This window comes from Chiloscyllium punctatum, chromosome 9 (assembly GCF_047496795.1).
Source record: "Chiloscyllium punctatum isolate Juve2018m chromosome 9, sChiPun1.3, whole genome shotgun sequence".
NCBI lineage: Eukaryota > Metazoa > Chordata > Chondrichthyes > Orectolobiformes > Hemiscylliidae > Chiloscyllium > Chiloscyllium punctatum.
Genome location: NC_092747.1, coordinates 24200393 through 24432783, shown reverse-complemented (window position 1 = coordinate 24432783; position 232391 = coordinate 24200393). Strand labels below are relative to the sequence as shown.

Genomic DNA, 232391 nt, shown 5'->3' with positions numbered 1-232391 from the left:
TACTCTTACCAAAGTGAATCACCTCACACTTCGCTACATTGAACTCCATTTGCCACCTTTCTGCCCAGCTCTGCAGCTTCTCTATATCCCGCTGTAACCTGCCACATCCTTCCTCACTGTCTACAACTCCTCCGACTTTCGTATCGTCCGCAAACTTGCTCACCCAACCTTCTAACCCTTCCTCCAGGTCATTTATAAAAATGACAAACAGCAATGGTCCCAAAACAGATCCTTGCGGAACACCGCTAGTGACGGCACTCCAAGATGAACCTTTGCCATCAACTACTACCCTCTGTCTTCTTCCAGCCAGCCAATTCCTAATCCAAACCTCCAACTCACCCTCAATGCCATATCTCTGTATTTTCTGCAGTAGCCTACCATGGGGGACCTTATCAAACGCCTTACTAAAATCCATATACACCACATCTACCGCTTTCCCCTCATCTACCTCCTTAGTCACCTTCTCAAAGAATTCAATAAGGTTTGTGAGGCACGACCTGCCCTTCACAAAACCATGCTGACTATCCTTGATCACATTATTCCGATCCAGATGTGCATAAATCCTATCCCTTACAATTCTCTCTAAGACTTTGCCCACAACAGAAGTGAGACTCACTGGCCTATAGTTACTAGGATTATCCCTACTCCCCTTCTTAAACAAGGGAACCACGTTTGCTAGCCTCCAGTCCTCTGGCACTACTCCTGTAGACAAAGAGGACACAAAAATCAAGGCCAATGGCTCTGCAATCTCCTCCCTTGCTTCCCAGAGAATCCTAGGATAAATGCCATCAGGCCCAGGGGACTTATCTATTTTCACCCTTGCCAGAATTTCCAACACCTCTTCTCCACTTGTCGCATTTTCCAATGATAAAGCCAATTGTAGAGTCAGTTTGAAATTCAGTCGGGCTTCACCTAGCAGGCGGTTTTGCATGGTTAGATCATTAATTCCACACACCAAACGGTGTCTCCAGCATCTCAATAAGGGTTAAACCAAAGTCACATGCCTCTGCCAGCCGTCTCAACCTAATCAAAAATCCCAATTCAAATTCCTCTGGTTCTTGAATTGCTGAATAAAATTGCTGGTGGCATCTCAAAATTAGAGGAAGCTTGGGGTCATAATATTCCTCAACTAAATCTGACAACTCTTGAAAAGTTTTAGTATCTGATGCCTCAGGGAAAATCAGGCTCTTAATAACCAAAAGAGTTGCGGGTACACAAGCTGTCAGGAAAATTCCTCATTGTTTTTCATCTGCTCCAATGTCAGTTACCTGGAAAAAAACAACACATTATTTCCAGATACTGGGCCTAGAAATCAATGGCAGAATCAAATGAGTCAAGCTTCCTAAATAACAGCACGATGCCAGAAACACTTACCCTAACTCAAAGATGACTGTTGTGAATGGGGCTTGCTTTTTTCCAATTACCAGTGAGATAACACCACAGAGGTCGGTGTTCTGTCACCAAGTCACCCTTTATTTACACAGGGAGAGTCTTTCACACTGATCCAGCTCCTTCAGAGCCAGATCAACAGCTCCAGTCAGGGAATTCATATTCTATGACATCCACCTGGCTGACCTTGTTACAATCACTATGTGTCTAACTTCTTGAGTTGTACAGGAACTGCATTCACCGAGGTAAGTCGAGAGTATTTCATCACACTTCTGACTTGTGCCTTGTAGATGGTGGACAGGCACTGGAGACACAAGAGGTGAATTACCACAGAATTCCTCTGACTGGCCTCTGACAGAATTTATGTGGCTGGTCCAATTCAGTTTCAGGTCAATGATGGCCCCCAAGGTGTTGATAGCCAGGGATTCAGCAATGCTAATTGCATTGATAATCAACGGATGATGATTACTGTCATAGAGTCAAAGCAGCATGGAACTGAGCTCTTTAGTCCATCCCATCCATGAGAACCAGGTTTCCTAAACTGAACTAGTCCCATTTGCCTGCATTTGTCCCATATCCCTCTAAATCTTTCCTATTGGTGTGGTGTGGGGGCAGCATGGTGGCTCAGTGGTTAGCACTGCTGCCTTACAGCACCAGGGACCCAGGTTCAATTCCCGCCTTGGGCAACTGTCTGTGTGGAGATTGCACATTCTCGGTGTGTTTGTGTGGGTTTCCTGTGAGTGCTCCAGTTTCCACAAAAGATGTGCAGGTTAAGTTGCCCATGCTAAATTGCCCATAATGTTCAGGGATGTGTAGGTTAGATGCATTAGTCAGGGGTAAATGTAGGGTAGAGAAATGGGTCTGGGTGGGTTACTCTTTGAAGGGTCGGTGTGAACTTGTTCGGCAAAATGGCCTGTTTCCATACTGTAGGGAATCTAATCTATCCATGTACCAGTATGAATGTCTTTTAAATGTACCTGCCTCTGTCACTTCCTCTGGTGGCTTGTTCCATATGTGCACTTTGTGTGAAAAGGTTGCCCCTTAGGTCCCTTTTAAACCTTTCCCCTCTCACCTTAAATCTATTCGTTGTAGTTTTGGACTCCACTACCTTGGGGAAAAGACCTTGGCTATTCCCTTTATGTCCCTAATGATTTTATAAACCTGTACAAGGTCATCCCTCTGCCTCCTATGCTCCAAGAGCAAAAGTCTCAGCCTATCCAGCCTCTCCTTATAACTCAAACCTTTCAGTCTCGGAAACACTCTTGTAAATCCTTTTTTGCACTCTTTCCAGTTTAACACCATCTTTGCTATAGCAGGACAACCAGAATTATATGCAGTACTCCAAATATGGCCTTACCAATGTCTTGTACAGCTGTAACATGACTTTGTAACTCCTGTATTCAAAGCTGTGACAAATGAAAGCAAGTGTGCGAAATGCCTTCTTCATCACCCTGTCTACCAGTAATACCACTTTCAAGGCAATGTGTACCTGCACTTCATCTCTCTATTCGATAACACTCCCCAAGGCATTACCATTAACTGCCCTGGTTTGTGTTACCAAAATTCAACACCTTTCATATATTAAAATTAAACTCCCATTGGCCATTTCTCAGGCCACTGGCCCAGTTGTTCAAACTCATACTCTCAGGTAACCTTCTTTACTGTCCACTATACCACCAATGTCCCCGGCACTGTGAGGCAGCAGTGCTAACCACAAGCTAACATGCGAATACGGAGTGACGTAAAAGGCAGTTTAAAAGTCATGTACTATTTTGAGATGATTTATAAAAACTTGGAGTAGTTTGGCAGAAGAAAAAGTATGCCATAAGCTAAGTCATAAAATGGGAAAATGGATGTTTGCAAATCTCCTGAATAAGATGGCATAATTAAACAACAATTAGTGTATGTTCACTAATACCACATTTTTGCTTCTCATCTTCTGGCGCGACTAATATACGTGAAAATGTTTTTAATTTGTGTCATTGTATTATGTCAGTTGATAGTTATCAACTTTAATACAATTTTCAGTAAGAATTTCCATAGCAGGTTAAAACTGGCTATTGAAGATGACCACCGCAGCAATTAACTGAAAGGAAGCTTCTGCTTAATACATTAATGTGATATGAAACCACAAAATGCTACAACAAATTTTAAACTTAAAGCCAAAGGTAATATTTTGTACTTTTTTATTTCTGACACTTTTAATTTATATTTCATGATGTCTTTTGTACTGAACACTACTAGCTAAGGTTGTAGAGCTGTAAAATTCAGCAATCCAAATCTAATTGAATATAGCAGAACGTTGCTAGTTGACCATAACCATTTATGAGGTGAAACTGAACAAAAAAATTGAAAGAACTGTGAATGCTGGAAATCAAGAACAAAAACAGAAATTACTGGAAAAGCTCAGCGGGTCTGGTAGCATCTGTGGAGAGAAATCAGTTAACATTTCTGGTCCAGTGAACCTTTCTGAGACTCACTGGTTCTGAATCCAATTCTGAAGAATGGTCACTGGACCCAAAACATTAGCTGATTTCTCTGCTCAGATTCTGCCAGACCTACTGAGTTTTTTCAGCAATTTCTGTGTTTGTTGTTATTTATGAAGCCAGTTGGCTTTGATTCTTGCATTTTTTGGGCATCCGATAATTTTAGCACTGGGTTCAATTCCCGCCTCAGGCGACTGACTGTGTGGAGTTTGCACATTCTCCCCGTGTCTGCGTGGGTTTCCTCCGGGTGCTCCGGTTTCCTCCCACAGTCCAAAGATGTGCAGGTCAGGTGAATTGGCCATGCTAAATTGCCCGTAGTGTTAGGTAAGGGGTAGATGTAGGGGTATGGGTGGGTTGCGCTTCGGCAGGGCGGTGTGGACTTGTTGGGCCGAAGGGCCTGTTTCCACACTGTAAGTAATCTAATCTAATCTAATCTAAAAAAAATTGTTCAACGAGGAGTTATTTTAGTTGCACTGAAATGGCCTGGATGGTTGGTTTGCAATTTACAGTGATGTCTACCATAGGTTCAGTTCCTGCACTGGCTAACGTTACTCTCCTTCTCAACCTCTTCCCTCACCTGAGCTGTGGTGACCTTCACATTTAACCACCACAAGTTACCTCTCTCTAATGAGAGAGCAGCCCTATGGTCTGGTCAATGACAACTTTCCCTTTTCTTTCTTGTGAATTGTACCAAAGGGTGCAAGACAACAAATTTTGACTGTCTTTTTCAGCAAGATTAAGGTAATAGATAGATTACTTACAATGTGGAAACAGGCCCTTCGGCCCAACAAGTCCACACCGACCCGCCGAAGCGCAACCCACCCAGACCCATTCCTCTATATTTACCCCTTCACCTAACACTACAGACAATTTAGCATGGCCAATTCACCTAACCTGCACATATTTGGATTGTGGGAGGAAACTGGAGCACCCGGAGGAAACCCATGCTGACATGGGGAGAATGTGCAAACTCCACACAGAGAGTCGCCTGAGGTGGGAAATGAACCCGGGTCTCTGGCGCTGTGAGGCAGCAGTGTCACCGTGCCGCCCACTAATGTAGTTTGTAAATCAAAATAGTGGTAACCTTAAATGCGCTGCTTTACAATGATTAAATAGTTAGAAACGTTGTTGGTGCTATTGGTAGGTGAATGCTTAAGATATCTGGAAAACATTCTTTTATCTTAACCTGATATTTGATCAATTTATGTATTAAAATGGCACCGTAAACTGATTTGAATGATTTAATGAAATATTCTAATGAGAGAGTACTGCTAGTGTCTGGTAATGGTGAGCTAATATTCGTGCACTCATATAGTCTCTTTGTCCTGTTGGCACAGCCAGAGATGACCATTACTCTCTCATTTCCGCCCATGCAATGAAGAACACAAATTCAACTGGGACAATGTAACCATCCTAGCACAGGTGAAACAGAATTCCTGAAGCCTGGCACTCCAACCAGAACTCAATCAGTAAACATATTGTACTGGACCTGATATACAAACCACTCTGATACTGAACCAGAAGTACCAGTAAACAAAGACACATAAATACCAGGCAGGACAGACCCACAATGCTTCACCAGAAATGCACTGACGATGTCACCTAGCAAGGTGACGAAATGTCTGCAGAAAAACACATTAGCTTAGCAAATGAATCTACAACCTCATGTAATTAACTGCCAGAGGAAGTGGTGGATGCAGGTGCAGTTACACATTTAAAAGACACCTGAACAGGTACATGAATAGGAAAGGTCTAGAGGGATATGGGACAATCACAGGCAAGTGAGACTAGTTTAGTTTGGGAAACTTGGTCAGCATGGATGTGTTGGACCAAAGGGTCTGTTTCTGTGCCGAATGACTCTCTGAGTCTATATCTCCAGAATATTGACTGTGCAGAATTCAGCAATGCTAATGTCACTAAAAGTCATGAATAGATAGTGGGTAGATCCTTTCTTGTTGGCGATGATTATTGCTTGGCACTTGCATATTATGTACATTATTTAGCAACTGAGATTACAGTAATCTTCGTGTAATCGTTTTTAAACTGACACATCTGCAGTCATGTTTCTTTTAAATTGAAAATTTGCATTATTATTTTTCAATCCAAAGACAGAATACCTGAATCTATAACATTTGAGAAAACTATGCCTAACGTATTTGCCCTGTTCACCACTATTTTTTATAAAACCCTCCCTCGCCTTAGTTCCCTTGTACGACTGGTATTTGGTCCATCTCTTACATTTTTGAAATGGAAACAAAATATTCAAATAAAAATAGAAAATGCTGGGAATACTCAGCAGGTCAGGCTATTTTGCTGGAAAGAAGATTGAATGTCGAAATTTCAATTTGATAACTTTTCATCAGCAAAGTTAGAAATGTAATAGGCTTCCAGAAGGTCAAATGGGGGAGGATGCTGAAAGATCAGAAGAGAAGGTCTGTGAAAGATCAGCAGAAAATGACAAAAATATTTGGTGGGGCAAAGCCAAAGAATATCGAACAAGTTACAGAAGCGAAAAAATGTGTCAGAAGCAGCTATGAATAGCAGAAAAACGAACAGTAGCCAACCAAAAGCCAGAAACAGAGCAAAACAAGATCACTGAAATATACAAGGGAATAGAAACAGAAATGGGAGAAAGGTTACAGCCTGAAATTGCAATTCAATCTTGTGTCCATAGGGCTGTAAAGTGCCTGCTCGAAAGATGTAGTGCTTTCTCTAAAGCATGTGTTGAGCTTCATTAACAGTTCAGGAGGCCAGGTATGAAGAGAGGGAGAATTGGACAATTAACACAGCAAGCCACCTTCGTGTAATCAGGCCAGGAAGTTAGAAACTGTTAAAAAGTGGTGAAGGGCAACAGAAGGGCCATGTGATGTAAATGTGGAGATGCTGAATGAGGGAGGACCAAAAATAAGTCAACACAAGTAGAAATCTGGTTAGTGAGATACAAATACATCAGTGAGATAGGAATAACGGATCTCGCAAGATTGTGGATTTTGTGAAAGAGGGGGAAGAAGAGGACTGTTTATGGTTGGGACTATGATGTTAGAAATCGAGGAGAGAGGGTTTCAGAGGAGAGTAGACCAGCGACAATCCTGAAAATAATGCTTTGATGTTCATTGTGGGATTGTGATCCAACAGGAGGTAGGAAGAAGTATCGGAGAGTTGGCATTCCTACTTCTGCAGGATAGGGATCAGTTACCAAATGACTTTCATCAAGTTTGATAACATTAAGGTTGGAGTTTAGGGTTAAAGAGCCAATTCAAAGAGAGACACATTTGAATGAATACTGGGGAGCACAGAAATAAAGGTTAGATTAGATTTTATTGACACGTTACCTGAGTACAGTGAAAATTGTATAAAATGGTGGGTGTAAGACCTGCTGTTCTTAATACAAAGATCATGGGAAGGCAAGGACACTGAGGGGAGCTGTCCAGGTGGAGAGAGAATACACAAGATAAGTAAAAGGATCTGCTGTGTAAAGAAAGGCCTTCCTGCTAAAGATATGTTGGTGGAAGATGAAGGTGATAGATGACAAGCTCACCTCATGGTGGCAATGAAATGAATTGAGACCCAAAGAGAAAATACTGGAAAATCTCAGCAGGTCTGGCAGCATCTGTAAGGAGAGAAAAGAGCTGATGTTTCGAGTCTATCTAAATTGAGGTCTGGGAAGGGGATAAAGCTGAGTCTTTTGTTTCAGATAGAGAGTTGGGTGGGAATAGACATGTGTTGGGGGTCAGGTGCATGGAAATTTATGAAACAAAATTAAAGGGGGACAGGGCTCATCAGAGGTTATTAAAGTTTCCAGAACAAATAATAGGACAGAGAGTATAAAAGGGGTTAAGAATCCAACTTAAAATTGTAGAATCCCTACATTGCAGATAGAGGCCATGTGGCCCATCGAATCTGCACTGATCCTCTGAAGAACATCCCACCCACATAGACTGCACCCCATCCCATCCTTGTCAACCTGCATCTCCCATGGCTAATTCACCTATTCTACACATCTCTGGATATTACAGGGGAATTTAGTGTGGCCAATCAACCTAACTGCACATCTTCACCCTAACCATATCGCAATCAATGCAGAACTGAGAGTGTTGTACTGAAATGCATGCAGTACATGAAACAAGGTAAATGATCATGTCGCACAGATTGAATTTGGCAGGTACAATGTTTTGGGTATTACAGAGACGTGGCTGCAATGGGATCAGGGCTAAATATCCAAGGATACATGTTCTATCAAAAAGACAAAAAAACTGCAGATGCTGGAATCCAAAATAGGCAAGAGGCTGGAAGAACACATCCTGAAACGTCGACTTCTCCACCTCCTGATGCTGCCTGACTTGCTGTGTTCTTCCAGCCTCCTGCCTGTCTATCAAAAAGATAGGCAGATGGATAGAGGGGACAGGGGTTGCATTGTTTGAAAGAAATGAAATTAAATCGATAGCAAGAAGATGTAGAGTCAGGAGGCATGGAATCTGTGAGGGCAGAGTTGAGGAATGCAAAGGTAAAAATACCCTGTTGGTAGTTAAGTACAGGACTCCTAGCAGTCACCAGGATTTGGGGAAGAGAATAAGTCAGGAGATAGAAAGGCTTGTAAGGAAGGTACTATTATAATAATGGTGGGGAACTTCAATATGCAAGTGGACTGGGAAAATCAGGTGATCTCAAGAAAAGGAATTTGTGGAAAACTTACAAGATGGTTTTTTTGGAGCAGCCTATGGTAGAGCCCACAAAGGAACAAGCAATTCTGGATTTGGTAGTGGGTAATACGACAGAGTTGAGTGGGGAGCTTAAGGTGAAGGAACCCCTTAGGCCAGTGACCATAATATGATAGAATTCACCTTGCAGTTTGAGAGAGAGAGAAGCTAGAGTCAATGTAACAGTATTACAATTGAGTAAAGGAAACTACAAAGACATGAGGAAGTACCTGGCCAGAGTTAATTGGAAGGGGAACCTAGGAGGGAAGACGGTGGAGCAATGGCAGGAATTTCTGGGAGTAATTTGGAAGACACAGCAGAAGTACATCCCAGGGAAGAAGAAGAATATTAAGGGGAGGACAACTCAACTATGGTTAATGAGAGACATCACAGGCAGCATCCAAACAAAATAAAAAGCATACAATGTGGTGAAAATTAATGGGAAGCCAGAGGATTGGGAAGCCTTAAAAAAGCAGCAGAGGATAACTTAATAAGCAATATGGGGGGAGAAGATGAAAATCTAACTACTAGTATAAAAAAAAGTTGCAATTGTCTTTGTTTTAGATTTATAAAAGATAAGAGAGAGGACCTCGTGAAAATGAGGCTGGAGAATTAGTAAAGGGGAGCAAACAAATGGCAGAGGAAATGAACATAGAACATAGAACATAGAACATAGAACAATACAGCACAGAACAGGCCCTTCGGCCCACGATGTTGTGCCGAACTTCTATCCTAGATTAAGCACCCATCCATGTACCTATCCAAATGCCGCTTAAAGGTCGCCAATGAATCTGACTCTACCACTCCCTCGGGCAGCGCATTCCATGCCCCCACCACTCTCTGGGTAAAGAACCCACCCCTGACATCTCCCCTATACCTTCCACCCTTCACCTTAAATTTATGTCCCCTTGTAACACTCTGTTGTACCCGGGGAAAAAGTTTCTGACTGTCTACTCTATCTATTCCTCTGATCATCTTATAAACCTCGATCAAGTCACCCCTCATCCTTCGCCGTTCCAACGAGAAAAGGCCGAGAACTCTCAACCTATCCTCGTACGACCTACTCTCCATTCCAGGCAACATCCTGGTAAATCTTCTCTGCACCCTCTCCAAAGCTTCCACATCTTTCCTAAAGTGAGGCGACCAGAACTGCACACAGTACTCCAAATGTGGCCTAACCAAAGTCCTGTACAGCTGCAACATCACCTCACGACTCTTGAATTCAATCCCTCTGCTAATGAACGATAATACTCCATAGGCCTTCTTACAAACTCTATCCACCTGAGTGGCAACCTTCAAAGATCTATGTACATAGACCCCAAGATCCCTCTGTTCCTCCACCTGACCAAGAACCCTACCATTAACCCTGTATTCCGCATTCTTATTTGTTCTTCCAAAATGGACAACCTCACACTTGGCAGGGTTGAACTCCATCTGCCACTCCTCAGCCCAGCTCTGCATCCTATCTAAGTCCCTCTGCAGCCGACAACAGCCCTCCTCACTGTCCACAACTCCATCTATCTTTGTATCATCTGCAAATTTACTGACCCACCCTTCGACTCCCTCCTCTAAGTCATTAATAAAAATTACAAACAGCAGAGGACCCAGAACTGATCCCTGCGGAACTCCACTTGTAACTGGACTCCATGCTGAATATTTACCATCTACCACCACTCTCTGACTTCTACCGGTTAGCCAGTTTTCTATCCAATTGGCCAAATTTCCCTCTATCCCATGCCTCCTGACTTTCCGCATAAGCCGACCATGGGGAACCTTATCAAATGCCTTACTAAAATCCATGTACACTACATCCACTGCTCTACCCTCATCCACATGCTTGGTCACCTCCTCGAAGAATTCAATAAGACTTGTAAGGCAAGACCTACCCTTCACAAATCCGTGCTGGCTGTCCCTAATCAAGCAGTGTCTTTCCAGATACTCGTAAATCCTATCCCTCAGTACCCTTTCCATTACTTTGCCTGCTACAGAAGTAAGACTAACTGGCCTGTAATTCCCGGGGTTATCCCTATTCCCTTTTTTGAACAGGGGCACAACATTCGCTACTCTCCAGTCCCCTGGTACACCCCAGTTGCCAGTGAAGACGAGAAGATCATTGCCAATGGTACTGCAATTTCCTCTCTTGCTTCCCACATAATCCTAGGATATATCCCGTCAGGCCCGGGGGACTTGTCTATCCTCAAGTTGTTCAAAATGTCCAACACATCTTCCTTCCTAACAGGTATCTCTTCTAGCTTATCAGTCCGTTTCACACTCTCCTCTTCAACAATACGGTCCCTCTCGTTCGTAAATACTGAAGAGAAGTACTTGTTCAAGACCTCTCCTATCTCTTCCGACTCAATACACAGTCTCCCACCACTGTCCTTGATCGGACCTACCCTCGTTCTCGTCATTCTCAGGTTTCTCACATATGCATAGAATGCCTTGGGGTTATCCTTGATCCTATCCGCCAGGGATTTTTCATGCCCTCTCTTAGCTCTCCTAATCCCTTTCTTCAGGTCCCTTCTGGCTATCCTGTATCCCTCCACTGCTCTGTCTGAACCTTGTTTCCTCAACCTTATGTAAGCCTCCTTCTTCCTCTTTACTAGACATTCAACCTCCCTCGTCAACCAAGGCTCCCTCACACGACCATTTCTTCCCTGCCTGATCGGTACATACATATCAAGGACACGTCGTATCTGCTCCTTGAAAAAGTCCCACATTTCCACCACATCCTTCCCTAACAGCCTATGCTCCCAACGTATGCTCCTCAAATCCTGTCTTACAGCATCGTAATTTCCCTTCCCCCACTTGTAAAATCTACCTTGTTGTGCGCACCTATCTCTCTCCATAACCAAGGTGAAAGTCACAGAATTGTGGTCGCCATCACCAAAATGTTCACCCACCAACAAGCCCACCACTTGTCCCGGTTCGTTACCGAGTACCAAATCCAATATGGCCTCCCCTCTGGTTGGACAATCTACATACTGCGTTAGAAAAGCTTCCTGGACACACTGCACAAACACCGCCCCATCCAATCTACTTGATCTAAAGAGCTTCCAATCAATATTTGGGAAGTTGAAGTCGCCCATGACTACGACCCTGTGGCTTCTGCACCTTTCCAAAATCTGTTTCCCAATCTGTTTCTCCACATCTCTGCTGCTATTGGGGGGCCTATAATAAACACCCAATAAGGTGACTGCACCTTTCCTATTTCTGACTTCAGCCCATACTACCTCCAGAGGCAGATCCCCCTCAAACTTCCTTTCTGCAGCCGTTATACCATTTCTAATTAGCAATGCCACCCCCCCTCCTTTTTTACCACCCTCCCTAATCTTACTGAAACATCTGTAACCAGGAACCTCCAACAGCCATTCCTGTCCCTCATCTATCCACGTTTCCGTGATGGCCACAACATCGTAGTCCCAGGTACCGATCCACGCCTTAAGTTCACCCACCTTATTTCTGATACTCCTTGCATTGAAGTATATGCACTTGAGCCCATCTCTGTGTCCGCAAGTAGTCCCTGTCAGTGCTACCTTCTCCACAGCCTCCCTACAGTCTTGGACATCCTGACACACAGCTAGCTTACTTGCTGGACTACAAGTCCGGATCCCATCCCCCTGCCAAATTAGTTTAAACCCCCCCGAAGAGTGCTAGCAAACCTACCCCCCAGGATATTGGTGCCCTTCTGGTTCAGGTGCAACCCGTCCTGTTTATACAGGTCCCACCTTCCCCAGAATGCAGTCCAATTGTCCAAATATCTGAAGCCCTCCCTCCTACACCATCCTTGCAGCCACGTGTTCAACTGCACTCTCTCCCTATTCTTTGCCTCTCTGTCACGTGGCACCGGCAACAACCCAGAGATGACGACTCTGTCTGTCCTAGCTTTTAGCTTCCAGCCTAACTCCTTGAGCTCTTGAATGACCTCCCCACCCCTCTTCCTACCTATGTCGTTGGTGCCAATGTGTACCACGACTTCTGGCTGCACACCCTCCCCCTTAAGGATTCTGAAGACACGGTCCGAGACGTCTCGGACCCTAGCACCCGGGAGGCAACAAACCAGCCGAGAGTCTCGCCCATGTCCACAGAACCGCCTGTCCGTCCCTCTAACTAGAGAGTCCCCTATAACTAGCGCTCTCCTCTTCTCCCCCTTTCCCTTCTGAATCTCAGAGCCACAGACCCCTTTACTGCAGCTTACACCTGCAAGGCTGTCCCCCACAACAGTTTCCAAAGCTGCATACTTATTTTTTAGGGGAACGACCACAGGGGAACCCTGCACTGCCTGCTTCTTCCCCTTCCCACCTCTAACTGTTACCCAGCTACCTCTGTTCTCCGGCGTAACTATGTCCCTGTAGCTTCTATCGATCACCCTCTCAGCCTCTCGAATAATCCTCAGCTCATCCAGCTCCAGTTCCAGTTCCCTAACTCGTTCGGTGAGGATCAGGATCTGACTGCATTTCCTGCACACGAAGTCGGCAGGAGTATCGGTGGTCACCCCTACCTCAAACATCCTGCAGGAGGAACATTCCACCGCCTGCGCTGCCATGACTGTACACTGTCTCCAAAAACAAGAACACTGAGTCAATAACCTGTGGACTTTAAAGTTAGGTTAGAGGAGGCCCTACGGAAGTAGGACCTGGGGTCTAGAACACACCCACTCAAATACTAATCACTTACCTTCCCGCCCAGCTATGCGCTCCAACCTCACTTCCGCTGCCCGCTACAGGTAAGTAATTTTGAAACAAACTGTCTTACCTTAGCTGTAGTCTCCCAGGTTCGTTTTTCCTCGGCCGCTGCTCCCACTCAAATGAGTAGTTACTTTGCATCAGACTTCATAGTGAAAGACACCAGTTGCATACCAGAACTTCAAGAGAATCAGGGCAGAGATTAGTGTAAGGCTACCACTAAGGAGAAGGTGTTGGAGAAGCTGAAAGGTCAGAAGGTAAATAAATCACCCAGACTGGATGGACTAAACCCCAGAGTTCTGAAGAAGATAGCTGAAGAGATTGTGCAGTCATTGATGGTGATCTTTCAGGGAATATTGGAATCAGAGAGGGTCCCAAAGAGCTGGAAAATGTACTGCTGAGGCTATATAAGGCTCTGGCCAGCATTTGGATTATTGTGAGCAATTTTGAGTACTTTATCTAAGGAAAAATGTGCTAGCATTGGAAGTGGTCTGAAGGAGGTTTAGAAGTATCATCCCAGGGATGAAGGTTTTGCGATGCCATGAGCAGTTGAACCACTCTGATTCTGTACTTGTTGGAGTTTAGAAGGATGAGGGGGTGATCTGATAAAAATGTACAGAATACTGAGATGGTTGAATGAAGTGGACACAGAGAAGATGTATCTTCTGCTAGGGAGAGACAATTCTAAGGGCACAGGCTCAGAATTAAGGGACAACCCTTTAGAACTGAGGTGAGCTAGACGGTGGTGACTCTGTGGAACTCATTACTGCAGAGGGCTATGGAGTCTAAGTCATTTAAGACAGAGATAGATGGGTTCTTGATTAGTAAGGTGATCAAGGTTACGTGGAAAAGGCGGGAGAACGAGGTTTGAGAAACATACCAGCCATCATCATACAGTAGAGCAGACTTGATGGGCCGAATGGCCTCATTTTGCTCCTGTATCCTGTGGCCTTATAACTCTGTTTCTTTCTCCACAGACACTGCCAGATCTGCTGAGTTTCTCCATCACTTCCTGTTTTATTTAAAATCTCCCACATCTGTCGTACTAAACCTTATTAGAGATTAGCGATACTGAGGCAGGAGTAGTTAGTTTTTGTGGTGGAGATGATATGGAGTTATATAGTTGGCTGTGGAGTCAGTGGGGATATGAACAACCAGCTACAATTTTTTCTACTCGCTGTGGGCAGATGGGGTGGGCGGGGTGATGCATTCAGTGACTAGGGTACACAATTGGGTGGTGAGCTCTGCTAGAATTGACCATATCAAAGGCTACTACTATCAAGTCTCATGCATCATGGTCACAGTCAAAAAGAATGACCCTCATAATTTTGTTCAGGACAATGTGCGGGTTAAAATCGGATTGCAGAGATTAAAGATGGATAGGAATAGATCAAGGAGGCAACAATAAGTTCAGAAATATTTGAAGTAAAGTTTCAAGGTTGCTGAAAATCTGAAATGTTGGAAATAATCAGCTGGTTGAAATCAGCAACATTTCTTGAGAGAGAGAAGCAGAGTTAACAATTCAGGTGGATGCACTTTGATCAGAACCCGTTCAAAACCCATAGAGAGAAAATAGCTGTTGGCAATCATTGATGGTTTGGGGGAACAGAGGGACTGAGTATGTTTTATTTTTTGAAGATTGTTTTGAAATGGTTCATTGTTTTGGGCCTGAGGACATTTCCAACATCAACTTGGTTTGTGAGGGATTAGAAAGGGAAATTGGATGGTTCTGATGAAGATACACCAAACTTGAAACATTATCACTGTTTTCTGCCCACAGATGCTGCCAGACCTGCTGAGTTTTGCCAGCAGTTTTAGATCTCCAGCATCCGCAGTTCTTTGCTTTATTCAATTGGATAGTTGGATCAAGAGAGAAGTGAACAGATCTCTTGAGCATGATGAGTTCAGGGAGGTCTGAGAGAAGAGAAACTAAAGAAAAAAGTAATCAGCAACTATCTGAAATTTTAATTAATTCAGTTACATAATTTGAAGGCAAAGTTCTTTTTTCATTGTTTAAATGTATTCTCCCACTCTTTAGACTGTAGCCACTATCTTGATTAATTCAATGGGAGGAGAATGGGTTCACACTATGACTAATAACATCCAGTTCCAGGAGGATTTGTCAGCTAATTACATTCTTCTCTTACTTCCTTGTTGAAAAGTACCTGGTCTTAATTAAGTATCTCCCATTGGTACCATAGGCATGATGGAATCTCCCCATGTGGAGCAATCACAGAATTATCATTGCATGACAGAGCAAATGGAGTATCTGCCATAGGTTTACCTAACTCTCAGGTGTTCCAGTAGGATCATTCTTAATATTTTCTCTAGATTATGCAGTGAAATGCTCTTCAGAAGTTTAATGTTGGCTCGATGGGCCGAATGGCTTGTTTCCATGCTGTAGGGATTCCAGGATAATGTGCATATGTCCTCTACAAATAAAAGCTGCTGTTGTGTGACCTGATATTTCACAACAGAATATTGTATTTCTATATTTAGAAGTTAAGATACTTAATTAAAATGAGTTATCAATGCTATTAAAATATTTTGTGTGTTAAATACTTGTACAATAATACTAAGTTCCATCTTACAGTCAACATTTAATTCACAATCTGATAAACACTAAAATGCAGGCAGATGGAATGGTCATGTTTGGGACACTAGGTCAGCAATAGACAAGTTGGAACTAAGGGTCTGTTTCTGTGCTGTCTGACTCTATGATCCACAAAAGGAATTCACACAGTAGTTCAAACTCTAAGCTAGCATCCAGGTTCAATGGGTAATAGGACTGTTGGCATTTATTTCAAGAGAATGGAGTATTAAAATGGGGAGGCCTTGCTCAAACTGTAAAGGCACTGTTTAGAGAACACAGACAATACTGTGAATAGTTTTGGGACCCTTATGTAAGGATAGATATGTTAGCATTAGAAGCAGTGCACAGAAGGTTCAATAGCTTGATCATGGATATACAGGGGTTTCAATAGACAATAGACAATAGGTGCAGGAGTAGGCCATTCTGCCCTTCGAGCCTGCACCACCATTCATTATGATCATGGCTGATCATCCTCAATCAGTCTCCTGTTCCTGCCTTATCTCCATAACCCATGATTCCATTATCCTTGAGAGCTCTATCCAACTCTTTCTTAAACGAATCCAGAGACTGGGCCTCCACTGCCTTCTGGGTCAGAGCATTCCACACACCCACCACTCTCTGGGTGAAGACGTTCCTCCTCATCTCTGTCCTAAATGGCCTACCCCTTATTCTTAAGCTGTGTCCTCTGGTTTGGGACTCACCCAACAGCAGAAACATGTTTCCTGCGTCCAGAGTTTCCTTATGAGAAGAGGTAGAGTAGGTTGGGCAGGTTCTCATTGGAATTCGGAAGAACAAGAAAACATACAAGATTCTTTGATGGCTTGACAGGGCAGATGGTTGTTTTCCCTTGTGGGAGAGTCTAGGAGCTGAGGGCATAATCTCAGAATAAGAGGTCACCCATTTAAAACTGAGATGAGGATTTTTTTTCTTTCAGAAAGCAATGAATCTGTAGAATTCTTTACAGCAGAGAACTATTGAGGTTGGGTTGTTAAATATATTCAACCTAAAATATTTAATCACTAAGGGAATTAAGGGTTATGAGGATAAAGCAAGAAGGTGAAGTTGAGGATTATTAATTAAGAATTGAAGTGTGTGGTGCTGGAAAAGCACAGCAGGTCTGACAGCATCTGAGCAGCAGGAGAATCCTTCTTGATGAAGGGCTTATGTCCAAAACATCGACTCTCCTGCTGCTCAGATGCTTCCTGAACAGCTGTGCTTTTCCAGCACCACACTCTTTGACTCTAGTCTGCAGGATCTGCAGTTCTCATTTTCTCAAATAAGCCATGATGTCATCAAATGTAAAAGCAGATCTGCTGGGCCAAATGGCCTCCTTTTGGTCCCACGCCTATGATCTTACTTTGAGTATTTGATTGTGGATTATTTATGGAAATATTTTACATTCCTTCAGTATTGCAGGGTCAAAATCCTGGAATTCTCCCCCCCTCAGGCATTGTGGGAATTGCTCCAACACAAGGACTGCAGCGGTTCGTGAGGGCAGCTCACCACCACGTTCTCAGTGGTAACTAGGGATGGGCAATAATGGTTGGCATAGTCAGCGATGCCCACCTCCCACAAGTGAACCTAAAAAAAAGCTGTATTATTGCTCTAGAGGAACTATCTGGGATAGCAGAAAGTCAGAAAAAATAATATGATCTTTTCAATGCCAGGAGAGTCCAAATGTTTTGCAAAAGTGGCTGCGAAAATGCAGGCCAATGTGTGGAGACTTAAAATATCCATGATACTGAATGCCCCATGCACATCTCTCCGGCTGAGAGCTCTAATCCACCAAATGGCAAACAATTGTTTGAAATCACTGAGTCCATGATATTTGAGGCGACAATGGTAATGGCAATGTCAGTGGACAAGCAACTGGAACTCAGGCTCGGTACCTGGGACCAAAATTCCATTGTAGCAGATGGTGAAGTTTAAAGTCAATTATGTTAAAGAAGCCATCTACTGGCATTGTTGTAAAAATCAATCTGCTTCATTACTGCATTACTTAAAGGAAATCTGTCCTCCAAATGACTCCAGACCCAATACAATATGGTTGACGCTTAAATGCCCCCCGGGCAATAAATGCCCACATCTCACGAATGAATAAGAAAAACTCACTTCCTAAACAAAATAAGTCTTTTGTTTAAGACTCCTGGGATAGCTGATTTAATTTTAGAACTTTTGACTATCTTTGATAGATAAACATCCGCATGATCTAAAACGGGGGGGGGGGGGAGGGGACCTATCTATAACACCTCAGTGCTCACTCATCCTTGTCTTCGGTACCTCCCAGCTCGCTCACCAGCTGCACACACCAGGGTAGGTCAATCTTCCCAATGGCATGAATTTCTACTGTCCCTGCCCCATAACCAGACTCCGCCCCGACTCAGGACAAATCCCTTACTGTTCACAGGTTCGTCTCTCTGCCTCACACAGCCAGGGACCAAAAGCCGCGATTGTGGAACGCTCCCAGTCAACAAGTTCCTGGGCTACTTCTACCGTGCAGGTGAGTCAAACAGGAGGAACTTGGCAGCAGTTCATAACAAGAGAACTTTCCTCTCCCAATTTAACAACGTCTTCCGTTCACTGGCTCCAAAGCTGTCCCTTGCTGTTGATTCAAGGTTGGTGAATAACTCTAAAACATGCACCATACAGTATGAATTGCTCTGTACAACACTACTTTGTTTGAGGAAACCTATAGAAATAATAGACTCGACCTTCCTCGAACTCTTGTTCTGTTTGTTGAGACGATTCTATTCTCTGTTACATTTGGCAGGGGCGCTGGGTTTGTTGGTAATTTCGCTTTGTTTTACCTTCTGTTTGAGCTGTTGAATTTGAGTTTGTTGGTACAAGTGAGAGCGAATTATTCTTTTTGCGGTGGTATGTGGTGGCTGGCTGGGTTGTAATTTAGGGGGTGTTGCTACTGTACATGTTGGTCTCAATTTTCAGACTTACAGGTATGGACAAAACAATCCTCACTTACTTAGCGACGACTTCGTATGTACTTCAATCCGAGTGAAGGAAAACTTGAGTGAAGTGCGGTTTTGTTCCAAATCAGAATTGATGATCTGAAGTAATCGGCAGATTGAAAAGTAGAGATGTAAAAGACAAATTGACCTTCAGTCAGTTTTTTCTCTCAAAGGTAGAAGAAAATACTCAGGATGCTGGAAATAGAATCATAGAATTTTACAATCCAGAAGGATCAGAAACAAATTGAGAGGATGCTGGAGAAACTCAGGCAGCATCTCCAGAGAGAGAAAAACAGAGTTAACGTCCAGAATGACTTCTTCAAAACTGAACTGCATTTTGTCACGTTCAGGGTTTAATGGTGAAAGTGAAGTTTTTGTTTCAATTTTTAGCGAAATTCATCTTTATTTGTAAAGGTGCTTTCAATTCCCTGAACACTTTTATTACAAAAGTGACTGTGCATTACATTGATTTTAAGTTACATTCATAGAATCAATACAGCAGGGAATCAGGCCGTTTGGCAAAGGTGAGGACTGCAGATGCTGGAAACCAGACTCTAGATTAGAGTGGTGCTGGAAAAGCACAGCAGGTCAGGCAGCATCCGAGGAGCAGGAAAATCAACATTTCGGGCAAAAGCCTTTCATCAGGACCAATCAGACCATTCGGCCTGTTGTCTGTGCTAACCCTTTGATGGAGTAATTCATCAAGTGCCACACACCCACCTCTTCTACAGCCCCTTCTAAGCTTTCCTTTCAGTTAGTGATCTCTTACCTTTTTGAATTGAATTGAGGCAGGATCCACCACATTCCCAGGCAATACATTTCAGATTCTTTTCCCTTCTTTGAAACAAATTTTCATTGCACCTCCATTATCTCTTTTGCCAATTACTTTAACTCCGAGCCCTCTGCTTCTTAATTTTTCCACCAAGGGGAATAGTTCCTCCTTGCCCATTCCGTCCAGAGGTCACATGATTATAAATGCTTCTATCAAACCTCATTTTAGCCTGTTCTTCTCCAGCGAAAATAGTACCATCTCCTTAAATCTTTCCACACAACTGAAATTTCTCATCCCTGGAACAATTCTCCTGAATCTTTTCACGATGTCTTCACATCCTTCCAAAAGTGTGATGCACAGAATCTGGCATAATATTGCAGTTGAAGCTGAACTAGTATTTTATACAAGTTTAACTTTTTTTTGCTTTTGAATTAAGACCATAAGACATAGGAGTGGAAGTAAGGCCATTCGGCCCATCGAGTCCACTCCGCCATTCAATCATGGCTGATGGGCATTTCAACTCCGCTTACCCGCATTCTCCCCGTAGCCCTTAATTCCTCGAGACAACAAGAATCTATCAATCTCTGCCTTGAAGACATTTAGCGTCCCGGCCTCCACTGCACTCTGCGGCAATGAATTCCACAGGCCCACCACTCTCTGGCTGAAGAAATGTCTCCACATTTCTGTACTGAATTTACCCCCTCTAATTCTAAGGCTGTGTCCATGGGTCCTAGTCTCCTCACCTAACGGAAACAATTTCCTAGCGTCCAAGCCATGTATTATCTTGTATGTCTCTATTAAGTCTCCCCTTAATCTTCTAAACGCCAATGAATACAATCCCAGGATCCTCAGCCGTTCCTCATATGTTAGACCTACCATTCCAGGGATCATCCGTGTGAATCTCCGCTGGACACGTTCCAGTGCCAGTATGTTCTTCCTGAGGTGTGGGGACTAAAACTGGACACAGTACTCCAAATGGGGCCTAACCAGAGCTTTATAAAGTCTCAGTAGCACAACGGTGCTTTTATATTCCAACCCTCTTGAGATAAGTGACAACATTGCATTCGCTTTCTTAATCACGGACTCAACCTGCATGTTGACCTTTAGAGAATCCTCGACTAGCACTCCCAGATCCCTTTGTACTTTGGCTTTACGAAATATCTCACCGCTTAGAAAGTAGTCTGTGCTTTTATTCTTTTTGCCAAAGTGCAAGATCTCGCATTTGTTCACGTTGAATTCCATCAGCCATTTCCTGGACCACTCTCCCAAACTGTCTAGATCCTTCTGCAGCCTCCCCACTTCCTCAGTACTACCTGCCTGTCCACCTAACTTCGTATCATCTGCAAACTTCGCTAGAATGCCCCCAGTCCCTTCTTCCAGATCATTAATATATAATGTGAACAGCTGTGGCCCCAACACCGAACCCTGCAGGACACCGCTCGTCACCGGCTGCCATTCTGAAAAATAACCTTTTATCCCAACTCTCTGCCTTCTGTCAGACAGCCAATCCTCAATCCATCCCAGTAGCTCACCTCGAACACCATGGGCCCTCACCTTGCTCAGCAGCCTCTCGTGTGGCACCTTATCAAAGGCCTTTTGGAAGTCTAGATAGACTACATCCACTGGTCTAACCTACTTGTCACCTCTTCAAAGAATACCAACAGGTTTGTCAGGCATGACCTCCCCTCACTAAATCCATGTTGACTTGTTCTAATCAGACTCTGCTCTTCTAAGAATTTAGAAACCTCGTCCTTAATGATGGATTCTAGAATTTTACCAACAACTGAGGTTAGGCTAATTGGCCTATAATTTTCCATCTTTTGTCTTGATCCTTTCTTGAACAATGGGGTTACAACAGCGATCTTCCAATCATCTGGCACTTTCCCTGACTCCAGTGACTCTTGAAAGATCTCAACCAATGCCTCCGCTATTTCCTCAGCCACCTCTCTCAGAACTCTAGGATGTATCCCATCGGGGCCAGGAGATTTATCAGTTTTAAGACTATGCACTAATTTATAAAACCCAGGATGCAAGGTTGTGCTTTTATTAGTCATTCCCTCAATCTGCCCTGCCACTTCCAATGATTTACACACAGTTGGATCAAGATCCCTCTGCCCTTTTTAGAATTCAACCCTTTATTGTGTAATGTCTCTCTGTGTTCTTCACTCAAAATGAAACACTTCACACTTCGCTACATTAGATTTCACCTGCCACTGGTCCACCAGCCTGATTGTGTACTTTGAAAATTCTACATTAACTCTGCATGATTCATAATACTTTTAGGTATCGCACTATCTTCAGTTTTTCCCTGAGTACCAAGGTCTAAGTCATTGTTATATATCAGGAAGAGCAGGAGTCCCAAGTCTGATCCTTGGAGATCGGGAGTAGCTGAGCCAGCTACAGATTAAAACTTCCTCAAATTTAGACTAACTAAAGTTGCCTCAGTCACCACTATTAGTGTGATTTCTTTTCCTGTCCATTTTACACATTCATTTGTCCATCCAATGTTCTGTGTTGGAGATCCAATAACTTTCTTTAATTGTCAAACTCAAGGAAAAAGATATTATTTTTCCAGCCCATGGCATCATAACTGAATTGGTAAAATTGAAAAGTACACAACAACATATACTGTTACCAGAAATTTCTATCTTGCAAACCAAATACTTTGGGAGGCAAAGCACTGTGAGTTTGGGATGATGTGGAGGTGCCGATGTCGGATTGGGTTGAACAAGGTCAAAAATCACCCGTTACAGTCCAACAGGTTTAGTTGAAAACACAAGCTTTCAGAGCCTCACTCCTCCTTCAAGTGCAAGTGAGGGAGGAAACATTTGACTCAGAATTTATAAGTAAAAGATCAAATGCTCATACATTGATGTGAATGTATTGAACATATCAAAGACTGCTGTTAAATCTTTCATCGGTTAGAATGGAGATGCAAGTTTCTATTGATTAATGTGCAAATCCCAGAATTTCTTTCAAGTCACTACCCCAAGATATTGGTACAAAAGAGGTGACCTGTCAGGTCAGACAATGCATTTTAGGTGTGAGGCCTTGTTTAACCAGTCTGACTCCAGGTTAAGACACAGACAGATTCTGAGGCCATTCGGCCTATCGAGTCCCTGCCATTCAATCATGGCTGATATGTTTCTCTACCTCATTGTCCTGTCCTTTCCCCTTAACCCTTGATTCCCTTACCAATCAAGAGCCAATCTATCTCTGCCTTAAATACGTTCAATGACTTGGTGTCCAGAGCTTTTTGCAGCAATGAATTCCACAGATTCACCACACTCTGGCTGAATAAATTTCTCCTCATCTTGGTTTTAAAGAATTGTCCCTTTCACTCTGAGGCTGTGCCTCCAGATTCTAGTCTCTCCTAGTGGAAACATCTTTTCGACATTCCACTCTATCCAGGTCCCTCAGTATCTTGCATGTTTCAGTAAGAACCCCCTCATTCTTTTAAACTCCATCAGGGACAGACCCAGAGTCCTCAACCATTCCTCACATGAAAAGCCCTTCATCCTGGGATCATTCTTGTAAACCTCCTCTGGGCCCCCTCAAAAACCAGAACACCCTTCCATCATACGGGGGCATGCATCTATCAATACAGGACCCAAAATTGCTTATAATATTCCAAATGCAGAGTCACCCGTGACTTGCACAGCAGGATACCTCTGCAAATGTATTCCAGCCTTCTTAAAATGAATGTGAACATTGCATTTCCTTCTTAACTACCAACTGAAACTGCATGTTAACCTGAAGACAATCCTGATCTAGGACTCCCAAGGCCCTTTGGGCTTCAGGTTTCCAAAGCCTTTCCCGATTTATAAAATTGTCTATGCCTCTATTCTTCCTACCAAAGTTCATGACCTCACAATTTCCCACATTGTATTCCACCTACCCTCTTTGCTCATTTGCCTAGCCTGCCCAAGTCCTTTTGCAATCTCCCTGCTTCCCCAACATTATCTGTCTGTCCATTTATCTTTGTGTCATCTCCAAACGTCACAACAATGGCCTTAGTTCCTTCATCCAGATTGTTAATGTATTACATGAATGCTTGTGTCACCCTTGTGGAACTTTACCAGTCACTGGCTGCCATTCTGTAAAACACCCCTTTATCCCCACTTTCTGCCTTCTGCCAGTCAGTCTATCCTCTATCCATGCCAGTATCTTGCCTGTAAGACCATGGGTTCTTAGTTTGTTTAACAGTCTCCTCTGGGGCACCTTGTGAAAAGCCTTCTGGATATCCACATGGGTCACATCCACTTGTTCTCCTTTATGTAACATGCTCTTTACCTCCTTAAAAAATTCTAATAGATTTATCGGCATGAATTCCCCTTGGTGGTGCTATAGTGACTCAGCCCTATTTTATGATGCAGATCCAAGTACTCCACAATCTCATCCTCAATAATGGACTCAAATCTTACCAATGACCGAGGCCAGGACAACTGGTTTATTAAATAAGAGGGTTACAATAGTCATTTTCCAAACCTCTGAGACTCTCCCTGATTCCAATGATTTGTCAAAGACCACCACCAATGTCTCCACGATCTCCTCAGCTATCTCCTTCAGAACCTTAGGATGTACTCCATCTGGTCTGTGTAATTTATCCACCCCCAGAACTTTCAGCTTCCTCACACCTTTTCCTTGCAATGGCCACTACTCTCATCTCTGCCACCTGACTCTCATGATGTTCTGGCATGCTAGTAGCATCTTTCACAGTGAAAACTGATGTAAAGTACCTATTCAGTTTGTTTGCTTTGTTTCCCTTTACTACTTCTCCAGCATCACTTACCAGTGGTCCAATGTCTCCTGTATATCAAAAAATCCTGCAATCTCCTTTTATATTACTATCTAGCTTAACATAATATTTCAAATTCTTCCTATTATTGCTTTTTTAGTTGTCCTCTGCTGGTTTGTAAATGTTTCTCAATCCTCTTGTTTTCCGTCAATCTTCACCACATTATATGCTGTTTATTTTGCTTTTATGCTGTCCCTGACTTCCCTTGTCAACCATAATTGACTCATCCTCCCCATAATATATTTCTTCTTCCTTGCAGGTTTTTTTGCTGTGCCTCTTGAATCTCTGCCAGAAAATTCTGCCATTGCTGCTCCATTGCTTTCCCTGCTCTGCTTCCTTTCCTATCAACTCTGGCCAGCTCCTCCCTCATGTCTCTGTAGTTACCTTTAGTCAATTGTAATATCATTACATTGACTCTAGCTTCTCCCTCTCAAACTGCAGGGTGAATTCTATCATATGATGGTCACTGGCCCCTAGGGGTTCCTTCACCTTAAAGTTCCCTATTCAAATCTGCCTCATTACACATCACCACATACAGAATTGCTTGTTCCCTTGTGGACTCTGTCACAAGCTGCTCCAAAGAAAACCATCTCATAGACATTCCAGGAATTCCTTTACTTGAGATCCGCTACCAACCTGGTCTTCCCAGTTCACTTGCAAATTGAAGTTGCCTATGATTATTGTTCCTTTCTCACACACCTTTTCTATCTCCTGATTTATTTTCTGCCCCACATGCTCACTACTGTTTGGAGTTGTGTACATAACTCCCATTAGGGTCTTTTTTCATTTGCAGTTCCTCAACTTTATCCACACAGATTCAATGCCACCCAACTGTATATCATCTTGTTTTCAATTTAGTTTCATTTCTTACTAACAAGGCAACCTTGCCCTCTCTGCCGATCTGCCTGTGTTTTTGATTGGATACATATCCTTGGATATTTAGTTCCCTGCCCTGATCCCTTTGCAGCCACGTCTCTGATATCCACAACATAATATCTGCTAATTTCAAACTGTACTGCAAGCTCATTTACCTTTTTTAATATACTGCATTCACTTCACATTCACAACACCCTCAGTTCTGAGTTGACTGCTCCACTTCTCCTAGTTATGCCCTTATCTGCTATGCCTTACATTAGATTCCTCAGCCTTTCCATATTCTCTGTCCTATTACTTGTTCTGGAAACTTTAATAAACTCTCCTGAACCATCACGTCTTCCCAGCCCCAATTCCCCTTTAACGAGTTGGATGTCCTTGCGACCAGCCTATGTAGTCTCTCTGCTGGATCCTGCTGTGAGATCGGTTCATGTGGAGCCCTTTCTCATAGAAATCGTTCATTTATCATCATTCTGTGAGATGATGTTGCTATATTTATAACACACTCACTATGATTTTGTTGGTCTAAATGTGTGGGCACTATGAAACATTGTAAATAGCTTTATCTTAATAGAAAGTATAATGTTTCCACAACAGGAACTGTGGGCAAAACAGTTACCATTATTGGATATATTGTGACTCGCACCAAATATTCAAAATGTCCAAGTGGTTCTGAGTAATCTGAATATGTGTTCAAGGATACAAGGTGTACAGACATTTTGTCACTGTCCTTATACGAAGTTAGAATACATATGTTTGTCTAATCATGTGTTAAAGTTATAGCTGTCACTTGGAAATTTGTTTTAGGCAATGATGTTATATTTTTTCACAAGGCATGGAATATTCAAACATTGCTGTTCCACTTAACTACAAAAGAGATTCCTTTGAGAATAAACAAACTTAATTCATGAATATTAAAGAGACTATGTGTTTATTAGTGAATTGTGTTAAATTTTAGACTAGCTTGTTGGCAAACTATGTTGGGAAGTATGAAGAAGTGTTTTGAGATGTGTAGAAATCTGAGTTCTTTATTTTCAGCTGAACATAATAAGCAGAAATGGAACTCAATGTTTTCATGGGATAAGAAACGCTGAAAATGTGTTGCTGGAAAAGCGCAGCAGGTCAGGCAGCATCCAAGGAGCAGGAGAATCGACGTTTCGGGCATATGCCCTTCTTCAGGAATGAGGAATGGGATAAGAAATGTCAGTTATGTGGATATCTTGAAGAAGTTGGGATTACTCTCCTTGGAGAGAAGATGGCTGAGAGGTGAACTGAAAGGGATTTCAACATTTTGAGTGGACTGAGTTAAAAATCAAACAACAACAGGTTATAGTCCAACAGGTTTAATTGGAAGCACTATCTTTCAGAGCGCTACTCCTTCATCACAACCACCTGATGAAGGAGCGGAGCTCCGAAAGCTAGTGCTTCCAATTAAACCTGTTGGACAATAACCTGGTGTTGTGTGATTTTTAACTTTGTACACCCCAGTCCAACACTAGCAACTCCAAATCTTGAGTGGAATGAATTGAGTAGATAGTGAGAAACCATTCCCAATGGTCAGAGGAACAAGAACAAGAGGGCATACATTTAATAATTTGCAAAAAAAACAAGGGTGTTATGAGAAAAAGGATTTGCACTCAGGGAGTAGTTAAGCATGGAATGCACTGCCTGGATGTTTGGTAGATGAAGGTTCAATTCAGGCAGTCAAGAGAGCATTGAACAATTATTTGGATAAAAATACTGTGCAGTAATATGGGGATAAAACAAGAGATCGGCATCTGATAATGATGCTCATTTGATGAACCATTGCCTGTGACAGTTAGTTATAGAGTCATACAACACACAAACAGACCTTTTGGTCCAACCGATCCATGCTGGCCATGTTCCAAAACAAAACTAGTCCCACCTGCCTGAGCTTAGCCCATATTCCTCCAAACCTTCCGTATTCATGAACGTATCCAAATGTCTTTTAAGCATTATAACGGTAACTGCATCCACCAATTCCTCTGGAAGTTCTTTCCACACACGAACCACTCTCTGTGTGACAAGAGCAAAGTAATGTGAATGCTACAAATAAAACCAAAGTTTTGGAAATACTGAGCAGGTCCTGATAATATTATTGTTTAGAAAAACAGAGTTAAAATTTCAGCTTAGTAACCCAACTTTTAAGAAATGCGTCATTCAATCAGTCAGCCTTTAGCATTGGGGCCTCAGCGTATGTAAACCAGGGTGATTATCTCCTGTGCTAGTCAACTGTAAAGATGCTGTTTGAAATAATTTAGGTTGGACATGACCCTTGTGCGTACCCAAGACTGAACTGCATCTAATTTGCAGAACAAAAGTAGACCCTAAAGTGAGAATCTCATTTAAAGCTGCCACAAGCATGTTATGGTGAGTTGTTATCATCATCAACTGTCCCTCAATTTGAAGAAACTGACTTCTGCTGTGGGTCTTCATATTGATGATTGATTTTTGAATCACAGATTCAAAACTGCTAGACACCTGCATGAGATGTTTTTTTAATGAGGTGGGAACCTTGCGGAGGCCCTGACTCTGGCCTTGGTGGTAAAGATTATATTGGCAATCAAAAAACATCCTCCTGAGTTTCACTTCTATCCTACCCTACCCCATTATCTTCAGGAGGTTCATAATATATATTGTTTTTCTCATTATCATTTACACTTGCCATTTTTGGTTTGATCATTTTTTCATCTCTCTTTTGGGCTTAAATCTTTAACCATGTTTCTCGACTGGATGGTATCTCTTGCCAGTTTCTTACAGGCTTCAGTCAGGGACCTGGGCATCACTTGCAGGGTAAACTCTAAACAGGGGTACCATTTCCATTCATATCAACCCCCATTTGGATTTGACAGGATGTTCTCCTAGTTCAGCTATTGATCCAAGCTTGGGACTGGCACCAATACACACTAACTTACTGCAGTGAACTGGAAAATCCTGCCTATGTTGTCTGTTAACTCTACGATGAATGCCTAGGGATGGTTTACACATGAGAAGTGTTAGTTCGTGGATGCAAGTTGTTGTTTTTCTTATTGTTGTTAAGAGAAACTAGGGAGGTGACCTGTGATCATTAACTATCATTATAATTGAGTTACTTGGTTATCAGGAATTGGAAAAATTCATCAAGGATAATTAGATGGGTATGAACCACCCCCACAGGAAACAGACATGAGTCTTCCAGATGGCATCTTGTGTAAGTTTACTTATCTGTTCAATATGAATCCAGTGGACAGTGGTCAGCATGGATCCAGAAAGGGGAAAGTTCTTTCTGAAATTTCCTTCTTCCTGTGAAGATGTTACTTCCGAAATGCTCAATTGAATGTCCTACAAATTCAGGATTTCTACATTCCCAAAAGGCTATTAGTTTATCTTAAAGTTTCCTGGATGATTGGGTGAATGTGCAGAAATCAATCAAATCTCACAAGCGGAGTTAGATTAACTGGACCAGGTGTTTATTGCCATGCATCAGTAGGAAGCAAGACTGTTTTAATGTTTCAAAAAGAACCTGGCTTCAGGAACTCGCTATAGTCAAGTTCACTGATAGGGGAAAGGCAGAAGCTCCAGAATAAATAAAAAATGGGCCAAGCAATACAAATAAACTGTATTTTAGACAAATATAAGATAATGTACATTGGAAGGAAATGCATGTGGTGCAGCAGTCCTCTGAGAGTTTTAAAATAACTAAATGTGGCATAAATATAGGAGCCCTTGGTTCAACATGAAGCATGTGCAATCAAAGCAAGTGGTAATGTTTAAAAGAGAAATACTGAACCACATAACGTATAAATCAGTGGAGTCATGATCAGATTGTGCGAGCTACACCAAGCTATTGTGTACAACTTTGGTTGCTAACACACACCATGGTGCATTCAAAGCTGGAAGGGAGTTCTGAAAAGTGTCATGAGATTGCTCCCTTGAGCAAAGAGTAAGAGTTACCAGCTGATCATTGAAAAACATATACAGAGACAGCTGAATACATTCAACTTTCATCAGGCAGTGGCAGCTAAGAAAACCAAATGGTTAAAGCTGGGCCCTGGTAAAGGATACTCCCTTTATGATGCCTATGTTTACATTGGCATCTTGCATACCTTGGTCAATTTAATAATGTGTAAATTCATGCAGGGAATGATTGAGCAACGTGTGTGGTAGCCAGGTTTGAGCAATCTTTTGAACAAATAACTGGGACTGTCCCATCAGTACAAACAAGATTAAAAATAACCCCAAACACACAACTCATTCTGTTCTGTCAGGCATCCTTGGCTGAAGGCCATAATTGAGCAGCTTGAATTAAAAGGAAGTACATAACTGCCGGGTGCAGAGTGCTTCTGACAAATAGAAATTGTCCTTTTAACCAAAGTACAGCTCAAACACCAATGATACAAGAAACATGCATATTTATCATGTCATGGATACCTGACCAATTGATGTCATGCTGTGAGCTATAATCCTAAATTAAAGAATTTGTTACGTAGCAGACAGATTACATCCTTACTCAATTTCTAAGGAGCCTTAAATACCAGCAGAGCAATAGGGTAAAAGGAAGTGTAAATGGGAAAGAAATGCCATGTTTCTATTTTGCTATCAGTGCCAAAAGGTCTTGACACATTATTTTAATTTGGGAACTTAGGATGTAAAGTGGAGGAGAAATGGATTTTAGTTTGCAGTTCTGTGAAAGGTCTGAGTTTCTTTAAAACAAGCTAGAAAATCAACTGAACAATGAGCTAAAAACAGCATTTTCAAGAAATCATCTGACTTTAACTAAATGACTACCAAGCCCCCAGAAAAGGTAATTGCTGACTGGGGTTTTATAATCCAGCAAGAAAGAAATAGAGAAGGGACAAAAACAAGTTTATTTGGAGACAATTCATCCATAACAGTCTTCCCCCAAACGCTTGGGGTGGCCACAGGCCGAAGTCCGGAGTTGTTTAGAAGAAACCTCCAGGAGTAGAAGATGATAGAGATATCAGAAAACATATTACAAAGCTGTTAACATTGTGGATGTAAGGTGCACATGTTTAGTCGTAATAACTTGTTTTAAGCTCCTGATGGAAAAACACTGATTGAAGAAAATACCATTGGGTGAATGCAGTTATTTGCTGAAAAGGAAATTGATTACAACCGTGCTTGTTGAGTAAAAAACTGTAGCATGTAGGCAGGGGTGACTCTTTACTGAGGTTTGAGTGTCTGTAAGTTTATTGCTGGGATAAAAGGGCAGCCATGGTGTAGTGGTATTGTTGCTGGACTATTAATCAGGAGATTGAGGTAATGATCTAGGAACCTGGGCTGGAATCCTACCAGTGGATTAAAAGTTTCATAATGGCCATGAAATTCATCGTTATAAATCTAGTTCACTAATGTCCTTTAGGGAAGAAAAACTGTCCCCAGCAATGTGGTTGACTTGTAACTGCTCTCATTTGTTTTAACTGCTAAAAAACATTAGGAAGGAATTTGGATAGATCACTTGGCAAAAATGACAATAGCAGAAACAGCCTTGCCAACCTAGGGGCTAGTGTCAGAATTGAGAGAGTTGTCTCACAGACTAGTCGTACTCACAGAACCATAGCTTGTTGAAAATGTGCCAGACCAAACTATCCCTAAGTATTTCCAGTCCCACTGGTAGCAGGGATGGTGGCAAAGTGGTATACACTTGAGAGGGAGTTACCTTCATTATTAAGTCCAGGCTCCATCTTGTCCCAGGCAGCAAGTTGAATACAGGAAAGGTACTTTCCTGCTGGTTACCACTTACCGTGCTCTCATAGCTGATGAAACAGTACTCCTCCAATTGAACACTGCTTCATGGAAGGACTGAGAATGGTAAGGATACAGAACGTGCTCTGGGTGGGGAATTTCAATGTCCACCACCAAGTGCTTTACAGCAGCACTCCTGATTGAACTAGTCAAGTCCTAAAGGACATAGCTGCTAAACTTGGTCAGCCACAGGTGGTGAGGGAACCAGCAGAAAAGGGAAAAATATGCTTGAGCTCATCATCACCACTCTGCTGGCTATAGATGCTTCTGTCCATGGCAGTATTGGGAAGAGTGACCACCACACAGCCCTTGTGGAAACAAAGTCCTGCCTTCACATTGAGAATACCTTCCATTGTGTTGTGTGGCACTATCACCATGCTAAATGAGACTGGCTTGGAACAGATCAACCAACTCAAACTGGACAATCAAGAGGCACTTTAGGCCACAGCAGAATTATATTCAACCAAACTTTCCAACTCATGGCCTGGCATATCCCTACTCAACCATGGTTATCAAATTGGGGATCAGCCTTGGTTCAGTGGAGAGTACAAGAGGGCATGCCAGAAGCAGCACAACGCATACCTAAAAATAGGTGTTAACCTGGTGAAGCACAAAAGCAGGACTACTGTCATGGCAAACAGCATAAGTAGCAAGTGATTGAGAGAGCTAAGTGATTCCGTAATTTAAGTTTTTCTACCTCTTCTGCACTTGTCTGTTTCTCTGACACACTGAAGTGTTTGAATAACCCCCTTACAATTTCAGCTTTAATTTTGTCCTTGGTTAAACCCAATTCTAACTTATTTACTAATTCTAAAAGTATAGGTTTTTTCTTTCCTTCTAAACTTTCTTGGCAAATTTGAGGATCATCTTCAAACCTCAGACCTCTTCAACAATTTTAAGAGCCATTTCTCTCAGTTTTAGTTTAATCAAGCAGAAGGCACCGAAATTAAATAAAATGTCTCACCTGTGTTTTATTTAAAGATCTCGGACACTAACCTGCAAGTGTTTAAATCTGCTGGGATTTTCCATACACCCAAATCTATTCATATCTGTCTAAACCAGTTCAACCTACAAATCCAAGACCCAAACTGTTCAAATTGTGGACAAAAGCCTCCAAACCGTTCAAATCCTGACGACGAGCTCCCAAAATGTTATGACATGGGGTAAACCCTCCTGCTTAATTTTAGCTAGCAACACAGAAAAGTGTATCCCGTGCAGTAATCTGTGAAAATTTGAGAGGCCAAGAGCTATTTTAAGTACAAATTAGCAACTTTATTTTTTAAAGTATAACAGAGAATAATTAACTAACAACTATTTACAACTCCTTCCTCTGCCCTATTTTTTACTTTCTCTTCTATAATACTAGTCTGATAAAATCCCCCAATTAAGATTCACTGAAAAATTCAAATTTCAAAATCAGCCAGCTTTCATACTTTCCTCCGTAGATTAGCTCTCCAGGTCGGTGTTGATGTTTATCTCCTTCTCTCGACCGGTACCTCTCAGACTATTCTGATGAGCAGCCTACATCTGTTGGTCTTATGGCAGTCCTCTCCCAACAGTTCAATTTTTCCCGGTCTTATAGCCCCAAAACATCGGATTGTGTCGAATTCATCGGGCTAGTGAGGTATTTGCTGTGCTGTCAGATGAGGTGTCAAGAGATTATGAAGAGGTTAAACAGACTATTTGAAGTGCTTATGAATTGGTACCAGTAGCATATGGACAGCGGTTCAGAAACACAAAGAAGGAGCCAGGTCAGACTTAGTTAAAAATCACACAACAGTAGGTTATAGTCCAACAGGTTTAATTGGAAGCACACTAGCTTTCAGAGTAACGCTCCTTCATCAGGTGATTGTGGAGGGCTCGATCGTAACACAGAATTTATAGCAAAAAATTTGCGGTGTGATGTAACTAAAATTATACATTGAAGAATTGATTGTCTGTTAAACCTTTCATCTGTTAGAATACAGTGATAGTTTCACTTCTTTCATGTGTGAATCACAAAACCCTTTTTTTTAAAGTTGCATTCTCGGGTTAGCTGTTAACAATGGTGACATTTTACTGACATTGTACACCAGGTACATTGATGACATTTTCTTCCTCTGGACCCATGGCGAGGAGTCACTGATAAAACTACACAGTGACATCAACAAGTTTCATCCCATCATCAAACTCACCATGGACTACTCTCGACTATCTGTCTCATTCTTGGACACGTGCGTCTCTATCAAGGATGGACACCTCAGCACCACACTCTACCGCAAACCCACAGACAACCTCACAATACTACACTTCTCCAGCTTCCACCCAAAACATATTAAAACAGCTATTCCCTATGGACAAGCCCTACACATACACTGGATCTGCTCAGATGAGGAGGAACATGACGGACACCTGGAAGTACTCAGGGAAGCCCTCACAAGAACGGGGTACGATGCTCAACTCATTGACCGCCAGTTCCGACGTGCCACAGCAAGGAACCGTAATGACCTCCTCAGGAGACAGACACGTGCTGCAACTGACAGGGTACCCTTCGTTGTTCAGTACTTCCCAGGGGCTGAAAAATTACACCATGTTCTTTGTGACCTGCTACACATTATCAATGAGGATGAGCACCTCACCAAGACCTTCCCCACATCTCCATTACTTGCCTTTAAACAACCGCCAAACCTCAAACAGATCATTGTTCGTAGCAAACTGCCCGGCTCTCAGGACAACTCCATACAATCCTGTCACGGTGGACGCTGCAAGATGTGTCAGATTGTGGACATAGATACCACTATTACGCATGGGAACACCTCCCACCTTGTACATGGCAGGTACTCATGTGACTCAGCCAACGTTGTCTATCTTATACGTTGCAGACAAGGATGCCCTGAGGCATGGTACATTGGGGAAACCGAGCAAAGGCTACGACAACGGATGAATGGGCACCACACAACAATCAACAGACAGGAGGGTTCTCTCCCAGTTGGGGAACACTTCAGTGGTCCAGGACATTCGACCTCGGACCTTCTGGTGACCATCCTCCAAGGTGGACTTTGGGACAGGCAGCAGAGGAAAGTGGCCGAGCAGAGGCTGATAGCTAAGTTCGGTACCCACAGGGAGGGCCTCAACTGGGACCTTGGGTTCATGTCACATTACAGGTGATCACCATTGCACTACACACACACATACAGATATTCCTACACACACACACTCTCACATACACACAGACACCCACACAGACCCTTATAGACACACACACTCCCACACATGCACCCCCTCACAGACTTAAGACACTCTGCACTCACTACACAGACACACACACACACTTTCTCACACTCACAACCCCCACCCCAGACAGACACACACACAGACAGACAAAGACCCACATGCACACATATATTTTGTGTGGTGAATTTTTTTGTACTTGCAGAGTTACATTGCACTTTGCTCAAAAACTGCATACATTCATGTAAAACTCTGAGCTCAAAAACTGCATGAATTTATGTAAAACTCTGTTATCTCACATTTTAGATTAGAATCAATCTAAACATCAGGTCATAGACAGAGAACACAGGGGGCTAACACCTTCAACATATTGTCTAGCTATCACCATTGTTAACAGCTAACCCGAGAATGCAACTTCAAAAAAAGGGTTTTGTGATTTACACATGAAAGAAGTGAAGCTATCACTGTATTCTAACAGATGAAAGGTTTAACAGACAATCAATTCTTCAATGTATAATTTTAGTTACATCACACTGCAAATTTTTGCTATAAATTCTGTGTTACGATCGAGCCTTCCACAATCACCTGATGAAGGAGCGGTGCTCCGAAAGCTAGTGTGTTTCTAATTAAACCTGTTGGACTATAACCTGGTGTTGTGTGATTTTTAACTTTGTACACCCCAGTCCAACACCGGCATCTCCGAATCAGGTCAGACTTAAGTTGAGTTCGAAAGAATTAAACATAGTGATGTTGATAGATGGATGGATGCTTTGAAAATAGATAGGAACTTGAGGCTCTACAAGAGATTATTCTGCTGGAGGAGATTAAAAAACTCATTTCCTGAGATGGTAAGAATTCACGTGGAGGAACAGAAAGTTCAGGAAGTGAGAAGGACAGCAGAATTAACAGATGAGTCTGTGTTGGTGCATAAGACACGCTTCTGGCCAGGATTTTGTCCTGTGAATGTTAGACATTGGGAGAAGGGGAGATCCGACATGACAAAACCAAGAGTAGAGAACGTTCATAAGAATTTACCACAGGATAAAAAAGAAGCCCAAGATACTGGAAAGGAGGTGAAAAGCCTCATTGTGGTAAAGTGGGACACATAAAGTCACAGTGCTGGCTGTTAAAGAAAGGCACTGTGGGAAAAGATGTAATGGAGGGATATGGGCCGGGTGCTGGCAGGTGGGACTAGAGTGGGTTGGGATATCTGGTCGGCGTGGACGGGTTGGACCGAAGGGTCTGTTTCCATGCTGTACATCTCTATGACTCTATGACTCTATGTAGTGAAAGAAGCTAAGCCAGTGGCATTAGTGAAGGTAGTAAAGGAGACACCCACGAAGAGCAGAGGAGGTACAAGAGAGTGCACAGCCTAGGCGGGGGCTGGGTAGGGCGTTAGTACCTGATCTCAACAAAGAATTTGCCTCTGTGGGTAAAGTTTACTCAGAAAGAACAGGGAGAGAAGAGCAAGAAGTTATAATTTTGAGAGATCCAGGATCTAACCAGTCGCTGATAGTAAGGGATGCGTGAATATGCGCTCTTTCTGATCTGTTACCCAAGAGTGTGGTAATTTTCTGATCTGTTATCTGAGAGTGTGGTAATTTATGGGGTAGGTGAACAGAAATTTAGCATTCCCCAATGTAAGATCAGGTTGGAGTGCCAACTCAAGACTGAGGAAGTTACAGTGGGAGTGATTGACAGAGTGTCAGTTCCAGGAATTCAGTTTGTTCTTGGGAATAATTTGGCATGATCCAAGGTCAGAGTAACACTCCTTGTTGTGAAGATGCCCAAGGAAGACCAAGAAACTGAGGAGTTAAAACAGAAATATCTTGGTATTTTCCCAGACTGTGTGGTAACCAGATCCCACTATCATATCACAGCACGAAGCAAAAAAGTAAAGAGAAAGATGAAGGAGTTGAGGTTCAGTTAGTGGACACCATGTTTGATCTAATGGTGCAGGAGAAACCTGAACAGGCAGAGGGTCAGACAGAAGCGTTTAGTCCTGAAAGGCTAAGAGATTTGAAACAGCTAGACAAGATGATAAAACTCGAAATATTTGGATGCGTACTCCAAAAAGGAGGCAGAGAATATTCCAGACGGTTACTATCTGAAACATATAATCCTAAGGTGGATATGGAGACCACGCTAGTGCAGAGGAGAAATGGGCCAAAGTGCACCAGGTTGTGTTGCCGGTAGCATACAGACAGGCGGTGTTATTGGTAGCACATGAACTACCTGTAGGAAGTCAACTAGGGGTATGAAAGACTCAGGCTAAGGGACAAAAACATTTTTATTGGCCTCTAATGCACAAGGATATGATTAGCTTTTGCTGAACGTGTCATACATGCCAAATGATAGGTAAGCCACAGGCGGTAATAAAACCACCACCTTTGTTGCCAATTCTCACATTTGAAGAACCTTTCACACGGGTTATAATTGATTGTGTAGCTTCCCTCCCGAGAACTAAAAGAGGGAACCAGTACTTGTTAACCATAATGGATGTGTCTCCCAGATTTCCGGAGGCAATTCCATTATGGAGTATCAAGGCGAAAAGGGTAGTAGACGAATTAGTAGCTTTCTTCACATGGTACGGGCTATCCAGAGAAATTAAGGCGGACCAAGGGTCAAATTTTACTGCTAGGCTTTTTAAGGAGGTTATGGATAACTTAAGTATATAGCACTTTAAATCCAGTGCATATCATCCTGAATCCCAAGGAGCTTTGGAAAGGTGGCATCAGATCATGTTGAGAGCATATTGTCAGGATTACCTGAATGACTGGGATAAAGGTATCCCATTTGTATTGTTTGCCATTAGAGATGCCCCAAATGAATCTACTCAGATCACTCCCTTCGAGTTAATATTCAGGCATGAAGTGAGAGGTCCTTTGAAATTAATTAAAGAAAAATTGATAGGACCAAAGTTCGAGATCTCACACTTAGATTATGTATCGGAGGTGAAGGAGAGATTAATTTGACTAGGTAAGTTAGTTAAATGGCACCTAAAGAGAGCACTGTATAGAATGAAGCAGGTGGTAGATAAAAGCTCTGAGACTCAGATGTTTTCCCAAGGGGATGATGTGTTAGTACTGTTCCCAGTAATAGGAGATCCCTTAGGAAAGCCAGGTTTAGTGGTCCCTATCAAATTGAGAAAAAGTTGAGTCAGATGAACTATCCAGGAAAGATGCCAGATTTTAAAAAAGGTATTGAATATGTCATGTGGACATGTTGAAACCGTATTATATGAAACTGAGACAGAAAGAACTGGAGAAACAGGTGATGGTCACTGCCTTGCAGAGTGAGGAATCAAATCCAGATGATATGGATGTTGATGTGCCCCAAAATAGATTAAAAAATGAAGCTGTCCTTGAGGAGTGGGATACGTTAGTATCTGTCTCAGGAGCATAGAACACAGTAGATTTGTTACTGCAGTATAAGGACATATGTAAGAATCAGAAGGGGAGGACTAATGCTATTGTACATGAAGTAGATGTAGGGAATACTGCTCTGATTAAACAACACCCCTATCGGCTTAATCCTTTCAAAGCCAGATAGGTCCAGATGGAGGTGGAGACCATGCTTGATGAGGACATCATCAAACCAAGCCACAGCGAATGGGGTTCACCAATCGTCTTAGTTCCCAAACTGGATGGGACTCAACAATTCTGTGTGGATTATCGGAAAGTCAACACTGTTACAAAATCAGACTCATATCCAATTCCTAGATTAGAGGACTGTGTCAAGAAATTTCACAAGCCAGTTACATCACTAAGTTGGAGTGAGGAGTACTCATAAATTCTCGATCCACTCTATCTGCCTTGCCAATTTTTCAAATGAAATAAAAAAGGCTTCAACATCTTTCTCATCAAAATGTAGCAGAATTTTGACATATTTGTATACATCACTATCTTCTCTTTTAATCTCCATCCTGTTGACTTGGCTGACTAAGTTGCAACTTCTCAAGTTCAAATTCTCTCTTGTTTTGCTCAGCTAAGAACCTTCTCTCTCTCTCTCTCTCCTTTTCTTCTCTCTCTCTTTGTTTCTCCCTTTCCTCTCTCTCTCTCTCTCTTTGCTCAGTTAAGAACCTTGTCTCTCTTTTTCCTCTCTCTCTCTTTTTCTCTCTCCTTCTCTCTTTGCTCTCTCTCTCTTTGTTTATCTTCTAACTCCATTTTCCTCAATTGTAATTTAAGTTTTTCTGCCTCTACTGCACTTGTCTGTTTCTCTGACACACCTAAGTGTTGAAATAACTCCCTTACAATTTCAGCTTTACTTTTGTCCTTGGTTAAACCCAAATCTAATTTATTTACTGATTCTAAAAGTATGGCCTTTTTCTTTCCTTCTAAACTTTCTTGGCAAATTTCAGAATCATCTTCAAATTCCAGAACCTCTTTAGCAATTTTAAGAGCCATTTCTCTCAGTTTTAATTTAATCAACCACAAGGCTCCAAAATTAAATAAATTGTCTCACCTGCATTTTATTTAAAGATCTTGGACACTAACCTGCAAGTGTTTAAATCTGCTGGGACTTTTCATACCCCCAAATCTATTCAGATCTGTCTAAACCAGTTCAGATCACAAATCTAACACCCAAACTGTTCAAATCACAGCCAAAAGCCCTAAAACCGTTCAAATCCTGATGAATAGCCCCCAAACTGTTACATCAAGGGGTAAACCCTCCTGCTTAATTTAAACCAGCAACACAGAAAAGATTTATCCCGTGCAGGAATCTGTGAAAATCCGAGAGGCCGCAAACTATATAAAGTAAAAATTAACAACATTTTTTGTTAAAGTATAGCAGAGAATAATTAACTAACAACTATTTACAACTCCTTCTCTGACCTATCTTTTACTTTCCCTTCTATAATACTGGTCTGATAAAATCCCCAGATTAAGATTCACTGAAAAATTCAAATTTCAAAACCAGCGAGTGGTCAAATCTTCATTCTATATTCTCCCCTGTAGGTTCACTCTCCAGGTCGGTGTTGATGTTTTTCATTCTGTGCAAACTCCTTCTCTAGACAGGTACCTCTCAGACTGTTCTGATGAGCAGCCTACATCTATTGGTCTTTTGGCAGTTCTCTCCCAACTGTTCAATTTTTCCCGGTCTTATAGCCCCAAAACATTGGATTGTGTCATTGGCTTTTAATATTGTCAATATACTAAATTCAAACTTGATTGGAGTTTGGTTTTTTTTTGAGGGTATAATTTAAACTGATTTACCTAATTCAAATGTGTTTATTTTTCTCGAGGCAACCAGCTACCCTAGCTGCTGGACTACATGTTACATTGTATCTTGTTCAGAACACTTAGTGGTGTCAGGTAGTTCTGCTAGCTTTTAATCTTCTTAAAGATACAGGACATCCACATTTTCATAACACAGTAGTATAGCATTTTTGGTGACACCTTCCATCAGATTATTGATGATCAAATGTAGCCTGATGGGGCAGTAATGAGGCAGATTGGATTTGTCCTGCTTTTTGTTTATAGGATATACCTAGGCAGTTTCCACATTGTTGAGTAGACGCCCAGTTCAGCTTCTGACTTCATTGTAGCCTTGGATCAAACATGGGGTTGAAAAATGTGGTGCTGGAAAAACACAGCAGGCCAGGCAGCATCCGATGAGCAGGAGAATTGACGTTTCGGGCATAAGCCCTTCTTCAGGAAGGCTAATGGCTGAAACGTCGATTCTCCTGCTCCTCGGATGCTGCCTGGCCTGCTGTGTTTTTCCAGCACCACATTTTTCAACTCTGGGTACTCCAGCATCTGCTTAGATCAAACATGGACTAAGAGCTGAGTTGCAGAGATGAGTCAGAATGATAGCCCTTTACATCGTGCAGCATCATGGAGTCCTAACAAAACTAGAGTCAATAGCTATCAAGGAGAAAGTTCTCTCTACTGCTTGGAATCATACCTAGCACATGGGAAGATGGTTGTGGTTTTTGGAGATCAGTGATCTCAGTGCCAGGACATCGCTGCAGGAGTTCCTCAGGTTAGTGACATTAGTCCAACCATCTTCAGCTCCTTCATCAAAGAGCTTCCCTCCATCATAAGGTCCGAAGTGAGAATGTTTGCCAATGATTGCACAACATTCAGCATCATTTACAACTCCTCCAATACTGAAGCAGTCCATACCCATATGTTGCAAGACCTGGACAATAATCAGATTTTGGGCTGACAAGTGGTAAGTAACATTCATTTCACACAAGTGCCAGGCAATAAAAATCTTCAAAAGACGAAAATCTCACTATTGCCCCTTGATATTTAAATCCATTACTTTTTCCATTATCAATATCCTGGGGATTGCCATTGATGTGAAAATGACAGGGTTAGCCATATAAATACTGGGGCTACAAGAACAAGCCAGAGGCTGGGAATGAAGCAGTGAGTAACTCAGATTGTCAATCCAACACTAACAAGGCACGAGTCAGGAGTGTGATGGAATACTCTCCACTTGCCTGGATGAGTGCAGCTTCAACAATGTTCAAGAACCTTGACACCATCCAGGTCAAGGCAGCCCACTTATTTTGCACTACATCCACAAACGTTCATTCGTTCCACCACAGATGCTCACTTACAGCAATGTGTACCATCTACAAGATACACTGCAGAAATTCAATAACGTTTTTTAGATACCAACTTCTTAACCAATAAACATGTAGATGGACAAGGGCAGCAGATACATAGGAACAGCACCACCTACGCATTTCCCCTTTGTGCCACATATCATCCTGACTTAGAACTATATTGTTGTTCCTTCAGTGTTGTTGGGTCAAAATCCTGGAACACCTTCTCTTACAATGTTCAGGCTTTACCAAATGGAAAACAACGTTTCAGGAAAGCAGCTCACCACCTTCTCAAGGGCAACCAGGAATGCACAGTAAATGCCAGCAATACCCGCATTACACAAATGGATAAAGAAGACTTTATTTATGATACTTATGATTGCTTCATCCCAATAGATTTTGTTAGTGTAATACAGTTTTTGATTGCTGTTATGTAAAAAAAATTGTTCTTTTGTTAGAAGTACATTTGCAGCCACTTGTGAATTTGTTCGGTGACTGATTTGCAGTAAACAAAAAGCAAATTAAGATTTATAAACCAGGTTCTAATCTGGAATTCGACTTGTCCATTATTACCTTAGTTGGGATCCTAACCTATGGAACTGACTGAGATAAAAACAGCATCTTTTAGGTTAAACTGGTGCAGAAAGAACAGGCGACTACAACTCTGGTAACATGACAGGCTGTTTCTCATTATGTTAATCAAACCTAGATTTTCTTAACCATTCATTCACATGATTGTTGTATTGCTGGCAACATTAGCCTGTGTTGCTATCACTATTTGGCCTGGAGAAATTGATTAAAAAGGCTTGCTCGGCCATTTCAAGGACCACCTAAGAGTGAACTCCATTGTGGGTGATTTGGAATCACATGTAGACCATACCAGATAAAGATGGCTGATTTCCTTCCCTAAAGGGCATGTGTCAACTAGGCTGGTCTTTACAAAAAACCCATGGTTAAATAGCGAAAATATCTGATATTAGGTTTTTTTCACTCTCAGATCACTTCAATCTATGTGTTTAATAACATAATCTCTTTGCAGCAGGCTCCTTTAAGCCAGAAATTGCCATAATTCTATTGACAGGAGGATATGCTGTCTATGTCAAGGAGTCTAGAAATGCCATTACAAGAGTTTTAAAAAAATCTACAATTGAAATTAAGATGCTAGGTAAATCACTTCTTCAAAATAGGAGTACCTGAAGATAATTTACTGTATTAACTTTATTTCAAAGGGAATGAAATATAAAAATATGATATTTTGCTAAACCTATGCAAATCAATATTCAGACCACAGTTGGAATACTGTGAGTAGTTTTGGGCCCCTTAGCTGAGATATACTGACATTGGAGGCAGTCCAGAGAAGGGTCACTAGACTGATTCTAAGTAAAGGGGGAACTCTCTTATGAGTAGGGTTTGAGTAGGTTGGGCCTATACTCATTGAAATGTAAAATAATGGGAGGATATCGTATTACAACATACAAGATTCTTAAGGAATTTGACAGGGTAGATGTCAAAAGGTTGTCTCCCCTTGTGGGAAAGTCCAGGGCCTGAGGGCATAATCTCGGAATAAGAGTCCCACATTTAATACAGAGATGACGAGGTATTTCCTTTCTCAGAGGGTTGTGAATCTGTGGCATTCTTTAACACAGACAGTTGTTGAGGCTGGCTCATTATGTATACTTCAGGCTGAGATAGACAGATTTTTAATTAGTAAGGGGAATCAAGAGATATGGAGGAAAGGGCAGGAATATGAATTTGAGGATTATCAGATCGGCTGTGATGAATGGCAGAGCAGACTTGATGGACTGAATGGTCTCTTTTGTTCTTATAAAAACTAGAATTCTAGTTTTCAAAACTCACTGCATCAGTGCATGTATTTGAACTTTGGTCCATTTTGCTCAGCAGTTCAGTGTGTCTGCTCTACCTTCTGAATATGCAGAATGTAGCTGTGTACACTGAGTCATCTAGGTAGTCCACCGGAATAAAATGAAGAGAGATGAATAAAGCACACACCATAAGAAGGAGTGATATTGGCAAAAACATGAAAGGAGGTCACTTGAAACAATCTATTGAAGAATGCTTGATAGAGTGTGATTCTCAGATATTGGTGAGCTGACCTAGCATGGAACGCCAAGGTTCTTGGCACTTAACTCAATTTTTAGAGATATTTATTATCATGGTAAATGTCTGACTTATCCATTTTGAAACTTCTCTCAGGAATCTATATTGCAGATAACGCACAATTCTTATAGTACAGGCCCCTCTAGTATTGTTAGTCCTTCATGTTGCCAACTGACTGTTGTTGCTAGGACTTACCTTTTGATTCACAATAAAGGCAGATCATTAGTGGAGGCATTTCAGATAAATATAACCATTAAGTTCTAGGAGTAAGCAACTGAATGGCTTGGAAGGTGTTCCACATGGAATTGTGGATTGACACTGCACAGATGGAGTCATTTGGCCGATCGTAGCTGTGGCTCCTTGAGAGATATTCAATTGATTCCACTCCCCTTCTCTTTGCTCTTTCCTCATAGCTCTGCAAGTTTCACCCCCTTCAAGGCCCTTTGAAAGTTATTCCTGAATTTTTTCGGCCGGTGTATCCCAGATCAAATAGCATGGCAGCCACTAATGGCATAAACACTGAGCCAATGCCAACAGTACCTGGTTGGATGGAAAGGAATGCAGGTTGTCCATTGATTATGCAGGGGTTCTGTTCTTGTGTATGTACATAAGTTTATTAGTATGCCAGTCAGAAGATGATACAGTAAAATATAGAAGAGTTATTCACAAGCAAATGTTTGGATCTTTGAAATGAATATTAATATTCATAAGTATGAGTGTTCGTAAGTCGGATGTTTGTAAAATGAGGCCATCTCTCCCTGCATTGGTATCTGCATTGGTATTAGATTCCGTCTACCTCCATTTCATTTTCTCGACACTGCACTGCCTTCTTTGCCTCCTCCTTCACAGATCCAGTTCAGCAACAGGGGACAAAGAAGAGGAAAGTGATGATAAAGGCACTGCAGAAGACTGATACTGGTCGACTGCTACTATGACAGTGTGATAAAGGCTCTGCTCTTTCTGCCTACTTTGCTCTGACCTTCTTTCATCGTTGTTACTCTTCCTCTGTACAACTTACTGCTTCAATATGTCCATTATCTCAGAGCAGAGAAAAGATTAACTCTTCAGTGGAATTGAGAAAACTAGAATCGTACACCATGGTAATGTTACCTAGTTTTAATGGCTTTGTTATTTTTAAAATAAGCCAAAACAATTATTAATACTTTCAAGTTATCAACAGTTGATTTGTCATGGAATGTACTGACAGAGTGAAAAGATTTTTTCTGTTTTCTTTTCTGACAATTGTTAATGTCTTTTTGTGTACATAAATATACACGCACACAAGGGAAGTGTCCTTGTGAAAAATGTACAAATCAATTAATATGGCATGTTAGGCAGGAGGAAGAGGACCTTAGTCAATAATCATGAATCGTTAATGAGCATTTTCTGTGTGATAAAGGCAATGACATTTGAGAAAATCAACTGCAATGATTTTATAACTCTCATTATTGTAGTTTTCTGTTCATGCTTCTGATTTGATATTGTCTTCATAAAAGTTAGCTTTCAACATTGTCTACACCATGAACAATGGCTTTCACTGTTGTTAGAGTGTAGTATTTATCTACTGCAAGTACACAGTATTCCTCAGGTACTGTGCAACTACATTTCTTTTTTCATGTACTTCTAATACACAAGCATAGAACGGCTGAAAGGATACAGTAACATATACATTTAGAATTTATTACGATTAGGCTTTTTCCAATCCCGTTGGAATTACTTTTTGACATTAGCTTAGTGTTTTGTTTATCTGGGGAATAGCATGTTACTAGATTGTAAGATTAAAAGACACAGTGGAAGTCTTTGTTCTTTGACACACAGTGCTAATTACAAATCAGTAAAAGTAATGCTTTCTGCACAGAAATCAACTGTTCAAATATTTGTTTGATGATGCAGCTACCGCAAATGGCTTACTTCACCTAAAATATACTGCTCATCTTTAGCCAAATGATACATATTCAAATTTATAGATAAGTGATGTACCATTTGATAGAATCATAGAAACATTCCTAGGTGTTTGGACCATCAAACCTGCAACTGTGTTTCTATCTATTCCTTCATTTGCTCCCACCATAGTCTCTCATTCTTATTTATAAAACCAATTAAGTTCCTTTTAAAATAATTCATGGATTTTGCTTCAAAAATAATTTTTAGTGGTGAATGTCACAATTCAGCTTCTTTTTAATCTTCCCTTGGGCATTTTAAGTTAAATCTGCAGTGTCTAATAGTATCCTTTGTTAACTTATAATACTTTCTCTCGCACTTCAATCTGTGAATGTATTTTCTTTCAGAGGCAATATTGCCCAAATCGTCTTTCCAATATAACATTGGAAATCCAATTGCAATGGTAGCATCGTTTACACAAAGAAGTCGAAGCTTTGGATGCAATTCTTCCCCCACCTGCCACCCAAAGGTGTAGGGAGACAAATAATGGGACAAGTTGGCCTTGGAGAGATATGTAATCCCTTTTGCCACCTCAGCAATTGGGTGATGGGCAATAATGTCCACAGACAACCTTCTATAACCCCCCAACAGTTTAACATCCTTAAGTGGACAATTTACAGCAAAGTAAGGGTCTTGACTCACCATCTCCATAATACCTGATATTCTGACAGACAAGAAAGGTGGAAGGTTTTCAAACAGGGAAACCAGGTGTCCTTGAGGATCTGAAACCTGAATACAGGCTGAGGTAGCGAGTTGTTGTCAGGAACAACCACTTAACACATATTCTTACTAACTTAGGTGGAAATAAAATGGTTTCTTAATGCAAATAACATAACAAAATGGCTTCTTAGGCTGCAAATTGACAATTCCGCTTAAAGCTGTATAAAATGGCTTTTAACCCTGCTAAAGCTGCATAATGGCCCTGACCACAATCTGTCTCAACAAAGATTAGCAGACAATGCTTCCTTTACAGCACAGAAATAATTAGATTAGATAAGACAGTCCTGGCCATCCTAGTTGACCTTCAAGTGCTGGTGCAAAAACTCGGTTCATGAGATAAGAATGGCTTAAGTTTTGGAAAACAAAGTTTGTTCACAGGAAATATCATTGGGTTGAGTTGCTGTCAATAAAACCATTCCGTTAATTAATTGGTGATTATGTACGATTATGGCCTGTACCTCTCTTTAAGAAAAGTCTAAAAATGTCATTGTTTTAAGCCATGGGCACAATTCCTCTGAGGAGCACAGATGTGTTTAACCTCTGTGTTTCTGGATGATCTGTGCCCAGCCGTATTAAATAAAATGTGAAATCTTAAAGAACCAGAACGATTGTGAGTGTTTATTGACCAATCATGGAACAGAGAGACTTCAGTCTGTCTGCTGGCATGGAGATTCCTGTATTTGCCCCAATGTGGAGCCAGTTTGGGTCAGAGATGGGGGATGGGGAAGGGATAGCACCTGAAAGCACCCCCTCTCACTGTGATAACACAACCCCTACCCCCTCCAAACACAGACACTATGCCAGGAGCCACCCCTTCCCCATCCTCCATCTCTGACCCAAACTGGCTCCATGTTGGGGCAAATACAGGTATCTCAATGCCAGCATACAGGTTGAAGATCTGGACACCCAGGTGTCTCTCTCTGTTCAGTGTTAGTTTGGAGGGGTAAGCAATGTTCATATTTTATATTACAAATTGAAAGAAACTGTTATGTATCTTTGCTGATGTTGTGTGAATTAAAGAACACTGCTCAGTGGATCTTTTATTTGAGGTAAGGTATGAAGAAAATAACAATTAAAACTCAGAATCACAGAATTGTGACAATGCAGAAGCTGGCCATTCAGCCCATTCTTATACTGGCTCACCAAGTATCTTGACTTTATGCTAATCTCCCATAACCCCTGTTTTTATTTAAGTAATGATTGAATGCCTGTTATATGCCTCAATTGAATCATCCTCCATTACACTTCCAGGCCCATACCCACCATGTGCAAAAGTTATTTTCTCGCCTTGCATTTGCTTCTTTTGCTAAGCCCTTGCAAAACCATTTAAGACTGTACCCTCTGGTTCTTCATCCTTTTACGCAAGCAAACTGTTTCTCCCTATCAACTCTGTTCATGATTTTGAAAACTTGTTTCAAATCTCCCTGATTGGCCATACTGGGAGCACGGTAGTACAATTAAATGAATATTGTGCTCTGTGGAGCAGTGGGACGTCCCAATGCAGTCCTCCATTCTTGGTCATTACAACGGGACCAAACTGAGCACTTCTACTTATGGTGAGCAAACATGGTAGTATGGAGTTTAGATTGGAAGAGTTCAAACTATTTTTCTCTGACCTGCACTCAGCACTAGCGAGAACCAAATTCAACCTAATAAATTTATTGTAAAATCTGAACAAAAGCTTGCATTTTCTATATTGCTGTAGTACTAATGGTAGAACCATCAGGCCATGATTTTACCACTATCAGTTAGAATTCCAATTTGTTAGCTGAATGTAAACTCAATATTGAAGGAAAGGTCACTTTGCCTATGAGCGATAGTTTGGCCATCTGTTAAGTACTTCTCCCAATTTCTGATTCCACTGATTTCCAAGTGAACAGTGATAAACAAGTGAATAAGCTAATATTGCACATTTTACACATTGTAAAACTTTTCTCTGTACTCCTGTACTTCTGTACTTCAGTACACGTGACAAAAAAAAGTCTAATTCTAATAGTTGAAAGCCCTATCTACAAACAGTCATACAATTTGCTAGGACACCGATCCCATTATTGACCAAATGAGGCCCATTCCAACATAACAGCTTCTCTTTGCCCATACAGTTGCTAGTGCCCATGAATCAGAATCCATTTCTCCCAAACCAATCTTTACATCATGCATTTACCTTCCTAATTTCATTTACCCTACACCAATTTGCATGTGGTTCAGGTAATAATCCTGAGACTATTCCCTTTGTGGATCTGTGTTTTAATTTAGTCCCTTCAATATCTCTGAGGATATTCAGTCACCTATCCACCAACTTGAAGGGATTTCTCTGCCAATGTCACTCCTTTGAGATTTACCTCCCTGTTTATTCCCAAACCTGCTTCCCCTGATTTGGAAAAATCGCTCCATTGTCCCCAGCCTTTAGTATTATCAAGTCCTTCTTAATGAAGTTTCATGCTTTCAAATGAAAGCCAGGGTTTCAAGAGGAATGTGGAAATCGTACTCATAAATCACCAAACAAACTGTGTGCTGAAGTCCTGGAGGCTCTGCTGAGCATAATGGCAAGCCATCAGAAGTGTAAGTTCATGGCCTCCCGTTTAACCCTTTATGAATTTGATAACTGGCCAGTGTGCCCTGTCGAATTAAGAAGCCACAGCTGGAGAGCTGTGCGAATGCTCCAGGTCAGTCACTGGCTACAAAGGTTCATGGAGGATGCGTCAGGTGGGCTGCCCACATTGCTGCAGAGGGAGGCTGCGACATGGAGAGTGTGGAACTCTTTATAGGGCAGTAAAGGCCAGGTCAGGGTTTAGCCTGCCTCTTCCTGTCAGGAATTAGAATGAGCTGTACTTCACATTGTAAACTCTGCAATAATCAAAATGTTGTCCCCTCTTAATTTAGAAAACCGTGCTCATGTGACACTGCCTGTCGCTTAGCCTTTAACCACAGCAAGCGAGAGGTTCAGATCAATTTGTACGTTAGACTTCTGCGTATGTGAATAAAATTAGACATATTTTAGATGGAAGTCATTAAACACTATATCAATGCACTAAATTGAAATAGACAGGGGATACATTTTACACAGGACTAAATGGAAAAGAGAATCAAACCTGTTGTAAAAGAGTGTAGTGATTCGCCATGTCTGATTTCTAATAATGCAAAAGACCAACTCCAAGCTCTGCCTTTGCCTTAAAAATACCAATGTAAAACTCCACCTTAGTTCAGACAAGTGGAGCACGCTGGTTAATTCGGGTTCTATGTATTTTCGTTGCTGACTGAAAATCATTGTGCAGCTGTTCTGAGAGGAGCTTATCTTTCCAACTCTGAAAAATAGGCAGTAAAACTAAAGATTAAGGTTGCTTGGTTACACTTCATCATCATGAGCCAGTTCTATGCAAGGTTCATTCTGAGCTACAAGGCTTTATAGATATTATAAGATGTGACTGGATTCAGTAATTTAGGATCTTACTTGGTCCATAGTTGCACACATTCTGTTGCATTGATCTTCAAGTGTGAAAGAATGGGTGTCAGGAAGAAATTAGCTTCATGTTAAATCATTATACTATCATCTGAATTATTTTTTGTGCAATCATACCTTCAGCTTAAGCACAAATATCATTACAGAAAACAAAACTTCCTTTAGATTTGCAAACCCCTCCTCCATATTTCAGATTCCACACTCCATGTTTGTACCAAAGCTTGTGTATTTGTATACACTGAATCAATGTTTAATTTTATTGAAATTATCTGGCACAATATTAAGTGTGAGACCCACATTAAGCAAAACCAAACACAAAAAGTAATCATTCACCAGTTTGTTACAAATGGGACTTCACCAGCATTTGTGATATGTTGTATTGTTCCCAGATAGTTGACTCGAATCAGTGCCTGGGCCTCATTGTCTTGACATTGTGGTTCTGCCTGTGTCTACTACAGCAGTTTTATTTGGCAGGGCCTGGGTAGATCATCTGAGATCCGTAAGCACTGTCCTTCCATTCTGCCCTCCTCCTCACATCATACAAACAATATCCATGGATATCGGAATTCTGAAATAAAATGCTGAGAATGTTCAGCAGCTCAAGCAGTGAGAAAAACAGAGTTAACATTTCATGTTGTCAGACTTTTTAAAAAAGGACTCAAGTACAATAAAACAGAAAATGCTGGAAATACTTAGCACGGATGCTGTCCAAACCACTGAGTCTTTCTAACATTTTTCTGCTGTCACCTCTGAATGAATCTTCTCCTCATGTAAGTGGCAAAGATCATTGGCATGTAATAAATTCACTGGGGAAGCTGTTGGGTGAGAACCTGACATTGCCTTAAAATGATTTGGAGATGCCGCTGTTGGACTGGAGTGTACAAAGTTAAAAGTCACACAACACCAGGTTATAGTCCCACAGGTTTATAGTCCCACAGGAGTCACCACCTGACGGAGGAGCGTCACTCCGAAAGCTAGTGTGCTTCCAATTAAACCTGTTGGACTATAACCTGGTGTTGTGTGATTTTTAACTTTGCCTTAAAATGATTGTGTTGCCAAATGACAACCAAATCAAAGACCAAGTGGTACGTCTCTCTGTTTGACGAATGCCTTATGCAGTTAATGTACTTTCATGGACTGGAACCAAAGTGATTGTGGGTCAGTCACTGACATGATGAATTTGGGAGATTGTGGAGCAGTGGAAATGTGCAGTCTTCCCTTGAAGTTGCTGTTGACCCTCATGAATCTTACAGCCAACACATGTTTTAAACTTCGCAATTTACAAATAGCGACTGCAATACATCAATCACATTGCAATGAATTTGTGTTGAGGAAACACGTGTTATAGCAGAACAATCTCTATTTAAATCCAGTTGTTGGTGATATTGAACGAGATGTAGACATGATGCATTGATAGCACAGACATGCCACATATGAGATGGTAAAGATTTATCATTGAGTCATAGAGATGTACAGCATGGAAACAGACCCTTTGATCCAACACACCGATGCCGACCAGATATCCTAAATTAATCTAGTCCCATTTGCCAAACTTGGCCCATATCTCTCGAAATCTTTTCCACTCATGTACCCATCCAGGTCCTTTTAAATATTGTAATTGTATCAGCCTCCACCACTTCCTCTGGCAGCTCCTTCCATACACACACCACCCTCTGTGTGAAAAAGCTGCCCCTGAGGTCCCTTTGTGACTGGGTTCATTCCCTATTTCAGCATCAATCACAAAAGACTCACTAAGGTTAATTACATTTACAGACATGTTAGACTCATTATCATTCCTAATGCCGTTGGCAAGTCAAGTAATTGGGAAACATTGAGAGTGATTGTGAAATATGCAATGTGCCAATCCTCATTTTACCAGCCCATTATCCTGGATTATCCTGGAGGTTGCCACTTTGCCACCAGGAGGCTCATATCCCTCGTTACATTTTTATTTCCAGAAATGTAATCGTTACCTGATTTTGAAAAATATTGAGATTCACAAAACTGGTTCAATTCAAAATATTAGAGTAGCGTTTTGCCAAGAGCATGCACAAATATTTCAACATCACTCCATGTGTTTTATAATAGATATCGTAAATTAGCACCCACGCAAGCTTCAGGCAATGTGTGGGCATGTTGGAAATTCAGACACAGATGCGCAGTTATAAACAGATAATTGTCTAGGGAACACTAAGCTGAATCTCTACTATGCACTCCCATCACACAAATCCGAGTTTCAGGAATGCTAATCTGTAAAATCGACCCGTGAATAATGTAGTAGCATTGTCTCTGTCGCTTTCTATAGTGTTAACCCAGTTATGCTAGATCACTAGGCATAGTAATTAATTATGGCAGTGTTATAAATTAACAGAAAATGGGGGAGATACTAAATGAATATCTTGCATCAGTATTTACTGTGGAAAAGGATATGGAAGATATAGACTGGAGGGAAATATATGGTGACATCTTGCAAAATGTCCAGATTACGGAGGAGGAAGTGCTGGATGTCTTGAAACGGGTAAAGGTGGATAAATCCCCAGGGCCTGATCAGGTGTACCCGAGAACTCTGTGGGAAGCCAGAGGAGTGATTGCTGGGCCTCTTGCTCAGATATTTGTATCATCGATAGTCACAGGTGAGGTGCCAGAAGACTGGAGGTTGGCAAACGTGGTGCCACTGTTTAAGAAGGGCAGTTAAGACAAGCCAGGGAACTATAGACCGGTGAGCCTGACCTCAGTGGTGGGCAAGTTGTTGGAGGGAATCCTGAGGGACAGAATGTGCATGTATTTGGAAAAGCAAGGACTGATTCGGGATAGTCAACATGGCTTTGTGCATGGGAAATCATATCTCACAAACTTGATTGAGTTTTTTGAAGAAGTAACAAAGAAGATTGATGAGGGCACAACAGTAGATGTGATCTCTATGGACTTCAGTAAGGCATTTGACAAGGTTCTCCATGTGAGACGAATTTGCAAGGTTAGATCTCATGGAATACAGGGAGAACTAGCCATTTCGATACAGAACTGGCTCAAAGGTAGAAGACAGAGGGTGGTGGTGGAGGGTTGTTTTTCAGACTGGAGGCCTGTGACCAGTGGAGTGCCACAAGGATTGGTGCTGGGCCCTCTACTTTTTGTCATTTACATAAATGATTTGGATGCGAGCATAAGAGGTACAGTTAGTAAGTTTGCAGATTACACCAAAATTGGAGGTGTAGTGGACAGCGAAGAGAGTTACCTCAGATTACAACAGGATCTGGACCAGATGGGCTAATGGGCTGAGAAGTGGCAGATGGAATTTAATTCAGATAAATGCGAGGTGCTGCATTTTGGGAAAGCAAATCTTAGCAGGACTTATACACTTAATGGTAAGGTCCTACAGAGTGTTGCTGAACAAAGAGACCTTGGAGCACAAGTTCATAGCTCTTTGAAAGTGGAGTCGCAGGTAGGTAGGATAGTGAAGAAGGCGTTTGGTATGCTTTCTTTTATGTGTCAGAGTATTGAGTACAGGAGTTGGGAGGCCATGTTGTGGCTGTACAGGACATTGGTTAGGCCACTGTTGGAATATTGCGTGCAATTCTGGTCTCCTTCCTATCGGAAAAATGTTGTGAAACTTGAAAGGGTTCAGAAAAGATTTACAAGGATGTTGCCAGGGTTGGAGGATTTGAGCTATAGGGAGAGGCTGAACACGCTGGGGCTGTTTTCCCTGGAGCGTCGGAGGCTGAGAGGTGACCTTATAGAGGTTTACAAAATTATGAGGGGCATGGATAGGATAAATAGACAAAGTCTTTTTCCCTGGGGTCGGGGAGTCCAGAATTAGAGGGCATAGGTATAGGGTGAGAGGGGAAAGATATAAAAGAGACCTAAGGGGCAATGTTTTCACGCAGAGGGTGGTGGGTTGTACATGTATGGCATGAGCTGCCAGAGGAAGTGGTGGAGGCTGGTACAATGCAACATTTAAGAGGCATTTGGATGGGTATATGAATAGGAAGGGTTTGGAGGGATATGGGCCGGGTGCTGGCAGGTGGGACTAGATTGGGTTGGGATAGCTGGTTGGCAGGGATGGGTTTGACCAAAGGGTCTGTCTCCATGCTGTACATTTCCATGACTCTCTGACTCTAAAAGTAACTTTGAGGTTTCTCAGAAGTTAAACTTCATATCGTGCAAGAGGCTGCTGGATGATTGGATCTAAATATGATCTGGATTGAAGGTTAATATAAGGGCTAACTCAATCCAATTCCTGATTTATATAATTTTCACTCTTCAAAGCTGGGCTTGGTCCATGGTAAATTCTCAATCTTAGCCGGACAGACTGCAGATGGGATATATGTCTGGGGAAAGAAATGAGAGAAGGTGGAACTGTTCTGTTTAGAGATTCAGCAATGGTGTTCAAAATAGTGTCGAGTTTTGATTAAGTGCACAGGGAGGAACTATTTCCATTCTCTGTAAGTAGTCCCTTGGATTTGAGCATGATTTGCTTTTATTCCAGTATAATGGTGACCGGTCCAATGTGCAATCTGCTGGCTCTGCCTCTCGTGAGGCAGGTGCTTGGTTGAAGAATTGAATAGATGAATTGTTTAAAGATTTGTTTGCATTCTCCAACCCCTTCACCTCACATTTAAATGTCTCCAATGAAGACTCTTGGTGTGTTTGGTAGCTTCCCAAATGAACCTTCCCCATGTTGGTCAGGGATTAGCCAGAATATTCCATTAATCAGTTGGTGTATTTAATTTCTGGGATGCTTTGAGAACATCCATAAAGAATTTCCTCTTTTGTCCTGAGAGTCTTTTGTTACAGCCAAGTGCCGAGCAGAGTGGCTGTTTCAGGAGTGAAAATAGAAATTGCTGGTTTGGCACGTCTAGCAGTATCTGTGGAGAGAAAACAGAGTTAATGTTTTAGGCCCAGTGACCCATCTTCAGACCTGATAGCAGCTGCAAACAGCTGGTAATTATGCTGATGGCAGGAGGAAGGGGCGTATGGGAGGGGAAGGAGTGAGCAGATAGGTGGCGACAGAGCCCAGAGAGAGTGAGAGGGGAAACAAGCTGAGATTAGATTAGATTCCCTACAGTATGGAAACAGGCCCTTTGGCCCAACAAGTCCACACTGATCCTCCGAAGAGTAATCCATCCAGACCCATCCCCCTACTCTGTATTTACCCCTGACTAAAGCACCTAACACTATGGGCAATTTAGCATGGCCAATTCACCTAACCTTCACATCTTTGGACTGTGGGAGGAAACCGGAGCTCCAGAGGAAACCAACACAGACACGGGGAGAACGTGCAAACTCGACACTGCTCGTGAGTCCCTGGTGCTATGAGGTAGCAGTGCTAACCACTGAGCCACCATGGCAAAGATTTCCAGCATTCACAGTTCTTTATCTTTTTTTGTTCTTTTATTTTAAGACAAACAAGAGAATTGTTGATAGTAAGCCAGAGAAGAAGAAAAACAAATAGGCGATAATGGGGACTGTGGAGCTGGTGTTACACGTGGAAAGAGGACAATGCAAGTCCTGCCATAACATGGTTGCTTTCACCACAGCCAACCATTTTGAACTACTCATAGATCCCATTATCACCTGTCTAGCTTCTCTTCTTCCTTGGTTTGCTATCAACAATCTTTTGGTCTGCCTCACTGTTTTCACTCTTCACCTTTCCACTCACTCTTATCCCCCCCACACTTGCTGCCATCAGCAGAAATACCAATTTTTCCATAAACAAAACAAAACCGAAGAACTTTGGATACTGGAAATGAGAAACAAAAACAGAAATTGCTGGAGAAACTCAGCCGGTCTGGCAGAATTTGTGGAGAGAAAGCAGAGTTTAATGTTACAGATCCAGTGACCCTTCCTCAGTATTGATTGTACCCAGGACAACCCATTATCAGCCACTAATAGTCCCCATTAGCAGCCACTGATTCTACCAGGCTGATCTTTAGCGACTCTTTTGTCTGCCCAACCATTGTTATCTCAGGGCTCCATCTCCACTTATCATTTATTGCCCCAACCCCCAAATCTTCAGCATATAACCTAACCTTTTCCCAGCAACAATCAGTTCTGAACAGGGGTCCCTGGACCTGAAATGTTACCTCTGCTTTCTCTCCGCAGATGCTGCCAGATCTTCGAAGTTTCTCCAGTGATTTGTTTCCATTCCCCTTTTCCCAGCTGCTATCAGTTCTGAAGAAAGGTCACTGAACGTGAAACATTAACTCTGTTTTCTCTCCACAGATTCAGTTTCTGCTGAGTTTCTCCAGCAATTTCTGTTTCTGTTACAGATTTCCAGTGTGCGCAGTTCTTTGTTTAATTTCAGTTGTTTCACGAGACTGGTATGAGGTTTACGAATGAAATGTCCGACTCTGCACAGCTAGTTCTGAGTGATTAGTGCCTCAATATTGATAAATCTAATTGGCTTTGTTGTGAATATATTCAGTGTCTGAGCACCCATAGACTAAGTATTCCAAGGACTCTCAATCCTGTTGAGCGAAGATATCTATTGTCATCTTATTCCTAAACTGAGTGTGTGACTGCAGGTTCTAAAATGTCCCAGCATCAACCAGTCAAGCCACTTCAGAAAATAAAAGCAAAATATTTCTGAAGCTAGAAATCTGAAATAGACACACAAATGCAGGAGAAACTCAGCTAGTCTGACAGCAGTTGTGGAGGGAAAAACAGAGTTCGCACATTGAGTCCGATTTGACTCTTCTTCAGGCCCCTCAAGAATTTTATGCATTTCAATAAGATCATCTTTCTTCTATTCAAACTCCTGAGAAAAGAGAGGTACTTCGATTCAAGAGGATAGCTCACCATCATCTTCTCAAGGGCAGTGTCAGGGAGGCAGCACACCCACATTCCATGAAAGAATAAAAAAAGTTTCTTCCAAAATGCTTTCAGATAGTCAGTCCTTTGAGTCTGGATTGCAGTGCTTCAACAAAAAACCGAAAGATCTGCAGATGCTGTAAATAAGAGACAAAAGTAGAAATTGTTGGAAAAGCTCAGCAGGTCTGGCAGCATTTGTGGAGAGAAATCAGAGTTAACACTTCGGGTCGAGTGACCCTTCCTCCCACTTCCTCCCCAGTCTTCAACACGTATACCAACCTTTTCCAGCTACAATCAGTTCTGAGAAAGGGTCACTCCACCCGAAACATTAACTCTGATTTCTCACCACAGATGCTGCCAGACTTGCTGAGCTTTTCCAGCAATTTCTATGCATTACTTCAAGGTGTCTAAGGGAGTATTAGATAATTATTTCAATGGACATCATGTGCAGCGGTATGGGAAAGCCAGGAGATTGGTATTGAGTGTTAATGCTCATTCAAAGGGCCAGTGTGCACACTATGGACTGAATGGACTCGAGACTGAAACAATTCTGTGATTCTAGTCAAAGGTCCAGGCTACTTGTCCAATGAATCAGACTAGTGAACCATTATCACATTGCCGGAAAGGGAAATGTACCCTTCCCCTGGAAAGGGAACAAAATTGTCTACAGTCCTCTGGGTAGTATTTTATCAAGATCCTATATAATTCAATATAACTTCAATAAAAACTCCTTATTACAAAGGGATTGTAGTATAAGAGTAAAGGCTTACATGTCATTTGCTTTCCTAATTGCTTCCTGCAGCTGCATATTAACATGAAAAGGAAAGATTTGAAAGGCAGTGTGGAAAGTGCAGGGAGTAATTGGATAGAACTATCAAAGAGCGAAATGATCTCCTTCTGTACTAGAATCTTTCTGAAATATTACAGCAATAGAATAAAGAGATGAGGTTCTTGATGAAGTTGGTAAATACAGGAATGTGAGTGCAGTTATATGCAGCTTCACATTGTAAATTTCCTGCAGATTTTCATTTTTAATCACATTCATAGAAATATCCTGAAGCATGTCTGTGATTTAACTGACAATCCCAAGATTTCATCTCTGTCCATATAGTAGCCAGAGGGGTTCTTATCTGAATGTTGGTACATTGTAAGTTGAAGGATCTTTACCTCAAACATACCTTTGTTATTACTGACTTGGGATGATTTGATGCTGACACTAAACTCAGAAAAGTACCAGAAATTCTGATAATCAACAGTAATGAACACAAAGACCCCTCCCCCCTGTATGTTTTAAGAAAACTCCTGAAATCCCGTCTCAGGTTTAGCTGAATTTGATTGAATATAAATCAGGCAAATGTAACCTAAGATCATTTTTAAAAAATGAGCCATTGGGTCAGATATTAAATCTATTGATTAGTGGGTTAAACAAAGATTCTTGCAAAATACCTTATTACCGATCTCAGTTCTGGACGGAATGGGTGATGTACATATGTTGTAGTCCTTCAGAATGAGGATGACACTTACTGATGACATCTACCTGTATGTGGAGTCCTTTTACATGGGGAGGCTGCAGTGAGCACATGGCCCTGGCTTACCATGGTTGCTCTCCCACTCTTAACGCCTGTCATCGTTTTATTGGAAAGGCTTACAGATTGATAATCAATCTACTTGCTCACATTATGACATAGAACCATAGAAACTAGGAGCAGGAGTAGACCATTGAGCCCTTTGAGCCTGCTCTAAAAATATTCAATATGGTCATGGCTGATGTTCTATCTCAATATCATAATCCTGCTATCTCTCCATACATTCTCTTCCATGATCAGTGTTCACTATAGAAAATGAAAATGTTGGCGAGGAAGATACAGAAATACTTGCATCTAGACTAGAAGAGATTAAGGTTCACAAGGAAGAGGTATTAGAAATACTGCACAGTGTGAAAATAGACAAGTCTCCTGGGCCAGATGGGATCTATCCCAGGATCCTCTGGGAAGCAAGGGAAGAGATTGCCAAGCCTATGGCATTGATCCTCAAATCATCATTGTCTACAGGAATAGTGCCTGAGGACTGGAGGATAGCAAATGTGGTTCCCTTGTTCAAAAAGGGTAGTAGAGACAACCCTGGTAATTACAGAGTCTCACTTTAGTTGTTGGTAAAGTGTTGAAAAAGGTTATAAGGGATAGGATTTATAACCATCTAGAAAAGAATAATCTGATCAGGGACAGTCAGCATGGTTTTGTGAAGGGTATGTCATGCCTAACGAATCTTACTGAGTTTTTTGACAAAGTGACCAAACAGGTAGATGAGAGTAAACCAGTTGATGTGGTGTATATGGATTTCAGCAAGGCATTCGATAAGGTTCCCCACAGTAGGCTATTATACAAAATGCAGAGGAATGGGATTGTGGGAGACATAGCAGTTTGGATCAGTAATTGGCTTGCTGAAAGAAGACAGAGGGTTGTAGTTGATGGAACATGTTCATCCTGGTGTCCAGTTACTAGCCGTCGGTGTTGGGTCCAATGCTGTTCATCATTTTTATAAATGACCTGGATGAGGGCTTAGAAGGGTGGGTTAGTAAATTTGTGGATGACACTAAGGTCGGTGGAGTTGTGGATAGTGATGAAGGATATAGTAGGTTGCAGAGAGACATAGATAGGATGCAGAGCTGGGCTGAGAGGCGGCAAATGGAGTTTAGTCTGGACAAGTGTGAGGTGATACACTTTGGACAGAGTAATCGGAATGCAAAGTACTGGGCTAGTGGTAAGATTCTTGGGAGTGCAGATGAGCAGAGAGTTCTCGATATTCATGAACACAGATCCCTGAAAGTTGCCACCAGATTGACAGGGTTGTTAAGAAGGCACACAGTGTTTTGGCCTTTATTAATAGAGGGATTGAGTTCTGGAACCAGGAGGTTATGCTGCAGCTGTACAAAGCTCTGGTATGGCCACACTTGGAGTATTGTTTACAGTTCTGGTCACCGCATTGTAAGAAGGATGTGGAAGCTTTGGAAAGAGTTCAGAGGAGATTTACTAGGATTTGGCCTGGTATGGAAGGAATGTCTTAGGAGGAAAGGCTGAGGGCCTTGAGGCTGTTCTCGTTAGAGAGAAGCAGATTAGGAGGTGACTTAATAGAGACATACAAGATAATCAGAGGGTTAGATAGGGTGGACAGGGAGAGCCTTTTTTCCAAGTATGGGGATGGCAAACACGAGGGGACACAACTTTAAAGTGAGGGGAGATAGGTACAAGACAGATGTCAGAGGTAGTTTCTTTACTCAGAGAGTAGTAAGGGTATGGAATGCTTTGCCTGCAACTGTAGTAGATTTGCCAAGTTTAAGTACATTTAAGTCGTCATTGGACAGGCATATGGACGTACATGGAATAGTGTAGGTGGGATGGGCTTCAGATTAGAATGACAGGGCGGTGCAACATTGAGGGCTGAAGGGCCTGTACTGCACTGTAATGTTCATATGATCATAAGGTGGGATAGTCTAATAGTCTGAAGGGATTGGGGTTGCTGTCATTACTGTTCTGCTGGAGATGTGAGATACAATGTGAACCAAAGTAGGAGCTTCAACTTATGTTCAATTCCACGCTGGTTGATCTGCATCAGACATTTTGCTCTTCACAGTGGAAAGCATAGAAACAGCAGCAGTAGACCAGTCAGCCCCTTGAGTCCATCTGTCATTAAATTAGATTGTGGCTGATCTGTATCTGAATTCTTATTTAACTTCTTTCATATCTCTCGATACCTTTCTCTATCAAATATTCAGTTTGACTCAGATTTTGCATCTTTTAATGGAATGAATTCCAGATTTGCATTCTTGGCAGGGGGTGGGGGGGTTAATTCTATCTGCCCTATTGAATGAATCTATCAGCTGCCTGATCTCAATTAGACTGCCCATCAATTCACCAACACTTTCTGCAGGGCAATTAGGGACGAGCAACAAATCCTGGTCTCTTTCATTGCAGTCACAAATACAAATATCCTTTAAAATCAAGGGAATTCAAACAATGTTTATGAAAGCCAGACTCACAATTTAACCCTTTATGTCCTAGTGCTTTTCCACAGGCAGCTGGAGAACGATATGATTCAGATTTTCTGGTCACTGGTAATGCAGGAGCAGCCATCAGTGACTGTGAAAACAATTATCGTCTTCTCTTTCCCCAACCTTTCAGCCAGGTCTCGCTGTCCCAGCCACCGCTACAATCCCTTTGTTGCAGTCATCCACAGAACTGTAGAAAAGAGGAGCAGAAGTGGGGTCACACCCTCTCTCCGCAACACTGCCTACCATATTCCATAAGACCATAATCTATAGGAGCATAATTAGGCCATTTGCTCTATTGAGTCTGTCTATATTGGTCAGTTGGGTATTATCCAGGGTTTCTTTCCTTTAACTGCTGTTCTCTTGATTTAGTATTGGGGGTGGCTATACCTGTGGCTAAGGTGAGTGGGGGCGGGTGGGGGCTGGGTATCCATTGCAAACTTTCAGAATATAAATGCCAGATTTTCTTCATTTGTATATTGCCTGGGGTTAGGGCATGGCCTCAGCTAGAGGGAGTTAAGATGGTAGTAAGGATTGGGAGGGGTGCCCCCTATGGACAAGGAGGAAGATCTCGAGCAAATTGCGGGTTATTTGGGTGTCTGTTTCAGTTAAATGTAGTGTTTATTTTAGTTGTAGTTGTTTTTATAGGAATAGTTTTTAAATCTCATAGAGTTAATATCTTTGTAACTCATCATGCCTCAGATAAGTTCCCTCCTCCTGGGGAATCATGGGCTGCCCTGGATGACCATGGCTAGTGATTTATTCAGGTGGTGCACCTGGAATATAAAATGGAGCCATTCTCCTATTAAAAGAAAGAAAGTCTTGTCAAGCCTCAGGAAGGGTGGATATTGCCCTGCTACAGGAGATGCATCTAACTGATAAGGAACATTTGAAACTACAGCAGGGAGGGTTATCACTGGGTATTTTTCTCATCTTTCAGCTCTAAGAGTAGAGTGGCTAGACTGATAAGAAGGAACCGCCCTTTCTAGATAACGGAGCAGATTAAGGATGAACATGGACGGTTTATCATTCTAAAGCCCTAATATACGGAGAAGAATACGGTGTTTGAATGTATATTGTCCCCCGGCATACCCTCTTAAATTTTTACTTGATGCAATGGCTAAATTAATTGAATCTTGGGGTATGCCGTATGATTATAGGAGGGGACTTTAATCGTCTCATAGATTCAGAGATTGACAGGGTGCCAAAGGGCCTGGAAGGTATGCCCACGCGGTCTAAGCAGTTGGTGGACATGTGCGATGCGTTGGGACTAGTGGATGTCTGGAGGCACCTCCACTCTAATGGAAGAAACTTCATGTTCTATTCCAACCCACAGAAGTGCCAGACGCGAATTGACATGTTTTTATGCCAATTGATGGTTTGGACAGAACATTGATGTACAAAATTGGGAATATAACTGTTTCGGATCATGCGCCAGTGTATTTAGTTGTTAAAATCAAGGAATGGATGCAAGTCACTGGCGCATGGATCCATTTTTGTTAGGAGATAGTAAATTTATTGAATATATTACAAGAGAGGTCAGGGCATTTGGGGTATCAACTCAGGTACAGCTAGTAATCCAGCAATGCTTTGGGAGGCCGCTAAGGCCTATTTACGAGGTCTGATCATTTCATATTCGACAACTAGAAGGAGGCAGAGGGAGGAGCAGCAACGGATGTTGGAGGCCTGGCTGAAGATAGCTGAGGAAGCATATTATAATAGGCCGTCATTGGTTAAGCTGCAGTAGGTTATGGCTCTCCGGGCTGCACTCGACTTGATGCAAACACAAGTGGCCAAAAAAAGAGATCTCCTTTGCCAAAAAAAGATTGTTTGAATTCAAAGATAAGCCTGGTAAATGTCTGGCTTATTTAACAAGGAGGAAAAAAGATTCCCAATCTATTACCTTTGTTAGGGAGAAGGCTGATACGATTACCTGTGATTTGACAAAGATCAATGTTAGGTTTAGGGAATACTTTGAAGAACTATATCGATCGGAGAGGGCGGGGGGGGGGGGGGGGGGGGGTTGAACACAGTATAATGGGAATGCAGTCCTTTTTTGAGAATTGGGACCTACCCAATATAAACACGGAACAGGCTTCCCTGTTGAATGCGCCTTTAACGGTACAGGAAGTGCAGGAAGCAATAAGGCATCTCCAGGGTGGCAAAGCATCAGGGCCAGATGGATTCCCAACTGAATTCTAAAAGGAATTCATAAACATGTTAATGGAGCCACTTCTGGGGATGTACAAATATTCTTATGCATAGGATTGTCTGCCACCTACTCTTAGGGAAGCTGATATCTCCCTCATTTTAAAGAAAGGGAAGGATCCCGAAGAATGTAATTCATATTACATTAGCAGAGGGATTGAATTCAAGAGTCGTGAGGTGATGTTTCAGCTGTACAGGACTTTGGTTAGGCCACATTTGGAGTACTGTGTGCAGTTCTGGTCGCCTCACTTTAGGAAAGATGTGGAAGCTTTGGAGAGGGTGCAGAGAAGATTTACCAGGATGTTGCCTGGAATGGAGAGTAGGTCGTACGAGGATAGGTTGAGAGTTCTCGGCCTTTTCTCGTTGGAACGGCGAAGGATGAGGGGTGACTTGATCGAGGTTTATAAGATGATCAGAGGAATAGATAGAGTAGACAGTCAGAAACTTTTTCCCCGGGTACAACAGAGTGTTACAAGGGGACATAAATTTAAGGTGAAAGGTGGAAGGTATAGGGGAGATGTCAGGGGTGGGTTCTTTACCCAGAGAGTGGTGGGGGCATGGAATGCGCTGCCCGAGGGAGTGGTAGAGTCAGATTCATTGGCGACCTTTAAGCGGCATTTGGATAGGTACATGGATGGGTGCTTAATCTAGGATAGAAGTTCGGCACAACATCGTGGGCCGAAGGGCCTGTTCTGTGCTGTATTGTTCTATGTTCTATGTTCTATATAGACCAATTTCGCTGTTGAATTTAGATTTCAAAATTTTATCCAAGATACTGGCTCTGAGGTTGGAGAAGGTCCTGCTGTATACTATAAAAGAACATCGGACAGGTTTTGTTAAGGGCCGTAGCTCCTCCAACAATATCAGGAGAGTATTGAACACAGTACAGATATGCCAGCAAAGAATGATTCTGGGTTTGGTGGTCTCCCTAGATTAGCTGCAATTTAATGAGTTTAATTAGAGGATGCCTGTGGTACAAAATAAAGGACCCCAGCCAATCATTTAACCTCCAAAACACTTGTCTAGATAACAACAATGGGAGCATTTGATTGGGCATTTGATCGGATAGAATGGCTGTATCTATTTGAGGTCCTAGAAAGCTTGGTTCGGTGGGATCCTTTGCCAGATGGGTGGCAGTACTGTATAATCATCCTAAGGTGGCAGTCATTACAAATGGTATTAAGTCAAATAACTTTAATATTGGAAGAGGTAGTTGACAGGGTGTCCTTTATCACCGCCATTATTTACCTTGGTAATTAAACCGTTAGCCGAAACTTTCAGGAGGGAGTAGGGGAGCATAAGATCACCCTATATGCTGACAACGTCATTTTGTTTTCGGCCAATCTGGAGAAGTCTGTCCCTCGAATGATCTAAACAATTAATTCATTTGGTGGTTTCTTGGGTTACAGGATCAATTTTACAAAATCGGAAGCCATGCCGGTGGGGGGATTAGTGGAGGTGCCTGATCTGACAGATGGAATGCTGTTCCCGTTTAGATGGTCGCCAAAAGGATTTTTATATTTGGGAATTTTTATTACCCCTTCCTTCCACCAGCTGTATAAAGCTAACTATATACAACTACTAGAGAGGATAAAACAGGATTTGCAGTGGTGGGAGGGGTTATCATTATCATGGTTGGGCCGAATAGCCCTGATTAAGATGAATGTTCTTCCTTGACTGCTGTACCCCATGAGAATGCTCCCATTGTTGTTAACTAGACAAGTGTTACGGAGGATCAATATTTGGCTAGGGTCCTTTATTTGGTGTCACAGGCATCCTCTAATTAAATTTACTAAATTGCAGCTTTTGCAGGCTGAGGGAGGGGTGGATCTTCTGGATTTGAAGAAAATACCAAATAAGTGCTCTGTTAACATATGTTGGTGACTGGGTACGGGGGAATTCGGAGTCTATTTGGCTTGATATTGAAGTCTCGTAGTCAAGCTATCCTTTAATTAATTTATTATTCATGGACAAGATGAAATCCGTGACCCAGCAGTACAAAAGTCCAATTATTTTAAATACGGTAAAAGCCTGGAGAATATTGAGGCAAGATGAGGGCAATTGGTCTCAGACTTTGCCATTTACCCTGTGGTGGGAGCCCAAGGATTTCAACCTGGGACAATGGACTCCGGCTCTAAAGCATGGGAGAATAAGGGAATCTTCGGTCTGGGAGACTTATTTGATGGGGAGGTCCTGATGTGGTTTAATCAGTTAAGTCAGAAATATGGATTGTCTAATAGGGACCTTTTCTGATATTTCCAGATAAGGGACTATATACACAGGAAGACCACATTCCTGGTTCAGCGTTACAAATCAGACGTGGAGAAAGAGTACTCCAGAGTACGGATGCTCTTTCACTCAGTACTTCATATCACTTACAGAAAGGTCGCGCCCTGGGGGACATGGAAGGACTCTGTAGGACGTGGAATCGAGAGTTAGGAGAGGATATTTCATCGGAGGTATGGGAAGACATCTGGGAGAATGTAAGGAAAATCCCAGTGTGTAACAGAATGCAGGCCATGCAACTGAAGATCTTACACAGGGCTTATTTGGTTCCAGAGAGGTTAGCTAAGTTCAAGAGAGGAGTATTGTCAGGGTGTTCCAAATGTCAAATTAGTATAGGCACTCTCACACATAGTTACTGGTCCTGTTGTAAGATCCAGAGATACTGGAATGCTGTAGTAAGGGAGCTAAAGGTTATTCTGGGGATTGAAATTAATGTGGATCTGGTATTTCTTCTTTTGGGTTGCTAAATTTGCCCCGTCTGAGGGAACACCGGGAAGAGATTGTGCAATATTCTTACCCACTGCGTGAGGAAGAACATTCTGGTGAACTGGCTGTCAGAAAAACCATCAGGACTTATGGGGTGGTGGAGGCTAGTGATGGAGCATCTCCCCCAAGACTACCTCACAAATATGGTGCACCACAAAACAGAACAGTTTTCCAAGACGTGGCAGTCCCTTTTAAATTATATTGACGCTGACTTATCAGTAATATTAATTAGAGCCGTTGTATAGCCGTGGGAATCAGTATGGGTGCCTGTGGGGCCCAGGAAGGGGGAGGCTGGGGGATAAAGAATATGGGTACTGTAGATGGTGCTCCCAGGGATGGGAACCTCAGTGGAGATTTGACGAGTGAGATAGAATTAAGTAGTGAGATATTATTAATTTAAGTTAATTGAATTTAATTTAAGTTATTATTTATTTAATATGTTTGTAGTTTAGTTTAAGTTAAGTAGATACATTTGTTCTGGTAGAATAATAGGTCGTTTATTAACAACGGTACTGTTATGGCCTTTTGTGTACTGTGTTTTGTCTCTATTTTGATGGTGTTACTCTTTTTCTTTGTGTATAAATGTTTTGTAAAAGATTTTAAAAGGTTTTCAATAAAAATATTTATAATTAAAAAAAATAAATAAAAAGCCATGGCTCCATTGGTAGCACTCTTGTCTTTGGGTAACAAGAGTCTGGAGTCAAATTCCACTCCACGTTTTGTGTGTGAAAAGCAAAGTGAAAATTTCTGGTGCTGTGCTGAAGGAGTGCTGCACTATTAGTGGCATTATCTTTCAGATGAGGGATTAAACCCAAAGCCACATCTGCTCTTTCAGGTGAACATATTGGATCCCACAGTACTACTTAAAGAAGATCAAGAATGTTATCCTTGGTGTCCTGGCCAATGATTTTCCATCAATCAATTGGTCAGCACATTGAATATAGGAGTTGGGATGTCATGTTTGGCTGTGCAGGACATTGGTCAGGCCACTTTTGGAATACTGTGTGCAATTCTGGTCTCCCTGTTGTAGGAAAGATGTTATGAAACTTGAAAGGGTTTAGAAAAGATTTACAAGGATGTTGCCAGGGTTGGAGGGTTTGAGCTATAGAGAGAGGCTGAATAGACTGGGGCTATTTTCTCTGTAGTGTCAGGATGAGGGGTGACCTTATAGAGGTTTTTAAAATCATGAGGGGAATGGATAGGGTGAATAGCCAAGGCCTTTTTCTGTATGGGGGTGGTGGGATGGGGGGGAGGGGGGGTGGTGGTGGGGAGTCAAAAGCTAGAGGATATAAGTTTAGGGTGAGGGGCAACTTTTTCACGCAGAAGGTGTGTGTATGGAATCAGCTGCCAGGGGAGATATGGAGACTGGTACAATGACAACATTTAATAGGCAATCGATAGGTATATGGATATGAAGGGTTTAGAGGGATATGGGTCAAGTGCTGGCAAATGGGGCTAGATTAATTTAGAATATCTGGTTGGCATGGATGAGTTGGACCAAAGGGTCTGTTTCCGTGCTGTACATCTCTATGACTCTAATTAGAGATGGGCAATAAATGCTGGCCCAGCCGACAAAGCTCACACCTCTTGAATAATTAAAAACAAAACTTTAAAAGTAGTATTATTCACTTTTTGTTCTAGACACGTCTCTATGACTCTAATCAGCATCACAAAAACAGATGACTTCATCATCATCACATTATTGTTTGTATGTGTTTCCTTTGCATCAAATGGCTGTTTTAGTTCCTACATTACAACACTTGCAAAATTTCAAAAGTATTTCATGAGCTTTGGTTGTCTTCTGGTTTTGAAAAGTTCTATATCAGTGCAGAGGTTTTCATTTAGCTTAGGACCTCTTGGACTAATCTCATTTATTCACTTTCTTTTTACAACAAATTGTAAAATTAACCAGAAAAAGCAAGTTCCTAATGATAAACTCAGAGGATTCCAACATCGCAAAGGCACCTATCTTATGGATTACAGGGGTGTGTAGTAAAGCCTGTTCTTTGGTTGAGTAGTTGTGGCAACAAGAAATCCTATAATATAGCTGGATAGTACATGAAGCAATTTTTAGCTGAACTGCTGAGGAGATAAGACTATCACAAAAGGTTCATCCAGTCAATTTATTTCAAGGTAAGCCTTGCCATTGTGTGAACCCAAGTTTGACTCAGATGAATGAGTAGTTTCTTGGGCTCAAACTCCATAATGCAGGCAGAGATAACAGTTGACTTTCTGAGGATCCAAAGTAAATGACTTATGAGAACTGGCAGCTACAAAAATCAATTTTGAAATCCTCGGTGTTTCTGAAAGGTTGTGTTGTTACAATGTAATGATAATGTTTTATAATGTAGTTAAATAAAACAAGACTTCTTCATTGGATATTCCACACATAGTTGAAGTCACTTGGTAACCTGTGTGGAGTAGATTGTAAAGACAATGTGCCACTTCATTGTTTACGTGTGTTGGGATTTAAAAACATGAATCAACACTAGTGCTCTGATTCATCCCTTACTGTAGTGCAGCTAGTAAAGGTTGCTGTGCTATATACATCACCTGGTAGCAATGGCCTCTTGACACATGTGTAAAACTGGGTTTTTACTCTGTCACGAACACAAAGCATCATAGGCTGACCCCGGTTAATAAACAACAATAGAGCTTAATTTCAGCTGTGCAGTGTGGAGCAGTGATGTGTGAAATGTAGCTTCCTCTAATCTTCCAGCTAAATTCTAAACATGATCAGGAGCATCACTGCAGAATTCTATCTCAAGGTGCTTACTAGTCTCTCCTCTGTTTTGAGGAGCCATTAACTGGAACAGCATTCAGGCTAATAAAAAGCTGCATGGATGGAGGTAAACTCTTGTGTTGTTCATTAACTGGGCTAAGCCAATGACACTTTCATGTTAAGGCAAACATTTTTCTGTCCAATGGCGTGCCTTGAGGTATTGTTGCCAGCTGATTTGTAACACAGCAGGTTCACTACGTTTAAACAATTTAAAACATCTTTATACAATTCTTGTCTGTGTTAATTAATAGTCATTAAGTCAAATCATTGAGCCAGATACAAGAAACATCAATTTTAGGATGTCACTGAAAGAACAAAGAGATATGTTAATTAAGGGGAAGTTTACTTATTGCAGATAATTGCCAGATCATGAAAGAAAATGCAGAAATGGTTGGGAATGCTCAGCCCGTTAAGCAGCATCTGTGGAGAGAGAAACAAAATTATTGCGTTAGTTCAATGGCCTTTCATCAGATTTGTAGCATCGGCAGTATCTTGCTTTTGTCTTTATGCATTTGGATGTTTTGCCTCCAGGAAACCTGAATTAACATTTTCTGCTGAGAAAGATATAGGACCACTGGAGATGTGTGTGCATGGGTGTGTATATGCGTGTGTATGTCTGTATATCTGTGCATGCATGTGTACATATGAGAGAGAGAGAGAGAGAGAATGGGATTAACTTCAGAATGATGCAGTAAGGGGCAGAAGGACAGTAGGGACAAATGCCACTGAAACATGGAAGATTCTGAGCAGGCTTGATAGATTAAAAACTGAAAAGTTGTTCCCTCTCTTGGGAATCTAGATTTAGGGGACGCAGGTTAAAAGCAAGGGCTTTCTCATTAAAGAATGAAATAAGGAGGAATTTCTTCTCTGAAAGTCATCAAGCTCTGGAATTCTCTTGCCCAGACAGCAATGAAACTGGGTCATTGAATATATTCGAGGCTGAATTTGAAAGATTTTGATCATTGAGGGAATCAAGGTTGGGGACAGAAGCAGTTAAGGACACAATGAGATCAGCCATGATATTATGAAGTGGTGGAGCAGGCTTAATGGGCTGAATGGCCTTCTCCTGATGTGATTTCTCATGATCTCTTTCTATGCTAGAAATGTCAATAATTCTGGAAAATCATTAGGCATTTGCACCTTATTCCTATCCATGTAGTTTCAAAACAATATCACAAATGTATGATTTTTGCCTTCCTGTGTTTTCAGGCAATCCTCACAGGTTATGGAATGAGAGCCCAGGATTCAGAATTTGGGTAGAAATGAAGTCCCCTTTGTCCAATAATTCATCACCTGAAACTAGATTTCTTTTTTAACAGCAATTCTTGCTCTGAAACAGCCTGATTCCACCATCAATATCTATACAAATGAATGCTAAATTGGCAAATGTGCAAAGTCTCAGTGTTTACTACGTGGCAACTGTGTATGTAGCCCGCCCTTTGACATCAAACATTTAAAATACCTGAAGATGTCAGAAACTAATTTCCTGACAGAGAGGATGATTACACGGCAGAAGTTCTGCTGCAAAGTATGTCTGAGGCTGAGCCAGAAATTCAGCAGAATTCACTGCTGAAAATGGCTGAGGCCAAAATATCCTAATTTCAAGAAGGATGCAGATATTGCTCTTGTAGCTAAAGGGTTCAAGGGAGAAGAGGGGGAGAGTGGGACTAGGATATTGAGTTGTAGAGTCATAGAGATGTGCAACACACATATATAGATCCTTTGGTCCAAGCCGTCCATGCCAACCAGATATCCTAAATTAAACTAGTCCCATTTGCCAGCACTTGGTCCATATCCCTCTAAAGCCTTCCTAATAATTTGCCCATCAAGATGCATTTTAAATGTTATAAATGTACCAGCCTCCACCATTGCCTCTGGTAGCTCATTCCATACACACACCATCTGCGTGAAAAGGTTGCCCCTTATAGGTCCCTTTTAAATCTTTCCCCTCTCACCTTAAGCCTATGCCCTCTAGATTTGGACTCCCCTACCTTGGGGAAAAGACCTTGGCTATTCACCCTATCCATGTCCCTCAGGACCTCTATATGGTCACCTTCAGCCTTTGACGCTCCAGGGAAAATAGCTCCAGTCTATTGAGCTTGACGATTAGCCATGATCACATTGATTGGTGGAGCAGGCTTGAAGGGTCAAATGGCTTCTATTTTCTATGTTCCTTTTGAAGGGGAACTGTTGGTAACAGAAGAATATGGGAGGATATACAGAGTGAATGTCTGAGAGAATTTTAACCTACGTGACTTTGACATTAGGGATGAAGATAAGCATAGATTCACTGAGTATAAAATTTAATGCTTCCCCTTCAGGTAGCTGAGGAAGGTCAAGGATACCCTCTGCACCTGGAGGACAATTTGATATCTGTGAGTATCCGCTTGATGATTCCACCATCACCAGTATTCAAGCAGGCAGTGTGAGGGCACCCTAACATGTGGGTAATGGTTGCAGGTATGCTGCATGACAGGTAAGCCTGTGGCATATCAGCACACAACCCCTCTTATGAAAATAGCCCATGACCAAGGGAAACACACACTACTGGACAGGGTTGCCCAATCCCATACATCACCAACAAACATCCACCACCATCCCCCCACCAACCGCCACTGAGCACAATGAGCCCACCTCTCCTGACAGGAAAGTGATGACATAGTGGTATTGTCGCTGGACTGGTTAATCCAGAAAACCAGGTAATGTTCTGGAGAGCTGGGTTCGAATCATGCCATGGCAGATGGTGGAATTTAAATTCAATAAATATCTGGACTTAACAGTTTAATTATGACCATGAATCCAGTGTTGATTGTCAGGAAAAGCTCATCTGGTTCACAAATGTCCTTTAGGAAAGGAAACATCCATCCTTACCTGGTCTGGCCTACATGTGACTCCAGACCCACAGCAATGTGGTTGAGTCTTAACAATTGGGGATTGACCTGGCTAGCAATGCCCTCATCCCATGACTGAATTCAACAAAAAACTTAGCGATTGACTAGCCAGCAGATCCTGGTGCTGGGAAATTCCCACTGAGCCACCGAGGACCAAGCGAGGTAAGTGCATGATTGACTGGCTCAGGGATAGGCTGTTCCAGTTTTGTCACCACCTCTCCAGCCAGGAGGCAGCCAGAATTGAGATCCTTAAACTCCACCCAGTGAGTCTGATGGATTGTTTCTCTTCTGTAAGATTTGCTGGGTTTAGCTTTAGGAGCTTCCAGATGACAGGCAGGAAGATGGAAGACCTGGTTAAATAGAGGAGCAGGGTCATGACGGCTCTGTGATGCAATCCCAAATACAAGACTTTTGCCTGGAGGCAGAACTGGATGAGGAGCAATTGACAATCTAAGGATATGGACTGCCAATTTCCACAATTCAAAAGCTGTAACAAGGACCATATTTGGAGCCGCTGGCATCTTGCCAACTATGGGGTGATTGCTATCTACCTTGGAAGACAACCAGCTTATAGGAGATAGCTTGTCTGATAGAACATGGGAGTCAACAGAGCTGAAGGTTCATTGGCACAAAGAGAGGATACAAACTAGGAAGACAACTATCATGACCCAACAGTCTGTGCAGATACATTTCCTCTCGACATGTCATAAAAAAGGGAATTACAAAGCTAAGGGTATTACCAATGCTTTCAAAGGAAACAAAGGGGTGCACAAGAGGCCAGAAGTGAATGACTACAATTTTCTCAGGAGGTTGTAGGAACAGGTTACAAAAATGAAGGGTAAGGCTGGAAATAAATTTGAGATGGTGATGGATGGGAGCGAGTGTAGGTCAGTGAGTATAAAGATGATAAGTGAACAGAATTTGGTGAGAGTTGGGAAATGAAAGCACATCTTATTTCACATAGTTATTAACAATTCAATGCAAAGCAAAATAATATGTTCCACCAAAATGAATGTATGCAATCCTAGATTCATACTTCCAGTGGTCCCCAGTACTGACACCACTCACATTTGCAGCCTTAATGGGAATGCATGGGGACTCTGCATTTGGACAACAAAATACATACTGGGCAAGATTAGGAATAATCATAAAACTAATTTTCTACATAAACATTTGCTTGGTAGCACAGAGCTTGAATATTGCTGAAAGAAACATGCTGCGGAAACTTTTCTTCCTGTATTTATTAGGACAAATGCTGGAAAGCCAAATTTCAAATAGTCAGAACAATTTATAATGCAGATGAAAAGAGGGCTGATTGGGTGCAAGTTCATTGGCTGAGGTGTTGCCATGGCTTGCTATGATATTGCTTTCATGACAATGCCTAGGCCAATCAACTTGTGAACCAATCAACATCCTTTCCTCCTGTGATGTAGATTGTTGTAATCATTTGAAAATTGGCATTCTTGCATCAGTCCTGATGAGTATGCAATGTAAAGTTTTAACAGTATGTCCCTCTTTTCAGCAAATATTCTATCCCTAACTAGCTTTGGAATGAATAAAGCTGATCTAGCTTCCCAGCTTTATTGATTTTGACATGAGTTTGTGGGGTTGATGAAGCATTTCATTCACAAAGGACAATGCTTTGAAGAATGTATAGAATGATATGTCATCCAGATATTTTGCAGCTTATCATATTGTGAGAAAAACATTTTAAAATAAACATTTTAACTCTTTGCAAACTGCTTCTCTAAACTGAGAGTCATGGAGTTTTACAGCAGGGAAAGAGCCATTTCTCTTCAATATTTTAAATGTTCTACTTCTGGTTTCATATTATAACCTGCTGTTGTTATGCATTATCTTTTATACGTTATTAGCACATGTGACAATTGGTTCCATTGGAAAAATTCGTGTGGCAGTGTGGCTGGGTCACTAAGTTATTTAAGAAAGAGATTGATAATTTTTTAGATATTAAAGGCAACAAGGGGTATGGAGAACATGTGGGAATATGGTTTTGAGATATAAAATCAGATTGAATGGCAGGGCAAATTAAAAAGCTAAATGGCCTACTCCTGTTCCTAGTTTCTATGTGATACATGTTACCAATCATTAAATACATGAGTAAATAAGACAAAGAAATCTGAAATAGAAACAGAAGTTGCTGGAGAAACTCAGCAGGGATGGCAGCATCTGTGGAGAGAATGCACAGTTAATGTTTCAAGCCCCGTGACCCTTCCTCAGAACTGGATTTGAGATGCTAGCTCTGCATTCACTCCACAGATGTTGCCAGACCTGCTGAGTTTCTCCAGCAATTTCTGTGATTGGATACATGAGAATGTGGTAAACACCTGGCATGATTTTCAACACTACATTCGACAAGAACAAGTGGTCAGTCCCATGGGATGCTATTGCACTTGTAAGTATAAAAATATAGGTCACAATCTGTCGGAGCTCACCCTCTGGAATTCTTTTATGCAATTATCACAACTTAAAAGTAACAATAAAAAGCTGAAACCCTCACAAGTAAGGGCAGCTAAGAGTGACATAAGATTTGCAAATGATCGCAGTATTTTAAATTTCATTGAGCTGCTCATGACCACCAGATGTCACAACATGCTTCATTGCAGATGAAATGCAGTCATTGTCATGTTATAGGAAACACACCAGTGTTTGTGTGCCTAGGAAACCTCTACAGCAGTAAATGTGTTATTAACCAGACTGAACATCTACCTAGTTACAACTGAAACGTCGATTTCTCCACCTCCTGAAACTGCTTAGCTTGCTGTGTTCTCCCAGCCTTCTGCTTTGAACATCTACCTGGCAATGAGCAACATTGCCTTTGTATATCCTATCCACAAATAGCAAGACATGTCCAACTCAGGCAATTACTGCCATAAGAGTCAACTCTCAATAGTTATCAGAATGATGGTAAGGATTGTTGGCAATTCTATCAAACAGCATTTATTTGTTCATGAGATATGGGCATCATAGGGTTCAGCATTTATTTCCCAGCTGCAATTCCGAGTCAACCACATTGTTATGGATCTAGTGTTATATGTAGGCCAGACTTGGTAACGATGGCAGATTTCCTTCCCTAAAGGATACTAATGAACCAGATGAGTTTTTAATGTCAATCGACAGTGGTTACACGGCTGTTGCAAGATGAGCTTTTGATTTAAAATTTTATTTACTGAATTCAAATTCACTGCCTGCCATAGTGGGATTTAAATCTATATTCCCAAAACATTTGCCCAGAGTTCTGATTTTCTAGCCCATGTCATTTCCATTATGCTACCACCTCCCCATAGTGATAACATGCCCACTAACACTCAGTATGACAGGGTCACTCAGCTCCTGACCTCGAATAGGAAGGGTTTGGAGGGATATGGGCTGGGTGATGGCAGGTGGGACTAGATTGGGTTGGGATATCTGGTCGGCATGGACGGATTGGACCGAAGGGTCTGTTTCCATGATGTACTTTTTTATGACTCTATGGAGAAAAGAGCTGAATTCCAGACATGAGATGAAAGTGACAGCCCTTGACATCAAGGCTGCATTTGACTCCAGGAGCCCGAGCAAAACTGGACTCAGTGGAGGTCAAGGGGAAAACTCCCCAATTCAAAGTCATACCTGACACAATAGTTAGAAGATAGTTATGGTTTTTGATATTCAATCATTTCAGCTCAAGGAGTTCCTTTGGGTAGTGTCCCTCCATTGTAAGGTCAGAAATTAGGATATTTGTTAATGATTGCACAGTGTTCAGCACTATTCATGGCTCTTTGAATAGTGAAGTAGTTGAAGTCCAAATACAACAAGACCTGGATGTCAGCCAAGCCTGGATATCAAGTGGCAAGCTCTGCACCACACAAGTGTCAGGCAGTGGCCAAGTCCAAAAGGAGAAAATCGAACAATCACTGGTGAGGATCAATTTCTGAATTCCCCACTATCTACATCCTGTGGGAATATCATTGACTAGAAACTGAACTGGACTCAAACTACAACAAAAGGCCAGAGCCTAGGAACCCTGCAGAGAATAGCTCACTTCCTGACTCCCCAAAGCCTCTCCACCATTTACAAGGCACTAACCAGGAGTATAATAGTTTACTCCCCACTTGCCTGGATGAATGCACAGCCAAAAGCACTCAAGCTTGACACAACCAAGACAGGTCAGCCCACATGATTGGCATCCCATTCAGCACCTTCAGCATTCACTCCCTTCACCACCAATGCACAGTAACAGCAGTGTGTACAATCCCCAAGATACACTGCAACAACTCAGCAAGGCTCCTTATACGGTACCTTCAAACCCATGACTAGAAAGTTAAGGGCAACTGTGCAAGGGAATACAAACACCAGCAAGTTCCCCTCCAAATTACACAACATCCTATCATGCAACTATATTGCCATTTCTTTACCTTTATGGGAGTCAAAATGCAGGAATAATTCCTTTTCATACGGGATAAACATTAATAGGTCACTGGGAATCATTGCTCTGCTCTTGTTCAATAAATAGCCTTTTTTTATGTCCACACGAGCAAGAAGAAGAGATCTTGATTTCACATCTTATCTAAAAGAAGAGTAACTCCAACATGCAGCTCAGCCTTTGCTCTGGAGTATCAGCTTCAATTTTGTCTTCATATTTTGAAGCAATGTCATAGAATCCCTGTATTATGAAAGCAGGTCATTCAGTCCATTGGGTCCCCACTGACCCTCCAAACAGTATCCCATCCAGGTTCATTCCTCTACCCTACCCCTGTACTTTCCATTGCTAACACATCTAGCTTCTACATCCTTGGACACTATAGGTAACTTAGCATGGCCAATCCACCTAATCTGTTTCCTTCCACACGGCCCTTCTTTGTTTCCAGATGTTGCTGATTTTCTCTGCTTCCAAATGAGCTGAATCGAATGCCTTATTCAGAGGCATTGGACTGTGGGAGAAATCCAGAGCACCCGGAAAAAACCCATGTAGATACAGGGAGAATATGTAAACTCTACACAGAGAGTTGCCCGAGGCTGGAATCAAACCCAGGTCCCTGGAACTACGAGGCAGTAGTGTCCACCACTGAACCACCATGCTGCCCAGGATGCCGGCCATAGAATCTTGTGAATGGTAGTCAGGAGTGCTCCTCACTGAACTACAAACACCAAAACTCTGAATGAGGCATTCGATTCAGCTCATTTGGAAGCAGAGAAAATCAGCAACATCTGGAAACAAAGAAGGGCCGTGTGGAAGGAAAAAGATTGTTATGAGTGAGGAAGCAAGTAGAAAGTGAAAGGTGGGAAAAAAGGAATTGCAGAACAAGCACCAGAGGAACAGTATTAGTACCAGCCAGGAGACCAGGAGCTTCAGTGCAAACATGAGCCTGGGGTAAAACGCACATTCCCATAATTTGACAAAGGAGACTTAAAAGATTCATGACCAGAGTAGAAGCCCAGCTAATTCAGCTTGTTTGCAAATCAATTGTGATACAAAGTTCATTATGATGTGATTGACAGATGTTTCTGACCTGACATCTCAAACATTAAATGCTTAAACTAAAAATATAGAAAGCCGTATTTGTAGAGAACTGGAAGATGATCTCCAAGCTGATTTACAAAGATGGAGAGGCTGAATGCAATTGAACAGAGGTCATTGTAAATTGAGTAATCCAGAATAAGCACCTTTCACTTCCGCCATTTGGTGTGAATAGATACAATCTATTTGATGCAAATAAATCATTGACAGACAATTAAGATTTACCATTGAATGGTAACAAAATCATAAAAACACTCCTTGAGTTAGTCTACTTCAGAACAAATAGATTTCAATCTGTGAATTAATTGAGATCAAGAGGAATTCCCTTCACTCATTCTGGTTAATGTTAGCCAAGTGCGTCAGTCCTATATTGGTATTCTGGATTAGTGGTGCTGGAAGAGCACAGCAGTTCAGGCAGCATCCAAGGAGCAGCGAAATCGACATTTCGGGCAAAAGCCCTTCATCAGGAATAAAGGCAGAGAGCCTGAAGTGTAGAGAGATAAGCTAGAGGTGAGTGGGGGTGGGGAGAAAGTAGCATAGAGTACAATAGGTGAGTGGGGGAGGGGATGAAGGTGATAGGTCAGGGAGGAGACGGTGGGAGTGGATAGGTGGAAAAGGAGATAGGCAGGTATGACAAGTCCAGACAAGTCATGGGGACAGTGCTGAGCTGGAAGTTTGGAACTAGGGTGAGGTGGGGGAAGGGGAAATGAGGAAACTGTTGAAGTCCACATTGATGCCCTGGGGTTGAAGTGTTCCGAGGCAGAAGATGAGGTGTTCTTCCTCCAGGCGTCTGGTGGTGAGGGAGCGGCGGTGAAGGAGGCCCAGGACCTCCATGTCCTCAGCAGAGTGGGAGGGAGAGTTGAAATGTTGGGCGGTGTGGTTGATTGGTGCAGGTGTCCCAGAGATGTTCCCTAAAGCGCTCTGCTAGGAGGCGCCCAGTCTCCCTAGTGTAGAGGAGACCGCATCGGGAGCAATGGATACAATAAATGATATTAGTGGATGTGCAGGTAAAACTTTGATGGATGTGGAAGGCTCCTTTAGGGCCTTGGATAGAGGTGAGGGAGGAGGTGTGGGCACAGGTTTTACAGTTCCTGCGATGGCAGGGGAAGGTGCCAGGATGGGAGGGTGGGTTGTAGGGGGGCATGGACCTGACCAGGTAGTCACGGAGGGAACAGTCTTTGCGGAAGGCGGAAAGGGGTGGGGAGGGAAACATATCCCTGGTGGTGGGGTCTTTTTGGAGGTGGCGGAAATGTCGGCGGATGATTTGGTATATGCGAAGGTTTGTAGGGTGGAAGGTGAGCACCAGGGGCGTTCTGTCCTTGTTACGGTTGGAGGGGTGGGCGCTGAGGTGCGGGATGTGGACGAGATGCGTTGGAAGGCATCTTTAACCACGTGGGAAGGGAAATTGCGGTCTCTAAAGAAGGAGGCCATCTGGTGTGTTCTGTGGTGAATTTACAGGGTTCCTCAGAACAAGCATATCATTTGAAGTGAAGAGAGGGATTCTCATGTTGTCTTCAACTGTGCTCTCTAATCTGCTAATGCTGGATGCTGCAGTTGGGGTGTAAAATAGAATATTCTATATCTTAGCACATAACAAGCCAACGAGGCAAGAAAAATTAGAAACTTTATTTGAAATTGTTTTTTGAACTGAAACTAATATTTAAAACATCGGCCTTATTGAAATATTTCATGCACACACTACAGAAAGAGAGAAATTCTATATATCTAAGGAATCTTACATTTTCACCAGTCTTATGATGTGGGATCATGCATTCAACAGCATATATCATTCTAGAAGGAATGAAAAACACAGAACACTTTCCACATATCTGACTGAAAGTATAATATATATGAATAAGAACATAAAAACTAGGAGCAGGATCAGCCCTTCAAGCCTGCTCGTCATTTGATAATACCCAGCATCCACCACATTCTGGGGAAGTGAATTCCACAATTCACAACTGGAAGGTTGAGAGGTGACCTTATAATGGTTGATAAAATCATGAGGGGTACATATAGAGTTAATAGTAGGAGTCTTTCTCTAGGATGGGGGATTTCAAGACTAGCGGGCATATTTTTAAGGTGAGAGGAGAGAGATCTAAAGAAGACATGAAGGGCAAATGTTTCACTCAGAGGACGGTTTGCATGTGGAATGAACTTCCTGAGGAGGTGGTGGATGCAGGCACAGTCACAATGTTTAAAAGACACTTAGATAAGTACATGAATACGAAAGGTTTGGAGCGATATGGGCCAGGAGCAGGCAGGTAGGACTAGTTCATTTTGGGATTGTTTTTGACACGGACCGATTGGCTCAAAGGGTATGTTTTTGTGCTCATGACTCTATAAGCAATTTCTCCTCTGTTTTAAATCTGCTACCCCTTATTCTAAAATGTGGCCAAATAAAAAGAAAACCCTTGACCATTAAAGCCAAAAACAGTATCATTGTATGAGTGATATAATTAAATATGGACAAAGCTCTCTTGATTTGAATCTTTCAATTAAGCAAGTGTTTTGTAACACTCTCGGGGGTTAATTGTTCTATATATAGTTTTGATACCTACAGGGGTTAGTTGAGCAATTATTGTTTACTGAGCATTCTCTAAGTTGTGCTCTCTATCTGGGTAAACTGATTTTCTGCTCACCTTTACAACTATCAATCTAGTACAAGCAATAGTGTCATGAAATTTTGGTGTGCTTGTGATATTCCTTTTTTTTAGACCTACTGGATATTGATGCCTTGCTTTTAAGGATCATATTGCTGTTTTAATGACTGAGATGGATTCAGGTCACTAATGGAAATGAGCAAAACCGCAACCGTGAAGAGTATTCGTGGTTCAACGTACACTCTTATTGAGAGAGGGTGACTGTACAAGAACACTAATTGAAAATACTTAATGTGGTTGTCGCTGGTACAGACTGGAAGGAAATAGCCTGTCAATAGGAGAAAGCCTGGGGGAGTTTGTATCAGCTGGTGCAATCTGGATTTTCATGGAAAAAAAAAGGGAGACTAATTGGGCCATGGTAACCACGACCTTTAGTGCAAATTGCAAAAACATCTGTGCTGCTGTCTGGTAACAATAGGGAGTGAGATAGTTGCGTTTGATTCGAACTTTGCATTTGCAGCTTGCCGGGCTCTCTGCTGTTGCATTTCAATGAAGGGCAGCGCGTGCTGCCTCGCCTTCCTGGGCAACAGCAAACTTACCTCAGAATTCAGGTCAGAAACACCCTGTCTCCTAGCAACGCTGGGATAGCGGTGGCTTTCCTTCAGTGGGAATCATCCAGTGGCAGGAACGGGATCGTTTGGCGGAATGCTGGCGGCAGTGTGTGAACTGTACACACAATGTTGGTGATACCTTTGTCCTGTGCTGCCGAGTAAAACTGCCCGGCAACTGGAAGGAGCTCGACAATGTGCTTCCACATCTGAGAAGTAGTTGTCAATTCGGGACGCTGACCTTTGCTGAAATTGCTTTCGGATGGTGAGTATGCGATTTTATTCCTGTGTTTCCCACCCCCCCCCTACAAAAAAAGCTGCCCCGTGTGGTGTTTGGAGCTAACCGGTCAGGCACAATATTAACATTTATACAATGCATTTCACACATGTGGCACACATGGACGACTTGGTCGCTATTATTGAGCAGAAATTGTTCCCCAGAAGAGTTTATCTGTTATGGGGTTAGTGCTGGAAAATCTTTGTTGTCAGTGGGTAACCAAACTAATCATGTTCCTCATTCTGAAGGTTGAGCAAGTCTATAGGATACACGGAAATTTGTAATTGCGTTCTGTCATAATTCTGTGATAATGGATTTACATTAGATTACTGTCTCTCTCCAACTGTATGCAGAATGGAAATATTTAACTAACACGGTAAGGTTTTATATTTGCTTTGTAAAATACAGTGTATTCTAATAATTTTATTTACATTATTATAACACATCAGTGCTTCATTGTTTCTACTTGGAGCTTAATTATTAAAGAAAATAGTGTTTACTTTTCTCATAAATACACCTTGAGTATTGTATACTGTGAAAAGCAACTGTCATAACTAACATGATAAACTTTAGCCTTCAGAAAAAGACAGAGTTGTACCTGACTCAGAATCAGCAGCAGCTTGCACACGTTCTCTATAGAAAATATTCTGAAGTGTTTCACAGAGCTGAGATTAATGAGCCATTGAGCATTGGTGAGTGGTTTGGAGTGTAGGGGATGGAGGTATGAAGTTATTTGTTGGAGGAGACTTCCCAAGAAGTGATGGAATGAGTTTTAGTGGGAAGCTTGGACAGAATTTGGTAATGTGCAGGACTCCAATGGCTGGAGTCCACTCAATAGACGGGCAGTGATCATTGAAGGAATTGCAGAGGAGGCCACAATCAATAAGGCTGAGTTTACAGCTGCATGCATGGACAAAGCCATCAGTTGTAGGTGAGAAGTGATTCTTGAATCGGAAGGAGAATCTAGAGACTGTCTCAACACAAAGGAGGGAAGGGAACAGGAGTTGTTTTTTTCATGTGATGGGTAATGAGCCTGAATGTAACAAAGGCATAACAACAATAATAACAACCACTGGTATGCATACAATGTTTTGAACAGCTTGTAATTGGACCAAGGCGCTTTACAGGGGCATTGTAACATCAGGTTTGTCACTGTACCACACAAGGGCATGTAGGTCAAGTGATCTGGAGGTTGGCATGGAGTTAGGTTTAAGGAGTGTGTTAAAAGAGGAAAGCGAGGTCAAGGGGAGGTTGTGTAAGAGTATTTCAGGCAAGTCTATGGTGGATCAACTCAACTTGGGACTACACTTGAGGCCGGATCTGAGGAGCAAAGATGTTTTGTTCCAATATGAAGTAGATGAAAGAGATATTCTTGTCTGACTGAAGGACAGTATTAAAGAATACAACTCAGTGAAAATGTAGAGCAATTAGAGCCAAGCTGATTTTATTAAAGGACTAGGTAATAACACCAGATTTGTTGCAGCACTGAAAGAGATTATTTGGACCATCGTCCCTGTACTGGTTCTGTTACCTAGTGCTGATCTCCTGCCATTTCCCCTTTTCCCTACAAACCTTTTCGATCTAACTAAACATCTAATGTCCTTTTAGATGCCTCAGTTGACCCTACCTCCACCATATTTCCAGGCAGCTCATTCCAACCTTAGCTACACTTTTTTTTTCTCACGTCATCTTTGCACATCACTTTAAATTGATGACCTCTCGTTATTACAAAAGTGAACTGCTTCTCCCTATTTCCAGACAGCTAATGATTTTGAAAACCCCTATCAAATCTCCTCAGCCTTCTCTCCAAGGAGAGCAGTCTCAACTTCTTCAGCCTATCCATATAACTGCAGTTTCTCATTGCTGGAACCATCCTCGTAAATTGTTTCTGCATTCTCTCCAAAGCGTTCGCAATTTTCCTACAAATGTGGTGCACAAAACTGAACAAAATATAACTTTTTGCTGTACCTAGATACATTTGACAATAATACATCAAAACAAATGTCTTGTACAAACTAAATGTCACTTCCTGGCTCTTTTACTGTAAGCCTCAACCAACAAAGTTGAGAACACTGTATGCTTTATTAACTACTCTCTACACTGGAGATCACATTGGATTCAGCTGGGGACCAGAAATTCACGCTGAGGTCACACTGGGCCGAGAGACCACCACTTGCTACTGAAAGATGATCATGCTGTGCTAAGAGATTGCCATTCTGGGCTGGGAGACCACCTTGCTGTGCCAAGAGACTGCCATGTTTGCAAGAGATACCACCATGTGCTGCTGAAAGATCACCACACTGTTTTGTTTTGTCAACATTAAGAGCCTGTTTTTGCTGCTACGTCTTATGGTTTCACAGTTCAAAACATGTTTGACATTCTCGTGAGTTTTGTGCAGATGTGTGGCAATAAGCAACGAAGAAGGATGTGACATCTGGGTTCAGTAGCCCTGAGTTTACAGTATGGACAATGGTGAGGCTATCAGTGCTCTGAGGGAGTAAACTGAACACCAGTTTTGGATGTCTGGATTCACACTATTAAGAGGGAAGTAACAAAGTTGATGACTAAGATGCCCTGCTCCTTCAGATGCTGGTTTAGAAATTGGACACTCTAAATATTTAACAGCTTGCTGTGTTTCTGTTTACCCGCTAAACATGTCAGAAAAGTTAGATGTCCATTAAAGTGGAAGTAAATTTTTTTGAACCTTTAAGAACAGTTTGTTAATGCTTAATAAACTCTGTCACTGAAAACTTAATTTTACAACTGTAGCATTCCTTCAGATTTTAATTATTATTTGTAATTTAATTAAATGATCTTTTCACACTATAATTCTGTTTCGTTTATCTCTGTCTTACTTCCTTTGCTTTTCTTTGTTATAGTTTCTATATACAAAGTTGAAGTTCCCACATTTACTGCTTCAAACTGTGCATGCGTCGGTAGAAATTCTCCAGTCTGACTAGTTGAGTAGATCTGACATTATTTGTCCTGTTTACTTTTGTCCTCTTTGCTTTTTATCTTTGTACAATTCAAATATACTTCAGAGGCAGTAACTCCTACAAAGACCCCTATCTTCGTCATTAACAACATACAACTGAGCAATAAATTTTCCTTCATTATAATAACAACCTCAATGTATTCTGAAAGGATGCAATTAAGTCTTCAGTAGAAACAACAACCAAAGAAGGTCTTTAGGCTTGTGATGTTGCATAATAATCCAAAGAGACTTTCCACCCATAATAAATCTATTTCGTTCCACATTGACAGCAAGAAGGATTATTTTTTGAGTGAGATTTGAAAGGAAATTCTCTGAACTTGGCCGAATCCATTTGCTTGTTGACATTTTAAGTAGATGACAAGAGCTTGTCTGATACAAGTATGAAAAAAAAATTCAAAGTTGATTTTATGCTTTGCCCCTGTAAAAATAAAAATGAACTTTTCAAAGAAAACAGCAAGTTGAAATCCGGTCAAGCCAATATGTGATAGCAGATGAGTGGTTGTGTACAATGCAGCAGCACAGCAGGCCACAGACTAGCCAGAGGGAGGATTGTGTGGAGGTTAGGTAATGACTGAACAACAGAGAGGGAGACAGCAGCCAGTGCTTTAATTGTGTCTGTGTTTCTCAGACCTTGTTATAATTTGATCAAGTTCAGTTTTTTTTTCATAACCATGTAATATCTTCTTCTAGCAGTTTATACATAAATATTTAATAGACATTGAAAAATGGAGCACGGAGAAGTTTATGTCTGATTAATTTAGCCAAAGGAGATCTGTTCAAAAATAGAATAGCCCAGACTTTGCCTTTGCAAAACATTGCCAAACAGCATGTGTTGAATCAAGTTCATTAGATTTCTACTTGCATGTTTAGGTTTAACGTTTTTTCAGTGACAAGTTGCTGGAAGTGCAAAGGGATAACTGAGTGACCAGAGCATCTCCTTAAGCAATCAGATTGAAGGATTGTGAAGTTAACAGCATAATGGACTGAGAATGAAATTGTGAGTTTAAATGGGTAGATTCAAAAAGGTCTAGAACGAGAAATAAAGTTTGGATAGAAATAAAGAGATAGAAAACAAAACTTTTTTCATCATTCTAAATTTAATGTTCTAAAATCATCAAAGCCAATTACTAACTGAAAAATACTGCAGATTTTTAATAGTTCACTTCCTGTGCTGGGGACATTGATTGGCAGCACTTATCAGTTTATCAGATTGTCAAATGGGTACTTATGTTTCTTCTAACAAGAGATAACTGTCTGTGCCAAACTTGACTCGTGTTCAGCAGCACTGCAACATTAGTTACATATCAATGCAGAGTTAAAAATCACACGGCACCAGGTTATCGTCCAACAGGTTGCTCCTGAAGTTGGTGAAGTTGCAGTCAGTGTGATGGATTAAAGATTTAACGCAAGTTGCTCCTTCACCATCATTTATGCTCCACAACCACCTGATGAATGAGCAGCGCTCTGAAAGCTAGTGCTTCCAAAAAAACCTGTTGGACTATAATCTGGTGTTGTGTAATTTTTATCATTCCTGAAGAAGGGCTGATGCCCGAAATGTCGATTCTCCTGTTCCTTGGATGCTGCCTGACCTGCTGCGCTTTTCCAGCAACACATTTTCAGCGCTAGTTTTTATCTTTTTCCACCCCAGTCCAACACCGGCATCTCCAAATCATATCAATGCAGAGGCAGACAGTGAGATGTTTCTGTGGCTAACAATAGAGAAGCACAACTTGGTTGGCAGCTTTGAGTGCTTGCCATTGATTTGTACAACCAGCCTTTGCCTGAAGTTACTGCTTCATTTACACTGAAATAAATGATAATATTAGCCTTGTTTGTTTATTTAGTATACAGTACCAATCCAGATGATCCCACTTGTGATCAAGACTAACTAAATTAGTCCAATCTAGGTCATTTAGGACGAGTAGATTTTGTCTGACTAATTCTATTTGTTCATGGGATGTAGGTATCACTGGCTATGTCAGCATTCATTGCCCACGGACAGTTATGAGTCAACCACAGTGTTGTGGGTCTGGAGTCACATATGGGCCAAAGCAGGGTAAGGATGGTGGTTTTCCTTCTGCAAAGGGCATTAGTGAACCAGTTGGATTTTTACAGCAATAAGCAATGCTTACATGATTACTATTAAGTCAGTTTTTTAATATTGATTTCAAATTTTACCATTTTCCCTTGTTCGGAAGAAACAAGTCTTTTTCTGATGGCAGGCAGTGACTAATGGAGTACCTCAGGTATCAGTGCCAATATCCCAGCTCTGCACAAGATATATTAATGATTTGGATGTGGAAATGAAATACAATATCTCCAGATTTGTAGATAACATAAAGGTGGGTGGGCAGGTGAGCTGTGAGGAGGATGCAGAAATGTGTGATTTGGACGAATTGAGTGAGTGGGCACATGCATGACACATGCATTCTAATGTGGCTAAATGTGATGTTATCCCCTTTGGTAGTAAAAATAGTGAGATAAAAGTGATCTGAATGGCTATAAATTGAGAGAAAGGAACATACAGGGAGGCCTAGGTGACCACATACAAGTCTCTGAAGGTAAGCATATAGGTACAGCAGGCAGTAAAGAAGGCAAATAGTATATTGCCCTTCATAGTGAGAAGGGTGGTACACAGGACATCGGATGTTTTGCTGCCATTGTGTAGGGCCTTGGTGAGACCATACCTGGAGTATTGTTTTGGTTTCCTTATCTGAGGAGGAATGTTCTTGCTATAGACAGAGTTTGGCGAAGGTTCACCAGATTGATTCCTGGGATGGCAGAAAGTTTGAAGAGAGATTGAATGGGTTAGGATTATATTCAATGAAGTTCAGAAGAATGGTGGTGGAGGGGCTAGTGATCTCATACAAACCTCTACAATTTGAACAGGATTAGACACGATAGATGTTGGAAGAATGTTCCTGATGGTGGAGGAGTCACAGGTAAAGATATGGGGTAAATCATTTAGGATGAGATTTGGAAAAATTTCTTCTTCCATAGAGTGGTGAATCCGTAGAATTCACTACCACAGAAAGCAGTCAAGGTCAAAACATTGTATGATTTCAAAAGGGAGTTGGATATAGCATTCGGGACTAAAGGGATCAAAGGATATCGGGGCTGGAGGGATGGAGAAAGGGCTATTGAGTTGGATGATCCACCATTATCGTATTGATTGGCACAGCAGGCTCAAAAAATTGAATGGTCTACTCCTGCTTACTATGTTTCTATGATTCAAACCCATATCCCCAGAAAATTAGCCTGGGGTCCTGGCTTGTTAGTCTAGTGACATTAGCACTACACCACCTATCCCCTAATTATATAAATGACACTGTCCTGACATCACTCTGACTGGTGTTTGAATCTGATCAACATACAATAAATGAAGGTCTCTCTGCTCTAATAGCTATTGTGGGCAATGAGTTTTGGCAGTCTCCATCAGTCTCCAGTGCAAGTAAAAAATCTTTCAATTCTAGCATTAATTAGATTTAATAGGCAGTCTTGCTCAAAGAGGCATGAAGTCGTTGGTGAATTATAAAAATCCTTCTCACAAGACAAATTAATTATGTATTCCCACAATCCTCCATTGTGTTCTTGTTTGTACAAAATGTTTATAGGTGAAAGGTTAAATGAATTATGAAAACAATGGCAGACACTGTTCACTGTTAATATGCAACCTCTACCTTCTGTCTCCGACAAATGTATTGGGAGGAACCCTGATTCCAGCCACTCATGATGAAACATATTTGAGTTTGAGGATGATTGTGCCTGAGGATTGATGTCCAAAGTGACATGGAACACTTGTGGCGTCATGGTAGTGTACTATCTCTATACCAGGAGGCCCATGTTCAAGTCCCACTTGCTGCAGAAGTGTTCATTAACATCTCGGAACAGTTGATTAGAAAATATTTATGCCGAAAATGACAACCATTCTTATGCTAGGCTGCTGGTATAAACTTGTCGTTGACGGATGGCGGCTACAGTGTTAAGACTACACTGATGGAAGGAGACCTGTAATTAAAATACTCTGTGCTGTTAAAATTTGATATGGTTCCTGTGCACAGCCATCTTTATGAGCACCTGCAAGGGCACCTTTCGTAAGTCCCAAGGTGCTCCTCCATCAATCTTTGGATGTCTGACACTGGAGCTGAACAGATGGCCCCTGCATCCAGCATTGTCCCTGGACAAGTTTGGAAATGGAAACATCCAATTCACATGGGCTTTCTGGTATTTACACTGACCAACAGTGTTGTGACAAGACCCAATATCAGAAATAAGCAGACAATTGTTGAGCAGTTTGCTGTCTATATTGCTGACAGTTACTGACTGGTCTGTTGACTCTCACTGTCTGAGGGGCAAGTGGCAAATATGGCAAGCTATTAGTGAGCCAAAACTAGCCATGGAACCAAAAGCCACCTTCAGAAGAGGAAAAGTGTATTTTTTTCTGAAATAACTTTTCACCGTCAATCTGACTACATCGCCAGATAATAAGATCTTTGGTTTTGTCCAGGTAAACTCAGGACAAAGTCATATGTAGAAAAAAAAGTGTTTAACTCAAAGGGACATTAGCAATACCAGCCTTGGCCTGTCTCATCCAGACCACCTCCAGTTTGCTTTACATTTCCAACTTTTCTTTCCCCTCCCACCTACAGCTCCCAACAACTCAGCCCATTGTGCTCATGACATGGGTTCGTACAGTTTGAATTCAATTAAACATTTGATTATTATCGTTCTGATTTATATCTATTGCTTAGTTTAAAGAAATTCTCTACATTATATCAGGAGCAGCTCAATAAGAAATGTATTGTCAAGATTTATTCCTTTACCTAATAATAGTCAGTGTGTCAATTCAGTGATCCCATTATACTTTATAAAGATGTGTCTGTTGTCCTTGAAACAATCATTTTGCTTTTAACACTTAAAGGTTATCAAGTAATTCTGATGTTCATTCATCCTGAGAAGAACCACCTAACTTAAATCACAAAGAGGAAATTAAATAATAATACTTCTGACAACGTTTGAACATTTTTTCCTTCAATTCTGTTCACACTTACATTACTCCTAGCATTCTGTTTAGAGATTCAATCTTTGCTAAACATGTGCAACATTTGTAATAACATTTCATATACACAAGAACAGCAGTGTTGGAACCCTTCAAAACCAGGGGTGAGTTTTCCGATATTTTTTGAGAGATGTGAGGATGTGACGATTGACTACTACGTTGCCTCCAGTAGCACGGTAACAAGTAATGTGCCCACCAATCAGCACATTACAGTTGCAGACCGGTGAATGAGGGTGACTACAGGGGGAGGTGATGGCCTAGTAGTATTGTTAGTAGAAATCCAGAGACCCAGGTGATTTTCTGGGGATGCAGGTTCAAATCCCATCAAGACAATGGTGGAATTTGAATTCAATAAAAAAAAATGTAGAATCGAAAGAGAAACAATGTTCACAAAGATCCATCTGATTCGGTAATACTGTTTAGGGAAAGAAACTGCTGTCCTCACCTGGTCTAGGCTGAGATGTGATTCCAGATTTACAGCTATGCAGTTGACTCTTAAATTGCTTCGAAATGTGTGGCAGTGGAAAAGCACAGCAGGTCAGGCAGCATCCAAGGAGCAGGGGCATCAACGTTTCGGGCACAAGCCCTTCATCAGGAATGGCGTGAGGGGGGTAAGGGGGCTGAGAGATAAGTAGGACGGTGGGTGTGGGGATGGGGAGAATGTAGGTGGGAAGTTACAGGTGGGGGGGTGTTAGGTTGGAGGGGAGAGTGGAGAGAATAGGTGGGAAGTAAGATGGACAGGTAGGACAGTTCAAGAGGGTGGTGCTGAGTTGGAGGGTTGTATGTGGGATAAGGTTTGGGGAGGGAGATTAGGAAACTGGTGAAATTGACCTTGATTTTGTGTGGTTAGAGGATCCCAAGGCAGTAGATGAGGTGCCACTGCAAGAGGTATAAAACTGTGCCACAACTCCCTGCCTTACCTCTGGCCAAGGCCCCAGAGTATCCTTCCACATCTCACAGAGATTTTCATGTGCACCCAAACACCTCATCGACTGAGTCCATTGCTCTCAATGTGGTCTCCTGGTACATTGGTGGGACACGATGCCAACTCACAGAATGTTTCAGGGAAAATCTCTGGGGGACCCGCACCCAACAAACCTACTGTCCTGTTGTTGATCACTTCAACTCCCCCTCCAACTCTGCCAAGGACATGCAAGTCCTGGACCTCCTCCACTGCCAAATCCAAGCCACCCGATGCCTGGAGGAAGTCCGCCTCACCTTCCATCTTGGACCTTCTTATCGCCTTGGCATCAACACCGACTTCACCAGTTTCCTCATCTCCCTTCCCCCCACCTCATCCCAGATCCAACCCTCCAACTTGGCACCGCCCTCTTGAACTGTTCTACCTCTCCATCTTTCTTCTCACCTATCTACTTCACCTTCTCTCCAACCAATCACCATCACCCCCTACCTGTATCTACCTATCACCTTCTAAGCAACCTTCTCCTCATCCCCACCCTCACCCTCCTATTTATCTCTCAGACCCCTTCCCCACCCCCCTCCACATTCCTGATGAAGGGCTTATGCCCGAAATGTTGACTCTCCTGCTCCTCAGAAGCTGCCTCACCTGCTGTGCTTTTCCAACGCCACACATTTTGACTCTGATCTCCAGCATCGGCAGTCCTCACTTTCTCACTGACTCTTAATTGCTTCTGAAATAGCCTAATGCCATTCAGTTGTAGGAATGAAATCAAACAGTCTGACATTGACTGCCAGAGGAAGTGGTGGAGGCTGGTACAATTACAGCATTTAAAAGGTACTGGATGGGTATATTAATAAGAAAGATTTAGAGGGATATGGACCAAATGGGACTAGACTAATTTAGCATATTTAGCACAGTGCTTCCAGCATCTGCAGTCCTTGTTTTTACGTAATTTAGCATATCTGGTTGGTATAGACGAGTTGGACCGAAGGGTCTGTTTCAATGCCACATCTCTGTGACTCTGTATGACCTAGGTACCTGAAATGACAGCTGCAAATACAAACCTGTCAGCCCTATAAAGTTCTCTTTCCTAACAGCCACAAACTGGAAAGCTGACTCTCGGACTAGTTAAGCAACAGCCTGGCATAGTATTACTCACAAAATAAAAGCTTACAGACATTGTCCCAGACATCACATCACCATCCCTGGACATGTCCTGTCCCAGTGGTAGGTCGGATCAAGTAGACGTGATGGCACAGTGATAAACAGTTGGAAGGAATTGCCCTGGGAGTCTCTTAATATTGACTGTGGACACTGTGAAGTCTCTTGGCATCAGACCATGTACTGAGGGTGGCAACGGCGTAGAATATACCCAGGGTAGGGGACTTCAGTGACCACCACTAGGAGTGGCTCAGCAGCAACACGTCTGTATGAGCTAGTTGGGTCCTAAAGGACATAGCTGCTAGACTGGGTCTCTGGTAGATGGTGAACAGAATTAACAAGAGGGAAAATGTACTTAACCTCATCATCACTAATCTGCCTACCACAGATGCATCTGCCCATGATAGTATTGCTGAGAGTGATCTTTGGCACAGTGCTTCTGCGGATAAAATCCTGTCCTCCCATTGAGAATACTGTGCATGGTGTTGTGTAGCACTATGACTGTGGTAACTGGAACAGACTTCGAACAGGCCTAACAACTCAAGACTGAATATCCATAAGCACTGAGGGGCATCCACAGCAGCAGAATTGTACTCCAACACAATCTGCAACCTCATGGCTTGGCATATCCCCTACTCAGTCATTACTATCAAGTCAGAGGATCAACCCTGGTTCAATGGAGAGTGCAGAAGGGAATGCCAAGAGCAGCAGTAGCCATAGCTAAAAAATGAGGTGTCAACCTGATGTAGTTAAAGGCTAGGCACTGCTTACATGCCAGGTAAAAACAATGACTGCAGCTGCTGGAAACTGGGAAACCAGATTCTGGATTAGTGGTGCTGGAAGAGCACAGCAGTTCAGGCAACATCCAAGGAGCTTCGAAATCGACGTTTTGGGCAAAAGCCCTTCATCAGGATAAAGGCAGTGAGCCTGAAACGTGGGGAGATAAGCTAGAAGAGGTTGGGATGGGGAGAAAGTAGCATAGAGTACAATGGGTGAGTGGGGGAGGGGATGAAGGTGATAGGTCAGGGAGGAGAGGGTGGAGTGGATAGGTGGAAAAGGAGATAGGCAGGTAGGACAAGTCCGGACAAGTAAGAGCTTCAGGGCAGAGGAAATGACCTGGGAGTTGCAGTGGGAGAGGGACTCCCTGAAATTCTTGTAGAGAGAGGAGGAAAACTTCTTCAAGGCAGGCATCCTTGCAAGAGGATTCGCAGTAGGGTTAAAATCAACGAGGTAAAAACAATGACTGCAGATGCTGGAAACCAGATTCTGGATTAGTGGTGCTGGAAGAGCACAGCAGTTCAGGCAACAAACAGCATAAACATCAAGTGATAGACAGAGCCAAGTGATCCTACAACTAATGGATCAGATCTAACTATGCAGTCCTGCTAACTTGAGCTGACAAGTGGCAAGTGACATTCACACTGCACAAGTGCCAGGCAAAGACTATATCCAATCTTAAACATCATCCCTTAACATTCAATGGCATTGCCATCACTGAATCCCTCACTACCAACAAGCTGGAGGCTTACTATCAGTCAGAAATTGAACTGGACTAGTCTTAAAAGTCTTTGGCAGTCCCTCAGGGTTGAGCAGACTTGTTCCCTGTCTGGACTAGTAGGTACTCTGATGGCTGAATAGACCTAACTGGAACTGCAGATTCTGCTGCTGCTGAGGTAGATGGATGGAACACTGTAGATTCTGAGAGCTTTTCCTGCGGCCTGCATTTGGCTTTCACACGTTCTACTCTGGTGCTCAAAGTGGCTGGGTTTTGGCAGTTGCCTCTTCTCCAATTTGTGCATTCTGGGGCTAGCACTTTCCACATGTCAGGAGCATGCTGCATTTGGTTAGGGAGGCTTTCAGGGCATCATCGTAGCATTTCCTAGGCCCTCCTAGTGATCATTTACCATTGCGGAGCTCAGAGTAGAGCTTTTGTTTCAGGATTCTTGTATCGGGCATGCAGACAATGTGGCCCACCATCGCAGCAGATCATATGTAGCCAATGATCAAATAATGAAGATAATGACCTGGGAGAGGGCACTCACTTTGGTAACATTTATCCTGGCAATGGTTTTGCAAGGCTTTGCAAAGTCTGGGTAGGTGGTAACAAGGATTGGTGCTAGGTCCACTGCTTTTCATCATTGTTATAAATGATTTGGATGCGAATATAGAAGGTTTGGTTAGTAAGTTTACAGATGACACCAAAATAAGTGGCATCGAGGACAACGAAGAAGATTATCTCCATTTACAAAGGGACCTTGATCAGATGGGCCAATGGGCCAAGGAGGCAGATGGAGTTTAATTTAGATAACTGAGAGGTGTTGTATTTTGGTAAACCAGGGAAGGACTTATACACCTAATCATTGGGCCCTGGGAAATGTTGCCAAACAAAGAGACCTTGGGTGCAGGTTCATTGTTCCTTGAATATGGAGTCACAGGTAAACCAGGTGGTGAAGAAGATATTTGTCACATTTGCCTCCATTAGCCAGTGCATTGAGTATAGGAGTTCGTGTTGTGGCTAAGCAGGACATTGGTGAGGCCACTTTTAGAGTACTGTGTTCAACTCTGGTCACCCTACTATAGGAAAGATGTTGTTAAACTTGAAAGGGTTCAGAAAAATTTACAAAGATATTGCCAAAATTGGAGGATTTCAGCTGTAGGAGAGGCTGAATAGGCTGGGCTTTTCTCTCTGGAACTTTGGAGGCTGAGGGGTGACCTTATATAAAATCATGAGAAGCAGGGATAAGGTAAATAGCCAAATTATTTTTCCTAAATTGAGGGAGTCCAAAACTAGAGGGCAAAGGTTTAAGGTGAGAGGGGAGAGGCTTAAAAAGGACATGAGGAGCAACTTTTTCATGCAGAGGATGGTGTGTGCATGGATTGAGCTTCCAGAGGAAGTAGTGGCGGCAGGTGCAATTTTGACATTTAAAAGACATCTGCATGGGTACATTAATTGGAAGGGTTTAGAGAAATAATGGCCAAATGGTGACAAATAGGACTAGATCATTTTAAGATATCTGGTCAGTGTGGACGATGTGGGCCAAAGAGTCTGTCTCCACACTGTATGACCCTATGACTCTAAATCCTGGAATTCCCTCCATAATGGCATTATGGGTCTACCGACACCAAATTAACAGTAGCAGTTCAAGAAGACAACTAGGGATGGGCAATAAATGCAGGCCTAACAAAGGAGTCCCATATCCTTTGAATACATTTTTTAAAAGGAATCAGCCTATCATAGGCCTCAACACTGGTGACAGGCCAGCAGCCTCGAAGTCCTAAAGGTTGCAGTTTGAGGCTTACATCTCACAGGGTCCAAGTCATTCATGGTAATGAATATCTTTTTCTTTTTCTCATGGGAAGAGGGATGTCAGACAGGTTGGAGGCAAGGCCATTGGCTTTTGGACGATACCGTTTGCCCTCCATCCTTACCTCAGATGGGCCCCAAAATATGATAAATTGAGCCCCTCCCCAACTTGGCAGGTTTCCCAGTTGTGGTCACTAGCCACTTTTCTCACCCGTGGGGAGGCTAGTGATGAGGGGAATGCCAAACTGAGGCCCTTAGTGGCCATTAATTGACAACTTAAGGGTTTGAATTACTGATGAGTTGAGACAGTTATCCATGAATCTTCTCACCCAGCATTTAATTGCAGAGGTGACAAGAAAGAGTAAGTTTTTCTCCAGTGCTGTCTCACTCCAATGTTGTCCCTTGTCACCACCTTCCAAGAGGGGAAAATTATGCCCCAAGTCTAGTAAGGAATTTGGTAGGAGCCAGACCTTAAATACACACACGATCGTAAGGAATAAGAATGGGAGTAGGTGTTTGGCCCCTCGAGCCTGATCATGATTCAGTAGGATTGTGGCTAATTCAGCATTCTCTCTCTTTCTCTTGCTCCCCACTCTCTCATCACCTTTTTCCTCTCCTCTTCCCCCTTTGCTACCCTACTCCCCTGTTTTCCATTTTGCCTCTGCTTCACCCATCCCCCCTCATCCCCCACATATTTTGTCACACAGCACTGGCTTCAGCCTTGGTCATTTACAGCTCCTAATCTCCCTATAATCTTTCCATGCACTGTCATTATCACCTCTTTATTGCTACCTTTGCTTCTGGAGCCATGACTCGCCTTCTCTCAGCCTGGTATAATTACCTCCCTATTTCTCCCTTTTTTTAGTTTTGACAAAGGGTCAGTTAGACTTGAAACATCAGCTCTTTTCTCTTCTTACAGATGCTGCCAGACCTGCTGAGATTTTCTAGCATTTTCTCTTTTGGTTTCAGCATTCCTCACGTCCACTTTCCTGCTTTCTCCCTGTCACTCTTGATTCCCCGACTGATCAGGGTCTATCTACTTCAGTCTTAAATACACACAAGGACTCTGCTCCCACAGCTCACTGTGGCAAGGAATTCCAAAGTCACAGAGGGAAGAAATTCCTCCCCATCTCAGTCTTAAATTGGCACCCCTTTATTCTGAAACAATACCCTCTGGTTTGCAACTCTCTCATGAGAGGAAATATCCTCTTAGCATTTACCTTGTCAAGCCCCTTAAGAACCCTACCTGTTTCGATGTGATCACCTCTCATTTGTCTAAACTCCAGTGAGTAGAGTCTCAACCTGTATAGCCTTTGCTCATAAAGACAGTCAGTCCATACCAGGAATCATCCTTGTGAATCTTCTCTGTACTGTCTCCAATGAAATGATATCTTTACTTAAATAAGGGGACCAAACTGCTCACAGTACTCAAGATGAGGTCTCACACCACCTTGTACAGTTGCAGTAAAACTTCCCTACACTTCTACTCCAACTCCTTGAAATAAGAGCCAAAATTCTGTTAGCCTTCCTGACTACCGAGTAGTTGGATCGTTCTGTATCACCTGTCCTTCGTGGAGAAGTTTATGAAGAAAAACACCTTTGACCACAAGTCCATCTGGAAGTGGTCAGCACGTAGTGTCATTGAGACCCTTCGGGAAAAGGAGAGGGTGGATCCTATCGAGCGATTCCCTGAGCAGACTGTCAAAGCCATTTGGCAAAATGCCTCATCGCCAGAACTTTCTAACAAGCACCAAGACATGGCTTGGCTGGTGGTGAGAAGGGCTCTGCCTGTGAGATCCTTTATGCATGCCCGGACTCTCAGCCGCATCGCACGCTGCCCTCGAAGCGGCTCCAGGGGGGACGAGACTGTCACACACCTCCTTCTGGAATGTGCCTACGCAAAAGAAGTCTGGAGAGGAATGCAGTGGTGTTTGTCGAGGTTCGTCCCAAGCAGCGCCACGATGCGGGACTCCGTGCTGTACGGTCTGCTCCCCAGGACGCACACCGAGACAAAAATCAATTGTGCCTGGAGGATCATCAGCTCGGTGAAGGACACTCTCTGGGCGGTCCAAAACCTGTTTATCTTCCAGCTGAAGGAGTTGACCCCGGCTGAGTGTTGCAGACTGGCACATTCCAAGGTCCAGGACTACGTGTTGAGGGACGCGCTGAAGCTTGAGGCAGCTGCCGCCAAGGCGCAGTGGGGAAAGACCACTGTGTAACGTCTGCCTGCCTAAGCACAGGGGGCCGAAGCAGTAAGGGGGCTCCACTGACCCCCCAGCTAAACATGTGGATAGTAATCGTACAGACCTGTATATATGAATGATTACTCTGTCTCTGTATGCAAAGAAATGGAATGTTTATGGATGTATGGCATAACCAATTGTACAGACCATCAATATATTTATGAATAAAGTATATTTTTGAAATAAAAAAAAGTTAGCCTTCCTGACTACCTGCTACGCCTGTGTGCAACTTTTCTGTATTTCCTGCACAAGTACCCCCAAGTCCTTTTGTGATGCAGCTTTTTGCTGTGTTTCTCCATTTAAATAATATTCTGTTCTTTTGTTCCCCCTTCCAAAATAAACAACTCTGCATCTTCCCACATGATAGTCATTTGCCAACTTTTTCCTTTTTTATTTAACCTATCAATATCTCTCTAAAATGTTTGTATCTCTCTCACAACCTGCCTTTCCATCGATTTTAGTGATGTTTACAAATTTGGCTACAGTACATTCAATTCCTTTTTCCAAGTTACTAAAATATATTGCAAACATTTATGGTCCTAGCAGTGATCCCTGTACACTCATATAAAAATGTTCCAGGACTTTGTTTTGATAGGGACAGGAGTTAGTCAAAGCATAGACATGACCGCGTAGAGCACTAAGAAAATGATATTTTTGTTCTCGACTGAGTATGATAAAAGTACATATTTTATCCTGCTCACAATAAACCTTTGCAAGGGGGCACTCACTGGAGTGTAGCCTAATTAATTGTAAAGATACATGGAGGCAGTGGAAGCCTCAGTATTGGGAACCCTGTGAATGTGGACATTTGTTAGGCATCAGTTTGTTTTGAGGCTTCTTTAATAGTCACAGTCAAATAGAAAGTGGGCTGGATGACTGAGCTAAACTTCTGCTATGTCACTGAGAGGATTGCCAACTGAGTAAGCTGATCTAAGGTAAAACATGAATTACTTTTTAACATCAGGTCTTCCAGTGTTTCATTCCTTCCTTGAGGACAAAGGTCATTAATTAGTTATGAAGTATTTTTTCATACATCACCCCGGAGAGAGCCATTTTAAAACAAAAAGAAACCTGATCTCCCCAAAGAAACAGATCATTTATGCACCAATCGGCCAAACTTACTTGACTAAAATGATGCCACCTGCTTGCCTTTTATTCAAAAAAGATCCAAAATGAACTGCGAAATGCATTATGTGTCTGAGACAGCTGAAGTTGACACCATCTCCTTTCAAATTAGCAATTGTATTCTTGTGTGTAGATCAATGCAAGAACTGTGATTGAAAACTCTCATTCAGAGATTGTAAAATTGTTGACTGACCAATTGCAAGATTGTTCAAGTTCAATCAGATTTTTAAATAAGTCAGTTGTGACTCTGGATACAAAACAGTAAAATGTGTTGTAACATGTAAAAATAAATCAAGGGTTTCTGCTCCTTGGCTTTCCCTTCATTTTTTATGTTTTGCTTTTGAATGTGCATGTATTCTGTCTGTGTTATTTTTACTGGGCAATATTAATTAAACCCATTGAAGCCTATTAAAATACTCGAATCTCCCAATGCTTTCTGCTTGTTAGTCCCCCCTCAGTACTCCAGTTGTTTTCTGGCTCTGGTTGTTAGAGGTCGCCTAATCAAGTTCTTTTCGGTATCTGAGCTCATGAGGTGACATTCTTGAATGGACCCCAACCTGTAGAATAAGGAGCTGTTTTTCAGCGTTAACCTCCCTTGAAGCAAACAGTAAGGATCTGTTCAAGGGGAAGCTAGATGGCCATATGAGGGAGGATGTATTGCTGACGGGATTGGATGAAGAAAGGTGAGTAGAACATAAACACAGATATAGACTGGTTTGACTGCATGACCTGTTTCTGAGCTGCAGGATGAAATTTAATACCTTTCGTAAGAACGTAAAAAAGCCGAAAATGGAGTAAGTCATCTGGCCCATCAATCCTGGTCTGTCATTCAATAAGATCATGGCTGATCTTCTCAAGAACTCAACTCCACTTACCCACTTGCTCACCATAACCCTTAACGACTTCACTGTTCAAAAATCTATCTATCTTTGCCTTAAAAATATACAATGAAGTAGCCTCAGTTGCTTCACTGGGTAGGGAATTGCACAGATTCACAACGAGAAGTTCCGTCTCGACTCAGTCTGAAATTTGCTCCCCCTTATTTTGAAGCTATGCTGCTGATTGTAGTTTCACCCCCACTGGAACCAACCTCCCTGCTTCTATCTGTTAGTGTGCTGCATGCCTCTGTGACTGTAGGATCTGGCTCTGAGCGAGTTGGGTCAGGATCATGTACTATGCTTGTGTAAATAAAGGGTGACTTGGTGATGGGACAGTGGCCTCTGTAGAGTTATTTCAGGCACCGCCAGCAACCACTGCGTTTGTTGCCTATTTCTGACTGCCCTAGAGCTGATTGACTTGTACAGCCATTTCAGAAGACAATTAAGAGTCAACTACACTTCTGTGGGTCTGGAGTCACATATAGGCCTGATCAGGTAAGGAAGGCAGATTTCTTTCCCTGAAGGATAATAGCAATCACTTTATATTTCAGATATTATTAACTGAATTCAAATTCCACAAGCTGCTGTGGTGGGATTTGAGCCCCACCTCTCCCAGAGGAGTAATCTGGGTCTGTGGATTACTAGCCAGTGACATTACAATTGCACCACTATCTCCTCATCTTCTCCCTGTTGGAAAGAAGCAATGCCTTCTCCTTACCAGATGCTGTTGGCAATTTATCCACTACTGGATCAATTCTGGCCTGTAAGTGGGCAATTGATTTCCACTTCCACTCACACACCATAGACCTCTCAGATCCCAGCCACTGTCCCTGACTCCTCACTAACCCCCGACTGAACAAAATCCTGGTCCAATACTGCATGCCTGGGGCAGCTGGTGTTCTCTTTGTTGAGCTGTTCCCACTTATTTCAGCTGGAAAGGGGAGGGCAGAATGGGGAAACCAGCATCTCATGTATTTCAATGTGTTGTGTCCATGCTCAACCCTCACTTGAAGAAACACACTTCCAGTGAGTATCAGGAACAGTGATACTTTGTTTTCATAATCCAGGCTGTTGTAAAAATATGTGTATGTGCACATTGTACTCTCAGTTTTTGATATCGATGTACCACAGGAGGCTGCAGGTAGGACAAAAGTGACTCAAAAATGTGCTCAACCATGGCACTTTAAATGTGGATATAAAGGGGTTTATCCTCCAGTCTACCGTGAGAAAGCTGTTAAATTGTTATTTCTTTAAAACACACTGTATGACGGACACAAAAAGGACTTTCACACAGTGGTGAGCTCTAATAGCAAAGTGTATAGTTTCTGCACAGCAATCATTAATGAGGCATTCTGAAGGAAGTACCGGTGCCTAATTTACAAGTGCAGGAATTTATTCAAACAAAAGAAACCTCGAGGAGCTGAGACCACCACTGCTGCACATCCTAATGGTATTGCCTTTAAACCTCCCTTGGCTAGATTGGGTCTGGTGACAGAGAGCAGGTGGGAGGGCCCAGTCACAGGCGTTGAGGAATGGGAAGATGAAATTGGAGGCAGTTGGGAGAAAAGGCTGCTGAGATGTTGACAGGTAATTTGCATAATTAGTATTATCCTGCTCATTTTAAACACACAAGAACAAAAGCAATGAGTATCAGAGGCTGGGTTACACTGAGTACAATACACATGCAAGTGGGATCACCATGAATTGTATCAGGCTTTTCTATAAAATATAAGCATGAGTCGGGTTATTGTCACATTGCAAATTAGCACTCTATAAGCACGGGAATTCTGTAAAAACACCATGCCTCTAAGCACCCGCCTTTCATTTTAAATTCTACCTACTCGCATGTTTCCATTAAGTGGAGTTTGTACTATTCCACATTTTTGAAAGGCTGGTGTGTAAACGCCCAAGATAAAAACAATTCGCTTATAGTTTACACTTTCTGATGGATGTCAAATTGGTACTGACAATACACTTCAGCCAGCTGTACTGCAAGTGGCTCCAAACTCTGACCAGCATGAAGCATGTTCCTGATGGGTATATTAATAATGCTGTTTTGAAACAGACCCATGGAATGTGTGAAAGAGGTGAGAATTCTTACACTGCCAAATTGATACCTGACTTGCTTCCACAAAGATTTGGCAGCTTAAGTGGTCTGTTGTAATTGAGGATGTTGATTTTAAACAGTTGGTTATTTGATGTTCATGTTGAGATTGTCCTGAAATGCTGAGTTGTCACAGACTACACTGTGTGAAGCGAAAAAGCTGAGAAACCAGACAGGGCTGATGATTCCTTTTTACTTGTCTTTTCATGAGGGGATTCAGATTTCTGTATTGCAGTCACGTGCATGTTCTATTCTGTAATGAAGCTTAGTTAATATTCAAACATGGTGATGGGTGGAACATTAGCTGTGTGTGTGTGTGTGTGTGTGTGTGTGTGTGTGTGTGTGTGTGTGTGTGTGTGTGTGTGTGTGTGTGTGTGTAAGGTTCTTTTCTCTAGTCATCCTCTGTGAACAGAAAATCTGTTCTGACTAGGTGAAGTTCAGTCAGATTTTAGCAGCTGGGCTTTTTAAAGTGTCTGAAGAGATTTGATATTGTCAGATTGTATCATTTTGGGCATTTTGCTAAGAATCAAATGGGTTAGTTCAAAGAAGAGGAGAAAGAGAAAATGCTGTGTGGGGGATGGGTGGTGGTTCAAACCTTTTGTGTATTTGACAAGGAAATTGTTCACATATGATATGATTTTTGTTTGTTTTCAATCTGTGATGTTTGGAATCAAGAAATGTGAAGGTGAAAAGTTTAATTCCACTGAAAATGATTGCCATGTTGATTTGTCTCCCTGTAAAACAGTTGAATTATATACTTTATCGGGTGCCAACTAGTCCTTTAAATGCAACTTACGCACTTCACCTTAGTCTCTTTATAATTCTCACTATAACTACTGTAATGGTATTCTTGCAAAATTCACAGATTTCATGATGTTGTCAAGATAATTCTTTTCCTAGCCCTCTCAGTTGCCTCTAGTTGTGTTACCAAACCACTCGTAATGGATCTACCATCCCATTTTTCAGTTAGATACAAAAAAACTGCAGATGCTGGAATCATAAGTAGACAGACTATTCACAATCTGACCTCAGAGGGTCATAGAAATGTACAGCTTAGAAACAGCCCCTTTAGTCCAACCAGTCCATGCCGACCTGACCAGATATCCTAAATTAATCTATTCCCAATTGCAGCATTTGGTCCATATTCCTCTAAATCCTTCCTGTTCATATAGCCATCCAGATGCCTTTTAAATGTTGTAATTGTATCATCATCCATTACTCCCTCTGACAGTTCATTCCATCCACGCACTATCCTCTGTGTGAAAAAGTTGCCCCTCAGGTCCCTTTTCAATCTTTCCCCTCTGATCCTAAGCCTATGCCTTCTAGTTTTGGACTCCCTTACCCTCTCCATCCTATAAAATCTCATGATCTTACAAACTTCTATAAGGTCACCCCTCAGCCTCTGATGCTTAAGGGAAAATAGCCTCAACCAATTCAACCTCTCCCTATAGCTCAAACCCTCTAATCCTGGCAACATTCTTGAAAGTCTTTTCTGAACCCTTTCAAGTTTCACAACATCCTTCCTATAGCAGGGAGACCAGAATTGAACTCAGTATTCCAAAAATGGCCCAAACAATATATGCACAGCTGCAACATGATATCCCATATATTTAGTCCACTGACCAATAAAGTCAAATGTACCAAATGCCTTCTTCACTGTCCTGTCTACTAGTGACTCCACTTTCAAGGAACTATGAACCTGCATTCCAAGGTCTCCTTTGTTCAATAACTCTTCCCAGGATCTTACCATAAAGTGTATAAGTCCTGTCCTGATTTGCCCTCCCCCCCCCACCCACCAAAATGCAGCATCTCACATTTATTGAAATTAAACTCTATCTGTCACTCCATTTGCCCATCTGATCAAGGTCCCATTGTACTCTGAGATAATTTCTGCACACTCCACTACTGCACCAATTTTGGTGTCATCTGCAAACTTACCAACCATACCTCCCATGTTCACATCCAAATCATTTATATAAATGTCAAAAATCAGTGGACCCAGCACTGATTCTTGTGACACGTCGCTGGTCACAGGCCTCCAATCCAAGAAACAACCTTCCCCCACTACCCTCTGTCTTCTACCTTTGAGCTAATTTTGTATACAAATGGATAACTCTGTCTATATTCCATGTGATCTAATCTTGCTAACCACTGTACCATGCAGAACCTTGTTGGACCCCTTGCTGATTTGATTTGATTTATTATTGTCATGTGTACTTAGGTACAGTGAAAAGTTTTGTTTTGCAGGCAGGACAGGCAGGTCATACCCTGCAAAGTACATAAGGCTAATAGAACAGAGTGAGGAATACAATGTTACGCTGCAGAGAAGGTGCACAGAGAGCTGGTCAACATTAAATTTCAAGTCCGTATAGACAATGTCTACTGGTCTGCCTTTATCAATCGTCTTTGTCATTTCTTCAAAAGCCTCAATCAAGTTAGTGTGAGACGTGATTTCCCACACATAAAGTCATGTTGGCTATCACTAATCAGTCCTTGCCTTTCCACCCTGTTTGTTTAACTTATTATGTGGGAGTATTTAATGCATGACCCATTGGTTAAATGTGACCCATGAACTTACTTTCACTCAGTTGCCAGAGTTCTACTGGACCATAGGGTTGAGTGGTGACCTTATAGACGTTTCTAAAATCAAGAGGGGCATGGACAGGGTGAATAGCTGAAGTCTTTTTGCAAGGATAGGGGAGTCCAAAACTAGATGACATTGGTTTAGGGTGAGAGGGGAAAGATTGAAAAGGGACCCGAGAGGCAATCTTTTCAGAGAGAGGATGGTGTATATATGGAATGAGCTGCCAGAGAAAGTGGTGGAGGCTGGTAAAATTGCAACATTTAAAAGGCATCTAGATGGGTGTATAAATAGGAAAGGTTTGGAGGGATATGGGTCAGGTGCTGGCAAATGAGGCTCGCAAATCTATCAAGGGTACCTGATCAGCGTGGATGAGTTGGACCAAAGGGTTTGTTTCTGTGCTGTCTAAATCTATGACTCTATGACTATGGGATCCACTGCAGGTCATATCACAGGAGGGACTGTTCAAACTCTGAGCAGTAATTGGAAAACTTAAAATAGGGTCCTGAAGTTGTGCCTTTAGCAATTACCACATTGAGGTTTTTATCATTCTTAGTTATATGTTGCATTCAATATAACAAGGGCAGAAACTTGCTTTGAGGGTGAAACAAGGTAAGCTGTCCTCCCCTCTTAGTCATCCATATTAATTGATAACAAAATGAGAGACTACATCCCATGCCCACAAGTCTATGCTTTCCGGTTGCATTGTGGTCTGTATCAGATCCCTGCCAGAACCAATGTTCACTGACTCCATTTTATTACAGATGGAATACTTGATACTTCCTGGAGTCTCTCATTTGAAATTTATTTTGTGAAGCAGGTTCTAGATCTAATGCTGTGACTAATCATCCACTTGAATGGATCTCACCGAGTTGATTGTATGATGAATTTGAATCTAAGATAATTTTTTGCTCAGTAATCACATTTGGGTAGCTGCTTTCTTATTTAAGTGGCCATTAACTCTCACACTTCATTGCAAGTCTTCCTTTCCTAAGTAACCCAAAGTAACTTCCATCCTTAACTATCATTTCAAGACTTTTTTGAAAGTTCTGTCACCAGTTTTCTGTAACTGCAACTGAATTTTCTGTAACCTTTTGCATGTATGGTTATTAGTTCTGGTGCGAGGCCAGAAAAAGAGAATCATTCAAAATTTCTACAAGGTAAATGGAAAAGCAATAAAACTTGGAATGATGGAACTGTTCCAAATTCAAATCATATACCTGAAACTGAAACTCCAGTACAACCATTTCTCAGTTTCACTTGTCTACCCCACTGTGGGGTATTTCCTCTAGTTATGTTGACACCAATAGTCTTTTCCTTCTTCCTCAATACTGGGTCATTTACATCCAATCTTAGCGCTGTGGAAATAGCTCCACAGAGGCCAGTATTTCATCATCAAGTCACCCTTTATTTACATGTGCAGAGTCCTTGACTCTGACACAGCCTCATCAGAGTCAGCACTCAGCATGTTAGATACTCTTACACTCTTGTTTATATTGGTCAGCCAGGCCTTTCTGATTGGACCAGATTAACATTCTATGATGTCCACCTGGCTGATTTCATTACAATCACTACATTCCTTCCCCATGAGTTTGATAACGTAGGTAGCTCCCCATTTCTTAGAGATCTGCCTGGGGTGTTCTTGAATGGCTTGCTGGCCAGATCCTGAAAAAAATTAACCTTTTAGCCAAGGCTTGGCTTTGTTTTGGGGTTTTGCTGTAAGCTGACTGAGAGTCTCGCTTTTCAGGATATATCCTATGCAATTGCCTTCACTCAAGTGGTACTTCCCAAGCTCAGTTGGACTGGCCAGGTTGTCTACTTACATCGGCATACCCTGCAATTCATGTGTTCCATTTGTTGTATTTTCCAATGGCAAAGCCAGTTGTAGTGTCTATTTGAAGTCCAGTTGGACTTCAGCTGTAAGGTGCTGTCACATGGTTCAGTTGGCATGGTGGCTCAGTGGTTAGCACTGCTGCCTCACAGTGCCAGGGACCTGGGTTCGATCCCCACCTTGGGCGACTGCCTGTGTGGAGTTTGCACATTCTCCCAGTGTCTGCGTGGGTTTCCTCTGGGTGCTCCATTTTCCTCCTACAACCCAAACGTGCAGGTCAGGTGAATTGGCCATGCCAAATTGCCCACAGTGTTAAGTGCATTAGTCAGGGGTAAATATAGGAGAATGGGTCTGGTGGGTTATGCTTCGGAAGGCCAATGTGGACTTGTTGGGCCAAAGGGCCTATTTCCAATCTAATCATTAATTCCACTTATCAAACAGTCTCTCAGTATCTTGTCAAGTGATAAACCAAAGTCACATGTCTCTGCCAGTAGTCTTAACTTCATCAAAGATTCTGGCACAAATTCCTCTGGTTCTTGAATTGCTGAGTAAAAACAACAGCATCTCAGAATTCAAGGAGGCTTGCGGTTGTAATATTCCTTAATGAAAGCTGTCAACTCTTGAAAAGTTTTAGTATCTGGTGCCTCAGGGAAAGTTAGGTCCCTAATAACAGCAAAAGCTGTGGGTCCACAAGCTGACAGGAGAATTACTCGCTGCTTTTCAACTGCCCCAATGTCGTTTGTCTGGGAAAATATAATGCATTTTTTCCAAACACTGGGCTCAGCCTTCGATGGCAGGATCAAATGAGTCAAACTTCCCAATGGCACAGTGCCAGAAATGATTTCCCTAACTCAAAGACGTCTTTTGCGAGCAAGTTTTTTCAGGACGTGCTTTACTCTCATTGTCATTGAAATAACTCCACAGAGGCTTGTATCCTGTCACCAACCTTTACATACGTGAAAAGTCCTTGACTCTGGCCATCTACCTCAGCCAGCTCTGAGGGTCAGAATCTCTAACTCCTCTATTTATCTGTCAGCCAGGACTTTCTGATCGGGCTGTTAATCTGGTCCAGTCAGGGAACTTATGTGCAATGAGGCCCACCTGGCTGACCTCGCTACAATCACTACAGTTGTGTTTCTTCATTTTGAGGCATCACCCTTCTACCTTTGCAGCTGTTCCCTAAAGTGCAACTTTACAGAGTTAATGTTGTAAAGGCGTAGAGTCATAGAGGTCTACAACACTGGGGATGGCTTTTCAGTCCATCCCGTTAGCACAAATCACAAACAATCACCTGTTCTAATCCTGTATGACTATTTTGGCCCATAGCCTTGTATACCTTGGCATTCTAAGTACACATCTAACTACTTCATAAGTATAATGAAGGTATCTGCCTGTACTACTCTTATAAGTAGTGAGTTTCCTCACATCATCGTTAAACCTTCTTCCCCGTACCTTAAATCTATGCCCCATGGTTATTGATCCCTCAATCAAGGGGAAATATTCCTTCCTTTCTACTCTATCTATGCCCCTCATGATGTTATACATTTCAATTATGACCCCCTCAGTCTACTCTGCTCTAAGGAAAATAATCCCAACCTATCCACTCTCCCTTCATAGCTAAATCTCTCCAGCTCAGGCAACATCCTGATGAATCTCCTCTGTATCTTCTCCAGTGCAATCACGCCCCTCCTATAATGTGGATTCCAGACTGCACATAGTATTCTAGCTTTGGCATAACCAATGTTTTATACAGTTACAGCATAACCTCCCTGCTCTTAAACTCTCTGCCTTGTCTAATAAAAGCAAGTATCCCATATGTCTTTTTAACTATTTTATCCACCTGTCCATGATACGTTAAAGGACTGGTGGACATGACCAGGGTTTCTATCTGATTCTCAGCACTTCCCAGGGTCCTTTTTAGAGGTATTTTAGATGTTGGAGGTAGTTTCCTTGAATTCCAGGAGCAGCAATTGCTGTTTTATATGCTGCTACATGGTTTTGGAACTTTGTAGAAAAAATGTCAAAACAACAGCACTTTTAATAGGGAGAAGGACAGAAAATAGGCATCACATGGTCAGTGCAAGAGGGAGAAACCCACACTGCTAACTGAAACAACAGGGAATCTGCACAGTTACTGCCTTTGCTGTTTGAATTCATCTTTCGCTAGACATTGGAGTGCATCTAGGAAAACTTAACAAACAGTAAAATTCACAGCTGATCTTGGAGGAACCTGTTTGGGAGAGGTCACAGCACAAAAACAGATAAATGAAAAGTTTTAAGTATAGCCTTGCTGTAAATCTACAAAAGTGAGTAGAGTGGGTTCTTTCATGATTATATGTTTTATTGAGATCTGTCTCTTGACTAAATTTTTAAAATATAAATATTTTTATTTGTCTATTCACATTTTTGGATCATTGGAATCTCTTCTGGGGTAGAAGTGACTGATGGATTGCACCTGAATTGGAAGAGGACTAATATACTGGTGGAGATTTGCTGGAGCTGCTTGGGAGGATTTAAACTAGTAAGTTAGGCGGGGTGGGGTGGGGGAACCAGGGAGATAGTGAGGAAAGAGATCAATCTGAGACTGGTATGGTTGAGAGAAGAAGTGAGTCAAACAGTCAGGGCAGGCAGGGACAAAGTAGAGAACAAGGTAGGACCGATAAGTTAAACTGCATTTATTTCAATGCAAGAGGCCTAACAAGGAAGGCAGATGAATTCAGGGCATGGTTAGGAACATGGGACTGGGATATCATAGCAATTACAGAAACATGGCTCAGAGGTGGACAGGACTGGCTGCTTAATGTTCCAGGATACAAATGCTGCAGGAAGGATAGAAAGGGAGGCAAGAGAGGAGGGGGAGTGGCGGTTTTGATAAGGGATGGCATTAGAGCTGTGCTGAGGGAGGATATTCCCGGAAATACATCCAGGGAAGTTATTTGGGTGGAATTGAGAAATAAGAAAGGGATGATCACCTTTTTGGGATTGCATTATAGACCCCCCAATAGTCAGTGGGAAATTGAGAACCACATTTGTAAGGAGATTTCAGTTATCTGTAAGAATAATAGGGTGGTTATGGTAGGGGATTTTAACTTTCCAGGCATTGACTGAGACTGCCATAGTGTTAAGGGTTTAGATGGAGAGGAATTTGTTAAGTGTGTACAAGAAAACCTTCTGCTTCAATATATGGATGTGCCTACTAGAGAAGGTGCAAAACTTGACCTACTCTTGGGGAATAAGACAGGGCAGGTGACTGAGGTGTCAGTGGGAGAGCACTTTGGGGCCAGCGACCATAATTCTATTAGCTTTAAAATAGTGATGGAAAAGGATAGAACAGATCTAAAAGTTGAAGTTCTAAATTGGAGGAAGGCTCATTTTGAAGAACTTTCAAAAGCTGATTGGGGGCAGATGTTCGCAGGTAAAGGGACGGCTGGAAAATTGGGAACCTTCAGAAATGAGGTAATGAGAGTCCAGAGACAGAATATTCCTGATAGAGTGAAAGGAAAGGCTGGTAGGTGTAGGGAATGCTGGATGACTAAAGAAATTGAGGGTGTGGTTAAGAAAGAAGAAGCATATGTCAGGTATAGACAGGACAGATCAAGTGAATCCTGAGAAGTGTATAAAGGCAGTAGGAGTATACTTAAGAGGGAAATCAGGAGGGCAAAAAGGGGACATGAGATAGCTTTGGCAAATAGGGTTAAGGAGAATCCAAAGGGTTTTTACAAACACATTAAAGACAAAAGGGTGACTAGAGAGAGAATAGGGCCCCTCAAAGATCAATAAGGCAGCTTTTGTGTGGAGAGATGAAGATACTAAATGAATATTTTGCATCAGTGTTTACTGTGGAGAAGGACATGGAAGATAGAGAATGTGGGAAAATAGATGGTGACATCTTGAAAAATGTCCAGATTACAGAGGAGGAAGTGCTGGATGTCCTGAAATGCATAAAAGTGGATAAATCCCCTGGACCTGATCAGCTGTATCCTAGAACTTTGTGGGATGCTAGAGAAGTGATTGCTGGGCCTCTCACTGAGATATTTGTATCATTGATAGTCACAGGTGAGGTGCCAGAAGACTGGAGGTTGGCTAAAGTGGTGCCACTGTTTAAGAAAGGTGGTAAGGACAAGCCAGGGAACTACAGACAAATGAGCCTGATGTTGCTGGTGGGCACGTTGTTGGAGGGAATCCTGAGGGACAGGATTTACACGTAATTGGAAAGGCAAGGATTGATTAAGGATAGTCAACATGGCTTTGTCCATGGGAAATCATGTCTCACAAACTTGATTGCGTTTTTTGAAGAAGTAACAAAGAGGATTGATGAGGGCAGAGTGGTGGACCAGCCTGTCTATGTCCTCTTGTAGCCTAAGGCATTGGCCAATTTGAAGTCTGTCACCAAATCTTTCTGAAATCTATTGCTCATGTTATTTAATATTTGTTTCTAATAAATAATTTTTAAATAGCTTCATGACCTTTTTTGATATTTACCCTTGCATTGGCTGCCTGTCAAAGGTCCAGGCCTCTTCACAATGCTTCTTGTATTTACGGTTGAATATTGTTTATAAACAAAGTGTTTCCTCCTTTAAATTAATGCAAAGTAAAAAGGCATAATTGATTTTTATAGCACCTTTCACGACCCAGACTGGCCCAGAGTACTCTGCAATCTCTAAAGTGTTTTTGAAATAGTTACTCTTGTTATGTAGAAAGCCCAATATGGGCATAGTGAGATCCCACTAACAGCAACATTATAATGACCAAATCACCAGTTTTAGCCATATTGGTGGAGGGATAACTATTGGCCCAGAGAACTGTCCTCTTTTTTTTAAAAACAGTTCTCCGGGATCTTTCATATGCACCTGAGAGGGGAGTTGTGTTCAACATCTCTTCCAAAAGATAGCATCACTGACAATACAGCATTCCCTCAGTGCTTCCCCGGACCATTATCCTAGATTACATGCCAAAATCCTTGCAATGGAATGCTAACAGTTGGACTATGGCCAGCCATTGTCTTTGTACATCATGCGCAGCTTATGGCATAGTCTAGATAATATGTTGGACTTGACTGCCATCTCTGAGAACATTTCACTGAGATAGTTGGACTGTATCAATTCTTGAGGTAAAAACAATGACTGCAGAGGCTGGAAACCAGATTCTGGATTAGTGATGCTGGAAGAGCACAGCAGTTCAGGCAGCATCCAAGGAGCTTCGAAATCGATGTTTCGGGCAAAAGCCCTTCACCAGGAATAAAGGCAGTGAGCCTGAAGCGTGGAGAGATAAGCTAGAGGAGGGTGGGGGTGGGGAGAAAGTAGCATAGTGATGAGTGAGTGGGGGAGGGGATGAAGGTGATAGGTCAGGGAGGAGAGGGTGGAGTGGATAGGTGGAAAAGGAGATTGGCAGGTAGGACAATTCTGGACAAGTCATGGGGACAGTGCTGAGCTGGAAGTTTGGAACTAGGGTGAGGTGGGGGAAGGGGAAATGAGGAAACTGTTGAAGTCCACATTGCCGAACTCTGCTGGTTTAAAGGTGGTCCGGAGTCCGTGTGGGATCAATTCTTGTTATGTTCCAAGCTGTTCAACCCTTACTCTAATCTTAAGTTCAATTTTAATTTTGTAAAAGCTATCTATGGGAGGTCAATAATTTGGTTTTATAGGCTTATGTCTGGGGAAAAATATTCTTTAGTCTGTTGTGGCTTGCTAATGGATTTCTCTTGCAGTCTCCCACTGCAAGATCAACAATTTCTGCATGTGCAATATTAACCTGACCCACTATGGACTTAAGGATCTCTTCCTATCACTAGAGAACCTCATGTTAGCTACCTGAAATTGTGGGCCTCTGCAGAGGGTATTGATAATCTTCGTGCGTGACTGAAAAGATTTGTGCATATAATAAATTCTGCCCACGGAGATGTGGCACCACCCATCCTGACTGAAACTTCAGAGCCCCTGATTTTCGTTTGAATGTTCGAGATCTTCTATGTATGATTAAAGATGGCTTGTCTAATTCTAATTCTCAATATCTCAGATTCTGTGATCACTTTACTGGCTGTGGAATTGTTGGAAGCCTCACTTAAAGGGCTTTTGCCCAAAATGTCGATTTTCCTGCTCCTCAGATGCTGCCTGACCTGCTGTGCTTTTCTAGTACCACTCTAATCCAGATTCTGATCTCCAGCATCTGCAGTCCTCACTTGCTTTGGTTGTTGAATCAAATAGAACAGGGTTTTTTTTGCTTCTTAACAGTGATCTGGCTAACTACTCTGGGAGGAACTTGTTCACTTAATTGTGGCTGTGTTTGCCATTGTTACATCTTTTTCACCAGGTCCAAGCAATAAGAAAACAATGTACTTTTTTTTATCTTCAAGAAATTACTAATCCTCCTCAAAAGAGACATCTGTGTTTTCAGGAAACTTTTCCCTGAATCCAAAAGTACAAGAAGTTCCAATGTTTCAGATTCTAGTGAATGTAATAGTAATGATTAGGAACCATATGGAAAGTCTCAACAGTCTTAGAGTTTTTGAGTCCTCGATAATCTCTTTCTCATTGCAGCAAAGTGTTGCACACATCCACCCTCTTCCTCTGATTCTTGTCCTTTGAAATTGTGATGGAAGGTAGTCTGAGGATTCCTGCTGTCAACTCCACTGAAAAGATCTACGTGTCACTACAATATTCAATTTAAAATTAGCTTCTCCGCCACGTACTTTAATCCCTGCACACGAAAATTTATCCTGCAGATCTGTATGGTCATGGAATTTGAATGTTTGCTGTAAAGCAAGAATAATTTATGCTGCCCTTCTCCATCCCTGCTGAGACTCCTGCAGATCGCTGTGACCTGTGTTTGATTTTTCAGTGCTGCTGCTGCAGTCTTTTCGTGGTCTCTTGCTTTGCACTCGGGACTCTCTCTAAAGCTGGCCAAGTTGGAGACCCGCCAGTAGAGTTCCTTTGTGGCTTGCTTGACATTTTGATAATAGCATATTCTGAATCTGCATTTTCAGAATGTCATTGATGTAGGGGTCTGAATGTTAAAAGTATTCTTCAACACTGCATAAAGTGAGTGGGGAACACTTTATGGCCTTGATGGACCACTATTTGGAAGGACAATCTACATTCGTGTTAAACATCACATCTCGTGTTATCTGTGACTGGTATTGCTCTTCCTTATCCAAGTGCTTGTCTCCTTGCAGTGCAAAGTTTGTAAAATACATTATGTGTACATTCTGTGTCTCAACTGTATTGCAGGTAACCCCCACTTCACCTGGTTAGTCCAGACAATTAAACCTCTGCTAGAAACTTGCTGTGTACATGAAGGGCTCCTGGTTCAATTGTATCAGTACTGCTTTGGTGATTTGGTGGGGTTACATGCAGGGATGTCATCAGCTGGGTCTGTCTGTTGTACACTAACCTGTCAAATTCCTCACTTTGAACAGTGCGAAGGTTGTACAATGTTTGAGACAGTTTTGACAGTTCTTGTGTTAGTTTGTACATGGACAGAGTGGTAGCTTTTAGAGTCAGTTTAGTACAGGAGAACGCCATTGATCCCATTGATTCCATGTTTTTTCCATTAGTGATCTAATGGTCTCAAGTAGGAACATAATCATGTGCTGCATAACAGCAGCTTCTCTGTCAAGGGAATGGGCTCTGTCTTGTTGACTGCTGAGGTCAATGGGGAATGTGATGGACTGTTAGACACTGTTAGTAGGGTGTTTGGTCATCTGCTGAAGAGATGTGAGCTGACCCAGGGCAATGCAGCTGATCTTCTCTGTGCCAAACCAGAGAGACTCAATAGTGCAACAATTCAGAGCCCCACTGACATTGCCAATCACATGAATGGTATTGCTCTGGTTCAGAGGCAGCACACCTCCATCTTCTTCAGGGAACCACCATGTACCACAAATGGATAAAACAAAATAATATACCATTTTATTTGAGATTGTAAAAGTTTGTCACAACCTTCCTGGAGACACATGGCTTCCTCCTGCCCTGCTTCTCGATTGGCCGACTAAAGTGACACGACCTGGTGACCCTGTGCGCCTGGTATGGCCTCATTGATGCAACCTACCTCTCCACTTGGCACCTGAGGGCCCCTGGGGTTGGAAAACGAAAAGAAGATGAAGCTGCAAACTGTCCTGGTCAAATGAGACATCAAACCATCCTCAGCATGCATTCGATTTGAGAGCCACTTTTTATCTTGCATCTGTTGGATATTAGCCATTCACTGGGAAGTTTACTAGATTGATTGCTGGATTGACTGAGTCTTATGAGGGTAAATTGGAGAAGCTGGGTTTGTTTTTACTGGAGGTTAGAAGTATGAGGGTTGATTTGATTTAAGTATATCAAATCCCGAATGGCCTTGACAAGGTGAATGTGAAAAGGGTGCTTCCTTTTGTATTGGAATGCTTCTGAGCAGAGATAGGCCGATTTGTGTAAGGCAAAGGGATCATGGGTTATTGGCGGTAGATGGGAATGTGGAATTCTGAACACAAGTAGATACGCCATGGTTGGATGGTGGAACAGGTCTGAAGGAGCTGAATAGCTAATGTCTGCCCCTAATTTACATGCATGCATGTACCATACTATACAACGTTCTTGACACCAATGCTATTATGCTTTGCAGATGGCTCTGAGACTGGGAAGTCCATTTACCATTCTGATTAAAATGTACTGGGGTGGGAATGGTGTCACTGAACTTTGACCTTTTGCCTGAAATGATCACCTTACACACACACAAAAAAACAGTTAAAATGGTGGAAGGCGAGAAGGTTTCCTGGAATCTCCTTCTGTCTTTCCCTTCTTCAAAACCTCGCCCCAGTTCCAGTGAAAGCAATGAACACGTAACAGCCTTTGTATCTGTACTAGCTCGGGACCTGGGGACTTTGATCATAGCTGCTAAGAACGGCTGTTAAATAACAATCCATTGAATCAAAAGTGTGCATTAGGTGTATTACACTACTGTCTTTCACTTTTGTAATGCCTTTTTTTGGATGAGTGCAACTCGTATCTGATTACAGATCTCCCTTGTAAGAGACAAATTATAAGTACAAAAGGAACACACAAGTCTCGGCTTGAGTTTCAAGTAATTACAATGAAAGAATTCTCTCAAATCTTTGGTGATCTCATACATATCTCTTACCTGCTATCGTCAACCTTTGATTTTTACAGTCAGTCAATTATTTGGAGGGAGTGAAGGATTGTAAATATTGCTATTCTTTTCAATTGCCTTGAGCAGTGTTGAATGTTTTTCATATTCTTAAAATGAAATGATGAACCAATAATATGGGGATGGTGGTGGTGTGGTGATGTCACTGGTTGAGTAATACATTGAGAACATGGCTTCAAATCTCATCCTGTCAGCTGGTGCAGTTTGAATTCACTGACTAAAATCTGGAGTTGAAAGCGAGTCATATGTTTGGCATGAAACTATCAACAATTCACAAACCCATCAGGCTTATGACTATCCTTTAGGGGAAGAAATTTGCCGTGAATTGGCCGACATGTGACTCCAGACCTCTGAGACGGCTGAGGAAGGCACTCAGCCCAAGGGATAGGCAACCAATGCTGAGCTTGCCTGTGATGCCCACATACCATTACTGATGAATGCAAGTGATCCACCGCACAGTGTAGAGGAGAATGGGGAGAACTGGGCCCAGCAGCATTTAAAATGGTTGATTATGAGATTCACTCTGAACAAATTAGTTGCTGTGTTTCCTATCTTAAAGATGTCTATACTTCAGAAAGTATTCCCTAAGCTGTAAAGCATGCTGAAGTTATAAAAGGTGCTATATGAATACAATTCTTTCTTTTAAGGAATGTATGTGATCAATCATGGAATCCTGACAGTGTGGAAGCAAGTCATTTGGCCCATCGAGCCCACACTGACCCTTCAAAGAACATCCCACCCAGACCCCCTCCCTCTATAACCCTGTATTTTCCATGGCTAACCCACTTAGTCTATACATCCCTAGACACAATGGGTAATTTAGCATGGCCAATCCACCTAACCTGCACATCTTCAGACTGTGGGAGGAAACCAGAACACTGGAGGAAACCAACGCAGACATGTGAAGAACATGCAAACTCCACACAGTCACGTGAGGGTAGAATTGAACCCAGGTTCCCTGCTGTGAGGCAGCAGTGCTACCCACTGAGCTACTCAAGAAGGTCAAGCTGGTGCTTGTGCACTTGGGGCTGGTGAGACCACATTACTGCATCATTGTCGCTGACAGTGACAGCACCAGGTCACTGTGCTACCTCATGATGACATTGAGACTAATCACAACCTTTCCATTTACTCCCACCTAAACGCCGTTGCACAAGCTGATTGTGGTTACAAACTGTCGACAACATAAGATGTACCCTGAACTTGACCCTGTCCTTGCTATTCTCACCTCTAACAGAGTTACTACTTCAAGAAATTGGAATGAATAGTACAGGAATAAAGATTAAAACTGTTAAGTGTAAATTTCTGAGCATCGATGGGACAACTTTGCAAATTCTGAAACATTTTTTCATGCAGAGCAGAAAAGTGCTGGGATGGCAGGGCTTGTTTTAAATCTCTGTTCTTGGTGTCAAGTTCAGCCTGTTCAAGAAAACAAACAGCGTTGCCCGCAGGACAAGGGTGGGTGGGGGTGCGGGGGGTGGTGTGAAGGGGGAGGGGAGACATTTTGGTAACAATGTTATTTTATAATGAACAGAAAATTGAAACTGTCAAAGTCTCACTGTGTCATTAAAACTTAAACCCAAACAAGTGGAGGCAGCCGAAAACAAGTGTTGCTGATTGAGGAGATGTGATTTATTAAACAAGTGATTGGTATGCAATGGAACTCTTCAACATCAAATTTATTTGGGTTAAAATGAAGCCGGAAAATGGGAGTGTCATTTGAGGGAGCGGCAAAGCTGATACTGCAAAACTCATTTTTGAGCCTGTGCAAAGGCACAGGATCCTTTAACGGGAGCAGTAACCTAAGCTGGCTGATAATTACGAAAGGCATGCAGGAGTCCATGCGTTCGCAAGCTTTTGCAAAAACACATTACTGTGACCGTGCCAGCTTACTGTGTGTAGCTTGCAAGAGCCTGAGGCAGAGGGGTTGCAGTGCATAACATGGCTAGATTCTACCAATGTCTGCGAAGCGACTCAAGGTAAGTGGAATCTGACTACCATGCTTCAACCTGAGCGTGTTAGCAGCGTTTCAACCGCAGGAACTTTCCTAACAGTTTGTACAAAATGGGGAGAGAGAAAGAGCAAAGAGTGATTTCTGCAGTATCATCAGAACAATCGTTCAGCAGCTGCAGAACTGCACAATAAACTCCACTGACTGATACCATGACGTTAAAATTTAGAAATACATTTCTTCCAAAAGGTCCTTTTGATTTGTTATAAAACAATGCTGAGTGAGACCTTCCCCCAAGAGGAAGAAATTGAGAATGGCTATGTATGCTACATTTGAACTCAATTTACAAAACCAAAATCAGTGCAATCTGTGTAAAGAGGAGCTGACAAAAGCTATAAAGGATGGCTTATTAATGCCATTGCCAGAAGCTAACTGAGTTTGAATTATTCTTACTGAACAGGGCATAGCAACTTTTGCTCTGCAATCAGAACATTCTTTGTTTGCAAAGGTGAAGTCAATCCTGAGTAAATGTGACGTTTTTAGCTACTGTTTCAGATTACTTACAGTCATAGAGTCATAGAGATGTACAGCATGGAAACAGACCCTTCGGTCCAACCCATCCATGCCGACCAGATATCCCAACCCAATCTAGTCCCACCTGCCAGCACCCGGCCCATATCCCTCCAAACCCTTCCTATTTATATACCTATCCAAATGCATCTTAAATGTTGCAATTGTACCAGCCTCCACCACATCTTCTGGCAACTCATTCCATACACATACCACCCTCTGCATGAAAAAGTTGTCCCTTAGGTCTCTTTTATATCTTTCCCCTCTCTCCTAAACCTATGCCCTCTAGTTCTGGACTCCCCGACACCAGGGAAAAAAGACTTTGCCTATTTATCCTATCCATGCCCCTCATAATTTTGTAAACCTCTATAAGGTCACCCCTCAGCCTCTGATGCTCCAGGGAAAACAGCCCCAGCCTGTTCAGCCTCTCCCTATAGCTCAGATCCTCCAACCTTGGCAACATCCTTGTAAATCTTTTCTGAACCCTTTCACATTTCACAACATCTTTCCGATAGGAAGGAAACCAGAATTGCATGCAATATTCCAACAGTGGCCTCACCGATGTCCTGTAGAGCCGCAACATGACCTCCCAACTCCTGTACTCAATACTCTGACCAATAAAGGAAAGCATACCAAACCCCTTCTTCACTATCCAACTACCTGCAACTCCACTTTCAAGGAGCTATGAACCTGCACTCCAAGGTCTCTTTGTTCAGCAACACTCTCTAGGACCTTACCATTAAGTATATAAGTCCTGCGAAGATTTGCTTTCCCAAAATGCAGCACTTCACATTTATCTGAATTAAACTCCATCTGCCACTTCTCAGTCCATTGGCCCATCTGGTCCAGATCCTGTTGTAATCTGAGGTAACCCTCTTCGCTGTCCACTACACCTCAAATTTTGGTGTCATCTGCAAACTTACTAACTGTACCTCTTATGTTCGCATTCAAATCATTTATGTAAATGACAAAAAGTAGACGACCCAGCACCGATCCTTGTGGCACTCCACTGGTCACAGGCCTCCAGGCTGAAAAACAACCTTCAACCACCACCCTCTGTCTTCTATTTTTGAGCCAGTTCTGTATCCAAATGGCTAGTTCTCCCTGTATTCCATGAGATCTAACCGTGCTAACCAGTCTCCCATGGGGAACCTTGTCGAACACCTTACTGAAATCCATATGGATCACATCTACTGCTCTGCCCTCATACTTCTCTGTTCTGTTTTGATGGATGGGCAAATTTAACTGTGTGCACCCCGAACAATAAACCCAGACTCCATGAAACTGTTGGCAGCTTTCTGGTTAAGGTGGACGAGAGAGGGAATATGTCACCGGAGCCTTGTGAAAATAGAAAGATCCATTGCTAGCAAATTGCTTTTCAGTTTGGTGAGTATTTCATTGGAATGACATGAGCAGAACCAATCAGTGGGTGAATGGGTGTACGCCTCATTGAAAATATTTTGGTTAAGTAACCACAGTTACAATGGATTGTGTGGTCCTGGCCCTTTGGAGAGGGGGCAGAATTTTGGAACAATGCCGGCATGGAATGCTGACCCACTTCATTTTGGATGAGGATATTGTGAAGCGTTGCTGGCATGATGGGAGGAGGGCATGCTTTCTTGAAGTGGGAGGGATTTAAGATTACCAAGACTGATAACTTATAATTTATGAGGGTTTTTGAATTTTTCCAGGTCTGTATGTAAGTCGCAGAGTTTCTGAATCTCGCCAAGCAATCAGCAAGCAGTTGTTCAGTTCCAGCTGCATTTGACACTGTTGGCAGGGCAGGTAGACCAGCCTGGCTTTGGTATAGGCAGTGCTAAGATGGGTAAAAGGGTGACATTACATGTCATATTGACAGGGTGGCATTTGGATCACTGACACTTGCATGAGCAGCCACTGAGTGACTCTACAGGCCATGGTCTTGTTCACTCAGATTTCTGCTCTTTCGGAATCAGAACAAGAAGTAGATTGTGGCCATGAGCCTCAGAGGCAAATGGGGAGTCTGGGAAAAAGAGGGGAAAGGCGGGGAGGGCGATGCAACCAAGCTCTTGCATGGAGAAGATGTTAGCCACCAGAGGGGACTTACAGATTGCAACTCTAATGTCAGAGCTGCCAAGCCACCTCCAGAGATGTGTGCCATGTCTGAGAGCCATAGGAAGTGGTGGTCATCCAGTATCGGGGATGCTGAAGGTGGATGTCTGCACTTTGGCATTGATTTAGTGATCTTCTGGTGATAAGTATTTATGAGATCTTCCAGGTGTGCAACTCATCACTGCTTCAGGATAGTCACTTTCCCAAGGGCCAGGCTGATCGGGGCACTCAGGCTGAGTGACTGGTTGGGTTTGGGGATGTTGTAGTTATGTACCCAAGTGATTTCAGTGCCTACCTCATGGTTATTAAGGCCCCCATAAACCAGGCAGCAGCCTCGATCAACAAGAATGGATGGCACTCTGTCAATTACAGGTAACCACTACAATCCATTGTGTGCACCATTCCTAGGAAGCAGTCACAACACTTCTCTACTAAGATGTTCCCAGATGCCTGGCCATTTTCAGGCCCCCACAAACCTTACTGGATGGATACTGAGTGGCAGAACGACCCATTAAAGATGTGGTTTACTAAGGCTTCTGAGGGATCTCCATGCACGAAGATGTACAACACTTGCCAGGAGAAAATGTGAGTGACCATTGAGTTTCGAAGGACATGATTTAGCTGCCTGTAATGCAGTGCAAGACACTCCTGTATTATTGCGGTGCATTGTCCTCCAGACAACAAGCTACCCCAGAGGGAGGACATGATGAGGAGCTGGAGGAGAATGATGGCAAGTGAGTGCAAGATCCTGAACATTCCCTAGGATCACAGACCAGGCGCCCTGCTATGAATGCTTGGGATTCCCTAATTGAGGCATTTGATTCCTGGTGAGTGGTCCATACAATACATTAAAGCTTCAGGTCTCTGCAGCCCTCCTGCTGCCTCCTGTGTTAACCTTGTCAATTGATCCCAATTCGAGTAAACGCTGGCAGCTTGTTCCATATACACACCACATTCTCTGTGAAAAAGTTGCCTCTCAAGTCCCTTCTAAATTTTTCCCCTCTCACCTTAAGCCTATGCCCTTTAGTTTTGGACTCTCCTACTCTGGACCTTGGCCAATCACCTCATCTATGCCCCTCACGATTTTATAAGCCTCTGTAAGATCAGCCCTTAACCTCCAACACTCCAGGGAAAAAGTCCCAGCCTAACTAGCCTCTCTTTATAACTCAAACCTTCCTGTCTAGGTCACATCCTTATTAATCTTTTTTGTGCCTTTCCCAACTTAATAATATTCTCCTTATAGCAGAACAACCAGAATTGTATGCACTACCCTAAATGTGGCCCTACCAATGGCCCGTACAACCGCAATATGACATCTCAACTTCTGCACTCAATGCAGATCGATGAAGGCAAGCATGCCAAATGCCACCTTCACCACCCTGTCTACCTGTGACACCACATTCAAGCAACTATGTACCTGCACCCCTCAGTCTCTCTGTTCAACAACTCTCCCCAGGGCCCTATCATAACCTGTGTAAGTCCTGCCCTGGTTTGCCTTACCTAAGTGCAACACTTGGAATTTATCTGAATTAAATTCCATCTGCAATATTCATTTTCAAGACTTAATGAAACCAAAAGAGACAAATCCCTACCCCGTTAAACACAAAGTGCCAATAAATGCTCTTTTTTAGTCTCTTCCACATGTTCCCTTCTGATGCTTACTGTGTGCTTTCAGTTGCGGTGAAGGCAGGCGATTGACCGTGCATGGCATGACTTTGGGCATTGTTCCGTGTTTGATACCAGGAGGGTCCTGGTGTGCTGAGGAGTTCCTGCATGTAAGTGCAGGAGTCACTTGTGCTGTCAGAGCTGAGACGCGGTGATGATGAAGCCAATAGAGGATCGACTGAATACATGAAGAGGAACCTCTGCTACCTCAAGCTGTTACCTCTCTTCCTCTTCAGGGTTTGATCTCCCTGCTCACAAGTGGATTGCGATGACATCGTGGTGATCCGAATTACCTTTAGATTTCTCTGAGGTAAAACACCTTCCTTCCAGGATCTGATTCTGTGACCAAGTTGCCTGGGAGACAACTGACCGAAACAGGGTCAACAAGAAGTTAATGGTAGAGGGGGGTAGATTGTGTGCATATGTCTGGTCCAAGCATTTTGTTTTGCATTTAGAGCAAACAGGCAAACAAGGAACTTGCCTTTCCGATGGAATTCATTTGAAATTCTGGTTGCTAGGTAAAATAATTAATATTTTGAGTCGGGTATGGCTGTTTTTCAGAATTCTTGTTTCTCTTTTGACAGATGCAGCGAGACCTGCTAAGTTTCTCCAACATTTTCTGTTAGGTTTCCAATTTCCAGCAATTGCAGTATTTTGTTTTTTTTAAATAATATAAAATCCTTGCTAATTGTATGACTCCAATAACATGGCCACACTAAAAGAGAGAGGTGGGTTGGGGGGGGGGGGGGGGGGGGTGGGGTGGGGGGAAGAGATGGAGAGTTTTAGATGCAAAACTCCAGAATTAAGGTTATTAGATCCAAAACAGTACTCTGATGTGGCTCTGCTTAAAACATCAGCGATGCTGATGTTGGACTGTGGTCTACAACTGGGGGATATTTGGAAGCAATTTAAAGCTTAAATGTAAATAGAAAGCACAGGAAATCTTAATTCCTACACAAATCCTTAAAGCAATACTCAGATCAAATGGTTAATCTTCCAGTTTTTAATAATTATCTGACTTGAGTTTTATGGTATAGGTCAAATGAGTACAGAAGGCAATTTGAGTTAACAACTTTGGTTTAGAGAATAAGTGACTGTGTTCATTGTGCTTTAAACTAGATTGTTACCTATACATGTACAAAAGGAGTATAGTTACTTGTATGCCTATTAGTTTTGTGTAGTAAATAATAAAAAAGTTTCTAGTCTCTACCAAGATTATAACTTCATTCACTAATTGGCAGCCATATCTTCGGAACTGGATTAACATTCCTTCAGTTTTGACTCATCCTTGCACTTTGCCACATGTCAGTTGAGCCTATTAGGCTGCACTGATTCTGTTGGACCTCATAAGGTCATTCATTGTCTTGTGGCACTGCATCCATGTTCTAGGGATGACTGCATAAATGCTTTCGAATTTCATCCAAGCTTCTTTGGTTTGGCAAACAGATCTTCATTTCAGATGCTTGGTGAAGGGGGTTTCCTGCTTTGACTGAGTTACCTGCAGGAGAACTGGCCAAGAGGCATCGCTGCACCATGGGAACCACCTAGGATCTTCCCTGTGTCATTGCTGCACTGATCTCCTCTTTACTGCTGCCCTCTCTCAAGTGTATTTACTGCTGTCATAATTCCTTTTGTAGGGGAGCCTTGTAAAGGTGACGGCAGAATTCCCAGCTGTCAGATTTCACACTGTCTCCTGTCCCACTCTGGACACTACCTCAGGCTGCGGCAGTTAATCGATCAGAGTGTAATCGTATCCCCCAGACCCCCACCCAGCTCCACACATGTATACATATATATACATATATACACAGGCGTACACACACACACACACACATTCCCTCACCTCCCCACCATTCCACACAAATGGAGATGGTGCCAATTTCTGATTCCAGTGAATAGGACCATGGACACCATTGCTGAATCCAACCCTCTAAGTAAATGCTTAGAAACAGTGACAAAAATAACTCTGTAAGTGCATTGGACTTCTTAAAATGATGTAATAAAAATAGTTAATTATCTGTACTCTGAGGGTGTCCTGGGAATAGTTTTGTTTGGTTTACTTTTCAGAACATTATCTGTTTATTGTTTTCCATCCTTTGTAAAACAACTGTAAGTAAGTATCAGCTGGTGTTGTAGTTGAAGTCTGAATATTCAAAGCCTGCAAGGTCTGATTAAATTTATTTCGGACTGGGTGCCTCTGCCAGTGGATAAAACCTGATGCTAATCCTTTACACATTATGCATGCTGTGTGAGAATTTCCTTTCACTGCTAATTATCACCAACTGTCAATTGCTGTGGGCCCCGGTTATCAGTTGTAGGTTTGCCGTGAACTTTTGGATCTACCATCCAGTGTATTAGTAAAACACAGAGACTAAGAGGGGACCTAAGGTTCAATCTGTAATATCTGCTGCATTAATGAATCTCAAGTTTGGGACACTCTTAACTTGATACAACTCCTCACTGTGAGGAAGATGACATAGGAACAAAAGTTGCTAAATGCAAAAGAAAGGTTCTTCAATCCTTGCAGTCGCATAATACCAATGATTGATCCTGTGGATCAATACAGAATTATTATGGTTCAAAAAGGGGCTTGCATTGGCTCTGTTATTAAGCCTGGCACCATTACCCAGTGGAGAGTGTGGTGCTAGAAAAGCACAGCAGGTCCGGCAGCATCCGAAGAGCAAGAAAATTGACGTATCAGGCAAAAGCCCTTCATCAGGAACGATGCAGAGCCAACAACCTGCCTTTTCCTCCTTTCACTGCACACTATCGCTATTCAAAAATACATGCCTTGCCTCAGTTGAACTTGTCCTCACCATTTCAAAGCAGTGCATTCCATACCATAACAACTTGCTGAGGGAGGTGGAGCAAGAACCAAAATGAGGACTTATGAAATCTACACGATACAACATGAACAGTTGGAAAAATCTTCTCATAGTCGAAGGAAAGTGAAACAATCAGTTGATCCAATTTTGGTTTTTGAAGTCCCTTGCTTAGCTTCTGTGCTGCTCTCTCGACTAAACTAAACATGACTGAAAATAACATTTTTGTGCTTGGCTGGATAATCTGAAAAGCAATATAGCTCTACAGAGTCCAAATTAACCCACTGCCTGTGATACCTTTTTAGACGTCATCAGTGTTGAATTTGTCCACGTATTGTGACACTTGGTGGATGCTACACTGCATCACTAGGAGGTGATGGAAATTGCGAGCGAATCCCAGGCAGTTTGCAGAAATACCTGGAAGATCTATGCACCACTCTCAGAGATACTGGATTGGCAATTTCCCAAGAGCCACCCCTTCTGAGAGGCAGTCTGGAGTCTCAATTCTTGTTCTCCTCCTTCGTTGGGCATTCTATGTGATTACAAGTAGTTGATGTCACTTTGTTGTTGGACGTAGGTTTTGTTATTAGATGAGAGACTCCATTTTATACTTTCATGCACTCTTTTATGACAGAACAATAGTTATGTGGGTATTATTGTGCAAACATGTGACCAAATATATGGGGAACATTCTTTCATATCCTCTCAAACACACAGCAACAACTGTCCAGAAAAATATTTAGAGCTAATTTTGTCAGTTTATCAGTAAATCATTGCAAAATGTTGTCATCACAAGTTCATGTGGTGTGTGCACCACAATTATTCTGTGATTGACTAATCCTAAGGATCAATCATTGATAGGATGTGAATGCAAGGATTGGAGAACCTTGGTTTCTTTTGTATGTAGCGACTCGTGTGTCTTTCTCACAGGGAGAAGATGTGTCAAGGTAAGAGCATCCCAACCTTGAGATTCATTAATGCGACAGATATTACAGATTGAACCTTGGGTCCCTTCCTGGTCTCTGTGGTTTACTAATACACTGGATGACCTGATCAGGGTAAATGAAGAGTAGCATTTTGTGAATGCAATCAATGTGGTTAGGATATGGCCTTCATGAAAGCCTCAGACTGCTGGAGTTGACAAGCAAATGGATGTAGCCAGCATCTGTGAACACACAAGATGTATGAGATGACGCTCTTCAGGTGCTTTACTGAAGGGTTCACATTGGACACACTGGCTTGTCTACTCTCTCAATTGATACAGTGTTTCTGTGAGCATTTGTGTATTTCCTTGCTTCCACTTTACTCCTGGTGATTGATGCAGGATGCAGCATAGGATATGAGGATCAAGAGAGTTTTTGGCTCCTTGTATTGGCTGACACCCCAAGTAACTTAAACCGAATGCACATTCCTATGGCAATGTACTGGAACGGGGCTAGATTACAGCACCAATGAAAGGCAAAGCATAATATGCTGTTCATTGTTACTTAGGTTTTAGGGAATGTGAAAGAATGGGGTAGGTGAAGCAAGCATTAGCTGTTAATGTTTTGGAAAAGCCCATGCTGTAATAGAGAGAAGAAAGAAACATTTTTGTTGATGCTCATTGTTTCCAGTGATTTACTTCAAGCTCTTGGATGTTTGCCAGGAGAATGCAGCATCAACTTGTTATATAACGGACAGGCAGTAGCTGAACTTTACAAAGCAGCTATACCATATACCCTGAAGGATAATATGGAACAGAATTGCATGGAAGCACTTAACAAGATTGTAAAAATCGATGAGCTCGGTAATTGAGTTTGTTCAGTGCTGATTTTGTGCACAGACCATATAGACAGTATGACATCACCATTCTTGCAATCTGAATAGTCTATGGAATGTACCAGTGGAACTTAATCTTAGCAAATTCTGTCAACCTGTGAGGGCTAATGGTTAACAACATTCAATTCCCTTGGCACCGTGAGGCCATGACTGGTATAACTACACCAGGTGCCATATTGAGTAGGTCATTAGCATGGGCTTTGGGAGTGTACACAGGAACTTTGCCAAATAGACTGGACGTTAGTTAACAGGTAATGTTAGTTTGCAATTTTTGACTTCAGTGCTCTGGGTAAAGCCAACTCTCAACTTTGTGCAGCAGCCAAAGCACTTCCTCCCCAAACTGCACACATGCACATGCATAAACATGCTGACTAGTGCTATTTCAGAGGATCATCGACAACTTTTCAGATTCATTGCTGATTGATTTTCACTGTGTATAACTCAAAAGAATTTTCAGGTTTGTACTGCTACCTAAAGTTTAAGAAGGTGGACTGCACGTAGTGTGCCTGCATTGAAGATCTTCATTCTCACTTGAAGTATTCTGCTCACACTATTTGCTGCCAATGATGATTGTTATAGCCCTCACCACCATCACCACCACCACCACCACTGCATTGGACTGCAGTAAGACTGGGAGAATAAGGAAGACCACTGCTCAAAGAGGAGCAGGGGGATGCCATCAATTGTCATTTGGTCCTACAGAATCTGGGAGTATCATAAAAGGCTGGCTTTTAAATATAGCAGCTGCTGAAAATGTGTTGCTGGAAAAGCGCAGCAGGTCAGGCAGCATCCAAGGAACAGGAGAATCAAAGTTTCGGGCATAAGCCCTTCTTCAGGATTCCTGAAGAAGGGCTTATGCCCGAAACGTCGATTCTCCTGCTCCTTGGATGCTGCCTGACCTGCTGTGCTTTTCCAGCAACACATTTTCAGTTCTGATCTCCAGCATCTGCAGTCCTCACTTTCTCCTTTTAAATATATCAGGTAATAGGGAAGACAAGTGGAACATTGGTCCTTATTTCAAGGGGAATGGAGGTAAGAAGAGGGAAGCCTTGCTAAATTTACTGTTAACAATGTTGAACCTCTTATCTAATGAAAGACATACTGGCACTGGAGGCAGTTCAGAGGCAATTCATAAGTTTGATTCTGGGGTATGGAGAGGTTTCCAATGATGGAAGATTTATCAGGTTGGGTGAATAATGAGAGGTAGTCTCATTGAAACATGAGATTCTTAGGGGGCTTGAAAGGGTAGATGTGGAGTCCCAGGTAAACAGGATAGTGAAGAAGGCATTTGGTATGCTTGCCTTTATTGGTCAGAGCATTGGGTATAGGAGTTGGGAGGTCATGTTGCGGCTGTACAGACATTCATTAGGCCACTTCTGAAATATTGTGCGCAATTCTGTTCGCCCTGTTATTGGAAAGATGTTGTGAAACTTGAAAGGGTTCAAAAATGATTTACAAGCATGTTGCCAGGTTTGGAGGGTTTGAACTATAGGAAACCTGAATAGACTGGGGCTATTTTCCATGGAGCATTGGAGGCTGAGGGGTGACCCTTTAGAGGTTTATAAAATCCTGAGGGGCATGAATAGGGTAAATAGATAAGGTCTTTTTCCTCAGGTTAGGGGAGTCCAAAACTAGAATGCATAGGTTTAAGGTGAGAGGGGAAGGATTTAAAAGGGACCTAAGGAGCAAAATTTTCACACAGAGTGATGGAGGTTGGCACAACTACAACACTAAAAAGGCATCAGGGTATGGGACATATCCTGGGACATATGGGACATAAAAAGGCATATGGGACAAATGCTAACAAATGAGATTAGATCAGTTTAGGATATCTTGTCGGCATGGGTGAGTTGGACTGAAGAATCTATTTCCGTGCTGTACACCTGTGTGATTCTATGACTGTAAAAGTTTCCTTCCCAGGTATGACCCTGGGAGTCTTGGCTTTGGACTGCATTATTTCAGCTTGGGCAGCAGCAGCTGTGTAACTTGGCAAACACCAGTTGGCAGAGTGACAGTAGTGTGAGGAGAACTGCAGGTTTTAGCTCCATGGAATTACTGCCACTCCCCAGGGGCAGTGCCTCCACAATCCTAGTAATCTATTAGAGGACAGGTTGCTGGAGGTATGTGAGGTCCTGCAAGCACCTTCGAGTGCTGGTATCTGCAGCCTTGACTACAGTTTGAGATGATCCTGCAGCAACCAAGCACTCAATGGCTTCTGTTTGTGTATGGCTGGAAGCTGAAACATCAGACATCAGACACTGTGTTACGGTTGGTCGCACAAGTGTGTTAATGGAAAGCTGTGTTTCAGGCACTGCAGAAATCCTGTTGTAACTTGGTGCCAGACTCTGCCATTGTTCCTTCACTCTACTGCCCACTTCCTCAAGTGTCTGCAAGTGATTCTGTGTACATAGCCTTCAGACTTCTTCAGTACGTTGCCTCATGGAAATTGTCATTTGAGTCCTCTACAGTGGAAAGTGACTTTACCCGGCAGTAAGCTGGAACCTGAGATATCATTTTCTCTCCCTTTGGATTCTGCCCAGTTGTATGCAGTGTCTCCATTCCTGCCCTTAATAGCATTGTGGGTCTACCTCCAGCACATGCATTGCTACAGTTGAAGAACGCAGCTCCCCACCACCTTCTAAAGGGAAACTAGGGATGGGCAATAAATTCTGGCCCAGTTAGTGATGCCCATATCTGCTGAGTGAATTAAAATCACACACAGGTCCACTATCTCATTTAATGTCTAATGTCAGTATGTATGCTGGTGGGCCCAGTATTCTGTAACATTGAGGTAAATATGAATTGTGGGTGAGGTTGTTGGTGCTAAATGAATGGAGTGTGGTGCACTGAGCAGTGTGCAAGGCCAGAGGTCTCCTTGTCAGAAATTGGCATTTGAAGGGGCAGTCCACATACCTTGACCATTCGTGTAGGACCCTTGCACTTCTTGCACCACTCAATCCAGAACCTTGGGTCTACACTACAGGCATTGACCTAGCTATCAACCTTTGTTGTGTCAGTCTACAGGACTTGCTTCCCTCTGAGTGGAGGATCTCTCTCTTCCTGTCCACCTTCTGCACTAAGACCCCAGTGCCACAGAATCTCCGAGCCCTCCCTACCATTCTTTTCTCCTCCTCTAGGGAAACTCACTGCTTTTTCCAGTCAAAATACACCTGCCCTTCTAGTGGTGCAACTTGCTTTAAGTAATACATGCTGACATGAACTTTGCGAGTCTTGTTCAATTCTGTTGCCTTTCCTTTACCATGCAGTAATGTGTTTGAATACTGACTGCAAGCACGCAGCCTGATCCTTGTGTACTTCCTGCATTAGATGCAATGAATTATCACTCCTCCTTAACAAGCACCTGATTTTGAGCCTGATCAGATTTTGGTGTCGGAATGTTACCCAGGCTGAGAAGACGCTAAGGTGGTGGTGGGCCTTGTTCTTGAACCACTCTGCAATAGAAGTGCTCCAACAATGTTATGTGTTCACAGGATTTCAGCATCTCAAGCCAGGCCAGTATTTATTGCCCATCCTAATCACCTGGAGTCAACCATAGTTCTGTGGGTTTGGAGTCACATGTGGGCCAGGTAATCTAAGGATGGTACACTTCCTTCTCTAAAGGACATTAGTTGATCAGTGAGGTTTGTATAGCAATTGACAATAGCCACCATTGGGCTATCTTCTAATCCCAGATTTTATCAAATTTAAATTTCACTATCTGCCCGTAGTGAGATTTGAACTCAGAACATTGGCTTGGGGTTCTGGATTGCTAGTCCAGTGGCATTACCAAAATGCCCCCACTCAACCTGAGACTTTTGGGGAGTTGTCCTTGAATTATCTTGTAGAGTTTCAATCCAGCTCTTCAGAGATATTGAGCTTCAGTGCTATGTTTGCAATTTACATTGTCCCTAAAGAACATTATCATATCATGGACTTGTGGTTTAAAGAATTGGACACAGCAAAGGGAAATGTTGTTGTTTTGCGATCTACTCAGTAGTAACCTGGTAGTGGCAAGTTGTAAAAGAGTCCTGAGGGACAAGCTGAAGATAATCCAATAACAAGTGTGTGCTTGTATAGCATCTTCTGATATAGAAAAATACCCCAAGGTACTTCCCTGAGGCAAGCAGGAAACTAGGCTTTGAGACAAAGAGGAGGCTTAATAGGTTCACCAAAAACTTGGTCAAAGGGAGATAGTGAGGTGGAGTGGTTAGAGAGAGTATTCATGAATGCAGGATGTGGGGATTTCTAAAGGCACATTTCCAGATTGTGAAACAATATATTAGTAAGGGAAGGTCCACCAAAGGACAGAGACCGAGGAGCATCAATGATGTGAAGGATGGAATACCTGGGGTACATTACAGCATGGGAAAGAGAGATGCCTTGGAGGATGAAACTTTAATGGGAGGTGTTGGGGAAAGAGCGTTCCATCAGAATTGGACTGATGGTGAGCAGGATGTGATGTACAACATGGTGTGGTATTTTGGATTAGTTAGCGTTTGTGGAGAATAGAGCATGGACCAGAAACAGTGGTGAAAGTGTTGGTTTGACCTTCCTGTGGCTTAGCTGCAGGAAATTTCAGTTCATCCAACACTGAATTTAAAATAAACAGTAATATTGATTTGATTCAGTTTCAAGAAGGATTTTATTGTGGGTCTCATGGTCATTTTCCATACTCTTTACTAAATGCATCTGGTGTCACAACAGTTAGGTTTGCAAACAACAGAAGTTGGTCCATTTGTAGAGGCGAAGTATCAATTGTAGAGGCTGCCAACTTTTGCTATAAATTCTGTCTTACAATTGTGTTCTCCACAACCGCTTGATGAAGGAGCGTCGCTCCGAAAGCTAGTGCTTCCAATTAAACCTGTTGGATTATAACCTGGTGTTGTGTGATTTTTAACTTGGTACACCCCAGTCCAACACTGGCATCTCCAAATCTTGATAACTACTTCTCGATATGGTAGGGCATCACTGCATGGTAGAAAACCATTGAGTCTCTGCAGGATCTCTGTAAAGGTCCGTGTGCAGTCAGCTCCAGCTTGCTGTCTCATCCCAGGAGCCTTGCAAATCTCTTCCCCTCAAGCCCCAATTTCTTTTTGAAATCATTGATCATCTCTGCAACTGCCACCCTCTCTAAGCAGAAAGTTCCAGAATGATGATGTTAGTGAGGGCCAAGAGAACCAAAATGACCTCAGCTGCACATACCAACAGATGGTGTCATTAACAAGCAGACATAGATGAGGGAAAACTGAGGGCAAACGATGGAAATTTCAGCTTTGAGCCTGAGGGCACAAACACAGACAAGTTGTAATGGTCACCATTTATTTTTAAAGGCTCATTTGAAGTGTTTAATTAAAGACCATTTAGTTAATTTATACTTGTCAGGTGCACTTGCTAAATACGTTGCAAAGTGCAATCCAGAAATTTGCCACATTATCCAATCATTAAATGTATTCATAGATTGAACTCATTAATTTGTAGCAAGTGATCGTTAATCTTTTACACAAACCAATTAGCAGATCCAGACAATTAACACCATCTTTGTGTAAACAGAAAGTGACAACTCTTTATTTTAAAAATAGTGAAAATTATTGCGCTTACAAGTTAGAGAAAAGAGATATTCAAAACCATGCAGAGATCAGTTAAAAACTGGTCCCAGTGACAGCATGGGATTTAGCGTAATTGACAAAAAAAACAGAGGCAGGATGCCAAGAATTTACTTTACTCATAAAGTTATGATTTGAAGGAGTGTCAAGATTTCATGCTGAGGTAGTCGCTGTGACTACCAGCTGGAAATTTGGGCTTGAGTGGGCCTCTGTCCATGAACAAATTTTACATTGTTCAGGCACTTGGTCACATGAAATGGTGGCTTCAGGCCTTCTGAGGCAGGAAGCCTAGCCTTCAAAAACAATCGATCAACAGATGGTCAACAGTTCTTCAGGTCCAGCAATGCTCCCCTAGGAGTAATGGCCACTGCTAGAACTGCAGCATTCCCAATGTCATGGGAACAGGCCTGAAATGTAGCTATAGGGGGTCAGGTTGATCAAGATCAACCAGGTAAGTCTAATCATGTGGAGGATCTGTCCTGAGAGCATTTGTTGGGGGAGTTGTCTTCCAGTGGAGTTGGCCCCTGATCAAACAGGAGATGTCTCCCTCTACCTCAAGGCTTCAGGAAGGCTGCCGCTTTTATTTGGTGGCCTCTTCAGGTGTTAAAATGCCCCCTCCAACCACTTACTACTGATAAAGCACCATTAGTAGTGGCAAGAGGGCCAAGAAGAGGATAGTTAAGGACATCAATTGACCTAAGGATGGGCATTTCACCTGCCATTCACCTTGCAACTGGTAAGATGTAATTGACTATGGGACAGTAAACAAGACATAATGATGAAGGTTGATTTTACAGAGGAGAAAGGTATATTGCACGGTTCTTTGGGTTGGTATTCAGATTTCTGCTTTTCGTATGTATATTAATAGCCTATATTTTAGTATACAGGGTACAATTTCAAAATTCACAGATGACAAAACTTAGACTATAAGACGCTCAGTGGTTAGCACTGCTGCCTCAGTGCCAGGAACCTGGGTTCAATTCCAGCCTCAGGCGACTGTCTGTGTGGAATTTGCACATACTCCCTGTGTCTGAGTGGGTTTCCTCTGGGTGCTCTGGTTTCCTCCCACAATCCAAAGATGTGCAATTAGGTGGATTGACCATGCTAAACTGTCCCATAGTGTTCAGGGATGTGTAGGTTAGGTGCATTATTCAGGGGTAAATGTAGGGGAATGGGTCTGGGTGGGTTACTCTTTGGAGGGTCGGTGTGCACTTGTTGGGCCGAAGGGCCTGTTTCAGCACTGTAGGGATTCTATCAATAAATTCTATGAATGTAGGAGCAGAAGTAGACCTTTTAGCCCATTGCATCTGATCCAGCATTCAATGAGATCATGGCTGATCTGATAATCCTCAGCTCCATTTTCCTGCCCTACTTGTTTTCCTTACTGATTAAAAACTGTCCAACTCAGCCTTGTATATGCTTAATGACCTTAATTCTACAGCATTCAGCCAGGAAGAATTTCACAGATTTGCTGCCCTCTGAGAGAAGAAATTTCTCCTCAGCTCTCTCCTAGCTGGTGGACATATTATTTTGAGATTGTTCCCTTTGGTCCTATACCCTCCCACAAAGGAAAACAAGCAATCCTCATGTATACTGTCAAGTCGCTGAAGAATCCTGTATCTTGGATGAGGAAAGTGAATATACAATAGCTAAGTTTGCAGATGACGCAAAACTGGGTGCGAAGGCAAGTGGTGAGGGTGATAGAGTCTGAAAATGGATATAGGCTGGCTAAATGAGTGGGCAAAAATCTTGGCTGGTATAATATAATGTAAGGAACTGCAAGGGATTTGGAAATCCTCATCCATGAATTACAAACGCTGGCGTCTAAGTTCAGGTAACAGGGAAGGCAAATGGAATGTTGGCCTTTACTTCAAAGGGAATGGAGTATAAAAGTAGGGAGGTTTAGCTAAGACTGTACAAGACATTTGCAGACCATAACTGGAATATTGTGAACAGTTTTGGGTCCCCTTATCTATGGAAAGATGTACTGGCATTGGAGGCAGTCCAGAGAAGTATACAATTTAACACACAGGAATAAGTGTCTTTGATTAGTAAATGCACAGGTTGGACGAAGAATGACAGTTTATTTTGCAGTCTGATAACTGTCTTTTGAATTACAATAGAAATATAGTAAACAGCTAATTAATAGCTTTGATAATGGTTGTACTCTTAGAAGTGCTTTATTCTAACCTTGTATTAATTGAACTGAATTTGAATATATTCCTTTAATGAATACACTATTATTTAACACCTTGTCATACTCAGCTGAGATATAAATTCAGGAAATTTAATTTCTTTTTTATCCTTTTGTTACCTTTTAATGAGCCAGCAATTTAACCAGCGCACAAAGAAATCTGTGTAACTGTAATCCAATGCTGTGACATAATTTTGCTGACTGTCAAATTAATCCTTTCAGAGATTGCAGCCAATTCTAGGATTTGCAAAAGGAGACAAGTTTTTTTAAAATTGCTATTTCACGAAACAGAATGCAAAGTGTTGTGGGCCTCATTGAACAGAGTTCAGATTTTGAAACTGAATGTGATCATACTGAAAGCAATGGAAAGAGATGAAATTAAAAGCAGACTATTAAACTGTTCAAGCCTGTTCCTCCATAAACTGAAATAATTGCTGACTTGTGATTGTGTTAATGCCATCAACAAATTTGTTGTGGCTATCAACCCCCATCAGCCAATTCATGAATAAATACGGTAAATAATTGAGGACCCAATGTCGAGACTTGTAGGACACTAATGATGATATTCTGCCAATTAGTGTACCTTCTTATTATCTGTGTTCTCTCTTTCCTGCACATCAGAGAATTTACTAACCAGGTCAATAATTTTCCTTCAGTCCAATAACTCCAATTTTAACTGACAGACCCTCATAAGAGATTATCAGATATCTTCTGAAAGTTCATATAAATAACAGTGACAGACATTCCCTTGTCACTATTGTTCCTCTGTCCAAAGAGAAACTCAATCTTAGTCAGGCATGAGCTACTCTTTAGGAACCAATGCTGGCTCTCTCCCAATTAGTTACAAATTTTCAAGATTATAAGTATCTCCATCTGTCATTGTAGTCAGCAATTTCCTGTCCAGATTTTCAGTGAACCTGCCCCAACTCCCCTTCTTTCATCCATTGTCCTTCTTAAACAGAGAAACACAGTTTTCCAACTTAAAGGAATGGGTCCCACATTTTGAGAACTTTGGAATATCACAGTTAGGAAATGTATAATGCACTCAGTAGTGATTGTAATGAGTGCCCTGATTGGCACTGTTAATCTGGTCAAATCAGGAACCTTGGCTGACAGCTAAGAATGGTAGTGTCCTCCTTTGGATGCAGTGGTAGTGTGGGGGAATTTAAAAAAAAACAGGAGTCTCAGAGAGTCTCCTCACTCTGGGGACTGACTCTGGGCTAGCTGGTCAGAATCAGGGGACTGGAGAGTAGCGAATGTTGTGCCCCTGTTCAAAAAAGGGAATAGGGATAACCCCGGGAATTACAGGCCAGTTAGTCTTACTTCTGTGGTAGGCAAAGTAATGGAAAGGGTACTGAGGGATAGGATTTACGAGTATCTGGAAAGACACTGCTTGATTAGGGACAGCCAGCACGGATTTGTGAAGGGTAGGTCTTGCCTTACAAGTCTTATTGAATTCTTCGAGGAGGTGACCAAGCATGTGGATGAGGGTAGAGCAGTGGATGTAGTGTACATGGATTTTAGTAAGGCATTTGATAAGGTTCCCCATGGTAGGCTTATGCGGAAAGTCAGGAGGCATGGGATAGTGGGAAATTTGGCCAATTGGATAGAAAACTGGCTAACCAGTCGAAGTCAGAGAGTGGTGGTTGATGGTAAATATTCAGCATGGAGCCCAGTTACAAGTGGAGTTCCGCAGGGATCTGGGTCCTCTGCTGTTTGTAATTTTTATTAATGACTTAGATGAGGGAGTCGAAGGGTGGGTCAGTAAATTTGCAGATGATACAAAGATAGGTGGAGTTGTGGACAGTGAGGAGGGCTGTTGTCGGCTGCAGAGGGACTTAGATATGATGCAGAGCTGGGCTGAGGAGTGGCAGATGGAGTTCAACCCTGCCAAGTGTGAGGTTGTCCATTTTGGAAGAACAAATAAGAATGCGGAATACAGGGTTAATGGTAGGGTTCTTGGTCAGGTGGAGGAACAGAGGGATCTTGGGGTCTATGTACATAGATCTTTGAAGGTTGCCACTCAGGTGGATAGAGTTTGTAAGAAGGCCTATGGAGTATTATCGTTCATTAGCAGAGGGATTGAATTCAAGAGTCGTAAAGTGATGTTGCAGCTGTACAGGACTTTGGTTAGGCCACAGTTGGAGTACTGTGTGCAGTTCTGGTCGCCTCACTTTAGGAAAGATGTGGAAGCTTTGGAGAGGGTGCAGAGAAGATTTACCAGGATGTTGCCTGGAATGGAGAGTAGGTCGTACGAGGATAGGTTGAGAGTTCTTGGCCTTTTCTCGTTGGAACGGCGAAGGATGAGGGGTGACTTGATAGAGGTTTATAAGATGATCAGAGGAATAGATAGAGTAGACAGTCAGAAACTTTTTCCCCGGGTACAACAGAGTGTTACAAGGGGGCATAAATTTAAGCTGAAGGGTGGAAGGTATAGGGGAGATGTCAGGGGTGGGTTCTTTACCCAGAGAGTGGTGGGGGCATGGAATGCGCTGCCCGTGGGAGTGGTAGAGTCAGAATCATTGGCGACCTTTAAGCGGCATTTGGATAGGTACATGGATGGGTGCTTAATCTAGGATAGAAGTTCGGCACAACATCATGGGCCGAAGGGCCTGTTCTGTGCTGTATTGTTCTATGTTCTATGTTCTATGTTCTAATCCATGTATTGTGTACGTATAAATAGAGGGTGACATGGTGATAGGATACTGGCCCCTGCAAAAAAAAAGGATTGTTGGTGTTTGACATCCTGTTCACTCTGAGAAGTGGCTCTGAAGAAGCTGGATCAGTGTCAAGGACTTTCCACATGTAAATAAAGGCTGACTTGGTGATGGGATACTGGCCTTTGTGGAGTTATTTTGGTGATGATGAGAGAAAAATATGCTCCTGAAGGAATTCACTTGCAACTGTCTTTGAGTAGCGGTAAGCATTTCCAGCACCATGCATTTATTTGGGAAGCTTGATTTCGTTCAATCCTGTCATTGAAGACTGGGCCCAGTATGTGGAAAGATGCGATTTTTTTTCCATGGTAATGACACTGGGGCAGGTGAAAAGCAATGCATAATTCTACCTGACAGTCTGTGGACTCATAGCCTTTTCGGTTATTAGGAGCTTAACTTTCTCTGAAGCAACAGATACTAAAACCTTTCAACAGTTGATGGATTTAGTTCAGGAATATTACGACTCCAAGCCTCCTCTCATTCTGAGGCATTATCAGTTTTACTTGGTGATTTGAGAACCAGGAAGGCCATATCAGAATTTTTGACTTGGTTAAGATGACTGATAGAGGCACGTGACTTTGGTTTAACCCTTAATGAGATGCTGAGAGACCACTTGGTAACCATGCAAAAGTGTCTACTAGCTGAAGTCCAGTTGGACTTCCAGCCGGCACGACAACTAGCTTTATCGTTAGAAAATGCAGCAAGTGATTTGCAGGGTATTTGGACTTGACACTGTAAGAAAAAGTTCCACTGGATCTAAATGGAGTAAGAGAACTCATAGGCCGGAATCCAGGAGAAGCACACCATGGAAAGTCCCCCAAAACAGGTTTGGAACAGTTAAATTGCTTAGCAACATCCAAATCAGAATCAATCAAAGTAGACATCTGGTTCAATGATCACCCGGTTCTAACAGAAGTCGATATTGGCTCAGTCATTTCAGTGTTCGCAGAAGCAGTATTTCACAAAGTTCACCCTGGACTCCAAATCTGAAGTTTGCACAAAACATTAACTAGACTGAAAATCTGCATCGGGAAATCTTTACAGATCAAGGTTGCCACTTTGGTTCCGATCTCTTATGAGAATCAGCTGGTTCAGTTACCACTGATTTTAGTAAAAGGCTCAGGCCCAAGCTTGTTGGGATGAAACCAGTTGAGAAAGATTCACCTTGATTGGCTCAACATTTTTGATTAGAAAATGGTTGCCAATGTGAAGTCCAAATTAAATACCCAGAAGTTTTCATGAAGGTCTAGGGACTATCAAAGGAGTTGAGGCCATCTTGTATGTTGACCAGGAAGCAATTCCATGATTCTGCAAGGCCCACCCAATTCCATTTGTCCTTATGGGCAAAAGTAGAGGGAGAAACCAGGAGGCTGGAAAGTGAAGGAATCATCAAACCAGAGCAGTTTGCGGAATGGGTAGCACTGGTTGTACTGATTCTGAAACCCAAAGGGTTGGTTTGCCTTTGTGGGGATTTTAAAATAACAGTAAGCTGCTTTTCACAGCTGGATAAATACCCAGTCCCTCACAATGAAGATTTATATGCATAGCTGGTGGGTGGGCAGTCCTTCACAACGCTGGTTATGAGCCATGTGTGCCTGCAATTGCGATTAAATGAGAATTCCCAAAAGTATACCCATAAGGTTTTGTACCAATATAGAGACTGCCATTTCAGGTATCATCAACCTGTGTAGATGGAAGATGGAGAACACTTTGAATGGTCTACTTCAGGTTGCCATTTATCTAAATGATGTGCCAGTAACAGGGAAGACAAATAAGGAGCATTTAGTGACTTGTACGCTGTCCTTAGAAGTTTCTCCCAGGTGGGTATTCACCTTAGAAGGACAAAACATATGTTCCAGACACCCCAATGATTCATTGGGCTATAGAGAAGACAAGACCAGGTTACATCCATTGGAAGGTAAAGTCAGGGCGATCAAAGGTGTCCTGACTCTGACGTCTCCTGGAGCTGAAGTGTTTCCTTGGTCTGATGAGCTATTATGAAACATTCATACATAAACTGGCCTCCATCCTGGCACCTTTACATCAACTCTCAAAAAAGGGTCACCCTTTGAAATCGTTACCATAGCCAAGCCGTAGCTTTCAGGGAAGTGAAGAAACAGCTATCATCCTCTTAAGGTATTGGCACATTATGATCCCAAGTGAGATCTGGTGTTGACATTCAGTGCCTCTCCATACAGCATCAGAGTAGTATTAACTCATAAGTGGCCCAGTGAAGAGGAGCATCCAATAGTGTATGCATCTAGAACTTTGGCTAATGCAAAGCATAAATATAGCCAGATAGAGAAGGATAGTTTGGCAGTTGTATTTGGAGTCAGGAATTTCTGCCAATCCCTTTATGCATGTAAATTTGTAATAATAACGGTCCACAAACCCCTGCTGGGTCCACTTAAAGAGAACAAGGCAGTGCCGCCCATTGCTCAGGCTGAATTCAGCGGCAGGCTCTAATGCTAAGTGCATCTAATTCCAAGTTGGAACACCATCCGTGAGGGCAAGTAGAAAGTTCAGATGCATTAAGTCGCCTCCCACTTCCAGTCACAGTTGACCATATCAGACTTTGGATTCAGAAGGATCTGGTCCCAGCAAAACTGAAACAGCTGATGGTAACAGGGGAAACAAAAGGGCTCTCGCAACTAGAATTGAAATATTTTTGGGCCCAGAGAGACCAGATCACAATTGAGGACAGCATTTAATTATGGGGAGCAAGAGTGATTGTCTACCAGATAGTGGCTGAATTCCACTAGGGTCATCCGGATCTCCAAAATGAAGATGTTGGTGAGAAGGTATGTCTGGTGGCCAGGATTGGATGTAGGCAAAGCTGTGTCAATGGGACAGTGCCCAGAGTGCCAACCAGGACAGAAATTGCTGCCTGCAGCTCCCCTACATTTGTATGAATGGCCGGTCTAACCCTGGACTCGGTTACACATTGACTATGCAGGTTCTTTCATGAGTTCAGTGTTCTTAGTCATTGTACATGCCAACTCAAAGTGGCTGGACTTGCACAGAGTTCATTCATTAAATATGGGGATACCAATAGAAAAATCACACGCATCTTTTGAAATACAAGGACTCCCAGAAATGTTGGTCACAGATAATGGACCATCGTTTACCAGCAAGGAGTTTGATACTTCCTGAAGTCAACTGGTATCATTATATAAGGACAGTTCCATACCATCCATCATCCAGTGGTCTGGTAGAAGCAGCAGTCCAAACTTTGAAGGCAGACTTAAAGAGACAGTCTATAGTTTCACTAGGTACCAGAGTGTCCTGGTTCCTGTTTGATTATGGAACCAGCCCTCATGCAACTAACAGGGATAGATCTGGCAGAGTTCCTAACGGTGAGTCACATCATCATCACATCTGATCTTTCCAGACCTGAGTGGGAAACAGCATTAGGAATGCCAGTGCTGGACATAAAAGTCCACTAAATGAGAGAGACAGTTTATTTCAGGGGACAAAGTTTGGTGTAGGAACCATGGGAATGGCCCTGCATGGCAAAGAGGTATAGTCGACATGAGGTCAGGTCCAGTGATGTATGAAGTTTGAATAAGCACGACGGTTATGAAGAAGCACATGGACCATATGAAAGCTGAAAACTCGCAAAAGGTGCAAGAGTAAATGCAGCCTTTCCAACTGTTCTAGAACCTATAGGTTCTCCCTTTCCATCAAGTGTTGATACCTCAGAATCTGGCATAGACACAGCAGATGTCACCACCTTGACACCTTTGCCACCTGAGGAAGACAATGAATTTCTTCCAAGATGCTTCAGGTGCAAGAGGTGAGCCAGTGTTTGTTACATGCAGCCTGTATCAGAGGCAGAGTCAGAGGAACCTGACCCAGTGCTAAAATGCCCCAGGAGGAGTTACAAAAACAGAACCGGTCTTTATCCTCGGACTCAGAAAGGGATGTAGTGATTGTAACAAGGTCAATTGGGTGGACCTATTAATTCCCTGACTGGGACTGTTAATCTTGTCCAATCAGGGAGCCCTAGCTGATCGTTATAAACAAGAGTGTCTGTCACTGGCCACTCAGGTGTTTTTCATATCTTCCTGGTGGTGGAAATTGAATAAAGATTCGTGCACTTTGTGTCTTTCACTGTGTTTCACACCTGCGCACACACACACACCATGGGTGCAGGGGAAAAAATAAGCACTACCGCACTTAGGCGGTAGTGTGGGGGTTAAAGAAAAAAAAAATAAATAAACAAGAGTGTCTGTCACTGGCCACTCAGGTGTTTTTCATATCTTCCTGGTGGTGGAAATTGAATAAAGATTTGTGCACTTTGTGTCTTTCACTGTGTCTCACATCTGCACACACACACACACCATAAAAAAAGAAAAATAAACAGAATTGTCAGAGGATCTGTTCACGCTGAGAGCTGGTTCTGAGGGAGCTCCATCAGCGTCGAGGGCTCACCCTGAAAAAAAAGATAAACAAGAGTGTCAGAGGTTTTGTTCACTCTGAGAGCTGGCTCTGAGGGAGCTGAATCAGTGTCAAGTACTATGCACATGGAAATAAAGGGTGTCTTAGTGATGGGATGCTGGCCTCTGTGGAGTTATTTCACTCTCATCTACTACCCTGGAAACAATCTGGTCTTGGTCATTTGTCATTCTTTAGTGCCATTATTTTCTTTACCATTCTTACTTCTCTTACATTATATGTTGTATCTTGTATTTGAGACAGGTCCCTGTCTATAATTTAATATTAGCTTCCTTGTGGATTCTGGCATATTGACCTCTTCCTATATTATGCATAATAACACACTGGAATTATTCAATCTGTCCATGTTTCCTTTAATCTGAATTTAAAACTTCAGCCGTTTTCAAGAGCCCTGACCATCATCTTTTTAAATATAATTTTGGAACATTTTGTATGTATTTTTGATTTTTCTTACAAGTTTCTTTTCTAACTCTCTTCAGCTTTTTCTTTGCCATCCTGTGATTTTATTTTTGTGTGACTTTTCCATTTGCCTCAATCTCTCTTTGCTTGTGTTTTGTATGTTTTTGCTTTTATGTTGATCTTACCTGTTCTGCAGTTCATGTCTCTTTTTTTGGCATGTGAATAACAGAACATGTTGGAGTTTAAACCCAGGTTCTTTTGCTCTTTCACTGTGAAGCTCCCTGTTTGGGAATTATATCCCAAACCCAGGAACTACAGAAATTTAACTTAGGAACTTGAATGAAATAGGTGAGGTTGAATTATTTCACACCTTATCTGATATTTCTTTGGGACAAATTGCAATATAAAGGAGAATTGGGCAATGTAGAATGAGCCGCTAATTCTTCAGTGCCCAACAAATCCAGTCCTCATAAGACTTTTCTTAAAATAACACCGCAAAAGAACTGCAGGTGTTGGAAATCTGAAACAAGAACAGAAATTGCTGGAAAATCTCAGCAGATCTGGCGGTATCTGTTGAGACAAATCAGAGTTAGCGTTTCAGGTCCCGTGACTATTCTTCAGAACTGATAAGACTGTCTTCAGTTCCAAAGGTTGATCATTTTTAGATAACTTCAGGCTGATTATTGTTGTCTAGTTTTCAAGGTTTTCTTTCAGAGCTATAATGTTGAAACTTCAGTTTGCTTCACTCTGATGTTTTTGGACACTTCATTGGTTTACTTGCATTGTAAATACCTCAACTGAATCAGTCCACGTTATACTTGGTGTTATCATTTTTGAGTGTTAAGTTCTAAAGTGTAAAACCACTTCCTTCATTGTAGCTGGTCAGAATCTCAGAGTTACTTATTGACCTGTGTTTGTGGGGACACATATCAAATTGAAGACTGTGTAGCAATTTACAAAGCCATTTCTGTAAGTTCCTAGTTTATGATAACTGCTGGTCTAGTTGTGGCCTGAGAAAAATACATTGTAACTCAAACCAGATACATCAGAATACCTTGGGTGTAAAGCTGTGAATTTACAGATTTGCTTGTAACATTCAGCAGAATTCAACAAAAAAAAATTCATAATACAGCCATCTGCCTCTGGAAATAGCTACATGTGAAAGAGGCCAGGTAATCGAGTTACATCATGCTGTAGCTCAATAATAAGTAGGCAGTTTGTACATTGGATGTGCTATGGTAAAATAATATTTATTTTATTTATTGTTACAAAAAACAGCGAAAAGTGTTCAAAAGTTTAATCACCTCACTGATGCAGCCCCTGCCAATGCCGAAAGGCCTCATACTGGACCCAAACTTACCGCCTTCACTACAGTAATCATGGTTTGGAACTGGGACCACTTCGTCGATGCACACAAATTCTCCCTAACGCCACCACAAGTCCATGCTGGGCCTACTTGCCAACCACCACAGGTCTGTGCTGGGGCCTACTTGCCTACTACCACAAGTCCGTGCTGGGCCTACTTGCCAACCACCATGAGTCCGTCCGTGCTGGGCCTACTTGCCAACCACCACAAGTCCGTGCTGGGCCTACTTGCCAACCACCATGAGTCCGTCCGTGCTGGGCCTACTTGCCAACCACCACAAGTCCGTGCTGGGCCTACTTGCTGTCGCCGTGAGTTCCCAAGTTTTTAACAAGAGGTAGTTAAATAAAGGAGAGAAAGGAAAATAAACAGCAAAATCAATGAGGAAAAAGAGAGGGAAAGAAAGAAAAGAAATGAGAAGAAAAGTGGACGAGCCTTGGACTCAGCCTCATTCCACTGACATCCTACTGCAACAATACTTGTAGAAGACAGTGCAGATTGAACTGGATTATCTGGTCAGAATGGACAGGTTGGACCGATGCGTCTGTTTCCATGCTGTACATCTCTATCTCAAACTGATCCACCTGGTGAAGCTGGTAGTATTAGTCAGGGAATGATTAGAAAGTAATAATTGCAAAGAGAATAATATGGGGAGGCAATGAAGTGTTGTAGTCATAATCTTATTGCAGTAATCACCCAAAGGCCCAGACTAATGTGCTTGTGTCATCAATTCAAATTCAAACAGGGCAGTTGGTAGGCTAGAATGCAGTGAACAAGTCTGGAATTCGCAGCTATACGAATGGTGACTTATGAACCCATTATAGATTGTTGTAAAATCCTGTCTGGCTGTCCAATGTCCTTTTGAAAAGGAGGTCTGCTGTCCTTTTTGTGGTCTGATGCATGACTCATGTAGGTAGCAATGTGGTGGACTTTTAACTGTCCTCTGAATAGCCCTCATTTTAAAGCAAATGGGGATGGCCAACAAATGCTGGGCTTGCTGTCAATAGGCACAACCCATGGGGAACTTAGCTGTCTGGATACAGAATTGGCTGGCCAACAGAAGACAGCGAGTAGTAGTAGAAGGAAAATATTCTGTCTTGAAGTCTGTGGTGAGTGGTGTTCCACAGGGCTCTGTCCTTGGGCCTCTACTGTTTGTAATTTTTATAAAAGACTTGGATGAGGGAATTGAAGGATGGGTCAGCAAGTTTGCAGACGACACAAAGGTTGGAGGTGTCGTTGACAGTATAGAGGGCTGTTGTAGGCTGCAGCAGGACATTGACAGGATGCAGAGATGGGCTGAGAGGTGGCAGATGGAGTTCAACCTGGATAAATGCGAGGTGATGCATTTTGGAAGGTGGAATTTGAAAGCTGAGTACAGGATGAAGGATAGGATTCTTGGCAGTGTGGAGGAACAGAGGGATCTTGGTGTGTAGGTACATAGATCCCTTAAAATGGCCACCCACGTGGACAGGGTTGTTAGGAAAGCATATGGTGTTTTGGCTTTCATTAACAGGGGGATTGAGTTTAAGAGTCGTGAGATCTTGTTGCAGCTCTATAAAACTTTGGTTAGACCGCACTTGGAATACTGCGTCCAGTTCTGGTTGCCCTATTATAGGAAAGATGGGGATGCTATGGAGAGGGTTCAGAGGAGGTTTACCAGGATGCTGCCTGGACTGGAGGGCTTATCTTATGAAGAGAGGTTGACTGAGCTCGGACTTTTTTCATTAGAGAAAAGGAGGAGGAGGGGGGACCTAACTGAGGTATACAAGATAATGAGAGGCATAGATAGAGTCAATAGCCAGAGACTATTTCCCAGGGCAGAAATGACTAACATGAGGGGTCATAGTTTTAAGCTGGTTGGAGGAAAGTATAGAGGGGATGTCAGAGGCGGGTTCTTTACACAGAGAGTTGTGAGAGCATGGAATGCGTTGCCAGCAGCAGTTGTGGAAGCAAGGTCATTGGGGACATTTAAAAGACTACAGGACATGCATATGGTCACAGAAATTTGAGGGTGCATACATGAGGATCAGTGGTCGGCACAACATCATGGGCTGAAGGGCCTGTTCTGTGCTGTACTGTTTTATATTCTATGTTCTAATTCTATTCTGACAACTCCAATTCTTTTGGAAATTCTCCATTCACACACCCCCCACCCACCCACCCACATTGGTATTCAGACCTTTAATCCATGACCTAAGTTCCAGATGTTTCTCCCTAATACTTTCAACTTTCTTCACCTCTCAATTCTTCTTCCAGAGTTTCCTTAGAACTTTGACCGAGAGCACTGGCTTTAACTGCCCTGAAGTACAATGTAAAAGTTAATCAGACACAACTAGCCGATCTGTTGGATCGCTTGCTAGTCAGGTTACTGCCTTAGTGTGTTACTGCTCCTCTCAGGCAGCTTTGGAATGTCAGAAATTCACCTTGCTTTTGAAATCCTGTGAATAAATGCAGCAAGGCTGTTGGAATAATATTGAGAGGATTCCCTCATTCTCTGAAGGATGCTTTAAATTGCCCATAGTGTCCAGGGATGTGCAGGTTAGGTGGACTGGCCATGCTAAATTGCCCATAGTGTCCAGGGATGTGCAGGTTAGGTGCATTGGCCATGAGAAGTGCAGGGATGGGGTGGGGTGCTCTTTGGGTGGTTGGTATGGACCAAGTGGCCTGTTTCCACACTGTTGGGATTCTGTGACGTTTTATTGCAAGTGGTGTTTAAGAGGTTTCTTTGATAAAGCGATCTTCACAAAAATCACGTTAATTTATGAAATAAATTTATAGGTTTCATCTACCACTAATCTTGCTTTTCCTTCATGCTGTAAAACAAATGTTATACTTCCAAATAAAACATCTGGAAACATTATTGTCTCTAACCTTGTCATTTGCTTTCTGGAGAGATTTGTCAAATTTGTTATGTTTTCTTCATTTTGTAAATTTACACTAAGTGACCTCTCCTGTGCAAACTAAATCTTTAAAACAAAAATATAAAATAACGAAATGGTGTTTTCACCCAAATGTTGGAAAGAGATCAAAATTGGTAACAGAATAATCAGCTGGTTTTGTTTCATGGTTCCAAGATTAGTGACATCTCTGTTTTTGTTTAACATGTGGTAATTTTTTTTTAGTGATTGTATCAAGGTCAGCTAGGTCACCCTTGTAGAATATGAGTTTGCTGTTTGGGCCTGTTAATCTGGCCCAATCAGGGAACCCTGGCTGACAGATATAGATAGTGTCAGAGGTTCTGCTCACTCTGAGAGCTGGCTCTGAGGAAGCTGGATTAGTATAAAGGACTTCCCACGTGTAAATAAAAGGTGACCCGGTGACAGGCCTCTGTGGAATTATTTCAGTTTTGATCAACCAGATAGAGAAAAGATTATTTCGTACAGAATTGCTACTTGGCTTATCTTAATTGGAGCCTTGTATAATAATTGTTTAATTCGTGCTCTGGTTATTTACTAATTAATTGTATTTGAGTGAATTACATCAAACTTGGAGATAATTACTTGCATTAATAATCATATTGTTATATGTGAAACCTGTAATAGACTGGCATTTACTTGTACAATTTAACCATTCAACTATCTAACTGAATATCAATTTGATTGTATTACTCAACAAGCCTACTATAATACAATCCTTACAATGTTCAAATAAAATCAAAATGTTGTGCATGCTGGAAATCTGAAACAGACACAGAAAGCTAAAAAAATTCAGGTGGTCCAATAGCATCTGTGGAGAGAGAAATGGAATTAATCCTTCGAGTCTGGCGTGACTTCTTCTGAACTTTAAAATGTTCTATTGGAAAAACCGAGAATGTTTGCTCCACAAATAAGTAGACAAACATTTTCTTTCACCTTTGCTAATGCAACTGGTTTCCTATAATGAGCTGATATGTGAAATCAGCCCTTCTGTGGTTCCCTTGCTAGTAATCTTACGCCTGATTCAGAGACTGAAACACACAATCTACGCTGACAGTTCTTTGCAGTACAGAGGGAGTGCTACACTGATGGAGGTAATACCATTTGGATGAAATGTTAAATTAGTTTTAAAGGGGAACTCATAAGATCATCAGGAGTGGAGGTAAGCCATTTGGCCCATTAAGCCTACCCCACTATTCAATGCAATCATGTCTGACCTACTTTCAACCTTCCAACAGGCCCCATTTAGATGATTCTCTTAGTATTCAAAGGTCAGTTGGACTAAATAACACCAACAGAATATGCACACTCTGTGGTAGAGAATTCCAAAGATTCACAATGCTTTAATCCATCTTGGTACAAAATGGCTGAGCCCTTATTAGAATTCCCAGCCTGAGGAGACAGGGTAGATGATGGGAGTCTATCAGGCCCCTTCAGAACTTTCAATGTTTCAATGAGATTAATTATTATCTTGCCAAAGCTCAAGGGAATATATACCTAGTCTGTTCAATCACCCCTCAGTTTTCAGAATAAAATCCCCTCATCCTGCGACCCTGGCCAATATTTAGCTCTCATTCAACATTAATAAAACTGATTCTTTGATCATTATCTCATTCCTGTGACTACATTTCAAAAGTGCTTAATCAGTTGTAAATTGCTTGGGGACAACCTGAGGTTGTAAAGCGTGCTAGAAAAGTCTAAGTCCTTATTTTGATTTTATAATGTTGACAGGAGCTGCCTCTGAAGTGGAGAGTAAACTTGTGCAATCTTGCTCAATGAACAATTGGACATAATCAGCAGCAGGAATAGGCAATTCAGCCCCTCGAGCCTGCTCTGCCATTTATATGGTCATGGCTGATCTCATCTTAGCCTGAACTCAACTTTACTGCCTGCTCCCCGTAACCCTTTAAACCATTGCTACTTAAAAATCTGTTTGTCACCTCCTTAAATTTTTATCAGTGTCACAATATCCATGGCACTCTGGGGTAGTGATCCACGACATAAATCTACAGATTTAAGGCTCTTTTGAGAGAAGTAATCCTTCCTCACCTCTGTTTTAAATCTGCTCCCCCTTATCCTAAAATTATAACCTCTCGTTCTAGATTGCCCACATGAGGAAAAAGCTGCTCAATGTCTACCTTGTCAATTCCCTCTAGTACCTTATATACCTCAATTAGATCTCCTCTCATCTTTCTGAACTCTAGTGAGAATAGGCCTGACCTGCTCGCAAGATGTTACTTTTCACTACCTGGGTGTTATTCTGATACTGCGGACTATCCCATGTCTTTTTCAGAACAAGCCCAATTTTCCTACCTGTTAGTTTGAAACAATAAATAGATATCATAATGATTGTTGCATTATTGCTACGACTGGGGACTGCATATCTTTAATTGAAGAGAATCGGAAACCATAATGTTATATACTAATGAAATTTTGTTGGTTATTTATGCTATTTGCAAGCCAAGTTGTTGCAGGACCTCATCAAAACCTTTCTGTCAGTTTTCAACCATATGTGATCTGATATCACTGATGTATTGTAATAATTAGTGGAGTAGCAATTATTTCCTTCTACTGCATTGCTTATATTGGAAAGTTTTACACATATAATTTAATAACATTTAAAGGAAAAAGAACTTTGTACATTGGGTCACACATAACCAGGAAATGCTTAAAATGCACACCAGATTAATTAATACCCAAAAAGCCAAACAGAAAATTAAAGTTTCAGTTGTGAGCCCTGTGATCTGAGCATCACATTAATCTGTCAGTCTTTTTTTATTTGTTGATTGATATGCACCTCTAACATTTCCATTTTTCTTTCATTTGTAGTTATGGTGTGGATTTTAGTTTCACTCAACTGGTGTTCTGGGTTGAGGCTGTGCACACTTCTCTGAATTCCATTATACAGTTCACTTTGAGAAATGTCAGGAAGATAATTTCCATATATAATGAAATTCTCTTTCTATCCAATTATCTATGATACATGCCAAAGTTTCCACTTGATAAAGAGAAATCAATTTTGATTTGTTTTATCTCCACACTACAGCTGTTATAATATCCTCAGCCGAAGAACAGGATGGTGGGAGTGGTTAGAAATGTGGGACCTGAAGCTGCATTAAAACTATCTTGTCCAACAGTTAGTCTGATTGCCACAGGATGTGGCATTGCAAATTAGAAGTCTGTTCCTTAACTTGGAGGTTCACTTCTACATAGAAATAAAGGTAACTTTCTACAAAAGAGACCATAGAGTCATACAGTCCAGAAACATTTGGTCCAACCAGTCCATGCCGACCATAATCCCAAATTAAACTCGTCCCAAGTGTCTGCACTTTGCTCTCTCCAAACATTTCTTATTCATGAACTTATCCAAGTGTCTTTTAAATGTAATTGTACCTGCATCCACCATTTCCTCTGGAAGTTCATTCCACACACAAACTACTCTCTCTGCATAAAACCGCCTGGTACAAAGTATAATTGCAATCCTTTCAGCTATAGACCTGAGGAATCTCAGCTGCTTTAGGAAAGAAGTTATTAAATTGGCAAGGGCGCAAAAATGATTTACAAGCACGTTGCCGGGATTGGAAGGTTTGAGTTATAAGGAGAGGTTGGACAGGCTGGGATTTTTTTTCCCTTGAGCGTAGGAGATTGAGGGGTGACCCTATAGAAGTTTGTAAAATCATGAGGGCCATAGATGAGGTGAATAGCAAAGATCTTTTCCTCAGGTTAAAGGAGTTTGAAACTAGAGGACATAATCTGAAGGTGAGGAGGACAGATTTAAAAGGGACCTGAGGGGCAACCTTTTCACACGGGAGTTTCACATAGTAGCTAACAGAACAGTGCTAATGGCAGGATTTGGCAAGGTGCCATTCTCCTCAGCTACCATACTCTCCACAATGTTCCCCAATCCCCCTGCCCCACGATAATGTGTCGATTCTGAACAAGATCATGATCACATGATCAAGCTGGCTGCCACACAGCCATTTTACACTCAATGAAGTGTTAATTGGTTGAGGGCAAGACTTCTGTTCCCCGTCTGGGGAGGATGTCGTGTCTTAAGGGAGCAGCCAATCCAGTTCACCAACAGGGAGCTCTGCAGTACCAGGAGGGCCAGGGTCCAGCACTGTCTGATGCTGAGACTACAGACACTTCCCCAACAAGGAGCAATGATGGGAGGCAAGCTATTGGCAGTGCCTAGCAGGCAGTCCCCATGTGAGGCTTTGAAAGGTCATGGGGAGAGTTTAAGGGGTGTGTTCTTAGAGTGGCAGGAGAAAATGCCTTGAGTGGGCATTGGACATCCAAAAGGAATTTCTCATACCCCTGCCTGCCCAATGGCAGGTTGTCCCACTGACATCTTGACCCCCTCTCATGCCATAGATAAAATAGCATCAGGTCAAAATGTGGCATTTGGATAGTCATGAGTCGACCAGTTTGGGGTCTCAGTAGACACAGTGTTGAGTATGCCCTACCATTATCACCTCGAGTATCTTGGGAAATGGGTGTGGGATGGGCAGGATGATGGTAAACAGACCATGAACTGGATTTTCTGATCCCTCTGCTGGCAGAGAGCCATCAAGTTTAGCCCAAAGACATTGATTTTTTTCACCTTTAAGAAAGAAAGCGACATCGCAAGAGACTGAGTGAGGCAAAACTGCAAATACTGGAAGTCTGAAATCAAAAGATTAAAAAATGCTCGAATTACACAGCAGGACAGGTGTAATAAAGAAAAGACAGACTGCAATGTTTTGACCGATGGATATTTGAGAGTAAATGGGAGTTATAAAGATATGCTGCAAGACTGTACTAACTTAAAGGGTAATTACAAAATTGGCAACCATTTAGAGACAAAAAACACAAAGCATACTATTTGGTTGTAAATCTACAGGATTTCTGTTGATCTTTTCAGAAAATTGAAGCCCACATGACCTACGTTCTAGTTGAATGAATGACAATTTCTGATGAAAATAAGTAGCAAAGCACAAAATAATAACCACAGATTTCTGCAAAATCCTACTCTCTGCAGCACTGTCTAGTTACAGCTGATTTGCAAACGTTTGTCTCAGTGTTTGAACTTTGAAATACCATAAGTTCAAGGCTGGTTGAGTTGCACGAGTGGCGAGGTTTTCACTTTGCTTTCTGCTTTTATGAAACTCTTCTCAATACAGAGCTGCTTTTGAACCTGGATCTCAAAGGTTAAAGGTGCTGATTCTTGATGATGACAACAGCTGAATGCACGGTTTGAGTTCAGTTTGGATTTCATGCATATAGCTTCATGCTGTGTTTCCACAACATAGCAACAGTGTGATGACAGTGCAGTTTATGTTTGTCTTTCATGATCTTGTAAGGCATATAAACTATGCCAGAAACTTTGCACGACCTTTTTCTTCAATTATCACCGAATCCCTGTTTATTAAGAGTTAGTTTTGATACATCTGTAAGCCCTAGTAACCTTCCAACACCAAGTATTTCATTGTTGCATTTGCTGGGTTAGTTACATAGGGTTGAACCTTACAAGAGACTGAATGATGTGGGCTGTGGTGAGATTTGTGACAATGTGCAAGAAATCAGGTGAGGCCCATCTTGACTTTGGGAACGATACCCTGTATTTTTTTATGCATTTGCCAAGCAGCAAGATAAGTTTCTTGCCAGTCAGCGATGAATTGCCGATCAAGGAGGATTATATCTGGTTAAATGACCCAGCTCACTTCATTAACGTTCACATTCCTCTCTTGCTAAATATACCAACAAGTCAGATGTCACAAATTCTCAACAAAGGAGAACTCATGAGGTTTTTACAAATATGTTAAGGACAAAAGGGTAACTAGGGAGAGAATAGGGCCCCTCAGAGATCAGCAAGGCGACCTTTGTGTGGAGCCACAGGAGTTGGGGGAGATAAGAAACAAGTTTTTTACATTGGTGTTTACTATAGAAGAGGACATGGAAGATATAGAATGTAAGGAAATAGATGGTGACATCTTGAAAAATGTCCATATTGCAGAGGAGGAAGTGCTGGATGTCTTGAAACACATAAAAGTGGATAAATCCCCAGCATCTGATCAGGTGTACCCTAGAACTCTGTGGGAAGCTAGGGAAGTGATTGCTGGGCCTCTTACTGAGATATTTGGATCCTCGATAGTCACACGAGAGGTGCCGGAAGACTGGAGGATGGCAAACGTGGTGCCACTGTTTAAAAAAGGTGATAGGGACAAGCCAGGGAACTATAGATCAGTGAGGCCTGACATAGATGGTGGGCAAGTTGTTGGAGGAAATCCTGAGGGACAAGATATACATGTATTTGGAAAGGCAAGAATTGATTATGGATAGTCAACATGGCTTTGTGCGTGGGAAGTCATGTCTCACAAACTTGTTTGAGTTTTTTGAAGAAGAAACAAAGAGGATTGATGAGGGCAGAGCAGTAGATGTGATCTCTATGGACTTCAGTAAGGCATTCGACAAGGTTCCTGATGGGAGACTGATTAGCAAGGTTAGATCTCATGGAATACAGGGAGAACTAGCCATTTGGATATAGAACTGGCTCAAAGGTAGAAGACAAGAGGTGGTGGTGGAGGGTTGTTTTTCAGGCTGTGACCAGTGGAGTGCCACAAGGATCGGTGCTTGGTCCTCTACTTTTCAGATGGGCAAATGAGCTGAGGAGTGGCAGATGGAGTTTAATTCAGATAAATGCACAGTGCTGCATTTTGGGAAAGCAAATCTTAGCAGGACTTATACATTTAATGGTAAGGTCCTAGGGAGTGCTGCTGAACAAAGAGATCTTGGAGTGCAGGTTCATATCTCCTTGAAAGTGGAGTTGCAGGTAAATAGTATAGTGAAGAAGGTGTTTGGTATGCTTTCCTTTATTGGTCAGAGTATTGAGTACAGGAGTTGGGAGGTAATGTTGTGGCTGTGCAGGTCATTTGTTAGGCCACTGTTGGAATATTGCATGCAATTCTGGTCTCCTTCCTATCGGAAGGATGTTGTGAAATTTGAAAGGGCTCAGAAAAGATTTACAAGGATGTTGCCAAAGTTGCAGGATTTGAGCTATAGGGAGAGGCTGAACAGGCTGGGGCTGTTTTCTCTGGAGCATCAGAGGCCAAGGGGTAACCTTATAGAGGTTTATAAAATCATGAGGGACATGGATAGGGTAAATAGACAAAGTCTTTTCCTTGGGGTGGGGGAGTCCAGAACTAGAGGGCATAGGTATAGGGTGAGAAGGGAAAGATATAAAAAAGACCTAAGGGGCAAGTTTTTCATGCACATGGTGGTCCTTGTGTGGAATAGGCTGCCAGAGGAAGTGGTGGAGGCTGGTACAATTACCACATTTAAACAGCATCTGGATGGGTATATGAATAGGAAGGGTTTAGAGGGATATGGGCTGGGTGCTTCCAGGTGGGACTAGATTGGGTCGGGATATCTGGTCGGCATGGATGAGTTGGACTGAAGGGTCTGTTTCCATGCTGTACAATCTCTATGATTCTATGGAAGTCAGAGTGGGTGCCTGACACCATCAGCTCACTGCTGGCAATGATCAGCCTCCAATTTGCTCAGCACCAGATGCTGTCTCAGCACACAATCCATGGGCATCAGTCAGACACACCCCTTGTCAATTGACATTTGCCAATCCTCAGGATCCTCTGGCACCTCTTCAATCCACTGGCACGATACTTAAGGAAACACAATCCTGCATTGCATGGCACCCAGCAACTAGCTTTGAAAAGTGGCTGCAAGGACAGTGTTTTGAGGGACAGGGACCCAGCTGACGGACTGCACTGGGCTGTATCTCAGGACTACATGCTTGCTGTATTAGTCCCTCATTCACTTTGCATGATCATGGTGGTTAACACTGCTGCCTCACAGCATCAGGGACCTGGATTCGATTCCAGCCTTGGGTAACCCTCTGTGTAGAGTTTGCATGGATTTCCATTGGGTGCTCCAGTTTCCTCCCACAATCCAAAATATGCAGGTGAGGTTGATTGGCCATGGGGTGAAGGGCTGAGGGTTACTGACAGGGTGAAGGGCTGAGTCTGGGTGGGATGCTGTTTGGAGGGTTGATACAGACCTGATGGGCTGGATGGCCTCTATTTAGACTGTAAGCTTCTATGATCACAACATCCATGCCTTGCCTTGCCTGTTAGCCTCAGTTCTGGCTGAAGCACGAATGCATTGTCAGTATTGTCATATTGACAAGTTCTTTAGCACAGATACATGGACAGGCTGCTTGTCACAGTTGTCAGTTGTGATCTGTCCTGGGGTAAAGATGTCACCATTTCTGAATGGAATATGGAGATATCGGTCTAACATCTACAGTATGTGCCAGCTGCTTTGTCTAAGGTACACCGCATTTGTCCAGCAAGATTGCCATGTTGGTTTGGGGCTAGTCTTCAATGGTGTCAATGTGTGTGGGGGGAGGGAGGGTGTGTGTTGGGGTGATGCTGTCTGTCAGGGGATCCCAGTACCACAGCCCAGGGGCTTGGCCCTGATCAATAACTGCTTAGACCATTCATAGTCAGGGGATCTGTCTGAATACAGTCTGGGGAATGGGTACCAATCAGTTCCATTGGGCCAACAGCACCAACAGTCCGGGGAATTGAGTACTGCTGAGTTGAGGAGTTGCAAAGACAGTGGTCAGGGGTCTGATCTGTCAGGTGCGAGAGCTGTTTGTTGAAGTCAGTCAGAAGTCTGAGATGCATACACTCCCCAGAGTTAGGGGAGAAGGGATGGAGAGAAGGGCATCTGTTCGTTGATGGTTAGATGGGTGCAATAGGGGCAGGAGGGGTCGTCACTGCCAAAAGTCATGGCGGAGTCAAAGCTGCAGGAGGGCAAATCCTGGAACCCTGTCCCTCTCAGCATTGCGGTGTACCTACTCCAGATGGACTGCAATAGTTCAAGAAATTAAAAATCACAGCTACCTGATGAAGGAGCAATGCTCCAAAAGCTAGCACTTTCAAATAAACCTGTTGGACAACAACCCGGTGTTGTATGATTTTTAACTTTGTCAATCCCAGTCCAACATTGGCATCTCCGCATCATAGTTCGAGAAAGAAGCTCACTGAATAGCTTTCCAAATGGCAATGAGAGATGAACAATAAATACTGGCCCACATACCCTGAATGATTTTTTAAAAAAATGATTATTTTTCTCTGAGCTTCAGGGAGTGTTGTTACTAGCATGGAAAGAGCTAATTAGATTACTGAAGCGTGATATTCGATTTGCTTGAGTGATTAAAAGAGTTAATATGTATGCATTTAGATTTTTTTAATGTACATTAATGCGATTGTACAAGCAACAAATTCAAACACAAACATGGTTACTTGGAATTCAAACAATAGAATTCCCCTCAGTTAATCCTTTCAGCTGATTAAGTGTAACTTTCTCAAAACATATGTTTAAAACATAAATTTAAACACTGCATGACAGCTTCTTCATGTACTGTGGAGACCTTTGTGCAATGCACATTAAAAGTAATTGTTTCAGAAACATTAGTTATGGGTTGGGACTAATTCTAAGTCAGTCTGTTCAAGGTCCAAATGAGCTTGATCCAGGTGAGAGCTGGGCTTGACTCTGAGGTAAACCTGAGTCAAATCCTGAGTTCCAAACATAGATTGTTCAGAGATTTGTGTCATTAGTACCTGCCCTCTAATTTCTTTGCCTGAAGATGTGTCTGGCTGGATTTCTTCTCAAATTGCCTAATGCTGAATGTCATATTTTTATGTTTTATCATTTCTATGATTTTACATCACATTCAGTCTGTTTTAAAATTTACTTTGTGGTGAACATTTTAATTACTTTTACACTCAGGGGGTCAGTTAGCTTGGTTGGCTGGCTGGGTATACTACAAGCCAATGACTCCCACACCTACCTAGACTACACCTCCTCCCAGCATACATCCTGTAAAAACACCATCCCTTATTCCCAATTCCTTCGCCTCTGCTACATCTGTTCCCAGGATGACCAATTCCACCTCAGCAAGTCCCAGATGGCTCCCTTCTTCCACGATCGCAATTTCCATTCCTACATGGTTGATGATGCCCTCCAGCGCATTTCCTCCACTGCACGCACCACCCACTGCCCTTGAACCCCACCCCTCCCAACACAACAAGTATTGAACCACCTCCCAGTCCTCACCTTCCACCCCACCAACCTCCGCATACAATGCATGATCCTCCCCACTTCCGCCACTCCAAATGCACCCCACCACCAGACATATATTTCCCTCTTCACCCCTATCAGCATTCTGGAAAGACCATTCCCTCCGCGACTCCCTCGTCAGGTCTATCAGCCCGCACCCAACTCCTGGCACTTTTCCCTGCCCCCACAGAAAGTACAAAACCTGCGCACACCGCTCCCCTCACTTCCATCCAAGGCAGCAAGAGATCCTTCCACATCCATCAGAAATTTACCTGTACCTCTACCGATGTCATCTACTGCATCCGTTGCACCTGGTGTGGTCTTCTCTACATCAGGGAGATAGGACCCCTTCATGCAGATCATTTCAGAGAACATCTCTGGGACACCTGCACTCACCAACCCCACCACCCCATGGCTGAACACTTCAACTCCCTCTCCCATTCTGTCAAGGACAGGCAGGTCCTGGGCCTCCTTCACCGCCAAACCATTACCACCCGACGCCTGGAGGAGGAACGCCTCATATTCTGCCTTGGGACCCTACAACCACATGGGCTAAATGTGGATTTCAACAGCTTCCTCATTTTCCCATCCCCCACATTATCCCAGTCCCAACTCTCCAACTCGGTATTGCCCTCCGAACCCATCCATCACTCCCCCCTCTGACCTATCACCTTCTCCCTCACCTTCATCCACTTATCGCTTTCCCAGCTAACTACCCCCAAACCCAACCCCCTCCCATTTATCTCTCAGCCCCCTGGCCCACAGGCCTCATTCCTGATGAAGGGCTTATGTCCGAAATGTCAATTCTCCCGCTCCTCGAATGCTGCGCATTTCCAGCACCACACTCTCAGCTCTGATCTCCAGTATCTGCAATCCTCACTTTTTCTCCTGGCCGGGTAACTTGCAACATAAAGTGATGCCAACAGTGTGGGTTCAATTCCCATGTTGGTTGAGGTTACCATGAATGATCCTCTTTCTCAACCTCTCCCATCACCTCAAGCATAATGACCATCAGGTTAAACTGCTGCTAGTCATCGAATCATACAGCATCAGAAGCAGTAATTTCAATCCAACTCATCTGCACTGACCAGACATCCCAATCTGACCTAGTCCCATTTGCCAGCATTTCGTCCATATCCATACAAACTCTTACTATTCATGTACCCAACCACCACCTCTGGCAGCTCATTCCAGACACACATCATCCTCTGTATGCAAAAGTTACCCCTCAGGTCTTTTTAAAATCTTTCCTCTCACACCTTAAACCTATGTCTGTCTGCTAGTTTTGGACTCCCCCACCCTAGGAAAAAGACTTTCGCTAGTCACCCTATCCATGCCACGCATGATTTTATAAACCTCTATAAAGTCACCCCTCAGTTGCAGACATTCCAGCAAAAAAAAGCCCCAGCCTATTCAGCCTTTTTTTATAGCTCAAACCCTCCAGCCCTGACAATATCCTTAAGTATTTTCTGAAACCTCTCGAGTCTAACAACATCCACCCTACAGAAGGGTGACCAGTCTTCTCTCTCTCTCTAATGAGAGAGTATCCACACAGTCCAGGAGGATTATTGTATCTTTACCTATGTTCAGACTGAAATGGCCAACAATTGCCTTGGAAGTTTAAACAGGATCTGCACTGTCTCCTACCTCTGGAATATGGTCGTCAATGTAACTGTGGAGCAATAAACAGCATCACAATCCAGACATCTTGCTGCACTGGCCACTCTGCCACATATTTTGGTTGTCACACCTAGTGAGAATCCAATTTAAAATGTCAAAGGTTAACTCTGCCCATGATAGGCTTGTTAAACATAGAATCATAGAGATCTACAGCACAGAAAAAGCCAGTCAAAAACAACCACCTAACTATTTTAATCCTACTGTATCTCTTGGCATAGCAAGTGCAACTCTGAAATCCTATTTAATTGTTTGTGAGGGTTTCTGCCTCTGTCACCCTTACAGTGAGCTCCAGATCCCTACCACCCTCTGGGTGAAAGGTTTCTCCTTACATCTCTTCCAAACTTCCTGCCTGTTGCCTTAAATCTATGCCCCCGGTCACTGTTGCCTCCATCAAGTTTTTTCCTGTCTATCCTATCTGTGCCCCTCTTAATTTCAATCTCAATCATGTTCCCTCTCAATCTCCTCTGCTCCAAGGCAAACAACTTCAATCTGTCACATCAATCCAACAATAATCTCCATCCTCTCTTCCAATGCCAAATAAATGTGTCATACCCATAGGCTGAGCTCCATGGTGGAGGCAGTACACAGCTAGCAATATACTTGGAGTCTGCAGTCCATATCATCACTTCCAGAAGGGAGTGTTTTTAAGCTATTACCTAGGGAAGGATATGCTTGCATTAAAAGGAGACCAGTGAACCTTCACCATTCTGAGTGATGGGTTGTCAGGCTTGTCATGTGAGGAATGATTGGATCGATAAGGCCTGTACTCACTAGGCCAAAAACAGAAGTTGCTGGAAAAGCTCAGCAGGTCTAGCAGTATCTGTGAAGAAAAATCGGAATTAACGTTTCGGGTTTGCTGCCCCTTTCACACCTTATTCACTGGACTTTAGAAGAATGAGAGGGATCTCACTGAAATGTATAGAATTTTGACAGGACCGGACTGGCTGGTTGCAGAAATGACATTGCCCCTGGCCAGAGGGCACCTAGTACAAGGGATCATCATCTCAGGTTCTGGGGAAGGTCATTTTGGATTGAAATGAGGGAAAATTCCTTTACTCAGACAGCAGAGTTCTCTACCACAGCAGGCCTTGGAAGGGAAGTCGTTGAATGTGGTGTTGGGGAGATAGTGGGAATATAGTGTTGAGATAGAGGATCAGCCATGCTCCTATTGAATGGCAGACCAGGCTCAATGGGCTGAATGGCCTGCTGTAGCTTCTATGCTGTGAGTGTTCTCTGCCTCCAAACTTTGGGGCATGACATGGAGTCAGAACAAAGTTTGTTTTCTATTTGTGGTGTCCACATGCACTAAATGAAATTTTTTACAGTCAAGGAGATTGGCCTGTGAGTAACTGGGTGGATATTTCACGACATTTAAACAATTGGAATCGATCTCACTGAAGCATATGAAACTCTGAAAGGGTTGATAAGGCTAACACTGAGAGATTATATATATCCTGGATGAGGAGAAATTACTTCACTCGTAGGGCTGCAAGTCTTTGAAATGCTCTATTGCGGATACTTTAATGTTGAAGATATTTAAGGCTGGGCTCGACAGTTTGTTGGCTTCAGGAAATCAGGGAATTGGGGAACAGGCAGGAAAGTGGTGTTGAAACCCAAGATCAGCTGTGATCATATCAAAAGGCAGAATAGATTCAACAGGTCATGGGGTCGACTCCTGCTGCAATGTTTTTGTGTTCTTGACGTCACAAGTGGAAGACATTGGTCAATAAGGATGGCAGAGGGTAGCAAGAACTTTTCAATGTAATGCAAACATCACCTTCTTCAACATTGTGATTGTGAAGCGTATTGGGTTGTAGACTGGTATTCCAGAGCAGTACTGAGAGGTTGTGCACTGAAAGATTTCCCCTTCAATTGGATATTTAAGATTTCATGGCATGTTTTGAAGGGCAAGGGCACATTCCACAAAGTGCCAGACAAAATTTCTCCCACAACCAGTGCCACTAAAGCTGATTATCTGTTCATTATCACATTGCTGTTGGAAGCAAGTTGTACTGAATTTGGTTGGCACAATTCCTACATTGCAACAGTAACTCTCAATGCTCCTTTTAAAATGGAGCTGCTGTTTGTGGCCATTTTTAGTGTGCATCCCCTTTACAATTTTTAACATAGCTGCTCATGACATTTGTTCCAAAACCTTTCAGGGTGCTGTGTGGCTGTGTACCTGTAACAGGAGCTTTGGCAACGATACTTCAACAGTAGCTGATTGGTAATGAAAGACGTGGTGCTATGTAAATCGCAAATTCCAGTTATATTTACGTTCACATCATAGTGTGAAGTATATGGTACATATCGAAACGTGATGCATCATTGTAGGCAGAGAGCTGTACAAAACGGCTGAGCTCACCAAGGTAACTTCTTTCAAGGGGCAGCCATGTCTGACGGTGAGGCCATTGTATCCTGAGGTTTGAGCTTTGTTTGAATGTTGTCATGGAAGAATTGACCACTGTATCTGGAGCAGTTTATAGCTCATCACCAATATTTCTAGTGAAACATTAAACTTGTTCCTTTTGATCAAGTGGCTACAAGTCCAAGGTGTGCGGGTTAGGTGGATTGTCCATGCTGGCACGGTGGCTCAGTGGTTAGCACTGCTGCCTCATAGCACCAGGGACCCAGGTTTGATTCCAGCCTCTGGCGACTGTTTATGTGGAGTTTGCACATTCTCCCTGTGTCTTTATGGGTTTCCTCCCACAATCTAAAGATGTGCAGGTCAGGTGAATTGGCCATGCTAAATTGCCCATAGTTCTGGGGTGAATATAGGGTAGGGAAATGGGCCTGGGTGGGTTACTCTTTGGAGAGTCGATGTGGACTTGTTGGGCTGAAGAACCTGTTTCCATACTGTAGGGAATCTAATCTAATCTAAATTGCCCACAGTGTCCAGGGATGTGCAGGTTAGGTGGGTTAGCCATGGGAAATGCAGGTTTTACAGGGATGGGGGGAGGGGGGCGGGGGTTGGGGGGGGGGTTGTGGTCTTGGTGAGTTGGTCTTTGGAGGGTCCGTGTGCATTTGATGGGCCTAATGGCCTGCTTCCAACCTGTTGAGATTCTATGATTATGTAAATAAATGAATAGTGATTTGGATGAGGTTCCAGAGAATTTTTGAGTCTCTATGGAAGCATATCCCAACATGATTCATTCCTGTCAGGAAAGGAAACATAACGTAAGGTAGGTACAAAAAAACACCTTTAAAGGGTAGAATGTGTGCTACATATACTGTACAACAAAAATTGTGACCATTTAAACTTTGTATGACCCTGAAACAATTCAGTTCAGTAAGATTAAAATTCTCTACATGTCTCTTTTCCAGTGAGAGCATTTTCATGGCCACAGATCTAACAGAGAGCAAGATGCGTGAGTCTGAAGGTCCCAATGAAGATGGCTCAGGTAAATAGATTAGGACTAATCTATTGTAGATATTTAGAAATATTAAGATTACTTGTTATTTTTAGTCAAAGGATGTTTGAACTGGTGAGAAGAGAACATTGATATACCAGCCCTTGGAAAAGGAACAACACTTAAAACTGCTGCTGAATTTTTGTGGGCTTTCAAATCACCAGGCAAACAATATTATCAAGCAAGAAACATTCATGCCACATAAATGCCAGGCAATGACCATCTCAAATAAGAGACAATCTGAGTATCTCCCCTTGACATTCAACGGCGTTATCATCACTGAATACCATACCATCAACATCCTGGGTGTTATCACAGGACTAGCCATATAAATACAGTGGCTACAAGAGCAGGTCAGAGGCTAGGAATATACAGCGAGTATCTCACCTTTTGATTGCCCTAAGCTTGTCCACCATCTGCAAGGCATACATCAGGCGTGTGATGGAATATTCCCCCTTTACCTGGATTGGTTCAGCTACAACAACACTCAGGAAGCTTGACACCATCCAGGACAAAGCAGCCTGTTTGACTGACCCCACATCCTCACTGGTCCTCACTCTTAACAACTTCTCCTTCCAAACCTCCCACTTCTTCCAAACCAAAGGAGTAGCCATGGGCACCCGCATGGGCCCCAGCTATGCCTGCCTCTTTGTTGGATATGTGGAACAGTCCATCTTCCGCAGCTACACTCGCACCCCCCCCCACCTTTTCCTCCACTACATCGATGATTGTATTGCCGCTACCTCGTGCTCCCACGAGGAGGTTGAACAGTTCATCCACTTTACTAACACCTTCCACCCCGACCTCAAATTTACCTGGACCGTCTCAGATTCCTCCCTCTTCTTCCTAGACCTCTCCATTTCTATTTCGGGCAACTGACTCAACACAGACATTTATTACAGACCGACCGACTCCCACAGCTACCTAGATTACATCTCCTCCCACCCTGCCCCCTGTAAAAATGCCATCCCATATTCCCAATTCCTTCGCCTCCACCGCATCTGCTCCCAGGAGGACCAATTCCACTACCGAACAGCCCAAATGGCCTCTTTCTTCAAAGACCGCAAATTCCCCTCCGATGTGGTTGACGATGCTCTCCACTGCACCTCCTCCACTTCCCGCACCTCCGCCCTTGAACCCCGCCCCTCCAATCGCCACCAGGACAGAACCACACTGGTCCTCACCTTCCACCCCACCAACCTCCGGATATATCATATCATCCTCCGTCATTTCCACCACCAGGGATATATTTCCCTCCCCACCCCTATCAGCGTTCCGGAGAGACCACTCTCTCCGCGACCCCCTCGTCAGGTCCACACCCCCCACTGACCCAACCTCCACAAACAGCACTTTCCCCTGCAACCGCAAGAAATGCAAAACTTGCGCCCACACCTTCCCCCCTCACCTCTCTCCAAGGCCCCAGTGGATCCTTCCATATCCGTCGCAAATTCACCTGCACCTCCACACACATCATTTACTGTATCCGCTACACCCGATGTGGTCTCCTCTACATTAGGGAGACAGGCCGCCTACTTGAGGAACGTTTCAGGGAACACCTCTGGGACACCTGCACCAACCAACCCAACCGCCCCATGGCTGAACACTTTAACTCTCCCTCCCACTCCGCCAAGGTCATGCAGGTTCTTGGCCTCCTCCATCGCCAGACCCTGGCCACACGACACCTGGAGAAAGAGCGCCTCATCTTCCCCCTAGGAACCCTCCAACCACACGGGATGAATGTAGATTTCTCCAGCTTCCTCATTTCCCCACCTCCCACTTTATCTCAGTCCCAACACCCGGATTCAGCACCGCCCCCTTTACCTGCAATCTTCTTCCCGACCTCTTCGCCCCCACCCCCTCTCCGGCCTATCACTCTCACCCTCACCTCCTTCCACCTATCCTATTCCCAGCACCCCTCCCACAAATTCTCCCACCCCTACCTTTTATCTCAACCCGCTTGGCACACCAGCCTCATTCCTGAAGAAGGGCTTATGCCCGAAACATCGATTCTCCTGCTCCTCAGATGCTGCCTGGCCTGCTGCGCTTTTCCAGCACCACACGTTTCAACTCACTTTCTCCCACATCCACAAGGATCTATTCCCTTCACCATTGACGCTTAGTAGCAGTAGTGTGCCCTGTCCATAACATACACTGTAGGAATTCACCAAAGATCGTTTGACAGCACCTTCAAACACCACAGCCACTTCCATTGAGACAAACAAGAGCAGCAGATAAATGGGAACAAGTTCCCCGACTTAGAAATAAATTGCTATTCCTTCAGTGACATTGAATCAAAATCCTGGAACTCCCTCCATAACAGTATTGTGAGTCTACCTACGGCACATAGACTGCAGTGGTTCAAGAAGGAAGCTCACCACCGCATTCTCAAGCCCATAAGGGATGAGCAATAGACACCCATGTTCCATGATTAAATTTTTAAAAAATGTTAAAGTAGTGTGGTTTCAGCTACAGCAGATCCCTAATCTGTGAACCTGTGTGAATTTGTGTAACCCTAACCCTAATCCCATCATACTGCTCTTTAATCATTCAAATTGAAAAATCTTAACCGCAAAACCAGAAACTAAACCAGGAAGTGTCAGAATATTCAACACAATGTAAAATCAGGCATAAAAACTGAAATAGCTATAAGGAAAGAAGTAAGAAATTAAGGAAGAGGGATATTTAAAGCAGATAAAATGGATTTTTGATGTTTTTAATCAATCTGTTCAAAAGTGTTATGACATATTGCTGGGGAGGTGGGACCTGAGCCCAGATCACTTGGCTCAAAGGCAAGGTCATTGCCACTGCACCACAAGAGCCACTTCACCTGGTGAAGGAGCAGTGCTCCAAAAGCTTGTGATTTCAAATAAACCTGTTGGACTATAACCTGACGTGGTATTTCTGAGAGGTATTAGTGCAATGAAGCTAGTGGTGGAGCACGACAAACCAGGGAACAACTTTCTGATTTTCATGTTTAATTTCATGTGCACGGGCTAGAAATTGATTTGTGTTATACCAGTGAGTGCTCATAGCCTCAGTGTCATTATTACCATAAAATCTGAGCCATTAATTCAGATAGTATTGGTGACATATTCCTGGTTACCATAAATAGGTTAACTGTTAAAGTAGTAGATTGAATAATGTTATACAAATGCATTTGATCATCAATAATAAGAAGAATGATTTACAGCTGACTGTGTGCACATTTTAGCCTTGTGCACTGGTCTAAGATTATAGATATTACGTTTTGTAGAGCCAAAAATTAAGATCAGGAAAAGGCAATTAAATTTTGCAATGTAAGATGGCAGACAGAGAGGAATTTTTATTGCTATGTGCAATGATATAAAACCTATTGCTGCTCTCATTTGAGAGAAGTGACTGGTGGTGATATAACCTGAGGGCCACCAGACCTCAGGCAAGGGAAGGGGTTCAGAAGAAGTGTCCTTCATGGTAACCTCAAACCAGTGATGGGAATTGAACCCACACTGTTGACATCATACTGCTCAGTAAGCCAACAATCCAGCCAATTGAGCTAAACCAATTCCCATAAGGGCTGTAAAAAAAATAAATCCAGGAGCAGATTAATGTAAACATACACACAATGATAGTGGGGTCAGTGAACTGCCTATGGGGTGCACTGCACCACGTAAACAAAACTTCTGCAGTAACATTCCTTAAACGCATGAGCGCCACCACCTAGAAGAATAAAGGCAAATGTTGCATGGGGATACTTTTCAAGGCATAACCCACCATCTTATTTTATTTATCCTTACTTTGGATGAGGACGTCACAAGCAAGGCCAGCATTTGTAGCTCATCCAGAATTGCTTTTGACCAGAGTGGCTTGCAAGGCCATTTCAGAAGGCACTTAAGTGTCAACCACATTACTGTATGTCAAGGAATGTAAACCAGAACAGGTATGGATAGAAGATTCCCTTCCCTAAAGCAGATTAGTGAACCAGATGGGTCTTCACATCAATTGACAGTGGTTGCACATAGCCTAATGGCAATCTTTTAGTTCCAGATTTATTTATGAATTCAAATTTCACTGTCTGTGTTGCTGGGATTTAATCCCATGTCTCCAGAACATTAGTTTGGGCCATTGCATACTACAAGGAAAGTGAGCCATTAATGCAGTGCTCCTGGACTTCCATGAACCAAAATGGACCATTTAGCAATGGAAGTACAAGAGGATAACACCCGTTAATACGGCAGGAGACATCTCACTGATTTCGTTAAGATTTTCCTGATCTTAAATTTTGGCTCTACAAAACGTAATATCTATAATCTTAGACCAGTGCACAAGGCTGTTCTTAGTAATGTTATTTTACGTCTCTTCGTCATGATGTGTGTCATTGGCTGAGTCAGCATTAATTACCTATTCTGAACTACCCTAGAATTGAATGGCTTGCTAGGCCATTTCAGAGGGCGGTTAAAAGTAAGCCATATTGCTCTGGATTTGAAGACATATGTTGGCCAGATTGAGTAAAGCTGGCAGATTTCCTGTCCATTAGCAAACCAGATAGGTTTTTAAGATAATTGACTATAATCGCATGGTTGCCAATAGGTGAGTTTTGAATTCAATAAAATCTGGATTTAAGATTGCACCATCTGCCATGATAGGATTTGAATTTATGCCCTAGAATATTAGCCTGGTCTCTGGTTTGTTAGGAGAAGGTGAGGAATGTAGATACTGGAGATCAGAGTCAAAAAGTGTGGTGCTGGAAAAGCGCAGCCAGTTAGGCAGCATCTGAGGAACAGGACAGTCAACATTTCGAGCATAAGCTCTTATCGGGAATGAAACGTCGACTGTCCTGCTGCTCAGTTGCTGCCTGACCGGCTTTGCTTTTCCAGTGCCATACTTTTTGTCTCTGATCTCCAGTATCTACATTCCTCACCTTCTCCTAACAAACCAGAGACCAGGCTAATATTCTAGGGCATAAATTCAAATCCTATCATGGCAGATGGTGCAATCTTAAATCCAGATTTTATTGAATTCAAAACTCACCTATTGGCAACCATGCGATTATAGTCAATTATCTTAAAAACCTATCTGGTTTGCTAATGGACAGGAAATCTGCCAGCTTTACTCAATCTGGCCAACATATGTCTTCAAATCCAGAGCAATATGGCTTACTTTTAACCGCCCTCTGAAATGGCCTAGCAAGCCATTCAATTCTAGGGTAGTTCAGAATAGGTAATTAATGCTGACTCAGCCAATGACACACATCATGACGAAGAGACGTAAAATAACATTACTAAGAACAGCCTTGTGCACTGGTCTAAGATTATAGATATTACGTTTTGTAGAGCCAAAATTTAAGATCAGGAAAATCTTAACGAAATCAGTGAGATGTCTCCTGCCGTATTAACGGGTGTTATCCTCTTGTACTTCCATTGCTAAATGGTCCATTTTGGTTCATGGAAGTCCAGGAGCACTGCATTAATGGCTCACTTTCCTTGTAGTATGCAATGGCCCAAACTAATGTTCTGGAGACATGGGATTAAATCCCAGCAACACAGACAGTGAAATTTGAATTCATAAATAAATCTATTATTAGTCTATTAGTCTATTAACATTACCACTATAGCAGCACCTCCCACAACCCTCACAACCCTCCGGTGTCATACCTGTCATGATATTTGTGTATCTCCATATTTAATTAAATTAGAATATAATGACAATTCATGAGCCAGATTGGATAGGGATTTTAAATCACCTTGACACTTTCACCTGTTTGATTTTTGTAGCCTAGTAAGCCATATTGCTCTGGATTTGAAGACATATGTTGGCCAGATTGAGTAAAGCTGGCAGATTTCCTGTCCATTAGCAAACCAGATGGGTTTTTAGGATAATTGACTATAATCGCATGGTTGCCAATAGGTGAGCTTTGAATTCAATAAAATCTGGATTTAAGATTGCCCTCTGAAATGGCCTAGCAAGCCATTCAATTCTAGGGCAGTTCAGAATCACATTTTTCCCTCATCCAGTTCATGTGTGTGTCAGCAATGCAATTGTGGTAGGAAAGCATTGTAATAGTTGTTTTAAATTGGTTTCTGTCTCAGTTTATGAACACAATTGGCCCCACAAGTGGAAGGAGTGGCAGTGATAATGTCACTGGGCCTGTAATGTGGAGGTGCGGTGTTGGACTGAGGTGTAACAAGTTAAAAATGACCCAACACCAGGTTATAGTCCAACAGGTTTAGTTGAAAGTACAAACTTTTGTCACGTTATTCCTTCAGCTAGCTACCTGACGAAGGGACAGCGTGCCGAAAACTTGTATCTCCAAAAAAACTTGTTGGACTTTAACCTGGTGTTGTGTGAATTTTAACGGGTCCTGTAATGCAGAGGCCCAGGATATAAGTCATGGGGCCAGCATTCAGATCTCTGTACAGCAGCTGGTGGATTTAAGTTCAGTTCTGATATTTGGAGGTAATTGCTAATGACAAACACTGTCAATTTCCATTTTAAAAAAAACCTGGTTAACTCATATCCTCTAGACAAGAGAAGCTGCTATGTTTTCACTGATTAGTCTATGTCTGACTCCAGAGTCATAGTAATGCGGTTGACTCTGAATGGTTCAGTTCAAGGTACCTGAAAGGAATTAGGATCCAAAAGTGAATAAGTGATGCTTCAGTCATATAGAGCCTTGGGCACCAAACCGCAAATACAACAAGAGCCAATAGATGTGGAGTGGGTAAGTGAGTAGGAAGATGGACAGGTGGGTCAGGTCAGGGGATCTGGGGGGTTGAGGGTTGGGGGGGATGTTGGTGGGAAGGGAGACCGGGCATAGGATAAGGCTGGGGATGGAGGCATTTTGACACTGGTGAAGCCCCACTCACCTATCTGCTCCATGCTTCCCACTAACCCCCTACTTGCATCCACTTATCATCCATCCTATCTACCGTTCGCCAGCCCCAACCTTCCTCCCTCTATTTACTTCAGCTCTCCCCTCCCCCTCCCCAGTCCTGATGAAGTGTTTCGGCCAAAATGTTGACTTTCCTGCTGCTCAGATGCTGTGCTTTTCCAGCTTCACATCTACTGACTCTTGCTTCGAGCATCTGCAGTCCTTATTGTCTCAAGTAAGACATCTTGGCCTTGGAAAAGATGGAGTGCAAATTCATAAGAATGCCAGAACGGCTTGAAGGATTACATGATGAGAAGAAGTAATATGAAATCGGCTTGTATTCCTTTCATTTCAGAAGGTGATTGAATGGAAGTATTTTAAAATTGCTCAGAGAACAGCCAAGGTAGGAGCAGTTAATGATTTCCTCTGATGGAGGAATCCAGAACAAGAGGGTGGAATCTTCCAAGCTCCTGAAAGACATGAGCAATGAGCAAGTCAGTTGGTAAATTCTGGAGAGAATGGCAAGATGAGATTCTCACTGTTGAGAAAAACGATGAGAGCTTGGCTACTTGGGAGCAAAGGAGAAAGTGAGGGCTGCAGATGCTGGAGATCAGAGCTGAAAAATGTGTTGCTGGAAAAGCACAGCAGGTCAGGCAGTATCCAAGGAGCAGGAGAATCGACGTTTTGGGCATAAGCCCTTCTTCAGGAATGAGGAAGGTGTGCCAAGCAGGCTAAGATAAAAGGTAGGGAGGAGGGACTTGGGGGACGGGCGTTGGGAATGCGATAGGTGGAAGGAGGTTAAGGTGAGGGTGATAGGCTGGAGAGGGGGTGGGGGCGGAGAGGTCGGGAAGAAGATTGCAGGTCAAGAAGGCAGTGCTGAGTCGATTAGATTAGATTACTTACAGTGTGGAAACAGGCCCTTCGGCCCAATAAATCCACACCGCCCCGCCGAAGCGTAACCCACCCATACCCCTACCCCTTACCTAACACTACGGGCAATTTAGCATGGCCAATTCACCTGACCTGCACATCTTTGGACTGTGGGAGGAAACTGGAGCACCCGGAGGAAACCCACACAGACACGGGGAGAACGTGCAAACTCCACACAGTCAGTCGCCTGAGGCGGGAATTGAACCCGGGTCTCTGGCGCTGTGAGGCAGCAGTGCTAACCACTGTGCCACCGTGCTGCCCTCAGTCCGAGGGTTGGGACTGAGATAAGGTGGGGGGAGGGGAAATGAGGAAGCTGGAGAAATCTGCATTCATCCCTTGTGGTTGAAGGGTTCCTAGGCGGAAGATGAGGCGCTCTTCCTCCAGGCGTCGTGTTGCCATGGTCTGGCGATGGAGGAGGCCAAGGACCTGCATGTCCTTGGCGGAGTGGGAGGGAGAGTTAAAGTGTTCAACCATGGGGCGGTTGGGTTGGTTGGTGTGGGTGTCCCAGAAGTGTTCTCTGAAACTTTCCACAAGTAGGCGGCCTGTCTCCCCAATGTACAGGAGCAAAATTGGGGAAGCATCTTTCGCCAAACTTCAGTGGAAGTTGTCACTTCTCAGTTTGACAGCTCTAGTCACAGATTTAAATATTGATATTTGTTAATGTTAAATTTTAACAAATATTAAGAAAACTTTCCAATAAAAGCAAAGTACTGCAGATGCTGGAGATCTGAAATCAAAGCAGAAAGTGCCAAAGAAACTCAGCATGTCTCGTAGCACCTGTGGAGAGAAAAAAAAAGTCAAGAGTTAATATTTCGAGTCCAATAACTTTTCCAAAGACCTTCTTTGGAATCCAGTTCTCTGGATTGAAGTGCTCAGCATTGATTATACATTCAAAGTCCGGATTCCCGGATTCAGAATGCTACCCCTGAGCTGCATCTCACATCTACTGAAAGGAAGTTGTTTCTTCAGCCTGAGCAGAAAGTGGCCATTGTTCCAGTGTACTTTAACATCTTGAGGTTTTTCTGGTAATGACAAGTCTTGTGTATTCAGGAACTGTTCCGTTAACTACAAAGAAACAGCAACTTCAGATTGGCCCAATTTCTGTTTCTTAACTTGCCAGTTTCCTTCATCTATTTCAAATATTTTGGATGACCTGCAAGTTGGGCCAACAGACACCTGTAATAAAAATAGTCAGGTGATGCATATTAAAGTTTGTCCAGCCTTTTCCTGAGTTGAATATATTAGCCTGATTCTAAAGCAGAATCCCTCCAATGTGTAGGAAACAGCTGTCAATAACCAGTCGAAATTCTATGTAAATAAAAACCAATAGAAATTTTCTGCTTGGGAACTCTACAACCTTACAGACTCAACAGCAACTTCAACAGTTTTGGGGTTTGAGATGTCTTTTCACATGTCCCTAGCCCGACCCCCACACACCAGGCTTTGTTATCACATTGTCTGCTATTACACACATTGTTAGCCACTAATTGTCCCCATTAATACCAATTCATTCTCTCAAGCTGATTATTATCCATTCCTTTACCTGTCTAACGGTCCTTCTCTCTCTTTGAGCTCTCTCTCCATGTATTGTTTATTCCTTACCCCCTCCCCCTACCCTATCTTTTGCATAAAAACAAACCTTTTCCGAGCTATCATCAGTTCTGAGATAGGGTGCCTGGACCCGAACGTTAACTCTGGTTTCTCCCCACAGATGCTGCCAGACCTGCTGAACTCTTCCAGCAGTTTCAGTTTTTGAAACTCTACTTATACTGTTACCATGAATAAGTAATTCAAATCAATAATCTTAATCAATAATCAGGCATTTTACATTGGTCAAAAATACATTTTAGATTCACCTACAAATTGCCTTGGCAACTTTCATTTGGTTAAAAGGTGCAACATGTTAAAAACGTTGACAGTCTTCTTTATTTAAATGGATTTGGGATTGTTCTCAATATTAGTTCTCTCTGCTGATTTTAGGAAGAAGAGAACTACAAGATGAATGTCTCCTTTCTCAGAAAGTCTTGAGGTTGTTTTGGCACTGCTCCAACTGATAGAGCAATGGGACAGACACTAGCTTGGACAAGCTAGAAGTCCCATCACTTCTGGATGTTTAACTTTTTAAACATCATCGAGAAATGGGATAGTTGTGACTTTGTTGCATAAAAATGCAGATGATTAAAAAGAGCTTTGCAGTTCATCTGGATGGCTTTATCTTACCATAACCTGGGGGTATTATAATGCAGTGTTTTGACAGGGTAGATATCGAAAAGATATTTTTCCTTGGAGTATAGATGAGAACTAGGACAAGCAGTTTACAAATAAGGAGTCTTCCACTTTAAGATATAGATGAAGGGAATTTTTGTTTAATTGCGATCCATTCAGTTAACAGATCCTCCTGGTGCCTCAAATCTGTGTAAAAATAATATTGCGCAAGTAAGAAATGCATCCGAGGAGCTGGAGAATCGATGTTTTGGGCATCTCCTGCTCTTCAGATGCTGCTTGACTGGCTGTGCTTTTCCAGCACCACATTCACGACTTTTCTAAAAGTAAGAAATGCCTTTGGTTTGTTTGTTGGATAGAGTCAAACTTCAAACTTTTTCCCTTCATATGCTCTGGGAGGCAAATGCCTAGTGGTGCTATCGCTAGACCATTACTGCAGAAGCTTAGAATGTTCTGGGGACCTCGGTTCAAATCCCACCATGGTAGATGCTGGAATTTGAATTCACTAATAATCTGGAATTACGAATCTATTGATGGCAATTGTTTGGAAAAACCTGTCTGGTTCACTAATGTCCTTCAGGTTAAGATGTCTGCCATCCTCACCTGGTCCAGCCTACATGTGACTCCAGATCCACAGCAATGTGGTTGACTCTCACCTGGCCTGAGAAATGGCCTAGCAAGCCGTTTGTTTCAAAGAGAGGCAACTAGGGACGGATAATAAATGCTGGCCAGCCAGCAACTCCCAAGAATGAATTTTAAAAAGACCAAACTGCTTCAGTGACTATATATGGATATTTTTATGAATAAAGTGTATTTTGAATTTAAAACAAAATATTTTTTTCTCTGAAGGTCTTGAATCCATGGAATTTCCTTTGCCAAAGAGCAGAATGAAGTGTGATTGATTAGATGACTGACAGTGTGGAAACAGGCCCTTCGGCCCAACAAATCCACACTGACCCTCCGAAGAGCAACCCCACCCAGACCCATTCCCCTACATTTACCCCTTCACCTAACAATACAGGCAATTTAGCATGGTCAACCTGCGCATCTTTGGACTATGGGAGGAAACCCACACAGACAGGGGGAGAATGTGCAAACTCCACACAGACAGTTGCCCGAGGCAGGAATTGAACCTGGGTCTCTGGCGCTGTGAGGCAGCAGTGCTAACCACTGTGCCACCAAGATTAGATTCCCTACAGTGTGGAAACAGGCCCTTCGGCCCAACAAGTCCACACCGATCCTCCAAAGAGTAATCAACCCAGATACATTACTGACTAATGCACCTAACACTATGGACCAATTCCTGTGACCTGCAGGCCTTTGGACTGAGGGAGGAAGCCCACACAGACACAGGGAGAATGTGCAAACACCACACAGACAATCACCCGAGGCTGGAATCGAACCTGCGACCTGGCTGCTGGAAGTCAGCAGTGATAACCACCGAGCCACCGTGCCTCCCCGCTCATTGAACATTTTAAAAGCAGATTTAGATAGAATCAGGGCTACCACGCAAGACACAGATTATCACGGGGAAGAGATTTGAGGCAACAGTCAAGTCATCCATGATCTAATCAATTGGTGAAGTAGCTTCAAGAGGCAGATTAGCCTGATCCCACTCCTAATTCAAATGTTGTATGTACATACACTTTTCTTGCCTTTGAGTTTCCTTGTTAAAGTCCAGAAGATTAAAAACAACATGACACAAGTTCCTGGGAGCCTTAACATTAGACCAGCCATTGTTTGGAGATAACAAAATATTGTGAGACAACATCTTTGTGTTGTACTAGATATAAATAGACTTCTTCACTCTGTATGCTGAGCAGGAATCAAAATGTCTGACTGAAAAGACATGTATCATAATCAGTCATTGAAATATATAAATCAAACAGTGGTTTGCAGATAAGAGGTGATGCTGGGCTATGGGCAACGTTTTGCTTACAGCAACCCACTGCAAGGTTATCCTCCAGTGGAAGCTGTTCTCTTAGTGGTGCAGTGTGGAGCGAAAAAGCACCCATAGCTTTATACTTGGATGTTAATGTCACAATTACGATAAGAGTTACACAAACACTTTACAAGTCCATTATGACAGTATATATTGTCCAGGGGAGTAGGGACTGGGGGCTGTCCTATTTATACATCACATGAGCTACGGGAAAAATTTCAAATAAAAAAAAGGAAAGTGGCAAACTGGTTATGCAACTGAATAAATTAAACTCTGTTTCTGCCCATGTTTAAGTTATACCAATCTCCTTCAGTGTCACCTTTTAAGTTCAAAGCAATGAGCAGTAGATTATTTGCTCATTTCAAAGTTTTAATCATTTAACCAGGATAAGTGCAGCTTAAAACATTGAAATAATTTTTTTGGATATAGTTAAATGTATTTAGCCAAAGAGACATTTTGACTAAGAAGGAAGGCATTCATCCTACTGCATCATGTTTTCTATGTTTATTGACTTAAGAAAAATCAGGTCCTGGGCCTAATAAAATAGCCAAACCCAAAATGTTAATTTGTCTTTCTCTTTCAGGTACTGACTGACCAACTGTGGATATGTTTTTTGACATTTTCAGTTGTCTTTGTAGATTCATCATTTGTGACATTGCTTTGTACATTTATAGGGAAAAAGAAGTCAAAATTCAAATCTTTCAAGAAGTTTTTTGTTAAAAAGAAGAGAAAGGAATTTGTTGTCAATGCAGAGAAGCCAAATATGAAGATGAGCCAGTCGGCAGGTGATGTCACAATTCCAGAGTCTGTCATCCCAGAACTTGGGGAGAACGAACAGGGGTAGGACATTTAACAGAAGTGAATTGTCGCAAATCGTAATTACTGTTGCTTTTCAATTTTACCAAGAGTAAATCACTTTCATATTTCATGCTGTTGATTTACACATGTTGACAATGTTTTAATAATTTATTTGAGAGTAAGGGAAAATGATATCCTAAAGCCATTGTTACAGTGCCTATGAAATCTAGTAACTAACTTGGCGGGCTTTACGTGAATTCTGAGGCATGATATTTGTTGTAATGTCTTTCTTCGAGCTCTTCAGTTAGCAGTATTTATCATCACTGGTTCATAAAACACCCATCCTAATTACTTTGGAATATGAAAATGATTTGCATATTTTGATGTAAAGTATGATCTTTTCCTGAAAGGTTCAACAAGGCTGATTATTTAGCTGTCAATTGCTGCACCTTTTATTGTATAATTATCTGTGAATCAATGTGATTCCTCTAATGTATGCCTCAAATGACAATGTTTGATAAATAGTTCACCATCCTCACACAGAAATTGCATGAAGAAGTACCCTGTTAATGATCATGCCTTGACTTGCATATTATGGATGATGTGATAGTAAGGACTGCCCTTGCAAATTGATGGGATTGCTTTCTTCTTGTAGTGACCGAGACCAGTAAAAACAGTGAAATTTAGATGAGTCGCAGGAATCATGTTTAAATGGAAATAATAAGTGTAAAATATTAATTAATTTCAAGTCATTGGAGGGACTTGTATTAATTTCTGTTTTGCAATGCCAGTCTTTTTCTTTCAGTTTAAAAGGATTTATCTAAGACTAACAACAGAGAGCTGCATTAATGAATGTAGATTAACTCCACCAAGCTTCTAAAGCAAATTGACTGAGAGTCAAGTCTCTCTGAAAGGGCTGATGCTGAGCTAAGAACACGGGCAACAAAATGGGCTGTATCTTCAGTACTTGTTTCACTTTTAGTCTGCTTCCTTTTCGTTCAAAATTATTCTTTGCAGTATAAAAAAGTGGGAATTTGATCATTTTAATTAAGTAATTCAAATAATATGACAAGATTAGAATTTAATGCTAAAATAATTGAAGTAATCATTTACAGACAATGATTGTGAATTAAGGATAGGATATTTCCATTTCTCTTTTAGCACTGCCTCTGACAATTTAATTTATTTTCTTCTGTCATTTATTTGAAAAGAAGTGAACTAGAAAGACCAATAGAATAACACTCTGTTCTACATTAAAATGTGCAAAGAAATAATGATTTTCATTTATATAGAGCCTTTTCTGCCACCAAGTGCTTTACAGCCAATGAAAACGTTTCAAGTGTAATCAGGGTTGTAATATACAGTAATTCACAATCCAGCCAGTTTTCAAACATGCACAACAAAGTGGTCATGACCAGATTAGCTGCTTTTAGTTGAGGGTTGAATATTAACCAAGACTTCCTGTTGTTCTTTAAAGTAATGTCTGCTCTTGGTAACTCCCTCATCTGTGTCAGAAATTTCTAAGGTTTGTGTGCAAAACGCAGGTTCGATGTGTCCAGTGTAATACTGAAGGGCTACTGTACTGCCTGAGGTGCTGCTTTTCAGCTGAGACGTTAAAATGAGGCTTTATCTGCTTGTCCAATGGATGTAAGTGATCCAGTGGCACTACTTTGAAGAAGTTCAGGGGAATCATCCCTGGTGTCCAGACCAATTCTTACACTTCACAAGTATGCCATTGCTTTTAGACCATATTGTACTATCCAGTGGTCATAAAAGGTGCTGCAAACTTTACACTTTAAGCGTTTTCATTGGCTGTAAAGTGCTTGCTGACACAAAAGGCTCTATATAAATGAAAGTCGTCATTTCTTTGCACATTTGAATGGAGAACAGAATGCACAGTGGTGTTAAAGTTGTATTCCAATGGTTTTTCTTATTCACTTTTTCTCAAATAAATGACAGAAGAAAATAAATTTTCATTCCATGGGATTTTTAACAAGAGCTAGCTCCTATTGGAAATCATGTAACAATCAATGGCAGTATCTTGCTAAGGGCTGATCTGGAGGCACTCCAGAATTGTAAAGGAAGAAATAAAATTGAGTCAGGCTTTAAAAACCAACTTGCATATTAGTTATATAAAGGGAGAACAACAGAGTTATTTCTTACCCTGAAACTGACAGGAATGAAAACTCCAGGAACAGACTTGTCTGTAGCTGTTTCCCTCCAGTCTGGGTAAAGCAGCCATTGCAAATTATCCCAGCCTGCAAAAGGAATGATGAAAGGCTGGCCAAGACCCCAAATGGCCTATGTAGATCACAGCAGCCCAGATTACATTTTTACCCCGAGAGGTTTAGCTATCTGTAGAGTACAACGATAAGTGCAGTACACTCAGTGGGGGAGCAGGCAGTGCAGGTTGAATAACCAGACCCATACTGTTGTAGCTGAATATCTGACTATGTGATTTTGGCTGTCAGTTTGGAGGTTTGGATTTGCCATGCTCTTCCTTTTCAGAGTGGATATGACGTGAACACACTTGCTGAAAGTTTGCAGAGTGCTTTTAATCTGAGGCCTTAACGTGACCTATTCTTTGAAGGGAAGAGAAAGAGTTAGCTGGACTTGGGCTACAGGTTGTCAAGCTCATTGCATTTGGGGAAAAAGAAAATCAAATATTTTCTCTAAATAAATTTACTTCATCCCCAATCTGTGTTTAGAAATTTGACTTGAATTTTAAATGTTATTGTCCAGTTTATATTTTTAGTGTAGAGCCCACAATTCCTTCATAGTTCAAAATAAGAAAAAAACCCTTTCATGGAAACACTTAAAAAATCTTTACATCATAGCAACTGTCTTATGCTGTTATCATAGAATCATTGAATCAAATGGTATAAAAGAGGCCATTTGGTCCATCAGATCTACACCAACAAAGCTACTATAAATCTACAGATGTTATGATGTTTTAATTGCTCATCCAAGTTCTGTTTAGAGGTTGTGAGGTTTTCCACCTCAACCAACCTCCCAGGCAGTGCATTCCAGATCCCCACCAGCCTCTGGGTGAAAATTGTTTCCTTAAGTCCCCTCTAAACCTTCCAACTTAAAATTATGTGGCCTTGTTATTGACCCTTTAATGATGGGAATAGCTGCTTTCTGTCCACTCTGTCCACGCCCCTCACTATCTTATAAACCTCAATCAGATGGCCTTTCAGCCTTCTCTACTATAAAGAAAACAACCCAGCCTATTCAGTCTCTCTTCCTAACTAAGGTAGACAAGCAGAAGGTTGGAAGAACATAATTAAACTGCCCCATCCCAGTAATTCTGGTGAGGAATCTTCTCTGCATCCCTTATGTACAATTACATCCTTCCTGTAGTGCGGTGACCAGAACTGCACATAGTATTCCAGTTGTGGCATAACCAAAGTTTTGTACAACTCCAATATAATCTCCCTGCTCTTATAATTTAAGTGATAAAATTATGAGGTGGGATTGCACAAACATTGCCTGTTTTCTGTATAATTTAGAAGGTTAAGGGATGATCTGATCAAAGTCTTCAAGATATTAACAGGAAAAGGCAGGGCAGAAAAAGTGTAACCATTTCCACTGATTGTGGATTCTAGAACTAAGGGGCATAGTCTGAGAATTAGGGTCAGACTGCTCAGGAGAGATGTGAGGATCTTCTACACACAAAGGGTGGGAGATGCTTAGAACTCTCTTCCACAAATGGCAAAGGATGCTGGATTGGTTGTTAATTTTAAATTTGATAAATATTTGTTCTACAAAGGCATTAAGTGATACAGGCCAAAGGCTGGTATAAGGGATATAAAACCACAGCTTAGCCATGGTCTCATTGAATGGTAGAACAGGCTCGAGAGGCTGAATGGCCTATTCCTCTTCTTATGTTCCTATAAGAGCAAAGTGTCCCATGTCCTTCTTAACTATCCTATTAACCTGTGGATCTGTGGACAAGAATCCAAAGGTTCCCTCTGCTCCTCTGAGCATTCTAGTGTTCTGCCATTTATTGAGTACTCCTCTGACTTGTTACTTCTTCCCAAATCATTGCCTCACATTGATCTGGTTAAATGTGATCTGCCCATTTGACCAATCAGTTTATATCCTCCTGTAACCTTAGGCATTCTTCATCACTGTCAACCACCTGGCCAATCTTCATGTCCATAAGCTTACTTATCATCCACCCGCAATATTTTCTTTTATGAGATTTATACTTATCATGAGCAAGAAAGGATCCAGCACCGACCCCTGTGCTATACCACTGGACACCAGCCTCCAGTAGCACAAACAACCTCCAACCACCACCTTGTGTCGCCTGCCACTAAGCCAATTTTGAATCCGATTTGCCAAGTTATCCTGGATCCAATGTGTTTTTATCTTCTCTATTATGACTAGCACAATCCTGCTGCATATAAAACAGTGAATTATTGGATACAGCAGTCCGTCTTTCGTCATCCATCTAATTGGAATTAAGTTATGAATTTGCATTTTTACAATTATGGTATTTACCAATAATTATACCCAACTATTCTACTTTAATCTGCTTAGACTGCTGGCTTAAATTACAGAAAAGCCTAATCATCCCTATTTTCATTTGGTTTCATTCAACTGCATTCTTGGTTATGCAAGAGGCCAGTCAATGGTTATTTGATGAGCATGTACCAAAATTTATACACTTGGGCAATTGGTAATTTGATTTAATTTTTCTAATGAGGTGAAATTTATTTTTCGATAAATGAATTTAACTTGTGCAGAATAGGACTCCTTAAAAAATATGGAATCCTGCCACAATACTAACAAAGTAATTGTGATGAATGTGGAGTAGCTCAGTGTGCAAATTCTCCAGCTCTCTTTCTGAGAATGGTTCGTATATATTGTGAAAAAGCTGTTAATGCGGGAAACAGCTATGGTTCTGTGACCCGCTGTTTTCTTGCATGTGCCCCACCCACTCTTCCCCAGAAACCTTCTTGGTATTTTAGTGGGTGGAAAACGTTTTAATCTGTTGTGTTTCAATCTCCCAGAGTTGCAAAGCTTCCTCCTGAGAATGGTTAAAACACCTGGAATGTACCCTATGACATCTCAGGGCAGTGTTTTGGAAGGTTCATTCTTGGAGATCATCACGTCGCTATTGGGTCTTGTCAGAGTCTGAATAGATTATCATGGGAGCAATTAAGAACAAACAAAAACAGCATCATATTTTGTCTTAATTTTGGAGGAGTTATGATTTTTTGGATATTGCTGTTTTTGTAGTCACTGCTAATAACATCTTCTGTATAAGTTTGATATGTTTCTTACAACGTTTTGATTTCTAGTGCATAAAATAGCATATTCTCTGGGTTTAAAGTATCTAGTCTTCAAGTGAGTTCAAAATATCATTAGAAAAGGGAATTCAAGTTGGAGTTTTGCTTCTCTGTTAATGTTTAGTGGTCAGCATTGTCCTAAATTCTAATGTTGAATTCCCATGATACAGTACAGCCTCTGCTGACCATTAACAATGTTGTTAATGGAACAAATTATCTCAACACAACGTTGTTGACGCTTTGTGTAGCTACAGCATATGGTACAGTCATCTTGTTTGTTTCCTCTTGCAGTGCTTACAAAATTATCATGGGAACCAGATCCCTGTCACATGACAGTATCTTCATCCCAGACACATCTGTGCAACAACCTGTTAAGCCTGTTCGAGTGTTTTCCCAGGAGAGTGTCTCTGGACCTATCAAAGCTTTACAGGTAATGATCAAGTAATATCTATGAACACATGCTTTAACATCATAAACATAATTTAATTTTTTTTATATGTAAGTTTGTCTGGGCGATCATAACAAGGTTTATAACCATAGAGAGTGGCTTATGATGCAGTCAAAACAGGTTGCCTATTAACTTATAAATCCTTCCCAACATATACAATGGTAGGTGGTAGGAATGGGAAAGATTCCTGGTCAGCCATGTGTGGAATGAAATTGGAGATCAGTTTCTAATCAGCCTGTTCAGGTGTGGAACCTCTACCATCACTACCCATAGTTCCAGACTACAATCTGCATGTAAAAGTGTCTGAAACCTCAGCAATCTAAACTCTTTGGCTGGGGCTGCAGGTATTGCAAGTGCAATTTGTTCAATTCACTGAATGCCAGCGTGGATCCGATGGTGCCAACAGCGGCTCGGTGGTTAGCACTGCTGCCTCACAGGGCTAGGGACCTGGGTTCGATTCCAGCCATGGGCGACTGTCTATGTGGAGTTTGCACATTCTCTCCATGTCTGTATGGGTTTCCTTCCACAATCCAAAGATGTGCAGGTCAGGACATGCTAAATTGCCCATTATATCCAGGGATGTGTCCAGGTGGATTAGTCATGGGAAATACAGGGTTACAGGGATATGGTAAGGGGGGTTGGTGGGTGAGATGCTGTTTTGAGGGCTGTTGTGAACTTGATGGTCTGAATGGCCTGCTTCTACACCGTAGGGGTTGTATGATTCTATGAACAGCCCATGGGTCTATCCCCGTTCTGACTGGAGTGGATTGGAAGCCTGCTTCCTTGCCCACCCATGGTGGAGGTCATGGCACTGTGGGCAGACCTGTCTTTGGCCCGACTCCATTGTGAGTCCAAACAGTGAGCTGTCTTCTTTAGTCCATGGAACATTTCAGATGAGTTTATTTCTGTCCTTGCCTCATGTCCTCCCACATGTCCTTTCCATCGAGAGTCACTGTTAAAAGTGGGCATGTGTTGATAGTCTAATTTGAAGGAAAGCTATACTGCAACAGCACCTTTTTAGCTCAATTCAAACAATACTACCACTGCTTATGTGATGGTTATAAAATTACCATTGTGGGGGTATAATCTAACACTGAGCACTTTTGATAACCCTATCATATTATTTTCTCATTTATCACAATCAGTATTTCTGAATGCTAGTGAACTGTAACTCAAGCTGAGGACAACTAGGCGTCCAACAAAGGAGTTTGACTCTGGCCAGAAGGCAGTTTACTCACATTAGTTATATGTGCCATGGTTACTATGTCAATGTTAATCCTTATAGCAGACCTACTTCCCAGTAATGTCATCCTTCAGTTACTGCATTACGTTGAGCTTCTAAACAAATAACCATACAAGTCTTGCCAATATTCAGACTTGAAAAATAAAGAACTATCTCTTACCCTATTTGACAAAAACAGAGGCATTACCACAAATGCATTATTTACTGTGGCCCTTATTGACAATTTTCATTTGGCATCATTTTCCAGTATGTTTACTTACAAACCACTTGCCTCCTGATGATTCTCTTGGGATAATGCTTATTGACAAAGATAGGAGCTCACCCTGCCACTCTCCTACGGGGAAAATAGGTGAGAGGCTGACGTAAGATTATTTGGAATTCATATCCAAAGATTACTTGAGGTACAAAGGGACTTGTATAAAAAAAGCCTACTTATTTGACAAGTAAAGAAACCTATTAATTCACATGTTTATAAAACATTAGCTTGTAACCTAAAAAAAAGCCATAATAGTAGCTCACATGATCATTTCCCTTCATGTCTCATGTAACACAGTTTATAAATCACACATTGGGTTAAAGAAACAGCACTGACGAGAGGAGTCATTATTAATTGCACTGTAGGTGCAATACAGGTGAATATTGCAGTTGGAAATCAGGATTTCTGCCCTCCCTGTGCTTGTGTAAAATAAATTCAGGTGTGATCATGTCTGGTCACTAACCTGAGATTACCATGCCTGTCTCTGATAATATGAAATTAAAGAAGGTGTTGACATCGGCAGCATTCTGACCATTTAAAAAAAATCTCATTAAAGACCATAAAACAGAGGCACAGAAGTAGGCCATTCAGCCTATCGAGTCTGCTGCACCATTCAATAAGAATGGGTGAGCTGATAATTTTCAACTCCACTTTCCTGCCTTTTCCTCATAAACCTTGACTCCATTGCGGCACGGTGGCACAGTGGTTAGCACTGCTGCCTCACAGCGCCAGAGACCCGGGTTCAATTCCTGCCTCAGGCGACTGACTATGTGGAGTTTGCACGTTCTCCCCGTGTCTGCGTGGGTTTCCTCCGGGTGCTCCGGTTTCCTCCCACACTCCAAAGATGTGCAGGTCAGGTGAATTGGCCATGCTAAATTGCCCCTAGTGTTAGGTAAGGGGTAGATATAGATGTAGGGGTATGGGTGGGTTACGCTTTGGCGGGGCGGTGTGGACTTGTTGGGCCGAAGGGCCTGTTTCCACACTGTAAGTAATCTAATCTAATCTAATTACTGATTAAACATCTGTATCTCTGATTTGAATAAACTTAATGATCAAACCTCAACAATTTTATAACTTCATTACCCTCTGAGAGAAGAAATTCCTTTTCATCTCTGTCTTAAATGGGTGACAATTTAATTTATTAACAAGCCAATCAACTGGTGTTTTACATTACTCATTCTGTATTTTGGGTTCGGAGTTGCTTACTGAGTGACTGTCCTAGTGGGAGTAGTGTATACAAGAGAAATCTCAACAAGCAAAGGGTGAGAAGGTGGAGGAGGAGGAGGATGAAATCTGGCCAAGGGCAGGCATGCCCTGTGATCCTGGCACTTTTGGAAGCTGCTGCTATTGAGTAACAGCATGCAAAAAGGAGAGACATCAGCAGTTGGACAAAGGCTTAATATATCTCCAAATGCCAGGGCACAAGATCCTGCAAAGACAGCCTCTGTCTGTCAGGAGACAGGCACCTCAATGTATAACATGTTGGCTGAGAGGTTTGCCTCCAGTTGTGTTGGTAGACATCTTGTACTTGTGGTGTTGAAGGTTATGTGACTTTGGTTTGATTTTGCCTAAAGGTCCTTCCATGCATTATCTGGAAAACCTTGTGAGATATCACAGGCAGCAGTCCCTCACTGCATAAAGGATTTGCAGACGCTATGTTGTAGCTTGGCTCATGAGCCAGGTCATTATAAACAGCTACAAGAAAGCAAATGTAAATGGAATCAATCCAATTTCAAATTAGATACAAAAAATGGCGTGAAGTGCAGCAAAGCAAGACTGGATTCAGAGAGAGAGAGAAAAAAAATGACAGAAAAGTAAAACAAAAGACATTGTTCTCATTTTCACTTTTAAAGTCCCTGAAGCAATGAGACTGCTTGAATGTCATAGTTTTAGGTTGGCAATACTTAATAATTAATATATCATTTGAACTATACTTAAACTTCAAATGATGAGACAACTTTCTGTGGCAAGTTCAGTTTGTGTCTACTGTGCAAGTGCTGCAACTTCATGACATTCAGTACATATCAGTATTGAAACTGGAAACAAGACCACTGTTTTTGCAAAGTTAAAGGCATGGCATCTTGGACAGCAGCTTTTGGATATTCACGTTTAACTGTCCAAAAGGGTCTCCTCTGAAGTGGTTATAGCATTTGTGCCTAATTGACAACGTGCACTATTAACCTCTTTGTTATTATGAGAGCAAACCTTGGCCAGCTTTACACAGCTTCCTCTAGAATACAGTCCGATTAGACTCCATATTTCACACTGCTACATAGGACCCCTATTGATATCCCTATGGCCAGGAAACTAAAACAGACACCAACTAAATCATTAAGTCACTTAAACCATTAGTGCACCTGAATCCTCCAAGTTGTTGTTCCATCTAATAGCAAACCTGCAGCTACTCAAAGTGCAGTAGAATGTGCAACCACATCAACTGGAATTTGTCTTCCACTAGTTGACATAACCGAGTGCACTGTAAAGGTTCACCCATTGAAGACGTGATATTTAAAGGAAATTAAAGTGAACTTCTATGTTGACAGAGCACCCATGTGTTACAGTCAGTAAATGTCTGTCAGGATTAGTCATGTGGGAGGCAGTGGTGAGTTCAGAAACAAGTTCCAGCCAACACTTTGTGCAGGGTAATGTTCAGAATTTCATTTTACTGGTACCATTACCTTGTCCTTCTTTATTCTCCCGATATAACATAGGCCTGGGACATTGGGAATTCCCTTTCTACTCTGCAGACTATAGGAGTAGGGTCATCAATAAAAGCTTTTGAAACCTTCAATGAAGAAAAAACTGTCAATTTTAGTCTTGATAATTTCACCTGACCAGTACTTCAGATGTTACTATGCAGCATATACTTCATGAATTCAATTGCTAAATTAGTTAGAACTGCACCCTTTCCAATCTATTCTGCTCCTCCTACACTTCCACCTACTCCCAACTCCTCTTTTATTTGACTAAGTCAAAGTTGCATTGAATTTTTTAGAGGGTCTTTTGCAGTGAGGGTAGGGAGATTTCTCACAGCATATTACAAAATATGCCTCACTGTTAACCTACAACACCCTTAAGTCTCTTTTGCATCTAATTTCTGTCCCACCTGACCATACACTGCTGCTGGAACAACTTGCAATTCAGCAGGTATAGCCAAAATTTGACATCCTTTGCACCTGTGCCATCTTTGAAAGCCTGCACCTTGATAGGCACCATCAGTCCAGAGCTGCCCAGCCACTGTGACAGACATTTGCCCGGGACATGGCAGACAGGGGGAAATCGCTTTGGTCAGGGAACTGGAGGTTCTGCTGGATGGGGTGGTGCCAAAATGGGACTTCTACTCCTTCAGAACCAGCAGGAGAGGCCATAGCACTGGACAATGCCAGCCTGGTCAGAGGTTGCCACCCAGTTTATAGCACTTTTAAGGAGGAATCTTGGAGGAATGCCTTTAGGAAGACCATCACTGACCACCTCCACTCCACCAGAGCAAGTGCCATTACCTTCCCTCTGATACCTCACACTCTACCTCTGTTACTGTACCCACCTCCCCTGCTCTGCCTTTCTCGCTATTTCCTGCAGCACCTTTCTTCACTGACTGTCACCCACCGTAACCCCCTGACAACACTACCTTGTGTAGTCACTCACTTGGGACACTTCTCCAATAGTGGTAACTGTGCCACCCACTTTCATCTCCCGTAAAACCTGCCCGTCTCTGTCATTCCATGAAGAAAGTAACCCACAATAGGGCAGAAAGAGTCAGGACATGTTATGGGCTGCCAGTCATTCAATTCCTCACCGTTTATGTTGACAGGATTCTGGCTCTAACCATTCCTGATGAAGGGCTTATACCTGAACTGCTCTCCTGCTCCTCGGATGCTGCCTGACTGGCTGTACTCTTCCAGCACCACGCTCTTCGACACTAATCTCCAGCATCTGCAGTCCTCACTTTCTCCCTCTAACTGTCCTGAGCAAATTCTGCACTGGTATCAAAGGCTGCCCATGACTTACTGTGCTGGGATCCACTGAGTGAAGGCTACCCCCTCCCCACCTTGACTGGCCTGCTAACAATCACGACAAGCTTCCTGGCTCTGTGTTTGCACTAAATAGTAAGGCTGTAGTAATAGAACAAAGAAGTATACAGCACAGGAATAAGCCCTTTGGCCCTCCGAGTCTGCGCTGACTTATTTTGCTCTTCTATCCTAAAACTGTCTTCACTACAGAATCTGTATCCCTCCATTCCCTTCCTATTCATGTATTTGCCCAGGTGCTTCTTGAATGCTGCTATTGTGTCTGCTTTTACCTCCTCTGGTAGTGCACAGCAGGCACTCACCACCCTTTGTGAGAAATACGTGCCTCACACATCCTCCACCCCAACCCCCAACCTCCCGACACACACTTTGAACCTGTGTCCCCTCATAATTGACCCCTCCACTCTGGGAAAAAGTCTCATACTTTCCACTTTATCGATTCACAATCTTATAATCTTCTATCAGATTGCCCCTCAACCTCCTGCCTTTCAGTGAAAACAAATATAGTCTGTCCACCTATCTTCATAGCTAAAATTCCCCATACCTGGCAATGCCCTGGTAAACTCTTTCTGTACCCTCGCCAAAGCATCCACATCCTTCTAGTGGTGTGGTGACCAGAACTGTATGCAATATGAGCCTCAAGTTGAGAAGCAAAGCACAAAAATGGAAAGTGCTGAGATGGGTCAGCTGAAAGACCAGTCTTTGTTCTCAGGGACTTTGTCCCCATGAATTGTGATATTTTAGACCCTCTGGCCCTCACACCCTATCCCTATCAACTCATCTTGCTGTCCAATGCCAACTCATCCTTCCTGATGGTCCCTTCTTGGCCTCATTGCCAATCTATGCCAAATTAAGTCCCTTCCATGCCCATTCACTGTGTAGACTGTGAAGAACCAAGCAGCTACATGGTAACAATGGCATGTACAGAACTGCTAAAAAAAATGCTACTTACAAATCTTCTTTTGAAAATACTAATGTTCTCACAACCTCTGTTGAAATGTCAATGAGACAGTTAATTAGAGTATCAATTGCAGAGGTTTCAAACATGTTACAACTTTTAATCTTGTACAAATAAACATTTGAGACTTAACAAAAGATAACACAGGAAGAAACACTTATAATAAGCACTTAAAGATTTCAGCCAAGCAAAGAAAACAGTTCTCTTCAGCAGTCAAAACAGAATACCACTGAGGTAACCCTGTTATGAGTCTGGGCTCTCATTATGTACTTTTTTGAGTAGTTCCACACATGCCATTGCTACTTTATGGCTTATTGGGTCTATATGTCACTTAAATGTAAAAGTAAAGTGGCCATAATCTTATCAGACCATCGGGCTGCTCTCTCATTAGAGAGAGGTGACTGGTGTTGAGTTTAACCTGAGAGTCACCATGCCTCAGGCGAGGAGAGAGATAGTGAAGGTGAGTGATCTGCACAATGATTTCAGATGGTGTACACTGTCTGAAATACAGCAAAGTAGCAGGATATTAAAAAATTGTACCAAAACCTCCTTCATCATTCCTCTGACGTTCATGAGCAGCAAGTCATGGAGGGGCTGACGTAACGTGACATAAATTTTTGGGGACTGCTTAGAGATGTCTATCCCTGCAATGACCAGGTCAGCTTGCTGTGTGCACCTTCTCCTGTGCCAGGGAAGGTTGGTGATACTGGCAGTGAGGGTGGAGATCTGGGAATGGCTCCCTTCCTACCATTTTTAACACCTTTGAAGTCATGACATTGAAAATGCAGGTCTGAGACTCATTGTGATGACGGTCTTACGCAGGGCTGTCTCTTTAACATCTAGAAAGAATTGCTGCGTCTCAGTCACCGTTTTAATTTTGAACAACTTTGATTTTTATCTTAATTGCTGTCCAGCTTCAGTAATTATATGCACATTGAATTAAATCCATTGAAGGTTACATGCTGTCTGAGCGGTTTAGAACAAAAGTGATCATAGTCCACCTTGGTGTGCTGCTACAAATAATGTGAAATGGGTTGAGTGCTTTGATTCCGAATTCAAGGTAACAATCCAAGCTTATCAAGAGGAATGCAAACTTCGGTATCCCAAAAGGGTCAAAGTTTGTTCTCATTATACACATGGCTGCAGACCAGTCATGAAGATTAATGTTTAACACATGATTAAATCCACCCCACTTGTACAAGATGTATAAGATAGCCAATGCGGACAACCAAACCAAGACATTAAATGACTTTATTAAAGTCTGTGAATTTTCTTTTATACAGAATCTACCTCCCCTATTCTTAACCCACTGAATATAAAGATGGCAGATTGTTCATGGCTACTATTTACTTTGAACAGTTTTACTTAAGAGCAGGTCTATGATTGATTAGCTTTCACATGCAACTGACTGTAACTGATTAAAAGATACTTGTAAGAGCAGTGAAGCATGCAGCAATAAGCCAGTCAGGGCTCTCACTGATAATCTGACATTTAATTCCTAAAAGAAATCAATATAAATTTCTTTTCATATTTATTACAGTTAAAGGTGCAACAAAACATTAAAGTGGGACCACCCCCAACATCGATTCCAGCAACAAAGATGGAGGACGCTGGTGCTAGTTCTGAAGATGATGGATTACCCCAAAGTCCTCCAGAAAGCTCCCCTCGCCATGAAATCTCAACACAGAGCTACTTAACTAAGGTACAAAGCTCTCAATGTCCAATTACTCAAATAATTTGTAAATTCAATAACCAGACAACTAAGCAATGACGATATAAACCAGCACTCCCTGTGGGAAATAAGGCTTTCGGAGATTGTATCCCGGAAGATCAGGATGTGTGCATTACTCCTAACTGGAAAACACTTCTCCTGTTTCTTTCTTTGTTCACAAGAGGTTGAATGGTTTATCAATAGAACAATGCCACAAATATAGGTCAATGGGGGTCATTTTTAATGTAAAAGGCAAAGTACATTGGCAGGATTCTGATCAGCCACTATCTTGCAATCTGATTTTCTATTTCTGAAAATGGGGAAATGTATATGGTGGATGGTTGATTTATTGTCACCCATTTTGCTGACAATATTATTCCAGTCTTCACTGTCAGAAAGTGAGTGTGCTTGTCTTTAAAATGAAGCAAAAATGTGTCTGGGACAGTTAATGTATAAAGAAAGGGAAATCTGGGAAAGCATCATGAAAGTTTACACTTCTCTGCTGCAAATTTCAAATTTATAACGTACTAAAGGCAATTCACAAGCTGCCCATTTTCAAAAAGAGAAATGACAAATTTGAATCAAAACCTTTAATGAGAACAGAAGGTCTTGACTCACATCATTAAGTCGTCTTTTCACTTGTCAGGTACTGGCAGCTGCTTTGCATTTCTGGCATCATTTTCTTTAAGTGAGAATATGATTAACATGTTGAATGAACAAAATAAAGAGGAAGAGCTACTTAATTACATTATGTATTGCTAAATAATTTCTTGCTACAACATACTAGAACTCATCAATTGTCTCCAGTCCCCATCCCTCTAGGAGGTTGTGTGTTTCCCAGTCCATTTTTGTTTAGTTGAATTTAATTGAATTTTCAATAAACATATTTGCGCCTTTAATAGTTCTTAAATTATTTAATTCTCACGTTTTTTTCCTCAGTGTTAAATAAGGATTGATGTTCCTAGCTATTAGCTTTTATTACAATTGTATCTCCATTGTCCAGTAAGCTGGGAACTGGGCCTTTGCCAGACTAGGGCAGGTCATATCTCAGAATCAGCACAGGAGTTTGTACCAGAGACATCGGTTCCTGTGGGAGGTAATTTAGTTATTTATGCCTTTCACACCTAGCTGTGAGCACAAAAATAAATCTTTATACCAAAGGATTCAATAAGTACAATCAGAATTCTCTCCCAAAGGGCATTGTGGGTCTATCCACAGCAGGTGGACTACAACAGTTCAAGAAGGCAGCTGACCAGCGCCTTCTCAAGGGCAACTAGGGGCGATAAACGCTGGCACTACCAGCCACACCCACATCCCAAAAGTGAATTAAAATTAAATTATTCTAGGATGAAAAGAACTTCACTCAAGTAAATGCGAGTGCTGATTGGGCATGTGCACACCATGAACTCATGACTTAAACAGTGGCTTTACTTAGGCCAAAATAGAAATGCGAATTTTATCACGGGCTCTGTCCAATTGGGTTGCTTTAACGTGAGGAGTGCTGAATTATGGAGATACAATCTTTATTGATTGACTAATTTGCATTCCCAAGAGGCTAGAATGTATAAATGCATGTGCATGATACAAATAAGGAGAGCTGTTGTGCATAACAAGAAAGGGTACTGTTGTGGTGCAGTGGTAGTGTCCTTACCTCTGCACCAGGAAGTATGGGTTCAAGTCCTACCTGCTCCAGAGGTGTGCCATAACATGACTGAACAGATTGATTAAAGTAACTGCATGGCAGAAAGTCCAGGGTAAACCTAATCACTAAATATTCTGGGCTTGATTTGACACTGGACGGAAGTGGATACTGCAGGTGCTAGGGTTAAGGGTCTAGATCAGAGTGGTGCTGGAAAAGCACAGCAGGTCAGGCAGTATCTGAGGAGCAGGAAAATTGATGTTTCGGGCAAAAGCCCTTCACCAGGAATGCCCGAAACATCAGTTTTCCTGCTCCTCGGATGCTGTCTGACCTGCTGTGTTTTTCCAGCACCACTCTAATCTTGATTTGACACTGCCCCAGTGGCAGATTTGAAGATGGGGAGGTTCATTAAATCCTGGGGAGCTTGTGTGCTGCCTTTCTGCCCATCCTTGCCCTGACTGTAACTTTATCTTAGTAGGAGTGATGTCAGGTGGCCTGCCCACTAGTAGGCCATCAAGTGAGTAATTATCGACCAACCTGTTTCCATAGCCACAGGAGGATCCCTCCTTAACAGAGGCCCTCTGTGCTCATTGGAGAGCTCTCCAGGATTTTACTGCACATGAGAAAGCAACCCTCACCCCCAATCCATCCCTGTGGCCTCAGTTTTGAGCAGCCCAAGTTGATAGCTTCCAACCTCCCCCACATCACAGCTCAGTGTCCTTAATCCAGCAAGGTTGCTGCAGAATGGAGCATTTTCTGCAGAATGGAGCATGGCCTTCATTTTGAACAAAGAGAAATGCTGGACTGAATTTTCCTGGCCCACTAGTGACAGGGTGGTGAGCTGGCAATCTACTTCAATTAGGTGAATCAAATTGGCAAAGATAACCTGGGTGATCAGGTCATAGTGTGGGTTTTAAGATAGTTCCTTAGAACAACATATTCTAGAGGCAACCAAAGAGTAGCCTATTCTAGATCCACTAATGAGCAATGAGATAGGATAAATTAATTACATCATAGTAACATGTGTCCCTATCATAACATGATTGATTTCAGCTAGAAGGAAAGAAGAATGGGTCTAAAACTAGTGTTTTAAAATTAAGTATGAGAAATTATGATGATATGAAGACTGAACTGGGAAATTCAGTTAAGGGATAGGTCAGTCATGATCCAGTGGCAGACATTTAAGAAGATATTTCTTTTAGCAAAGGTATATTTCAATGAGAAAGACACTTGGAAAAGGGCGAGTCGAAACGTGTAGCCCTGGGAAAGCACAGCAGGTCCGGCAGCATCCGAGGAGTAGGAGAGTCAATGTTTCGGGTGTAAGCCCTTCATCAGGAAGGTGGAGGGGGAAGGAGGCTGAGAGATAAATAGGGGGTGGGGGTGAGGTTGGGGGGAAGATAGGTGGGATGGCGATAGGTGGACGCACTTGGGAGGTGATTGTGATCGGTCAGTGGGGAGGGTGGGGTGGATAGGTGGGAAGGAAGATGGACAGGTCAAGAGGGCAGTGCTGAGTTGGAGAGCTGGATTTGGGATGGGGGGGTGGTGGTGGAGGGGAGATTTGAAAACTGATGAAGTCAATGTTGATGCCACATGGTTGTAGGGTCCCGAGGCAGAGGATCAGGCATTCTTCCTCCTCCAGTCGGCCGGTGGCTGTGATTTGGTGATGAAGGCAGCCCAGGATTTTCATGTCCTTGGTGGAGTGGGAGGGGGAGTTAAAGTAATTGACCACAGGGCGGTGGGGTTGGTGGTTTGTGTGGATCAGAAATGATCCCTAAACTGCTCCACGAGTTGGCACTCGGTCTCTCCGATGTAAAGGAGACCACATCTAGAGCAACGGATGCAGTAATGGAGGTGGGAAGATGTGCAGGAAAATCTCTGCTGGATTTGAAATGTTCCTTTAGGCCTTGGACAGAGATGAGGGGGGAGGTGTGGGCGCAGGTTTTACTCTTTGTGTGGCAGCAGGGGAAGGCGCCGGGTGTAGAGAGTGGGTTGGTGGGGAGCATGGACCTAACGAGGGAGTCATGGAGGGAATGGTCTCTGCAGGACGGAGGTAGGGGTGGGGAGGAAAATATATTTTCGATGATGGGTTCTGACTGTAGGTGGTGAAAATGGCGGAGGATAGCACCCTGTATCTGAAAATTCCTGGGTGAAGTGTGAGGACCAGGGGGTTCTATCCTTGTTGCAGTTGGGGGAAGGTGGAGTTCAAGGGCAGTGGCACGGGAAGTGGAAGAGATGCAATGGAGGGCATCATTGATCACGTGGGAGGGGAAATTACTGTCCATGAAATAGGAGGACATTTAGGATGTGGAATTGCTGCTCCTGGGAACAGGTATGGTGGAGGCAGAGGGAATTGCAAGTAAGGCTTTGCCTTTTTCCAGGAAAAGGTTGCATCATTCATAGCTGAGTAAAGAAGTTAAGGGTAATTTCAAACTGGAAAATAAAGTATTCCAGCCAACTCCAGAGTAAGTGAACATTTTATATTACAAAGGTAATTGATCTTATAAATAGGGTTGAAAACAAAAAAATTAAAGTGAGTTTAAATGTGAGATTACGAAAGACCAGTCATGTTAAACTCTATCTATTCTAAAAAATGATATCTGTCCCAGTCAGAAGCTGAACCAACACTAGTTTGAAGAAATCCAGCTGATCTGTGTCAATGCACGAGCTGATAAACTGTCCCACAGTTTCACTATTTTCAGGGAGTGGAAGAACACATACTGTCTAACCTAGTTCTGATGTGTTCTAGCTTGAAATTGTGACCCCCCTTGTCATTCTAATCTTCTTAGTTGAAACAAGATCTCTGCACAATTTCAGTCTAATCACTTCATCATCTTGTGAAGCTCAATAAAATTACCTGGAGGTCTCTGCTTCTCTAAAGTGTGGGACCTCAGCACTTGGAGCCTATCTTGGTAACTTTGATGACCACACTATGTAGTACGTTTTCACTATTTTTAGAAATTTATTTATTAGCCAATTTATTTTGTACATTCTCTCTGAGCTATGCCCGATTGTTAAGATGAACATATTTTTTAGTTTTATTCTGTATAATTTTATCCATTTTCATTTGACTGAACCTTTTCCTAATTCCATCCCACAGTACTCTGACCCTTACAAGAATCATAGCTCCTTGATTTTAGGTGGGACACTCAGCGAAGAAGAAGAGCAGGTAAAAATTCAAAATTCCCAATTTTGGGAGGACCCTCAAAAACCAACATAGGAAATAATTAGCTGTGAGCATACCTCTCAACTGTGCCATTTTAATCAGAAGACCCTTGTATGCTGCTTCAGAAAGCTGCATGTAAGCCTGCCGAGCAGGCTTTGTGAATGGTGCTAGAATATTGCTTGTTCATCCCAAACACAGAATCAAATTCCACCTTTACAATATCTTTGAAGCTGCTGATTGAGAGGTATGGTTGTGAGAGTTCACTTAGTATATGGTGCAAGATAAATCACAGCATCCATAACAGAAAGATTTTGGGAGCTTAGCTGATTCAAAACAGAAAATTGTCAGAGAATAGGAACTTTCTTTTTTAATTGATTCAGAGGGTGTGGGCATCACTGGCCAGGTCAGCATTTATTGTCCATCCCTAAGTACCCAGAGGGCAGTTAAGTGTCAACCATATTACTACGGGCCTGGAGTCATGTGTCAGACCAGGTAAGAACAGCAGTTTCCTTCCCTAAAGCAGATTAGTGAATCAGATGAGTTTTCCTGACAATTGACAATGGTTTCATGGTCATCATTAGATTCCTAATTCCACCATCTGCCATAGTAAAATTTGATCATGGGTCCCCCAAACATTACCAGGGTCTTGGGATTTAATAGTCTAGCGATAATATCATTAGACTGTCACCTCCCCTTAACAGTAGGAGTTTGCCCTGAATGTACATAGTGGCACTGAAAGGGTATAAAAGTAAGGATAGATCAATATATGTTTCTTTTTTAATGCAGTCCTGAGTTTTGCTGCATGCCTCTAACTGTTTTATCTCTTTAGTTTACTTTGTTCATGAATTGTGGGCAATGTTGACTGGACCAGTGTTTATTGTCCATCCTGAGTTGCCCTTGAGAAAGTTTTGAACTACTGCAGTTCATGTGGGGTTAGGATACCCACAGGTTCCCAATGGAGGGTGTTCTGGGTTTTTGGCTCAGAAAAAAGTGAAGAAATGTTATTATTTTAGGGTGGCTTGCAGGGGAACTTGCAGTTGGTGGTGTTCCATTCATCCTTAACTTGAAGTTCTAAAATTTTCCCTGGCACTGATGATAAACTAAGGCCTCTTGTAACGGTTTAACAGTCCTGCAATAGACAGTAAAATGCTGAAATTTATAGTACTGCTCCTCCAGGCCCTGCAAGGAAAATCTAGGCCACCATCGGTCTGGAAGCAAGCATTTCTTTCATGAGATGCTTCCTTCTCCACAAGATGGCAACAGGCAACCCTGAGGCACATGGAGTCATAGAGATGTACAGCAAGGAAACAGACCCTTTGGTCCAACTCATCCATGCCGAACAGATATCCTAAATTAATCTGGACCCATTTGCCAGCATTTGGCCCATATCCCTCTAAACTCTCCCAATTCATGTACCCATCCAGGTGCCTTTTAAATGTTGTAATTGTACCAGCCTCCAACACTGCCTCTGGCAGCTCATTCCATACACGCACCACTCTCTGTTTGAAAAGGTTGCCCCCTTCAGTCCCTTTTATATCTTTCAACTCTCATATTAAACCTATGGCCTCTAGTTTTGGACTTCCCTACCCTGGGAAAAGGACTTTGGCTAATCACTCTATCCGTGATCCTTGTGATTTTATAAACTCCTATAAGGTCATCTCTCAGCCTCCTATGCTCCAGGGAAAGTAGCCCCAGCCTATCCAGTCTCTCCTTTTAGTTCAAACCTTCCAACCCCGGCAACATCCTTGTAAACCTTTTATAAACCCTTTCACAACATCTTTCTTGTTGCAGAGAGGCCAGAATTAAATGCAATATTCTATAAATGGCCTAACCGAAGTCCTGTAGAACCGCAGCATGACATCCCAACTCCTATACTCAATGCACTGACCAATAACGGCAAGTGTACCAAATGCCTTCTTTACTATCCTGTCTACCTGCTACTCCATTTTCAAGGAACTATGGGCCTGCACCCCAAGATGTCTTTGTTTGGCAACACTCTCCAAGACCTTACCATGAAGTGTAGAAGTCCTGCCCTGATTTGCCTTACTAAAATTTATCTAAATTGATCTCCATCTGCCACTCCTTGGCCCATTGCAAATTTGATCGACATCCCGCTGTATTCTGAAGGTATAGTTCTCACATGGGTGACAGGTCATTCACCCGTGCATCAGTAGTATGAAAAGAAGGTTCAGATGTAAAATTTGCCCTGTCCACTGTTGCATGTGCCACAGAACCAGCTACTAATGTCAGCACTGTGGCTGAGCGGTTAGCACTGCTGCCTCATAGCGCCAGGGACCCGGGTTTGATTCCAGCCTTGAGTGACTGTCTACATGGCGTTTTCATATTCTCCCCTTGTCTATGTGGGTTTTCTCCAGGTGCTCCAGTTTCCTCCCTCTGTCTCCATTGGGAATGTGAGCTAGGTTCTTGTTTTTCTGTATGATATCATTGGACTGGGTGGAGCTTAATGTAGTTGCTGACACTAATCCTTTCAGGACGATTATCTTATACAAGGGTTTCATCTTCTGTATGTGGTAAACTAACTGATTCCTATAGTTTCCAACTAGGATTTAGCATTGCCCCATCTGAACCGTGTCCTTCATTCAAAATAGTTTTAATCATTGAAAAGTTCTTTTTAACAACATCATACTTTTCTGTATGGTCTGTTATGCTTAAAATTAGCTTTCACTTTAGTACCGAGTTGTCCCTTTTTCTTAGATGCACCTTAAAATGTATCATGTTGTGACCACTACTTCCATGGTATGTGTTCTATTCCATAACTCATAACCAGATTTAGCAATCTTGTAGATCCACAGACTTACTAGTTGAGGAGCGAGTCCTGTGCACGTTGCAGGAGTTCAGTACTTTGTCTGTCTCTGAATGAATGATAAAATTGCCTGAACAGACATGTTTTTGGTGCTGCTTGCCTTTCTAATCTTTCTGTAAAATGTCTCTTTCATTTCTTTCTCATAATTTGCAAGCCTGAAATCTGTTGCCACCAATAATACAGGGCTTTTGTTTGAACTCCAGCCATAATGACTGTCTGTATCCCTTCCTTGTCTTTATCTTCCTTTATCTTTCCTAATCTTCCTCGTATAAAATGTTAACATTTATATTGCTTCCAAAGAATAGATGAGGCAATACATAATTGTGTATAATAATTACTGGCAGAGACACAACGCAAGAGCTTTTTTGAGATTGTAAAAAGTCTTTGTTAGTTAGTGATAATCTGAAAATGGGATGTTATGAATGAATTCATTTAGTTTTTCTCTACTTTAATGTATTAAATTACAAGTTTGAACAATGCTTGATTTTTGACATAAATTCTGCCAGTGATATCATTCTACACTCTTTCCTTTGTGAATATTCATTCACGGAGTTCCCACCATAAGTCCAATCAATCCCTGACCTTGAAACTGGATCAGTTTGTAAACTGAGAGTCAGTGTTTCCTGACTGGAAGCTTGACATATTAAGCAGTGATGGAATCTCCAAATAGATGATATCTGTCTTTCTTTAGTTACCTGAGAGTCTTTCAATGTGATTTATTAACTGAAAATGTCAAATGAGAAACTGTGGACATGAAAAGAACCTATGATCCATGCAGTATGTCCTATGTAGTCTGCCTTTACTGTCACAGTATGTAGACTGCTCACCTTTTCCAGAAGCCATGTACTGTCCTGGAAGAGGGAAGAAAAACTGATGAACCCTCAGAAAAGCCTATTGGCAGGAACAGAACAAAGAGGATATAGACCCATCAATGCCTGCAGTTACATGGCAGATACTGACCATGGCTGAAGAATCAGCTCCATTTGGGCCAATAGTTTTGCTGCAAGTTTCAAAATGAACTCCAGTGAATAGAAAGGAATTGTGTATCTGTGTTTGAAGTCCAGGTGTGAGTGTCTACTTAAAATATTGAAATAACCTTTGCGTAAGTTCATCTTGAGCGTGCATACAGAGGGATACCATATAGACACCAAGTTTGGCACCAAGTTACACAGATCATGGTTGGGATTCTTGTGGCAGTGCTCCTACCTCTGAGCTATCAGGCTTGGTTCAAGTTGCACCTATACCAGAGGTGTGTCATGCCACATCGGAACAGCTTATTCAAAACATATTTACATTGGTAATTGTTACCAACTCAGAATTAGAACGAACCCTGGATTTAGACTTTCACTTTATATTCCAACAAAATAGCCCTTTTAATATATATCCAAGACTATTTTACAGACTAGTGAATCAAGTGTACTCCCGGATATGATTGATTTGACAATTCTTATTGTATTTTAAATAAGTTCCTGTTCGTAAACACAATTTTTTAAATGTATCCTAATACTTTAACAATAGAGTCAGTTTTACAAATGCAGTACAAGTTAAAATCCACTGAAAAGTGTTATACCCCCATAATAAATCTGTTAACGTTGTTACATTGCTATTACAATCAATTGAAGTTACTGCTTGGAATTAATTAGTGCATCAAAATGTTGGCTCATGTTAGACCATTGGTATAACTATGTTAAATAAAGTGATTAAAGTAGCCATTGGAATTACCAATTATTCAGTTGAAACATATTTGAATATTTACTTTAATAAAAGAAGTCTTTCATAATATAAATATATAAAATTTATGATAAAATGTAATCCATGAAAGAAGTGGAGGTATTTTATTTGAAAATGACAAAGTTCTATTACCGATGCCCATGGAAGGTATTTTCCACACAGCAGAAACCTGTCTACAATAAATTAATGATCAGCAAATTAATCAATTTATTGGTTTTCAAGAGGAATGTTGATTTGGAGAACTCAGACCTCTTTGAATCATGCATGAAATCTTTGCAATACAAGCCTGAAAAATTGAATGGTAGAAAGGGCCTAGGTTTAACATTCCATTACATCTTCCACACTGCATTTCTTATGTTACGACAGCCTGTATTTATATACCATGTGATAAAACATTCCAAGTTACCTCTCGTTGACATCAAAACGCATGAGATATTAGGACAGATGACCAAAGGCTTGATCACAGAAGTGTCTCAAAGGAGAAATTTGAATAGGCTTCTGTTTGCACAGAGCTGAGTAAGTTGATGCCTTGCCCTTGGAGGCGGAGAGATTGAGGGAAGAGGTTTCCAGAGTTCAGGGCTTTAACATCTGAAGGCATGGCTCCCAATGGTAACAATTAGATTTGGGGATGCTGCAGAGGCCAGAATGAAAAAGGTGTAGATGAATTGGAGGGTTGTGGGGTTGGAGGAGATTATAGCGATGGGAAGGTGTGAGGCCATGAAAAGATTTAAAAACTTGAATGAGACTTTTAAAAGTGAGGCAGTGATTAATTGGAAGCACAGGGCAACGTATGGCTTATTGCAGGCCAGCATGTGGGAAGCAGCATGTTTGATGACCCCCGGCTACAAGGGTTGGCCTGTGGGAGGTCAGCCTTAGAATATGTTGGAACAGTCAAGGGTTTGTGTGATGTTTTCAACAGCAGATGAGCTGAGTCAGGGGCATAATTAGGCAATATTAGGGAAATGTGAGTGGGCGGTCTTAATGATGTTGTCAGTATTTGGTTGGAAGCTCATCTCAGGTTCAAACATGACATCAAGATTGCCAGCAGTTACCAAGGAGTGGGCTGGATTTGATGGCAAGACTTGGAGTCTTTATTGATGCAGCATTGACTTCACTACAAGTGGACATCATTGGCTGTAAAGCATCTTAGGACAACCAGGTGTTTTTACATTTCGCTATGTCAGCACAATTTCATTATTTCCTCTCTAAAAGCTGTAAACACAACAGTACTTCTGCTATGCTGCACTGGAGTGTTAGGATGCACTATGAGTTTGTGTTAGAATTGAAGTTTCTTTTCTGCATTGTTGAAATCAAAATCTGCAATCATTCACCAATACAGTTCAGAAGGGTTGTTGCATTGACTAGAAATATTTGTTCTGGTATCTTGCATGCTGTCATTTATATTCTATGTAAAGTCTAGATGTAGCCTTACTGTTCTACAGGTTATGCCAGGGTCTTCCTCCAGGCCCAGTAGTCCGCGCTCCACCAACCTTCCATCAAGGTCAACCTCAAGACCTCGGAGTCCCACATCGCCACTGGTTTCGATCTCTTCTGACAGCTTTATTTCACCTGCTATTGATTTTAACTCTCCACCTACATTCTCCACTTGTCTCGATAATTCTGCAGCAAGACACAAGCTCTCAGTGAAGCCACGCAATCAACGATCTTCCTCGAAACAAAGACGGCCTTCTTCAGTAAGTATTGAATATGTTCTACATGAAATGCACTATTTTCACCCATTTCACTTACCTCTCCTGAAGGTTTCCAATGGCTGTTAATTGGGTAAGGTATTTGCTGTCCTGTAGCAGGAGGTGGCTACCATTGCCAAGATTGATTTGGTTCTCAACCTGCTTCCACTTCGGACAACTTTCTGATGAAAGCAGCCTTTTCCTTATTCTTCTTAAACTGGGGCCTCAGGGACCAGTTGTATAGTGTGGCCTTGTAGTTCATGCTTTTCGAGAGCTTGTGGAAGTCATCTCCACATTTTATCTTTTAAAAATGTAACTAAATATTTAGTGTAACCTGGTGATTTCCTACTGACTTGCTACGTCTTACAATGGCATTCCAGATATAGCAGCCCATGGGGCTATTGGGCCTGCGTAGGTGCGGTCTCCTTATCTGGAGTAGTTAACTGGAATATTATTTTGCTTGACCTGTCCACTTACTTTAATAAATTCCTTAAAAAGTATGTGTTAGCATGTAGCTTAATGGTTGTTTCTGATAGTACTTCATGCTTAACTAACTCTCTGAGTGGAACAAAATGGTTCAAAGTGTTCCAAGCAATCTTACAGTGACATTCCTGAGTTTATTCCCTTTCAAAGTATGCAGAAACTCATAACAGTCTTCAGTGTTCTCCACTCCAGGGGAAAAGCCTCCCTATTTCATACCTTCCTTCATAACTAAAACCCATCATTTTGGTTTTAATTACAGTGAGGCTTGACTATATCCTTTCCATTCCTTCCCCTAGTAGGACACCAGAATACCTCAGTAATCTAGGTAGTCTAACTAACATGCTTCTGCACCAGGTTTTTTTTGCAGTGATGCTTCTGAGAAAAGCAGTTCTTGCGTCGGTATGTTTTTAAGTGACTTCTTCTGAGTTTCTGGACAGTCCTTGAATTGAACAGCATTCTACTCACCTCATTGCCACTACCCTCATAGGCTACCTGTTAGTCAATGACCCTGTGGATAGGATTTCCTGCTTTGTGCATTCACTAATGCATTTTGACACAGTTTAAATCCATTTTTAGATGTAAATGATGTAAAGGAAGAGGCTAAAGATCACCTCTTTTTTATCATGTTTTTAGCAAATTTGACTCCTGGCCCCTTACCCAACCTTAGTTTTACCATATTTTCCACTATAATTGTCCAGTTCCCTAATTTATCTTTGATTTGACTTTGGTATAATTTTACTGTGCCCAAATCATTTATATAAATGAAAAACAGGAAACCCAGCTTCACACCACTCGTCTCACCCTGCTAATCCAAAACTATTTACCTACAATTTCTTTCTGCCACCTAATCATCTTTTTACCCACAATGGGACATTTACTTGAGTACCGTATGCCTTTATTTGAGAGGAAGCAGAGTTAACGTTTCGGATCCAGTGACCCTTCTTCAGAAGAGTTCAGAAGAAGCGTGGCCAGACTCAAAACATTATCTCTGCTTTCTCTCCACAGAAGCTGCCAGACCTGCTGAGTTTCTCCAGCAATTTCTGTTTCTGTTTCAGACTTCCAGCATCCACAGTTCTTTTATTTCTATTTTCATGCCTTTGTTTGAACCTGGTAGCATTCCAATTTTCATCTTACTTGTTTCTTTCTTAAAAATGCATTCTTTCTCCTGTGGTGAGCCTTCCACATTTAGATATCACCTAAATTCATTCTAAATTATGATGCAACTTCATCAGTCTCTTTGACTGTTTTCTCTTTTGTCTTATTCATTTACTCCTAGTCCACTGGGGCCCTCTATTACCTTGATCTTGTTCCTACATTTTTCCATTTAAAATACAGGACTTGACACTATTTTATGCTTCTCATTTTGCTCATTCTTAAAAAGATAAGCAAAATAAAAAAGCACATTGTTAATGTTTCCTCCTCTAAATAGTTCATGTAAAATAATGTTGAAGAAAATACGTGTGTTTATTCACAGACAACTGTTCCTCGTTATTTTTGCAGAGATTTATTTCTGAAGAGCCTCGAGATTTAATGTACAAAGTACCTGAGCTAAAAGAAGAAAATGAGCAAGAGATCAGCAACTACAACAGTGAGAATGCCAATTCCGAAATATGTTTGAAAGAGAAAACAGCAATTCCATCAACAATTCTTACTCAGGGACAACCTCTGTCACTAACTGAGCCTATGATAATTCAGTCAAGTAGCACAGAGGTGGTGGATAATTCCGAACAAGGAACTAGTGAACTTATCCAATTAAATATTGCCACCTCGTCTTGTGCTTGGGATGTTAATGATCATCTGCAAACAAGCTCTGAACTTGCTGTTCTGTCAGAAACTGGAGAGGATGTCAATCTGATGGAATTTGACATAGTGGAAGTGACTGCTTCACAAATTCTTGTGCTACCAGGCACTGAGTCACTGGGGTCAACAACTGTATTGTCTGAACATTCAACTTCACTGGATTTTATAGATCCATTAAAGCAAAAAGAAGAAATAAATCTTCTGGAATTTGAAGAGAGGGCCACAAAATGTGGCACACCTGTTTCTTCTCTTGATATATCCTTTGCAGGCGAGACTGTATATCCAACAAGCACAGAGATTCAGGCAGATAAATTGTTACTCACTTCTGAGGAGCCACCTTCAATTGTCCCTGTAGCGACAGAAATCAATGAGATAGAATTTGTGCAGGAAACTCCAGATACATCCTGTAAACAAACAAACACAGAGGCAACATCAAAAGAATCTTTACATTCAATCGATCAAAGAGCAATAGAACCTTCAAATCATGACAATAGGTCTGATGAAGTGCCTGAAGAATTCAGCAGTATTGCATCAACCAGTACTGAGGTATGTTCACAACCTTCAGAGGTTTTGAAAACATCTCAGGATCCTCCTGTTTCAGAAACCATTAAAAGCAGTCTGGAAAGTACAGAAGTGACAGTATTTAAGAAAACAGATGTTCAAACATCAGAAGACAACACAATAAGTCTACAGAGTTCATTTAAGAAAAACAGCCAGGGCTCCTTCAAATTCTCAATTTCCTCAGCATGGAATAGATCCAGACGAGGCAGCATGAAGTGGAATGAAGGTAATCTGACACCGGATTCAGACAGTTTGCAGAACAGATTCCCACAGAAAGTTAGTACGCTGCCTGGAAGAGAGAGGAAAGAGAATGGGGAAGAAATGCCCCTTTCTGAATCTTCTGTGGTTAGGATTGAAGTACATAAACCGGAAAAAACTGAGGAAGACAAAATTGATGAAGGAAGAGGACTATTTGGCATTAAACTCCGCAGTACTTCCCATTCTTTAAAATACAAAGAGAGTGCTCATTTAGATTATAAACGTCACAGTGCTGAAGCCACTTTGGAATCAGGCAGCTCAGCACTGCAACTCAAGATTGAAAAGACAGATGTCAGGAAGTCACCTGAAATCTCCCTTAGCAACACATTAATGGATAATGGAAAACTGAAGGCTAAATCTTCTGAAAGTCTCTCTGTTAAGCCACCCTTACCTAAAAAACCTGTCCTCCAAAGTGTGAACACTGCAACAACAGCCTCAAACAAACAGACCATACAAATTAAACCTAGTCAGGAAAGACTGAAAGACACAGAGAAAAAGCCAAGTGTCAGTAAAATCTCAGGTAAGAAATTTTATGCTCTTTGGGCCTCACTCAAAAGTTGGAATATGGCATTGAGATAAACTTTGATCATATTGAATGGTGGAGCAGGTGCTGAATGGCCAATTTCTATTCTATGTTTCTGCATTAAATGAGGCAGATTCTATTGTGACTTTTGACTTTAGACCCGTGCATTGCTTTTCTTCGGCAGTCGTTTAATGGTCTATATATGCTCCCTGTCTTTCTCTATTTCACTCCTCAGTCCATAAGCTTCCACATCTTTCCAGGACACTGTTGAATGCTGTGATTGGCCTAACATTGATTACTATGTGTGGCAAAGTATTTTCTAGTGAATAACTCCTTCATAAAAATCAATCTTCTCAATCTTTGTTTTGTCAATCTGGTGCTCACTATGTGATCATGTTTCAGGTTTTCTTTGTTGTGTTATATTCCTACTAAATCCTCCTTAAATCTTCATGATTCAAGGGAAAGTATTTACCCTTTTCCTTGCAATTCCTAACTCTGATCCTACTTGTTCTTCGTAGAAAAAAAGCTAGTTTTTATATAAGGTCTTTCATGATGCCAATCAATTTCATCAATAAATTACTCGTGAGCCCATCAGAGGGCATCCTACCTGCCTGTAACCAGCCAGCGACTGTTTCCTGCCCCAATCCCCAAACCCTTCTGCACTAGACTCCACTCCTTCCATCCCCCTTTCACTGCTAATTTGTCCCTGGTGGCAAACCACACGTTCCTCAATCCCAGATGCACCACCACACACTCCCTCCTGGCCACACTGTATACCAGCAGTGGCCACCACACCTAGGGGACACTGCTATTACTGGAAAGATGCCAGCCTTTGATTGGCCAAAAGGGCTTTCTGTTTCTGAGGTTGGAAGTCCCATCTCAACTCAGTTTGCAGCAAATTTAGCTAGTGAGTGGGAGAGATTTATTGCAGCCCCATTAAATCCAGAATTTAGATGTGTCTTTACCACGATATTACAGAGTCATTATGATCCTTTTGCTTTGGTAGTTATTTTAATCAACCGCATCATACATTGAGACACATCTCTGGAGCAAGTAAAACTTGAACCCAGGCCTCCTGGCCCAGAGTTAGGGATACTACAACTGCACCACATAGCCCCCTAAACATTTCACTTTTGTATGCAATCCTAAAGTCCCGGCTTCTCTCTTAATGGTCTTTTTAAACTAAGATGGATTATTAAGAATTTACCAGTAGACCTAGATATTTTTGTGCCTCCTCAAATTAAGAATTTTGTAACTAAAGGTGTTATTTTATTCTTTAGTCTTGTGTAATACCTCATGTAAACTGCATCTGCCACTAATAATCCCATTTTCTATGCTGCTTATATCATTCTATAATCTTCTGTATTCTTCTTAACAGTTTTCTCCTCTCAATTTTGTACTATCATTTTATATCCACTGTCTTATGCCTATCTGTACTATTTATATAGATGAAGCACAAAGTGATTTATTGGGCACTCCACTAGTCAACATCTGTAAGTCTGAGAAATATTCATTTAATGCTACATTTCCATCTGCCTTTTTAATCATCTCTCTATCCACATCTAATTAGAATATTACTAGACTCTGCTAATATCTTTATCCTTCATGATCTGAAAAAAGTAATTAACAGCAAAATTGACTGTTTGCAAAGTGCTACCATTTTCCAATGATTATTATTTTGTACTCTGTGCCTTATTATTACCTCAGTCAGGTCAAATAGGTTGAGAATATAATGTTATTCACACAATAGGATTCATTATTACCAACATGCATTATTTAAGAGAGGAAAAGCTAGTTTCACAACAAAGCCATTCAGAAGTGTTACCACCATAATATCTGAACAAATGTCATTATTGGTTTAATTTAATGACTCATTTTACACCTAGCCTGAAATTATCGCTGATAAGGCAATTATGGTGTAAATGAATTTGAATTACTGTGTTTGCTGAGCAGCTTTGACAATTGTGATAGTCAAGTAATACTAACAATCACAAAGGGACAGAGATTAAATAATAATTAAATTTAAATCCCTTGTAATATTTCACTGTCCAGCTCCTTACAGTACAGGAGACATTGTTTATAAAAATGCTTGTAGCAATTTGGAATGATCAACTTTTCATTGCTTCAAAGATGTGGGACATAAAGTTATAGAGATGTACAGGCATGGAAACAGACCCTTCGGTCCAACCCGCTCATGCTGAGCAGATATCCCAACCCAATCCAGTCCCACCTGCCAGCACCCGTCCCATATCCCTCCAAACCCTTCCTATTCATATAACCATCCAAATACCTATTAAATGTTGCAATTGTACCAGCCTCCACTACTTCCTCTGGCAGCTCATCCATACACGTACTACCCTCTGTGTGAAAAGGTTGCCCCTTAGGTCTCTTTTATATCTTTCCCCTCTCACCCTAAACCTATGCCCTCTAGTTCTGGACTCCCCAACCCCAGGGAAAAGACTTTGTCTATTTATCCTATCCATGCCCCTCATGATTTTGTAAACCTCTATAAAGTCACCCCTCAGCCTCCGATGTTCTAGGGAAAATAGCCCCAGCATGTTCAGCCTCTCCCTATAGTTCAAATCCTTCAACCCTGGCAACATCCTTGTAAGTCTTTTCTGAACCCTTTCAAGTTTCACAACATCTTCCCAATAGAAAAGAGACCAGAATTACACACAGTATTCCAACAGTGACCCAGCCAATGTCCTGTACAGCCACAACATGACCTCCCAACTGCTGTACTCAGTACTCTGACAAATAAAGGAAAGCATACCAAATACCTTCTTCACTATCCTATCTACGTGCGACTCCACTTTTAAGGACCTATGAACCTGCACTCCAAGGTCTCTTTGTTCAGCAACACTCCCTAGGACCTTACAATTAAGTGTATAAATCCTGCTAAGATTTGCTTTTCCAAAATGCAGCACCTTGCATTTATCTGAATGAAGCTCCATCTGCCACTTCTCAGCCCATTGGCCCACCTGATCAAGGTCCTGTTGTAATCTGAGGTAACCTTCTTTGCTGTCCACTACACCTCCAATTTTGGTGTCATCTGCAAACTTACTAACTATACCCCTTATGCTCACATCCAAATCATTTATATAAATGATGAAAAGTCGTGGACCCAGCACTGATCCTTGTGGCAGGTCTTGGGGTTTTATCCACCTTTATGCGTTTCAAGACATCCAGCACTTCCTCCTCTGTAATATGGACATTTTTCAAGATGTCACCATCTATTTCTTTACATTCTATATCTTCCATATCCTTTTCCACCCTAAATACTGATGCAAAATATGCGTTTAGTATCTCCCCCATTTTCTGCGGCTCCACACAAAGGCCACCTTGCTGATCTTTGAGGGGCCCTATTTTCTCCCTAGTTACCCTTTTGACCTTAATGTATTTGTAAAAACCCTTTAGATTCTCCTTAACTCTATTTGCCAAAGCTATCTCATGTCTCCTTTTTGCCCTCCTGATTTCCCTCTTAATTTTACTCCTACTTCCTTTATACTCTTCTAAGGATTCATTCGAATCTATCCTGTCTATACCTGACATATGCTTTCCTCTTTTTCTTAACCAAGTCCTCAATTTCTTTAGTCATCCAGCATTCATTTTTCACCCTGACAGGAATATACTTTCACTGGACTCTCGTTATCTCATTTCTGAAGGCTTCCCATTTTCCAGCCGTCCTTTTACCTGCGAACATTTGCCCCAAGACCCATCTTGTGTCAGGAACAAGTTCTGGTGCGAAATTGCTAAGCATTAATTGATCAGATATAATTATGGTTTAGAAATTCTGCAAGGTTCAAATGAAAGAAAACATTCACTGAGAGAAAAACAAAACCATGCATTAAGAAAAACACTAATAAATTCCATCTTTTACCTTAAGCCTAGCCATGCAATAAGTCCAGTTAAACTATCACGATCTTAATTTTTATTCATTCACGGGATGTGGGCCTCGCTGGTTGGCCAGCATTTATTGCCTATCCCAAGTTGTCCTTGAGAAGGTCTTGGTGAACTGCCTTCTTGAGCTGCTGCAGTCCATGTGCTGTAGGTAGACCCACAATGCTGTTAGGGAGGTAATTCCAGGATTTTGATCCAGCAACATTGAAGGAATAGCAATATATTCCAAGTCAGAATGGTGAGTGATTTGGAGGGGAACTTGCAGATGGTGGTGTTCCCATGTATCTCCACCCTTGTCCCTCTAGATGAAGTGGTTGTGGTTTGGAAGGTGCTGTCTAAGGAACTTTGGTGAATTTCTGCAGTGCATCATATAGATAGCACACACTGCTGTTACTGATTGATGGTGGAAGGACTGAATGTTGATAAATCAGCTGCTTTGCCTTCGATAATGTCAGTCTTCTTGAATGTTGTCGGAGCTGCATTCATCCAGGCAAGTGGGGAATATTTCATCACAGTCCTGACTTGCGCCTTGGAGATAGTGGACAGGCTTTGGGGAGTCAAGAGAGGAGTTATGTTGTGATCTTGGGACAAAAGGGGTGATGTTGAAAGGAAGACGATAAAGAATAAGAGAAAAAAAATTGGAAAAATAATCAAAGGAATGAAGAAACTAGTAATAATAAAAGATACGCAACTAATGATATCACACATTGCAATGTCCCTTGTAATCTGCTTAAAATAATTGCATCTCACAGAAGGGTAATTGGACATTGGCACTTTCTGGCCTATATGGCACAGTTCCACATTGGCCATCCAGCATTAACAAGTAATACTTCATCATGCTAAATGAGAACAATCTGCACTGTGGAAAGTGAGATTACATTTTTAACTGAATTGGACAGATGATAAAGAAAAAGTCACAGGGACATGAATTTTATTTTGATTTTCCCAGTTGAGATTTCCAGAGATTTAATGTATGGGAACGTTTAATGCAGGGGAAGGTTTAATGTAGATGAAACCCATCAATGTTCATAAAACAGTGGTGCAGTCAGCATCAGACACCAGACTGGAGAGTAACAAGGTCCCAGCAACCACAGCCTCTTGGCCCAGTTGCAAGATCCACAAATTAATCCTAATCACAAAGAGCAGGTTTGATGAATGTCAGCCAGTGTGACAGTTCACTCAGAGGTCAATTAGCTAAATTGTGTGATGGATGCGGGGTCAATTGAAGCTTTCACAGTGAAATTAGACAATGTTCACAAAATGAAGAACAGTCAGGGCTACCTGGCAAATGGAAATGGGCCAGGTGTTCTGCTGCTTCAAAGGGCCAGTATGGACACAATGGGCCAATTGGCCTCTTTCGGTGCTGTGGAGAAAGTGAGGACAGCAGATGCTGAAGATCAGAGTCGAGAGTGTGTTGCTGAAAAATCACAGCAGGTCAGGCAGCATTCGAGGAGCAGGAGAATCGACGTTTCAGGCATAAGCCCTTGATCAGGAAGCCAGCTCTCAGAGTGAACAAAACCTCTGACACTCCTGTTTATAGCTGTCAGCCAGGGCTCCCTGATTGGACCAGATTAACAGCCCCAATGAGGGAACTAAAATTCTATGAGGCCCACCTGGCTGAGCTTGCTACACACATCTGGAAGCTGCTACAGTGGCTATGGATGCACCAAGAGAAGGACTTTGTTAATAGAAAGCTTAGTTATCATCTGCATAATGAACGGGAAACCTAGACCACCATTTGTAAGCTGCAATCCTGCACCACTTCTCACACAAAGCAGCTTCAGAGCCACTATTACCTTGCAGAATACGGTTTCAGACAGTTATATTAAATAAAGGCCAGGACACACATTAGAGTCATAGAAACAGGCAATTTGGCCCGACAAGTCCGCATCAACCCTCCAAAGAGTAACCCACCCAGACCCATTCTCCTACCATATCACTCTACATTTACCACTGACTAATGCACCTCACCTACATGTCCCTGAACACTATGGGCAGATTAGCATGGCCAATTCACCTAACCTGCACTAATCGTTGGATTGTGGGAGGAAACCAAAGCATCCAGAGGAAATCCACGTAGACATGGGGAGAACGTGCAAACTCCACACAGTCGCCCGAGGCTGGAATCGAACCCAGGCCCCGGCACTTTGAGGTAGCAGTGCTAACCACTGAGCCACTGTACCACCCACCATTAGCAAAGCATTTGAATTTGATAGAATCACAGCTATGCCTGTGCCCTTGAAGTTGAGCAAATAAGAGGGGCCAGAGGAGGCAGGGGTTTGAGTCCCCCTCTTAGCTTCAACTGACTATTTCAAGATCATCATTTGGAATGAGCTTTGTAGCGTATGTTTCCGATACTGTCTGTCAGCCAGTGAAAAGCAGGAGGAGATGTAGAGTGGAGAAAGGTACTTGCTTCTTAATATGAAATAGTGCGGAAAGACTCATCCAATTTCCAAATGATTGTTGCTGTCAATTTATTTTTCTATTATCTGAAAAACTTTAAAATCTTGTACTAAGGTCGAAATGTAGAGCTTTTTACAGTTTTGAAAAGAAACACATTTAACCAAAAGTTGTATATCTTAAACTAGGTTAGTGACAGAAGATAAAGAGAATATGGAACAATGAAGTATAGATCAGTCACCTTTTATTAAAACTGTGTGATTGAAAAGATGTCGCACTTGGCTACATTTCAACAACTTATTCAGTTCCATGGAACAAAGCTTAACAGAAACCTCTCTCATCCCCAAACAGGTCGTTTAATGCTTTATCTGAGCGTTGCTGCTTTTTGAAAAAGCATTATGCTCAGTTTTGTGACACTTTGATTAATGAGATTGGAATTAATATATCTCAGTAGGCCTCATGGGAGGTTGCTCTCTGATTTTTATGGTGTAAATCTTATCTCTCTGCATTGCTATTGGTGGCATTATCAGTGTCATCTGAAACGTATCCCTTCTGCTTCCTATTTCATCCCTTCTGCCTCGAAATCATTTCTATGTCCTCTGTTCATCTCAGTGCTGTTGTTTTGACTTGAATTGCTGTGTGTTCAGATTGTAATCCTATGAAGTTTTATACTTCCTTAAATAATTCTCTCAAAAACATAAAGTTGTGGCTTCAGCTTGTATCATTTTCTTCATCAGACTACCAGCTTCATTTCAGTACAAATTCCCGGGCATCTGTGTTGCATGTTTCATGAGGGATCTGAATGATGGTAATTTTCCACAAACAAAAACAGAACGTGCTGGAGAAACTCAGCAGGTCTAACAGCATCTGTGAAGAGAACAATATAGTTACCATTTCAAGTCCTGAAACCTGGCAGGAATCAGCTGTCCAACAAGGCAAAGGGGCCTTGGCCTGTTACCATAAAGAGCAGCTAATTCCCAGCAACAGTGTTAGACCTGGTGTTGAAAATGGATGCTGCAGTGCAATATGGATAGCAGGAAACAGTGTTACAATGTGGCAAGGACCAATCAACAACATTACAGGCTCATTACCTGAATTGAATTGAATTTATTGTCACGCATACCGAGGCACAGTGAAAAGCTTTGTCTTGCAAGCAATAAAGGCAGATCACAGAGTTAAATAGCATTGATAAGTAAATAGTAGGTAAACAGAAACACAGGTACAGGCGCATGTTAAGAGTTTGTGAGTCCATTCAGTATTCTAAAAGAGTAGGGTAGAAACTGTTTCGAAACCGGCTGGTGTGTGTGTTCAGGCTTCTGTACCTTCTCCCCGATGGTAGAGGTTGTAGAAAAACATTGCCAGGGTGGGATGGATCTTTGAGAATGCTGGTAGCCTTTCCTGGACAGCGGGCCTGGTAGATGGATTCTATAGATAGGAGGTTTGTGATTGTCCGGGCCAAGTTCACCACTCTCTGTAACCATCTCTGATCTTGAATGGGGGTACAGTTGCCATACCAGGTAGTGATACATCCAGACAGAATGCTCTCTCGATGGTGCACTTATAAATGTTAGCAAGGGTATTCACCATCATGCCAAATTTCCTCAGCTGCCTGAGGAAGAAAAGATGTTGTTGGGCCTCTGTAACCAGTATGTCCACATGAAGAGTCCAAGAAAGTTGGTTGTGGATGACCACTCCCAGGAGCTTGACACTCTCCACTTATTCCACCTCTGTGCTGTTAGTGTGTAGGGGGGGCATGAGTAACATCCCACCGAAAGTCAATAATGAGTTCTTTGGTTTTGCCGGCATTGAGAGTGAGGTTGTTCTCAGTGCACTATTTTTCCAGATCTTCCATCTCCCGTCTGTAGTCTGTTTTGTTGCCATTTGAGATTCGACCAACTATGGTGGTGTCGTCAGTGAACTTGTAAATGGCATTTTCTGGTATTTGGTGACGCAGTCATGGGTATACAGTGAGTTCAGTGAATACCTCTTCCAGTATTCTGGTTGCAGAGGGATAAGTGTTAATTCTTCTTCACAATTGACCTATGTAATCTGTTATGCCAGTGGAAACCACATTATGTTCCAAGCTCCAAGCCTCATTAATATTCATTTGGGTCAAATAGTCATTTTATGGGATGTTTCACATTTTCCAGCATCTGTGGAGAGCAAGCAAAGAGTGTGTACTATCCGCTTCCTGGAGGTGGCAAAGATGATGGTGAGGAGGGCACATAATTGAGCAAAACGACCCTGGAGAAGGTATTCATCCCTGTCTTGCCACCTCAGCAACTAAGTGCTAGGTAGAAAGGTCCGTGAGCAACCTCTTGACATGCTACCGATTAAGCCCCTTGAATTGTCTATTGCCAGTCATTTAAAGAATGCACTCAATCACTTGCTGTCCCTGCAGGAAAGCAAAAGTGTCTGATTTCCCAGGAGAATGGGGTGACCTGCCTTCACGGTTTGAGGTGGAGTTGGCTCAGTTAGCCTCAATATGGACCAAGCAGGGGCAGGAATGGGGGAGGGGGCGGAGCAAGAGGATGGTTGTCAATGAAACCCCTCTCCCTGCAAAGACAGTCAATTAGCTTTGTGCTATTTAAGCCCATAAAGTTTGGGTCTCCAGTGACGATCTCTGGGAGGGTGAGACTTCATTATTGAGGCCAGTGATTCAACAAGAAAATCTCCAGCTAGCTTTCTAGTAGTTGATTGAAGCTTGATCCAATGAGTTTTCTTGGCAGTGAGGCGAGGGGAGTCATGTAACCCCGAAAGGTGCCTGTTCCCACAATTTTTTGAGTGGGAGCAGCGGCCGAGTAAAAGCGAACCCGGGAGACTACAGCTAAGGTAAGACAGTTTGTTTCAAAATTACTTACCTGTAGCGGGCAGCGGAAGTGAGGTTGGAGTGCATAGCTGGGCGGGAAGGTAGTGATTAGTATTTGAGTGGGTGTGTTCTAGACCCCAGGTCCTACTTTCGTAGGGCCTCCTCTAACCTAACTTTAAAGTCCATAGGTAAGTGACTCAGTGTTATTGACTCAGTGTTCTTGTTTTTGGAGACAAAGTGTATAGTCATGGCAGCGCAGGCGGTGGAATGTTCCTCCTGCAGGATGTTTGAGGTAGGGGTGACCACCGATACTCCTGCCGACTTCGTCTGCAGGAAATGCAGTCAGATCCTGATCCTCACCGAACAAGTTAGGGAACTGGAACTGGAGTTGGATGAACTGAGGATTATTCAAGAGGCTGAGAGGGTGATAGATAGAAGCTACAGGGACATGGTTACGCCGGAGAACAGAGGTAGCTGGGTAACAGTTAGAGGTGGGAAGGGGAAGAAGCAGGCAGTGCAGGGATCCCCTGTGGTCGTTCCCCTAAAAAATAAGTATACAGCTTTGGAAACTGTTGGGGGCGACAGCCTTGCAGGTGTAAGCTGCAGTGAAGGGGTCTGTGGCATGAGGTCTGGCTCTGAGACTCAGAAGGGAAAGGGGGAGAGGAGGAGAGCGCTAGTTATAGGGGACTCTCTAGTTAGAGGGACGGACAGGCGGTTCTGTGGACATGGGCGAGACTCTCGGATGGTTTGTTGCCTCCCGGGTGCTAGGGTCCGAGACATCTCGGACCGTGTCTTCAGAATCCTTAAGGGGGAGGGTGTGCAGCCAGAAGTCGTGGTACACATTGGCACCAACGACATAGGTAGGAAGAGGGGTGGGGAGGTCATTCAAGAGCTCAGGGAGTTAGGCTGGAAGCTAAAAGCTAGGACAGACAGAGTCGTCATCTCTGGGTTGTTGCCGGTGCCACGTGACAGTGAGGCAAAGAATAGGGAAAGAGTGCAGTTGAACACGTGGCTGCAAGGATGGTGTAGGAGGGAGGGCTTCAGATATTTGGACAATTGGACTGCATTCTGGAGAAGGTGGGACCTGTACAAACAGGACGGGTTGCACCTGAACCAGAAGGGCACCAATATCCTGGGGGGTAGGTTTGCTAGCACTCTTCGGGGGGGGTTTAAACTAATTTGGCAGGGGGATGGGATCCAGACTTGTAGTCCAGCAAGTAAGCTAGCTGTGTGTCAGGATGCCCAAGACTGTAGGGAGGCTGTGGAGAAGGTAGCACTGACAGGGACTACTTGCGGACACAGAGATGGGCTCAAGTGCGTATACTTCAACGCAAGGAGTATCAGAAATAAGGTGGGTGAACTTAAGGCGTGGATCGGTACCTGGGACTACGATGTTGTAGCCATCACGGAAACATGGATAGATGAGGGACAGGAATGGTTGTTGGAGGTTCCTGGTTACAGATGTTTCAGTAAGATTAGGGAGGGTGGTAAAAAAGGAGGGGGGGTGGCATTGCTAATTAGAAATGGTATAACGGCTGCAGAAAGGAAGTTTGAGGGGGATCTGCCTCTGGAGGTAGTATGGGCTGAAGTCAGAAATAGGAAAGGTGCAGTCACCTTGTTGGGTGTTTACTATAGGCCCCCCAATAGCAGCAGAGATGTGGAGAAACAGATTGGGAAACAGATTTTGGAAAGGTGCAGAAGCCACAGGGTCGTAGTCATGGGCGACTTCAACTTCCCAAATATTGATTGGAAGCTCTTTAGATCAAGTAGATTGGATGGGGCGGTGTTTGTGCAGTGTGTCCAGGAAGCTTTTCTAACGCAGTATGTAGATTGTCCAACCGGAGGGGAGGCCATATTGGATTTGGTACTCGGTAATGAACCGGGACAAGTGGTGGGCTTGTTAGTGGGTGAACATTTTGGTGATGGTGACCATAATTCTGTGACTTTCACCTTGGTTATGGAGAGAGATAGGTGCGTACAACAAGGTAGATTTTACAATTGGGGGAAGGGAAATTACGATGCTGTAAGACAGGATTTGAGGAGCATACGTTGGGAGCATAGGCTGTCAGGGAAGGATGTGGTGGAAATGTGGAACTTTTTCAAAGAGCAGATACGACGTGTCCATGATATGTATGTACCTATCAGGCAGGAAAGAAATGGTCATGTGAGGGAGCCTTGGTTGACGAGGGAGGTTGAATGTCTTGTAAAGAGGAAGAAGGAGGCTTACATAAGGTTGAGGAAACAGGGTTCAGACAGAGCAGTGGAGGGATACAGGATAGCCAGAAGGGACCTGAAGAAAGGGATTAGGAGAGCTAAGAGAGGGCATGAAAAATCCTTGGCAGATAGGATCAAGGATAACCCCAAGGCATTTTATGCGTATGTGAGAAACCTGAGAATGACGAGAACGAGGGTAGGTCCGATCAAGGACAGTAGTAGGAGACTGTGTATTGAGTCGGAAGAGATAGGAGAGGTCTTGAACAAGTACTTCTCTTCAGTATTTACGAACGAGAGGGACCGTATTGTTGAAGAGGAGAGTGTGAAACAAACTGTTAAGCTAGAAGAGATACTTGTTAGGAAGGAAGATGTGTTGGACATTTTGAACAACTTGAGGATAGACAAGTCCCCCGGGCCTGACGGGATATATCCTAGGATTATGTGGGAAGCAAGAGAGGAAATTGCAGTACCGTTGGCAATGATCTTCTCGTCTTCACTGGCAACGAGGGTGGTACCAGGGGACTGGAGAGTAGCGAATGTTGTGCCCCTGTTCAAAAAAGGGAATAGGGATAACCCCGGGAATTACAGGCCAGTTAGTCTTACTTCTGTGGTAGGCAAAGTAATGGAAAGGGTACTGAGGGATAGGATTTATGAGTATCTGGAAAGACACTGCTTGATTAGGGACAGCCAGCACGGATTTGTGAAGGGTAGGTCTTGCCTTACAAGTCTTATTGAATTCTTCGAGGAGGTGACCAAGCATGTGGATGAGGGTAGAGCAGTGGATGTAGTGTACATGGATTTTAGTAAGGCATTTGATAAGGTTCCCCATGGTAGGCTTATGCGGAAAGTCAGGAGGCATGGGATAGAGGGAAATTTGGCCAATTGGATAGAAAACTGGCTAACCGGTCAAAGTCAGAGAGTGGTGGTTGATGGTAAATATTCAGCCTGGAGCCCAGTTACAAGTGGAGTTCCGCAGGGATCAGTTCTGGGTCCTCTGCTGTTTGTAATTTTTATTAATGACTTAGATGAGGGAGTCGAAGGGTGGGTCAGTAAATTTGCAGACGATACGAAGATAGGTGGAGTTGTGGACAGTGAGGAGGGCTGTTGTCGGCTGCAGAGGGACTTAGATATGATGCAAAGCTGGGCTGAGGAGTGGCAGATGGAGTTCAACCCTGCCAAGTGTGAGGTTGTCCATTTTGGAAGAACAAATAAGAATGCGGAATACAGGGTTAATGGTAGGGTTCTTAGTCAGGTGGAGGAACAGAGGGATCTTGGGGTCTATGTACATAGATCTTTGAAGGTTGCCACTCAGGTGGATAGAGTTTGTAAGAAGACCTATGGAGTATTATCGTTCATTAGCAGAGGGATTGAATTCAAGAGTCGTGAAGTGATGTTGCAGCTGTACAGGACTTTGGTTAGGCCACAGTTGGAATACTGTGTGCAGTTCTGGTCGCCTCACTTTAGGAAAGATGTGGAAGCTTTGGAGAGGGTGCAGAGAAGATTTACCAGGATGTTGCCTGGAATGGAGAGTAGGTCGTACGAGGATAGGTTGAGAGTTCTCGGCCTTTTCTCGTTGGAACGGCGAAGGATGAGGGGTGACTTGGTAGAGGTTTATAAGATGATCAGAGGAATAGATAGAGTAGACAGTCAGAAACTTTTTCCCTGGGTACAACAGAGTGTTACAAGGGGACATAAATTTAAGGTGAAGGGTGGAAGGTATAGGGGAGATGTCAGGGGTGGGTTCTTTACCCAGAGAGTGGTGGGGGCATGGAATGCGCTGCCCGTGGGAGTGGTAGAGTCAGAATCATTGGCGACCTTTAAGCGGCATTTGGATAGGTACATGGATGGGTGCTTAATCTAGGATAGAAGTTCGGCACAACATCGTGGGCCGAAGGGCCTGTTCTGTGCTGTATTGTTCCATGTTCTATGGTGTATCCATCATTAAATCTGGACAAGAGGTACTAATTCATGTCTGTGACTTTTCATAAGGGAGGGCTGACGAGGATTGCAGTGCAGAGTAGGAGGAGTGTAAGGAGCCTGGAATAGCATATTTTAAGTCTAAGGCAACATTTTCTCTTTTTGATCTAAAAGATCGTTTCCGTGGAGCGGTAGTTGAGGTGTGGATACATTTCAATGCAAAGCTAAATAAGCACATGTGGGATAAAATATTATTATGGTCTTGAGTTAAATTCTATGGGTTAGTAAATTCCATATACTTTGGCATCTTCCTTCCAGTAGGCTTTACTGAGCACAGCGTCCTGTGGTGCACATTCTAGTTAAAATTCCATGGCAGTTTGGTTGTGCACTAGGGCTAATCTAGGCCCAGAATCGTCTCAGACTCACAAGGGTGCTGCATGTTTTCAAACAAGGAAAGATAGGATTTAACATGGTTAATAATTTGGATATTTTAACAACTTATTGGGTTAATTGATTTAATTTCTTCCAGAGAAATCTGCTGAAGTTTTACAAGATGATCATTCCGAAGAAGGTAGAAGTATAAAAATGCAGAGCTGCTAATTGTTTGCCATTAATTTCTGGCCAGATTTACACACAATTTTGGGGGTTTTGAAATAAAAGTTTAAAATCTAAATTCCATTGTACAATAGGACTAATTAACCTGATTGAATCAACTTTTAAAATTTGGTTATGCGATGATTTACTCACTTTATTAATCCTATTATAATGCATGTTTCTGAGAAGTAAAGCCTTGCTGCACACAATTCACCAGAGAGCCGAATTTTCAAAATGTATTCATTTATTTTGCTTTCGAATGCACTATTTTTGAGAAGCAATGTGGAAAAATGAGATAACACGTTATAAGTAAGACGGATGCGTTTAGCAAAATAAAATGTAATTGCTGTGTGAAGATTGGACAGACCAGTCAGGGAGTTGACTAATCCGTGACAAAAGCTGACTCTCATGCACAGAAAGTGGCACACTCCACAGCAAACAGTCATTAAAGCAGACAGAAAATCATTTTAAAAAGGGGAACTTCAGAATATGGGGACTGAGCTGCAAATTGGGATTAAACTTTATCTCTCATGTGCAAACAATTCTTAACGGGCCAATTATCTTTTATTTCTTTGCTACAACCTTCTAGGAGATTAGCATAATGTATCCTCATAATTTGTGCCATTATTATAAACACTAATGCTCCCTAATTGAATGCAAACTGATTGATCAAATGTTTACGCTGAGGAAGCAAAACAGCACGTTAAATGAAGTAAGTTTAACTTCCCAGGGAAACTCATGCTCATCATTCTAAGGGGCAAAACAACTATATGATTGTCTCTTCAATAATTGTACACATGGACGCTGGAGTTGAAAAGTGTGGTGCTGGAAAAGCGCAGCAGGCCAGGCAGCATCCGAGGACCAGGAGAATTGATGTTTCGGGCATAAGCCCTTCTTCAGGAATGAGGCTCCTCGGATGCTGCCTGGCCCGCTGCGCTTTTCCAGCACCACACTTTTCAACTCTGGTCTCCAGCATCTGCAGTCCTCACTTGTTCCAAATGGACGCTGCACAACTCCAGAGAAAAAACAACATTTCTGGTACTCATTTTAAATGCTGGCAACAATATATTAGGGCCATAAAAATAATTTTCATGTGGTTGACAGTAAATGGTACCAATTGGCCAGTAGGCGTGACAGATAAATGGGAAACCTGCCAAACACAGTCACAGACTGTAAGTAGAGGATGTAGCACAAACATGTACTGCTCTAGAAAGGCCGACTGATAACAGGCCACTTGTTCTCCTGTGCCCAATCCTTAGTACAGACTGTGCAATACGAGGGAGTGTTTTCAAGAGTTTGACCCACTACTGCACTGTCTGCTCATGTATTCTACATGAGGGAGATGAATAATTAACTTTTTTTATTTACAAACATTGTCCTCCTGATTTGCTCCTCTGCATGGCTCCTCGGCACAGTGGCACAGTGGTTAGCACTGCTGCCTCACAGTGCCTGAGACCCAGGTTCAATTCCCGCCTCAGGCGACTGACTGTGTGGAGTTTGCACGTTCTCCCTGTGTCTGTGTGGGCTTCCTCCAGGTGCTCCGGTTTCCTCCCACTGTCCAAAGATGTGCAGGTCAGGTGAATTGGCCATGCTAGATTGCCCGTAGTGTTAGGTAAGGGGTAAATGTAGGGGTATGGGTGGGTTGCGCTTCGGCGGGTCGGTGTGGACTTGTTGGGTCGAAGGGTCTGTTTCCACACTGTAATGTAATCTAATCTAAATGAGCAACATTCCAGAATATCACATAAAACATTACATTCTGCATTGCTTAATGTTGGCTGGTTGCAGTCCACAGATAATGTTCCCATAGCCTGAACAGAACTGATTCCTAAACAGCATTTCCTTGTTTGTGCTCAGCCTTATTCCTTGCCTCATAGCATGTGGATGTATGAATGTATGTATGCCACATGGTCTGCACTGACCCAAGAGGGCATTTCGCTGCCACCTTTTCAAGCTTAGAAGTCACACGACATCAGGTTATAGTCCAATAGGTTTTATTGAAATCTCAATCTTTCAGAGCACTGCTCCTTCAACAGATGAAGTCACTTGTTGAACTATAACCTGGTGTCGTGTGACTTCTGACTTTGTCCACCCCAGTTCCAACACCAGCACCACCACATCATGGTGACTTTTCAAGGGCAGTTAGAAATGGGCAACAAATCCAGGTCCTGCAGTTGATGTTCAAATTCCAAGAAATAGTTTTGAAAAATTACTTTTTGCTTTCGCAGCTATTCCTCCTTATGCGCACCTTACATATCCCATTCTTTAATTCCCTTACCCGTTTTGGCAAGAAGAATAGATGAGCTGATTACTATTTAAATGGAAAAGCTTTGGGCACCATGATTTTGTGGTTTTCCCTCAAAGTCATCCAACCCTAACCTGGTACAGTGGCTCAGTGGTTAACACTGTTGCCTCACCAAGCCAGGGACCCAAGTTTGATTCCAGCCTTGGGTGACTATCTGTGTGGAGTTTGTACCTTCTTCCTGGGTTTTCTCCCACTATCCATAGATGTGCTGGTTAGGTGAACTGGCTGTGCTAAATTGCCCATAGTGTTCAGGGATGTGTAGGTTAGGTACATTAGTCAGGGGTAAATGTAGAGGAATGGGTCTAGGTAGGTTAGTCTTTGGTGGGTCACTGTGGACTTGCTGGGCCAAATAGCCCGTTTCTACATTTTTTAGATTCCCTACAGTATGGAAATAGGCCCTTCGGTTCAACAAGTCCACACCGACCGTCCGAAGAGAAACCCTATATTTACCCCTGACTAATGGCCAATTCATCTAACCTAGCTTCATTCCTGATGAAGGGCTTTTGCCTGAAACATTGATTTTCCTGCTCCTCGGATGCTGCCTGACCTGCTGTCCCTTTCCTGCACCACTCTAATCTAGACTCTGATCTTCAGCATCTGCAGCCCTCACTTTTGCCTAATTCACCTAACCTGCCAATCTTTGGATAGTGGGAGGAAACCCACGCAGACACGGGGAGAATGTGCAAACTCCACACAGACAGTCACCCAAGGCGGGAATCAAACCTGGGTCCCTGGTGCTGTGAGGCAGCAGCGTTAATCACTGAGCCATCATGCCACCCCAAACATTGGAGGGATTTTATGAACTCAGTTGTATTGTTAACTATATAGGTATTGAAAATTTCATAGTGTTAGACATCTCCAAGGAGTTTTTAGTTTCCTAGACTTTCTGTCTCTTTTCCTTTTGATGAAGTCACCCATTCTCCTGCCATCTTTCCTGTAGTTTGACACTAGGCCATCCGCTGTCCCCTTCTTGGTTATGATGAGCAAGCCATTTTCTCCCAGAATCCTCCTCAGCCCTCTGTTGATGTGCATTGATAAAGCGGAGAGTAAAATGGATCAAAAATAAAAATACTGCAGATGCTGAAAACAAGAACAAAGTGGAAACATTCAGCAGGTTAGGCAGCATCTCTAGAGAGAAAAGGTGTTTACATTTCAGGGTAATGACTTTTCATCAGTTCGTTTAAGCCTTTTCATTGTTCTTGTCACAATAAAGTATGACCTTTGACACAATTTGATGTCTCAAATAGACTCATACCATAACATGCAATTGATTATGGGTGGCCTCAGATATATATGGCCCAGATCATCTCGGAACTGGTTGAAATTTGTCACTATGACCCTGCAACACACTCAGCCATTGCTTTGCTAATCAACATAGCTTCCAATGTAATGTCAGTCAACATGATTATAAGTACAAAATTGGTGGCAATGAAATAAATCCAAAGAATCAGAACTATTTTGACATTTATATTCTTTCAATTGTCTGTATTTATATGGTTCTTCATTCACCAACATTCTCTTGTACACAGGGTTAGTACAGGAATTGTTGACTTTCTTGTCTTTCCACAGAAAAAGGGCAACTTTTTGACAAACACATCCAAGACAATGGATCATCCACTGAAGCTTCTTCTGTGCCAGCTTGGGTCACCATGGCTAGGCAAAAACAGAAAGGGTATCAGGTGCAGCATTTCGGCAAGCAAGATAAAATGCCAGCCCAGGAAACCAAAGCTACTGCCGATGGTAAAGGAGTGGATAAGGTAAAGTTGTGTAGTGCTGTCTCCTTCATTCCTCTTTTATATACACACCACATTATACTGATCATCAATCACTCCATTCTGAAATTGGTTCAGTACACCAAATAAAGATTAGACTGATGTTCTTCATTAATCTTAAGGACAAAATCAATACTATAAAAGTTTCTTGTTAGGAATCTGTGGCCAAGATGTTGAATCCTGGACTCCTAAAGTTTTGCATGTTATGATTTTGTTTTCAGTTCTTGGTTCCAGTTGAGTGACTGTTTAAATATAATATGAACAATAATGAGCAATGTACCACACTAAAAAAGAATTCAAACTAATTAAGCTCAGTTTGAATATTCCCATAAGGAATTCTGCCTAACGTAGGTGAGAAAGTGATTATTAAATTTGTATTTCTGATATGAAAACTTTAAATGTTTAATGCAAGTCACAGAGTCATACAGCATGGAAACAGACTCATTGGTCTAACTCGACCATGCCAACCAGACATCCCAATTTGACAAGCCCCATTTGCCAGAATTTGGCCCATATCCCTCCAAACCCTTTTCTATTCAGGTATCCATCCAGATACTTGCTAAGTGTTGCAATCATACCCACATCCACCACTTGCTCTGGCAGCTGGTTCCATACACACATCACCCTCTTATGTGAAAAAAGTTATTCCTCAGGTACCTTTTAAATCTTTATCCTCTCACCTTAAACCAATACCCTCGAATTTTGGATTCCCCCACCATAGGAAAAAGACTTTACTTATTTGCCCTATCCATGCCCCTCATGATAAATGAATTAGAGAACATCAAAGCTAGCCATATAAAGATTAACCAGTAGGAAATAAACCTTGTCTGATTAGACTTTCCTCTCAGTACAGTGGATATGTTGGTTTCCCCTTAAATTGGTATTCTTGCAAGTTGTTCTGGTGAGAACAAGATGAAAAGCTTTGACAAAATGTACCTTTTTTCAACAACACCATAAGAACATTTTGACCAACATTAAAAAAGAAATAGGCAAGGTTTCTCACCATCAGCTCATATTTATAAAATTATTCCTTATGGGTAAACAGCAGTTGTCATTTTCAATTATATTCCTTTGTTTTACATTTTAGACGGAGAACCAGGTTCCTGAGATGCTCATAAATGTATGTTTTCCTGTAGGAACCAGTAATTTTACTGTTCTCATCAGCATAAAGTGGTCATTTCTCCTCATCTAATAATGTGCACAAATAGACTGAGCCAATAATACACAGACTTTCTAGTCTTTAATTCATTTTATTTAAAATGTAAATTCAAAAGATTGATGCAGAAGCAGATCCTGATATAAATAGAAGAACCTGTTCTAAGCAATGATGCTATCCTCCCATGAAAGACAATTAAAGATTGTTAAATGGCAGGGTTGTGAAGAAAACAACTATGAGAATGACTGCACGGGATTTGTATGGGATAAACTTTGTGGATAAGATTTTATATGTTCATAGATTAAGTCAAACAATGGATGAAGCAGGCTGGCATGTGCTAATGTTACATAATGATCCACTGCAAAGGCCAAAGCTCCCCAACATGGGTTCAAATCCCACCATGACAATTCATCAAATTTGAATTTAACTCGTGCATCTCAAAAGCAAAGCTAATATTTATAATAATCAACATTGATTGTTGTGGAGGCCCATTTGGTTCACTGTTGCACTTTAGAGAAGGAAATCAGCCATTCTTACCCCAGCTGGCCTACATTTCACTTGCAATGAATGGCAGCATCTGTGAAGAGAGATGTAGAATTAATGTTTTGAATCTGGTTTGAGTCTTGTTCAGGAGAGTCTGAAGAAGAATCATACCTGACTTGAAGTGTTAACTCTGTTGCTTTCTCCACAGATGCTGCCAGACCTGCTGAGGTTGTTTAGCAATTTCTGTGTTTGTTTTTGAATTCCAGCATCCATAGTATTTAGCTTTTATTGTCAAAATGTGGTTAACTCTTAGCTGCCCTCTGAGCAAGGGCATTCAGGAATGGGCAACAAATGCCCATATACCGTAAACAAATGGCAGCAAATGGGTATATTTTGTGCATGCATTATATTTATACACCTCTTACAGTACCTGCAGCCTCCCAAATGTTCTTTGCCTTTTCAACATGTACCACTTATCATTAGAAAATAAAAGGACCATAACCCAGACAGTAGGAGTGCTATCAAATCTGACCAGAGTCTTGGCATCGCGGTAATTTGAGTTGACTACCTTGACCTCATTTATGCGGCTGCTATCAATTAAAAGTGAAGCCTACTCCAGACATGCCCATTAATTTATGCTCCCCACAAAAAGATATCTGCCATGCAAAGAGATAAAGTCAGTGCCACTGTCAATTTGCAGCAGAGTGGAAATCCATCCACACGACAGTGATTTAAGATTTGGCAAGCTTTTAATAATTCATCACAGAGTCAAAATATTTCCAACACTGCTGATCTTTATAAACTGAGCAGCTCAAGCAAGATTAACTTCTGGCAAACAGAGACTGTTTGCAAGTGTCAGCCCAACAAGATTCAAATGTTTAACATTTTCAGCAGTACATGTGTGTCTCCCAGGCTTTGAGGCACCGCTGCAGCAGAATGTAATGAGGACAGTAAGATTAATATCCTTTCCTCCTTGAACTTTTCAGCATATCAAAAGACTTGTTTTCACTAAACTAGGGATTCTGGCTTCCTAACAATAATTTTTAATGAAAAGCAGCCTGAGGTTGGTAGTCAATTGAAGAATGCAGCTCTCATTTATACTGCACAATTTGTTACAGCACAATTATTTACTGACACCTAAATAGAGCTTATAATTAGGAACACTATGTGGGAGGAATTTGATTTACATCAACTGTTGCCAAGCAGTTGAAGGGAGTGGTTGAAAAGTAGGCCTTATTTCCCACAGTAATGAAATGAGCAGCGTTTGTGCACTTCCTCCTGTAATTACTAATTCAACTGTGATGGAAATACGATATGTTGTGTTTTGGAATTTGGATTTAATTGAGAAATAGATGGATATGAGTCAGCTCTATGAAGGTCATTTTTTAAACAGGTCAGAAAGCAATTTGGAAGAGTGCGCTAAGTACGTCAATGCTAGGAAATCAAGGGACTGCAGTCACTGCCTGATAGGACCCCTACACTGATAATACATATAAGGTTTTCACTGCTGAATTTACAACAGACCAGAAAGCCATTAGATTAGTTTTGACTTCAGAATAGAAGGCTCAAGGTCTCAGTTCAGAAAAACTGAGAGCTCAGATCAGAAAAGAGGACAGTTTCTTTAGCAGGAGTGGCCCATTCGGCCCTTCAAGCTTGTTCCAAACAAGACGTACATTTTAGGGGAGCCAAAGTGTTTTCATTTGTGGAGCTTCTGCATTTTAATAGCTTGGATTGAAATTGTCAAGTTGTTAAACTTTAAAAAGTTTAGACCATCAGATTTATGAAAGATTTATGCCAGAGGACTTGGAAAGGGATCGTGAAACTGTTTCCACAGTCCAAGGAAAAACACAGAGGGTGGAGTTAGTTAACAAAAGTTTACCATTAAAATCAGAGTAAAATTTCTCTGGAATGGAGTAAAGGGGCAGCACCGAAGGACAAGTTGAAATTTTTTTCACAGTTTTTGTTAAAATTTTCCTAATTGTCTTATGTTTATATATAGCTTTGATATTTTTATGCTGTTTGTTTAACACATTTGTGTTCTGTTGTTAAAGAAAATCTGCAGATTTATGTGAATACATTTCAGTGATTCACCACCATAATAACCAACTATAAAAATTAAACATCTGATCTATCAAGACAGGTTTCATTCCGGAATCTGACGTGTCCAACTATTGCCATCAGCTGGGATCTCTTAACATCACAATTGGTTGTTAGCCTTTCAATAACTTCTGTGTGATTGTAGCCCAGGTACTTTAAACAGGAAGCCTGAACATAATAAAGACTGTATTATTATACCACTGTTATTCTTATATGATTTTTCTATGATATTATATTAACTGAACATGATTAATACAACCTGGTTATCTCAAGGTGATTGACCATTATTATCAGGCTCTGAACTTTCATAGTATCAAGGAACTCTAAGTTTTAGAAGGAGAGTGTTCTATCTTTATACTGCAGCATGGCTTTGGGCTATGCAAATGCATTTCTTCTAGTTATTGTTATGATCCCAGCTGATGTTATTTTGGGTGTCAAGTCTTGGACTGAAATCTAGTTTCTTAGATCATTGTTTACTTTTATTTTATTTAATAAGGTGGGCTTTCACAGAATCACAAGTCCGCAATGCTGCAGATTTGGATTTAACAATAAACAAAAAGTTTATTATGCAAAATTAAATAAAACAGAAATAGAGTAAACCAAACTATTTACTTTATAAGTGAAAAGATTCAAAGCACACAGTAAAAGATAATCCCACATATCCCAACAGCATCATTTTACAGTATCCAAATAACAGAGAGAGTTTCCTTCTCTCTCACTTTTGTATGTTTGACTTGTTTGAATCTTTTGATTCCTGATCTTAAGAGTTTAATAGCCTTTTTCTTAATGGCTCACACAACTTATCTTATACTTTCTCAGCTTCAAATAATCCTTTCAGGGTTCTAACTAAACACACCTGGTCAGAATGTTCAACTAAAATCCTTACACTGAGGTTATTAATTTCCTAACTGTTCTGAACTATCTCCTTTCTTCAGGAGAAACTGTAATTACTTCTAACTCCAAACATGACTTTTTTAGCTGAAACCACAAAGCATTACAAACTCTCAGGTTTCCACCTAAGCAAAAAAAAGTATTCCTGATTCTTTTAAATCAAATAATGCTTTTTAGTATTTTATCTGTCCAACTGTAAAACTCTCACAATGCAACCAAGTCCCCTTTATCCAGGGGCTACCTCTCATACTGTTTAAAAAAGTTGCTGCCAGAAATACCAACAAATTAATGTGACTTTGGTTTAATCCTTAATTAGATGCTGAGAGACCATTTGGTATGTGGGATTAATGATGTATTTATGCAAAAGGTACGCGCACGCACACACACACCTTACAGTATGTTATGGATGATCCCACCAACTGAGGTCATTCCTCCACCTCATGATGATCTGCTCATGAAACTTCCTAACTTTCACCATTATCTCTCAAGCAGGCTTATTATTGTCCTATGGTGGCTCTTCGCCTATCCTTAAGTGTTTGATTCCTTGCAGGTTGCTTACAAACAGAATATGTTATCTGTATGTTTATGTTTTGTTCAGGGGTGCTGTGTCACAGGGCATTATAACTTGCTGTAGACAGGGAGAGCCTGATGGGAGAATGGTCAAGAATCTAATACACAGCAAGTCCTTTCTTTTAATAAATGCCTAATCACATTGAACATAGAAATCCTGTACATCATGCAGCCTCTAGATTCTGAAATTAAGAATAGAAACTACTGGATGAAATAGTGCTGTATGAACACTTAATGCATTTGTTTAACATTGCTGTGATAACTATTGTAAAAGAGCATGTGGTCCATGGATATTAGTCACATAAAAGAGGCCATATAGGTAGAAACCAAAAACACTAAATGGGCAAACACACTGTTAGGTGTATACTCTTGCTGCCGAGTCAGGAAGAAACAGAGGATCAAATTTCAAAGGAGTGTAAAAATAAGAAAACAGTAATAGGAGTTTTTAAGAACCAAATATTAACTGGGATAGATTTATGAAAGGAGGGAGCAAAATTCTTAGATTGCATCCAACGGAACATTTTTAACTAATATATAGAAATCAAAACAAGCAGGTAGTTCTGGACCTAAGATTCGAAATCAGACTGGGTAGGTGGAACACGCATCAGTAGACAGTGATTATAACTCCTTAAATTTAGAATAGTTTATGGAGAATGATAAAGATAGAGCATGAATAAAAGGTTCTAATTTGGAGGAAAGGCAAATTTTGATAAGATTTGATTTGGCTCAGTGGACTAGAAACAGCTACTTGCAGATAAAACTGTCTAAGTAGTGAGAGGCATTTGTGGAGAAACTAGCGAGAGTACAGGCAAATACATTTCTGTAAAGACAGGGGTGAGACCAAGACTGAAGGAGCCTGGATGTTAAAGGTTAGGATTTTAAAAAGAGGAGACGCTTATGGCATTTACTGAGGACTCAATATTGTAGAGGCGCTACAGTGAAGTACAGGAAGAACATGAAAGAGGAAATTACAAAAGCAAAGAGAGTGCATAAGAAAGTAATGGTGGGCAGAATAAAGGAAAACACCAATGGGTTCTTTTATAGATAGTATAAAGAATAACAGAACCATTACCCCTTAGGGACTATAGAGGTAATGTGTACGTGGAGCTGGAAACCACGGGCACAGTCCTCCATGAATGCTTTATGTCAGTCTTCACAATGAAAAATGATGGCGCAGGTATAGATATCAAGGTGGAGGACAATGAAAAATACGAAATAAAATTACCATAGAGAGAGTGAGACAGTGCGAGAGTGTTTAAAAGCCTTAAAAATGGATAAATCTATATTTAGGATCATACAATCCCAACAGCGTGGAAGCAGGCCATTCAGCCCATTAAGTCTACACTGACCCTCTGAAGAACATCCCACCCAGACACACCTCCTTATCCTATCCCTGTAACCCTGCATTTCTCATGGCCAATCCACTTAACCTGCACATATTTGGACTGTGGGAGGAAACCGGATCACCCAGAGGAAACCCACACAGACACGGGGAGAACATGTAAACTCCACACAGACTGTTTTCCCGAGGCTGGAATCAAACCTGGGTCCCTGGCGCTGTGAGGTAGCAGTGCCAACCACTGAGCCACCATGCTATCCAGGATGAGAGATGTATCAGGCTAGTTAGAGAGGCAGGGGAGGAGATCTCAGGAGTCCTGACAGTAATTTACAAATCCACTGTGGCTGCAGGTGAGGTATCAAAGGTGGGAGAATTGCTATTGTTGTCCCATTATTTAAAAATGGAGGAAGGGATAGACCAAGAAATTACAGGCCACCCAATCTGGTGGGAAACTTATTAAAAAGAATTCTGAAGTACAGAATACATTTGCACCTGGAGGCACAGATTAATCTGGGATAATCAGCAAGAATTTGTTAATGGAGGGTTGTGTTTGACAAATTTGTTTGGATTTTTTTGATGAGGTAACTGAGAATGTTGATGAGGGCAATGTGTTTGATGTGGTCTACATGAACTTCAGCAAGGCTTTTGATAGGGTCCGTCATGGCAGTTTAAGACCCCATGGCAAAGGCATAGTGTACATTGAATCCAAAATTTGTGAGCATTTGGTAGAGGAATGGTTCTGTGATTGGAACTCTAGTGGGGTGCTGTAGGAACTGGTGTTGGGCCTTTGTTGTTTGTGGTGGACAGTAATGATTGGGACTTACGTGTTGGGCGTATGATCAAAAAATTTGCAGATGAGCAGTGAGGAGGACAGGTGTAAGCTGCAGGAGGATATTGGTGGACTGGGCAGCTGGACAGAGCAGTGACAAATGGAATTCAGCTGGAAAGGTGTTAGATAATACATTTGGGCAGGCATAATAAGGCAAGGGATTGCACTATGAATTTAGGATCCTGGAAAGTAGTGAAGATCTGAGGGACTTTGGTGTGCATATCCACTGATCCCTGTAAGTGGAAGGGCAGGTAGAGAGTGTGGTTAAGATGGCATATGTGGTACTTGCCTTTATTGGCCAAGGCATAGAATATGAGAGCAAGGCGATTATGCAGCAACTGTTTAACACCCTTGTTAGCCAGACTGGAGTATTGTATGCAGCTCTGGTCACACAGTATATGAAGGATGTGTTCGCACTAGAGTGGCTGCAGAGAAGATTTCCCAGGATGTGGCCTGGATTGGAGTATTTGAGCAATGAGGAAAGTTTGGATAGGCTGCAGTTGTGTTCCTTGGAAACAGCAAAGTTCAGAGAAGTCATGATAGAGATGTGTAAGATTATGTGGGGCATAGATAGGTTGGATAGGAAGGCACTTTTTCTGTTAATTATGGGGTCAGTAACCAGGCGGCATAGATTTAAGGTATGAGATGGAAGACTCAGCGTAGAGTTGAGGAGAATTATTTTCACTCAGAGGGTAGTGAGAGTCTGAAACTCATTGCTTGAAAGAGTGGTTGTATCAAAACTCTCATAACATTTAAGCAATATTTAGACACTTGCGTTGCCATAGTCTCCAGGTCTGTGGACCAAGAACTGGAAAATGAGATTAATGTAGTCAGATCTTTATTGGCTGGCAAGGGCACAATAGGTCAACTGGCCTCATTCTGTGCCATTAACATCACAGGTATATAAGTATTGTATAATATGCACTTTATATCACACTGATTTCAGGTGATAGTTGCTTGTTCTTTGTTATGGAGAGTATTTATTCTTTTAATACAACAATAATATAGTTCTCCAAAAGCAAAATACTATTGATGCGGGGATGTCTAAAGAAAAGCCAAAATGCGGGATAACTCAGCAGACCTGGCAGTGTCTGGGGAGAGGAAGAGTTGACTTTCAGCATAGTTCTGAATAGTGTTACACCAGAAGACATTTCTGTTTTTATGTTTTTGTACACAATTTATGACTTTGCTGTATAAAACTGCAAATTCCATTAAAAGCTTACAACCTTTTCATTATTAGGAGACCTTAAAGTCATCAACTGAACTGAAAAGCAATCACCATAAGTCATCATCATCTTGCAAACCTCAAGAATGCAAACTGGAGCTGAAGTCAAGTGTTGCGGAGCCTCACCAGAATGTTTCTCCGATTCCCAGTCCTGTGACAGGTAAACCTAAAGACAACAAGTTGCATTTATTCAGTGCATTCAACAAATAGACCATGGCACAATCAGGAATGACTGTGAAGAGGCTTAAACCTCTTCACCGTGGGCAGCACGGTGGCACAGTGGTTAGCACTGTTGCCTCACAGCGCCAGAGACCCGGGTTCAATTCCCGCCTCAGGCGACTCTCTGTGTGGAGTTTGCACATTCTCCCTGTGTCTGTGTGGGTTTCCTCCGGGTGCTCCGGTTTCCTCCCACACTCCAAAGATGTGCAGGTCAGGTGAATTGGCCATGCTAAATTGCCCGTAGTGTTAGGTAAGGGGTAGATGTAGGGGTATGGGTGGGTTGCGCTTCGGCGGGGCGGTGTGGACTTGTTGGGCCGAAGGGCCTGTTTCCACACTGTAAGTAATCTAAAAAAAAAACAAGGCAATGAAATTTCACCAGGTTAGTCCCTGGGATGAGAGGGTTATCCTTGGATGAGAAATTGGCTCCATATTCTCTGGAGAGTAGGAGAAACATTCAAACTTACGAGGGGAATGACAGGGTGAATACTGTGAAAATGTTTCAATTGTGATATAAGTTGTATTCCTAAATGAGATCCATGGTGCCAGGTACGCTGTAACTGACAGCAATATTCTGCCCTTCATCTCATTAATTATTACAACTGGATTGTACTGTGCCAAGGTTCAGAAATGTTATGGCAGAGAAGGAGGTGAGTCAGCCCATCATGTCTGCACTGGCTGTCTAAATGACAATCATGACTTATTGCAATTTTCCTTCCTTTTCCCCTTTCACTTATACATTGTTTCTATTTATTGACAATTAATGACTTAGTGACTTCATTGCATGATACCCATGTCAAAGGTGCTCACCACTGCTTGGAGATTGTGACACACAAGAGTTGGCGCTGTGTTTGAACCCTAGCTATGCACCACCTCAAATGTTGCAAGCCAAGAAATGTCCCTCACACTGTGGCACTGAGCCTCTGCATTCAGGTCTTGGCCCAGAACAGAAAGTTACCTCGTCAGTTCGCCCACAGAGACTTGGAAGTGCTGGTGGACAGGGTGATCGGAGAGGAGGGCAGTGCTGGATCCTGCTGACCAGCAAAGGAGACTCCACCATCTGCCCCAGCAAGCCTACAGCGAGATAGCTGCTCGGGTCAGTGAAGTCTCCTGGGTGAAACACAAGACACAGCAGTGCAGGGAGCAGGTGAATGACATTCTGCATTCCACAAGGGCAAGTAGCACCATCTTCTCTCTGCTACCTCACGCCCACAGAGCCACCACTCACACTAACTATGCCACTGCACACCCATCTCACTAAGACTCTCAATGTTGTATGCAACATGTCCACTCAACAGTCTTACCCATCTGATCCTCTCAAACTACTAACCGAACCTGCCCGTGGCACTTCCAACTCACTCACCGGGGGCACCTTAAGACATCTCCTCCTCCTGCATCACCATGGATGTTCTTCCATCCACACCATCCTACTGAAAGCCTCTCTTGATCACCTTGGAGGAAAAAACTGACACAGCCCTGGATTAATGTTTCCACTGCACCTCATGGCCCACACTTGGTCCATAATTGAATTTTTCCCCATTCTCAGGCATGAACTACCGACTGGCTGTTCAGGGGAAAAGCTAAATAGGAAAAGGCACTTTAAACTTGTCAGCCTCTGTGAATGGCTGTATATCCTTTTTTAATGGCAAGTATACAAGTTGTTATTAATTGTTACTTTACTTGCAGTAAATAAGCATTCATCGGCATCGTCACAGAAAACTAATGACAAAGATTGGAGAGATCAGCACAACAAAGATAAAGCTTCTTCCTCATCCAGTCAGCCGTCGTGGATGGAACTTGCCAAGAAAAAGGCGAAAGCATGGAGTGACATGCCACAAATAATCAAGTAACCTTCCACATGAGACCTTCAAGTCATACCTGGAATCCTCATAGCTGCTAGTTTTTGGACAAACAATAGACTGTCCATAATGTTGATTGACAATAAGTTAGAATCCTGTGTTGATGAAACGTAGGTCAACTTAATGTTCTGTTGTTTTTTTTCTCAAAAGTAGGGTTTCCTCAGAATACTACATCTAATGTCTGATGGCACAAATTCTGGTGAGGGGCTGAGAGTGCTGGTAATCACACAAAAAGTACAACGCAGATTCCTGACGGGATGATTGCAAGACCATGTTCCTTCATGTCATGTTTTGGATCCACTTGACTGGGCCAGTCTAGGAAATAAGTGTCAATTTTATTTGTGCCCTGGTAGGTGATCATAGTTAAAGCATTGTGCTTGTAATTAACTTGCTGCATTTGTTTAGGGTTCAGGAGGTGCTTTATGACAGAGTGCGATGTATGTTCAGCAAAACTAAGAAAGGGGGAGAAAGTTGGCTCCTTCTGACAAACATTTTTCAACTACATTTAATTTCAATTGATCCAGAAGTGTTTTGCTGTCTTCAAAGAGAATTCTGCAGCATTAAAAATGTTTTGGATCAGGTGTAAAAAGTTATTTGTATGCTTGTAATTTTAGCTTAACATTTTGTAATGATTTATCATTCTGTAATTTAATTACATTATTGTTCAAACAAAATATACAAAGACTCGGTAAAATGTGGGAAATATATATTATGGATACCTAAGTTAACATTTGATCAGATATCTCTCATGATAGATATAATCTGTTATTGGGTTTGCTTAGCATTTCAAATTTTGGTTTTATGTACTTGTTTCTTGATTCCAAGTAAGTCGGAGTGTGTGTCTGTGTCTGTGTGTATGTGTCTGTGTCTGTGTGTGTGTGACTGTGTGTGTGCGTGTGTATGTGTGTCTATCCTCTTGAGTCTTTGTGCAGCAGCTGCTTTACTCAGCAGCATTGCTTGATATCAGGATATCCAAACTGGTACCTGGATCAATGGAATCTTCGGTGGATGGGAACATGGGAATTGCTGAATGAGAAAAGCAATCTAAGTTAATCCTGATCATCACATGATACAACGATAACAGAATGATCAGTTAATGTTGAACAAACCTGGCAATGCAGTGAAGAACATTTCTCGTGGTGGGGAAGCATTGGGAACCATAGGTCCAAAGTAATTGTTCCTTCCATGCATGTTCCACTTAATGTGTATTGTGTGGTTAGTGAAGCATTCACCTCCTGGAATCTTGGCACTGTTACTAAATATAACTAAATGTAAGCTGCCTGACACCCTATTCTGTAAGGCCACAGTTGAACTGGTACAGTGTTACTTCCTCGATGTAAGAGAATGTGCATATTATGTTAATAGAGTAGACCTCCAGGAGAGGAGTGAGCATTTGAAGAGGAAACTGTAATTTGAAGAATTTTGTAGGAAACTAACAATATTTTCCCAGCCTGCATTTAAATACTTGTAACAATGCAAATTGCACTATATGTTTTATCTTCTAATTATTTTATCATATTCAAATATAGTGAAATCTTTAGTATGCAAAGACGTACCTGCCAAACTATTATCCTAAATTGCCAGACGTTAACTCTCACTGTGATACAGTTACATTGGTACAAAGAATTGCAATATTTTGGAGCAAATCATAGACAACATGCACTTTGCAAAAGTGCTAAAACCATGTATCTTAAGTTCATCGATTCATATCTTGCTTATTATCTATCTGGTGATACTTTCACTTCATGCATCCCACTGTTAAGAATGCAACTTTGAACAGTTTACCTGAGATTATTGCACTAGGCAGTGAAAGTTTTTTTTTGTCAATCACAAATTGAGTTTTGCAGCTTCCTTTACTCATTCAACTTGTGTTCAGTACCATATGCATGTTATCAGCAATGCAACTATTTCTGCCTATTGGTACACATAAATGTATTTCTGTACCTGTATAAATATTTAGAGGATTGTGTACAGCATCATGCACAGTACCTGACTCTGTTATTATGTCGTGTAATGTATATTCATGCTGATTGAGTGTTCAAATCAGTCAGCTCTTTGTGTGGTGAATTGCTACGGAGAAAGTTTGAATGCTCATAATGCACTTCAGGTACATGTATTTTTTACTGGTTGTTCACTCTTAAGTGCAGTAGTGGGCATCTTCCAGAGTGAATATTAGTGAGGGGGTTACAGTATGAAAATAGCAGCTTTTGTATCCCCAAGGAGTCAATGTTAGAAATTTCTATTGCATATTTCGCTTTACACAGGAAGGCACTGGATTGCTATAAAATTATATAATCCATCTGACTGGTCCTGAAGTTTAAACATGATGTACTATGTACTGTCTTTGTCTGTACAGTGCCGTATTACATCATCAGATTGACCTATCATAGAAATGATGGCTGAATGACAGAATGTCAAGGTATTGGCTCAGAGTGCCATGGAGTGGTGGTAGAAAGAGTTTGATTCTCCACTCGTAGTGTCTCCTGCAATACCACAAGGCAGTGTGAAGCTGAAGCCAGAGACATCTCCAGGGCAAATAAATAGAAAGAATTAATAGTTTAATCCAAAAGCTGATCTTAATTTCGAGTTCCATTTGCAAGGAGGCCCAGAAATGTATTGTCTGGCTAATTCATGGCTGCATTTGCAACAGAGTCCGGACAAACCAATGAAGATAAACTAGGAGAATAATAGGGAGAGCTTCTCCATTTAAAAATAAATGTTGCTTTGAAATAAGTGTGCAATGTGGGAGTATAAGTGTGCAGCAAATGTTTTATTGGAAAATTATCTGCAATCAACCAATGATTTTCAAATAAACCAAAGCCTTCCACAATGAGGCATCTCAGGCAATTTTACCCTTAGTATCTTCACATGATGTTTCTCTGCTAATTTAATGTAAATTCTACCCTATTTAAAACAAACAGGTTGACATCTCCGTTATAACAGTGGATGGTGAAATATTGTATGAATGAATTAATAGTCTGACCACTAATATTGCAAACAGCAATTGCCAAGTCTGTTAAGTTGCCACATCTCCACATGTAACTTTGAACTTACTGTTTTTGTTGTACCCTTAATTTATAAACACCTGAATGAAGACACAGCTTATGCACTGAATATTAAAGTACGGTTCATTCTATAAGGATAGTAAATCCATTCAGGAATTATAGTTTGTTCAGTAGCGTCCTATAGTAATTTTTTTTGATATCCTGTAACGACAAACCTGTGAGATTCTGTAGGATTTGTGAATAGGTGATTTGATAAAGGTGTGCGTTTTGCATATTTGATGTTTTTATGTTCACTAACTTTGCCAATTAGATGTCAGTAAAGCTGGCACAGCTGCAAGGTCTCCAATCTGATGAGCTTCAAGCTAATACTACTGTGTGATGCACCAGACTGTTAAAACAGCCTTACCCTTATGTTGCTAAATTTATACTACCTCTCCCTACTTTTATATTGTTAGAACTCCGACTTATTAAATCATGATGGAAATTAAAAGACTATTTTTTACTAATTTAAAATATGGAACTTTGTATTGAATGCAGTGAGTTAAAATTGCACTTGCAACCACTAGCTAAGATATGTTTGTGTGATGTGATAACATGAAAATTCAATGTTGTCGCTGGACGTCTCAGTAAAATCTAATTGTGACCATTAGAAATTTCTTGTGGCTATATTTAGGTATTGAATTACAGTGAAGACTGAAGTTGGGCATGTGAAATTTTCTTAGTGTGTCTACTAAAATAGAACCCACCCACATTGATAAGCTACTAACCTTGGTTTTGGAAAGTGCATTTTGAATTC

At 42.0% G+C, this 232391-nt stretch overlaps 1 protein-coding gene and 1 long non-coding RNA gene across 7 annotated transcripts; one reads left to right on the top strand and one right to left on the bottom strand.

The window, feature by feature from the left end:
* Window positions 1-49074: 49074 nt before the first annotated feature.
* LOC140481206 (uncharacterized) lies at window positions 49075-79340 on the bottom strand. 2 transcript variants are annotated; one of them, XR_011961480.1, is made up of 5 exons: window positions 79253-79340; window positions 61957-62080; window positions 59874-60072; window positions 55826-55974; window positions 49075-49598 (listed from the first exon to the last, which is right to left on the bottom strand). It is a non-coding gene; the product is annotated as an uncharacterized lncRNA (long non-coding RNA). The 2 variants fall into 2 exon arrangements; XR_011961479.1 differs by lacking the exon at window positions 49075-49598 and adding an exon at window positions 52951-53892.
* Window positions 79341-79377: 37 nt separating this feature from the next.
* LOC140481205 (uncharacterized) lies at window positions 79378-232110 on the top strand. 5 transcript variants are annotated; one of them, XM_072577036.1, is made up of 12 exons: window positions 79378-79526; window positions 158578-158654; window positions 171280-171445; window positions 176995-177133; window positions 185177-185338; window positions 190084-190152; window positions 196147-196398; window positions 198376-200014; window positions 213787-213828; window positions 217723-217910; window positions 226531-226675; window positions 228418-232110. In XM_072577036.1, the coding sequence occupies exons 2-12, from the start codon at window positions 158591-158593 to the stop codon at window positions 228579-228581; spliced, it is 3030 nt and encodes a 1009-aa protein (XP_072433137.1). In that variant the 5' UTR covers window positions 79378-79526; window positions 158578-158590; the 3' UTR covers window positions 228582-232110. The 5 variants fall into 5 exon arrangements, with proteins under 5 accessions (XP_072433137.1, XP_072433138.1, XP_072433133.1 ...); XM_072577037.1 differs by lacking the exon at window positions 79378-79526 and adding an exon at window positions 79651-79914; XM_072577032.1 differs by lacking the exon at window positions 79378-79526 and adding an exon at window positions 114701-114864.
* Window positions 232111-232391: the final 281 nt, after the last annotated feature.

What these genes read in the sequence shown, in the direction of transcription:
- LOC140481205 (XM_072577032.1), top strand. Translation starts at nt 114,827, where the DNA reads ATGGCTAGATTCTACCAATGTCTGCGAAGCGACTCAAG. An exon ending in TGTCTGCGAAGCGACTCAAG is followed by an intron (nt 114,865 to 158,577) that starts GTAAGTGGAATC and finishes TCTCTTTTCCAG; the next exon opens with TGAGAGCATTTTCATGGCCA. An exon ending in TCCCAATGAAGATGGCTCAG is followed by an intron (nt 158,655 to 171,279) that starts GTAAATAGATTA and finishes GTACATTTATAG; the next exon opens with GGAAAAAGAAGTCAAAATTC.